The 288,358-nt window shown below is 40.4% G+C and overlaps 4 protein-coding genes and 1 long non-coding RNA gene across 18 annotated transcripts; 1 reads left to right on the forward strand and 4 right to left on the reverse strand.

The window, feature by feature from the left end:
• Positions 1-13,652: 13,652 nt before the first annotated feature.
• Positions 13,653-39,749, reverse strand: LOC125137734 (uncharacterized). 3 transcript variants are annotated; one of them, XR_007137493.1, is made up of 5 exons: positions 39,636-39,749; positions 37,453-37,588; positions 32,252-32,308; positions 16,548-16,740; positions 13,653-14,293 (listed from the first exon to the last, which is right to left on the reverse strand). It is a non-coding gene; the product is annotated as an uncharacterized LOC125137734 (long non-coding RNA). The 3 variants fall into 3 exon arrangements; XR_007137494.1 differs by lacking the exon at positions 13,653-14,293 and having other exon boundaries at positions 16,424-16,740; XR_007137495.1 differs by lacking the exons at positions 13,653-14,293; positions 16,548-16,740 and adding an exon at positions 30,497-31,646.
• Positions 39,750-39,987: 238 nt separating this feature from the next.
• Positions 39,988-75,675, forward strand: TMEM165 (transmembrane protein 165). The gene is given in 7 exon segments (XM_047798762.1): positions 39,988-40,200; positions 50,030-50,255; positions 70,466-70,528; positions 70,531-70,640; positions 71,420-71,602; positions 74,835-74,940; positions 75,514-75,675. Coding segments are annotated over 7 exon segments (978 nt in total). The 3' UTR covers positions 75,591-75,675.
• Positions 75,676-77,277: 1,602 nt separating this feature from the next.
• On the reverse strand, positions 77,278-199,152 carry CLOCK (clock circadian regulator). 10 transcript variants are annotated; one of them, XM_047798753.1, is made up of 24 exons: positions 199,013-199,152; positions 197,882-197,964; positions 144,090-144,181; positions 138,146-138,247; positions 137,512-137,601; positions 134,723-134,782; positions 130,337-130,485; positions 127,451-127,542; positions 121,249-121,338; positions 114,814-114,934; positions 110,282-110,395; positions 110,033-110,151; positions 108,050-108,132; positions 107,701-107,807; positions 105,215-105,362; positions 104,347-104,422; positions 100,095-100,236; positions 97,889-97,989; positions 97,321-97,410; positions 94,383-94,535; positions 93,340-93,546; positions 92,342-92,547; positions 87,913-88,210; positions 77,278-84,762 (listed from the first exon to the last, which is right to left on the reverse strand). In XM_047798753.1, the coding sequence occupies exons 5-24, from the start codon at positions 137,556-137,558 to the stop codon at positions 84,598-84,600; spliced, it is 2,568 nt and encodes an 855-aa protein (XP_047654709.1). In that variant the 5' UTR covers positions 137,559-137,601; positions 138,146-138,247; positions 144,090-144,181; positions 197,882-197,964; positions 199,013-199,152; the 3' UTR covers positions 77,278-84,597. The 10 variants fall into 10 exon arrangements, with proteins under 10 accessions (XP_047654709.1, XP_047654708.1, XP_047654712.1 ...); XM_047798752.1 differs by lacking the exon at positions 138,146-138,247 and adding an exon at positions 153,370-153,541; XM_047798756.1 differs by lacking the exon at positions 138,146-138,247 and having other exon boundaries at positions 92,342-92,544.
• A 7,548-nt stretch (positions 199,153-206,700) lies between these two features.
• On the reverse strand, positions 206,701-239,183 carry PDCL2 (phosducin like 2). Its single transcript, XM_047799574.1, has 6 exons — positions 239,021-239,183; positions 233,962-234,082; positions 232,716-232,806; positions 219,849-219,992; positions 210,429-210,637; positions 206,701-207,152 (listed from the first exon to the last, which is right to left on the reverse strand). Exons 1-6 carry the CDS (start codon positions 239,024-239,026, stop codon positions 206,998-207,000), a joined length of 726 nt encoding a protein of 241 aa, XP_047655530.1. The 5' UTR covers positions 239,027-239,183; the 3' UTR covers positions 206,701-206,997.
• A 2,324-nt stretch (positions 239,184-241,507) lies between these two features.
• Positions 241,508-268,346, reverse strand: NMU (neuromedin U). Of its 3 annotated transcripts, XR_007137596.1 has the most exons (11): positions 267,734-268,343; positions 260,677-260,735; positions 255,911-255,958; positions 253,017-253,076; positions 252,583-252,612; positions 252,443-252,493; positions 250,556-250,630; positions 248,235-248,288; positions 247,611-247,650; positions 243,330-243,388; positions 241,508-241,681 (listed from the first exon to the last, which is right to left on the reverse strand). XR_007137596.1 is itself a non-coding variant. In XM_047799483.1 (10 exons), exons 1-9 carry the CDS (start codon positions 267,840-267,842, stop codon positions 247,615-247,617), a joined length of 522 nt encoding a protein of 173 aa, XP_047655439.1. In that variant the 5' UTR covers positions 267,843-268,341; the 3' UTR covers positions 241,508-241,681; positions 247,611-247,614. The 3 variants fall into 3 exon arrangements, 2 of the variants coding, with proteins under 2 accessions (XP_047655439.1, XP_047655440.1); XM_047799483.1 differs by lacking the exon at positions 243,330-243,388 and having other exon boundaries at positions 267,734-268,341; XM_047799484.1 differs by lacking the exons at positions 243,330-243,388; positions 250,556-250,630 and having other exon boundaries at positions 267,734-268,346.
• Between the last annotated feature and the right edge of the window lie 20,012 nt (positions 268,347-288,358).

Raw genomic sequence — 288,358 nt, forward strand, 5'->3', positions numbered from 1 at the left:
TGGCTACAGCTCTGATTCAACCCCTAGCCTGGGAACCTCCACGTGCCGTGGGAGTGGCCCAAGAATTGGCAAAAAGACAAAAAGAAAAAAAGGTGATCTTGGCTCTGTGGACCCCTCCCATAGCTCATTATTATAAAACCTTATGTATGGTGGAGGCTGGTAAATTTGTTCATTCATTCATGCATTCATTCAGTCATTCCACAGATATTTACTGAGCAGCTCCTATGTGCTTCCTCAATGAAGAAATGAATGCATGTGGCACGGCACATGGTAGCAAGGGCTGTGGAGATACGGGAGTGTGGGCAGTGGGAGGAGGTTCTGTTTCTGGACCCTCCGTTACACTCCACTGTCTCTGTCTGCTGCTTCCACATCATGCTGACATAATTACCACATCCCTGTGTTTGTCTTGATTGCTCAAGAAGCAAGTGGCCTTTTTATTTTCAAGAGTGCTTTAACCATCTTCAGCCCTTCCTACTTCTATATAGATTTTAGAATCAGCTTCTTAAGATCTACAAAATGCTGGGGTTTGATTGGGATTTTTATTCTATAAATCAGCTTGGGGAGAATTCACTTTAACTACACTAAGTCTTACAATCTGTGAGCTTAGTAGAGCTCTCCTTTTAAATAGGTTTTCTTTAATGTCAGTGACATTTTATTTTCTTTGAAGACTTATGTACTTTTATTAGGTTTATTCCAGACATATAATAGTTTAAGTCATTGAAAATGGGATCTTTAAGACATTTATTTTCTGTTTATTGCTGGGAAATAAAAATGATCAACATTTAGAAACTGATTCTTATATCTGGCAATCTTATCAAACTATTAGTTCTAATATCTGTGGACTCTATTGGAATCTCATATTCAAAAAGTTACAGTTTGTTTCTTACTTTGCAGTCCTTAGACCTTTTATTTCTTTTTCTTATTTATTGAGCTGGCTAGGGCCTTCAGGAAAGCAGTGACTCCAAAAGTGACTGAATTTTGGTTTCATAGCTTGAAGGCAGAATCAACAGGATTTGTGGACAAATTGTATTTAGGCTGTGAGAGCAAGAAAGGAATCAAGGATTTGGGCCTGAACAATTAGAAAAATGATATTTAATGCAGGCCAAGCCAAAGGTTTGTTGATTGTACAGTGCTGGAAATTAAATGAAGAAAGACAAAAACCAACTACACTTATTGGCAGTGATCTCCCTCACAGGCTTAAGCCTGGTTTTCCACTTTTGAAATAACTCACACTCTAGTAAATGTGTGACTTATTCACACAAATGTACAGATGCTCTGAGTTGGGCCTAACTTAGGTTTCCTGTTCAGTCACTGCCCTCTACAGGGAGCTTGTGTGAGTATGAGCTGTGCACACTAATAAAAATCCAAACCAGGAGTTCCCGTCGTGACTCAGTGGTTAACAAATCCGACTAGGAACCATGGGGTTGCAGCTTCGATTCCTGGCCTTGCTCAGTGGGTTAAGGATCCGGTGTTGCCGTGAGCTGTGGTGTAGGTTGCAGATGCGGCTCAGATCCCAAGTTGCTGTGGCTCTGGCGTAGGCCAGTGGCTACAGCTCCGATTCGACCCCTAGCATGGGAACCTCCATATGCCGCAGAAGTGGCCCAAGAAATGGCAAAAAGATGAAAAATAAAAAATAAAAATCCAAACCAAGAAATATAGGTTAATTTCTCCCTCCATCCCCAATCTTTCCTGTGTCCACCACACACACACACACAGTTTTGCAATCTCTCCCCAGATCAGGAAACTACAACAGAACCTCCCACTCAGGAAACGTGGTCCTGCAAGGCCCTTCGGGTAGCTTTTCTAGAAGGTTGTCCTAGAAGGGCCAGCTACAATTCTACGGGCCTAACCTAAGAACATTGAAGAGTCACTAAAGAGGTGACCCCTGAAAGACCCTGGGTCACAGAAAGAGATCTCATTAACCCAGATGGAAGGCCAGTGTGATCATCCTGGCAAAGGACTGTTGAAACCACACTAACCTCCCATTTTAAAGGATTTTAAAAATATTAAGTTAAATTTTCATTTGTCCTAACTGAAAATCAATGTTGTCTAAAAGTGATTAAGTCAAGAAAAATAGCACTGTCATTGCATGGAGGGAAATACCAGAAGAAACGGCTCATGAAGTTAAAAACTTCACCTTTAAGGAGTGGAATTCTAGTAGTTACTGGTTTTTAAAATACAATTTTTACCACTTTCATTTCTGTACTTGCAACTGCCTTAATGACATTCCGCTCTACGTATTTATACCATACACAGTCACCTAATATTCATTTTTGTGTATGAGCTACCTTCTTTATCCATCCATACACACATTCACATGAACATAGCTGTTCAGTTGGCTTTTTTTTCACTTAACCCTTAGTTTCAGTTGCAGTGAACAGTTCACCGCGTTTCTAGTATTCAGAATTACCATGACTGCATGGTATCCAGTGTGTTGCTGTACCATAATTTAGCTAAATACCTTAAAGTGTAATATTCTGGACTGTTTTCACTTTTCCACTGAAAATAACGCTACAGTGAAAACTTGCAGGCACGTGGTCTTGTTCGTTCCACTTCTTTGACTCCGATTGCTGAATCACGTTCTGGGGTTCCATCTAGGCGGCTCACATTAGGGACAGACACTAACAAGCTAGTATCAGCGGCGGCACAGGGTCCAGAGGACCTCCGCATTACGGCTGGCCCTCCGCCCAGGGGGCGGGGCCGAGTGCGTCCCCGCCCCGCGCTGCGTCACCGACGTCCTGCCGGCGAATCGAGGCGTCTCCGCTGTGGGCCGCGCGGGCTCCAGGAGCGCGGGCGCGGGGCGCGCCGGCCGTGGCTCCCTGGGCGGCGGCCGCGCTCCCGCCCTTGAAGCCGCTGCGCGCGCTGAGGCTCACGCTGGCCGCTGCTTTCCTGACGACCCTCCTGCTGCAGCTCGTGCTGCGCGCTTTTCCAGTACCTGATCCGCTGCGGGAAAACCGGGCACGGTGGACCCCTGCCGGGCCTTGACTGTCCCCAAGGGGTCACCGCGCTCGGGCAGCCGGCAGAGGGCAGCAGATGCGGGCGTGGCTGGCGCGGACCCGGCCGCAAGCCCTGATGTTCCCCGCAGCGCTACTATCTGGCCTCCCGCGCGCTGCCGCGGCTGCCGTGTGGCCCTGGCAGCGGGATCATCCGAGGGCGCAGGAATGTGAATAGGTGGCCGCACGTAGTCGTTCTTTCGGGGAAAGTGGCGGCGCTCCTAAATTTGGGCCTGGTCACAAGTTGAAATCTTTCTCCCCAAAGGCTCCTCTTTCCCTTCTCCTGGCCTCCAGGGACTCCTCGTCTAACTCAAAGTCTCCGGAGGTCACTAGAAATGAAGCCGAGCCCGCCCTTCGCTCCTCTGTGTCACCTATTTGTAACCCTGCCCCCGCCCCCGCCGCCGCGACCCTCTCAGGCGGGACGAAGGGAGGGAAAGCTGGTCACCGCCTGTCGCCGCTGACGCTTCACCCCCACCAGGGTATGTACCCCTAGAGAAAGCTGCCCAAGTGGCACATTTTAGGCATAATTGGTCCCTAAGCAGCATTTGACTTCAATAAATTTCAAAACTAAGTTTAACGAGCTGTTACACCGTTAGGGCTTAAGCAAAATTATTTAAGAAACTGTCCAACTTGTTAGATATTTTTGTTTGTTTTTATTTTAAATTCAGAACCTAGCCAGGTCACACACTTATAGATGGTAGGCACAGATTTCTTTTCTTTTCTTTTTTTTTTTTTTTTTTTTTTTTGAGATAATGTCCCAGGTTGGCATTTAGGAAGGAATCTGCAGAAATGACAGACAGGGTTTCTGATGTATAAACACCTTGGTGCTCTGGTAGGCAGTGCCCAGATCCGCAGATAAGAAAGGGTCTAAGTACACGTGACTTCCCGCTTTGTTGGCGAAAGATTCACCAAGTGTTAACACTGCGAAGGGAACCCAGGTCATTCTGAGGAAGGGTGAAGGGAATGAGGGCTTGGGCAGAAGTAGACGATTCAAACGCAAGGATTAAACCTGTTTCTTAGAGGCTCTTTTAAGCGGAAATTTCCTGCCACTATTTTTAATCAGGTTCTGATTGTAGTAAGTACTTTTCTACTTCTTAGAGGAGGCATTCCTAGGTTATTTATTTTAATGTTAATAACTGAAGAAAAAAAGTATTTGAGTGCAAATCTAACAGTTTACTTTCTGCATTTTAAAATGGTGTTAAGGGGAGTTCCCGTCGTGGCGCAGTGGTTAACGAATCCGCCTAGGAACCATGAGGTTGCGGGTTCAATCCCTGGCCTTGCTCAGTGGGTTAATGATCCGGCGTTGCCGTGAGCTGTGGTGTAGGTTGCAGACGTGGATCGGATCCCGAGTTGCTGTGGCTCTGGCATAGGCCAGCAGCTATAACTCCGATTAGACCCCTGGCCTGGGAACCTCCATATGCCGTGGGTGCGGCCCTGTAGGAGAAAATGTCCCAATAAAATGTAGAAAGGAGAGACCCCAGCCATGATGACTAAGCAAAGTCTAGCCAGCTGCCCCAACCAGTCCTCCCCCATGCATCTGCTTCCGCATCTACTACCTTGCCTGACGTCACTCCAGTCCAACTAGCCAAGCTTGGACCCGGAAGACGTAGCCCATAAAAGCCTTGTGAAACCCTTCTTCCGGGCTCAGACTCTGGAGAGCAATCTCCTCTGAGCCCGGCGGCGTAATAAAACTGAGTTCTCCAACTCTCCGAGTGCTCGCTTGGTTTCTCGCCGGGTAAAAGAGCTGATCCACAGCAGCCGCAAAGCTGCAGGAGCTGGTACACTACAGCCACAGGGCTGTCGCCAGAGCTGATACGCTGCATACGCTGCAGCGCAGGGCTGCTGGGTATCTGCCGTAACAGCCCTAGGAAAGACAAATAAATAAATAAATAAAATAAAATGGTACTGAATGATGCTAGATTCAAGAGTATTTTCAGATATTTCTCTGGCTCCCCTACGCTCCTTGTTTCTACTCCAGTTTGTCAAGTCATTATATGAGAGCCAAGAGACAGATTTTGTACCTTCCCCTGTTCATTACTACAAGATTGGTACTCTTCGGGCCCCTTGTAATTTCTACTACATTATGAAATAATTGACACTTTTTTCCTCTTTCAGAATTCTAGAATGGATCCATGCATGGTGTTTTGTTTGGCTTTTTTTCTCAATTTAAACTAAAACTTTTTATACTAAAGAAAATATAGAAAATCCAAGCCAAAAGTGAAAGGCAAAGATGTCTATATGCTACATTTACATTTTTTTCCTTGTTCAAAATTTAGTAGTACTATTAAAAATGAGCATAAGCCTATAATTTTTATATTTAGAAATAGGCAGTTGTCAATTACATTTCTTCATCTAGAAGTTTAGGTGATTTTTTTGGGGATTTTTTTCTAAAGAGACAAGAATTAAACCTTTAGTTTGTGGAGTTTGGTTTCATTAGCCCTGTCTGGTAGGTTTCTTTTTTTTTTAATTAAGGTGATAGTTGCTTTTCTTGTTTTCTTTTTGGTTCCTAGAGTTTCGATTTCCCAGAAAATCTGAATAAATCTATAACTCCGAACATGAGTTACAATGCACTTTACTTGCATAGTGTATATATAGAGGTACTTCTGTTTCAAGTATTTCAAAATGTTACGGAAACTTTGCAGTTGAGTTGAGCTTTAGAGACAGAACCATCCAAAGTTTCCCTACTGGGGTTCTGGGGTCCTAACCAGCAGTTGGGAAACTGTGGATAGAATTCAGGGCAAATTGATTGGGAAAAAAGTACATCTTTTTTTCACTAACCTCTAGGTGAAATTCAGCATCTCCTGAATGATGAATGTGATCAACAAACCACAGAATTAGCAGTACCTGCAATTTTGTGACAAGTTTTTTCAATATCACATTAAAAATATTTTAAAAACCTCCAAGCATTATTTTCTTCTCAGTAAGAATACTGTATTGTTATTCTCAACTAGGTCTTGTCATTTAAAACATTAAGAAGCACATATATTACTATATCACAAATGTTTCTTAGTTATGTTACTTCTATTTCTATGTAGTTGTTTTCCTTTACAATCCTGAAGCATTTTCATGCCTGGCAAGGGGTTGGTAGCCTTCACATTATTGCCAAAGGAGGCCATGGGAGAAAAATATTAACAACTGCTGCTCTGGACTATAAACTTTCCATATAGTTACATTTGTCTTGTCTGTTGTCATATCTCTGACCCAATGCCTGACAGATGATAATCAGTGCTTTGAATGAATCAAAGAAAAAAAAAGATGTTTTAGGTTTAAGTGGTTTGGTGGTTAACTTGACTGATTTCTCTGAGAGTGACTTTGGATGAAATGCCTCTCTTTCATTCATTTATTTATTTAACCAGTGTTTATGGAGTGCTTCTATGTGCCAGGAGCTATTCTCTGTTCCTTGGAGCCTTTGTTTTTGTAAACAGACAGTAAATATGTAAACAAATCTTGTAGAACAAGCACAATAATTTCAAATGGTAGTAACTGCTCCAGAGGTAATCCAACCTGGTTACTTGATCATGAGCAAGACAGGGGTGGTGGTGACAGCTTTGGAAAGGTTGGTCAGGAATGGGCGGGATGGGAGATGGGTTCAATTCCAGGAGGCTGCCCTTATGAGCACAATGGAGATTAGATTTGAGTCTGAGCGTATGAGAAGCAGCTTTAGGATGGGGAGGGGGCATGGCATTACATGATGTATGTTTGAAGGGATGACTAACTGTTGCATGAACACTAGATAAGATGCTGTCAGTGGTCCAGGTAGGAGGTAGTGGTGTGTGCTAGAGTGTTGCCATAATAGCACCTGCTTGTCATAAAGGTGGTGATGACATCAAAGCCCATAGCACAGGGCCAGGCACCCAGTCAGAGCTCAGTAACCATTAGTTCCCTTCTTTAGTTAACCCCATAATTCCCGTAACTGGTCCTGGAATCAGTTCTGGCAGTCAGCACATACGTATTAAGTCAGATAACATCTCTTGACACAGAACCATCCAGTGGCTTCCAGCTCACAGGAAGAGCCCAAGGCCCTCTCCAGTCTTGTCCCCCCACCTCACTGACTGTCTTCTATAGTTTGCCCCCCATGTAGCTCCAGTCCAGTTTTCTGGGCCTCTGCTAGGTTTTCTTCTGCCTCAGGGGCTTTGCACTGCCTATTCCCTCTACCTGGAAAGCTCTTCCCCAAAATAGCCAGGTGGTTTATGCCCTCACTTCCTGTAAATCTGCTCAGGTATTATCTTCTCAGTGAGGCATGCCCTATCCACCCTGCTTAAAAGTATAATACTGCCTTCTTTTCTGACCAGCTTAAGTTTTCTCAGTAGCAGTTACCACCTACTGACATGCTATAAAATTTAGTTGTGTCTGTGACTGTGAGTCTAAGCTCCATGAAGGCAGGAATTGTTGTCTGTTGAGTTTGCTACATCCCCAGAGCCTAGAGCAGTTCCTGGCTTTTAATAATCACCAAAATGTTAAGTCAGAGGAGTGCTTGCTCAATGCCCAGCCCAGTTTTACCCTGAGGATCACTGAAGCCCTGCCCCCAACATCTTGCCTCCATTAAGCAAAGTGCCAAGGTAGGAAGGAGAGGGAGAGCATATGAGAAAAGGAAGGAATTTTTAGCTCTGCTTTTGAGGCAAGAGCCGAGCTGAGTTTTTTGTTTTAACGAGATATAATGGAGTTCCTCCTGTGGTGCAGCGGGTTAAGAATCCAACAGCAGCGGCTTGGGACTCTGTGGAGGTGACGGTTCAATCTCAGGCTGGGGGCAGTGGGTTAGAGGATCTGGTGTTGCCGTGATTGCAGGAGTCCCTGCAGTCCCTGGCCTGGGATCTTCCATTTGTCACAGGTGTGGCCATGAAAAGAGAGAGAGACCCTCGAATAAAGAGTAGAACAAGTTTCCTATCAAGGGCAATCAGACAAGCAAAGCGAGAGAAGAAAGTGCAAGATGGAGGAATAAGGGAAACAACCTGCCTGTGAATCAGTGCCCCATGGCACCAGTAGGGCCCCGCAAGGTGTGGCTGCGCAGCTTATATCAGGCACACCTGAGTGATCTGGGTGACTTAAGGTTTGGTATGAATTGGTGCACGTTTGTGGGGTCAGAAAAGCAGGTTCAGGCAAGTCTAGCTTGCACGCATAGAAGCACAGTGGTGTGATTTTAGCTTCAGAGTCACCAGGGCAGGGTCTGGAGCCAAGCACTGCCACTTACCTCATGACCTTCTGAGCTTAGTTTTCTCATCTGCCACATGAAGATAACCACATCAACTCGACAGGATTGTTGGGAAGATGAGATAATCTTAACTGGTCTTCTCACAACTAGACTACTTTTACCTAGTTACCAGAGAGGTGGGTTTTTGGGGTTTTTTTTCCACATAAAGAAAGAGTGAAATGAATGAGCAATGCTCTCTATTTTTTGATTGTAATAAAATATACATCATGATTACCACTTTAACCCTTTTTGAGTAGATACAGTTCAGTGGCTTTAAGTGTATTCACATTGCTTTGCAGCCATCAACACCATCCACATCCAGAACTTTTCCATCAACCAGGAGGAATTTTTAAAACATAAATGATTACTTCAAGCCACTCTGTTCAGATAGCTCTCCATCACATGAAAAACCCAGTGTTCTTACATGGCCTAGTCCTCTCCACACAGGTGGCCTTTATGGTTGTCCTTTCCTCTGCCTAGAAAAGTCTTTCCATAGAAATGCACAAGCGTTACTCATTCTAGCCAAGAGTCACTTCCACAAGGCCATCCCTGACCACCTACCCAGAACAGCGCCCCCCCACCACCCCGTCCCGTCACCCAGTATTGGGCTGAATGTCTAAAAGTGTATTTGCTGTCTGCTGAAAGGCACACTTCACCAGGGCAGGCACCTGGTCACAGTTCACTCCCTGCTGAGTCCCCAGCTGTAAGAACATCACCTTGCAGGTTCCAAGTGCTTGATACAGTGTTTTTTGGAATGAAGTAGGTAAAGTGGCTCAAAAGTTGCCCCTCAGAGATTCTTACAGTAAGTGAAATGTCAGAAAGAGACAAATACCACATGTTATTACTAATGTGTGGAACCTAAAATACAGCGCAAATGAAACTATCTACAGAACAGAAACAGGCTCACAGACATGGAGAACACATTTGTGGTTGCTAAGGGGGAGGGGCGGGGGGAGGGTGTGGGATGGACTGGGAGGTTGGGGTTAGTAGATGCCAACTATTCTTTTGAGAATGGACAATCAATGAGGTCTTGTGTACAGCACAGAGAATGATGTCCAGTCTCCTGGGACAGACCATGACAGACCATGACAGACCATCAACTATGCGTTAATACAAATAAAAGATGGACAGTAATACTAAAAAAACAGTTGCCCCTCAGAGGTCTCACCCCCTGCCCCCATACTCTTTCGGAGGCGCCTGCCGAGCGAGGTGCTGCTGACATTCTGCTCTGCTCTGTTGGCTCAGTTCTGGAAGTGTGTCTTAAGGAAGGCCCTGGGAGGCAACCAAAGGCCAGGGTCCTGGGGATGGAGACAAATGGATAGAACTGACACTTCTTGCATGAACTTTGGAGTAAACTAAGCTCTGTAGCCTGGAGAAGATGCTTATCAGGAGTGACAGGGTATCTCAGAGAGGGCAGATCCTGGGGTAGAACTTGTACCAGCAGTGGGGAGAATTGAGTGGGTTGCTGTGGAGTGAGCAGCCCAGATCAGTGCTTGGCAGACTGGGTTGTGGCCATGGTCTGGAGCTGTGAGTTCTGGCAAGAGTATTCTAGATGCACCAGAAGGAGTCCCTGAGTCTGCGTGTGATCCAGACCATCTCGCCACATCACAGATTCATGGGACAAGCAGGAGGGCTTAACGTAGATGTGACAAGGTCCAAGGACCTCCAGGCCCCTGCAGAGTCTGAATGATTTTGAGTTGAAAGTACAAAGAGAGAGTTCAAAAGAACCTATGTTATGCCCTTGTGTTATATTAGGTGATTTCATTGCAGCAAACCAATGTCACCTTTTGTGTTAAATGAACACTATTAATTGCTAATATCAATTCTTATTAGCTTTGTGATTTTATTTATTCATTACTGTGCTGATTGCAAAATAGGTGCTCTGCCCATCAGGAATTGGTAGCTAGTTTTATGATTTCATGTTTGTCATGTCATTATAAAAGGAATTTAGGTCAACACAATTTAGGAAAACAATGAATCAGACCTTTAAGGTTTCTTGCAGTCTTGAGAGCCTGTGATTGTGCAAATCTTGTGTAACAGTTGTATGGCTATCGTGGCAGTGTTACTCGAGATTTAGAAATCTTCCACAAGGGAGTTCCCGTCGTGGCTCAGTGGTTAACAAATCCGCCTAGGAACAATGAGGTCGAGGGTGCAATCCCTGCCCTTGCTCAGTGGGTTAAGGATCCAGCATTGCCGTGAGCTGTGGTGTAGGTCACAGACACGGCTCGGATTCTGTGTTGCTGTGGCTCTGGCGTAGGCTGGCAGCTACAGCTCTGATTAGACCCCTAGCCTGCGAACCTCCATATGCTGCGGGTATGGCCCTAGAAAAGGCAAAAAGACCAAAAAAAAAGAAGAAGAAATCTTCCACAGATCTGGCTTGTGTTTGCACAGTCTGGGCTTCCTCCACTAGACCCTGGGACCCTTTTGAGTTTGAGCTCAATCCTTGAGATAAGAAAGATAGCTAATTGTCCTTCCATCTAAGTTTAACCTCAGGAAGTTTAACCTCAGGAAGTGTCTTTTTCCTACAGGTTAATCAGTCCCATCATTTGAAAGGAAATTTTAAAAATCTAAACATCTGTAGGATTCAGGTTCTTATATTAAAAAGCAAAACTAAGACAAAAAAACAATCATTTGGAGTTCCCATCATGGCTCAGTGGTTAATGAATCCAACTAGGACCCATGAGGTTGCAGGTTCAATCCCTGGCCTTGCTCAGTGGGTTAAGGATTCGGCATTGCTGTGAGCTGTGGTGTAGGTTGCAGATGCAACTCAGATCCTGAGTCACTGTGGCTCTGGCATGGGCCAGCAGCTACAGCTCCAATTAGACCCCTAGCCTGGGAACCTCCATATGCCTCGGGAGCAGACCTAGAAAAGCAAAAAAAAAAAAAAAAAAAAAGCAAAACTATACTTGGGGAAAGGGAACAGGGAAACTAAAGACAGTCTTCCTGCATAATGGCTTCAAGTGGATCTGCTCTGGTTGTTCCTACTGGCTTTCCCTCTACAGGTGTTTTTCTTCCTTCTGCATCAGCCCAGTGCTGTGGAACGGCTTCCTGCTTTGGAGCCTTACTCAATCCCTGTTCCTGGGAGTGCCTTTTCCAAACTAGCTTCACAGTTTGCCGAGAAGTCTTAGGGCTGTGCAATTCCCAGGTATCAACTCCCTCGGCAAATTCCAGTTGTTGCATCCTGTTCCGGCCTTTCCACCCCCGGGGAACTCTTCTTGGTATTTCATAGCAGCTCCCAGGCTCCTCCTCAGGGGTCTGGGAATGGAGGGTGGAGCAGATCTCAGCCAGATGGCCAAGGGGAGGCCCAAGTCCTCACTGAAATCATGGCAGAGCCGAGAGTCACCCCCATCTCTGGCTCCTGGCAAGCACTGTGCTGTGTGCAGGACTGGCTGTCCTCCCTCTCATATTTTTAGTACTGTTGATAAATTTACACAGAAGTTTTTACACTTCAGGGGAAAGCGTTTAGGATCCCTCAGGTTTGCCTTGAAGCATTTATCTTATATATAGTTCCAACCAGAACCATGTCTCTGGACTCCAGCAATTTGACAGAAAATTACTTTTGGGTCACGGGTGAAAAATATTTCTTATGCCACATGGCTTTGATTATATAAAAAAATTCGCTGTAAACAGTTGTTGACCAGATGATTACAAGATAGGCTTTAAATTTGCTTCACTGTGCCTCATGTAAAGTGTGCAGAGAACAACTTAAAAAAGTAAGGCATTGATGGTGAAAAATCATAAAATGGACCCAATTAAATTCAGGCCTGGGGAGAGGGGAAAATTAGAGACAAACTGTCTGGGTGTGATCTCTGTGCTTGATTCCAGCAGCCAAACCGCTGGCTCCCTAGGAACAGTCTTTGCTCTATAACCAGAGGAATTTGTTGCAAAAGATGGCAGTCAGGAGGCTCCCGATGTGGCTCAGTGGTTATGAACCCGACTAGGATCCATCAGCATCTGGGTTCCCTCCCTGGCCTCACTGAGTGGGTTAAGGGTGTTGCCGTGAGCTGTGGTGTAGGTCTCGGACTTGAGTTAGATCCTGAGTTGCTTTGGCTGTGGGGTAGGCCAGCACCTGCATCTCAGATTTGACCCCTAGCCTGGCAATTTCCTTATGCTGCGGTGCGGCTGTAAAAAGACCAAAAAAAAAAAGGGCAGTCTGAGGGAAAAAAATCTCTACACATCCTACCTGGGAGGGGAGCTACCTGAGTGATCCCACTTCCTTCACCTCTTCATTTGTTTACTGTGGGCTGGCCCAGGTTCTGGTATTTGGAGGGTGGTTGGGAGGAGTTTTATTTGGTTGTTTATTTTAACCTATTCCTGAGGAGTTAGAACTAGGCTTTACTATATTTAAAACAGAAAAGCAGGCAAAGATAATCTACAGGATGGAAGTCTCCACAGGGCTCGCCCTTGGGAGGTGGGGGAAGGGACAGGGCCTGGGAGGGAACACAGGGAGGTGCTGGCTGTGCCCTGGTTCTCGATCTGAGTCCCAGGCTATACTGGTGGGATGGACTGGTTTAGTTTGTAAAAATTCACTAGGATGTATCCTCATTGTATTTTTATGATGTGTGTTTGTGATAACTTTCTTTTTTTTTTTTTTTGTCTTTTGTTGTTGTTGTTGTTGTTGCTATTTCTTGGGCCGCTCCCGCGGCATATGGAGGTTCCCAGGCTAGGGGTCAAATCGGAGCTGTAGCCACCGGCCTACACCAGAGCCACAGCAACGCGGGATCCGAGCCAAGTCTGCAACCTACACCACAGCTCACGGCAACGCCGGATCATTAACCCACTGAGCAAGGGCAGGGACCAAACCCGCAACCTCATGGTTCCTAGTCGGATTCGTTAACCACTGCGCCACGACGAGAACTCCAACTTTCTGTTTTTATTTTTATTTTTTATTTCTTTTTTGCTTTTTAGGGCCACACCCAGAGCATATGGAAGTTTCCAGGCCAAGGGTCGAATCAGAGCTGGAGCTGCCAGCCTACACCACAGCCACAGCAATGCTGGATCCTTAATCCACTGAGTGAGGCCAGGGATTGAACCTGCATCTGGTTGTATACTAGTCAGATTCCTTCCCCCTGAACCATGATGGGAACTCCCAACATGAAAAGCAGAGGATAGATCTCAAGGCTCACAGTCCTCCCAAAGTATAATTTTTTAATATGGAAAGAAATGCCTGATTTTCACTGTCTCTGTTCCCACCCCCTTTCTGTCTGTTCCCTGCCTGTCTGTCTCTTGTCCCCCACCCTCAGGCATCCCATCAGGAGGCTTGCTCAGAGGGGATCCAGGGACTCCTCCTGAGCCTTCATCTGGCTGTCAGCGCAGGGACCTGACCCCTCACAGTGATGCCACGCGGCCCGAAAGGCTTTCACAGCATGAAGTAGAGCCAGGAGACCTGCTCTCAGCTCTGCCACCTGCTCGCTGTGTGACCTTGAGGCAAGTTGCTTGACTTCCCTCGGCCCAATTCTTCACTCCCCTCAAAAAGCGGTGTTAGACTGGTATCTCAGGCAGCTTCCCTGCTCTAGTCTTGTCTAATACTCTGGAAACAGAACTCTGAATTAGTCCTGGAGGGAGAAGCTGAGCGCACTCGGTTCTGAATTGGAGGGGGTGGCCTGGTGCTGTCTACCCTCTCAGGGCCAGTGTTTCCGTGGCTGCACAGCCACAGAGACGGCTCAAGTGCTTCTATGTCCGTGCCTTTCCAGGGTGACGGTTCACGTTGTGCAGGATTGTTTTGGGCTTGTCTACCACGTCTTCATCAGCCTAACTGTGCTGAGCGAAGTGCCAATGGGCTGCTGGAACAGTGCGCGGTTGCTGGGGTTGGAGGGACGCCGGCTAAGTGCTGCACAAAGAGTTCTGGAAGTTTGAAAGTATGAGACGCGCCCAGTGCACTTGGCATTTGAGGAGCTGGGGCTCTGATTGTAGCTTTAAAAAGTCGACATGCCCAAGGGTACACATCACACAGTCACACATCACATTAACCACAGCTGCCAAAACCTGGGAGACGCAACATGAGCAGAATGCCTTCAGGAAAGAAGTATGTGCAGAGTCTTCAGGAGGCCTGTTTTAAGGGTGAAGAAATGACTGTGAGGTGTCCCTCGATGGTAGGGAGGTAGGTGGGTTCCTGTGGAGGAAAGAGTCAGATGGAAGCAGGGGACACACCCAAAGACAGGAGAGCAGGTCTGCCAGCCAGGTGGCAGGGCAGGGGCGGGGATTACTACAGCTTGAAGTCCTGGAGCTGCAGAGGAGGAAGGGGTGGCCTGAGCTCCTGGTGAGTAGTTGTGATTTGAAGAGGAGGGAGGGAGCCATTTAGTTTTGTGATTATACCCGGTCTAACAAAACTTTTCTTCAAGTGAGGGAGCCTGGGGGAGAGGACCAGTGAGCACCCAGGTAAATCAGAATTGTCTTCCCCCTCTCAGGTCTCACCAGCCAGGAAAGGCAGGCAAAATCATGACCTTTATTTATGCAGGGAAATGAAATGTGAGTTTGGGGTTGGGGGGAGGAGGATTGGATATGAAACATACACAACCTCTTTTTTATAAAAACTGTGCATGCTTATCCTAAAGAATTCAAGTTCTTTTGGAAGAGTGAAAAGAGTTTTTAGAGCTGAGGGTAACTTCTTCTGCGCCCTTGGTGTCCATCAGCCCAGACACCACAGGGCAGGTCATTCACAACTGTTTTCTCCCTGTGTCCTAGAGCTGCCCAGTCCCTCCTCTTGAAGTGAGACCAGGGGCTGGGTATTTCCCGTGTTCATCAGTGAGCTTCCTCCTCAGGTCTGGTTTTGCAGTCAGGGGCCTCAATCATCCTCTCTCTTGCTGCAGGACAATCCAAGGCGTCCCTGGCTCTAGCAAAAATTTTCGAGTACAGCTTATTGATGATCTTTCTCAATTCCGATTATTTATTGGCTACAGCCACTCAGCCACTATCTCCATCTAATTTCTCTGAACTTAAGTCAGTTTTTCCTCCCTGAGCTTTCGGCTCTGGCTTCCTTGTGCAGTCTTGTCATTGTCACGGTCTGAGCTGTCATTCCTGGAGGACCGTCCTAGGTTTTCACCCAAAGGAACTTTCCAGGACACTGAGCAGCACCTGGTCTGTCAACACAACACATCCTCCTGGAGCTCCCTCTACTGGCCGACCCGGGTTTCTGCCTCCCTCTGCAGAAGCAGTCAGGGAAAGGTGCAAAATGGCTTTTGAACACTCCTTTCTGAAGGGTTCTGAAAACTGTGCTTCACCCACCTGTCCCTCACCTGCTGTCATCGGGGATGGTCTGGGGAGGGCTGGCTCAGGGCTTCATTGAGAGAGTACACCTGGGCATCAGCCAGCTACAGGGTCTGATGGGTGACGGGCCTGGAAGTCCCATGGGTCTGAGTCTGAATTCTGGATTATTTTAGCTTCCCTGTGCCTCAGAGCCTTCACCTGGAATTAGGGACGTCCAGAGGGTTCTTGTGAAAGTGGAAAGAAAGCAGCTGTAATCTGCCTAGGTCTTCAGGTTTCCTTGTCTTCAAAGCCTAGAGGGGCCTCCCCAGTCTGGACTCTGTGATGCCCCATTACATTGTCCTGGCTTTTGTTCTTCAGAGGCCACCTCTGCCTAAATTATCTTTTGCTTATTGATTTTTTTCTCACTTGTTGCATCTCTTGCTGCGAGGATGTGAGTTCATAAGGGCTGAGATCTTCCCTGATTTATCCACACCACGTCCAGCAAGATGCTCCATAAGCAACTAATGAATAAGCAGATAATTAAATACTACACAGATTAGACCCTCAGTAAATAGAAGCCTGCCTGTCACTTCTTTTCTGTGTTATAATTCCAGCTTAACTCTTACAAATCTTTTCTCCTTCAGACATAATTTCTCTGCCTTTAGAGTAGGTGAATTGGCAGCGATGTGAACTCCCAGGCTCTTGCTTCAACATTAATCCTGCAGGAGTTCCCATCATAGCGCAGCAGAAACAAGTCTGATTAGGAACCATGAGGTTGCATGTTCGATCCCTGGCCTCGCTCAGTGGGTTAAGGATCTGGCCTTGACGTGAGCTGTAGTGTAGGTCACAGACGTGGCAGGATCTGGTGTGGCTATGGCTGTGGCGTAGGTCGGCAGCCATAGCTCTGATTCGACCCCTAGCCTGGGAACCTCCATGTGCAGTGGGTGCAGCACTAAAAAGAAAAAGAATGTTTTTCATATTCTGTTTACTTTAACTTATGAAAATAAAACTTTTCAGTTAAATGGCTAAACCTAGTAAACAAAGAGACAATGGTAGATTATTTACAAAGAGTAAGTTTTTAAAAGAAATTAACAGAGGTGGATGTTCGCATCCATTACCCTTCTCATCTGAGTCCTGCCTCCAGGTACCATTTGGAAGAGCTTGATCCTTGGTTCTCTCACCTGAATCAACTTTGTAGGGACTCCCTCTTGGCTCCAGCGCCTAAGGCTCTTGCCTGTTGCCAGTGGGCAGTTTGGTTTCTTCAGTCAAGTCCCTAACTAGCCTGAGTGCTTCCTGCTGAGCATCAGGAAGTCCTTAATTTGCTTTTCTGGTGCCAGTCCTTAGAAGACCTGCAGTCTCCCATCTTCCTGGTAGCTGGAAAAGAAGGAGGAAGATGATGCTTTGAGTGTTTCTACCCCTGGAACAAAATCTCTCTGACTAGGTTCTCTTGAATCAGAAAGGGGTACCATTTTGGTTTTTATCTTGCCATTTACATTTCTTTTCTTTTTGAGACACCACCCTTAGCCTTTACTTCCAGTGACTTTCTTCATTGGCCAGAGCCAGTCAAGTCAGCATTCAAGATTTCCCTAGCTGTGGCTCAGAGTGAGATCCTTTAGAAAGCGTTTTTCTGACAGCAGACTGCAAGAAAAAAGACCAAGCCTAGAAATAAAAATGCAAAATAGTCTCACCATATAAGAGTGCATCTCAAGAGTGAGAGACAGAGCTGACCTCTGTGTCTGAGGCACTTGAAGAAGGAGAGAGAGAAGGTTGGTGTGGAATTCTCCTCGGTACCCGGGGGCTGCCCTGGGCTGAGGAGCACACCTCCTTCCCCCACCACTCGGTGTTATCCCCTCTGGACTTGGGAAATTACATCAGGATGATTTTCTAGTCATGAGGAACAAAATAGGTAGATAATGCTGTTCTACTGACTATGTTTGTGTGATTCTCTGAGCCTCTGAAATTTTGCAGCATTGGCTAATAACTGTGTAGTCTCTGTGATGGGGCGGGACCTCTTGATGCAAGCTCAGTGGTTCCATATCCTCAGCAGATGATGCTTATCTGGTCATCTGCCCATAAATACAAGTGCCACGTCATTCTGGGGAAGCTCAGGAAAAATAAAGCAGGTGAGATGGCCCTTGGAATGGCTTCATGCAAGTCTTAGCCCTAGAAGTTAGTTATGCCTCTTCCTTTACTCTGTTCTTTCCTGCCCTAACTAGCTGATGAATCTATCAGATACTCATTTTTGGTGAGATTCTCTGGGTCTTGATCTTCCCGTCTATGAGATGAGAGCATTGTGTGGAAAAACCACTCTAGCCCTGAATTCTCTGACTGTTCCCTGCCCACCTCTGGGGCTACCTTGCATCTGTGTGTTTAACCAGGATGTGAGCAATAGTGTTACTGTTCTGAGTTAGTAACATTCCAGCCAAAGCAAAAAAAATCTTTTTAGGTAGCATGTGTTGCCTTATCACAGGTTTTTATTAGGCTTTCTGAGATATTAAAGGTGGAATAGTACTGTTCAGCATTCATCGAGTGCTTATTTTGTGCCTGCCCTGCCCTGGGTGCTTTATATGTCGCCTCACAGTACTGACTTGAGGTAGGTACACTCTTATTCTCATTTGACAGATAAGTAACCTGAGGCACAGGTTAATTAAGCAACTTACCTAAAGTTACACAGCCTATACATGATCGGCTAGGATTTGAACTTGTGAGGTCTGACTGAAGTCTGAGCTCTTAATTACTAGCTTGGAGGACTGTTGGAGAAACAGGCTTTCTTTGCGCTCTTTACAGTTGTTAGTGTCACCCAAGCGTGTGACTTTTTAACATGGAGTAGACTGACTGGGGGTGTGATGGCGTGGTGCTTTGCACAGGTCTGTGACACCCTTTTCTAAATGAGTTTTTATAAATTATTTGGGGAGTGAAATAATAAAACTTTCTTTTAGCAACTTCAACGTTCAGGGTATTTTCTTTTTCCGCTTCAGGAGTGGTCATTGACTGTATCCCTTTTGGAGACTGGTTTGAATATGTTTCCTCCCCTAACTACTTAGCAGAGCTTGTGATCTACATTTCCAGGGCTGTCAGCTTGGATTCCACAGCTTGACGTGGTGGCTTGTGGTAACATATGTGTTCTTCAACCTGGCCCTGTCTGCTTTCCTCAGTCACAAATTCTGCGGAAGCAAATTCGTCTCCTACCCAAAGCATAGGAGAGTTTTCCTGCCATTTGTGTTTTAAGAAAACCTCAGTCATGAAGAATGAAAACCAGGTGACAGGTTCAGTTCCTAAGGACCACAAAGTCCAGTGTCTTCAGAATTGCTTGAAACTCTCTGTTCCATTTCTGTACCCAAAAGTCCTCACTGAATGAGCAAAGTACTACTCCTCGAAGATGAGTCTTCAGAGAAGAAGTACTTGCAGCAGACCTGGGAGTGCTTTGCTTTCCAAGAGCTTGATAAAACCAACAAACTGCTCACAAGTTGGAGACCCCTCCAAGCTGCTCCCAAAACAAACTAACCAAGAACATACAAACAGTTTGAAACATACACAGAGCCTTTGTTTTTGCTGCAGACAAATTAACTAGACCACACAATAAGCAATAGGAGGTGCTCAGTAACTGCTTGTCACATTTCAGTCAAGGCAGAAGAGCCTTTGAAAATAACAACAATGTGTAATTTCCTACCAGTGGGATTCAGGGAAAAATGAGTTTATTGGAATTAGTTTTTTCTTTCACTTATTACCACAAAGATTTCTGTTAGCTAATTATCAATAGTCATCTCCCCCTCAAATCATAGCCTAACAGAAAGTTGGAAACCTCTTTTATTTAATACTTTCGTGACATCCCTTTCGAAGGAGTGCCTTAGAAGTGAAAGCATCTGAAAATAATATATATATATATATATATATATATATATATTCTTTTGTCTTTTTGCTATTTCTTGGGCCGCTCCCGTGGCATATGGAGGTTCCCAGGCTAGGGGTCGAATCGGAGCTGTAGCCGCTGGCCTACGCCAACGCGGGATCCGAGCCGCGTCCGCAACCTACACCACAGCTCACAGCAACGCCGGATTGTTAACCCACTAAACAAGGGCAGGGACCGAACCCGCAACCTCATGGTTCCTAGTCGGATTCGTTAACCACTGCGCACGACGGGAACTCCTATTTTTATATTTTTGCATAAAAAGCTTTCATGAATAGAACTGACCTACAATGCCTAATTTGATAGTGCTGTAGCCTTATTCATGCGTAATTATTCAAATTGGATGAATGTCTGCCTGAGTTTATTCTAATAGGATAAATACAAAGATATGTAAAGTTTACACTTAAAATAGCTTATGTTAAGGAATATGCCCATGATTAAGTCAAGTGGATATAAATGCGTGGTGTGAACATAGAAAATAATACCCGAAAAATGCTCAAGCAACACAGTAAAAAGTGCACATCCATGCAAATCAAAATACTGTGAGGTACCACCTTACAGCAGTCAGAATGGCCATCATCAAAAAGTCTACAAACAATAAGTGCTGGAGAGGGTGTGGAGAAAAAGGAACCCTATTTACACTGTTGGTGGGAATGTAGATCGGTGCAGCCACTGTAGAAAACAGTATGGAGATTCCTCAGAAAACTAAAAATAGAATTACCATTTGATCCAGCAATCCAATCCCACTCCTGGGCATCTATCCAGAGAAAACCATGACTCAAAAAGATACATGCACTCCAGTGTTCTTGCAGCACTATATACAATAGCCAAGACATGAAAAAAACCTAAATGTCCATCGACAGAGGAGTAGATAAAGAAGATATGGTACATGCACACAGTGGAATATTATTCAGCCATTAAAAGGAAAGAAATAACAGCACTTGCAGCAACATGGATGGATCTAGAAATTACCATGCTAAGTGAAGTCAGACAATGAGACACCAACATCAAATGCTATCACTTACATGTAGAATCTTAAAAAAGGACACAATAAGCTTCTTTGCAGAACAGATACTGACTCACAGACTTTGAAAAACTTGTGGTTTCCAAATGAGACAGTTTGGGGGTTGGGGGGGATGCACTGAGGGTTTGGGATGGAAATGCTATAAAATTTGGTGTGATGATCATTGTACAACTATAAATGTAATAAAATTAAGAAAATTGAAAAAAAATAAAAAATAAAGTTTACACTTAAAATAGCTTATGTTAAAGAAAATGCCCTTGAGTAAATCAAGTGTATATAAATGCATGATGTGAACATAGAAAATAATCCCACAGCCTGAGCAACACAGTAAAAACTGCACATCCACACAGCATAAGATTTACTGGCTTATTGGCTGAGGTATTAACTTTCTTCCTTTTACGCAGATGTCTCATTGTAGTCTACTGGGTACTAAAGTTTTGCAGTGAGATGTACCATACTGTGCAGGAACCTCATTATCAACCTCATTCCATGTCTGGAATTTACAGCCTAAGTCCTCCCCTCCCCCATCCCTGGAGGAGTCAACCAAAGCTATTAAATTCTTTTTAGCCTGACTTTAAATATATGTATATCACCGCATATTCTAAAGTTCTTAGAATTCTGATGTAGCATTTTCTCCTCCAACAATCAAGTACCACTTCCATCAGCTGCTCAGTCTATTCAAATAAGCAACATATTCATTTCACTTATCATTTGGATTTGCCATCCTTAGGACCAGGACTCAGGAACACAACTTTCTGCACTAGAAATGTACAGTGTATTGCATTTTCGTCTTAATTTTCACACAAATGTCATGAATAATTTTTAGTAGCATATTATTTGGGGAGAAAAATGTATTTTGTTTAGCATACAATTTTATACCAGCTTAGACTAGGAATTTGGTGGCTCTTCTGGAATTGCATTGTACTTTTCAGTAAAATGATGACTATCCCCTGCGATGGAGCCTACGAGCTGCGGGAGAGCGTTCCCAGTGCCCTCTTCCTTGCCCAAACATCACACTTCCAATGAAGACAGAAAAGAAAGCAGTGATGGGGTTCAGAACAAAGTCCCATGGTCTTTGTTGAAAGCTCAAGCTGGAGGATAATTGAGAATTGTGCTGTGCTTGCAAGATCACAATCAGCACTGCTCTTTGTGTTGGTGAAAATATTCCATGTGCCTAAAGGGAGAGCACCAGAGGGAGTTTGCAGATTCTTCACATGGATAATCCAGAAATAGCTTGGGGCGGGGATTCTTGATTTTCCTATTGGCTCAGTGGAATAGCTTTAATCTTTCCTTGTCTGTTACTATTAAATTTGGGGAAATGATCCTAAACTACCTCATAGATTAAAACTGGATTAAAACTAAACTGAAAATAGCTTTTTTTTCCGAGTTTCCAAATTGTCGCTCATCTTCTGTACTAACATCTGCTTTCAGTGAGCATGGATTATTTCGTCCACAAAACTTTGTTCTGTATTCAATGAGTGGTTATTGCTAGAATTCCTATTAAAAAAAAAAACAAACATAAAGCCCCTTTGCTGAAATTTTTATGTAATGCTTAATGGATAGTTTAAGGAGATGGAAACAGTAGCATAACTAAAGTTACCTGAAAATTCAAGGACCATTGATAAGTAATGTATCTCAAAATGAACTGATATGTTAAAGATCTTAAAATAGTAAATCAACAAGTAGAAATTCTTTACACCCATCTAGGCAACTTTTGCCCACTTGCTCACATTGTTTAGCAGAAAAAAATATTTAACTGATTTTTATCAGTATCTCATATTAGTTTAGCCTTCTAAGGTTTTTTTTGACAAATGGATAAGAAACAGTGAAGGTGGCAGGGAATCTTTAAATAATTCACATGATGCGTACTTCATCATTTTTCTCAAAAACCAATGACCTAGAAAACCACCTATCCATGTGGGGGAAAATAAAATTTAATTATTCAAGTAAAAACATTATAAAGAGCTGTTCCATGCACATAATTTTTTCCACACCCATGGCATATGGAAGTCCCTGGGCTAGGGATTGAATCTGAGCTGCAGCTGCAGCAATGCCGATCCTTAAACCCCTGCACTGGGCCAGGGGTGGAACCCATCAGCAGTTACTAAAGCCACCACAAAGACAATGCCAGATCCTTAACCACTGTGTGATGGCAGGAACCCCCTCCATGCACATAATTGAGAAACTATAAGAGCAGATCTCTTTCTTCTGAAAGACTGTGAGCACTTGAGCACTTAAGAGAACAAAGGATATCTCTGCAGAAAGGCAGATCTGCTTCCTGAGTCTAGCCCTCTCAGCCCTTGTACAGTTTTTAATCAGGGCTCCTTGACCCACATAGCATCTTTCTGTGAATTAGCAGAGTCATTACTCTAGGCTCATCTCCATGAGAGCAGTGCATGAACCTCTGTGGGCACAAAAGGTGACTGGTGATTGGACTACAGCTCTGTGAGCAGAGCTTGAGCTGGCTCTCAGCCCACTCACTGTTCAACCTGGTGTCCTTTGTGCAGTGCACAAACTGTACAACCTTCTGTAGAGGCCTGCTATCATGCTGCCTGTCTGTCTGCAGATTCTATTCATTCTTGAAACCAGACTTAATTTCATGGAATCATCTCATTGAGAAAGACTGTAAGAATAAAACTAGAAGGGAAATTAGGCACTCCATGCAAATCATCTGTGTTTTCCACACAAAAAGAGGAGTTTAGTGCTTTGCAGGTAAGGCAGATGCTGGGACGCTGAGCCCACGTAGAATACTCTGCTTCTCTGATTACCAGCTCTTGTCTTTCCAGCTCACTGTTCTAGTTCAGCAGTTCCAACAGTCTTTCTACCCCATTGGGACATTCAGTCTTTTGATATCATGACATTATTATTGTCTTCATTTCTTCTGTCTTTTCTTACCTCCTCACCCTGCTTAAATTCCAAGTCAAGCACTCTAATCATGCATTTGTATATACCCCCAACGCTCTTGCCTTCCCACATTGCTTCTTCCCGTAGATTTATCCAAGCCACACCCTGGTTAAATTCCACCCTCCCTCCTTTGTGTGTGCACCTGTGTGGCTGAACTGTGGCTGGGGAAATAGTCACAATGAACAGCCCTCTTTATTTCATGGCCGCTTACCTCAAGGGGTCCTCAATGCTGCTGTCATACTAAACATCCCTAGTCCATTCACTCTGCCATTCTGCTGACTGTCACATCTCTGTCCTCAGGAAAATAAAGCTGTTGGAAGAGAACCTCCACCGAATACCACCACTGCCTCCACCCACCTGAGCATCTGCCCGTAAACACTGTCTGCCCTCGTTACTAGTGTCAAAGGATACTTTTATAAAAAAGGGTATACAATCATGCTCATACAAATATAAAATGAACATGTGCCAAAGATGTTAGAACCAGTTCAAAGAAGAACTTCACAGAGCAGACACATGTGTGGATGATGAGGCATGTCAAAATGAATTTGCTTAATGGAGGCAAAACTAGCTTCTGTAGTGGGAGTGGGAAATGTGCCTCATTGGACAAAATTCATTTTAATATCTACAGAAAAGAATTTTTTGCATTTCTACCAGTTGTCTATGACTTACAAAGTTGTAAAATAGCTCAAAGACAAGGTGCAGATAACCTGAAGGGTGTGCTAGACAAAACACCAGTAATATCTTTTGCTCTTTTCGAAGTCATTTATATTTTTTTTCCTGAAAGTATAAACAGTCTCTCAGGATTCCTACTCAAAGCCAGGCCCTCTCCTTGAGCACTAACTAGATTCTACCCAAAGACATTGGTTAGCTGTTCTTCCTCTACTAAATCAACAACATTTTGCCCTTTCTCCATTTTCCCATCAGCAGACAAATACCTTTTTAAAACCTAACCCCATTTCCCTCACCAGATATAACCTTATTTTTATGATGCCTTTGCAACCAAACTAGAAATATTATTTTTGTCTTCTAGCTCCAGTTCTTTTTCTTTTACCACTAAACCTGCTCCCTTTCATCTGGTCCTCACAGCTCCACTGACACTGTGTTTCATGTCCCCAGGGACCATGCTCAACCCAGTGGTCACTTCTCAGAATTCTTCTGGCCATAGAGCCCTGGTTGGTAACTTCACCTTGCCACACTTCCCTGAACTGACTCCAGGACCCCACACACTCTTGGTTTTCCTCCTGTCTCCCTGGCTGCTCCTCCTTAGGTTTCCCTACTGGTCCCTTCTCTTCACCCACTCGGGAGCCCTTTCTCTATCAATAGGTGCTGATCTCACACAATCTCATGATTTTAAACACTATTTTTGTACTGACAACTTCTGAATATATATATATATATATATATATATATATATATATATATATATATATCCAGCCTAAACATCACTCCTCAACCCTAGACTCATGGCCAATTGTTTGCTGACCATCTCTATGTGGTGTAATTCATATCTCGAGTTTGACATCATTAAACGTGAATTTATGGTTTTCCTCATCCCCTACACCTGTTCCTCCTCTAGTTTCCCATTTCTTCCTCTGACTGAAAACCGTGGGGTCTTCCTTGACTCTTCTCATTCTCTAATGGCCCATCAGTGGTTCTCCATCCTGAGTTGTCCCTGTCACCATAACTATGAGCTGCCACCATTTCCTGACTAATTGACTGCAGCAGATTCCTAGTTGATCCCCAGCTTCTCTCTTATTCCCTCCAGCTGATTCTCAGCACAAGAGAATGATCTTTCAAAAACATAGATCATATCATTACTGTGTCAAAACCCTGCAACAGCTCCCAGTTTCTCTCAGACTAAGGCCAGAGTTACTCCAATCACCCACTAGCTTCCTGTATGACCTGACCTCCAGTCATCTGTCTTTCTCACCTCTTATTCTCCCTCTCATTCCCTCTTCCTACGCACTGCCCTCCTTGTTGTTCTGTGTGCATAGCAGGCATGCTCCTGTTTTAGAGCCTTTGCACTGGCTGTTCCCTCTGCATAGACTTCTCTTCCCCAGTTTGCCACACGACTAGCTCCCTCACCTCCTTCAAGTCATTGTGGTGTTTGTTGCTGTGTCATGAAGTCCTCTGAGTCTTGGCAGCAGAAAATGGCAAACATCTCTCACAGTCTCTGTGAGTCAGGATTTCAGGTACAGCTTAGCTGCATGCCTCTGCCTCAAGGGTTCACTGAAGTCAGGATGTCACTGGGGCTGAGGTCCCCTCAGTAAGCTCCCCTGGTGTTGACAGGGTTCAGTTAGGCTCGTGGGCTACGAAGTGAGGGCCGGGAGCCTCCCCTAGTTCCCTGCCACATGGGCCCCTCCATGGGGCAGCTCATAGCATGGGGTAGCTTCTGTCAGGGCAGGCAAGCTGGAAGACCTCATCTTATAAGTGATGTCACATCACTGTCTCTGAGTCTGTTTGTGAGACGGAGTCATGAGGTCCAGCTGACTCTCAAAGGATGGCAATTACACAGGCAGGATTATGAGGAAGGTGTGGACCAGTGAGGCCATCCAAGAGGCCACCTGCCACAGTCACCCTCTCAATATGGTGACCTTGTTGAACACTGCATCCTAACCCTCTCTGCACATTTTCATCTCTGCTCTCCTGAGCAATAGTAAGTCCTTACTGTTTTGAGCAAGTTTTGAGATGGTTTGTCACGTAGCAATAGCCAACTGATACACTATCTTCTAAAAAAGTCTATAATGTGCTTTTCGACTTATGCTTATGATTTTATTGTCTGCTTCCCCTCACTGGAATGTAAGACACAGGAGGGCAGGTTTTGTTGTTTTTGTTTCATTATTTGGGGCACAGGTGTATGGGCTAGCACTAGAAAACTGTCTGACACATGGTAGACACTCAGTAAATATTTATTAAATGATGCTTCTATTATCACTGTTATCTGCATAAATCACTGATTTCCTTCCTTTTCTCTGTAGGGGAATTGCAACAATATCTACCTTACAAAGCTATGAGTATAGTTCATGTTGACATGTATGAAAGCAGATATCCATTGTCATTTATACAACCAAAAAGCCAGTAACAATATAGTAAGGAGGAAATAAAATGAAATTCAGTCAAAAAAAAAAACTGCGTAGGAATCCATAAATTGCTACAATCCCACACAAAGTTTTATTAGGTTTTATAAGAGAAATATAGCACTTATGGGAGATTAGAATAAATGCATTTTTTTCTTCAAAATATCAAGATTAAAAACGTGTTTGAAGAGGACATTGCTAACTTTTCAACTTGAAGCCTGTATCTTTAATTCTTGTTTCTCCTCTAAACTTAAAAAAAAAAAAAAATCACCACTGAGATTTCTGACTTCCTGATCTCTAGCCCTATTACCTTGTGGTCTGCTAGTGAATAACCAGGATTTTTTTTTTCCCCCTAAAAACTAAGTTTATTGCTTTGGAAAATTTGAAAAATACAGTTGCTTAAAAAAAAAATTGTTCAACAAAAAGACAGATTCTGGATGATGCTATGAGGTATTTAAAGTAATCAAATTCAGGAGTTCCCGTTGTGGTGCAGTGGAAACGAATCCAACTAGGAACCGACTAGTTCATTCTGGCCTCACTCAGTGGGTTAAGTATGTGGCACTGCCATGAGCTGTGGTGTAGGTCGCAGACTTGGCTTGGATCCCACGTTGCTGTGGCTGTGGTATAGGCCAGCAGGTGTAGCTCCAACTTGACTCCTAGCCTGGGAACCTCCATATGCCATGAATGCGACCCTAAAAAGAAAAAAAAAATGTAATCAAATTCATAGAAACAGAAAGTAGCACAGTAACCACTAGGGGCTGAGAGCGAGGGAGAAATGGGAGTTGTTTAATGGGCAACAAGTTTCAGTTTTGCAAGATGAAAAGTGCTGGTGATCTTTGTACAGCAGTGGAATGTACTTAACACTACCGAACTATACACATAAAATGATTAAGATGGTAAGTTTTACCCTATGTGGTTTTTTCTTTTTTTATTGTATAGTTGATTTACAATCTGGTATTAATTTCACATGTACAGCATAGTGATTCAATTATTTTTTCTGACTACATTCCATTATAGATTATTATAAGATAGTGATTGTAACTACCTATGCAATATAGGAAATCCTTGTTGCATATCTGTTTATGTGTGGTACTTTGTATCTGTTTATCCCATGCTCCTAATTTGTACCCTGCCTTTGATAACCTTAAGTTTCCTACATCTGTGAGTCTGTGCTTTGCATATAGATTCATTTGCATTACTTTAGATTCCATGTAAAAGTGGTATCATACAGTATTTCTCTTTCTCTCTCTGACATTTCACTGAGTGTAAGATTCTCTGGGTGCGTCCATGTTGCTGCAAATGGCAATATTTCATTCTTTTTATGGCTGAGTAAAATTGTATGTATGTACCATATCTTCTTAAGCCAGTCATCTGTTGATGGACATTTAGGTTGTTTCCATGTCTGGACTATTGTGAATAGTGCTGCTATGAACATTGAGGTGTATGTATCTTTTTGAATTAGAGTTTTTGTTTTTCCTGGATATATAACAAGGAGTGGGATTGTTAGATCATATGGTAGCTCTATTTTTGATTTTTAAGGACTCTCCATACTGTTTTCCAGAGTAGCTGCACTAATTTATATTTCTATCTACAGTGTATGAGGGTTTCCTTTTCTCCACACCTTCTCCTGTATTTATTGTTTGTAGGCTTTTCAAAGATAGCCATTCTGACAGGTGTGAGGTTATACTTCCATTGTGGGTTTTGCTTTGTTTTGGGTTTTTTTGTTTGTTTTGCTTTTTAGGGCTGCACCTGTGGAATATGGAAGTTCCCAGGCTAAGGAGCAAATCAGAGCTGTAGCTGCCGGCCTACACCACAGCCATAGCAAAACAGGGTCTGAGCTGCGTCTGTGACCTACACCACAGCTCATGGCAATGCCAGATCCTAACCCACTGAGTGAGGCCAGGGATCAAATCTGCATCCTCATGGACACTATGTTGTGTTCCTAGCCCTCCGAGCCACAGAGGGAACTCCCAGCACTTGCAGGTGTATTTGTGATATATTTGTGAGGAGGGGAGCTCCACTGTCCTCCTCCTCCATCACCCTGATCCCCCTTCTCCTCCAGCTGTGATTTTTTTCCCACAAAGGTTGTACAAAGGTTTTTTTTTTGCTTTGCTTTTTAGGGCCACACCTGCAGCATATGGAGATTCCCAGGCTAGGGGTCTAATTGGAGCTACAGCTGCTGGCCTACACCACAGCCACAGCAACTCGGGATCCTTAACCCACTGAGCGAAGCCAGGGATCGAACCCACAACTTCATGGTGCCTAGTCGGATTCGTTTCTGCTGCGCCATGACGGGAACTCCATTTTTATTTTTTTTGCTTGAAGTCTTTTTTGTTTTTTTTGGTTTTTTTTTTTTGGTCTTTTTGCTATTTCTTGGGCCGCTCCCACGGCAAATGGAGATTCCCAGGCTAGGGGTCCAATCGGAGCTGTAGCCACCAGCCTACACCAGAGCCACAGCAACGCGGGATCCCAGCCGCGTCTGCGACCTACACCACAGCTCACGGCAACGCCGGAACCTTAACCCACTGAGCAAGGGCAGGGATCGAACCCGCAACCTCATGGTTCCCAGTCGGATTCGTTAACCACTGCGCCATGACGGGAACTCCTGCTTAAAGTCTTTGAGATTTAAAAAAAAAAAAAAGCCACACCACAGGAACCATGCAATCTAATTAAATAGCAGGAACTTGTTCCCCTATAGCTTTTGAAATGGTGGGAGTAGGTCATTTGCAGTACAGATGTGGCCCAGAGTAATGGAAAGGGTGGAAATTAGTTTATCAGGATTAATCAGGATGCTGTATCTCCCCCTCACCTCATTATCATGGCCACATTGTATTTCCAATTCATCTTTTTCCTTTTTCATCTAAAATTGTCCATTGGATTTCCTTCCATGATTTTACTTTTGAGATATGGAAGTAAACTTGAGATTTCAGGGTGATGGTGCAGCTGGAGATGACAGCAGTTGGTGAGAGGCAGTGAAGAAGGAATGGAGTCCCTCTCCTCATGCTCATGCTCCAGAGTCTGCATTTCTGAGAGTCAGACTTGTTAGGGATGCGTGCCTTCCATGGAAATCAAGCTCAATGCTTAGAGATGGAGGAGACATCAAAATTCCTGATTTTTCTTTTTCTTTTCTTTTTTTTTTTGTCTTTTTGCTATTTCTTGGGCCGCTCCTGCGGCATATGGAGGTTCCCAGGCTAGGGGTGGAATCAGAGCTGAAGCTGCTGGCCTACACCAGGGCCACAGCAACGCTGGATCTGAGCCGCGTCTGCAACCTACACCACAGCTAACGGCAACGCCGGATCGTTAACCCACTGAGCAAGGGCAGAGATCGAACCCGCAACCTCATGGTTCCTAGTCGGGTTCGTTAACCACTGCGCCACGACGGGAACTCTTGATTTTTCTTAATAATGTATCAACCTATTATAAATTTACCTGAATCCACTTTGAGCCTCTCGTTCATAATCTAAGTTAGCGATGATGAACTTAGAGGTTAGTGATGATAAATTTAGAGGCCACAAGATCTTGTGACCTCTAAATTATTATACACCTTTTCTCTTTTATAAACTCCCTCTTTAATTCTCCTAGAGTTTTGTTTTTCCATTCTAGAATTCCAGAATGTGTAGAACAAGTCAGAGTTTACCCTGCCCACAATCATGATTTATATGCTTTAATATTCCTCCCTTCTCAAAACAACTTTCCTGATTGTCAAGTTAACTTTTGTTGCTGTTCTTGCTCTTTTACCTAAGAAGGGCATAGGCACTTAACTCAGATGCATTTTATTTGCATTCCCTGGATTGCATTCTCTGGAATGTGTGGTAATTTAGAATCAGAAGCACCTGATAACCTGAGGGTCTGTCAGAATGATTAGGTAACATCCAAGTAGGCCATTTTTGGCATGCATACTAATAAACTGTACTTACTCATAGGATGCAGATTATCGAGATCAATGTGAATTTCAGGCTGTGGATAGACCTTAACACTGGTTGGTGGAGGTCGGCAAAGTGCCTGGTTACCTGTAAACTGAGTACTTATTGAAGCTTCCCTGCAGGATCCAGGCCTACCTTCCATTTTCACGACTCGACAAGGCGTGCTTTTAGTATCATAAAATTCAGGCTTTTATATATTAAGTGAAGCGAGAAAGCCTCCAAGGCACATACTTCTGCTACTTGATGGAACAGTAGTAGCACCATAATCACCTATTACAGGAGACAATTTTTTTTTTTTAAGGAGACAATTTTTAATAAAAAGTTGCAGGCAGAATTATAGACCTTTTGCCTCTTCCTTCAGCATTTCTCAATGCTGGTTAGATTTCTCTAGTCAGAGTCTTTCATAGTGAGGTCTAAGATAACGTTTACAAAATCACCTTTGGAAACTCTGAGTAAAGAGTTTCCAAATCTTGGATCTGGAAAAGAACTAATTCCTCTCAGGAAACAAAGGAGAAAAAAATGGAAATCAATTATGAGATTCTTGTTAAAGTCCAGGCAAAGGCAGAAAGGCTCCTGCCAAACTCAGGCAGTTTACACTCAGGACCATCTGGAGGGTGGGTGCAGGAGACACAGTGCTGGCTAATGATATTCTTCCTCCTGGATCAGACAGTCAGACCAGAGCTTTTGCACTGACTTCGATCAGTTCACTGACTTGTAGGAAAAGATCACGTGTCTAGGTCTTTACATGTTACCCCTCCAAAAACAGAATAGCAGTTTATCTCTTCAACCGAATTTGTTTACATCTGCTGTGTGCAAAGTGCAGAGGTAGGTTCTGTGGCACACATGGGCTTATATAAGACAAGATTCTTGCTTGCAAGGAGCACACATTTCAGGATATAGATGATACAGCTTTATCAAAAGCCTATTGCCTGGAGTTAGTCTCAGAGGAAATTTGTCAATGTCTTCACCACCTCATGTTCTCTTTCTTACAGTTCAAATCCTGACAGTTCATAGGTGGTAGAGCCATGTGCAGTTCTTGACCACGTGCACTGTGTAGTCACACAGGACCCTGCTGTCAGAAGGGCCCCGGGCTTGGTTTAATCTCTGCTGTTGCTGTCTTAATTATATTTTTGACCTTGTGTTGGGTAAATGAAGTCCATTTGGACAATGGAACTTGCACATGAGCAGTGGAAACACAACCAGAGCGTACACATCTTGGGTACAGAGAGCTTGGGCACCACGGGCACTCCAGCAGGTGCACCCAGGCCACAGAGCAGTGCAACCAGGGATGGTGGTGGCAACAGCAGAAGCAGAAGCAGCAGCTCTGGCAGTCCTGGCTCCTGCATGGGAAGGGCCTCTGCATGGTGCCAGTGCTGGGCTTGGTAGGCAGAGGCCAGCTTGCCAATCCCTGTCATCTGCACAGACATCAGCTCTCCAGCCTGACACTGGAACAGAAGCAGCTGGCACTCAGGCAGCAAAGTTTATCAATAAATTAGGACAAAATACATGAACATTGCAATAAACCGCATCAGGGAAGCATTAGAATTCTCAAAGGGTTTAGACTCTCTAGGGTTTGTTTGTTTGTTTGCTTTTTAGGGCCACACTCATGGCATATAGAGGTTCCCAGGCAAGGGGTCAAGAATTGGAGCTGTAGCTGCCAGCCTACACCATAGCCACAGCAACACAGGATCTGAGCTGAGCCTGCAACCTACACCACAGCTCATGGCAATGCTGGATCCTTAACCCACTGAGCGAGGCCAGGTATCACACCTGAGTCCTCATGGATACTAGTCAGACTCATTAACTGCTGAGCCATGGCGGGAACTCCCAGAATCTCTAGTTTTGAAAAGTGCTGCAACATTGTAAAGCAAATAAGCACACATGTAGAAATAAAAATTAAATGTAAAGATCACCACATTCTACAGAAAAGAACACTATAAAGATGTGGTTTATATATAGAGAGATATAGAATGGAATATTACTCAGCCATAAAAAGCATGAAATTTTGCCATTTGCAAAAACATGGGTGTCCCAACAGTATTATACTTACTGGAATAAGTCAGACTGGGAAAGAAAAGTGCTGCATGTTCTCACTTCTGTGTGGAATCTAAAAAGTAAACAAAATATAACAAAAGAGAATCAGACTCACATACAGAGAACAAGCTAGGCATTACCAGCAGGGATGGGGGTGAGGGTGGGAGGAAGGGTAGGATAGGGGTAGGGGAGGAGTAACAGGTACAAACTACTAGGTACAAAGTAAGATACAAGAATGTAATGTACAGCATTGGGAATATAGCCAATATTTTACACTAACTTTATGTAGATATCAAACCCATAAAGATATCAAATCATTATGTTTAACCCAAACTAATATACTACTGAAGTCAACTACACTTCAATTGTAAAAAATATTATTTTCCTATGAAGGTTTGAACGAACCAATAGCTTTTTTTTATAATGATTTTTATTTTTTCCATTATATCTGATTTACAGTGTTCTGTCAATTTTCTGCTGCACAGCAAGGTGACCCAGTCACACATACAAGTATACATTCTTTTTCTCACATTGTCATGCTCCATCACAAGTGAACAGACATAGACCCCATTGCTTATCCATTCCAAAGGCTATAGTTTGCATCTATTAACCCCAAATTCCCAGTCCATCCACTCCCTCCCCCTCTCACTTAGCAACCAAAAGTCTATGTCCATGATTTTCTTTTCTGTGAAAAGGGAATGAATCAATTTTTAATGAGGAAGGCAATTAAATTTTCTTCCTTACAGGTAAAGCTACAATAACAGAAAGCATAACAGGCCTTTTGAATTACACTCAGATCATGAAGTCACTTTCATTTGCTCCTACGACTTCCACAACTTTCAAGAAAGATTTCCTCAAGTCTGAAGAAACATTAAAATGCCATTATGTATTTTTTTTTTTTTTTTTACTTTTCAGGGCTACATCTGTGGCATATGGAGTTTCCCAGGCTAGGGGTCAAATTGGAACTACAGCTACCAGCCTACACCTCAGCCTCAGCAACACCAGATCTGAGCCGAGTCTTCGACCTACATCACAACTCTTGGCAATGCCTGATCCCCAACCCACTGAGCGAGGCCAGGGATCGAACCCACACCCTCATGGTTACTAGTCACATTTGTTTCTGCTTAGCCACAACAGGAACTCCCATTATGTAAATTTATATTTAAAATTAAATTCAGACTTACATAAAACTAATTCATATGAAAAATTAAATCTGTTTAGAAAAATAATGTCATAGGAATCAACCACTGTAGAAGTCCTGAAATTTATATTTCAAAATAAGTCATTAGAAATTTATCTTAGGTGTTGTCATATCCTATAAAACATTAACAGTTTCATCAGCAAAAAGATCCTTTTCAAAATGAAAATGGTCAAAATTCATTTGTGATCTTGTATTTGCCAAGAGCGACTGATGTTGCCTTCAGTCATATCAATTGAGAAATAAACTGCTTGAAATGAATTTCTTTTTTTTTTTTGCTGTTGTCTTTTTGCCATTTCTTGGGCAGCTCCCAAGGCATATGGAGGTTCCCAGGCTAGGGGTCTAATCGGAGCTGTAGCCGCCAGCCTACGCCAGAGCCACAGCAATGTGGGATCCGAGCCGCGTCTGCGACCTACACCACAGCTCACGGCAATGCCGGATCATTAACCCACTGAGCAAGGGCAGGGATTGAACTCACAACCTCATGGTTCCTAGTCGGATTCATTAACCACTGCACCACGACAGGAACTCCCTGAATTTCTTACCTGGTGAAAATGAAAATAAAATGAAAAGTATAAATCTTAATGAATTTGGAGTTCCCATTGTGGCACAGTGGAAACGAATCCGACTAGGAACCATGAAGTTGTGGGTTCGATCCCTGGCCTCACTCAGTGGGTTAAGGATCTGGCATTGCTGTGAGCTGTGGTGTAGTTTGCAGGCGCAGCTCGGATCCTGTGTTGCTGCGGCTGTGGTGTAGGCCGGCAGCTGTAGCCCCAATTAGACTGCTAGCCTGGGAACCTCCATATGCTTCGGGTATGGCCCTAAAAAGCAAAAATAAACAAATAAAAATAAATCTTAATGGATTTGCAAACAGGTGAGCCAGAAATTTTTCATAATCAATCAAGATATCATCTTAATAAACCATTGTAGAATGTCGGACCCCAAAATATTATTTTTGTGATTTTCAAGTTACTCATGTATTGCCATTACCACTATGGTATTAGCACCTTTAACTGCACTTTTTTCCCCTGCACTTGAACAGGTGTTCCACACTGTCATTTTGCACTGGGCCCAGCAAATTATGTAGCCAGCCCTGGTCAGGTAAGAGTATGCCCAGATTTTCACCATAAGCCATTATTGAAGACTGTTTGTGGCTAAGAATGCTTAATAAGCATAGAAAAGAGCAAGAAATGCAAGAAAATGTGTGCTCTTAATGTGCCCTATACAAAATCTATCAACTAGTAGGCATTGCATCTATGTTAAAAGTAACAGTGTAGTAATGTGGGTCAGAGTGCAGAATTTGGCATAAGGAAAAATCTGCATTTGATCCAAAACAGATGCCACAAAATAATAATTTGGGGCAATGCCTCCAGTGGGTTGGCACCCTCATGAAAATTAGCATTGAGTCTAACAAGGATACACGTCCATTCATGCGAGGGTCAAACTCAGGTACTTTATAAGCAGTCACCCAGTCAGCTTGTCCTGTCAGCATTCTGTGATTTTCAAGTATGGGGAATTATTTTTCAAAAAATCAGAGAAATGGCACCACAATATGGGCCCCCCTTCTATTCTTCATGTCTTTAGAACTGACCGTGGATACAAAATGACAGCAGAGATGGCTTATGTTTGAAAATGAAACATAAGGGGAAAGAACCTAAACTAAATAAAAAAAATTTTATTCCTATAAAGCTGAAAAATATCCTCATAATTGTTTTTTTATGTGATGATTATTCTATAAAATGACTTTATTGTAGGAATTAAGAAACATGAAGATGCACATCTACCCAAAACAAATTCAGTTCTATCTTGAATTTTGATGAAATTATGGATTTCTAAGTGATACAATTTGTGTATCAGTGCTCTTTTTTATTGAAGTGTAGATCATTTACAGTGTTGTGTTAGTTTCAGGAGTATAGCAAAGTGATTCAGTGATGCATATTTTTTTGAGCATATATCTGGAGAAAACCATAATTCAAAAAGATACATGCACCCTAATGTTCACTGCAGCACTATTTACTTTAGTCAAGACATGGAAGCAACTTAAATGTCCACCGATTGTGTCATAGTTTATATTCCACATATAAGTGATGATATTTGTCTTTCTCTTTCTCACTGACTTTGCTTAGTATAATAATCTCTAGGTCCATCCATGTTCTTGCAAATAGCATTATGTCACTCTTTTTTTATGCCTGAGTAATAGTCCACTGTATGTGTGTATATACGTGTATGTGTGTGTGTGTGTGTCACATCCTCTTAATCCAGTCCTCTGTCATTCCACATTTCAGTTCCATGTTTTAGCTGTTGTGAATACTGAGCTGCATGGATACATGGGGTACATGTATCTTTTTGAATTATAATTTTGTCTGGAAATATGCCCAGGAGTGGGATTGCTGGATCATATGGTAGTTATATTTTTAGTTTTTTGAGAAACCTCCATACTGTTGTCCTAAGTGGCTGCATAAATTTACATTTCCACCAACAGTGTAGGAGGGTTCCTTTTTCTTCACTGTATGTTGTCTTTGAAGAAATGTCTATTTAGGTTTTCTGCCCATTTTTCAATTGGGTTTTGTTTGTTTTTGTTATTGAGTTGTAGGAGCTGTTTGTATATTTTAGAAATTAAGCCTGGAATACGTTTTTGGAGGAAAATCAAGAGAACCATTTGACCGATGCTTTATTTTAAATGCCTGTGTAACATCTGGATGGAAACAGCAAGCATGTAGCTGGATAAATAAGAATCCAAGGAGCACGTATTTAGTATTCCTTTTCTGGTTTTCCAGCCAGACTGTGGAAACCTAGGAAGGTCCACGAATGGGCCGAAAGGGCAGTTCCCCTTTGCTCTGGACCAGCAGAGGTCCCCTGCCAGGTCCAGATGCCATCATCTAAAGGGTTTTAGCATCCCTGTGGGTGGTGGTGCACTTCACTCACATCACAAGAGTGCTTTAGAGAGTTGCAGGTCAAGCAAGTTGTAAATGGCTATGTGACATTAACTTACATTCATTTGCTAAGCACCTTCTCCGTAATTTTGTTTTGTTATTTTTATTTTTGTCTTTTGTCTTTTTGAGAGCCACACCCATGGCACATGGACGTTCCCAGGCTAGGGGTCTAATTGGAGCTATAGCCGCCAGCCTATGCCAGAGCCACAGCAACACGGGATCAGAGCCGTGTCTGTGACCTACACCACAGCTCAGGGCAACGCCGGATCCTTAACCCACTGAGCAAGGGCAGGGATCGAACACCCAACCTCATGGTTCCTAGTCAGATTCATTTCCACTGCGCAATGATGGGAACTCCGTTCTCCATAATTTTGAATGCTCTTCGGTTGAGTCTTAATGGAAAGCTTCTGGGTTTTGCTTCACTCTCTCCGTTCTCATCACTCCCTGCCCTGGCTTTTCTAACCAGCCTTGCCTCTGTGCACTGTTTCCAGTGAAAAGGTGGAAATCTACTCTTCGATGACTCTGTAGTACAAGGAGAGGTCTCGGAGAGTTCAGGGAAGAGCTCCTCTCTTCCCTACTTCTGAAACATTGAGAGAGGAAACCAAGAGTGAGACAGGCCTCCAGGAGTGATTTTCGATCTGGCCGCCAGGTAGGTGTGCAGAGCTCATACTGAATTCCTGGGCTAAGAGCAGGCCAGCCCTGGAGAGAGGGATAAATTTGTTTTTCTCTGTGGGCTGCACCTCCTAAGAGGAAAAAGGTGGCAGAACTGAGCCCAGTATGTTCAGCTACTCTGCCCAAATTGACCTTACATCATCAGAGAAGAAACGCTTAGGCTGGGAGGGAAGCCAGGAAGTTCTCCTCACAGAAACTTGCACTGGAGAAAAAACATCCTCCTCTAGTGAGAGTGGAAATGGTCACCATCAACTGACTGGTTTTGTATGTTTGGCCTTTCCCTAAGTAGGACACAGTTAAGTTCAACAAGCAGAAATCAAGTACCATTCTGCCACTTACGAACTGCAATTTGGGGAAAGTTACTTGAGCTGTCTCAAATTGCACATTTGTAAAAATGAGGATAAGAGTACTTACCTACCTTGTGGGATCATTCATGGAGCACATTCAGTGCACTGCATGGGTTGAATAAGCACTCAGTAAAGATTTGCTGCTTCCATTACCACTGTGATGATGACTGCCACTATTACCAAGTTCAGAAATCTGCTAGGTGCTGGGGATAGAAAAGATAAGAGACATAATCTTACCATCCTAAGCTCAGTAAGGAAGGAGGAATAAAAAAATCATTAAAATACAGTGTAGTAGGGTTCTTCCGAGTAGGGTGCCTACCAGTGATTAAATTTTAGTGAGACTATATCTATGCAGGCCAGGATGAAAAAAAAAAAAAATCTCGGAATTGTTGAGTCTCCAGTCCTTACTGAGGATCAAGTAAGTAGCTCTGTTTCGAAGAAAGGTATCAGAAGAGTGCTTTCAGGTTTTTGTCTTATTTTGTTTTTCCCAAAGGTGTTGGTCACCTGTGTGGAATAGAACCATGATGGCTCTAAATCAACTCTGATTTAGCACCCTTGGGCATGGAGAGAGCTGATCACTTGGGAATCTGACACCTGGAGCCTAAACTGGCAGAGGCTGAGGGCCCTTGGATCAGGGTAACACTGAATAGGCCAGAAGGGCCCACCCTGGCTGGTAGGGATACTGACACTGCACTAATTGCACTCTGCAGGTCCCCTCCTAGGGCGTGGGCGGGGGCTTGATCTCTGTTCACTTTGTATCTGTTGAGCAGCTTTGCTGCCTTGCCCCTGAGTCGCCCTCCATCACCAGGTGGCTCATAGGCATCTGGCAGTTTGCTTCATCTGCTGAGGTGACTGGGAATTCAGCCAGGAGTACTTCCTGTTACAAAGCTGTGCAGTGTTGGGGGTCCACTTCAGAAAATAAGCCAAGCACCTTCCAGGTATCAGGGACTCGTGGCCAGTTTTGCCACATTCAGTCTCTGCCTCTGCCATTAGACTGAGCCACCAGACTGCCTCTCAGCTACCCCTGAAGCTCTGCAGGTGCTGTGTGCATACAGGAGAGGGAGTTGGAGCGAGGGTAGTCCACATCTCTGGGTTCTGGTTTTTACTGGGCTCTAGTCATGACTAGTTTGTGAGGGTTCAAATGTTTACCCCTAGGGCTGAATCAGGAGGCACAATAGTTGTATGCCAAACCATAAGGTATCCTGGTTACTAAAAATAATAGAAGCATGTATATGCTACACTACAGTAGCGTAAAGCGAGGAGTGATGGATTCTGTAAGAGGAGGTGTTGGGGGAAGATTTCTGAGTAGTCAGGCCTGGACAGGTTTTGGAAATGAGAGTAGGAGTTTACAATGACAGAACGGAGGACCTTACAGACAGGAAGAACCTCATGGACAAAAGCTCTACTAAGCCATGACATAATACGGTATCTTCAGCGAATTCAAAGTAGGTTTGTTCCCTCTGCTGCAGATTGTTTTGGTGGTTCAATTCTTGCTCCAGTATTTGATAACCTTCCTTATTTCTTCACAAAGCACAGGCTAATATATGTAAATATATATATAAAGTATTTATAATAGTGCCTGGCACATGGTTTACACAATCTTAGTCAAACTTCGGATAACTAAATAGCTCGATTTATTTTTTAGGCTGTAAAAATATTCTCAACCCACCATCCTTTCCTGTTTTCTACTCCCGCCTACCTTAATCCCCATCCCTCAAAAATCCTAAACACTCAAGTTCAAAAAGCCAAAGGTCATTCTAAGATAGATGCGGCATAAAACATGTGAAACAGAAAGGTGTTGCAAGAAAATGGTAACGTTAGATCTTTTCGGTCTGGGAGTGCTTATAGGCAAACAAATGATACCTAAAACAAGGCTTAACAATTTTTGTCTGTTATTTCCTAAGTCCTATTTCAGAGGTTTGTTTTAAATACTCGCATCTAAGAACATTGTCCTCAGTAGATCGTCGGGTCGGAGGCGTTACTGAGAATCGGTAAAGAAGTGCAGAACCTGGCTAAGGTGTGGCAGTTCCCGTAGCAAGCGCCACGTAACCAGGGCGCTGGAAATAATCTGACAGCTAGGAAAGGCTCAGAGAATCGAGAGGCTGAAGTGGATATCAGAGCAGAGGAAAAGGGGGAACAAGAAGTAAAGAGCCGCGCGATTCTGGGGCTGCAGGGAGAGGGTACGCGAAAGGGTCTCGGGTGGGGTGCCAGAAGGATGCCAGGCCAGGAAGGTCACGCGGCGCCGGGTACCTCGGAAGCGCGGGGTCCAATGGGAGGAGGGCGCGAGCCGCGCCTCAACCTGCTGGAGGACGTCACGACGCCGAGGCGGACGTCCGGCCAATGAGAGGCCGTCACATGCGGGGGCGGGGCCCGGCAGAACAGGGCCGGGCCGCGCCGAGACAGTTGGCCGAGTCTTGCGGCCGGACGCCGGCCTGCCTAGAGCCTCACGCCCGCGCCAGCCGCTTCCCGCATGCTGCCGGCCCCTCCCTGAGCGGCGGCGGCGAGGCCTGAGGGACGTGCGCCGGGACTCCTCCGGGTCGAGACTTCACGGCGCCCGCTCTTCCTCTTGCAGTGCCGGTGCGCGGCCGTCTCGGCGGGCGGGATGGCGACGGTGGCCCCGGGGAGCGGCCGCTCATCCGCGCCCCGGCTGCTCCTGCTCTTGCTCCTGCTCCTTCCGCTGCCGTGGGCCCCGGCCGGCGTCCGGGCTGTTCCCGACGAGTACCTCAGCCACCGGAACAAGGAGCCTCCGGCGCCAGCTCAGCAGCTGCAGCCGCAACCCGCGGCTGCGCAGGGCCCCGAGCCGGCCCGGCCCGAGGTGAGCGGGACCCACCCCCGGGCGAGGCTGCGCCGGGTACCGGGCTTGGCGCGGGCGGAGCGCCCGCCTGGGCCCAGACTGCCGGCGGGGGAGGGGAGCCCGGCGCCCGCGCCCTGGGGGCGAGACCGCTGGGTACGCTTTTGCTGGTCCGGCCTGGCCTCGCCCGGCTCCTCCTGGGGGAGGGGAGCGGAGCGCAGAGCGGGGAGTCCTCTGTCGGCCTTTAGCTCGGGAGGGTAAGTAAGGATGCAACTGGGATGGGCCTCTTGTTGGTCAGGTGTATCCTGCAGAGCTGGAAATACTCATCCCTAACAGAAAGTTTTTAACCTAGAGCAGTGGGGAAGCTTTTCATGGTCTCTGAATACCATCGGCCATTTCATTGCTGAAACAGCTTTTCCCAAACTGTTTATTTACCAAATTCAGCTTTGCATGATTTGTAATTTTTGCCAAATGTGTGTGGATTATGAAGCGTGACTTTTCACTTTTTGAAAAACGTGCTGTGGCTTGCAGGGAGTAGCCTAAGGAATGCAGACAGTGCGGAGTGTTGCAGCGGTGTGGGATGCCAAAACTAAATTTATAAGTGTACCAGAGTCCTGCATTTTGGCCTTCATTAAATGGATATTAATTAACATTTTAATTTATGTTAGTAGAATCACCTAGTCACTTGGGTTTACAGTCTGGGCAGCGTTTGTGTATTTAGTCCCTCTGTGGGTGCGGGGCTTTCTCCTCGTTTCCAGTTTAGATTCCTGGAACCAGGCCCTGTGTAGCTGCTTCTAGCAGGGCGCTCTGCACTCCCGTTTCCACGGCGGGCTGCCTTCCGCCTGTCCCCATCCACCCAACTAATCTTCCCCAACTTGAATTCCATTTTTCGCCCCAGAGGTCTTCAGTGGGTAGCCCCGAATGTGATTTCAGTCTGGCCTCTCAGGTTTCCGAGTGATCTGGCTCCAGCTAAGCCCCCAGGCTTCTATTCCCCACTCCCTTTCTCAGCCACTTGCTGATTCAGACCTAAGACAGGCCATGTGCTCTGTTCCTGGTCTCTCCAACAAAAGGCCTCTAAGTAAAAGGGCTTTAGTGAGCTTGTTCTGGTCAGAATTTTTCCCACCTTTAAGGAACAAGTAGACATCTCTGTTCTGTGAAGTCTTTCCTAAAATTTCCTGGCTAAAAGTGATGGCTGTTTTTAAGTAGGAATTTATGCTAATTTGTTCTGTATTGCAGTAGAATTTGTTTAAGCATAAAATTATGCTTTCATGTAACTTTTTGTTATGGCTCAAGTGTTTTTTGTTTTATTTTTATTTTCTCTACTGTATTACAGTATATGGGGAGGTTTTTTTCTTTCACATGTTTTCTGAACTCTGTAATGTAAGTTTCATTTGTGTTTTTTGTCCACTTGGTGGAAGTAAAATACTGTCAGAGTTGGGTTTAATAGCCATATAAGCAAGAGTTCAGCATCACTGCTTCTCTGAAGTTTTCAACTGTTTTGCTTTGCAGCTACATGCAGCATATCTTTTAAAAGGGTAGGATATTTAAATGTATGTTTTCATACACTATGTGAGTGTGAATTTCTGAAAATGGAGAGGATAGGAAAAACTTTATTGATAAGTAATCAAATGTAAGATGTATTATAAAAACATAGTTGTGTCTTATAGGGTACTCTGAAGCAAGATTACTGAACTTCTCATGGGATTTTCTATGTTGGGTATGTTTTTTTCTCTATAATCAGCTAAAAAAAAGTTGAGGGACTTTACTCTGAACTTATAGTTAAAATTAACCCCCCGTTTACAAACCCACAAAAAGCACTGTTGCGCTTTGGTATCCTTTCATTATGCAATGTGCCTCTGTGTTGACAGACTCGCTTTTTTAGTTGGGGCTTATCAGGTAGATTGAATAGAGGTAATTTATAATTTGCTGCTCATTCTATAAAACCAAAGAAGGGCTCTGCTCTGGTTGCCTAGCAGTGTTGTAAAGCCGCAGAATCCACCAGACCAGTACAAGTTCTCCTTACTGTGTTTCTGCTTTATTGTTTCTTGGCGTTTCTTTTATATATTATCTTTTAACTAGAAGACCTTCCACACAATATTTTAAACTTTTTTCCATTTTCATAAACTCCATCCAGTCCAAACTCCCAATTTTAGCCTCTTAACAGCTAAGACTGAGGCGGTCAGATAATCATTGCCTGATTCATGATTGCTGTCAGAATGGAATGATCATGATGTTACTGCATTTATTTGTCGGTATTCTACTGTCAAAGCAATTCATTAAAAAAAAAAATCAGTGAAAATAAATGCACTTAATACATTTCAAATGCTAACATTTATAACACATTACAGAACAGTAATATTGATAAAAGCATAGCTGTTAAACATTCATTAAAATAAAAATGTATTTTAAAACTGTAATTGTTAAATATATTATTCTAATATTGATGGAACATTCATAAAAATAAAATATTATTTAAAAAACAAGCAAACCCATCCACAAATAAGATATGAAAATTTATAATATTTTGTTTCTTTAATGCAGACTTTTAAAACCAAGTTTATCCCTGGTGTCATGGTTTAAATTACACATGTATTTTTGTGCACATTTTCCAACGTCTGAAAAAGGTTTTTCTGACTTCCTACAAAAAAGTAATGGTAAGAAGACAGTCCTAAGCCAGTTCTAAGCATTTTCCTGTGATTTCTTTGTCTTTAAAGCTCAACTCTTGTCTGGGAACTTTCGTTGAGAGACTTTGTTTTTGTTTTACTTTTGCAGGGACATTGTCTTTTTCTTGGTAGCAGGCTGTAGATTTTGTTTCAAAGAAAACATCATCTTCTCTAGTTTCATCATGAGCAGGTGGAGATGCCCACGCAGGTAGCAGTTTCTGTGTGGTCAAGTCTGTGTTCATTTAAACTGTAGGACTAGAGTGGGAAATGTTTTTTCATTGTTAATTGTTATTTTCTCCCTTTTCTCGAAGATTATGAAAGAATAAAAGGACACTAAATAAGGGTCTTTTTTCACAATTTTTCAATTTGCAACTAATTTTAACTTTGAATTTTATTCAGTAAGTTTTTGTTTTTGTTTTTTAATTATAAGTTGTTGACCCTGCCCTGAAGATGTAAATAATTTGAGTTTCAGACCCAAATTAAGATACTGGAAAAGGTATTTGTACTAAGGAAAACACCTATTTCATTTCTTACTACAACTCTGTATAACTGAATGGCAGAAAGAGACTTGGTCATGTGTCTGACCCTCCTGTATTCACCTAAGCTGCTGCCTCTGCGGCACGACTCTCTCCTTTCTTCTGTAGTGGACACACCTGGGCCCCTCTCCATACCTTCCCTCAGTGTCCCTGTGCCCGTTCTCCTCTGACCCCCCACTACTTTCCTTCCTTGAGGTCTTTATTTTCTCCTTTTCTTTGGTTCCTTTCTGTCTGCTTACACAGGCTTTTCCTCTTTGGAGAGGGAAAAACAGGCCATTGGGTTAACTGTACTTGACTGCATTAGCTTCTGCTCCTTACTTTTATAAACCAAACTTCTAACTGGGGAATTAGCTGCTTTATCACTTGGCTTTGGTCTTCCATTATCTTGCATCAGGCCCTGTCTTTTCATTGAAATTCATTTTTGAAGGATACCTGTAACCTGCTTCATTGCGGAACCCAGGTGTCTTTTTCAGTACTCTTTTGACAGGATTAACTCCCCACTTTTTAGGAGTCCTACCAGTTGGTAGAACCTGAGGAAATTATTTAACCCTATTGTCTCTCAGCTTTTCCTCTTATGTTGAGATAACAGCTTTAAAGTTTTTGAGCATCAAATTAAACAATGTATAGGAAAATCTCTGGCTTTTAGTTAGTAGCTCAGTGAAATGGTGATTGCCCCTAACTTGGCCATCTGTGGTCTCCTGCCTGCATCTCTAAATACCTAAGACAGTTTTCTTTTCTCTCTTTTTTCTCCCCTTCACCTCTCTCCCTAAGTATAGATGTTGTCCAAGGCTCATTTTTTTTTTTGTCTTTTGTTGTTGTTATTGTTGTTGTTGTTGCTATTTCTTGGGCCGCTCCCGCGGCATATGGAGGTTCCCAGGCTAGGGGTTGAATCGGAGCTGTAGCCACCGGCCTACGCCAGAGCCACAGCAACGCGGGATCCGAGCCGCGTCTGCAACCTACACCACAGCTCACGGCAACGCTGGATCATTAACCCACTGAGCAAGGCCAGGGACGGAACCCGCAACCTCATGGTTCCTAGTCGGGTTCGTTAACCACTGCGCCACGACGGGAACTCCCAAGGCTCATTTTTTTAATGTGATCTCTGCCCTTTCCCATGGAAATCTGGTCTTGCAAAGCTGTAGCTGGTAGATTCTGGCTGTCGGCAACCAGATACATACCTTGAGGCTCTGGTGGCCAAAGCTCAGGTTTCTGATAACCTGTTGGAAACCTTTACCTGAAATGCTCTTTTTTTTTTTTTTTTTTGGTCTTTTCTAGGGCTGCACCTGCGGCATATGGAGGTTCCCAGGCTAGGGGTCTAATTGGAGCTGTAGCTGCCGGCCTACGCCAGAGCCACAGCAACGCCAGATCTGAGCCAAATCTTCGACCTGCACCACAGCTCACGGCAATGCTGGATCCTTAACCCACTGAGCGAGGCCAGGAATCAAACCCACAACCTCATGGTTCCTAGTCAGGTTCGTTAACCACTGCGCCACGACGGGAACTCCCTGAAACGCTTTTTATCCTCCAATTGAACATGTCTGAAACCACACCTCTTATTTTTATTTCTCTTTCCCACATGTCTTGTAGGAGTATGAATATCATCTTTGATTCTTTCCCTTGGAAAAAAATATTAATTTTTCTTTTCATCATGCATAGATTTTTTTTCTTTTCTTTTTCAACATTAGTCTTGTGCAGCTGACTTCTTAATTAATTAGTCCAGTGGCTGGTATTCTCTGTTTTCTGTCCTGATCTATTAGCCAGAGTGCCTTAATCATGTGTCTTCTACTCAAAAACTTTAAACTGCTTCTCGCTTGCCTCTCTGCTGGTCCGTAAGTATGCAGGCTTTTCAGCCTGTGTATTTCTTCTCTTCCCTTTTCTCAGAATATGCCTGGATTCTTTTAAATTGACAGTCCAGGGGAGGAGGTGAATGCTTGTACCTGATATGTTTTCTCAAGTCAGCCACTCCACAGGTGACTAGTATGAATCCTGCTGAGACTTTCCAAGAGCTTTATGAAATGAACCTCAGAACTGACTCCCCCCATTGGTCAAAGATTGCACCACGGGGGTTAACAAACACCCCATACTTCTGAGTAGTGAATAAGCTTGTGCAGAGCACATACTTTGTGTTGGACTGCCTGAAGCCAGTTATAGCCTGTAAGGAATTGGTCTTCCATATCTGGAGTAAGAGATTGGTTCAGGAGATTTTTGAAGTGGTATTCATTAGGTCTCTAAAATCATGTGCATGGTAAAAAAAAAGGAAAAAGAAAAGAAAAAAAGAAAAAATATCCAAGAGGTACAGAAGAATTATAATGACTAATGAGTGAAGACTGTCTCCTCTTGTATTCTATCTCAGGAGTCAGCAAACCACAGTTTACTGCTGACTGCCTGTTTTTGTGAAGTTACTGGAGCAGAGCCAGGCCTGTTCACTTTAAGTATTACCTATGACTGACCTAGGCTATAGCATCAGCCTTGGGTAATTACCAAAGAGACTTTATGGCCTGAGATGTTAATTATTTGGCCCTTTAAGAAAAAGTTTGCAGACCCCTGTTCTAGGCATCTTGGTTCCTTCCTTGGAAATAGCCACTGTTACTGTTTCCTGCAATCCTGGGCATTAGCAACTGTGATATACTTTATGTACTTACCTAATCCCCCTCTAGTGACTATATACGTAAGACATACTTTTTCAAATTAAAAATTCTTAGTGATTTTTTCTTATTAGTGTACAGAAAACATTCTTAACTTTCTAGCACCATAATAGTGTAACATATAGAGCTTCCGTTTATTTATAACCAGTTCCCTATCGATGGATATTTAGTTATTTTGTCTCTTTTAATTATTACAAATAATAACATTACCTTTATATGTGTTTCTGGTACAGAAAAGCTAACTCCCTGACAAACTGTTTTAGTCCTGTATCTGCCATGACTCATTGCCCACGGGACGTGTTCAGTTTGAGGCAAGTGGGACCTTTAAGAGGCTGGAGGTGTTGGGGGTAGGCCTTGCTCAAGAGGTTGGGTCTTCAGGTATCTAGATGAGTAGGAGGAGGAGGAAGAGAGGGTAGGAAGGGAAGAAGGTGTTAGTTGCCAAAACCTTGCCGTGCTCTAGAGTTGCACTGCAGTGGTTCTTCAGCGCTAGGAAAGATGTGGCACGTCCATAGTGAGATGTGTGTAAGATGTGTACAGCAAGTGGGTCCACACTGGCATTTGAAGCTTTGGTGAGAAAAACCTGAGTGTAGAGTATCTCATTAATTATTTTAAAAATACTCCTAGGTGTTCCCACACAGCTCAGCAGGTTAAGGGTCTGGCCTTGTCACTGCTGTGGCTCTGGTGTGTTGCGGGTTCGATCCCTGGCCTGGGAACTTCCACATGCCAAAGGCTCAGCCAAAAAAAGAAAACAAAATTCCTAGAGTATTATTTTGGATATATTGGGTTAAATAAAATAATATTAGAAGTATTTTGAGTTTCTGCTATGGCGCAGCAGGTTGAGGAACCTGTGTCGTTGGTGTAGCCGCTCAGGTCACTGCTGAGGCTCGGGTTGGATCCCGGGCCCACTGCAGTAAGTTAAGGGTACAGCGTTGCTGTCACTCAGATTTGATCCCTGCTCTGGGAACTTCCATATGCCTGTGGGTGCAGCAAAAAATAAAAAATAAAAAAATTATCTGTTTTTACTTTTTAATATGTGGCTACCAGAAATGTTAAAGTTGTGTTATGTGTCTTCATTATTTTCTGTCGAGACAGTGTTGCTCTGGCTTGTTCTTCACTGTGGAGTATAAGGTTCATTTTGGGAGTTGGTATGTGATTCGGTGGAAGATACTGGATAGTTACCAGAAGTAACTATTAGCATTTTATGTTCTAAGCATAAGAAGGTCATTACAGTGTCTTAAACAGTGAATGAAATAACGTGATCAGATCAGTTTTAGGAAGATTAAAGGGTCATGCTGTGGATTGCTATAACTAACTGTCACAGTGCTTACTGTGTATTAGGTATTAGGCACCAGCCTAAGCTTTACATCTAGTAATTCATTTAATCCTCACAGCAGTCCTGTAAGGCATAGTTACCCCTCATTTTGAGAGGAGGTAAACTTCCTGGCCCGATGGTAACATAGTAACCAGTGATGCCTGGGCTATGAAGAGGGCAGGCTGATTCCAGAGCTCACCTGTAGCTACTGCCTTCTGCCTGAAGGTGGGTTCGGAAAAGGAGCTGTCCTGGTGCATAAGCCTTGTTGACTGAGAACAAATGAATGAATGGTAATTGATTATTTATTTGTTAACATTTTAAGTTTTAGAAATCTTCTCTGTAATATCCTGATACTTTGGTTTTAAATTCTTACCATACCATAGTGGGTAGCTTGTTAGTATTGATTTTGGCTGTCCAGGACCAGCTCACTATATGACAAAAGCTTTAAGTTGATTTTTCTTGTGCTCTGTATATAGAAAAGTTCTAAGAATATGCAGTTTTGTTTTGCTTTTTGCTTGTAAGGCAGACTTTATTTTATCCTCATCACTAAACAGAGGAACAGAGAAGCTAAGTACTGTGGCCACAGGTTTACAGCTGGGAATTACAAAACAGCGAGAGTCTGTGGATTTGATAGCTATTGTGTTTGTTTTTTAAAATGTTTATTTTGTGATTGAGAGTGCAGCTAATTGATTGTAATGGCATGTATTTCTTCCTAAAAATTTTTCTTGGGTTTCAGGTCCCAAGTATTTTGCAGTGGAATTTCTTCATTCAGAAGGTATATCCAAGAGGAAAATGTTAGAAAGCTGAATGAAAATGCTTATTTTTTTTGATGCTTAATGCTTATGGGGTATTGGAAGAGAAATGAAGCTCATTTTTAAAGAAAGATCAGCATAGTTGTAATAAAAATGGTAAAGGAGAGGAAACTAGAATCCCTTAAAATGGTACTTATTTAATCAAGAGCTGGCTTCCAAGGCTGGGCTTTTGATTTAGCCCTAAAGTCAAATATTTTCTAAAATGTCAAATTTCCCCAATTTTTAGCTCAGAGGTCTAGGAATGCTTAAAGCTTTCAGATCTTTCCTGTGGAATTTGGGTTTCAACTCTTTATCACGTGTTAGGGAATATGACATGCACACTAAAAATTTAGGATTTTACTCATCTCTGACTGGGGGCTTTGTAAATAAAAGTACTTCTGTTTATACTATCAATTCACATCTGTTCTTGGGTTTCTTTTTTTTAATCTCTAAGTTTCTGGAAAATCATGGGCTATAAAAATTAATTAAAGATAGGCAGTTAGGGTTAGGGGAGACCTTTAGCAGTTATTTCTTTAGTTCAGGGTCTCTCACTCTGGGGACTGTTGGTATTTTGGATTTGATCATTCTTCATCAAGGGGACCCTGTCCTGTGTTTTTCGTTCTGTCCACAGCAACGTCTCTGGTCTCTACCCACTGGACCCCATTGGTTCCCCTTCAGCTGTGACAACCGGGATGTCCCTGTACTTTGCCCAGAGTCCCCTGGTTGAGGCCCTCAGCTGAGCACATTTCCTGCAGGTGGGGGTTCACTTCTTTGGATTCTGATGAGAATCTGCCGCCCTCCTGCGGTTCAGCCCCCTGGGTTGCTCGAGTTAGAAATCTCAGGAGTCAGCTAAAGCCTGCCACCTCTGTGTCCTTCTCCCTCGGGGCTCTGCAGAGTCTCCTACAGACTTTCTTGATTACTAGAATGTAGGCACCCAGTCCTTCCTGGTCCCTTAATGTGATTGTTTTAGAGCCTGAGTTGGCAACCTTTTTTCTTCTCTTTTTTGTAATGGGCCAGATAATAAATAGTTTCGCTTTGGCCACATGTTTGTAGGCTGCTGAAGGTCTCTGTTGCCTAATCTTCCTTTCCTGCTTCCCTCTCTCCTCTTTTCCCTTTTTTGGTAACCACTTAAAAATGTAAAAACCATTCTCAGCTGGACTTGAAATCACTCTCAGCAATAGCTTTGCCACCCCCTGCTTTTAGAGTCTCTCTTGTTTGGGGTGAACTTTGGAGAGTGGTGCCTTCTTAAAATGTGCCTTAGAACCAGCACAGATTTGGGTCAGAACTGGCTGGCACAGAAGATGGGCTTGTCACTCACTCTAAAGCGCTTGATGCACCTTTTTTTTTTTTTTTTTTTGAGTTTTGTCACATTTCCACTCAAAATGATCTTACCACCAGGTGGGACTCTGGCTTGTCTTTTTTATTTGACCACGTTACACCCTAGGCTATTTTAGACTTCAGTGAAGGAACATCCATGTTTCCAGCTATGTTAGACCTCATCTTAGAGCGAGCTCTTGCTCTAGCCTGTTGAGAACTTTCTGATCCTGACTTGTTCATCAAAGTGTTAATGAAATTTCTCTCAGCTTCCCGTCACTTGAGTGTTTGAGGAGCATGTCTTGGTCTTACACCCAAGTTATGAATGAGATATAGCCAAGAACTAAATCCCAACTCACAAATGTAGAAAACAAGGTGATTTTATGTGTGGATAGAGATGGTTTCTAATCTTTTTTGTTCTGTTCTATGGACTTGGATCTCCATTGTAGCAGTCAGCAGTCAGAGGTTGTGCCATTACTAATGGCTCAGTGTGATTAGACCATGATAGAAACAATCAAAATTCACATACAAAATAAAATAATTTAAAATTACTTTAAAAAAATAGCTGATATGTATATTTTTTTTATTTCAGAAAGTATTTACACCAGCTTCTCCAGTTCATACCAATAAAGAAGATCCAGCTACCCAAACTAATTTGGGATTTATCCATGCATTTGTGGCTGCCATATCAGTTATCATTGTATCTGAACTGGGCGACAAGACATTTTTTATAGCAGCCATTATGGCAATGCGCTATAACCGCTTGACGGTGCTGGCTGGTGCTATGCTTGCCTTGGGCTTAATGACGTGCTTATCAGGTGAGTGTGCGTTTCTCCTCTTAATGAGTTGATTGAATTAAAGAGAAAGTATGGTTTGTGGCCCTGCGTCACTGAATCATTCAACTAGGTATGTTGGAATTTGGTTTGTGTTCCATCAGTTAATAAACAGAAAATGTTTCCAGCAAAAACCATATTGTACTTGTAAAATTAAATTTTTAGCCATTCATAGTGAAGATACATAATCCTCATTTATTCGCTAGTTTTTTTTTCTTATCCTTGCTTTTGCTATGGACATCCTAGCCTTTTTTTTGTGTGTGCGTGAGTCCAGATAAGTTTGTTTACATTTGATACCTTAGAGATAGGACTCAAGCAACTACAGAGAATTTTGCATGTTTCCTGCTGAAGGACATTTGGTAATCAATAATGAGTCAGGTTCAGTGTATCGTGTTCTATTAAAGCTATTCTTATCCATTATACTAAAGGAATGAAATATTCTTAAATTACTAGTTTGTGTTACTATTCAAGCTGTTATTATATAGGCTTCAATTTTTCAAAGAATTAAGCCCATGAGGAAGTAATCTTGAACACTAAATAATTAAATATACTTGAGTCTGATTCAGAAGCTACCTTGAACCACTCAGTTGCATGGAAAACAGCAAGTTTTCTCCACAGCGTCAGACTTGGAGCTGATTCTGCTGTGTATCAACCTAACGATGTTACCTAGCTCTTTGAGCTTCAGTTCCCTGTCTGTAAACCAGAGCTCATATCTAGCTGCCTCATAGGGCTGTGGTTTGTATTAAAATGAGGTCTTACATTTCAAGTGCTTAGTCATTGACCCCTCTCTCTCAGCTTTAGGTTTCTCATGAGACACAGTTCTTAAAAGGACAGAACAAGTTCTATTTCTGGCTCTTAGGTGCTTATTAAAGTTTGTCTTTTTAAACATATGATAATGCATATTTTATTGACTAAAATAACTTGACTACTTTTTTCACTTTGTTGTTAGTATTATTCATATTTCTCAAAACAAACAATTCTTTCTTCCAAAGCACATTTTGATTCTAGGAAATAGGAGAAGTGGGGCAGGTTGTGAATGGCCAAGTCAGTTGTTTGGTATGAATTTGAATAATAGCAGGGAGTTTTCCAGCTTTGAGGATAACGAGAGGCTGTCCTGTCTCTGCCCATTCCCTCCCTGGAACCCACTCCATCAGCCCCCATCTCTTCTGTGCCGTTAACCCCTTCCCCAACGGTGAGCAGGGCTGTCTCTTCTGTCCTGACCCTTGGTCTGCCTCCCCTCTGGCTGCTGGTACCGGCAGCACTTCTCACCTGGACTGTTTGAAAGAATAGATTGTATTGGTCCTCAAACCTCTTCCTTGTGGATCCTTTAAAATAATTTTGAAAAACTACTCTCTCTCACTTTTCACCTTAAGTTCAAGGAGTTGCAAAGATCTAATTTTTGGTATATTGTGTAAAATTATTGTGGTTGGTTTTTTTAATGTTTGTCTTCTAAGTGTTTTAATACTTACTATAAAATAATTAAATTCATGATCACATTTGCAAACTGATTAAAAAAGAAATTCCAAAACAAATTTCGGGAGTCATGCATTTTTAACAGTCTTTCCAGATAGGTTAAACACTGCTTCATCAGTCAGCTGGTCAGATCTGTTTGCCATATTTGTTTTCCCATTAGCCTTGTCTGCACTGAACCAATTCTGCCTGGATGGTTGAGTTCAGGGCTGAGGAGTTGCAACAGTAACAGAACAGTAATTCTGCTGTTAGTGTGGGCTCCCTGCTTTCTTTCCTTTGCAGAATGTGCCCTTCGCAGTATTCTTGCTTTTTTGTTAGCATTCCAGATTCTCTCTCTCTCTTTTTTTGGGAGGGGAGTATTTTTAGGCCCAAACCCATGGCATATGGAGGTTCCCAGGCTAGGGGTCAGATCAGAGCTATAGTTGCTGGCCTACACCACAGCCACAGCCACACAGGATCCGAGCCACGTTTGCGACCTACATCACAGCTCATGGCAACGCCGGATCCTTAACCCACTGAGCGAGGCCAGGAATCGAACCCACAACCTCATGTTTCCTAGTTGGATTGTTTCCACTGTGCCACAACAGGAACTCCTTTCTTCCTTTTTTTTTTTTTTTTTTTGTCTTTTCAGATTCTTTCTCAGCTGCTAGCGTTTGGGTCCCAAGCCCTCTCCCCAAGTTCTGTTTAGAGGCTTGGACTGCTGTGGCTGGGCAGGAAAGGCAGGAACACAGATGTCTGGGGCTAGGGGCTTGCTCATTGTGCAGACAGGAGCAGGTCACAAGGCTGCCATTTGCTGAGCACCATCTGTGTGCAAGATGCATCAGGCACCTTCAGGACAAGCCCCTGTCCTGTTATAGCTAGACAGACAGACAAAACAAAGACGTACTATGCTCTTGTGGCTCACAGGCACTGGAGCTGGGATTCAAGGCAGCTGTGTCTGGCTTTGAATCCAGGGGTTCTGATGGTTTTCTTCTGGGGGGGGGGCGGTGAGGGCTGGAGGTACATAGATGGGGGCTATAGCCTCCAGTCCTTCCTTTGGGAAAAACTGACTGTCATCTGTGTGCTAAGTGTAAATTTACTGGGGAAAAGTTTAAAGCTAAGAAGGCATTGGAAGAAATTATACTTTCACTCCATTATGCCTTTCAAAGTTATTTTAAGTTCCTGGAGACTCTTTGTCTGCTATAAACTCAGGGTAGCAATAGTACAAGCTTTATAGAATTTAGGAAAGATTTTTTTTTTTTTTCTTTTCATGGCCACATCTGCAGCATATGGAGGTTCCCAGGTCAGGGGTGGACTTGGAGCTACAGCCGCCGGCCTACACCATGGCTCATGGCAATGCAGGATCCAAGCTGAATCTGTGATCTACACCACAACTCATGGCAACTCCAGATCCTTAACCCACTGAGCGAGGCCAGGGATCAAACCTGCATTCTCATGGATACTAGCTGGGCTCTTAATCTGCTGAACCACAACGGGAACTCCAGAAAGATTTTTAAATGAAGTAAAACAAGCAAATTAGGATGGGACTTCCACACCAGGTAGTTCATACAAAGGCTTCGTGTCTAGGTCAGGCTCACCTGTGCCCCGGGCACAACTGATCCATTCGTTGGGAAATTTTCACATTATTTACAGTAATGGCTAAGTAATTCAACAAATACTTGTTTAGAACTCTGTGCCTAGAAGTGTGTTGGGCCTGTGACCAGGAGTGGGAGGTGGGGTGGGCAGTGGCTGTGAGGGGGCGTCCTCCCGGCCCCTCCCCCACCCTGGAGACCTGGTGTTGAACAGCCTCCATCAGGTGTTCTTGTTTCCCACTCTTCACAATCTCTCTCTAAAATTCATCAAGAGAGGCAACTTCTCATTTTTTGTGAATTGGTTCCTTTGGAGGAAGGACCATAGAGAAAGCCAGGGTGGATTTGGATGAAGGCCTGAGAGGCGGGAGAGAGGGATGGTGGGGGAGGTGGAAGCAACTCCAAGGTCAGAGTCAATTTCCTTCCTGACCCATGCAGACTTACTACACACTTGATCATAGCCGGTCAGACTTAGTACACAGTTGATCAGAGCAAAATATATCAAATTGAAATGAACTACTTTTAACAGCTGGAAATACATCTAATAAGATGATAGAACTGTTCTTTTAAAATTACTTTATAGGTCCATGAATGATACTTATTGCTAGAATGAAGGCAGGTTTAAAATCACTTCTGATTTTTTTTTTTTAAATAGATGTAAGGGCTGAGAAATTTTATTCACATAAATTAAGTAGACAAGAAAGAATTTTGTTACAGCCACATCACTCAACTTGTTGAACTCCTGAGTTTTATGCCAAAAATCACCTGCTGGACTGTCATCAAATGATTTTTCATGGTTTACCAGCTGACAACTTAATAAGGCCTCTGTCAGTTTTGTTAAAAGCAAGAGTTAGAAACCATCAAGTATATCACAAATAGTTTTTTTCTCAATTTCACCAAACGACTATTCTTATACATGTTAGTCTTTTACTTAGAAGTTACTTGTTTAACTGGATATATTTAGAAATGGTTGAGAACAAATATTTTTAATTTCATTTTACTCTTACCAATAAAGAATTTCACTTAAAATATGGTGTCATACCACACGTTTAAAATATATTTTTCTGGAGCCTTGCAGCGTCAGATTTAGCTCATTCATCTATGGGAAATGTCTAACCACATTTCTTAGTTGTCATGGCAGTTGGTCCATAGTAACCCTTGGACATCAGGCTTATTTTCTATCAGAAAGCATTTACTGGGTTTTTGAATTTAATAAATGTGATATACGTCCCCATGACAGCCATCTGTGTAGAATTCTAATTCTAAAAAGGCTGGCTGGCCAGATTGGGCCTGGGACCCAGCTAGGCATGAGCTGCTGAGGAAATAAGCCTCCAGGATTTAGTATCTTTCTGATGCTCTCTCTCCTTGACTGGATCAAGGCCCTGCCATACTGAGATACCCTACTTCTTGTCCATGTCCGTCCTGTCCAGTGGGAGACCCAGAGCCCTGCCCCTGCTCTGTGGTCCATGACTGGGGGCTTCTGTATTTCAGGCCCCCTCTCTGGTGCTCTAGGATATCCAGCCTCCCCAACAGGGGGAGGAGCATCTTTGTAGCCTGGGCAGAGGGCAGTAGGGAAGAAGTGATGTGAGACAGGAGAAGCTGCCAGACTCTTCAATGACAAGCATGTTTTCAGGCAGATAATTTTTTTTATTGTTACTGAAATATAGTTGATTTACAATGTTATGTTTCAGATGTACAGTTTAGTGATACAGTTATAAATATATAATACACATTTTTTCTGTATTCTCTTCCATTATAGGTTATTACAAGATACTGAATATAGTTCCCTGTGCTAATACTGTAGGTCCTTGTTGGTTACCTGTTTTATATATACTGGTGTGTGTATTTTAATCCTATTATCCTAATTGATCTTGCTCCCCTTTGGTAACCAGAAGTTTCTTTCTGTGTCTGTGTCTGTTTTGTAAATCTATTTGTCCTTTTTTAAGATTCCATATAAAAGAAATATATGGTATTTATCTTTCTCTTTCTGGCTTCACTTAGTATAATTTATAGATCCATCCATGTTGCTGCAAATGGTCCATCCATTATTTCTTTTTTTCTTTTTGGTCTTTTTACTATTTCTTGGGCCGCTCCCGCAGCATATGGAGATTCCCAGGCTAGGGGTCGAATCAGAGCTGCAGCCACCAGCCTACACCAGAGCCACAGCAACACTGGATCCGAGCTGCGTCTGCAACCTACACCGCAGCTCACGGCAACACCGGATCATTAACCCACTGAGCAAAGGCAGAGACCGAACCCACAACCTCATGGTTCCTAGTCATATTCGTTAACCACTGCGCCACGATGGGAACTCCCATTATTTCTTTTTATGGCTGAGTAGTATTCCATTATATACACATACCACATCTTCTTTATCCATTCATCTGTTGATGGACACTTAGGTTGTTTCCATGTCTTTTTTTTTTTAATTAAATTTTATCAGAGCATAAATTATTTAAATGTTGTATTAGTTTCAGGTGTACAGCAACATGAATCTGTTATATGTATATCCATTCCTTTTCAGATCCTTTACCCATATAGATCACTAAAGAGTACTGAGTAGATTTTCCTGTGCTAGTCAGTAGGTCATGTTTACTCATCTATTCATCTCTAGTAGTGTGTATGTATTCCTGCAACATTTTCCCTTTGGTAACCATAGTTTGGTTTCAGAATCTTTGAGTCTGATTCTGTTTTGTTAACAAGTTTCCCTGTATCTTTTTTTTTTTTTTAATTAGATTTCACATATTAGTGATATCATATATTTATTTGTCTTTCTCTCTCTGACTTCACTCAGTATGAAAATCTCTAGGTCCATCCATGTTGCTGCAAATGGCATTATTTCATTCTTTTTTATGGCTGAGTAATATTCCATTGTATTACAAAATCTTCTTTATCCATTCTTCTGTCAATCGGACGTTTAGGTTTCTTCCATGCTTTGGCTATTGTAAATAGTGTCACCATGAATATAGGGGTGAATTTTTCTTTCTGAATTATGGTTTCCTCCAGATGTGAATGCCCAGGAGTGGGATTGCTAGATCATATGGAGTTCTGTTTTTAGTTTTTTGAGGAATCTCCATACTGTTTTCCATAAAGGTGGTAACAATTTACATTCCCACCAACAGTGTAAGAGGGTTCCCTTTTCTCCTACCCTCTCCAGCAGTTATTGTTTGTAGACTTTATGATGATGATCATCTGGCTGGTGTAAGATGGTACCTCATTGTAGTATTGATTTGCATTTCTCTAATAATTAGTGATGTTGAGCATCTTTTCGTGTGTTTTTTGGCCATTTGTGTGTCCTTGTTGGAGAAATGTCTGTTTAGGTTTTCTACCCATTTTAAAATTTTTGTTGTTTTTTGTTTTTGATATTGAGCTGCAGGAGGTATTTGTATATTTTGGAGATTAATCCCTCATTAGTCACTTCATTTGCAAGTATTTTCTCCCATTCTGTGGATTATCTTTTCTTTTTGTTTATGGTTTCCTTTGTTGTGCAAAAACTTAAGTTTAATTAGGTCCATTTGTGGGGTTTTTTGTTTTGTTTTTTATTTTTTCATTTTCATTAGGGGGTGGATCTGTTGAGGATTTTTGTGTCTATGTTCATCAGTGGTATTGGCTTCTAATTTTCCTTTTTTGTTGTATCTTTGTCTGATTTTGGTGTCAGGGTGATGGTGGCTTCATAGAATGAGTTTGGAAGTGTTACTACCTTTGCAATTTTTTGGAAGTTTCAGAAGAATGGGTGTTAACCCTTCTCTAAATGTTTGATAGAATTTACCTGTGAAGTCATCTGGACCTGGACTTTTGTTTATTGGTAGTTTTTTAAATCACAGATTCAGTTTCAGTTTTTGGTCTGTTCATATTTTCTCTTTCTTCCTGAGTCAGTCTTGGAAGGTTGTACCTTTCTAAGAATTTATCCATTTCTTCTAGATTGTCCAGTATATTGGCATATAGTGGTTTCTTATGATCCTCTGTATTTCCATGGTGTCAGTTGTAACTTCTGCTTTTTCATTTCTAGTTTTGTTGATGTGGGCCTTCTCCCCTTTTCTCTTGATGAGTCTGGATAAAGGTAAACCATTTTTTTGATCTTTTCAAAGAATCAACTTTTAGTATCGTTCATCTTTTCTCTTGTTTTTTAGTCTCTATTTCATTTATTTTTGCTCTAATCTTCAGGATTTCTTTCCTTCTATTAACTTTGGTTTTTTGCTGTTCCTCTTTAGTTGCTTTAGGTGTCAGGTTAGGTTGTTTATTTGAGATTTTTCTTGTTTCCTGAGGTAAGGTTGTATTGCTTTAAACTTTCCTTGTAGAACTGCTTTTGCTGCATCCCATAGGTTTTGGATCATAGGGTTGTTTTCATCTGTCTCTAGTTACTTTTTGATTTCGTCTTTGATTTCAGTGATCCATTGGTTGTTTAGTAGCATGTTGTTTAGCCTTCACATGTTTGTGTTTTCTACAGGTTTTTTTTTTTTCTTTGTAATTGATTTCTAGTCTCATAGCATTGTCATCAGAAAAGATGCTTGAAATAATTTCAGTTTTCTTGAATTTACTTGCTTTGTGGCCCAGCATATGATCTATTCTGAAGAATGTTCCAAGTGCACTTGAAAAGGACATGTGTTCTGCTTTCAGGTGGAATGCTGTATAAATATCAGTTAAGTCCATTTGGTCTATTGTGTCATTTAAGTCCTGTGTTTCCTCATTGATTGTCTGTCTGGATGATCTGGACATTGATGAAGTGGAGTGTCAAAGTGCCCCCTTCCCCCGTTATTGTTGTGTCACTGGCAATTTCTCTTTTTATGGCTGTTAACATTTCTTTTCTATATTCAGGTGCTCCTTTGTTGGGATATATATTTTATTTATTAACATTTGTTAAACCTGCTTCTTGGATTGATTCCTTGATTGATACGTAGTGTCCAAAAATAACAGTCTTTATTTTAAAGTCTGTTTTGTCTAGTATGCGAATTGGTACTCCAGCTTTCTTTATATTTCCATTTGCATGGAATAACTTTTTTTCATCCTTTGACTTTCAGTCTGTTTATGCCTCTAGATCTGAAGTGGGTCTCTTGTAGCCTGCATATATAAGGTCTTGTATTTGTATCCATTCAGCCCATCTGTGTCTTTTGGTTGGAGCATCTAATCCATTTACATTTAAAGTAATTATCAAAATATATGTCCTTATTGCCACTTTGTTAATTTTTTGGATTTGTTTTTACTGGGTCTTTTTTCTTCTTTTCCTCTTGTTCTTGTGATTTGATTACTTTGATGTTATGTTTGGATTCCTCTTTCTTAGTCATATGTGTATCTATTACTGATTTTTGGTTTATGGTTACCATGAGGTTTTGATAGTAGTTTACACACACATGCATGCACATACTCACACACTTACTTGCTGATCTCTTAATTTCAAGTGGATTTCAAATGTTCTGCGTTTTTACTCTCCTCATCATGATTATTGGTTTAGACATCGTGCTTATGTGTGGATGTCTTCTTGCCTTTATTGTATGTTTGCTTTTACTGGTGGGCTTTCTCATTTTGTAATTTTCTTTTCCAGTAGTGGCCTTTTCTTTTCCACCTAGAGAATTTCCTTTGGCTTTTGTTGTAAAGCTGGTTTGGTGGTGCTGAATTCTTTTAGCTATTGCTTGTCTCTAAGCTTTTGATTTCTCCATCAAATCTGAATGAGAGCCTTACTGAGTAGAGTTTTCTTGGTTGTAGGTTTTTCACTTTTAGCACTTTCAATATATTTTACTACTCCCTTCTGGCCTGCAGGGTTTCTGCTGAAAAATGAGCTGATGACCTTATGGTTCCCTTGTATGTGATGTTATTTTCCCCTTGTTGCTTTTAATATTTTCTCTGTCTTTAATTTCTGTCAATTTGATTAATATGTATCTTGGCACATTCTTCCTTGGGTGTATCCATTATGGGATGCTGTGCTTCTTGGACCTGAGTATTTCCTTTCCCATGTTAGGGAAGTTTTTGGCTATTATCTCTTCAAATATTTTCTTTTGCTCTTTCTCTCTTCTCCTTCTGGGATCCCTATAATGCAAATGGTGGTGCAGCTGATGTTTTCTCAGAGGTCTCTTAGACTATGCTTCGTTTTTCTTTTCATTCTGAGGTGATGATTACCCATTTTTCTGCCTCATTTATTTTGCTATTGATTCCTTCTAGTGTATTTTTCTTTTCAGCTGTTGTGCTCTTCAACTGCTTGGTTGTTTTTTTGTTTTTTCTAATTCTGTGCTAACAGCTTCTTGTAACCTCTTGCTTTGTGCCTCCATTCTTGACCCAAGTTCATGGGTCACCTTTACAACACTTCTTGGAACTCTTTCTTGGTTAGGTTGCCTGTCTCCACTTCACTTAGTTTTTCTTCTGAGGTTTTGTCCTGTTCCTTTGTCTGGAATATATTCCTTTGCCATCTCATTATTTTTTAATTTCTTGTTTCTATTTTTGTATACATAGTAGCTCAGTTTCTTGACCTTAGAACTGGGGATGTCTGATGTGTGTCCCTACAGGACACTCCCCACTTGTGACCCAGGGGCAGCTGGCTCCATAGTAGGTTCTGAACTTGGTTTGCCCTCTCAGTTCTTCAGCCTGCTGCATCATAGTTTCCTCCCTTCTGGTGTCTGTATCCTAGTGGGTGAGGCTGGTCTAGAGGGTTGTACGGGCTTTCTGGTGGGCAGGGCTGTGTCAAGGGGCATGTCTGCGGGTGGCTGTGGGCTCAGCCTTTTGGCAGCCTGTCTGTTGATGAGTGGGACTGTGTTCCCACCCTGTTGGTTGGTTGTTCTGAGTTATCCTGGCACTGAGGCTTACAGGTTGTTGGATGGGCCAGGTCTTGGTGCTCATGTCCCAAGCAAGATGTCACCTTTCAGATGAGTACTTACAGATATGTTCGCCACCAGCTTTTATGTCCTGTGAGTGAGCCACAGTTTCCCCCGCACCCCCTGCCCTGCCCTGCCTCTGCAGGATACCCTCACGACCAGCAGGTAGGTCTGGCCCAGGCTTCTGTGGAGTCATTACGTTTGTGCTGGGAGCTGTACGTGTGGGTCCTTGTGTGCATCCTCCAGGAGTGGAGTTTCTGTTTCCCTCATCCTGTGGAGCTCCTGCAATCAAACCCCACCTGCCATCAAAGCCGAATGCTCTCTGGGGACTTTTCCTCCCAATGCCAGACCCCTAGGCTGGGGAGCCAGACATGGGGTTCAGAATTCTACAACTCCTGCAGTATAATTATCCTCCGGTTTGTGGGTTACCAGCCCTGAGGGGGGTTGGTATGAGGTTTGATTGTATCTTGAATGCACCTCTACTGCCATTTTGTGATTTCTTTTTGTCTTTGGATGTAGAATATTTCTTTTTGGTATTGGCATTGTGCCAGTCTTTCTTATGATGGTTGTTTAGCAGTTAGTTGTGGTGTTGGTGTCTTCTGGCAGGAGATGAGCTCAGCATCTACTCCGCCATATTGTCTCCAGCCCACCAGGCAGATGAGTTCTGAAGACATGTACCTATGGAATATGAACTTGTGCAGATGGATTCTTTTACAAACTGTTCATCCCTGTCCCCCCGGGGGGTGGTGTCCATCCCAGCTTGAAATTGCACATCTGCATCTCTCCTCTGTTGCTTCAGCAGAGGACTGTGCCAGGCTGGACTTGGCCCTCACCTGCCTGGGGGCTTTCCTGGCTTCTCTGCTGTCTGACCTCAAGGAGAATGATCCCCTCCTCTTCAGAGTTTTATCCTCACTGCTGTTCCTCACTTCCTTAAGGCCCTCCTGCCATTTCACTCCTTATCCACTTGCAATCTGATTTCTCCTTCTAATACTGTTGTAAAAGCTTCAGTTAGCACCTTTCCTAACTACAGACTTCAGTTTTCATTTTGATGAGCCCTTCAGACCACATTCAAGGGCATTCTCATTTTTTTTAATACTCTTGGCTTCAGTGACACTCCCTGTTTCTAGTTACCTCTGAAAAAAAAATGTGTATTTTTTTTTTTTCGTCTTTTTAGGATTGCACCTGCTGCATATGGAAGTTCCCAGGCTAGGGGTCGAATCAGAGCTGCAGCTGCTGGCCTACACCATAGCCACAGCAAGGCAGGATCCAAGCCGCGTCCAACCTATACCACAGCTCACGGCAGTGCCAGATCCTTAACCCACTGAGCGAGGCCAGAGATCAAGGATACTAGTCGCGTTTGTTACTGCTAAGCCACCACAGGAACTCCCATACGGTAGATACTGACATTCTCCCCAGTTTTATCCATTTTTTTTGTCCCCTCACAAGAATGTTCTTATGTCAAATGTTTTCAGTTTAATTACTTATAAATCAGTGGTTTCTGGCTTGATGCAGAGCACTTGCTTAAAGAGAAATAACCTTTCATTGTTCTCAGATAAAACCTACTCAAGTGTCTGGAAGGGTTTCCCAAGCAGGAGGAAATAGAGGGCAGAAACCACGGAAGAAGAACAGGTTTGAGTGCCAGGTAGTGTTTTGCTCTATGGAGATGTCAAGGCAGAAAACGTGGGATTGTGTCAGTAAGCAGTTCTTTTAAGTTTTCTAATGATGAGAGGAAAACTAAGTTTGTGAGGTTTTAAAAGTTTTGCCTCATTTCTTTTTAAAATTTAAATACTTTATGAAAAATATTTTAAATTTACCAACTTGCAACAGTAAAACAGAACAGCAGTATACTTGTTATCTAGATTCACCTGTTGATAACATTTTACCCCATTAGCTCTAGCATTTGTGATCTATCTCTTTATCTACATCTAAATAAAATTATGTTTGTGTATGTGCACACATAATTTATATGTCTCTAGGTCTGTAACATGTACATACAAACAGTTCATATATCTACAGAGAAGTGAAGTGTATAAATACATATACTATATATCTTTATAGACATGGATAGATAGACTGATCGTCCATATTTAATTTTGTGAGTTGCCCTCATATGCTCTGTAGCAGTTTTTTCCCCTCTGTAGATGATCTAGTCTAGGTCATTAGTTCTTTTTAGTCTTTTAATCTGGACTATTTCTATAGCCTTTTCTTATTTATTTATTTATTTATTTATTTATTGTCTCTTGTCTTTTTAGGGCAGCACCCATGGCACATGGAGGTTCCCAGGCTAGGGGTCTAGTCGGAGCTACAGCTGCCAGCTTGCGCCAGAGCCACAGCAACGCCGGATCCATAACCCACTGAACAAGGCCAGGCATCGAACCTGCAATCTCACGGTTCCTAGTCAGATTTGTTTCTGCTGTATCATGACGGGAACTCCCTCGTATGTGTTTTTCTGAGATGTAGCTCATCTCCCCTTTAATGGGCTGTTGCTCATTCTGTGTTTGTGGGCCCCTCAAATAACTTGGGGTTACAGGCCCTTGGCTAGAATGCTACACAGGTGATGGATGTCCCCTGACAGGGAAGCGCATGGCGTCCATTTGTCGCTCGTGCTGATGCTGGGTTTGGTCACCTGGTCCGGCTCAGGGTTTCTCTTGTATACTCTGTTCTTCCCATACAGCTAATATGCAGTCTTCAGGGAGACGCTTCAGGACAATACAGGTTCCCCATTCCCCGTGGTTAACATCAGGTGACGACTCCTGCATGATCTAAACTTGCCCTGACACCTGCGAAAGAATGGCCCAGTTCTGGTACCTTATCCACACCTTCCAGGGAGCCCTGGCTTACCGCATCCCTCCCACCAATTTGTCTGTTTAGTAAACATACTCATGAACTGCTTTTTTTAGTAGTTTATAATTAATTACTCAACTATATTGTTCCCTAAATTGTCCCAGATTTGGTGGCTGATTTCAAGCTTTTTAAGCTGACTCTTGTGTCGTGTGACATGCTATGACTTGTTTTTGTTCTTCCTTCCTTTCTAGTATAACAAGATTGTGCAGGTTCATCTTGGACAACTTTGCCCATTTGTCTGTGGACCCTTATCGGGAAATGGTATTAGAAACCAGGATCTGGATACAAAGCTGGCTCATTATTACTGAGATGTCTTGGCTTCTTGGACTTTTCAGTAGAACTAAAGTATATATATCTGTATCATGGAGGTTCATAGATACACACATATATTAGTTCAGATACAGATGTTCATATAAACAAAGGTTTACATTTCTAAACATGATTTTTTTAAAGGCCCATCATTTTTTTATCAAAGTGTAGTTGATTTACAGTGTTAGGCAAATTTCTGCTGTATAGCAAAGTGACCCAATCATTCATATGTATATATATGTGTGTGGATGTGGGCGTGTATGTATATTCCTTATATTCTTCTCCATCATGGTCTATTCCAATGGATACAGTTCCCTGTGCTATACAGCAGAACTTCATTGCTTATCCATTCTAAATGGAATAGTTTGCATCTACGAACCCCAAACTCACAGTCCATCCCACTCCCTCCCCCTTTCCCTTGGCAACCACAAGTCTGTTCTTCCAGTCTGTGAGTTTCTTTCTTTTCTGTAGAGAGATTCATTTGTGCCATATTTTAGATTCCACATATAAGTGATATCATATGGTTTCTGTCTTTCTTCCTCTGAACTAATTCATTAGTATGAGAATCTCTAGTTCCATCCATGTTGCTGCAAATGGCATTATGTCATTCTTTTTTATGGCTGAGTAGTATTCCATTGTGTATATTTATCACATCTTCATCTGTCAGTGGATGTTTAGGTTGTTTGCATGTCTTGGCTATTGTGAATAGCACTGTGATGAACACAGGGGTGTGAGTATCTTTTTGGATGAATGTTTTGCAGTCACTCCCCTTTTTTGGCCGCTCTAGGGATCTCTATAGCCCCAAGAGCGGGGGTATCCTCCCTAACTGTTGCTAAAAGGCTCTCTCTGTAGCTGAAGGGTGAGCACTTCTGGCGGTCCCTCCCCCCACCTGGCTGCGGGCAGGAGTGCTCTCTGCAGCTGCTGAGGACCATAGTGTGTACCATTGTGCCTCCCTCGGGTCTTGGCATGGAAGGAGCACTGCTGATTCTGGCCCTTGCAGGGCCACTGGCACAGCCGTGGGGCTTGTGCTTTTTTCCAGCTGTGCAGCCCACTGCTCCTGCAGGGAATGTGGACCAGTGGCCCTTTCATGGCTCTTGGCACAGAACGGGCGCCACTAGTGTGAGCCCCCACAAGGCCACTGGGTAAAGCCACAGAGTTTGTGCTTTTGCTGGTCCTGGAGGAGACCTGCACCCGAGGCCCTCTTTGGGCTCTTTTGACGCAGAACCAGCGCTGCTAGCCCAGGAGCTGTTGGCAGGAGCCTCAGAGCTTATGCTCTTCCCCTGGGCAGTCACACCGCCTCCTTAGCACTGTTTGTAGCCCTAAGGGCGGGTCTGCTGCCTTGGCTCCCAGAGCTGAGGCACACGGGGTCCTGCAGCCTGAGACGCTTGCAGGGAACAAGGCTGTAGTGGTGGATCCTGCCCCTTCCATCCAGCACCCCCAAATGATGGCCCCTAGCTCTAAGCCTGACTAAGATGCCTCAGGTTACTGCCCTCCAGTGTGGTCCCCCTATGTTCTAGTCCCTCCAGGCTGTTCCGGTATAGCCAAGCCCAGTTGTTTCCCAGGGAGCCAGCCCTAGCTCACTCTTGATCTCTGAGGTCAGAGTTTTAGTTGACAACACCTGCTGGGATTGGCACACAGTTGCCATAGTACTGACCATTTGTCACACCGATTGTTGAGTTCTACTCTAAGACTCTGAAGTTCCTCTTCTGTCCTGGTTGGTCTCCTCACTGGTGGGGGAGCTTCCCAGGGTACGAGAGCGTTTCCTCTTTCCAGCTCCCTCCTGGGGTGCAGGGCCCCTTCTTCTTGTCTCTTCTCCTGTTTCTTTTGTCCTATACAGTTTGGTGAAGTTTTTCTTGCTCTGTCATAATCCTGACATCTTTTGTCAGTGTTCAGCAGATTTCCTGTGCAAACAGTTGCATGTGTAGATGCTTTCTCAGTGTATTTGTGGGAGTAGATGAGCCTCATGTCCTACTACTCTGCCATCTTCCTCAAGACCCCCTCTCTATGGTACTTTTAAATTCTGTTTTTTAATTTTTTTTTTTTTTTTTGCTTTTTAGGGCCACACCTGTGACATATGGAAATTCCCAGGCTAGGGGCTGAATAAGAGCTGCAGCTGCTGGCCTATGCCGCAGCCTCAGCAATGCAGGATCCAAGCCATGTCTGCAACCTACACCATAGCTCATGGCAGAACCGGCTTCTTAACCCACTGAGCGAGGCCAGGGATCAAACCTGCATCCTCATGGATAGTAGTTGGGTTTGTTATTACTGAGCCACAGTGGGAACTCCTATACTCTATTTTGATTTCCTCTGATCTTTATGATTTTCTTCCTTCTGCTGACTTTAGGTTTTGTTTGTTCTTATTTTAATTCTTTTAGATGGTAGGTTAGGTTGTTAGTGTGAGATCTTCCATCTTTTTTGAGGAAGGCCTGTGTTGCTATGAATGTCCCTGTAAGAACTGCTTTTACAGGATCCCATAGATTTTATATGGTTGTCATTTGTCCCAAGGTATTTTTTAATTTCCTTTCTAATTTCCTCATTGACCCATTGGTTTTTTAGTAGCATGTTAATTGGTCTTGTGCTAAATAGTCAGTTTTTTTCTCATTTCTTTTCCTGTGGTTGATTTCCAATTTCATGCCACTGTGGTCAGAGAAGATGCTTGAAATAATTTCTGTACTTTTAAGTTTGTTGAGGTTAGTTTTGTGTCCCAGTATTTGGTCAGTCCTAGAGAATGTTCCATGTGTACTTGAGAAGAATGTATAGTCTGTTTTTTTGGCATGTAATGTCCTGAAAATATCAATTAAGTCTAACTGTTCTATTGTGTCATTTAGGATCTCTTGCCTTACTGATTTTCTGTCTAGAGGGTCTGTCTATTGTTGTGAGTGGGGTGTTAAAGTCTCCTACTGTTTTTGTCTTCCTGTCAATTTCTCCTTTAAGTCTGTTAGTATTTGTTGTAGGTATCTGCTCCTATATTAGGGGCATATATACTGACAAGTGTAATAGTCCCTTCTTTTTTTTTTTTTTTTTGTCTTTTTGCCATTTCTTGAACTGCTCCTGTGGCATATGGAGGTTCCCGGGCTAGGGGTCGAATCAGAGCTTTAGCTGCCAGCCTACGCCAGAGCCACAGCAACGCAGGATCTGAGCCACGTCTGCGACCTACACCACAGCTCACGGCAACGCCGGAACCTTGACTCACTGAGCAAGGGCAGGGACCGAACCCGCAACCTCATGGTTCCTAGTCGGATTCGTTAACCACTGCGCCACAACGGGAACTCCAATAGCCCCTTCTTGAATGGATCTTTTTATCATTAAATAGTGTCCTTCTTTGTCTTTATGACCTTTGTTTTAACATCAGTTTTGTCTGATATGAGTATTGCAGCTCGTGCTTTGCTGTCATTTCCATTTGCATGAAATACTTTTTCCATCCCCTCACTTTCAATTTATATGTGTCCTTGCCTACAAGGTGAGTCTCTTGTAGGCAACCTATTGTAGGCTTTTTTTTTTTTTTTGTCTTTTTGCCATTTCTAGGGCCGCTCCCGTGGCATACGGAGGTTCCCAGGCTAGAGGTCTAGCCAGAGCTGCAGCCACTGGCCTACACCAGAGCCACAGCAACTGGGATCCGAGCCACGTCTGCGACCTACACCACAGCTCATGGCAAAACCAGATTCTCAACCTACTGAGCAAGGCCAGGGATTGAACCCACAACCTCATAGTTCCTAGTTGGATTGTTAACCACTGCGCCACGACGGGAACTCCCCTTTTTTTTTTTTTTTAAATCCAGCCTGCCACTCTGTCTTTTGATTGGTGCATTCAGTCCATTGACATTTAAGGTATATATTGATAAATGTGTATTTATTGCCATTTCAAACCTTGTTTTCCAGTTGACTTTGTTTCTCCTTTGTTCCTTTCTTTTTTTGGTTGGTTGATTTCTTTTTATTTTATGCTGTGTCCTCTTTAGTTTTTGTGAATGTATTGTTTGGTTTTGATTTGTGGTTACCCTGTTTTTCAAGTATGTTAACCCCTTCCTATATCTTCTTGCTTTAGAAGAAGTAAGTCATATAGGCTCAAACACATTTTTAAAAAAGAAAGTCTAAATTTTCTCACTCTCCTTCCCCACATTTTATGATTTTTAGGTCCTTTTTTTACATCTTTATGCTTATCCTTTTGCTATTCCTTGTGTGTATTATTGCTTTCACAAATAGTTTTTTTTTTCTTTCTTTTTCTTTTTGATCTGTAGACTGGTGTATTTAAGTGATTACTGTCCAATTGGATATCCTCCATACTGTATCTTTTTTTATTTCTTTACCATTTAGAGGAGACCTATTTCTTTTAGAATGGGTTTAGTATTGCTGTATTCTTTCAGTTTTTGTTTAAGAAATACTTTCTTTCTCTCGTCTATTTTATATGATAATCTTGCTGGCTAGAGTATTTTAGGCTGCAGTTTTTCTCTTTTAGATCTTTGAATGTATCTTGCCACTCTCTTCTGGCCTGTAGTGTTTCTGTAGAGAAATCAGTTGATAGCCTTATGGAGGTTCCCTTATAATTAACACTGTTATTCTCTTACTGCTTTAGATTCCTCTAACTTTTGCCATTTTTATTATAATATGTCTTGCTGTGGGCCTGTTTGGGTTCAATTTGTTTGGGGCCCTCTGTGCTTCCTGTATCTTCGTATCTGTTTCATTTAGATTTGGAAAGTTTTCAGACATAATTTCTTCAAATATGTTTTCAGTCCCCTTTTCTATCTCTTCAGTCGCATTCTTTTCTTTTCTTTGGTTTTCTGTCTCCTGTCTGGATTGGGTGATTTCCATTATTGTGTCTTCCAAGTCAGTTGTTTGTTCCTCTGCATTATTCACTCTGCTGTTCAAAGCTTTTAACTCACCATTTGTCCCTGCAAATGAATTTGCTAATTTTTCTTGGTTCCTCCTTGTAGTTTCTAGTTTCTTTTAAAAGTAATCTGCATTACTCTTGATAGCCATTCTTAATTCTTTTAGAATTTTCATTACCTTCTTTTTGAACTTGGTGTCTGTTAGACTGAGAGGTCTGTTTTCTTGTTTGCTCCTTCAGGGGAATTCTTTTAACTGGGAATGGCTCCTTTGCTTCTTCATTTTGCTTATATGTTTTTCATTCTTTGTTTTTAGGGAAAACAATTATCTACTGTTGTCTTCAGGGCTATTTATATGCAGGAGTGTCCCTGGGTAGCTTCTGAGGACCTACTGGTTTTTTTGGTGGCAGCAGGGGTGCATGAGGGCTGCTTTTGGTTTGAATGTTTGCTCTCTCTTTCCTCATCGTGCGCAGACCTTTATTCCCTTGATAGGGTGTGTGCAGGTGTACAGCCTGCATGTGCTTCCAGGGAGGTGAGGGCAATGGGGAGCACCTCCAGGTGGTGCCTGGTTTCAGGGCTCTGGGCAGTGGCAATGACCCTTAGAGATGTGGGAGCAGCACCCAGAGCCTTTTACAGCAGCAGCAGTGGGAGTGTGATAGCAATGGGTACCACTGCTTTGCAGGTCCTCTGGGGCAGCAACCCCTGAGGTGACCGGGGGTGGGGGGTGGAGGGGCATACCTACTTCAGACTGAGATGGCTGCAGTGGTTTGCCCCCGGAGCCCACACAGGAGACACTCTGCTGTCCGAGAGCCTGCACATGCCCAGAGGACATTCCTAGGGCAATCCTGCCCCTCCTCTTGCTTCTCCTGTTGGCCCAGGTCTCCTCCTGTGCTCCCCAGCCTGTGGAGCACTGCTTCCTGTCTCCACACAGCCAGCCCTAGTCCTTTCCCTGGAACCAATCTCTGGCTGAGTCCCAGGCTGTGGTGTCCAGGGCCGTGGAACCGATGGTCTGTGCAGCTTTCTGCTTTTACCTCCCCAGACTGGCTGTGGTGCTTTTCTCCAAGGGTTTGAGGTCATCCACTCGGCTCACCTTCCCACCAGTCGATGTCTCTCAGGAGGGCTGGTCCTGTCCCAATTCCTTCTTTCCCGTCTTCTTTCTCTTTTCCTTTTGTTCTACCCAGTTTTGTGGATGTTTTCTTGACCTTTTTGGAATTCTCAGGTCTTCTGCCAATGTTCAGTGGATATTCTGTGTGAATCATTTTACATGTAGATGGGTTATTTTGATGTTTTTGTGGGAGAAGCTGAGCTCCACGTCTTACTCCTCTGCCATCTTGATCCTGCTCTAAACATCACTTTTAAATCTTTTTCCGTTTGTAATATAATGAACAGGGGGTGGTTTGCCTATGCAGTCAAACATTTGATGTTCAGGCAGTTTGAGAAGGGTAATCCACTTACTATCTATATGGAAATACCCTCTGGCCCTCCTGTTGTTTTTAATTACTAACTTCATATTACCGATGTATTCACTCTTAGGATTTGGGTTCTTTACATTCACTCTTAGGATTTGGGTTCTTTATAGTATCATACCATACACATGGAATTATTAGTTTTATTCCAAAAGATAAACTTTAAGTTGTTGCAAAGAGCAACATTAGAATCATGCCACATGAGAATCTTGTCATGATTCCTCACTATAGAAGTTTGTAATTTAAAGATTTGTGATGAAGAAATATCTCATAGGACAGTGCTATAGCTTCCAGGTTATGTAAGACCATGGGGTCTGTAGAAGGCATCGAAGCTAACCTCTTAACTAAAGTACTGTGCCCTGCTCTGGCCAGAGGTGTCTGGAGAGGAGCTTGCTGTCATGAGAGGGCTATGTGGTACCCCTGCCACCTTCCCTGCACCACTGACTTCCTGATGAACTGTGTTTAGTCACTGGCTATAGACCTAAGGGCTCAATATTGATGGAGGGAAAGTAAAATTTAAGGTTTTTATGTGTTAGATTTACGTCTAATGTGAACTATTTTCCCTTTAAAATAGTGGTGAGATTCCCCATTGCGCCTTAGCAAGAAGGAGTTAAGAACCCAACTACTATCCATGAGGACGCAGGTTCGATCCCTGGCCTTGCTCAGTGGGTTAAGGATCTGGCGCCAGTTGCCATGACCTGTGGTGTAAATCACAGATGTGGCTGGGATCTGGCATTGCTGTGCTGTTGTGCAGGCCGGCAGTTGCAGCTCCCATTGGACCCCTAGGCTGGGAACTTTCATATGCCACAGGTGTGGCCCTAAAAAAAAAAAAAAGAAAGAAAAAAGAGTGGTCAATTCTGATCCCTTGGTTTGTGTGTAATCTGCTAATTAACCAGATGTACTCTTGCATTTCTGGCAGTTTTGTTTGGCTACGCCACCACAGTCATCCCCAGACTGTATACATACTATGTTTCCACGGCATTGTTGCCATTTTCGGCATCAGGATGCTTCGGGAAGGCTTAAAGATGAGTCCAGATGAAGGTCAAGAAGAACTAGAAGAAGTTCAAGCAGAGTTAAAGAAAAAAGATGAAGAAGTAAGTCAGAGCGCTGTCAAATATCTGGATCAGAAAGGCACGCAACTGTTAAGAGTAAAATGGCTGAGAGGGTTTTTGTTGCTCATCCACGTGTGGTGTGTGGGCCACACAGACGTGGCTTGTTGTGCTGTGGTGTGACACTGGCTTAGTGTGAATGTGGTTGAGAAAGGACTTAGGGATGAATACTGACAGCTATAATCGGGCTCCTTATTAGACTGATTATAAGCTCCTGAAAATGGAATCTCTGTGATTTCATGTGTTTGTTTCCACAGCATCTGTGATTAACAAATGACAGTAAATATTGTTTGATTTTGTTGGGGAGAAGTGGAAAATTTGAAAATACAGCATTTGTTGCTATGTGAGACCAGTGGTTCAAAAGAGAAGTTTGGGGGAGTTCCTTTTGTGGCTCAGTGGTAATAAACCTGACTAGGATCCATGAGGATGCAGATTCAATCCCTGGCCTCACTCAGTGGGTTAAGGATCCAGCGTTGCCATGAGCCGTGGTGTAGGTTGCAGACGCGGCTCAGATCCTGCATTGCTGTGGCTGTGGTGCAGGCTTGCAGCTGTAGCTCTGATTAGACCCCTAAACTGGGAAGCTCCATATGCCATGGGGGCAGCCCTAAAAACCAAAAAAAAAAGGTTTAGGGTCACTCACATAACTAGCTTCTCTAAGTGTATTCCCATAAAATTTAAACACTTTTTAAAGAAAGATTAAGTAATCGTGTGCTGTATCAATTGCATTCCTGGGTTTGATGTCTTTTTTTTTTTTTTTAATTTAGTTTCAACGAACCAAACTCTTAAATGGACCAGGAGATGTTGAAACGGGTACAAGCACAACAATACCTCAAAAAAAGTGGCTGCATTTTATTTCACCCATCTTTGTTCAAGCTCTTACATTAACATTCTTAGCAGAATGGGGTGACCGCTCTCAGCTAACTACAATTGTCCTGGCAGCTAGAGAGGTGAGTGGTCCTGGGAGGCGGCTGCTGCTTTCACAGGTGGGCATCACCAGAGCTGCTTTGCTCTGGAGGACACAGGCTGAGGGGTGACTCATACCCCAGACTCTGCTCTGGAGCTGACAGCCCTGCTCCTCAGAGCCTGAGCCTCTTCGGTTTCTGCCTTGGTCTGATGGCTCTTTGGATTTCTCTTCCCAGCGGTTTTGTCACAATGACAGCGTGGCAGTTGTTTAGGCTTAGTTCTCTTCTTTTTCTCAGCACCTCCCTTTGTATACTTGAGAACATATATTTGTATATTATTATTGAGGGCTAATTTGATAAATACCTAAAGCCTTAAAAGTAGGTAGCTTTGGGTTCTTCTTTTTAGTTCCTTGTGCTAAAAAAAAAAAAAAAAAAAAAAAATTGAATGATGCAAAGATTACTTATAAAATTCGTAAAGTCTTGGCCCCAGAATACCCAGGCCTAGGATGGAAAGCGAGAAGAACCCTCAGGTTGCCTCATTTGACACTTTGCCGATAAAGAACCCGAGGCCTGGAGCAATGGGGTTACTGTCAGAGGACAAGCACTAGAGCTGGAGCTTGCCTCTAGGCTTTTCTGCTGTCTCTTGTCCATTTTCTAAGAAAATGTTGAATCTTGATCTCATTTGAGGGGAATGGTAAAGTCTTAGATGAGGTGACTGTTATACTCATGCAGATGCAGCCTTGCTTAGGAGATGGTGTAGAATGGAAGGCCAGCTGCCTTTCAGCTCTTCTGGATCTTAACTAATGCTTTTTCTTTGTAAAAACATCTGCTAAATTATATTGTTTTTAATCCGATAAGGTTTTACAAGGAAGCTTGATTTGAATTTTTTAACTCCTAGGTATTTACCTACCAGAAATCAAGCAGTTCCTTAATGTAGGTTTCAGTCCAAACTATAAAACAAGAGTTGATGGAGTTCCCATCAACTGGGTGGGAACAAATGGCTGAGTGGTGAACGAATCCTATTAGGAATCTTGAGGTTGCGGGTTCGATCCCTGGCCTCGCTTGATGGGTTAAGGATCTGGCGTTGCTGTGAGCTGTGGTGTAGGTTGCAGATGTGGCTCGGCTCTGGTGTTGCTGTGGCTGCAGCTTAGGCCAGTGGCTACGGCTCTGATTAGACCCCTAGCCTGGGAACCTCCATGTGCCGCAGGAGCGGCCCTAGAAAATACAAAAAAAAAAGAGTTAAAGATGAGGGCCGAAAATAGTTGAGGCCGGGCTGTTGTGTCAGGGAAGCCTCAAAAATGCTGTTCTTGGGGGGTGGGGGGAAGAACTCAAGTTTTCATTTGATTCCCATATTCAAAAATAAATTTTATTTTAAAATGTCATTTTAATGGCTTTGCCCTATATTTTTAGATCTCTAGTCTTTATTGGCATCCAGAGAACCAGAATTGGAAGTGATCATTTTATGGTGATAGTGATTCTGCCACATGAGCTGTGATGACGGTAGAATCACTGTGCCATTTGTGACAGGGCGACTTGGGATGGGCACACGCTGACCACTCTGCTGCCACACCTGCTTCCCAGTGGCTCTGGGGGAAACAGGCTAATGGGGCAGCGCCCCCGACTGGCCAGCCCTTAGTGCTAGGAGCCCCCACAGCGCAGGGGCAGGCAGTGCAGAGGTGCCCTTGGCTGCTTTGTTCCCCTAATGCTCCTTCTTTCGTTGGTAATTTTGTACAAACCATGCAGTAGGCTAGTCCAGTCCATTTTGGTCTGATCTTTTTTGCTTCCAGTATGATTAGTGTTCCCACAGTGGTTTTCAGAGTCCTAGTGTTGAGGTGTTAATGTCTACTGCGGGAAAAAAAGTTCCAGGGTCAAAGAAATTTGGCAAACAATATATCTTGTTTTTTTTGAAGGCTACATGTTTGGAAGATTGAGTATACAAAAGAACCAAGACTCTGAGAAGTCTTGTATTAAAAGAACCACTGAATTGTATTTAATCCAATGATTTTTCAAGTATTGCTTTCAAATAGAATGAGGCAGCCACCTTCTGGGAGGTAGTTTTAGAAGTTGTAATAGACAAAATCTGGGATGCAGCGCCCATTCTCCGGGGTGTCTGCACGGTGTCACGAAAGCTGAAGACATCGTTTGTTCATTGCCACTGTCACTCATGGTGGCCCCAGGGCTCCCACTTAAATTGGTGCCCTTCTGCCAGCTTGGTGGTGTGAGCGCTTTAACGTGCTCAAGACTGTTGTTCTCATCTACAGAGGCCTACCCCCTTGCTCAGTTCTGCTTCTCCAGAGAAGCCTCTTTCTTCCTCCCTTCCCTCAGTCTGAGGGGGCTTGGCCGGGAGGGGACTTACTGCTAAGCACACGGGACTCTCGTTCTGACCTCAGCAGTGTCACGCGGATTTGGTGGTTTGCGTCCACGGCAGCCAGCGAGGCTCCCACGTGGTCCTCTCAGCGGCTAGTTGCTAGGCCACCTGCTGGTCTCCCTTGGGCTCCTCCAGCTGTTGTCCCTTTAGCGCTGCCTTCTTCCTGGTCATGGCCCCCTGCTGCCTCTGCCTTTTTAACCACATTGCTGCTTCCTTCGGAGAACTGGGGGTGGAACTCTGTCAGGCCTGATTTTTCTTTCTTGAGTATCAGCCCCTTAACCACAAAGATCGTCAGTCGTGCCTCGGCTTCTCGAGTCTCCCACGCCAGTCCAGGCCAGCCTGTCCCTTCCCAGAGCCACCACAGTGGCCTCCCCATTGGTCACTGCCTGGTCCTCTCCCCTACAGCTTACACCTTCTCTGTCACCCTCCGGCCGAACACCAGTCAGCGCCTGCAAGTCTGAGCTCCCTGCCTGGAGGGTCCTCAGGACCTGCCCCCAACCCAACCAGGTCCGCTGGCCACTCTCGAGGGCTCGTTTCTTGGCAGCTCTTGCTGTCTGCCAAACGCCTCCATGGCCTTGGGCAGGTGCTGCCTGGGGGAGGATGGGGCACAGTCACCCTGCCCCTACGGCCCCGCGGTTCCCTCCCAGGCTCACGTGCAGCCTCCCAAGAGCCCAATGGTGCCAGGAATTAAGGCCAAGTGCTGAGAGGTTGAAGGGGATTGTCTTGATTTGACTTTCTCCTGCTTTCGTCCCTGCTCCTAGGTGTGACTGGAACTTAACCCTTTAAGTAGCTAGGGCACGTTTCATAAATTACAGAGCCCTGAATTTGTCGCCAGTAGTGACCCTATTTTCTTTCTCGTAGCAGTTGCAACCCTGGCTTCAGACTAATGCCAGTTACACTTTTTTCCAGGATCCCTACGGTGTGGCCGTGGGCGGGGCAGTGGGACACTGCTTATGCACCGGACTGGCAGTGATTGGAGGAAGAATGGTAGCCCAGAAAATCTCTGTCAGAACTGGTGAGTCTTTGTCATTAATTTTAACTTTCAGAATCACTGAGGAAGAAAAAGCCTTTCTTTTGAAGCAGACTCAGTCTTTGTTAAGATAATCTCAGACATGGACTGCTTTCCAGACAGGTGGAGGTTAAGAAAATACAACATCATGTAAAGGCATTGCTAGAGCCATAGTAGCTTTTTGTCCACATGTTAATAAAGTCAGTGAAACAATCACATGGAAATATGAGAACTTTTTAGCTTTGAAAATGTCTTAAAAGAATCATCGGTGGAAACCATAGTCATTGATTCTGATGAAAATTTCCTATGTAGCCAATAGATCTTAAAGATGGAAGAACAACACTCTGCTGGTCGGAAGTTGAAAATTCTCCTTTATAGCTGGGTTTTTAATATGAGTTCTGTTGCTTCTGTTATTAAAACAGTGCTGGGGAATAAACTGATTCTTAACTGTTCAGAGTTGGGCATGCTAAGTATTTTGCTTTGGAAATGAGGCTTAAGTGTTTTTGAAGAGTAATAGGTAACATTCTGGCATAATTAATAGAGGACTTTTGCCTTAAGCTTTTTTCTGTTCTCTTACAGTGACAATCATAGGAGGCATCGTATTTTTGGCGTTTGCATTTTCTGCACTATTTATAAGTCCGGATTCTGGTTTTTAACAAGCTATTTTCCTTTGTATTTTAGTTTTAAGATAGGTAACTCGATGTACATATGTATATTATAACTAAAAGTGGTGGAAAACACTGTATTTTGTAGCATCAATTTGTGAGTTTGACCCATTTAATGAAAGTATTATGTCCCAAAGAAATAATCACTGATTTTATTTGCAACACGAATTTTTAAAAGAAACCTGTTATCTAAAGCGTGGATTTTTTTTTCTTCCTCCAGCACAATTATGTTAACATGGTCTGCATTTTTCAAGTTTTTGGTTCGGGCGAGGGGTGGGCAGTGGACAGAGCCACTGGGCATTGGGGTCTGTCTGCACTAGATTTGCTTTCAGCTGACCCATTTTTAAGGAATTTACCATTCTTCTCCTGCATCACTGAGGTGCTTTAAGCAGTTTACCTTAATTTTTCTTGGGGGGAAGAATGAATGAATTTCTCTTTTAAAGTATTTTCTGGGGTTGGTAAGCAGTGATTTAATCAGAAGTCTTTTCAGAAAGTATTACTGTTGGTAACATGTAAGACTTGTTTGCCAGGTCCAGTCTTCCTCTTTTTAATTGGGTAGGAAACCCAATATAATAACAGTCAATATTTGACCATGCAGACTTACCAAATTAAAAGAGAATACTATGAGTGTATTCATATTTTTTCTATATTGAATAGAAAAATGTAACAGATACAACAGAAATAAAAGTGATATGACTGACCCATGCTGGTTTTCCCATGTGTGTCATGTGAGTTCATAACTTTGCAATCTGTCAAAGCCATCTTAATGTTTATAGACCAGTTTCTAAAGTGGATACAAAGAACAGCAGCCTAACATTGTGTTCTAAGCACTGTCTTAACCTTCACACCATTTTGTGAAGGAGAAGGTACTAAGAGAAGTTAAAGAAAAGTAACTCACCCAGGCTTACATGGTAGAGCAGGAGGTCAAACCAGACAGGTTAGTCTCTATTAGATTAGAGACTAATCAGTGATTATGGTCAAGGCTGTCTTACTTTATTGTGGCAACTTGAGAAATCACTAGCATTTAAAAATCAGAATATTCTAACTTGAATGCTAATTATATTCCATCCAGACAGCATAACTGCCTTCTCCCAGCCTGATATGTTCTGTTGCCATAGGCAGTAACACTGCTGTCAGCTGCAGGTTTGATCCTTGGCCTTGCCCTGTGGGTTAAGGATCCCACGTTGCTGTGGCTGTGGTGTGGGCTGGCTGCTGTAGCTCTGATTCAACCCCTAGCCTGGCAACTTTATATGCAGCACTAGCAGCCCTAAAAAGACAAAAAAAAAAAAAAGTCATTTTTTAAAGAAACTTTAGGAAGTTCTCTACCATGGAAAGTATGTATTACAGGGTGAAAACAAAACATCCGTAGGAATAAAGCAGCGTTAAGTCTCCAGACTACACTGTCATTTTCTGCAGTGAAGTGCCCATAATCCTTCGAGGAATTTTACATCCTTTTTTGTCCTTGTTAGCAAGTAGCTAGTACCGCAGGTGGCCTGGTCCCAGCATTGGAGGCGCAGGGCTAAAGTTAAGGTGACAGCGCAGCTTCCCGAGGCCCCACCACCTCAGAACTGGATCCAACTCCTCAGAGAACTTGGCAGCACAGACCTTAGCTACCAGGTAAAAACTGCTGATACAATCCTACTCCACTGCTGAATAAAGGAAAGGAAATGGTCATGGGTAGTGATTTTAAAATATTTAATATTCTTCAAAATCCAAAATAATGTGGTTCTTACAAGTTATGTACCACACGAAGCAGGTGTTATTTTGAGAAACGCAGGGGATCCTGGAAAACAGCACTGAGGTATTTATTTTTAAAACTGTACAAGGAGAGACAGTCTAAATTTAGTCATTTTACATTTTACAAAAGAAACTCAAATGCTCCTGCTTGGCTCTTTTGCTGTCATTTTAGGTTCTGAAAACATTACAAGAGTCTGTGGGAAAGAGCAGTATAATAGTACATGTAGTTTAAAACTGCACATCATCACCTGGAAAAATGATGCTACAGCAAGAGCCTGAGTGGAGGCAGGCTGGTAACACGTGTACTTCTTCTCAAAGGGCAGCTGTGAGAAGCAGGTGCGCCAATTGTAACACCAAATTAAAATAGCAATATTGGTAACAAAATGATCCACATTTTATACAGTATTCCGTTTCCAAACACAGCTCATGAAAATCAGGAGAACCTAAAATAGCACCGTTGAAACCAGTCACTATCCCATCGTGCTTCTGTGCAGTTCAGGATCGGGTTGAAGATGTTACTTGGAAACTGTCAGTCTTGTTTTTGCAGATCAATTTGGATTTCAACTGAATGCTTGCTTTAGGAAAACTAGGTATTCTTACCTAGTATCAGTCAGCCACGTATATGTAGCTCCACCCTTTCTGAAGGAAGGACAGGCTCTAATTTTAACTGAGAAACCAAAACCAAGCATTAAGGACCCATCAGTGTCAAGAGGAAGCACACTAAGAACCACACAGAACACTGCAAAGAGTGGTGTCTGTTTTCACAACTACCACCTGATGTTAACAATGAAAAATTTGCAGGAATAAACTTTTTTGCCCTAACTGGTTTCAATACAGCACTGAATTTAACTCGTCTTTGGGCTTCAGTCTCTACATAATGTGCAAAAGGCTACACCAAGGGCTGTCCCCAACTTACCGCACAACAAGACACATTCAGGACAATTCTAGGATGTCGGTGACAGCTGTTCTGGCTGACATCTATGAAGGAAGAGATGTTTCCTAGCCAAAATTTATTTCTTCTTGATGATGATAGCCTAGTTACATAATACATCAATCTGAATACAGCTTTTCCTACATTTTAACTCTTTAGTACTGGCACAACCATTGCCAGCAGTGGATCTGGACCAGTACCAGCCAACTCAAAACACATCATAAAACATCTGAATGGCATTTTTAAAATGATGTCAGTTTGTTTCCTCAGAAATTTAAATGCATGATCTGAAAACATCACATCTTCAATTTAGTCCTTAGGGTGAAGAAATATTTTTTACATCATTAAATCCAACTTGGGGTTGACACACTTTAACTACCATTCTCTAAAGGATCCCAAAGCTAGTGTGTGCTCTGTACCTGGCCTGTGGGACTCAAAAGCTCTGGGCGCCCTAAGGAGTTGAATTCTATTCTAATGTAGACCAGCACAAGTGCCCTCAAATGTCTAGGTTTCAAATGGTCCAACCCTGCTTTGTTGGACCGTGTGCCATGTATGAAGGTTTGGTTTGGCTTTTGTTTTTAAAGGACCAAGCAACATGACACTATAAAGACAGGAAACTTTTTTTGCAGGCAAGTTTGCAGTGTGCGTACACCATTCCACTTGTATTTAAGGACTTCAGATGAACTTGAAATTAATACAGATATGATAGTGACGGCCATTAGAAGATGCTGATTGTTTTAATAATATGTTCCCAGATGGGTGAAACAGGGAACATTTGCCATGGCTTCTGTCATACTGGCCTCTGGCTGTGTTGGGAAAGCTACCATATAAAAATGCCCATAAAATAGAAAAGGCAGCAAGTGAAACCAGAAAAAGGCTGGAGCTAAATGAAGCAGATTTGAAAGGAGGTACCTTTACTTTCTCTGAGCTAAGTTGAGAAACACATGGGCACCTGGATTGGGCTCCACTGCTGCCCTGAACACACATGGATGGCCACGGAGAAGTGTCCCCAGCCCAGGGACATGGCCACAGAGGGGCGTCACCAGCCCAGGGACAGCCCCAGGTAAGGAGAGCCGGTCCTCTAAGGAGAAGTACAAGGCAGAACAAAACAAACCACAATTAAATACATGACACTGTGAAATAACTCTGATGAGAAAACAACACAAAGATATTTAAAAATATAAATAAATACATTTAGCCATTTTTATTCAAGAAACCCAGAGAACTGCTCTCAAAGCAATTGCTTCTTTAAAAACCACTTTCTAAATTCTCTCATAAATACTATTTTGATTGTCACTTAATGCAGCACCTCAGTGTTTGCTGGTGGTGGTGATGGAATTTTACTTAATGACGTCTCTTCATAAACTACATCCTATTTCACTAAAGAATGTTTCCTTAGGAAAGCCCAGGCAGCTTACAAAACATAGTTACTCAAAAACAGAACCTGCAAAGTATTGTTTTATTTAAGAAAAACAAGGAATGTAGTGTTAAATTATGACATGGGGAAAAAAGTATGCAAAACAGTCACATGGAAAGAAACTTAGTTTTTCATGATCCACGTTTACTTAATTTCTGTGAGCTGTTCAATACTGTTTTAAATATCCTGAATTAATAGCTATACCAACAAAATCCATCCCCAGTGTTTCCACAGGAGATGTTAAGACCAATTTTTCCTGTTTTTTTCAACCAAAGTAGTCTTTCTAAAGTCATTTTTGTGCAAAAATGTTACAAGAGCAATTCAAATGGCAACACTGAAACGACATGCCAACATTTCAGCACACATTTAAAACACCCAGAGTAATTCTTGAAGTTATTATATTCTAAAATCTTACTACCAATCACTTTAGGATAGTTGTACACATCTATTCACACTGATGCAGTTTTCCCAGACCTTTGAAAACAAACAGACTCAATGGTCTCTTTTGGTGTCTACACAATAGATAGGCAGCATAGGTTTACAATAGTGTCTGAACAGAACCAGGCATCTACAGTCTCAACTCCCTCACATTCAAGACAAAAGTCCAAGTTCATTTGGCTACCTTGCAGTCACTCCTCTAAACCTACTATGGTTCACTGGATCTAAACATTTCTCAGAAATGTCATTTAAAATTTTCATCTAAGTGATGATTTGGGGACCCTTCAGAAATGGTAATATCTAAGATAATAAGCTTTATCAAAATGAATAATTACAATAAAGTGCTTGTTACCTTTTAAAATGATGCTCTTAGACTGTGGTGTGCTGTTTGCGAAGTGTGTGCGATTCCTATAGGAAGGATCCCCGGGCATGAGAGTCGGGGCTTCTCACCTGTCTCAGGAGCAGCAGCACTGGCTGGGGGCTGGGGCTGGCCGCAGCCCCAGTGCGGAGGCTATGCTAATGCTATATGGCAAAGGGGACCTGGGTTCCAGGGCAGGAGGCGTGCGAAGGGTTCCTACTGTATTGAGTTATATACAAATATATTAAATATGCTATAAAAATAGTCAGCTCTTTTCCTTTGCTATTATTCAGAAGCTCCTTTTAGAAGAATGCTTATCCACCCCAAACAAAAGACTTGTTTCCAATCACGATAAAAATGGCAAGTGCCTTATGTGCTGTTTCCTTCCCTACGTTTAAACATTCCAGTCAGCTTATTCCTGGCTAGACTCAGCAATAGCAACATCCAGTGTTTCCACCTCTTCCAACACTGACTCCTGAGGAACTGAGAACAGGGGCACAGATATTGGAAGGGTTATGGACTTGAGTGAGTTTACACAAATATGTCAATAAACTTCTGATCACTAGAGAAATAGAGAAAAAAAAAGTAGAAATGAGCAATACTACAGCAAAATGCTATTTGTAGCCCACTTTAAAAAAGTTTACCTCAATGTAGTGGAAACATTTTAAAACATGCTGAGTAGTATCCAGTTTAAACTAATTCTCACCTGTCTGTAGGGCAGGCAAACAGCTGCCAGAAAGGCCCCTTCCGAAGGCTTCCTGAGCAAAGGTTCATCTCCTTTCACCACACAGAGACCCCTGCAGAGCTGCCCTGCCTGGGGCCTGGCTCACACAGATGGCTTTAAGGCAATTACTGAAGAACTCAAATAACATCTTGACTACCCTGCACTGAGTATCCTCTGACACACTCCTCAAAGTCACTGGCATCCTCTGACTAGTACATTCCTAAACCACGTTGAAGTGATAACGCAAAGCACAGGACTCCAGTTACCCCCTCAACTCAGGACAGAGCTGGGAGACGACTGACTGGACTGACTGACTTGTAGCCCTCATCCCCCATGTTTACTGTTCTGCAAATATTTTCACTGAAATGAAGTACTTGAGGGTCTTGGTTCTGGTCTGACAACTTCTGGCAGCAACTTCATGAAGCCTTGTAGTGCTCACTGGTAGTTGTTAAAACCCAGTGCCCACACAGTGCAAAGAAGATAACTGCAAGACAGCCAACAGCTACCGCCCAGAACAGTGATAATGTGTTTTTTGTTTGTTTGTTTGTTTTTAAGAAAAGCTGAATGTCTATGAGAATAAAGCAGAGGGAAGTAAGATTTTTAAGTAACTGAAAGGTGCTCCTATTTGGTATTTTTTCATGACTTAGATTGGGAATTTTAATGAACAACTTTGGCTACAGAAATGAATGAAATGAGACAGCAGCAGGGTCTTCATTGACACCTCCAGTCTCCACCTGTGGGGGTGTGAGGGGGAGCTCTGTAACCGGAGGGCCAGGGGAACAGGAGGAAGAAAGCCATGCGAGGAGGAGCTGAGGCAAAAAAGCAAAGCGGCTAGCTGCTCTTCAAAACGCAGCAACCAGGTCTAAGCAAGAACAAACACAAAATAACCTGTCCCGAGGAACAACAAAAATTATAAAGCAAACTCCTGTCTAATTTTCTTCCCTAGTATTGTGAGGATGACAATACTCAAAAGGTCTGGCAGAGGAGACGGTGAACCAACCGTCTAGAGGTAGGTTTACCTCGTGGCTTGGCTTATGCTTGGCGTGTGTTGACCTGAACACGGTGCTCACGGCTCCAGCTTTCTTTTTACCTACGGGACTCAGGAGACACTGGGGGATTTAACAGTTTTTTGCGTCGCTTGTGTGCTGAATCTGCATCACTGCATACCACCACTAAGCAAACGAGGCACAACCCAGAAACAAATGGAGAGGCATAGGTAAGAGGCGACTCGAAGGGGGAAAGGCTGCTGTGTGTGTCTGTGGCAGCCGTGTGTCCACGTGCGCATATGCACAAAGCATATGCTCACTTTGACTCTAGTCTTGACATTCATGAGAAAGTCAACACCCTCTTTCAATGATCACTTAGCTAGAAGAGGAGTCCTTGATATGTAATTACTGACTGGCATCTAGTGACACTCCTTTTATAGAGAGTAGGTACCAACTTTCTTTGGTCGTTTTCTTTTCAGCATTAATTTTCTAGTTTAAGTGTGGCCAGGTATGGTTTCCCACAGAAAGACAAAGTCCATCCCTTAAGGTTAATAGTAAAGCTGAGGACAGAAAAGTCTTAACAACAGACTGACACCCTCCCCACTCCGCTGTTATGCAGCAACTCCATATTAGGTTATTTTCATTGTTCAAAACCTTTTCTGCTTAACAACCTTAATTCTGTCATACATTCTCTTTTAAGGTCAGTTTTGATTTATTACGGCTTGCTTTAGTTAGCTTGCCTTTCCTCAATCATTTTTGATATTCTAATAAGATAGTTTCCCATTAATTTTTCTTTGTTCTGTAATTATAATTATTAGTACCATAAAATATATAATCTTTGTAATGTATGCAGTTCTGGTTGGAACTTACTACCTGTATAATATGATACTGCCGCCAGCTGAAATCTTAGTTCACGTTTATGAAGCATGTGAGCTAAAATATTCTAGGGTTGCTGTGAAGAGAAAGCCAATTTCTACTTCTTTTTTCTTTGTAGGATGTTAAGGTCATACTGAGCAAATAGTTACTAGTAATTTCTAAATGATTACACAGCTTTAAGAAAAATGCTGATTTAGGAAAATAATTTTGTGATCATATGAATAACTCCGAGAGTGTCATTAGGATGTCACCTTTTATTTCAAAATTCCTTGAACCTCTAAACTAAGAGGCTCAGTCTTCACAGGAACTTAATGGCACTGACATCCACATGCTATTAAAAATGTACTAAGATTTCCAAACTGCTACTGAAACCAGACAATGAGTTCAAGATGGTGAATTCTCACCTGAATCAAAATCAAGGCACTATGGGTTTTTTTTTTCCCCTCAAATAACCCTGAATCATATCTAAAAGAAGCATTAAAACTGTGAAGAATAAAAAGATTCCAACAAATCCTAAAAGTTAAAATTCCCACCAGTGAGAATGCTAAAAAGTGCCTAAAATATTTTGTGTGCAAATTTTACTCTTCTAACTGAAACATTCTTGAAATTACTTTCAGGCTTGTTGAAAACCATTTACACAACTATTTCCACTATGAACTAGATCAAAATATGTGATCAAACCTCCCAACTATCTGAAAACAGTGCAAATCCTATTTGCAAACATAATTGAAAAATAATGAAACGAGGGATATTTCTGAGTAACTTGAAGATTCTGTTTCAAATCATTTAACCTGAAAAAACATCCATCCCCAGCAGCACATCACACCTCCCTGAACAAACTGTGACGTCGCAGCCAAAGCAGGAACAGAAAGCCCTGTGCCAGGGACCCAACACGACTGTGCTGTGAACAGGAGGGGAGAGAGAGGCTCTATCAGTTTGCATGAGGCATCAGAATCTAGGGAAATGTACGCACATCTCGGAGGAGACAATCTCTGCATGCAGCATACGAAATGTTTTGCTTTCTGTCCTTTTATCCAGACATATACATACTATTGTTTTTACAGCATCTGTACACAGAGAACGTAAAGCTACACGGCTCTGAAATGAATTACGATTCCATCACGGCCTCACTGTAAGCAAAGCCCTGATGGGGCAGCGCTGCGTCCTCCCACACGTGAACACAGGCACAGAACCACCAAGTCACTGTCAGGGCCTTTCTGATTCACCGCAGGTCACGTTTCATAGCTGAGCTTCTTAACGTTTGGCAACATACTCTTCTTCCAGCAAATGATTTCTGGGTAAGTACAGCAGGGGGAGAACTGGCTGTGGCCCCCCGCCCCCATCCCCTCCCTCTGGCCGCCATCTGACACACCTGCAGCACGAGGCAGCGTCCTCCCTGCTACCAAACTCCAGGAGCTAGAACACTCAATACTGCATCTCATGAAACCGCTGGAACTTTCCATCCCATTCTCAGATCATCTGAGCAACTGCAAGGCCCTTCTGGCTGGAGGGCACAGAGGATGCGCCGACACTACTGCGGCTGAACCTTGGAAGGGTCGGTCAGAGCATCAGTCCTGTGCCGACTCAGCTGCTGCTGCTGCTGCTGGTGTGACTGAGGGAAAGGGCCCTGCTGCAGGGGAAATGCAGCAGAGAGGATCAGCTGAGCTGAGGGGCTCCCCCGGAGCAACCTGGAAGTCTGAACACACAAATGGATTAGGCATCACCATGGGACCACCAGACACACCGGCCACACTGAGAGCTACTCAAGCTACCCACTCTCCACAGGGACAAGATCTGTCCCAAAGTTTTGCTTTTTCATGTAAAAATAATGTTTTGGAAAATGCTTATGAGGCTTTCCTTTTTTTTTTTTTTTGTCTTTTGTCTTTTTAGGGCCACACTCATGACATACAGAGGTTCCCAGGCCAGGGGTCGAATCAGAGCTGCACCTGCCGGCCTATACCTCAACTACAGTTACACGGGATCTGAGCCACTTCTGCGACCTACACCACAGCTCACGGCAACTCGGGATCCTTAACCCACTGAATGAAGCCAGGGATGGAACCCACATCCTCATGGAGACTGGTCAGGTTCTTAACCCACCGAGCACAACGGGAACTCACTTTTGTTGGTGTTTTTTTTGGGTGGGGGAGAGCTCAGTCACAAAATAAGGATACTCACAGTACCTCCCACACTGGGCTTTTATAAAGATTACATATTTACATTACTATTATTTAAAAGTACCATAAAAATGAGGGCAAAACTAGAGACTTATGTCCTATATAGTGTGTGAAGTAACACAGGAAAAAACAAAACAGGGCACACAGTCTGAAGTCAGGAGCCCTGGATTTGAGTCTTGCTCTTGCTCTGGCCCTTTCTCAGCTGTGTGGCCTTTGACAAAAATCAACAATATGTGCGCCTCAGTTTCTTTTGCCTAATTTCTCTTGGAGATATAAAGAAGACAAGCCAAAAGAAAGTGGATTTTTAAAATGAAAGTCTTTCCTCACCACTGACAATCTATCTGGATGGACCTGTGATGGGGGATGTCTGCAAATGTCTATGAAGGACACTTTTGCATGTGTGCACAAGCACACACACACGCAAACAGATCTTTGAATCTTAGAGGTGATAAGCTTTGCTAAAGAGCTGAGAACTTTTCTTTTTCTCTTTGTTATTAGTAAAAGCTCTTGTAAGATAAAGAACTCAGGGTATTTATAACCTACAAAGGAGGTACGTTTTGGAACTAGGAGTTATTACATCATCAGGAAAGACAATTTGTATATTTCTCTTTCTATACGAGTGTATTTCCAAAGGGTATTGCCAATCTTATTTCTTTAGTGGTCCCGAGTCTTGGAATTTTTTTTTTAAAGTGGAAGAAAAGAGAACTTCATTCTTTTAAGGTCTCTCCCTCATTCCCTGTGTGACTCAGAACACCTAGAGGGTAAGGCAAATCCCTTCCCTTTCTAAGAGTTTGCTTCCATTTCACTGAATACATTTCCCTTAGATAATAGTGTATAACCTTTTATAAATTCTGGTCATTAATTCATTTCTAACAATAGCTAACTCAGTCATTAATGGCTGCACTATAGGCTTAAGGTCTAAGGGACTGGGCTGTATGACTCTCAGAGATATTTAAGCAACTATCCTGTTTTAGTTTTCAAAAGTCGCCAAGTTAAGAATTGTATTTGCACCAGAACACCAATGGTAATATATTAACACTGTGTTTATACAGAATATGAGGATACAGAATAATACTTGAAACTCCTACTCACACGATATCTTGCGTAACTTTAAAAATGAGGATAAAGGGATTCCCATCGTTTGTTTCGTAGTTAACGAATCCAGCTAGGAACCACGAGGTTGCCAGTTCGATCCCTGGCCTTGCTCAATGGGTTAAGGATCCGGCGTTGCCATGAGCTGTGGTGTAGGTTGCAGACGTGGCTTGGATCCCGCGTTGCTGTGGCTCTGGCGTAGGCAGGCAGCTATAGCTCTGATTCGACCCCTAGTCTGGGAACCTCCATATGCTTCGAGTACGGCCCTAGAAAAGGCAAAAAGACAAAAAAAAAAAAAGAATAAGGCCTGGAGTACCTGCAACGGTGCCAGGCTTAGCCTACACTCAAGACTGCTGCTCTCTTAGGCCGGTAGGGAAAACGCTTGGCTTCCAGATGCCAGAATCTGCACTGGGGGCCCCCAAATGAGAGCACTGAGGGCTATAAATTTATCCTGATTTCCTTGCGAGGGCCCCATTCTAGGTGACTCTGTTCAGTAGCCTTTGGATAAGGAGACTCTGTCTGATACACCCCCATGAGATCTGTGTCTGCACTCTGGTTAATCCCAGTGTCTCTCACACTCACCAAGAGGTCATAACTGACAGCCAGGTATGCTGGCTCACACCACACTCGGAGATTTACATGCATCTCTTGGCCATGGGCTATGAACTATTAGCACCTCCACATGACAGATGAGGAAACTGAATTTGAGCAGGTGAAGTGATCCATCAGGTCACACAGCTGGAGGTGCAGCAGTGACTGGATGTCATGGCAGCCTATGCCTCCACAATATTTCTCTTCTGACAGTAACTTATATCTAAAAATCATTACAAAATTGAATCCAATAAAATCACTTAAGATTACGTCTATACTATTTTTTATTTTTTATTTATTTTTTAAATTAATTTTTTTTTTTGTCTTTTTGCCATTTCTTGGGCCACTCCCGCAGCATATGGAGGCTCCCAGGCTAAGGGTCTAATCAGAGCCATAGCCGCCAGCCTACACCAGAGCCACAGCAACGTGGGATCCGAGCCGTCTGCAACCTATACCACAGCTCATGGAAATGCCAGATCCTTAACCCACTCATCAAGGCCAGGGATCGAATCTGCAACCTCATGGTTCCTAGTTGGATTCGTTAACCACTGAGCCACGAATGGGAACTCCTATACTATTTTTTTAAAAAATCCCTTTCAATACTTCTGCCCTATGGAGAGTATAGCTTTATGGGCCACTAGGGAAAGTAAGAGAAAAAAGAAAAGTGCCTTCGCTGGGATTCCAGCAACTCTAGCCCAAGCCAAGTCTGTGTAAAAGACAATGCCTCACATGGGCAGGAGGCAGCCACATGTTCCATGCAGCAGTTCAGATAACTGGGTGTCTCCGAGGCAGGGTGAAGTCTTCAAAAGACAGAATAAGAGAAGAAAAAACAGCCAACAAGCTTCCTGTCTTTGTAGAAACTGAACTTGTACAATAAGCATTTACGAATTTTTCAGATCATTTACCAAACTACCTATTCATTTAACCCCTCATTTCACTATGTGAAAGTGAACAGGTTTGGGATAGCTTCCCTCAGGAAGAATTACCTGTAAAAACTGCTGCGGTGGCTGAGGCAGCTGAGCCTGAGATGCCTGCTGAACGGAAGGCAGCGGCTGGTCCTGGGAGCTCTGCTGCTGCTGCTGCTGCTGCTGCTGCTGCTGCTGCTGCTGCTGCTGCTGCTGCTGCTGCTGCTGGACTGACAGGGCCTGTGGCTGCTGGTGTGAAGCCACAGCAGGGTAGGCAGTCACCACCGGCCCCATGAGCATGGCGCTTGGCACCATCACAGCCCCACATGCCACGGGAGCAGTGACTAATTTGGTCACAAGTTGCTGACCTTGAGAAAATCTGTTAGGAGGAGAGAGAGAAGGGCTATCAGGAGAAGAAGGTATACGTGATAAAGGTGGTAGGTTGAACACTTCAAGTTAAGACTCTTGAAAGCTATATGCTCCACTTTCAGTTCCTGTCTTTTTCTTTTTGGGCCACCGCATGGCATGTGGAGTTCCTGGGCCAGGGACCACAGCTGCAATCTACACCACACTGTGGCAATGCCCGATCCTTAACCCACTGCACTGGCCAGGATGGAACCTGCGTCCCAGCGCTAGAGACACTACTGATCCCAAGGTACCACAGCAGGAACTCCTGTTTCATGTTCCCTTTGGGACACCAGTGAAACAAAAATGCACAGAGCCAGATAAAATGATCACAAACAAAAATTCAAAATTTTTAAAAATACCCTCAGGCAAAAGAATGAAATCTGACTTTTTCACCATATATAAAAATTAAACTGGATTGAAGACCTAAACATAAATGTTAAAACTATGAAATTCTTTTTTCTTTTGGCTTTTCTAGGGCCACACCCACGGCATATGGAGGTTCCTAGGCTAGGGTCAGAATCAGAGCTGTAGCCGTCGGCCTACACCACAGCTCACGGCAACGCCACATCCTTAACCCACCGAGCGAGGCCAGGGATCAAACCTGCAACCTCATGGTTTCTAGTCGGATTCATTAACCACTAAGCCACGACGTGAACTCCAAAACTATGAAATTCTTAAAAGAAAATATAGACGGAAAGTTTCGTAACATTGGATTGGGCAATAATGGGATATGACACTAAAAGCAAGGCAACAAAGGAAAAAATAAATTGGAAAACAAAAATAAAAATTTTTGCATATCAGGAAGTTCCTTCTGTGGCACAGTGGGTTAAGAATCTGACTGCAGTGGCTCAGGTCTCTTCGGAGGTGTGGGTTTGATCCCCTGCCTGGCACAGCGGGTTAAAGGATCCAGCGCTGTCGCAGCTGTAACTGGGGTTCAGTTCCTGGCCCAGGAACTTCCATATGCTGTGGGTTTGGCCATAAAATGAAAAAAAAAATTTTATGTGTGTATCAAAGAACACTAGCAACACAGTGAAAGGGCAAGTGAGAGAGTGGGAGAAAGTATTAGCAAACCATGTATCTGACAAGGGGTTAATTACTAGAAAAGACAAAGAAACCCTACAACTCAGCAACAATCTGATTAAAAAATGGCCAAGGGTCTTGAAAAGTATTTCTTCAAAGAAGATACACAAATAGTCAATAAACACATGAAAAGATGCTCAACATCACTAATCATCAGGAAACCGCAACTCCAAACCACTATGAGATACCACTTCTCCTCCATTAGGATGGTTACTACCCAAGCCAGAGAGTAACTGTGCTGACAAGGTGTGGAGGGCTGGCATCTGATCACCGTGGATAGGAACAAAGTGGCTCACCCACCAGTACAGCGACTTCAAAAAAATTAAAAATATTAACTACCATGTGATCTAGCAATTCCATTGCTGGGTATACACTCAAAAGAATGGAAAGCAGGGGCTCAGATACTTGGACACCATGGTCACAGCAGCTACTTACAACAGCAAAAGACAGCTGAACAGATCAACAAAACTGTATCTTATAAACATAATTCAAAACCAGTTGATACTCTTTATCAGCACGTTCTATGAGTGCCCTCAGTATATAAATTCACGAAGCAGCACAGTGCTCACTGTGTTCCACTTCACCTATATTCCCTCCCCCCCTTCCCTCTTTCATATTCTTTAATAAAAAACAACAAAATAAGGATGCCTCTGAAAGGAACAATTTTATTTCTATCTGCCTTTTCTGTGAGTAAGATGACGTTTGTTTCTAAGCACTGATCACTGATGGTCAGGAAAGAGGTATGACTCCACTGCAGACTTAGCATGATGCAACTGCAATGACAAACTGTTTCCAGTACGTCACTTCATTAAACTTAGCATGGACACATACCTTACATGTTCTGAAAGACAAAATAAATCTATTTTCGAATCCATGACAAATCTTAAAAATAAAATAAAATACCATATTTTACATACTTTAGGACTAAATAAAGTCAGTCCAAAGAAACAATATTTACAAAGTGACTTAGTCACGGAAGTGCTAAACACTAATTTCTCTGTAATATTAAGAGATTAATTTTTCAATTGCCCAAATGCCCACTGGTAAACTGTGATGAGAGTGTTTTATCCGTGTCTGGCACCGAGAGACATTCTGCATCTACTCTGTACCTACGCACCCTCTACCAGCAACACCATCCTGGGCTCCTCGCCACACGCACGCAGCCAGCTGTCTAGGACCGGGCCAGGTATTTCCTTCATAAGGCTTTCCCTGACCACACTCCTCTCTTTCTCTGCTTGTCTCAACTCAGAAAACTGCTCACTTTCTCCTTCCTAAAGACCTAGTGACCATTTATCACATCAAATAATACTGATTAGTTTACTTTTCTATGTCTTTTACTAGTGTGATCTTTCTCCTGGGATAAAGCACGTGCCATACTCGTCTAAGTAGGTACTTAAATGTTTGCTGAAATGTTCCCCTGGCTCAGAAAACAGATGTCTACAAATCATTGCTAAATTATGTTCTCCAAAAGGCAGGTCAACATTCAACGTAAATGAGTGTCTCCTCAGGCTTTAAAACTCTATATTTCTATGGAACACATTCATAATACTTCCTTTCACAAGCCAGAGCTGGAAGTTAGACTTTTTAACTTGAGGGAACTGAGTTCCAAAGAGAAGCAATGAGTTGGTCCTTGCTCTTACTGCTCCTGCAATCCTGCAGCTTCTTAACTTTCTGGAAATTAATAGGACTTTAATAAAACCTATTACACAGTCTAATACAACAGTAAGCTATTACAAAAGGGGAGCCTCACTTATACTGCACTTGAATAAGTAAAAACAAAAATTATTTAAAATAGGATTTTCAGGTCTATAGAAATCCTATAGTTATTGAAAAACACCTTCCTAATATTTGAAAAAGGTATTTCTCCAAATTATCTGTTTCTAAATCAGTTATGGATGACTAAAACAAGTCCTACCTAGTGGATTTTCTACCGTTTAGTAGGCACCAGAGCTCTGAAGTCAGAAACCCAGGTCTGACTCAGATCCCCTTCTCCCCCCCCCCACACCCACCCCTGGCTGCCAACTAGCTAGAGGCCCTAGACAAAGTTATTAACAACTCACTTTTTTCTTACCCAAGAAATAAAAGACCCTGACATGTTTTTTTTTTGTTTGTTTGTTTTTTTGTCTTTTTGTCTTTTTCTAGGGCCACACCCGTGACATTTGGAGGTCCCAGGCTAGGGGTTTAATCGGAGCTGTTGCCTCTAGGCTAACCAGAGTCACAGCAATGCCAGATCTGAGCTGTGTCTGCGACCTAGGGCAACGCCAGATCCTTAACCCACTGAGCAAGGCCAGGGATCGAACCTGCACCTTCATGGTTCCTAGTAGTATTCGTTAACCGCTGAGACATGACGGGAATTCCCCTGTTTTTTAAAATAAGAATTAAACGACATAATATATTTTGAGCACTTAGTACAATACTTAAAACTCAAGGAAATGAGCTACTCTTATTCCCTAACGTGTATACTACCATACTATGGTAGTATGCACCCTAACCAATGCTACTACACAGGAAACTCATCGGCCTCTGTATTAAAACAATTAAAGTTTTATAGTGATATGGACAAAACCTGTTATAAAACTTGTACAACAGTGTCCCATAAAACTTGGATACTATAGTATTTGTTGGCAAACTTTTGGAGATGAAACAAAATTTGTTGCTACTCTTCTATTAAAAGTCCTTAAACAATGGATACATTGTGTTTTTATTTCAAATTCAAATGTGAGCAACAAATTAAAATCACATTTTTAAAAGTAAATTTATTTTATTATTATTATTATTTTTATGGCCGCACCCATAGCACATGGAAGTTCCTGGGCCAAGGACTGAATGTGAGCCACAGCTGCAGCAACACCAGATCCTTTAACCCAGTGCACTGGGCCGGGGACTGAACCCAAGCCTCTGCAGCAATCCGAGCCGCTGCAGTTAGGTTCTTACCCCAGTGAGCCACAGCGAGATCTCCATGTACTGTTTCTTCATCCATCAATGTATTTCTCTGGAATGACTAGTGCAAGGTGACACCTACCTCATCTGTCTGTCCTGAGGGAACGCAGCCAGCGCAGCACCCTGGGAACTGTTCTGTGGCATGCTAGATGGAATCTGGACCATGCTGCTGGCCGCCGGCTGAGAAATCACCATGGTGTTGTACAGTGGGGCCGTCAGAGTGCCCTGCGTCTGACTAGGGAGAGATGTCTGTTGACTGTGACCGCTCAGAACGTTTTGTTGACTCTGCTAGAGAAGAGAAGATTTTACAGATAAATTACCTGAAGAAAAGGTATTCAGGAAATAGGCTTCTACTACTCATCGTTCTAACAATAGCTGACTTGACAGAAAAAGAAATGGAAGAACACATTACTCTGGAAGAAAGCTAACCATCCAGGAATGACGTGTAGTAAAATGAGAATGAAGTGGTCTCCCACATCCTGCTGGAAAGTAAGCTACAGCTTTAGAAAAGGAGCATAATCTCAACAGGGATGAAGAAAATATATGTGAAGGCTTTCAGTCAAACGCCCAAGGTCAGAGACTGACATTAGACATTTGAAGTCTTGGGTTTACATAGATTCACGTGCCAAACGATACAGTCTCCACATGTGGTAACCTAAGTCCTGGCCAGCCTCTTGCAAGTCAAACTTGTTTTTAACACAGAGAAGTAGACTCTGTGTTCATTTTAAGCAAACTGCAAAATTTTTAAAATGTCAAAATCTTGAAAGCACTTAATATTCAACAATTCCTATTCAACAATTTCATAAGTTTTGTGCACAACTGCTGCACCCAAAGCATGTCGAAGTTCTTAGGTCAGGGATCAAACCTGACCCGAGCCACAGGAGTGACAAGGCTGAACCCTTAATCATTACGCCAACAGGGAACTCCTACACAAACTATTTTAAGGATCACCTTCAATACTGTACTTTCAAATTATGACTATTAAAGTTTTAAATATGGTATTGTTCAAAATGAAGGTTTATTTTTGTTTTAGCACACCACACGTTTCAATCCACAGCCCATGGTCCTCAGCCATGTTACCTGACTTGATGAATTCTGTACAGTCTGCTGCTGTATCACATGCTGAGCTGTGCTAATGGGTTCATTCATTCCACTTTGAATCTGGTTATTTTGAACAACTTGGCCTTGCATACTTATAGGTGTGAGCTGCTGAAGATTTGATGGATTTCCAGAAGAAAGCTGAACAGAACCAAAATTCAATCCAGGGGTTGACTGCTGTAAAAACATCTTTAAAAATAAAGAACACATTAAAATGATCTTTTTAAATTAAAAAGAATGAGAGTATTAAAAAAGGAAGCAAAACAGCTATAAATTAAGTTTAAAGAGCAAATATCAAGACAACTAAGTCATTCTGAATGAACAATGAGCAATAAGCAATTACTGAATAAAATGTGATACCTCACTTTCATTCTTCCAGTCACCCTCACACTATCATGTTTCCAAATTTCAGAAAAAGTATTGTAAATTTCAAAACCTTCACTTGTTTGACATTTTACATGTTGGAGATTATTGTATCAGAGACCCTAACTCAGAGCTACTCAAAGGTCTGCGGACAGGGGTGGGGGACTCGGCATTCATCACTAAAAAAGCATGGCATTAAACAGGAGTAGTTTTCACTTCAAGTTTCCTTTTACCAAATTCCTAGTCTCTTCAGATAAGCATAACTTTAGAGTGGCCCTGCTGCTGGACCAAAGAGACAAATTTGAATCATTCCTACTGGCATGTTATTGTAAAAAGACTGAAGACTATTTTGTAAATTCGGTAGCTACATGTACCTAAAAGTCTATGTAACATATTATTTTGCTATTACGGATTTAAACTTACTAAAAATGCAACTGAGATGACTTTAACCTGGAGAAACAAGGATGTGGATGGAGACACTCTCAGAATGAATTATCTTTCGAGACTGTAAATGCAAAATCATACTGAGTATAACCAATAAGTATTTATGGAACTAAACTGATGAAATGTATCTTTGGCACCACGTGTTTCATTAAACAAGACTATTTCCTATGAATCTAAAATGTGACAGCATGCTTTGCTTGTATTCAAATATAACTAACCTGCAGCCCTTGACCATGGACCATTTGAAGTTGTTCCTGAATTTTTCTTAATTCTTCTTGTTGCCGATGAATATTTGCCTCTATCATCCGGGTCCGTTGCTCCAACTGGTCTTTCAGATGCTGCATGGCTCCTAACTGAGCTGAGAACTGAAACTGAAGTATTGTGAATGGAAAAAGTGTAAAATCTCTGAGAAGCACTTCTTCCAGTTGTACACTGTGAAGCTAAGCAGTGTATCGTGAGATAAGAATGTTTTGCCACTTATTCATGTACTGCCTCTCAGCTCCTAAGTCACCTCTTGGCTCGGCTTTGGGACACTGGATTGGACCCTGTAAGTACAAGCAGTCCCATCAGCAGAAGATGCTGAGGGATACCGCAAATGAGGTGCTCGTCTTTCTGGTCCTGCTGCTCTCCTTCTAGCTCTTACGCCACGGGGCGCGCCCTACAGAGAATGAGCTGCGCTCCAGCCTCACTAGCATCCTAGTGGTTGGATTCTCGGCAGGTGGTCCCACTCTCCAGCCCTGGTCCATGCACCTCAGTCAGAGTGTCTATCATCCAGTGGCTCCAGCCACAGCTGCCCCAGTAGGGCCTGAGCCTCAGCCTGGCCTGGCCTGGCCTGGAGGAGCAGCAATTTAGGGGGGCTTCCCAAGCTGCTCCTCCTTGGCTGCTCTCTACACCCAGCATCCCTACGGTCTTCAAAACTCAGAATAAAAATCTGACAGATAACCAAGCATACTATTTTTATCCTTATTTTCACCTGAAACTGTTCTCAGACAAGTATGAAACCGAGGCTTTTTAAGACTAAGCAATTATAAATGAATGAATGCATCTGTGAATGAAAAGCACAGTTATTCTACTTCCAGAGTAAGAAAAGGTTTTCAATCTTACTAATTTGTTTCACCTGCAGTCTAGGTAGCTCATTTGCTACTGCTTGAAATCTAGCTACACTTGGTGACTCACCATTTCTTAAGTCTCATTCTCTCTCTCTATATATATATATACACACGTATGTGTAAGTTCATTTACTTATTTCCAGGAATATTCAGTACAGGATACAGTGTAAGAGCAGAAAGAATTTCACTTTATTAGAAATCTGTCTAAATCTTGAAATTGTCTCCTACAATGCATCCAAAAGTGACAAATGCCCCTCAAAAGCTTTTTTATTACTTATCTTCAAAAGTTTGCACTGAGAATAGTGAATATTATTTTTCATAGAATATAACTCTGGGAGTTCCCCTTGTGGCGCAGCGGAAACAAATCCGACTAGCATCCATGAGAATGCAGGTTCGATCCGTGGCCTCACTCAGTGGGTTAAGGATCTGGTGTTGCTATAGCTGTGGTGTAGGCCGGCAGCTGCAGCTCCAATTCAACCCCTGGCCTAGGAACTTCCATATGTCATGGGTGCAGCCCTAAAAAGAAAACACAAAAACAAAGAATACAACTCTGACTATGAAGTTGACAGTAATCAGATCATATGTTAGAGTATACTGGGTGTGAGAAAATATTACAAATTATATTTATGCTATACTAATACAGTTTATCCTAACTAAAGTTATTTATATCTTTAGTTAAACATTCCACTGTCACCACTTAAAGGATTTCTACTAAGTGCAAATAAGAAAATAAAAATAAACACAGAAAGCAGAATGTTAGGAAAATCATAGAGCTAAGAAGCAAAGTGCTTGGCTTTGTCATTGAAAGAAATATGAAACCTGAAACTTATTAACATTTTGACACAACAGATACTGTTTATTTCATGAATATATATGTTAAGAAATTCTTATTCAATATCTGTTTAGAAATTCTTATTCAGTATCTTGAGATTAATGAACTAGTAATACTGAAAATATATCAAATATTTACATTAAAATCTGTTACATTTCAGAATAGAAAGCATTTGAGGACTCAGCAAATAGCTGATAAAAACTACTGCAACTCCAATAACACTGTCTTCTTATAAATACCTCATACAATCATATGTTGTTAGAAGCTGAGATTATGACATTTAGGTAATTTATAACATTGTCGATATACTTGTATTAGTGTCATAATATATACTAGCTATAATTATACATGTATAATTTAAATAATCATATAAGAAAAAGGTATTTTTAGAAAAATATTTTTACCTGTTGTTAACTATCACTATTTGAAATGAAGATACTGTTAACTTTAATAAAAAAAATGCAGACAAAATTTAAGATTATTTTTAGTACAACTTATTAGTATTTTTAACATGTCTAAGGTTCTGAATGAGTGAAGAATCATAAATTAAAAGTCACAATGTTATAATCAAACATGTGGCTTCTGTAATACCTCCCCTCTGTCATGCTAGTTTTTGTATTGAGGCCTCCTGTGGGACTCAGTTCCAGCAACAATTCCTCCAGAAAGTCCTCTTTCACTTCTTTAGGCCACATGAAGTATCCATCTAACGTGCTCTTATCTCAGTCTTTTATCTTGAACTGACTGTGTAACACTGTATTCTAGTTGTCATTTTACCTCTAGATAATAAGTCTCTTAGTAGAGATAAATTTGTACCGCCAGCACCTGTGATATCTGATAATACAAGGAACTCAATAAATGTCCTGTATATGAACAAATGAAAAAGTACATGAATAAAATTACTTCTTCCAACACCCACAGGAAGAACCAAATGAACAGCTGTATTTCACCTTTAACAGCTTACCGTCTACAGTGTTTCTCAGCAGGGATTAAGCAAGACAATTCTGTGTTGTGCACAGTTGTCATGCGCCCTCAAAGACAGCATTCCTGGCCCTTGCCTACGAAAGGGCCAGTGGTACCCCAACCTCACTCAGAAACATCCCCAGGTAGTCTAAATGCCTACAGGTGAGATTTACTGCATCTGTATTTTTAAAAATCTCTAGTAGCTTAAAAACAATTTGAAATTTTAAAATACTTAACTGAAACAAACAAAAATACCTGAGAGATGCCTTGTGGAACTGATACATTTGCAGCTTGAGACATCACTGGCTGTGTTAATGATTGACCAACAGACTGGGAATTTAGGGACTAGAAGCAAAATAAAAAATGATTGGGGTGACAATCACTCCCGCACACGACCACTTGCACCAGAAGCATCACCACGGCGTCTTACAAGCGAATCCCAAGCGGCCCACGCCTTTTAGGCTGCGCACCGGCATGTGCCCTCTAAGCTGGAAAGGCCTTCTCCCCACTCATCTTTTTGTCTTCCAAGGCGTCAGCCACATTACCTTGCTGGCTGGACTTCCCTAAAGTGATTGGTATTTGAAATTAGATATAAAATAGCTCTAAATTATCAGCTTTTCATAACTGAATTAAATCTAATATTTTTACCTGAAAAATAATGAAAAGGATCAGTATGTCTGACAACTACTTCACAGAAAAAACCTTAAGTGTTATATATCAACAACTATTTCAAAATTTATAGAAAAGGGATAATTAATAAATGAATTTCTCAAGATTTGGGTGATTTTCCCCTTCAGTAAAACCTTCCGTCAGAAGAGCATACCTGACCACTAAGCGAGGGCCTCCTTGGTACCATCTTCTCATGGGCTGGCAGATGCTGCCTGGGAGGGGTGCTCGTGTCTGCTGGGATCTTTGTTGGTGTTGCTGAGGTTCATCAACAAAAACAGAATAGCATTAGTACTTTAACATATATGATCTTAAAAAAACAATCTTAAAATGCATTTCAGTGGATAAAAGTGGTTTTGAGTTTTTTTAAATTATTCGATAAAAGGAAAGTCTGACAAAAAGATTAATTTTACTCATTTTTTAAGGACAAAAACATTATCTGAAATAGGAAAACTTCCACTATAAAAATGGTTACCATGTTAGTAGATGCAAACTATTCCATTTAGAATGGATAAGCAATGAGGTTCTACTGTATAGCACAGACAACTCAATCCAGTCTCTTGGGAGAAACCACAATAAAAAATAATATAAGAAAAGGAATATATACACAAATGTCTGACCAGAGCACAATGCTGTACAACAGAAACTGGCACAACACTGTAAATCAACTATACTTTAATTCAAAATGTAAAAAAAAAGGTTACAATTCAATAGTTAAAAAAAAAAAAAACTAGTAAAAAATAGCCTAAGGACCTGAATAGATAATTTTCTAAAGCAGATATACAGATGGACAGCCAGGATATGAAATAATACTCAATATCCTAATCATCAGGGATGTGCAAATCAAAACCATGATCAGATCACCTCTACCTCTCAACATGGCTATCATCAAAAAATCAAAAGACAAGTGTTGTCAAGAGTGTGGAGAAAGTGGAGCCCTGCACACTGTTGGTAGAGATAAGAAATGGTGCAGCTGCTGTAGAAAACAACAGATCATTTCTCAAAAAAGTTAAAAATAGAACGACCTCCCAACAGAGGGAGTTGTGGCTCAGCAAGTTAAGAACCTAACGTAGCATCCGTGAGGATGTGGGTTCGATCCCCAGCCCCACTCCATGGATTAAGGATCCACTGTTGATGCAAGCTGGGCATAGGTTACAGATGCAGCTCAGATCCAGGGTTGCTGTGGCTGTGGTGTAGGCCAAGAGATGCAGCTCTGATTCAACTGCTAGCCTGAGAACTTCCATATGCTGCAGGTGAGGCTCTTAAAAAAAAAAAAAAAAATAGAACTACCATACATGATCCAGCAAACCCATATCTGAGTATTTATCCAAAGTAATTGATATCAGAATCTCAAAGAGATACCAGCACTCCAGTGTTGATGGCAGCACTATTCACAATAGCCAAGATACAGAAATGCCTGGATGTCTACCGACAGGTGAATGAACTAACCAAATGCGGTGTACACATACAATGAAGTATTGCTATTCAAACTGAAAACGGAAGGACGTTCCGCAGTCTGTGATGCGGGTGACTCTTGAGGACATTATGCTGAGCGAAATGAGCCAATGACAGCCAAGTACTGCATGACTCCATCACATGAGATTTTTCTCAAAGAGTCAAATTCACTGAATCAAAGAGCACAAAGGTGACTGCCAAGGGCCAGGGGACAGGGAAATGGGGAGTTACTAATCAGCTGGCATAATGTTTCAGAGAAGCACAATGAATAAGCTCCAGAAATCTGCAGTACACCACTGTACCTACAGTCAACAATTACACATTGTACACTTAAAAATTTAAGAGGGTAACAGATCTTATTCTAAGTGTTCTTACCACAGTAAGACAACATTTTTTTTTAAGCAGAGAAATGACTATAATAGGGAAAAATTTTTTTCCCTAAGATCTCAGAAATTCTAGCCACGGTGCTAAGTGGTTCAAACAACCCTCTTTTCCTTATTACATGTTTTAATACTCTGAGAAATAAGTGCTAAACTCTTTTTAAAAAATTAAAAAGTATACTAATTTAATGACAATTATACAAACCTTCATAAAGACAAAATACACACAAAACACTTTCAAAAAGCGAACTTAAAGAACACTTACCGGCTCTACCAATAAAAAAGGAATTACTGTAAGTTCTGCTTTCTTTTTGAAGGATAATCAAAAATAGTACCAACATTGCCAACTACCTATTTTAAAGGCTACTTTATAAACTTAATTCTTTGCTTAAAGGTAAGCAATGTGCCTCTTGTCCCCTGGGAAGGTTAACTCCTTAGGAACTGATGAAAAATGCTGATACGAGTAACACAAACAAGGGAGAAGCACTCTCTTCAGAGCACGTCTGCTTTCAGCTAGGGCACACTCACAGGCAGAGTCTGAGATGGCTGTGTGTGAGGACTTCCTCGAACTCCGTGAGGAAGCGGACGGAGTCGGGCTGCGGTCAAACCTTTCCAACGCTTCCTTGAGACTGACTGTACTTATACGATTATCAGACCCAGAATCTTGGCTCTAAGGAGACAAACAAAATAAATGTTTTCTTGTTCAGTTCAGAGATCCCTAAATCAGCAATATTGCTTGCTAATCCCTCCTCCTTAAAATCAGTTTTTACCCATAACAAGACAAGTGTACCTATATGATATTAGGTAAAGAGATGAACACTTATATTTTTATAGCCAGAAAGTTTTGGTTTCATTCTCTATGTAAAGAAACAACAGATGCAAGGGAATTAAGTTATTTAGACTTTTACTTTATACCACATGTAAAAATTAACTCAAAATGGATCAGACCTAAACATTAAGAACTAAAACTGTGGAAAGGCACCATGGAATGGGAGGAAACATTTGTAAATCGTTTATTTGATAAGGAATTAATACCCAGAATATATAAAAAGCTCCAGCTACTAAAAGCAAAAAATAAATAATCCCTCCCAACAAACAATCCAATTAAAATATATGCAAAAGTCTTGCATAGACATTTCTCCAAAGAAGATACATAAGTGGCCAGTAAATATATAAAAAAGATGCTTAATACTATTGATCATTAGAGAAATGCAAATCAAAACCAAGAAACACCATTTCACATCCATCAGTGGGCTTTTATCAAAAAAAATAGAGGAGTTCCTATCGTGGCGCAGTGGTTAACAAATCCGAGTAGGAACCATGAGGTTTTGGGTTCGATCCCTGCCCTTGCTCAGTGGGTTAAGGATCCGGGGTTGCTGTGAGCTGTGGTGTAGGTTGCAGATGTGGCTCTGATCCTGTGTTGCTGTGGCTCCAGCATAGGCCGGTGGCTACAGCTCAGATTAGACCCCCTAGCCTGGGAACTCCATATCCCATGGGAGCGGCCCCAGAAAAGGCAAAAAGACCAAAAAAAAAAAAAAAAAAGGAAAATTGGCTCATTTCACTCAGCATAACGTCCTCAAGAGTTGTCCATGTCACAGACTGCAGAACATCCTTCCCTCTTCAGTTTGAATAGCAATACTTCATTGCATGTATACGCTGCATTTGGTTAGTCCATTCAGCTGCTGGTAGACATTTACACATTTCTGTGTCTTGGCTATTGTGAATAGTGCTGCACTGAACGCTGGAGTGCTAGTATTTCCCCGAGATTCTGATTTCAATTACTTTGGATAAATACTCAGATGTGGGCTTGCTGGATGATATACAGTAGTTTTTATTTTTTTTTTATTTTTTGTCTTTTGTCTGTTGTTGTTGTTGTTGCTATTTCTTGGGCCGCTCCCGCGGCATATGGAGATTCCCAGGCTAGGGGTTGAATCGGAGCTGTAGCCACCGGCCTAGGCCAGAGTCACAGCAATGCGGGATCCGAGCCGCGTCTGCAACCTACACCACAGTTCACGGCAACGCCAGATCGTTAACCCACTGAGCAAGGGCAGGGACCGAACCCGCAACCTCATGGTTCCTAGTCGGATTCGTTAACCACTGCACCACGACGGGAACTCCTATTTTTATTTTTTAATGTTGGCAAGGATACGGAGAAATTGGAACTCCTGTGCAGTGTTGGCAAGAACATAAAATAGCACAGCTACTACTGAAAACAGTGTAACAGTTCCTCAAAAAATTAAATACGGAATTACCATATGAGTCAGCAATTCCATTTCTGGGTATATCCTTAAAAGAACTGAAAGCAGGGACTCAAATAGCTATTTGCACAGCCATATTCATAGCAGCATTGATCAGAATAGCCAAAAACAATTCAAGTATCCATCGATGTGGTATACACACAGTTGAGTATTATTCAGGCTTTACAAGGAAATCCTGACACATGCTACAATATGGACGAACCGTGAGGGTCTTTTGCCAAGTGAAATAAGCCAGTCAGACAAATACTACATGGTTCCACTTATGAGGTACCTACAGGAGTCAGAAGCATATCAGTGGCTGCCAGGGTCTGGAGAGAGGAGGGACTGGGAGGTACTAGTGAATAGGTATAGAGCTTCAGCTTGGAAAGACCAAAATTTTGATGATGGATGGTAGTTATGCTTGCACAACAGTGTGAATGTACATTTAATGCCACTGAACTGTACACTTAAAATTGGTTAAGATGGTTAATTTTATGTATATTTCACATCAGGAAAAAAAAAGTGAAAAAAAAAAACCCAACAGAATAATGATGACACTTTAGTTTATAGACGAAGTACTCTAAGCATCTTTGGAACTCAGTATTTCCCTGCTCAAAATCTCCTTTACTCCACTGACCCGTACAGACAAGTCCCCCACATCTCTCCTGGACTCTCAGCTCTCTATGGTTCCTCATCTTCGATAAACTTCTTCCTCCACTCTACCTTGTTCAATCACTGCACCTGTCATTACCAGACACTGTAGCACCTCTAAAAGCAGAAATTAAAACCCCACTTTAAACCATACTTCCCTGTCTAAGGTTTCCAGCTCACCTGCTCAGACATTCCTTTGGAAAAATTAAAGTCAACCTAAAATGCATACTCAACACTGAACAGAAACACTGTTTCTAGGAGGCTCACTCTCCTACTCTTGACAATTATTCCACACCTTTCGTGTTGCTTTTAAACTTCTTTTTCCCCCTCTTTCAACTGATAGCCTTGCTTTAAATAGATGAGAACATCTAACATCACCAAACATCCAACTGCCTACTGACACAGCAGGTATGCAAATACAGCCATCTTTTCTGTCCGCCTCATTACAGCAGAAGCGCGTTCAGAATGAGGGCCCATCAAGGCCCTCCATGTGCAGCAGTGAACTAGGAACAACTCCCTGTTCTCCTCTCTTCCAGGGTAACTGCCTAGGAGCAGACGCATGTATACACATACACACATGCACTACATATATATACCACACCTACATTCATACACACACATATAAACACATACATCCACACACCCATATACATGCATAAGTATATACACACATGCATACACACACATCCACATCCATACATATACACACATGCACATCCGCACCCACACATACATACACACACATACATATACAAACACATCCACATACATATACACATCCACACATACTGCAAACATACACACACACATATATACACATATCCACACACGCATACATATGTACACACACACACACACATACATGTACACACAAACAATGATCTCGAAGTAACGTATACCACAAGAAAAGAGGTGACATGGCAATGCCATTTCTCCTGCATACCCTCTATCTCCATCTCCAAACCAAGATCCCCAGTCTAAATGCCCATGGGGAACCCAATCCCTCCAACAACCGCTAAGTGAGCCTGGAAACACAATCTGCCTAGGGTGACCCTTGAGATGACCGAGGGCCACTGACACCCTGACTGCAGCCTTGGGGACAGACCCCAGGCTGACATCCTGACTACAGCCTCAAGACCAATTCTGAAGCAGAGGCCCAGCTAAACTGGGTCTGCATTCTTGACTCACAAAAACTGTGAAATGATGTATGTGTGTTATTTCACACCATTAAGTTCTGTTACACAGCATTAGGTAGCTAATAGACTACTTCTACCTGAAAAAAAGAAAAGAGAAACCAGAGTTCAAAATCTGACTATAACTTTCCAAGCCATGAGTTAATGCTCAGTTTTACTATTCCCTGATTTGGGGATATCACCTATCAGATAAGGATGTCTGAGAAATGACATCTGTAATTCACAGAAAAACCTGTCAGAGCCTAGCACATTCTAATAAATGTAAGTTTAAATCCGTGATCATACAAGTCTCTCATATAATTATCACTAAACAGCAGATCAAATCTTTTTTTTTTTTAAGCTGCACCCGCAGCATATGGAAGCTCTCAGGCCAGGGATTGAACCCGAGCCGCAGCTGTGGCAATGCCGGCTCTCTCAACCCACTGTGCTGGGCCGGGAGTCAAACCCGCACCTCTGTAGCCACCTGAGCCCCTGCAGTAGGATTCTCAACCAAATGCGCCATCGTGGGAACTCCCTCACATCTTTTTTAGAAGCTTTAAAATATTAATTTTAGTACAAAAATACATAGTGAAGTATAATGATAACCCTGTCACAAGTGAGGAAATGAAATATTTGCAAAATAACTTTCCTATAAATTATTGAGTCCTATCTATCACAGGGAAGAAATAAAATGATTTTAAAAAGCGGTAAGATACATACTTTGTCAGCAGCTGTCTCCGGAAGAGACTCTTCAATGCCAAGTTCTCGTCGTCTTTCAGCCCTAACTTCCGCATAACTACAAACGGAAAAAAATTTCAGTGTTTGATCATTCATTTAAAATACTGCAGAGGTGCAACCATTTAGCACTTGTTATGTGTCTTATTTGTTCATTCCTAATTCCAGACTATTTTTTATGCACCACACAAACCTAAAACATAGCTATAGTACACTATCTTAATTCAAATTCCATTTTTCTAGATACCTCAAAAATTTTACATTGCTACTGTAACTAATGTGTAACTACACAGAACGTAAAAGGAATTAAGTAAAGGAAGAGTATACTTTACCTAATCTGGTTCTCTTTTTACATGGCTGACTGTGGTACATAAAAGACAGTTACAGAGTTCCTATCGTGGCTCAGCAGAAACGAATAAGACTAGCATCCATGAGGATGCAAGTTCAACCCCTGGCCTCACTCAGTGGGTTAAGGATCAGGTGTTAGCGTAGGGTGCAGATGCGGCTCGGATCTGGCGTTGCTGTGGCTGTGGTGTAGGCTGGTGGCTACAGCTCCAATTGGACCCCTCCCTAGCCTGGGAACTTTCATATGCCAAGGGTGCAGCCTTAAAGAGACAGAAAAAAAAAAGACAGTTACAACATCTGCTCTAAATCATAAAATTTATGTCAGGAATTATTTATCTCTATATACCTGTATTCTATTTCTATATAATGCCTTTAAGTAAATCTAATAAGTTTAATATCGAAAATGGGGGGAAAATCACTTTGTACTTCATAGTAAATCAAATATAAAAATTACAAGAATCACTACTGGTGTTTCTGTAATTCAGAAATTCTATATAAGAACTATTACCTTACTACGGTGTGAGTACAAACAATAAACTCTGGCCTTGAATTCCACTGATGATAAGTGATATAATAGTGAGTCTGAAGCCAAATCCATTGTTGTCCTTTAGTCAGGAACCTATAATAACATGATTTGCCTTTCCCGTACTGCATTACTAAGAAAAAAAAAAGATATTTTTTGATTCATATTATTATATTTTTAGCCAAAAAGTATCATCCATATTTAAGTCTACATACACAAGTCTTCTTCTGGCTTTTCAATAATATATAGTATATAAATTATAAGAAAATGCTATTCTGTAGAGACAGCTTAAAGTCCCAAGCAATTATCCTATCTTCCACAGTACCCAACTTATAGCCAGTTATTGCTGATCTTAGATACTTTTCATACACGGTAACTTTCCAAATACTCAAGAACAAATGATTCATCTACTGACTTTCTCCTGCCAAGATATACAGAGAGTAACAGCAGTATGTACTCAGAACTGAGTTCTCCCCCCTGACCCAGGCACAGGCATCTCTGAGCCATTCAATTCTAAACCTTAACCCAAACCAGAACAACTTAATTATTTAAAGTAACTGAGAAGTAAAGTAATTCCCAAAACATTCTCTGTAGATTTTAAGTTCTGAAGCTTTTTAACAGATACTAAGCAAAAAAAATGGGTTTGTGGTTAAACTTGGGAAACTCTGTTAAAACAAGTCTTCTCAAAACCCTGAGTATGCTAGCGTGTGTCAAGATTCTGGAGATGGCGAGATAGGCATTGATCATGAACTCTTACTAGGCTTCCTTGACTATAAAATCCATTTTTTTACTGACCGGCATTCAGTGGAACAAACCTTAGAAAATGCTGGTCAGAATCATCACTCTCTCTCTCTCACGATTAATGACGAAATCAAGATCTACAGACTTGAAACTTTTGGTCCAAAATTACCTAGCTACTTAATAACAGCATCAGATCTTTTTAATACATCACGGAGCAATACTGCCCATATGAATTGAGGTAAAGAACGTTTCTTTTGTGAAATAATAACTTTACTCTGAAAATCTTCCATACAGTAGATACTACATAACATGCTTTATTTTCAGAGACAAAGGTTTATGAGACCAGACTAAGACATATGGGAGTTCCCCTCGTGGCTGAGTGGTAATGAACCCGACCAGCATCCATGAAGACAAAGGTTTGATCCCTGGCCTCGCTCAGTGGGTTAAGGATCCAGCATTGCCATCAGCTGTGGTGTAGGCCAGCAGCTGCAGCTCCAATTTGACCCCTAGCCTGAGAACCTCCATATGCCATGGGTGTGGCCCTAGAAAAGACAAAAAAAAAAGAGACATTATGAAAGTATCTTAAATATGTAATTAAGCTTTAGAGGACACCCAAAAGAATTTGGGGAGTAGGATCAGAGAGGCAAATAAAACCTATCATTAAAACAAACTTCTGAAATGAAGAATAAATAGCAAGTGGCAAAGGGGTTGGTCTAGATTCTTTTTTTAAGAGATAGCAACTGTTTAAGGGAGGGGAGCTTACATGTCTGAAGCAGGGTCCTGGAGCCACACCCCATCATGTGTGGAGTTCATGGCTGCAGGCTTCTCTCTAGTCTAGATTTCAAGCCCATCTCTGCCACCAGTGAGTTATGGGACTGTAAGTCAGCAAGTTAGCCTCACTGTGCCTCTGCTTACCAGCGGAGATGCTAACAGCATGTACTTTCTACAGCTGTGGTGATGAATAACAGAGCTGAGTATGTAAACTGTTTATAACAGGGCAAAACGAGATGAAAATGTTCCTACTGCTAATATAATAATGGTAGGTAACATTAATGAAGTGCTTACTGTGAGTTTTCTAAGAGATTCCTTAAATGTGTACCTACCTCCTGGGCAGACTTACACGCCTGAAAATAAAAATTTATGGAATCGTGTTCTTTTATTTATTTATTTATTTATTTATTTATTTATTTTCGTCTTTTCTAGGGCCGCACCCGCGGCATATGGAGGCTCCCAGGTTAGGGGTCTAATCAGAGCTGTAGCCACCGGCCTACGCCAGAGCCACAACAACACAGGATCCGAGCTGCGTCTGCAACCTACACCACAGCTTACAACAACGCCGGATCCTTAACCCACTGAGTGAGGCCAGGGACCGAACCCGCAGCCTCATGGTTCCTAGTCGGGTTTGTTAACCACTGCACCATGACGGGAACTCCTCGTGTTCTAATATTTTGACATACTATTGCAATTTTCAAAGGGATCTACTTCTCTTACTCTAGCTGTAGAGCTTATATACTTCAAAACAAGGTTAATTAGATGCCATATTATAAGTAGTACTTACTACTGTAGACAGAAATGTATAAAATACAAGTTTCACTCAGACTTGATGTAGGACTCCTACTGGAATGAAATAAGATTTTCCAATACATTTCTAAGACACAAAAATATTTCTATTGCCACGATAGTTAGAAATTAAAAAGTTATGGTCACCGGAAACGTTCAAATCTACTTACAGTGCTCATGACATTTTGCCAGGTTTTCTAGGTCATCCACATGATAATAATCATAGCCTGATGTTCCCAGAACTTCAAATGGCAAATACCCTATTATGGGTGGGGCCCTAAATTACATATAAAACAATCAATATTAGGACTTTTTCCATAATGAAAAATACTCAACTAGAAATCAATTTTGGGAGGAACTTTTATTTTTTTTTAGATGGATAATGAATTTTTTTTAGATGGATAATGAATCGTAATGAACTGAGCATCTTGATTAGAAAAAGTTTGTCTTTGAAATTGATAAATTTCAAGAATTATAATATGATTATTACCTTTTTATAGAATTTTAAAATGGAGTTACCTGTGATCCAGAAATAGAAACTTCCATTCTAAGCTATGTCTAGATGTAAACTCTTCATTAGGTTCTTCAACAGTGCACATTTCCTACAAATAAATAATTAAAATTTAGAAATATTTTTTCTGTGTCCTTGGCAGAGTCTTAAATATTGTTAGCTGTAAAGGTCATTATTAGCTAACTTTTCCCTAGATATTTTTTTCATGTTTTTATTTTCTAGTTCCAAGGAAGGTGGCAGCAAACAGATGCAGGTTTCTGGGGAGTACCTCTGACTCCACATTCTCTGTTCACTCACATGCCTGTAAACTCTAATTCTGAAGTTAGATCATTCTCCTGAATCAGAGTTCTCTATTTCTAACTGCCTGGATGTTTCCCCACACCGCAAACTCAGATGTGTCCAAAAACGAACGAACTACCACCTTTCTCCTCACCCCAGGTACATATCGCTCCACCATATTGCAGGCATTCCTGTGCTGTGCCCCTGAGTCTAGAAATCTGATAGTCACAACATACTCATTCTCACCTTTCACCGTCTAAATGACCACAACCAAATACTTTCAATTTCACCTTCTAAGTTTTTAAAAAAGCTATTCTATCCCTCCACGTTCAGGATCTTAGTCTAGACCCTGGACCCTTGCCATCAGCTTGGCTCACATTATCGCCAAAGTGTCTCCAAACAGGTCTCCCTGACCTTCAACTCATCTTTATTCTGGCCACCTTTACCTTACAAATACTCAAATATGATTACCTAAGTTCCCTGCTTGAAAACCTTAAGGGTTCCTCATCCCATTAGGATAAATCTATACTCTGCAGTAAGGAGAAACAAACAAGAACAAAGGAGACACACCTCACTGCTGGCCTCTGCTTACTTTTCTAATCTCATCTCCCACCGTCCCTAGCCACCTTGCACACACAGTAACCCAAGACTCTGGTCTTTCTCAGCCATGTATTCCAGCCTGCCTCAGTGTCCTTGAATGACCTTCTGTAGCACAAGGCAGTGATTAAGAGCTTGGGCTCTGAGAGAAAAAAGAACTAGAATCCATCTCAGTAGCTGTGACTTTGGGCAAGTAAGTGTACGTCCCTGAGCCTCAGTTTCCTGGTGATCACACCAGCATTTATGAGAATTGAGATAATGCATGCAAAACATACAGCATGTGGTAAGCATTCGATAAACACATTAGCCACTGCTATTATTTCCTAAGATCAAAACAAGCAGAGTAAGACTGGTTTAAGGTCTTCTAATTGCTAATTCAGGACTTTGTCCTAATTAAATGCTGTTTCCCTACATTTCAAATCTTAGCCTGGCTTATTTCCAGCCATTTTCCAGTGACTGAGGTCTTTCATTTCCCCACCTTCCTACTCATCATCTGTATCCTGGGTCCAGGATATAAAAATAAATTATTTAACTGAAATTTAAAATTGAAAAGGTATATTAAATGTAGTAAAAAGCCACTTAAGTATTTCAAAAGAAAATTTCAATACCAATCTTTAAAATTATCTGGATTTTTGGCCTTTCCCCTTTAATGTAGCTATGAACTGTACAAAAAAATGCATCTTAAAATGTTTCACAATGGAGTTGCCACTGGGTTAAGGATCCAACTACAATGACTTGGGTCACTGCAGAGGTGCAGGTTTGCTCCCTGGCCTGGCACAGTGGGTTAAAGGATCTGGCATGGCCACAGCTGTGGCTCAGGAACTTCCATGTGCTACAGGTGCAGGGAAAAAAAAAAAGTTTTCAGTAGCAGGACAATGGTGCTATACAACCATGGGTTACCTATAAAGGGTATATATTTTAAAATTACATAATTTAATCATGCCTTGATAACTCATTATTTGCTTCAAAAATATGATCACATACATACTGACTGACTCATGGCCACTACTTCGATGTTTATAGGCAGTTCCTGGATGGAAACAACAAAATTAGGCAACAGATAGTCCTCATTATATGAAATGAAACCACTTTGGGAAATAAAATTAGAAACATACCTTGATGAACTGAGGTGTAGCTAATCTGACAGTAGCTACAAAACAAACTCTATCTTCATAAGAAGGCCTGTGTGTGCGTGGTGTCATTCCTTCAAAACCATTGTGTGCTGAGGTGGATACTGGAGCAATGAAGAAATGAGTACCCTTAGTTACTCCAGTAAAATCTGATTGTTACTGATATTCCGATAACTCTAAGAGCTTAAACGAATAGAAGTGAAAATACATTGTAAGAGAACCACTTTAACTCACCACTGTTTAAAGATTTGAAATTTCCTATAAATTTCACATATTCATAAGTAGATGGTTCCTTTGGGTCTATTGTTCCTCGAAGCATATGACAACAAAATTCTAACTGATTTTTTGCTGCAATAGAAAAACATGACATATTTGTGATCACGATGAATGATCTATCACATAAAATAAGATTATAATAGTTGAAGTTTAAAATCGTTTTCTCCAACAGAGGGTCCTCAATGACATTTTATTATAGTCCACAAAGCAGAGATGATCTGCTTGATCTCATCCTGTATTCTTTTTTTTTTTTTGTCTTTTTGCTATTTCTTTGGGCCGCTCCCGTGGCATATGGAGGTTCCCAGGCTAGGGGTTGAATCAGAGCTGTAGCCACCGGCCTACGCCAGAGCCACAGCAACACGGGATCCGAGCCAAGTCTGCAACCTACACCACAGCTCACGGCAACGCCGGATCGTTAACCCACTGAGCAAGGGCAGGGACCGAACCCGCAACCTCATGGTTCCTAGTCGGATTCGTTAACCACTGCGCCACGACGGGAACTCCTCATCCTGTGTTCTTAATAAAGACAATGGATCTTCCCACATAAGCAATATTCCTCCATTTTTATCTGTCCTTTCTTCTCATCCTCCAGAAAGGCTCTGCTTCCTATTCCCAAGCTACCACTTCCACCCCTGCCCTGACCAGGGTCACACACACCACTGGTACCCGTTCCTTAAACATCCACACACATGCTTTTCTTTGGGTTTTTACTTTCTTTTTTTTTTTTTTTTGGTCTTTTTGCCTTCTCTAAGGCTGCTCCAGCAGCATATGGAGGTTCCCAGGCTAGGGATCTAATCAGAGCTGTAGCTGCCAGCCTATGCCAGAGCCACAGCAACGTGGAATCCAAGCCACGTCTGCCACCTACACCACAGCTCATGTCAACACTGGATCCTTAACCCACTGAGCAGGCCAGGGATTGAACCCGCAACCTCATGGTTCCTAGTTGGATTCATTAACTACTGAGCCACGGTGGGAACTCCTTTACTTTCTGTTTTTAAATCTGCCCAGGTCTTTTCATCACAAACATAAAAAAGGGTTTTTCATGCTATGCTTTTTAGTAACACAGACCTCCTTCCTTTTCATTATGTGCTCCAGTTTCCACATATTCATTTCTCTCAACTTCATGCACTACAGCTTTTGCCCTCACACTTCTATAAAACTGCTCTTCTAAAATTCAGCAACATTTGCATTAACTTCATTGGTCTTTCCTCATTGTTTCTACCTCTTCTTAAAACTCACATCTTTATTCCTTAGTACCAAACTTATCTTCCTACCATATTGATTATTTCTATCTCTTCTGCTAATCAGTATTCGAACTGTGGGCATTTACTAAAGTTCTTTTGATCATAATCTATAATACTTGATAAACTTACCAGAATTGATAAACTTTTTCACTTGTAAACCTCCCTCCCCAACCCTAACATTTTTATGTAAGATAAAGTCTCATATCACTATATGACTTCAGCACATTTCTACTAGATTGTCCCATCAGTAACTTAAAAACTCAAAATAGTTTGAGGTAACTTCATCCCTCTCTCTTTCTAAGCCAGCTGTCTTTTCCCTTTGTCCCATGTATGCTTATCTCCTTAGTTAGAAATCATATCAATTTGGTCTCTTCTCTATCACCAGCTCGTAAACTAAGAATCAGGATCTGCTACTTATGTCACCAGGGAAGCTCTCATGAGTCACTTTTTCCAACTGAGCGGACAGTACCACCAACTCAGTCCAGATGTGATTACTCTGCATCTCTTTGGCAACTGCAAAAATGTGTTCTCCACACTTCTACACTCTAGCCTCTCAGATTCAATCCTGCCTACTACTCCTGGGCTACTTCCATTGCTATTATTTCAACATGCAAGAACTGTCTTCCCTCGCAGCATCAAACTCATCCTCTTTGGTCATTAGCACGAATGGCTTTATCATCAAACTCAGCAGTTTCAACCTCTAACTACCTTCTTCCTAAAATCTTCCCCACTGCTGATCCTAGCTCCTTGGTCACCTGTGTCTAACACCAAGTACTACTGAATTTAAAGACTCCACACATACACGCATGCGTTCCTCTCCATCCTTACTTCCACTGCTATCTATCGGTCGGTCATTTTTCAAAATTTTTCACCGGAGAGATTTTCCTTTCAGATCTCAAAACTATCCAAATCATCCTTCACTGACTCCTCACTACAGAAAAAATAAAAACCAAACTGTTTATGATGAAATATTAGGCCCTATTCCCTTTTCTAGACACGAAGCACATCATGGGTACCACCTCACCCTATGGCCCAAATGACCTATTTATAGAATCCTGAATTTTCCAAGCAATTTCCCCTCTGTTTTAAAACACGTTTACTCCTTTGGCATGAAATATATGCTGTTCGCCTATGGAAATAGATTTTTCTGCCTATCAGTTCTTTAAGCCTTAGGTCGGCAAGTCATTTAATTGAGGCTTTTCTCTCTTTTTTTCCTTTTTTTGTCTTTTTGCTATTTCTTGGGCCACTCCCATGGCATATGGAGGTTCCCAGGCTAGGGGTCGAATCGGAGCTGTAGCCACCAGCCTACGCCAGAGGCATAGCAATGTGGGATCCGAGCTGTGTCTGCAACCTACACCACAGCTCATGGCAACGCCGGATCCTTAACCCACTGAGCAAGGGCAGGGACCGAACCCGCAATCTCAGGGTTCCTAGTCGGATTCGTTAACCACTGCGCCACGACAGGAACTCCAGGCTTTTCTCTATTGCAAAGTACTGTTACCATCCTTCCCTTGATCTTGGAAACGAAGCCCAAGGTCTGTCTTTGTGCCATGGTTCTCACTCCGTCTCTGGCCAAGGCTGCCCCTGTGAAGGTCTCTAAAGCACACTCTCTTCTGTCTACCTCTCCAATTCTTCCCTCCCTACTCTACGTATTTACCTTGACCCCTGACTTCAAATACTGTTTACAGGCATATAACTGGCCTCCGCATTGTTATACCCCACCACATCTTTCTTTTAGGTCAAAGACAGGGTAGTCTCTTGGTCATGGCCATAAGAACTGGATTTATAAACAATTATAAGCATCAAATGGATTCTGCTGGTCTCCAGTTCTTCTCCACTTCTTTTGATAGGCTATCTATCCCTATCAAAGATGACTATTCATACATTTCAGTTCCTGAACAGTTAGGGTGCTATAGAATTTATCTATCCCTATCAAAGTGACTATTCATACATCTTAGTTCCTGAATGGTTAGAGTGCTACAAAATTTGAAGATTCAAAATACAAAGAACCTTCAAAATGATTAATGTCAGTATTACCAGAAAAGTCAAAATTTTTACATCATGGAAAAAGTGGTTAAAGAAGATATCTAGTAACAATGGCTAAATGTAGTGCTATAGTAATTTCAGATTTTACACAGATTAATTTACTCAAGAAAATGAGATACTCTGGTCAATTTGTCCAATTTTTCTCAGAGTATACACTTAGTAATGTGGGGACTATTCTTGGCACTTTTATAATATGGCACATTACATATATCCAATACATTATTGTTTCATGCTAATTAATCAAGCAAATGATTTCCTTTACTAAGTTTTTTTTTTTTTGTCGTTGTTGTTGTTGTTGCTATTTCTTGGGCCGCTCCCGCGGCATATGGAGGTTCCCAGGCTAGGGGTTGAATCGGAGCTGTAGCCACCGGCCTACGCCAGAGCCACAGCAACACGGGATCCGAGCCTTGTCTGCAACCTACACCACAGCTCACGGCAACACCGGATCGTTAACCCACTGAGCAAGGGCAGGGACCGAACCCGCAACCTCATGGTTCCTAGTCGGATTTGTTAACCACTGCGCCACGACGGGAACTCCTAAGTATTTTTTTTAAATACAGAAGTTTTGTCCCACAGTTTCTGCATTCAGTTGGTGAGTGATGGTGAAAATGAGAATGCTTAATTTTTTCCTCATTAAATACCTAAGATTTTATATGAAAATTAATAAAATATATTGCCAGGAGGTCCCCTTGTGGCTCAGCAGTAACAAACACGACTGGTATCCATGAGGACACAGGTTTGATCCCTGACCTCACTCAGTGCATTAAGGATCCCGCATTGCCATGAGCTGTGGTGTAGGGTGCAAATGGGGCTCGAATCCCATGTTGCTATGGCCATGGTGTAGGCCAGCAGCCACTGCTCTGATTCGACCCCTAGCCTGGGAACCTCCATATGCCGCAATTGCAGCACTAAAAAGCAACAACAAAAAAAAGAATATATTGTTAAATTCCATTTGTATGTAAAGTACAGTTTTATGGCATATTATAACAAAAAATGAGATTTCAATGTATTCTGGAATAGAGTTCACACTTTTAATTATGGTCATAATTCCACCATATGTATATATATTTAATTTTTAATATGGTATCTGGTTGATGCTATGTGTTTGATTAAACTTATCTATGTTTGTCAAAAACTACAAAAAGAGAAGGACAATGCAACCGAATCTGTTTAACTTTTTGCTTAACAGCTACTACTTACATTTTAAATACTCAGGGGTTAAGGAGTCACTTTCCAGAAGATGGGTAGAGAGTATTTTATAAACCTCTGAATGTTCGCCCTCTGGGATAAAATTAAATACACTTTGATCCACAAGATCAGACTGAAAAAGAAGTTTTAAAAAATTAAATAATTATAGTGGTTCAAGAAACATTTATTTTAAAAGTACATAATCAGTCTTAAAACATCAGATGAGCATATGGTTAACTTTCAATCACCTGTAAAAGCTAATAAATGTCAAGTTAGGAGCACAACTCCAAAAACAAGAGCAGGTGAAGAAGGCTAGCATGGACCTCAGTACCTCTGATAATAGCGTCATCTGATCCACAACCACTAAGACCTCTGAAAGTCTGACAAATTATTGATAAAGGCGAATTTCACCAAACTTAAACATTTAAAATAGAACAGGACTATGAAAGTTGACTAGAAGAATTTGTGGCCACAGCATGTAGCCTTGGCATACAGCCCAGCCTCTGGGAGTTACGTTATGGTGAGAGCACGACAAGGAAGGACCATGGGAGCAGCCGTGGGCTACAGAAGGAGGACACCTGACTTTGGTGCCATTTCAATTGTCCAATGTGTCCTTTTTTTATTTCATCTTTTTCAGCCATCTACCCTGTAGCCTGCTGTCAAAAAGCCATGCTTTAAGCACCCTCCCCTGCAAAAGGCAAGTGGTGTGTTAAGCATTATACTCCTCACTCAAATACAGTGCTAATGAACAGCAGTGATCCGACAAACAGCAGGGTGCCCACAACGTCAGGCCTGTGGAATCAAAGGTAAGACATTGCTGTCATAAAAACCAATGACAACAAAACTTCAGCAACTGCACACTGCCTGCCAAGTCTGTTCCTCTCCACTGATTTCTCTACATTTCCAGACTCCTCTGTGGGTCCTGGGTTACTGAAGTGCCATCTCCAAGGCTGTCTCTTTCATGGGGAGAGAGCACAAAAAGTGAAAAGAAGCCCTGAAGACTGGGCTAAGGGTTCCTAACAAGTCCCGCTTTTATTTTGTTTGAATTTTAAACATTGTAAAGACTGTTAAAAACAAAATTAAAAAAACCTCAAAGGATAACACAAACACAGAAAGCCCCCAGGGATGGAGAAGGTGGGGAGGATGGCTGCACTCTCCTCAAAGCTGCACACTGATGCTTCCTTCTCCAGACCCCAAGGTCCACCTGACCCATGTTTGTAGCCTCCATCTCTCAAATTTCCTTTGCTTCAAACAAATTATCTCAACTGCATGATCCAAGTAAAAATAATAAAGTTCTTTTAGTACTTACTACTCGCATCCTTCATTTCCCATCAAAAACACTGAATCATGTTTTAATCTCTATTTAATTCTCACAGGTAAATTAAAGTGCCCATCTCTCACACCTATATCCCACCCTTCAAATCACTTTGCTTCAAGTGATTATTTGTACAGTAAATGATTTTGAATTAAGGAGGTATTTGATAAAGCCTTAAGGGGTAACCACACCAAAAATGTATCAGCATTTTAATAAAGATTTTTTGTGAATGTCTGAAAAGTCTCAAGAACAGGCAAAATGAACTAAAAATTAAGGCATGAACAAAAAAAGCTAGAAAATTGCCTTTTATTAAAATATCCAAATATAAGCATTGATATTAATATGAAAATAGTCTTGATAGAAAAGACACCTATTTGGAGAACTAAAACTCATTTTGGAGATGATTATAGTTTCCTACTATTATTTACTTTTACTGACAATTTTCTCTATTATTTCAGGAAACTATGATTTGACTATGTTACTCTTGCCTTTCTATCTCTAAATTCACAGAGAAAAGAATGTGGTCATCTGGAATACAGAGGGGCATGACCATGACCACCACGCTTCCCTGACCTCAATAATCTGCAATCTCAGAAGGAGCAGGCAACTATTCACTCTGTGTGAACCTCTCAGGTATAGCTACCACAGTTCAGACCCTCAAAAAGCTGCTTACACTTGATGCTGCCACATCATCTGCTCAGTTCCCAAGAACAAAACAGAGCTAATAAGAGGGCAGCTCTCTGGATCCTTCAGTCTCCCTCACTTGCTGTCATGAAGAAGAAATGTCAATCCAGCTGACGGTCATATGATACAAATCAATAGGCTGTTTTTTCCCCACATTAGGTCAATGGGACCATCTAGTGGAAATTACTAACTATTATTACCAGTTACCTTTTCCCTCAGGGAGAAAACTGTCAGTTAAACAAGTAACTGCTGTAAACAGCACCTGCTCAGATGGGACAGAAAGCTCCTCCAGAAACACAGCACGTCTATGCTGGCTATTTATTACACATTCCTAAACAGCTAGGGTCCTCATGGACATGCCTAAGGAACAAAAGTTCTGGCCCTAGCAAATAAGCTTTATCTGCTTATTTCAAAGATTTATCTTCTCAGTAAAAATACTTGCAGGAGTTCCCGTCGTGGCTCAGTGGTTAACAAATCCGACTAGGAACCATGAAGTTGCGGGTTCGATCCCTGGCTTTGCCTAGAGGGTTAAGGATCCGGCGTTGCTGTGGCTGTGGTGTAGGCTTGGCAGCTACAGCTCCGATTAGACCCCTAGCCTGGGAACCTCCATATGCCACGGGTGCGGCCCTAGAAAAGACAAAAACAAACAAACAAACAAACTTGCAAATAATTATATAACTATTCCAAAAAATTCTAAATCATTACTTCCACATTTATACCAAAGGTTGTACTGACTTTCTTAAAACACACTTATATTTATATTTCAAAATTATTGAGAAGAGTAGAAAAGGAAAGGCTCATCTAGAATCCTAACAGTGGCACTTTTAGTCCTGGACTCTGTTAGGCTCTAACATGGTCATTCTTCTTCCATCCTATATTACATGGTAACAAATTTAATATATTCACTTCTCAGGAACACACTTAAGTAATCTTAAATCATGAGGAAACGAAACTTAAACTGTAAAAGTTTACAAATTTTAAGTTCCCAGTAAAGAGACTCAACTTTTTGTCTTGGCACTTCCACTAAATTGCTGCATAATTAGGTCCAATTTCTCTAGGTTTTATGTGTGCTTCTGACAAACATAAAGGAGCTGGGCTAAGGATGTCTAAAATTTCTTCTGGCACTGAGGTGATATGACCCCATAATTTTATCATAGAAAGCCATATCAGGAAAAAGGTCCATAAATTTCTTTTTCTGATTATTAGGCACAAACAGGTTAAATGTACCTAAATTAATTTTATAAGTATAGCATGACAAAGTTAAGAAAAAAGTTATAGAATCAGTCTTGGAATTTTAAATTTAATTTAATTTAATTTTTATTTTTTTGTCTTTTGTCTTTTTAGGGCCACATCCACGGCATATGGAAGTTCCCAGGCTAGGGGTCAAATTGGAGCTAAAGCTGCCGGCCTACACCAGAGCCACAGCAACGCCAGATCTGAGCGGAGTCTGCGACCTACACCACAGCTCATGGCAATGCCAGATCCTTACCCTCAAGCTCATGGTTCCTAGTCGGATTAGTTTCCACTGCGCCATAGAGGGGACTCCTAAATCTAATTTTAAATTTAAGTCAGATTTAAAATTAAGTTTTAAGTCACATTAAATACTGATTAAGATGGCAAATTATAATTTAATAGAATTGAATTAAATTCTATTAAACACTAGAGCCTACATCTAGAGATCTGATGTTTCTTCTCTGCACAAGAGCCAAAATTCTATTTTAGACCAAAAAATACAAAAGGGACACCACCATTTTAAACCTTTTGTTTAGCATCTGTTACAGTTTATTAATAAGCCAAAACAGAAAATCACCTATTTTTTCCCCTATTGTGTTTGACCCTAAACAAATTTTATTTTCTCAAAACACATTGTGTTTTTGTTTTCAAGCCATCAAATGACATACAATACAGCAATGTCAGTGATGTGAAGGACAGTATCCACTGTACCTGGAGGACAGATTTTTGGGGTTTTTTTTGGGGGGGGGGTTGCATGCAGAAGTTCTAAGGCCAGGGATCAAACCTGTGCTAAAGCCATGACAATAGCAGATCCTTAACCCACTATGCCACAAGGTAACTCCTGAAGAGCAGTTTTAAAAAGCTATTTTAATGAAGGATACTATTAACTCAGTATGGAATGGAATGAAATGGGTCTGTAAGATCAGCAGCAATCTCCTCTGCCCCCAAATTCACCTGCCAGTCTATATGCTTTAGTTGACGCAAAAATTTAAAAGATCCAGAAGATGTTAAATTAACAGAGGAAACTGGGTGGGACATATAGGAACTCTTTACTATCATCCTAATTTTTCTATAAATCTAGAAATACTTCTAAAAGTTAGAAGTCTAAAAGAAAATCCAGGAGGGAATGGGAGGTAGAGAGGGTTTTCATTGAGGGAAGAATGTTAATAATCAACCTCCTGGATCTCAACTAGATCTGCTATAGACATGGTGTCTATTTCAAAATGCATGTAAACACCCCTCATGAAAGATCCAACCCCAGTGTGCCACTAGCAAGGAATTTTTAAAACAGCTACATCAAACAGTCTACTGACTTTCTTACACTCAGTAATTACCAAGCACCTCTGAGGAAGGAGCCAGAGTACTGGATACAGAGGTTAGGTCCCTGCAGTGAGGAGGCTGACACCTACTATAATTACCCATATAGACGGGAGAGGCTGAACCTACCATAATTATCTGCGCAGACAGGAGAGTACCATTCACTCTAAGTGTAATGATGGCAGTACGTATCAGCTAACACAAGAACGCGTCTAATCCTAAATGGAGCCCTGAGCAAGTAGCCAAGAGGCAGGCAAAAAGTGTGACCGCACTGCAAATTTTGCTCTGATTACAACTAAATTAAAGAGTATACAGGTTCTATAAATATATAACTGAAAGAAAAACCAATACAATTGGCTATGGTTTAAAATTAAAAGCATATAATTATACTTGAAATTATTCCATACTATTTTTTTAAATTGCAGTATATTTGTATACTTGTATATTTGAAACTAGTGTTACTAGTTTCAAGTATACAACATAATGATTCAATACTTTTAATAGATTATACTCCATTTAAAGATATTATAAAAGATAGCTATAATTCCTTCTGCTGTACAATACATTCTTGTTGCTCATTTATTTTATACAAGACTTGTACCTCTTAATCCCAACAGCCCTATCTAACGACCACCCCCCAACCCTCTCCCCAATGGTAACCACTAGTTTGTTCTCTACATTTGTGAGTCTGCTCCTGGTTTGCTACATACATTCTTTCATTTATTAGATTCTACTAGTCAATCTTATCTTAGTCTTATCTTAGTCTAATTCTATGAAGGATTTCTTTCACTAGCTTTTTACACTATATAAAAAATTTTTTTAAGAGTTGTCCAGAAAATTTAATCAGTCTGTCCTTTTTCTTTCTAACCTCACTGTTTATTCACAAACAATTTACAGACGTTGGGCTAATCAGCTTCTGTTGGAGCTTACTGATAAAGAAAGCCCCTAGAGAAGCAGTAAAGGAAAAGTCATTTTCCATGTGACCCAAAGAAATTAGCAAATTACTTACTGCCTGGCTTCCAGAAACAAAGTACCCTTTTGGCATCTGGACTTTTAAGTATAGAGACCATTCTCAAAGCACAAAGTAGCAGAGTAATCAGAGGGAGGGACATACCACTGTTCAGTATCTCTCCAAAGAGACCTTTACAGAACAGCTGACTTTGTATTGTTAACATTTTCAAGAAACAGGCATTAAAAGAGTAATGTATAAGTAACTTCAGAATATTTAAATCACAAGCCCCATCTTAGATAAGAACAGTACATATTCGATAAAAGCTTCAAATTCATAAGAACTGCCAATTGCAGCAGAAAACCTAGCACAGTATCTGGCACAGAGTAGACGTTCAATAAATACATGTTAAGTAAAACAGCAAGCACATAATTCAGATAGTCACCATTCTAATATAAATTATACATATAATTATTTTCTAATTCTCTACCTTTTTGGTCACATTAATAACAAATTGAATATGGCCATTAAAATGTTATCAACTCAAGAGCACAAAAGTTCTGTAACTACAATTTTCAGTACATTCTTTTAAGTCATTCTTTTGAGAAAATTACTCCTGAGTTCCTCTAGCTACAACAAATATCTCAGCAGAAAATTTAGTTATGCTCAAGATATTCTCAGTGATTAAGCAACATCTTTGCCATGCTGATTAAAAAGGAAATACTGAAAGCTTAGCATTAGAATAAAAGAGGGCAGGAAGAGTAGAGGTTATATAAAGTGGCTGTTGAATATTTAGTTACTCCAAATTAGTCATGACTGACCTGACATGCTAAAACAAAGACATATTTAGAGGTCTCATCCCCATTCTAACTACTGTTCAACACTCTGAGGGTTCTAGAACATTTAAGATAGGCATTAAATAAGGAGATCACACAATTTGTATACTTACTGGTAAATGTTCAAGTAATGAAGTTACACTCTCAGACACATATATTATGCTTCCATCTGTCATAATTGCTAAAAAAAAACCATCAAGAGCCTGAAATTAAACATAATGGTCAGTTAAATGAAAAGAAAAAAGCATTTCACTGGACAGAAATAAAAATCTAAGATAAACAAAGGACCTAACTGTGGAAGTTGCCAGAGCACTGTCAAAATGCTAGATTTTCCCCTTTACAATACCTTAGAATTTATCTTTGTGCATTTACAAATGCTTCAGGAAAAAAGCCATTACTGCATGGTTTGTCTCTAAAAGACAATGTTTGACCTTCATCATATGTCAGTATATAAAGATGGCCTTAATTGACAACACTAATATTGCCGAGGCACACATACTATCGATAAGTCTTTGGCACACAAAAGAACACATTATCACCTTTTATATATATTAAACATAGTGGCCGAAGCACTGGGAGATACATGGGAATAAATGAAAGGGAAATGAAGCTGAAAAAGTCGGCTAAGGTCAGATCATGAAAGGCCTACTTTGCTCAAGAGTAGTCTAGAAGCAGGCGAGATGGACTTCAAAGGAAAAGTGAATGAAGAGGAAAACCTCAGTGGCCTCCAGACCAGTCAGGAAAGGTAGTGGGAATCCAAGGGAAATGAGAGCAGTGAGAATAAAGAAAAGGCTCGGAAGCAGCAAGAGATGTGACGTTCAGGGGAGAAGTCAGCCCAGAGAGCAGAACTTATAATCACACAAGCCTGGACTTTAAACTCAGCCAAGTTTCACACTGGAGAACTCTAGGCTCCAAGGCGGCTGCTGAAGAAATGAGATTTGCAAAAGAGATGAGAATGCCGCAGACAGATCCTTGGGGGATTACCTTTTTATAGGGAGGAGGAGGAGAAGCGCCAGATAAAGTGACAAAGACAGAAGTGGATGAGAGAAAGAATGATAAAAGTGAGTGAGGAGGAGGAGGGATGGTTCAGCATAAAATGAGATCAAGTGAGACAAAGAATGAAGAAATGAGAAGTGAATTCTGGGGACTTTCAAGGGTTATTTCAGTAGGGAGGTCACACGATAATGAGTTTAGAGACAGGCAAATGCTCAGAAGGTTCTTGTAAACCACCCTCTCTTCCCTTCTCAAGCTCACGAATGGATACACTTTAAGGGAAGTCCTTTTTTGAAGTTAAATTTACTGGCAGGCTGAAGGAAAAGAGGATCCAGTGGAAAAGATGTTGAAGGCACACAGCAGAAAAGAAAGGTGGTTTGGGGGTTCCTCTCCTATCAAAATAGTTATCACACCAAATCTGAACTTCTTTAAGAATAGAGGATATGATCTCTGACAAAAACGAAATTTAACTTCAACACTGTATCTGTTAGCACTTAACAGAAGTTAAATAAAATTTTTTTATTTACAAGTGGCAAATAAAAAAATACCTGTACGTAATTGATAGATCTGGGAGCCAGAGCAAACTCCCTCTAATTCTAAGTCATTGCTGAGGTATATGTTGAGTGTTTGGAAAAAAGCACCCCTTTGTATTATGGCAGAGGTTTGGATTTCAGAAAGTACTTATTTTGCATAGATGCCTACCTTCTAGAATGGCTCAAGCAAAGCCATTTTTGGCTAATGTAAAGGGAGGGGTGAAAACCCTTTATTTATTTATTTATTTATTTTGTCTTTTTTGCCATTTATTGGGCCACTCTCTCGACATATGGAGTTCCCAGGCTAGGGGTCGAATTGGAGCTGTAGCCACCGTCCTACGCCAGAGCCAGAGCAACGCGGGATCTGAGCCGCGTCTGCAACCCACACCACAGCTCACAGCAACGCCACTGAGCAAGGCCAGGGAATCGAACCCGCAACCTCATGGTTCCTAGTCGGATTCGTTAAAACACTGTGCCACGATGAGAACTCCAAAAACCTTTTAATTTAAGCAAATTAAGGAAATTTTTATAAAACTTCTTGGTACAATAATGCCAGTATTACTGCATGTGGAAAAGGATCAAAATGATGTTAACAGCATGCTTTTCTCACATGAAGCTGGATTACGTCATCGTTGAAAGCAAGTTACTGTTCTCTATGACCATCTTTACTTGCCAGGACTTAGGACATAGCTAACTTCTGTGCAGAGGATGAACTGAAATCAGAACTCTTGTTGACTGTTCTCCAATAGGCAGAGCCTGACCCTCCATCTTTCAAAGCAGGTAAAGATTCAGCAGAGAAAAGCCTCCACCAGCCTCTCTCCAAGTCACACAAGAAAGGATCTAGGGCTCAAACTTCAAGTAGCAGAATGTAATTTCCCAAGAAAATAACAGGTGGAGACGTCAAAAATTGAAGAAAGGAGTTCCCGTTGCGGCTCAGCAGTTATGTACCTGAATAGTATCCATAAGGACGCAGGTTTGATCCCTGGCCTTGCTCAGTGGGTTAAGGATCTGGCGTTGCTATGCGCTGTGGTGTAGGTCGCAGATGCGGCTCAGGTCCCACATTATAGTGGCTGTGGTGTAGGCTGGCTGGTGCAGCTCTGATTCAACCCCTAGCCTGGGAATTCCACATGCTGTAGGTGCGGCCCTAAAAAGCAAAAATAAATAAATAAAAAATTGAAGGAGAAAGATTAGAGATGTGGAAGGAAGATCACAACCGAGGACAGCGTCTTCCCAGGCCTGACGACTATGAAGCTCCCGCTTCATGCCTCGTGATATTAGGCAAACCCTGTCTCCTACCTGCTGCCTACTTGGCCCACAGCGAACCCCCAATGTTCACGCAGCGAGTGTGTGGTCTGGGAAGGCCCCATGAAGCTCCAGGGAAGGAGAGAACCTCCTTGTGATGAGGCAGCAGGCACTGGCAGAGGGAGCAGAGAGCTGCCACAGGGACAGAACTCCTTAAGAGATTACTCTGCCCCGTGGTCTGGTCAGGCTAAACTGCTATGATAACCGTGGTCACTCACAACCACCACAACCAAGGTTAGCAAGAGACAGTCCTCAGGCCACAGAGCCAAGAGGGAGAGGGAAAGGTGGCAAGGGAAGAATGGAGAGAGACGGGCAGCACTTAAGGTAGAAGAGAATTTTAAGACCTCAGTCTCAGTTCTTCAGTTAAGACCAGAGAAGCTGCAACCTTGCCATGCCTCATTCTAAGGATGAAGCGATTGAGCTGAGTGGTCTCAGCTACTCTGCAGCAATTCTAACGTTCCCAGACCTACATCTACGTGCCTAACGGTCATCCAATCAACACGACTAGCCAACAGTAACAAGACGAAGTGAGCTGGACCCAGGTTACATACACACACGTTTACACATGTCCTTCAATCTTGGCATATTAACATTAAAATGCGTATTAGTAGTTGTAGATATCCATTAAAAATCAAAAATATGCTTGACATATAAAAATATATAAATTAGGAGTTCCCATCGTGGCGGAGTGGTTAACGAATCTAACTAGGAACCATGAGGTTGCAGGTTCGATCCCTGGCCTTGCTCAGTGGGTTAAGGATCTGGCATTGCCATGAGCTGTGGTGTAGGTCACAGATGTGGCTCGGATCCCGCGATGCTGTAGCTCTGGCGTAGGCCGGCAGCTGTAGCTCCGATTAGACTCCTAGCCTGAAAACCTCCATGTGCCAAGGGAGCAGTCCTAGAAAAGCAAACAGACAAAAAAAAAAAAAATTTTTTTAAATATATAAATTAATATTTTTCAGGGAAGTAATTTTAAAAACTGAAGATAATCACGAGACAACTAATTTACACTTCCAAAATTTTAACATGTTCATATTTTCTCCATTGTATATTATATATAATGGTATGATCTCTACACTTGATTTTTTATATTTATCAACATATGCACTACATGTGTCTTGGCAATTAATTTAAAAAGTCTGTTCACTGTAAAGAAAAATTGGAAGGCAATGCTTTCCATTTAGCTTATTTGTGATGTGATAATTTACCTTCATTAAGGTTCTTAAGTGTAGAGATTACATCTACACTTGTAATAAATATTGTATGAATTTTAAGAAATTCTTCATATTAATAAAATAGGGTAAGTAAATACTTTTAATGATTAATACAGAAGACCTTACTAAATGATTGCACTGAGAAATAATTGTAGAATAAAAAAGAGTAGTGAAATGAGTTGATTTCTTCTTTTTGTGGTAGATATTAGCTTGCATATACCCTTTCAGAATCATATTACCTATATTTCTAAAGAGATAATTTTGGACAATGTCAAACTACTTTTCAGAAGAGAAAAGAATCTAACAAAATTGGAACTATTATTGGGTTTGTAACGTAAGTGTCCACTAGTTAAAAGAGCTAACTGCTGCTTACCCATGCCCTAGCTGGCTTTCCCTGAGAAGTTCTGTCAACAGCGGTGTTCGCGGGGCCGGAGGATTAGAGGCTGGTCCACCTTCAGGGACCCCAGCTAAGCTAATTACTGTTTTATCTGGAGCAAATTCCATGATCACTTTGTTCCTCAATTTCCTCATCTGGAAGTGGAAAGGGCTACTAACAGTGCCGACTTTGTGGGATTGCTGTGAGGATTCGCTGGGGTAATGTGAAAAGTGCTTGGTTATTTTGCATATTTAAAGCACACACACAATGTATTTATACTCCAGCATATTCTCATACAGTAGAATTTCTGTTGCATATAGAAAAACTTAATCTAGCAATTAACTGTTTCATCTAAAGTATGAACAGAAAAATAACTCATTAATTTGCAAAATAATGTTGCTTTAGATTTTGGCCAATATGCAAAAACACTTGAGACACAGCTATTACATGCATACATATAAATACACATAAAAATATACATATATACCACACAGATAAATTCTTACGGTCTAAAATAAGAGACCAAAACAAACAGCATAAGAAATGTACATGATTTAACAACCTCCATATTCCATCTCAAACGCTTTCCTGAACTCCTTCCAGGTCTACTTTCTTTTTGCAGACCCATTCTTCTTACCCTTAGCTGTCACTGCCAAAGTATACCACCTTTGTTTATTATAAGTTTCATGGAAATTTGATACTGGGCTCTGTGTACTTTGTGGGCATAGATGACATCCTTATTAATCTACAAAGGAAATGATTAAAAAGTAAAATTGATAGGTATGAATGACTCAAAGTTTTTTTAGATTTTATAAGTGATTGTATGAGGTATTAAGTTTTGCAAGTCTAAGCAAGTATGACATGAACTGTTTTTTAAAATAATTTTGTCAAAGAAGAACATTTACTCATTTCCTTTTAAAAGTTTCTATTTGAACTGAGAAGAGTTGCCTTTCAACATACATGTCATTATTTTAGTAGTTTCAAAATACTTCATTTATTATCATTTATGTTGTGTTTAGGTGGATTTTTTTTGTTTTTAGGGCTGCACCTGCAGCATATGAAAGTTCCCAGGCCAGGGGATGAACTGCAGCTGCAGCTGCCAAGCTACACCATAGCCAGGGCAACACCAGATCCAAGGTGCATCTGTGACCTATGTCACAGCTTGAGGCAACACCAGATCCTTAATCCACTGAGTCAGGCCAGGGACCGAAACCGCATTCTCACAGAGACAATGTCAGGTCCTTAACCTTCTGAGCCACAATGAGAATAGAAATGTTTAGGCGGATTTTAATTTTTAAAAAAAATCCTACTGTCCAATAGAATACATTGCATGGTAGTATTTAATATGTGATGAATAATATGTATTACTTTTTTTTTAGGGCCGCACATGTGGCATATGGAAGCTCCCAGGCTAAGGGTTGAATTGAAGCTACAGCCCTGACCTACGGCGGGATCCGAGCCTCGTCTGCAACCTACACCACACCTCATGGCAAAGCCGGAATCTCAACCCACTGAGCAAGGCCAGTGACAGAACCTGCGTCCTCATGGATACTAGTCAGATTCATTTCCACTGAGCCATAATGGGAACTCCCTAATATGTATTTTCGTTTGAATGTTAGTGTAGTTCAGGTAGAGAACTTGGTAGTTACAGTTTCCTGACTTTTATTACGCCTCTCAAAAATTCAGATAATACTGAAAATTCAAAGATTCGGCATTATTTTATCACATATTATTTCCTTACAATACTTACATTAGCTAATTTAACAAAAGATAACTTATTTACACTGAATTAAGATTTTTCAAAAAGTTAATATTTTTAAAACTATACTAAAATTGGTAAACCCTCTGATTTCTTTTTTAAGGAAAATAAAACTTCAAAAATTGAATCTGGACATACCTCTAGCATTAATTGTGTAAACTCTTCATTACTAAGGAATGTAGGTTTCCAGTCCTGTCGAATTTCACTAGCATCTGACTGTGCAGTGACCTCTGTAAAGAGATTGACACGTTAGTGGGTAGGGTGGGGGCAGTACAGCAGTCCTACAAGTCGACCTCCCTACTCTAATTAAAGACAAGAATCTTAGGCAGTGATACTTATTGGTCTAGGTAGGTACCAGGAGGTCCAAGTTTTGGTATGATAAAATATCTGAGTTAACGTGGCAAGTCATCTCCTTGGATTTGAGCTCTTAAAAAACACCAGTCTCTGTAGATTTTCTCTGGGGACTTTTGACAGCCTGTGCTGCTGACAGGCCTGCCTGATGCAAAGACCCAACAAGAATCAGAATAAGCAGATCAGACCAAGTATTAGGAATATACTCTTCTTCCCCTTCTCTTTGCCACTCAAGTGGAAGTACCTGGAGCACACCTAAGGACATGAATCTGGAGGAAAAGAGCCAAGGAGATCAGTTATTGTACTTTTTAAAAAGAAGACTTTAGGCCTATTTCTAGGCAGAAGGATTCTTCCCAGTCTCAGGTGCTCTGTTCTTAACTAAGCAAGGAAATTAAGATTTTAGGCACAAATTTTGTAGTAATCATTGCAGAGTGATTCTTAGTGTTTTCTTCCCGTTTTCTTAGAAAACTGGTCAAAAATCTGCTGTAAGGCACACATTTTAACTTAACTATTATAGTTTATTTTGCAACATACTTCTAGTGGACTTAGTTACATGAAAGCTATTCATAAATGATGAATTCTAAACTATTTACGTAATAAACATTTTTCCATTTTTAAATGCAGACCTATGAAAACAACCAAGTAAAATAAAAATCTGTCATAAATTTTGCTCTACAAAATATACTCTACCTTGCAGTAAAAAAAATGGACTAAGGTGTTCTGATTTTTCTATTACCAGATATGCAAATACAGCATGTTATATTGGCACCCAAAATTTGGCATATTTCAAATGCCTGTACTAGATATGAAGAGTGAGAAGTGTAGCTGCTAATTCTGTAAAAAACAGTCATGCTTTTCAAATTCACATCAATTATGTATATTCAGAAAAAATGGCTTAAATCCATAAGCAAATCCCATCTAGTTAAACCCAGATGTATTTTTAGAGTTAAAAGAATTCCCTTTCAGTTTAAGGTAAATTTTATTCTTGTGAGTATCGTTTACCCAATTTTGAAGAAAATATCTACTTAATGCTAAAATTAGTCCTCCACTGTCAGGGAGAAATGATTATCATGCATGTCATTTCATTTCATTCAACAATCATTCACCGAGCTCTGGTAACATCTGAGGAGTAAGTGTGCTCTAAGACAGGGCACAGTGACGTCAGGGAGAATTCTATTTGTAGAGATTAAAATGTAATTGTAATGGAGGCAATAAAATGATGACAAGCAATCTTGACACATTTACAGAAGAATCAACAAAATTTGGCAACTGTGATATCGTACTAAGGAAGATGAAAAAATTCCAAAACTTTTTCAGGTTTGAGTGGGGGGGATTGAAAGGACAGTGGTATGAAAATGGAAAAAGGAAAGTTGAGAGTAAGAGGCGACAAACTGAAAATAAACTGAGTTTTAGATTTGCTGATTCTGAGGACATGTAAAAGACTCAAAGTTACCTGGAAATAACAGATTGAAATGGTTGCATCTAAAAACATAAATTTAGTAATTTAACAGAGAGCCACAGCTGAAGCTATGAAATGAGATAACCAAGGGAGGGAGCACAGAGAAATGGAGGGCTAGCACAAAAGACCTTGAGAAAGGCTGGGTTCAGAGGGCAGAAAAGGCGTAAAGAAGTTAGCTCAGCTGCGGAGGGGAGGTGAATGAAGTGCAGTGCAACTAAGGCTAACAGAAGAGAAAGCCAGCCTACTAGGATAGATGGAAAGGCCAGTGCTTCAGAGATGCAGAAGAGGATGAGGCATCAGGAAAAGCCACTGCTCTACTGGTGGCAGAGGGGGTGGGGGTCATGGCACTGCTGAAATGAACAAAAATAATTTTCAAGAGTGGTGGAAAATAAATAAACCAAGCTAGTCATGCACTACAGAGTGAGCTAGTGAGAAACAAAGGCACTAGTTACAAATTCCTCTGAGAAGTTCTGCAGTTTCATTTGCATCTGAAAGGGAAATGTTTTTCATCTATTTTCTATTAAGTACCAAGATACTTCATATTCTTTAAATTTTTCTTTTCATGACTTAGAGTGGTTTTCTTTGACTAACAGTCACTTTAAAACAGTGTTTACTTCCTAGACTTACAGTGAAGCACTCTTAAAATGACACTTAAAATGATCTAACTCTTGCTTTTCTCTCAAATATACCCCTAACTTTCCAACTCAAACTACGCTCCAGGTAAACCCAACTCTTCAGCTTCTCTGTTCTTCCACATGCTACTCCCTCCATGTGAAATGCTGTTTTTTCTTACTAAGCTAAAAGGAAAACTCAGTTGAAAAATCAACTATTTTTGAGACTTCCCTGACTCGTTCTTTCCTGCATTCTCACACAAAGTTTATAGTTTATGAGCACTACTTACATTATGATTCTCTGCATTGCAATTAGCTCTTTATGTTTTTCTCTCTTGGCTTGAGTTACTTGTGGGCCAAGACTATAAACCTGCCCCACAAGAATCTAGAATACAGTAGGCACTAAATAAATGTTTGTTGAATGAAAGAAGGAACATACCAGGAAATCTTTAAAAGGGCAATTATTTATTTTTCTTAAAAAAGGGTTAGGAAGCATCCAGCCTTAAGCATCACTGCCAAGATACTATCACATTACGTCTTAAGAGAGTGTTCTTTAAAAAAAATAAAAATAAAAAAATCTATTTTACAAAGTTAAAAATGTACCTTTATGTTTTCGTAAAAAATCAATGCTCTTCTGTAGAACAGTAGATTTGTCCATCTTTCTAGCATTACCAGGAAGCATGGATCCCAGTTCTTTAATGAGAACATTAAACTGATCTCTACGTTTCTTTTCAGATTTGTTTCTAGATACTCTGATGGAAAAAAGTTAAATAAGCAGTTTTCAAACAATCTGTTTAACTATACAGTTTACTACAATGCTCAATATGGACACAACCACTCAGCATCTACCTCTGTCAATATCAATAGTAATAAATATTAATTTCCTAGGTTATCAATGATATATAATTAATTAGAGCAGTACTTTTTCTTCTCAGTTTAATGCTAAAGAACTTTTACATATCAAGCATTTGGCATACATATTTTTATGAAAATGTCAGTAAGACAAACTACATTCAAAGCTCAGGTTTTATTTAATCTAATATTTACCTAGAATTTATATTTTCCTTATAAAGGTTTTTATGATTACTACTGAGACTCATTTTGTCATGATTGTTACTAAGATACATTTTATGAAAGGACATATAATGTATCATTACTAAAATATTTGTACAAATTTATTTATACAAATTTAAACGTATTGAATAGGAAAAAGTTACCCATCTCTTGTAAGTTTTAATTTATAAACAGAAATCTAAAAATGAAAATCTAAAAAAAAGAAAAAAAAAAGAAAATCTCCCTCCCCTCAGGCTTACCCACACATTCTTCCTCTTCATTCCTCCATCCCAGCCTCTAACACAAGCTGTAACTGCTCATTTGCTTATCTGTCTTTCCATGGACTGTGGGCTCCTTGATAACAGAGTCCCAGTGCTTTCATCTAAGCACTTAAGCATAACAACTAACAAGCAGTAAGTGCTCAAAATACATGTGCTAAGTGAATAATTCCTACTGTCCTATGAGAAGCAGTAACTAGTAGCAAATTCTTAGTTGCACTGAGACTTCCCGAGAGAAGTAAATACAATTATTTACAGAGCCATTAGTCATTCTACAATACCTTTAATTACCTGCTCTGTGAAATCAAATTTTATTTTATTTTTTATTTATTTATTTAGTCTTCTGGTTTTTTTTTTTTTTTTTTGGTCTTTTGTCTTTTTGCTATTTCTTGGACCACTCCCGCGGCATATGGAGGTTCCCAGGCTAGGGGTCGAATCGGAGCTGTAGCCACCGGCCTACGCCAGAGCCATAGTAACTCGGGATCCGAGCTGAATCTGCAACCTACACCACAGCTCACGGCAACGCCGGATCGTTAACCCACTGAGCAAGGGCAAGGACAGAACCCGCAACCTCATGGTTCCTAGTCGGATTCATTAACCACTGCGCCACGACGGCAACTCCGTCTTTCGTCTTTTTAGGACCACACCCGGGGCATATGGAGGTTCCCAGGCTAGGGGTCTTATCAGAACTGTAGCTGCTGGCCTACACCAGAGCCACAGCAACGCCAGATCCGAGCCACGTCTGTGACCTACACCACAGCTCTCGGCAACACTGGATCCTTAATCCACTGAGCGAGGCCAGGGATCGAACCCACAACCTCATGGTTCCTAGTCAGATTCGTTAACGCTGCACCACAACAGGAACTCTTGAAATCAGATTTTAGAATTCAGTTTTTGTTTTAAACAAAGTATACTACTTTCCCAAAAGGTCACAGGAGAATTATATTAATTTAATTCAATTTTTTTTCAGTAAAGAAAAAGCATTTATTCTGTATTAGTACTAGGGAAAAACACAATTGCTTAAACTTAAGAAACATAATAAAAACTAGCTGACTCCCTGAGCAAACAGAGAGTGCTTTGTTCCAGTGACAGACTGTGATAAACAAGGGCTAGGAATCCTGGGGAAAGGAGCCATTCCAAGAAATTCATCTAATTCCTATGGAAACTCCTAAGTGTGCTGCACTGAGTGGTGACGGCTGAGAGAGAAAGGGGCAGTGGCAGGCGTGAGCTGGGCAACCCAGACACAGGAAACTTGCACAAAGATGAAAGCCTGTTACAAGTGGCTCAGCATGCCCAATATGGCTTTCTGTGCCCAGCTATGCCGGCATTAGGGGTGGGTGGGTGGGTGGCAGGGAAAAGTACTGAAAAAAATCATCAAGTTTTCATGCTACACAAAAGGATTTTAGCTTAATTGCAAAAGCCATGGAAAAGCACTGAAAGGTTTTAAGCAAAGAAATGATGTGAAAAGAAGTGCCTGTTAAAAAGACTCTTCCGGCTTCAGAGTAGTGAAAGGATCAATGCTTGGTCAAACGGGCTCAGTGAACAAATACGACTGAAACTCCCTGTTACCCAAGTGGAGGCCAGCAGACCGCTGAAGAGACAAGTGCAATACTCCAGGCTATAAACCACGGCAGGGGTAGCACTGCAGAACAGGGTGGGTCTGAGGGTGAGCAGGCACGACTAGTAATTCTAGGTACATCAAATCTGGTTTGGAGTGAGGAAGCAGAAGGAAAACTGAAGACTTCCAAGTTATGGATAATGCTATTGAACATGAGATGTTGGTTTTGGTGGACAGGTGGTGTGTGGAGAATTTAGATATGGTGAAATTGCCTGTCTGACATTTAAAGGACATAAACTAGAGGAAGTTAGACCTAGTTATATTCCTCTAGAAAGAAGTAATTAGGAAATAAGCATCTGAGAACTAGAATATATGAACTATCTGAAGACATGAATGGGGGTAAAATTTAGAGTCATTATTTGCTCTTTATTTATATGCTAGGCACTACTGGAAACATTTATGAAATTTCATTTAATTTCTATGAAGAAGACTTTGTTATTAATTTTCATTTTATAGGTATGAAAACTCAGGCATAAAAGAGAACACGCCCAGGATCATACAGCTACCATGAAGCAATAATTCAAAACAGGTATTCTGACTCCAGCATAAGAAATATACAGAAATCACTTATCACTGCCATCTCAGGTTGGAAGCACTCAGCCCTAGTCCTGACCTCAAAAGTAACAGGCCCCAGAGGTCAGAATGCAACACGGTTTAATTCCAGCGCTTCTCTCTGTCCAAGGCTTCCCACAGCCATAGACAGTACTTCTATTCCCTTAACAACACTATTTAACCCTTGGAGTCTCTGCAAACAGAACCCTCTTAGCTCACCTTTTCCATCTATAAACTTGGCCTTTAAAACTGCCCGAGTCGACTCCTTAGAGCTCTGCCTCTTCATTCCAGAAAAGACTGATTACTTCCATCTCATCAGTGACTATCTCTACCTTGAAATATTTTGTAAGAACTTTCCCCCATTAGAATGAGATTAAGGGAAAAAAGTTATCCTATACATTTTTAGCTTCAAATCCGGGTCTTTTTATTTCCTTGAATAAAGCTGTAGTGCCTTCCTCAAATCTTCTCTCTAGATATATTTTAGTCATTTACTGACGTATTTAGTTTTATCTGGTTATGTGACTATTTTTATTATCCCAGTACCATATGTTTGTTAAATACAGCTATTTGGGAACTATTACTCATTACATGTTCATGTTCTGTATCTGTATATAATGCCATCCTACCCTCTCTACCCTGCTCTAAGCACCCACATGGTTTTGTGTGACTGGGACAAAAATCATCAAGTATTTACTGTTCACTCTCAGTGACTACAAACTTGGCAGCTGAAGCGATCTGAGCCTCCCTCTTGATACTAAAATTATCACTGAGGGCCCTATTTATGGTCAAACCTCCACCATCAACACCAGGGGTCTAGATCCCATCCCATGGCCTACTTAATGACACCTCCTCAACAACTCTTCCCCCTCTTTCTCCTTCGCCTCCTTCCCCTTCTGGTGGGGAATGGAGGCATGTCAAAGGACACAGATGCAAATCCTCAAAGACCTCCCAATGGCCAAGCTGGAGCAAACCAAGCAACAATAAATAACATACAGTGGCAGAGAACCTAAAGTACAAGGTAAACATACACGGGTCCGTAAAGAAATAAATAAACAGGCCAGAGACAACTCTTTTTTCTAGAGGAGAATTTCAAACATGCAGCTGTCCCTTCCCATGGGAGGTGAGACTTAATCCCCTACCTCCTCTGCAGGTAGCTACACTGCTTCCAAGGAGCAGAGCAGGTTAAGTGAAACAGTAAGGGTGAATCTAGGCAAAGCCTGCCTAGGTCAACAGAGGAAGACTAACCTTTCCAGTGACGTTGCGTAAATGCTACGTGCCGTAATATGACACAGTGAGAAGGGCACTTTTAGAGGATAATTTTATCTAATTTACAAACTACATACTGATATTCTAAGCTTTTCCAGCTGGCTAATATATCTAAGTTCTTAAGGCAGATTAACTTTTGGAAATCACTGATTTACTACTTATTTACTATTTCATTTACTTATTACTCATTTATTTATTATTTTACATCTTAAACTGAATTACCTTTTTGCTCTGTCCTTGTCATCTTCTTCCACCAATCCATCAAAAATACTACCATCATCTCTAAAAGAAAAAGGAAGTGGATAGAAGAAATAAGAGTAGATTTATTACAACAATACTACAACAACATGTAAATCAAATCAATTATATGCTGGGATTTTTGTAGAGTTAAGATTGCATAAATTCAAACTCATTAACTACTAACCTGTTTTCTACTATTCATAGACAATTAAAGTTCAGCTATGTTTTACATTTTTAAAAAATTATTACCATAAACAAGAATTTAACCAGAAGTTAAATACCATAACCCAAACTTTTAATGGCCAGTGGAAATCTATAGAAAATCAATGTATTTGCCATTATGTAAAATGATTCATTTGAAATTTGTCTGAGTGGCTAGGGAAGGCCTTGCTGAGGTGGGAGCACCTGAGCTGAGACCTAAGCGACAAGAAGGGGTTGGTTATGGGGAGACCAGGGGCAAGTGTCTTTTAACAAAGGGAATCAAGGGCACCAGGGGCAAACTCTTTTACTGAGGAGCAACGTTAAAGAGTCCCAAGTGAGTCATGAACCCACTACACACACCTTTAACCACCTCTTTCTGTGGCCTACAAAGTGCCCACCAGCCCATGTTGAGATCATCTTCAAATCTTCTACCACAGAGGCCCATGAGGAGACTTTTGGGGTTCCATGTGTACAATGCAATTTATTTTAAAACTCTGTATGTAAATTCTTACTATTGAGGAGACAGTCCATAGCTTTCATGATATTCAGAGAGATAATGAACTCAGATTAGGAACCACTGCTTTATGTCTGAGCACTTAGATGTCATATGGTCTAGAATGGGAATTGGCAATCATTCAGAAGCAAAACACCAAATGTCACATTTACTCTCTCAGGAGTAGTGAATAAACATCTTTTCTGAGGGGAAGACCACACAGCTTCCACCGACTCTATGGCAGTGGTGCAGGCAGGTCTCTGGTCAAACCCCTTGGTCCTTATGTCTCCAGCTTTGGTAGAGTATTTTTTGTTTGTTTGTTTTGTCTTTTCTAGGGCCACACCCACGGCATATGGAGGTTCCCAGGCTAGGGGTCTAATTGGAGCTGTAGCCACCGACCTTCGTCAGAGCCACAGCAACACCAGATCCGAGCCACATGTGACCTACACCACAGCTCACGGCAACGCCAGATCCTTAATCCACCGAGCAAGGCCAGGGATCGAACCGCAACCTAATAGTTCCTAGTCGGATTCGTTAACCACTGAGCCACAATAGGAACTCCTCTGGTAGAGTATTTACTTTCATTATGTACCTCACAGAAAGCTGCCCCCAAATGTCAAAAGTCACTTCGTGTACAAGTGGAGCTACAAATCCTGAATCCCTTATGAAAGAATCACTCAGTATACGGTAACAAAAGCACAGGAACCTTAGAATGGAACATATCAATAATGGTCATAACTCCAGCTTATCACTTACTATGAGACCTCAAACAAGTTATTTAACCTCTCTGACCTACAGACTCCTCATCTAGAAAATCTCATGGAATTACTGTGAAGTTAAATGAAACAAGATATAAAAAGTGTTCTGGGAGTTCCCGTCATGGCGCAGTGGTTAACGAATCCAACTAGGAACCATGAGGTTGCGGGTTCGGTCCCTGCCCTTGCTCAGTGGGTTAACGATCCGGCGTTGCCGTGAGCTGTGGTGTAGGTTGCAGACGTGGCTCGGATCCCGAGTTGCTGTGGCTCTGGCATAGGCCGGTGACTACAGCTCCGATTCAACCCCTAGCCTGGGAACCTCCATATGCCTCGGAAGCGGCCCAAGAAATAGCAACAACAACAACAACAACAAAAAGACAAAAAAAAAGTGTTCTGCACATTAGCTGTCAGAGAGTAGGCTTTTTTTTTAAAAACTTTGCTGTATTTCATCAAATTCAAGACACCAATACTTTAAGACTTATTTTATGTGCCACTAAAAAAGAAAAATGCTACCAATTAAACTATGATAAGCTGGAAGTTCCCACTGTGGCTCAACGGTACAAGCCTGACTAGTATCCATGAGAATGCGGGTTCAACCTCTGGTCTCACTCAGTTAAGGATCTGGCATTGCCACAAGCGGTGGTGTAGGTCACAGATGCGGCATGGATTCCACGTTGCTGTGGCTGTGGTATAGGCTGGCAGCTGCAGCTCTGACTCAACACCTAGCCTGGGAACCTTCACACGCTGCGGGTGCAGCCCTAAAAAGACCACACACACACACACACAAAAAAGCACTATGATAAGCTAATTGTGATGAATATCAATGTTAGACATGTTAATATGTAAAAAAATTAAGAATAAATGAATATCTTAAAATCAAAACAATAGGAGGATTATCCTTTCCCAAGAGTAAGATTTAAAAAAGGTTGTAATTTCAACTAATGAAATCCTAACTATAGTTACCTCCCATGAGTCATAAGATGCTTAAAAGGGCTGAAGTCAGAACCAACAGATAAGAAGGCAGATGATTTCAGAAGTGCCAAGGAAATATCTGCAACTGTCATGTCTTCTTTCAGAGCAGCTCTGACCAGTCACCCGAAATTACAGCCCAAGGTTCCATCCCAATACAAGCATCATGCTGCTGACCTTGGCCCTAAATGATACACCTTACTTATCATTACACGACATTTACTCAGTGCAGAAGGTAAAAGTAATGGCTTAGGCATGACCCCTTTTATCAGTTTGATATATACCACTACTCTAAAAATAAATTTTAAAATAGCTTTATATAATTCAAAATAAAAAAGTCTCTAAAAACCTACCTGTCAACAAGTGAGCTCATTTTACTGCAGCTTACGGTAAACAACATAACATACCACGTTTTCGTCTCGTGGGAGACATTTGCACTTCTCCTTGGGTGGAAAGAAAAATAAATGGTCATTAGTTTTCTCCCCTTTTTTTTTTCCTCCTGTTTTCTAGCGCAGTACCCACAGCATATGGAGGTTCCCAGGCTAGCGGTCAAATCATAGCTATAGCTGACGGCCTACACCACAGCCATAGCAACACAGGATCTGAGCCTCATCTGTGACCTACACCACAGCTCGTGGCAATGCCAGATCCTTAACCCACTGAGCAAGGCCAGGGATCAAACCTACAACCTCATGGTTCCTAGTCAGATTCCTTTCTGCTGCGCCACAATGGAAACTCCAGTTTTCTAAAAAACTCATTCCTACAAACACAGTCATCTTCAGAAACATTATGTTAATTATCACAGAGACTCAAAATGTTTGTACCAAAGGCTGGGACATCATTTTTAAGGAAATATCCTTAGTTAAGGGACATCTTAACGCTTTTATTCCTTTTTCAAAAGGACTACAAGGGAGAAAAATTTAAAAGTCACTTTTACTATTCAGTCTATATGACTATGTCACTGTAAACAGGATATAATAACCACACCTAATGGATGATAAACATCTGCTGAAAGCCTGGTCTTCTGTTACACTGTATGGCTGGCTTTGGAAACACAAGGAAGAAAGACACAGCCACTCCTGGCAAAATCTGCAATTAAACAGGGAGACTGATAACTGAGTAATTATAGTACAAGAAACATTCTGGATTAAAGTGAGTTTACCAGGCAGTCTAGATTCTTGTTACTTAAAATGTGGTTCAAGGACCACCACCACCATCTGAGAGCTTGTGAAAAATACAGAGCCCCAAGCCTAGTCCTACTGAAACACAATCTACATTTTAACAAGGTCCCCATGTGATTTGTGCGAACATTTAAATTTGAGAAATAAGAGTAAAAAACAGGAAGAGGTAATCGTTGAAAGGATTCTAAGCCACAGGAATAGCAATTGGCAAAGGCACAGATCTTTTTATGAGAGAAGAGAGCATCATAATTGAGAAACTTTCCTCTTTAGAGAAAAATAATAGGCATGTTACAAAGGGAAGTTTTAATTGTGAGAGTATGGGAGAGAACAGGAGTGGTGCGGGAAGGCAAGACAAGTAGAGAAGAGCCGTATTTTTGTTTTGTTTTTATGGCTGCACCTGGAGCAAATGGAAGTTCCCAGGCCAGGGACTGAGTCCCAGCCACAGCAATGGCAACACCAGATTCTTCAGCCACTGTGCTGGGCTGGGGATCGAATACGCACCTCTGGATCAACCCAAGCCATGGCAGTCAGATTCTTCACCTGGTGCACCAACACTGGGAACTCTGAGAAGAGCCTTATTATAGAGTTTCATACTCACACTGAAGGAATTCAAATTTACTGTTTTAAAACTTAATCATAAACCTAAAATTTGTCTCTATATATCCCATACAGTTTTGCTAATGTATAAGGCAGGTTTTATCCATACAAGATACTTCTATTTTATAGCCATGAGTTAAATATTGAATAACCACCTTAATTCTAATAAATATCCTAATAGTTTTGAGGCATAAGAAATTCTATTTTAACTATTATATTTTTATTTAAAATCTAAGAAATAGTGTAAAATAATGTGTAACTAAACCAGAGAAGATTAAAGGACCTGAGATTCCAAAACATTCGTGTGTGTGTCTTTTTGCCTTTTCTAGGGCCGCTCCCACAGCATGTGGAGGTTCCTAGGCTAGGGGTCCAATCAGAGCTGTAGCCACCGGCCTAGGCCAGAGCCACAGCAACGCAGGATCCGGGCCAATTCTGTGACCTACACCGAAGCCCACGGCAACGCCGGATCCCCACCCCACTGATAGAGGCCAGGGATGGAACCCACAACTCCATGGTCCCTAGTTGGATTTGTTTCCTCTGTGCCACAAAACAAACTCCCCGAAACATTCTTTCACTGTTTTCAAATGTACATTTGAGAGGAAAAGAGAATAACCCCGGGTATGTGATGCTGGATTGCCTATGTGGTTACAGCTGCAGAGGTGGGACTGTGAAGGGCTGAGTTCTTAAAAGATACTGCGTGAGGGACTGAGAGGTAATAATAACAAGAACCAGCTCCAAGATAAAATAGTGATTTTAAGTGTCTGGGTCAACGTTAGAGGATGGAACACAAAATTACAGAATTTTAGAGTCAGAACAGACTTTCAAGATCACCTAAGCACAGCTCTCTGGTCCAAAACACATACTTATCATCATGGTAATAACAGAGATTAGTTCCATCACTAGAACAACAACAACAACAAAAAGAACAGTGCAAAGGTAAAAGAACCAATTTGGGTGAATTAAAAAAGAACAGTCTTGGAGTTCTTGTCATGGCTCAGTGGTTAACAAATCCAACTAGGAACCATGAGGTTGCAGGTTCGTTCCCTGGCCTTGCTCAGTGGGTTAAGAATCTGGTGTTGCCGTGAGCTGTGGTATAGGTCGCAGATGCAGCTTGGATCTGGCATTGCTGTGGCTGTGGCACAGGCCAGTGGCTATAGCTCTGATTAGACCCCTAGGCTGGGAACCTCCATATGCCGTGGGTGTGGCACTAGAAAAGACAAAAATAAATTAATAATAATAATAAAAGAACAGTCTCAGTTTAAAGACCAGATCTGAGCCTTATATGGCACCAAGTACATGTCTGTTTAATTATCAGAAAGGAGAATAGGGCAAACAAGGGGGGAAAAAGAAGACCCCAAGAATAAGGGCTTATTTGATACAGGATCTAAAGGGCCATGCTTATGGCCATGCTATAGTGGGAGGGAATCCAAGATGTTTTAGAAGACAGACAGATGTTTTACTAGGGTATTTTACTATTCTTGATAACAATATTTTTCCAGACATTATTATTGTCTAGCTAACAACATAAAACTACATCTCTAATAGTCTAGACTAAGATCTTTTCTCTACTTTTCCATCCCATTGATAGACGTGCTGTATTTAAGGGAAAGATAAAAGAAGAAGCAAAGTAGGCCCAACTAACAACTCTTAAAAGAGTACTCTCTTAGAGTTCCCATCGTGGCTCAGTGGTTAATGAACCCAACTAGTAACCATGAGGTTGTGGGTTCAATCCCTGGCCTCACTCAGCAGGTTAAGGATCTGGCGTTGCTGTGAGCTGTGGTGTAGGCCGGCGGCTGTGGCTCTGATTGGACCCACAGCCTGGGAACCTCCATATGCAGCCCTAAAAAGACAAAAAAAAAAAAATAGATACCCCTCAATTAAACAGTGTCACATGAACTTTAACAACACAAGCGGTAATTTGGGGACAACCACAAGGTCTTGTGTGGGGGATGATTCCAGGACCTGGGCTTTCAGTGCAGGAAGACTAGGCAGAGTTACCCTATCATGCTGTGGATTCTTCAGATTCACTTTTCTAAGACAAGATGCCCTACTCACAGCAAGGCATTTCAAGCAGATAGCCTAATACAGATTAAATATTGTTAAAAGGCTTTTTTCTTAAATATTGATATTAATAGGCCAGCATGGTATGTAGTAATACGTCTTTGAAAGGATCAGTTACAGTCACTGGAACCCAAAGTTCACAAATTAAAGGATCAGGCTACAACTAGGCATCTATCGCTTCTTTATATAAGCGACTTGAGCTGCAAGTCATTCAGTGACACACCTCCCAGCTGGGTAGGCACTACGCCACTATTATGACAATGGAGGGCAAGGACTGCATGTGCTTTTTATGAACATCATTTTAAAGACAACTTTTAGGAGTTCCCCTCGTAGCGCAGTGGTTAACGAATCCGACTAGGAACCATCAGGTTGCGGGTTCGATCCCTGCCCTTGCTCAGCGGGTTAACGTTAACGATCCGGCATCGCCGTGAGCTGTGGTGTAGGTTGCAGACGCAGCTCGGATCCCGCGTTGCTGTGGCTCTGGTGTAGGCCGGCGGCTACAGCTCCAATTTGACCCCTAGCCTGGGAACCTCCATATGCCGCAGGAGTGGCCAAAGAAATAGCAAAAAGACAAAAAAAAAAATGTTTTAAAAAATATTAATCAAATAGGGAGGTATTAATAACTAAAACTTTATAAGCAATTTGAACTCTGCCAATTATAGAAGCAGGCATGTTTTAAGTTCAGCATGCAACATTACATACAATTAATAGGAAATCTCACTGTCCATCTTTGGAAAAGAATTCTTATAACACATTCTGCATTATAAATAAATCTAATTATAAAAAATATCTAATGACATGGTGTTACTTGTCCTCTGAGTCTCATCTGCTGGCATTACTCAAGGCTTTCCATTTCCATATCACTGATTCCTCCCTTGATAACAGGATTATTCTGATAAATGCCTTAGTATTTCACCTTAAAACGAACAAAAACTCCCTGACCCAACAACCCCCTTCAGGTACTGCCCAACTTTTTGCTCCCTTTCACAGTGAAGCCACTTGTCAGAGTCGTGTACAGTTGGTGTTTCAACATTTTTAATGCATTCCACTCTCTTATTTTAAAACTTAGTATTTATTTTCATAAAGCATGCTTGTCCAGTTTTACAAGACCTATTAAATATCAGGAGTCCTCTGAGCCTCATTTCATACTTCCAACCACTTTCATCTCTTTAACTGTTTCCTTTAGGACTTATCTCCCATTCTCTAATAACTTTTATTTTATCATCTCTTGATCCTTTCTGTTTTAGGTAGGGTGCCTACACAGTCTAAATTTAGTCAAGTTGTCCCAATGTAATTATTGAAAGTGTTGATTTTGCTCTCAAAAGGGTCATTTTTGTTAAGGCATCATTTGCCAAATTCTACTAGAAAAAAATAATTTAATTCTGACTCCCCATCCTTAGCTCATACACAAGCAGGATTGCCCAAACTCCCAATATTTTGAGTTTGGTGAGGTGGTTACTTTCAGAGTTAACATTTTTATGACTCTACAAGTGCAATTCACAGTTGAGCCATACTGTATGTTACAATTTTTTTTTCTCAATAGTTTCCCCTAGAGTTAATCATTGTTTTTGTTTTTGTTTTTGTTTTTTTGTCTTTTTTGTTGTTGTTGTTGTTGCTATTTCTTGGGCCGCTCCCAAGGCATATGGAGGTTCCCAGGCTAGGGGTTGAATCAGAGCTGTAGCCACCGGCCTACGCCAGAGCCACAGCAACACGGGATCCGAGCCGCGTCTGCAACCTACACCACAGCTCATGGCAACGCCGGATCGTTAACCCGCTGAGCAAGGGCAGGGACCGAACCCGCAACCTCATGGTTCCTAGTTGGATTCGTTAACCACTGCGCCACGACGGGAACTCCCTCATTGTTTTGTTTTATAATGTACCTAGTTTTCTATATACTTATCAATGCAGACTCGAGCTCTTCCTTGTCCAAATCTACTCTTCCTATCTTCACAGGCATTATGAAGTCTACCCAATGAATGTTCTTACAGCTCTCTCTTGGCTCTCCCATGCAGGAGGGATGACTGAGTGGTGACCAGCTGTGACCAGAGATCACTCTTCACCATCACCCTGCTGATTTCCTGGGGCTCTACTTCAGCTGCATTCCCTGTTTCTTGTATCCTATGGCTTCATTTTTTAGTTACTCCTTTATTTCTGTTGAGTACCTCCTATAATAATAACCGCCCCAGAAAGTAAACATGGCAGATAGTTTTTGAGCTACCACAAGTTTAAAACTGTCGTTAGCTGATCCTTAACAGTTTAGCTAGATTCTGAATACTGAATTGGAAATCATTTTTCCTTCCACTGTCTTTCTAAGTTTCCAGTGCGGGTTCAAGAAGCCCAAAGTCACTCTGATTTCTGATCCTTTATGTATGACCTATGATTTTTCTTATCCTGGATGTTCCCCTGCGTTCTAAAATTTAACAGTGATATGCCCTTCTGAGGACTAATTTTCCTATCTGTACTGGTAACTCTGTGGGCTCTTCCTACCTGGACACGTGTATCCTCTGATTTCTGGAGAGTTCTGCTGAATCCCCCTCTGGTCTCTCATTCTCCCTTAGCTCCTCTGTGCACCTTCTGGAAGCACCTCATTTAAACACTGGAATCCTGGACAGTTGCTCCAATTCTCTCATCTTTTCTCTCCATTTTCTCTTTGCTTTACTTCCAATATATTGGGATTATTTTTCAGCCCTTCCACTGAGTTTTCCATTTCTAATTTCATTTATTTTTTGGCCTCACGTTTCATGGATTCAGCCTCCTCGCACCTGTCAAACTATCCAATGACAGTTTTTCGTTTCTTTCCACTTTTACTTGCCTACCTGGTTTCCATTTCCTCTTAGTGTTTTCTCTTTGGCTTTGGCCTTTGCCTCTCACAAAAGAGGCTTCCTAAAATGTCAAGTGATCCTGGGCTGCAGGCTCAGATTTAAGTGTGGGATACTGTGAACTTTATTGTAGTGATAACAGGTTGGAATATTTCTTTGAGGAAACTGTTAATGTCAGTATCTTCAGATCTTTTCTCTTAGGCTGGTGTAATTCCCATTTTCCTGAGAAAATGTCATTTCAAAGTACAGTCCCAGATGCAACTCTTTCATTACCTTTTGTATTTCGGGGATCTTTTTAACTGATTCTTCAAGAAACTGTAAGTTCAGTGTATTTTTCTGTAGGGCTGACCATGAGTCTCAGAATTCTGTTTAAATAAGAAAAGTTTTATTAGATTTACTCACCTTACATAGAAATTTATCATAAAAAACGTTTTAAAATAATTTTGAAACAAGATTTGAAACGTCAAAACACATAAATGCTAAACTCTAAAAATTCTTTCTAAAAGAAAACAAACTGAAAATAAACTACAACAATCACTTTTAATTCTACTATAGAAGTTAAAAGACAAAAGTATAAAAAGTGTAACTATAAAAACACATTAATGAATACACAATATAAAAAGACATAATTTGTGACAGAAGTGCGGTGGAAGGAGGGAGGTAAGAAGCAGGTTCTTAAATATCAGCTTAAAACAGGCTATTAGAAATGCGAGACGTCTATGCAGACCCATGGTAAGCACAAAGGAAACATCTATAGAGGACACACAAAAGGAAACTAGAAAGGAATCAAACCATGGTCACACACGCACAAAAAAAGAAAAAAAAAATCACTAAAACGCAAGGAGGACAAAAGAGAAAAAAAGTGACAAAAAGCTACAAGACAGACAAAAACAATGAACAAAGTGAAAACAGTAAGTCCTTCCCTATCAGGTATTACTTTAAATGCAAATGGACAAGTTACCAACTAAAAGACAAAGTAGGTAAATGTGTAAAAAAAGCAAGATTCGACTATATGTATCTACAAAAGGCTTATTTTAGATTTAAGGACACACAGAGACTGAAGGTAAAAGACTGGAAAAAGACATTCTAAGCAAATGGCAACCAAGAGAGCAAGAGGGGCTGTACTTCTAACAGACAAACTTTAAGTCACAATATGTTACAAGAGACAGAAAGACATTATATAATAATAAAAGGGTCAAATTCATCAGGAAGATTTAACAATTACAGAGATATATGGAGCAATACCCCAACGTCAAAGCACCCAAGTATCTGCAGCAAACACTGACAGAACTGAACCAAGAAACAGCAAAACAATAAGGGCAGATCTCAATATCCCAGTGTCAATAATGGACAGAACACAGACAGAGATCAATAAGGAAAAGAAACAGCTGAACAACACAATACACCAATCGATTTAACAAAATATTCCACCCAACAGCAGCAGAATACACATTCTTCTCAAATGCACAAGGAACATTCACAAGGACAGGACAGTCACGTTCAGGTAGTAAAACAAGTCTTAACAAATTTGACAAATCAAGTGGCTTTTCTGACCATAATGGAATGAAACTAGAAATCAGTGTACAAGATAAACTGGAAAACTAACAAATATGTAGAAATTAAACAAACTGTAGAACAATCAATGGGTCAAGGAAGAAATCAAAATGGAAATTAGAAAATATCCTGAGATAAACAAAAACAACACATCAAAACATGGGATGCAGCAAAAGTATCATTAAGAGAGACTTAACAGTGGTAAATACTACATTAAAAAAGAAGAAACATCTCAAATAAAGACCGTAACTTTTTACCTCAAGGAACTAGGAAAAGTCCAAAGTTAGCAGAAGGAAGGAAACAATAAAGATTAAAGCAGAAACAAAACAGAGGTGAAAAAATAGAAAGAAATGAAACAAAGTGGGTTTTTTTAGTAAAGAACAAAAAAAAAGAATAAAGATTAAAGCAGAAAAAAAAATAGGAAGGAAGGAAACAATAAAGATTAGAAGGAAGGAAACAATAAAGATAAAGCAGAAACAAAAGAGGTGAAAAAATAGAAAGAAATGAAACAAAGTGGTTTTTTTTAGTAAAGAACAAAAAAAAGAGGAAACAAAGTGGGCTTTTTTAGTAAAGAACAAAAAAAAGAGGATCATATACCGTGACCAAGTAAGTTTCTGATACCACAGAAATACGAAGGATCATAAAAAATTATCATGAACAATTAAATACCAACAAACTGAATAATCTAAAGGAAAACAGACAAATTCCTAGAAATACAGAAACCATCAAGACTGAATCATGAAGAAACAGAGTATCTGAACATACCTGTAACTAACAGGGATACTGAATCAGTAATCAAAAACCTCTCAACAAAGAAAAGCCCAGGACCAAACATTCACTAAAGAATTCTACCAAACATTTAAAGAAGAATTAATTAGCACCAATCCTTCTCAAACTCCGCCAAAAAACTGAAGAGAAAGGAACACCTCCAAGATCATTTTATAAAGTCAATATTACCTTGTTACCGTAGCCCAACAGACTCCATAAGTAAAAACTACAGGTTACTATCCCTGATAAATACAGAAGCAAAATTCCACAACCAAATATTAACAAACCAAATCCAATAGCATGTTAAAAGGATCATATACCGTGACCAAGTGAGTTTTATCCCTGAGATAAAAGGATGGTTTGACATATAAAAACCCATTAATGTGAAAACGCCACATTGAGAACAAAGGATTAAAATCACACAATTATATTACTTCACACAGAAAAAGCATATGAAGTAATTCAATATTCTTTCATGCTAAAAACACTAAACAAGAGATAGAAATATTTCCTCAAGATAATAAAAGCCATATATGAAAATCTCCACAGCTAATATCATGCCCAACAGTAAAAAAACTGAAACCTTTTTCTCTAAGATGAGGAAAAAGGCAGGAATACCCACCTCTCCCTACTTCTAGTCAACATATAGAACTAGCTAAAACAATTATGCAAGTAAAAGGAATCCAAATTGGAACATCTAAAGTAAAATTATCTATTCATAGACGACATGGTCTTATATGTAGAAACTCCTAAAGACTCTACCAAAAAAAAAAAAAATTGTTAGAATAAACATCAAAGTAGGACACAAAATCAGCTGCAGGAGAAGTTCCATCATGACGCAGTGGTTAACGAATCTGACTAGGAACTATGAGGTTGCAGGTTCGATCCCTGGCCTTGCTCAATGGGTTAAGGATCCGGCATTGCCGTGAACTGTGGTGTAAGTCGCTGTGTCTCTGGCGAAGGCCGGGCAGCTGCAGCTCCAATTAGACTCCTAGCCTGGGAACCTCCAAATGCCGAGGAAGTGGCCTTAGAAAAGGCAAAAAGACCAAAAAAAAAAAAAAAAAAATTCAGCTGCATCATGGCTCATCGGAAACGAATCTCACTAGTAACCATGAGGATGCAGGTTCGATCCCTGGCCTCACTCAGTGGGTTAAGGATTGGTGTTGCTGTGAGCTGTGGTATAGGCCTGCAGCTACAGCTCCAATTCAACCCCTAACCTGGGAACCTCCATGTGCTGTGGGTGTGGCCCTGAAAAAACAAAACAAATAAAACAAAAACAAACTCAGCTGCATTTCTATACAGTAATAATCAGAAAAAGAAATGAAGAAAACACCCACTTAACAGCATCAAAGGAATAAAACACTTAGGGATAAGTTTATTCAAAAGACAAAATTTCTGTTGTGGAAAGAACTTCAAAAACCTGTCAATTTCAATTAACAATGTACTTTCACTGATAAGGAAAATCAGGAACTGCTGTATTCTTAGTATTTTTCACTGTAGAGGTAAGATATCACTATAACATTCTCATTTTTAACACTCTTCTAAATCATGAGCTCCTTGGCTTTACTTATTCATCTATTTCTAGGACCTGTCAGAATGCCTGACAAATACTAAAAACTCAATGAGCACTGTGAGTACATGAATCACCCAAGATCAACCCAACTTGCCACACAAAAGTTAATGCAAAACTTCACACTCAGAATTTGCTTCTGACCCACCCAATGTCCATACTCAATTTTTTAAAAACCAAGAATATGCTGTATATGTAATATGAGAGCAACAAAAGGGCTATTTTTTGATAGCACAAAAGAAAAGGAGGGAGGTATTTTTGAGCACAAAAAAGGATTTTTTTAATGGCAACAACAAAAAATATCCTTGGATACTAAAGGACAAATAAAAATAAGAGGTCTAAGTCAAAAACACCAGAGCAATGACACTTAATTCCTAAAATGTGCATGCAACAAAATTCAGAAGCCAGATCCTAGTGTCCTACTTAGTTTTAAGTACTTCGGGATAGAGATAGTCAGAATTAAAGCACCTAACAAACCCAGCATGCTGGAGAACCAGTGAGTGCAGAAGTTAAGACCTGGAGATGAGTTTACAGTCATGAACGAAAATTTCTGGATACTTTACTTACTTAGCGTAAGCCTGAGAATTGTTACCTAAGGAAGTTGTTGTGAGGACTTAAAGGACATGATATACAGGATACCAAATACAAAGTCAACACTGAAAAACCCCCCAAAATGCTTAAACATTTGCAGCATGACAAAAGGTGAATATACTTTTTACCATATAAGGGTCTCTAAAAGTTATTCAAAAAAGGTTAAAACTCAACCAAAAATAAATAAATAATGAACAAAAAGTATAACTAAATGGGCCAAAAAGAAAACAAACGGCTAATAAAGGTAAAAATTATTCCTGACTAGAAATCAAAGAAACTTAAGTAAAAACATATTACAGTTAAATGAACTTTTAAATCCTTAAAAATTTATATATTTATCATTCAGCAATATTTGCTGAATACAATACAAATGTCCAGTCCAATACTGTAGCTTTGAAAGGGTAAAGCAAACACAGCCACTGTATTTGAGGCGCTTCTGAGAAAAGGCACAAAGTGCTCTATGAATACATGAGGAGTGACACAGCAGTCAAGGAAGCCTCCTGAAGAAGTGATATGTAAGCTAAGATCTGAAGAACAAAATCAGCATTCACCAGGCAAAGAAAGAGAGAAATTTAATCTATGCCAAAAGAACAGTGTAGCAAAGGTCTGGAGACATGAAAAGGAACTGTGGTTTCAGAGGACTACAAGTGGCCTATGTATGATTAGCAGTTTAGTATTTTTAGAGCAAAAACCTGGGGATGGGGGTAACAAGTGGTGGTGAGAGGTGATAGTGATGAGGTGAGTAGATCGTGAAAAGCCATGTGAAGGCAACCCCACCCCCCACAATGAAGATATTGAAAGGTTTTGGGCAGGAAAGTGGCATTGATAGCTTTGTTCTTTTGAGCCATCAACAGTGAATGGACAGAAGGAGGCAGGACTAGAATTAGAGAGACTAGAAGTAGAGTATTGTAACAGTTCAGGCAAAATAACTCAGAGGCAGAGAGGATAGGGAGAAATATAGGACTATTAAGAGATACTGAGAAGATGAGACATAATTTGGCAACTTAGCAGAGGTTGGGGGCAGGGAGCAGTCAATAATATCCCTCAGCTTCTGGTTTAGAACCGACTGCGGGGCCGGATACGTAACACAGGAAGAATAAGCTAGGAGAAAGTGAGAAGGAATGATGTTGAAAGCAGCTAACATTTTTCAAACTATGCTAAGTGTTCGGCACTCTTCATGAAGTTTTCTCTCATTTAAGACTCAACAATCATATGAGGCAGTCTCTGTTATTATCTCCATTTTACAGGAAACTGAAACACAAAGAGAAGAGGAAAGCTGGTCAAGCTCAGCAGTAAGGCTGAGATGTGAACCTTGACTGTTTAGCTTGAATGATATTCTTAGTCACTATGGAACAGATAACTCACAAATATTTTTCAGGACAGATTCAGTTTCAGACATGTTGTGTTTAAAGTATCTGTGGGACATGCAAGAGGAAAAGCATCCAGCAGGCAACTGAAGTATGGCTTTGGCCCAACTCAGGAAAGAACTGGGAGAAGATGTCAAGTGGGAGCCATTAACATAAATACGTAAAATTAAAGATAATGATTAGATGAGCTTCTCTAGGAAAAGCATACGAAACGAGAAAAAACAAAAAAGACTCAGGCTGAAACAATGAAAAATTAATATTTTGGGAGTTCCTGTTGTGGCTCAGTGGGTTAGGAACTCAACCAGTATCCATGAGGATGCAGGTTCAATCCCTGGACTCGTTGTATGGATTAAGGATCTGGTGTGCCCGTGACCTGTGGTGTAGGTCTCACATATGGCTTGGATCCTGAGTTGCCGTGGCTGTGGTGTAGGTCAGCAGCTGTAGCTCGGATTCAACCCCTCGCTTAGGAACCTCCATATGCTGCAGTTGAGGCCCTAAAAAGCAAAAAAAAAAAAAAAAATTAGTATTTTGGAAACAGGCAGAAGAGTAGCTGGTGAAGTGGGGAAGAGGTAGAGCAAAGAATTTTTAAAAATGAGCTCTGAAAACAGACTTCCTATGTGTGATTTAGGGATCAGCCCCTTTATCAGCTGTGGGTCTGAGACTAGTCACTTCATCTCCATGAATCATTTTTTTCACTTCTAAAGTGGAGATAATAGTAATACCTACCACATTCAGTTGTTCTAAGAATGAAATATGTTACACATTTGGGACAGTATATAGTAAATAAAAAATGCTCAAAATGTTTTTGGTTTTTTTTTAGGGCCACACCCTTGACATATGGAAATTCCCAGGCTAGGGAACTTGGAGCCACAGCCACTGGCCTACACCACAGCCACTGGCCTACACCACAGCCACAACAATGCTAGATCCGAGCCACACCTGTGACCTACACCACAGCTCATGGCAACACCGGATCCTTAACTCACTGAGTGAGGCCAGGGATCAAACCTGCATCCTCATGGATGCTCGGGTTCATTTTAGCTGAGCCACGCAGGAAATCCACTCAATATGTTTTAAGTATGGTTAGTGTTAATAATAATATCAACTAGAGACAAAACAAAGTCAAGAAGGACTTGTTGTTACAGAAAAGAAAAGAGTGTTGCAAAAAGTCAACAATGTCAATACAGCAGCATGGACCAAACATGACTCTAAAGTGTCTATTACATTTAGTAACAATTTCATAACTTTGGTGATAAGAGACATGAAATGGAGACTTGAACACTAAGAGAGTAAATCAAGACTCCCTTTCTTAAAAAGAGTTTGGTGACGGAGTTCCTATTGTGGCTCAGTGGGTTAAGGACCTGACATTTTCTCTATGAGGATGCAGGTTCAATCCCTGGTCTCACTCAGTGGGTTAAGCGAGTGTTGTTGCCGCAAACTGAGACGTAAGCCGCAGATACAGCTCAGATTCGGTGTTGCCATGGCTGTGGTGTAGGCCGCAGCTGCTGCTCTAATTCAACCCCTTGCCTGGGAACCTTCATATGCTGCAGGTGCAGCCCTAAAAAGAAAAAAGAAAAAAAAAGTTTGGTGAGAAGTATCAATAACTTGAAACACTTATGTCCTTGGACCTAGTAATTTCACTTTGAAAAAAAGGAAATATTCAGAGATGTATCAAAAGTTTTATATTCATGGCACTATTATTTAAATAGTAAAGTCAGAAGATTTCAATATCCAACAGCACTAAGAGTGGCATCAAAATATATCTAACATAAATCCAAATACGCTGAAGTATCAACTGTTGTTATTCCTGAGTAATCAGCTTATGGATTCTTTCCATTTTTTCTGTTTCTTATTAGCATTTTCTAAAATTTCTCCCCACGAACATGAATTATTTTTTTAATCATAAAAACTTAACCGCTGCTATTTTACGTCTGTTTTCTTTTACTCTTTCCTTTTTTTTTTTTTTGTCTTTTTGCTATTTCTTGAGCCGCTCCCACGGCATATGGAGTTCCTTTCTTTTTTTTTGCAACACCCACAACACACAGAAGTTCCCAGGCCAGGGATGGAACCCTTACCACAGCAGTGACAATGCCAAATCCTTAACCCTCTGAGTCACTAAGGAACTCCAATGTTCATTTTTAGTTGTTCAATACTAGAACCCTGGCTACACATAAGAACATAAAATACATGTTATCCATTCCAGAGAACAAAACACAAATAACAAAGCAACATGTTACTGCTACAAAACATGAGTAACAGAATATTTTCATACTATTCATGTAATTCAAAGAAAAACTTTTAATTTTATATAATTATTAATAATTTCTAAATTATTAATTAAAATGGTTAACTAGATTAAAAAAAAATCTGGGTTTAAAAAAATGGAAACCACAATAAACCTTTGTTTGACCTAATAACCTACTGACCCAGTGACCTACTTTGGAATTTAGGTTAGTTAAATCTTCTATCACAGATATTTCTGGGACTGATGGATCTATTAACATTAAAAGTAGTGCTGAAATGTAATCCAAAGCCCAACAATCCTTAGCTATGTTTATCACCATTTATGAAAAATTCAAAATTACTTCTGCAGATTACTGTTTGTATTATAGCTAAAAGGTAATTATTTCTTTTCTTTTTTTTTTATAAATTCTTCTTTTTTTTTTTTTTTTTTGGTCTTTTTGCTATTTCTTGGGCCGCACTCGCGGCATATGGAGATTCCCAGGCTAAGGGTCCAATCGGAGCTGTAGCCACCGGCCTACACCAGAGCCACAGCAACTCGGGATCCGAGCCGCATCTGCAACCTACACCACAGCTCACGGCAACGCCGGATTGTTAACCCACTGAGCAAGGGCAGGGACCGAACCCGCAACCTCATGGTTCCTAGTTGGATTCGTTAACCACTGCGCCACGACGGGAACTCCTCTAAGAACAACTTTAATCTGTAAAGAAAGACTGAGATTTTTTTTAAATTAGTTATTTAATGTATGATTAAAGACAAAAGTTAACAGTAGTTCTCAATTTATTCAATACTGAATGGGAACATTAGCTCACCTCTATAATGGATGTAAAATATTAGCAAGATAAAAAACATTCTTGACTCTACAGCAGTTTCAAAGACCAACTAAAAAACTGACATTAACAACAAGAAACCAAACCAAAGTCTCATGAACCAGACCTTTCTGGCTCAAGGTCAACATCAAATGGTACCAAAATTCTAGCCTGTCAGATGTTTAGACGTGAGATATTTGTGAAGCTCCATTAAATCAACAACTGAAAAATTAATATAGCATACAAGACCACTGCAATTATTCAACTAATGTATTTCTCCAAATAATGCATAAGCCCTTCATGTGATGGACTGATCTGGTCCACAGAATACTGAGGGCCTTCATCTTTTCCGAGATGAGTCCGAGGCCTAAGCCTGTCCCCAACCTCAAAAGGGCCCCGCAAAAGATCTGAACGTGCGGGGAGAGCCCAAGCCAGAGTCTCAGCGTGAACTACACACTGACCCAGGTGCCATGCCCTGATCCTATGTGCCCTGCACCAGCATCCACAGGAAGAGAGGCCGGGGGCTGGCCTAAGAACGACCCCACTAAAAGCACCAAACCCGACTCCTGAAACCTATGAATACAGTATCTTACAGGGCAAAAAGGGACCATGCAAGTGCAATGAAGGTTAGGAGCAATTTACACTGGATCACCTGGGTAGTCCGATGTAATCACAGGCGTCTACAGAAGCAGAAAACCTCTCCTGGCTGTGGGCAGAGAGAGCTGTGAGCTGTCAGACGGAAGAGTCAGAAAGATGCAATGTTGCTGGTTTCGAAAGTGAAATAAGGTAGCCACACACTGTGGAGTAGAGGCAGCCTCTAGGAGCTGGAAAACACAAGGCAACATTCTCTGAAGCTGCCAAAAAGGAACGTAGCCTTAGTGACAGCTCGCTCTTAGCCCAGTGAGACGGAACTCCAGAGCTGCACGACTGTAAGATAGTAAATTTGTGCTGTTTTAAGCCATTAAGTTTATGCAAGTTTCTATGGCAGCACAAAAATTTCATATTGGACCAAAATCTATGGCTGCTCTTAAGAAATGTGCCTTTCCCCAATGCCCCCTCCCTATTTAATGTAAGGAGGAAACCATCAGAACTAAGCCCATGACACCCTACTTTCCCTTCACATGAGTCACCAGCAGAGACCAAAGGCTCTCAAGTCCCGCCCATCACCCCAACTCTAGTCCCTACATACTCTGTCTATCCCCACATTGACCCCTGCCCCTTTCTTTCTCAATTTCCTCTGGAACTCATGGTATATCATCAGCAAAACACCCTATTTCAGCAGTGTTGCTGCACTCTCTTCACCTTTCCTGTACGTGCAGACACCACTCTCCTCCAGGAGTTCTGCCCCTAGCTCCAAGCTGTTCTCCTCTTACATGATGACGCCCTGGTGTGCGGGGGACTTGCTGTCCCTCACTGTCATTTCCGCACTGTCCTCCTTTCTCCCCTCCCTACACTCTGCAACTCGTGCCTCCAGACTGTATCAATTATTGTCTATCTCCTTGTTGTGAGCATTCAGAAACCCCCCAGAATAAGCCCCCTCATTCCCTGAGGGCTGTTTCTCTCTCCAAAACCTTGTTTGTCATTGTTTCTAAATTGTGAAATCTATATGTGATCCTCCGGACATCTTGGCCAGTCAATTCTTTCTTCTCTAATGATCCTGAACTCGCCTCCCACTCATTCCCCTGGCATTACTTTAGAATTCACCATTTCTGGTAATCACATGCTCCTCCACAGTTTCAATTTCAAGCAGTTTATCCCTCTATATCTCAAAAGAGGTAGGACAGTATGTGATCTGCTTGATTCAAACCCACAAAAATAAAAACATTTTTTCTAATTGTTTTTTTTTTCCACATAACTCTAATTTATTTATGTTTGTAATTTTTTTAAAACCTATCCTCTCCTAATCTTTTTGGGGCCCTCAAAATTTCTCATCCCATAAAAGGCACAAAGGAGCAAGGTGAGTTCATCGAATGCTCAGGGGACATCAAAGACAGTGACAGCATTTGTTGGTCAGGTTGCTTATCATCCTTTATCAGAAATGCTTAATTCTTTTTCAGCTTTGTCTAAACTTTAGCCTTCCTTTTTGCCACTGATTCTTTTGTATGTTTAACATGTAGATAGATAAGCCATTCCATGAGCCATTCTTTGGCAAAAGGCAATAGCTGCATACAACTCTAATATAAAGTTAAGTTGAAAATAAAAACTTCTAATTCCAACCTACAGCATTTACTAATAGAGATGCAAATTATACAAATATTAAAGAGCAAGTGGAGCTCTGCCACATTCTAAGACCCTAACTTTCCTCTCTAGCTTTGTTCTGTCTCTCCAGCCTCATTGCACACCTACTCCCTATTCTTTGGCCACACTAAACGTGCCCCCATTCCTACCAAGGAGAAAATAAAGGTCTGCCCATCAGCCTTTCACCCACACACCTGACTTCTTAGCGTACTAAACCAGGACAGATCTTCACAGGAAATCATTCACCTTGGGATTCAATTCATGAATATGTAAAGCCATGTTAGTGAAAAACTAAACAGAGGTCCTGTGTATTGGTTTCCTATGGCTGCTTAACAAATTACCCCAAACCCTATGATCTCCCAGCTCTGTAAGTCAGAATGCAGCATAGGTCTCGCTGGGCTAAACTCCAGGTGTCAGCAGGGCTACCATCTCCTTCAGGAAACTTGATCAGAAATCCTGTTTCTCTGCCTTCACAAGCCTGAAGAGGCTCCTGCACTCCTTGACTCAGGGCTCCCCTCAGCCTCTAAGACTGGCCAGCATCAGGCCAAGCCTTTCCAGGCTACCATCTCGCCTGCTTCCTTCCCTCTTGCCTTAGAGACCCTAGTGAACAATCCAAGATAATCACCCAATTATAAGGTCGGCTGAGCAGCAACCTTCATTCTTTGCCCTTTAACCTAACAGAGTCACAGTTTCTGCAAACTTCAGACATGGACATCTCTGAAGACATCTCAGAGGACATCTCTCATGGTATGGCTTACCACATACCATGACCATAGAAATCTCTTTGGTGAAGACAAAGTATCTTTTGTGGATTAATAGTAAATACTTTAATTTACCAACAGATGAAAGATTATATCACCATGCCCATAAATTTGTTATTTCTGAACTATCTTTTCCTTTTATGTTTCTTCAAAGGAACTGAGCAATAATGTGGATAATTATTCCAGCTGCATGAATTCAACTGAAAGTCCAATTTTACTGCTATATGCAGCAGGCTTTATCTGTGTTTTTCTGAATGGTAAAAGTTTGTTTAATGTCCAAGTGAATACGAGAGCATACTTTTCTTTCTGGACATTTAATGGGCTATACCATATACAAAAATGGCATAATTTACAAGTATCAAACAGATGTTCAGCCTTTGTAGAATGTTTTATTTTCAAAAGGCAAGTATATGCAAACTTCTGTGATGGATCTCAAGAAAAAGACAGACTGAATGATATCAACCTAAAAGCAGTACAGAATTTCATTAGTGCTATAAATCTACAAAGACTTGTTGAGAAATTTAAGTAGTAGTATGAAAATAACGGGCTAGAGCCAGCTCTCTATGTCTGTGAGTCTGTTTTTATTGTGTAGATTGTACTATATTTTAGATTCCAGATATAATGATATCATATGGTATTTGTCTTTCTCTTGCTGACTTTCTTCAGTATGATAATCTCTAGGTTCATTTATGTTGCTGCAGATGGCATTATTTCATTCTTTTTGATGGCTAACATTCCATTAACATACACACACATCTTATCCATTTGTCTGTCGATGGACATTTAGGTTGTTTCCATGTCTTGGCTAATGGAAACAGTGCTGCAGTGAACACCGGGGTGTAGGTATCTTTCTGAATTAATAGTTTTGTTTGGGTAGATGCCTAGCAGTGGATTGCTGGATCATATGGTTCTTTTTTTTTTTTTTTTTTTGGTCTTTTTGCCATTTCTTGGGCTGCTCCTGCAGCCTATGGAAGTTCCCAGGCTAGGGGTTGAATCGGAGCTGTAGCCACTGGCCTACGCCAGAGCCACAGCAATGTGGGATCCGAGCCGCCTCTGCAACCTACACCATAGCTCACAGCAATGCAGCATCCTGAACCCATTGAGCAAGGGCAGGGACCAAACCCGCAACTTCATGGTTCCTAGTCGGATTCATTAACCACTGAGCCACTATGGGAACTCCCTATGGTAATTCTATTTTTAGTTTTTTTGAGGCATCTCCATACTGTTTCCCATAGTGTCTGCACCAATTTACATCCCCACCAACTGTGTTAAGAGGCTTCCCTTTTCTCCACACCCTCTCTAGCATTTCTTATTTTTAGACTTTTTAATCACGGCCATCCTGACTAGTGAGGTGGTACCTCATTGCAGTTTTAATTTGCATTTTGCTAACAGTGATGTTCAACATCTTTTCATGCACCTACTGGCCGCCTATGTCTTTTTTGGGGAAGTATTTATTTAGGTCTTCTGCCCATATTTCGATTGAGTTGTTTGTTGTCATTAAATTGTATCAGCTGTCTATACATATTTTTGGAAATTAAGCCTTTGTCAATTGCATCATTTGCAAATATTTTCCCCAAGTCTGCAGGTTGTCTTTGCATTTTGCTTATGGTTTCTTTTACTATGCAATTCTTACAAGTTTGATTAAGTCTCATTTGTTTATTTTGGCTTTTATTTCTATCACCTTGGGAGACTGACCTAAGAAAATACTAAGGAGTTTCCACTGTGGCTCAGCAGTTAAGAACCCGACAAAGTATCCATGAGGATAATGGGTTCAATCCCTAGCCTTGCTCAGTGGGTTAAGGATCTAGCATTGCTGCAAACTGTGGCAAAGGTCGCAGATATGGCTTGGATCTGGTGTTGCCACGGCTATGGCATAGGCCTGCATCTGCAGCTCCAAATGGACCCCTGTGTGGAGAAAAAGGAACCCTAGTACACTGTTGGTGGAATTGTAAATTGGTGCAACCACTGTGGAAAGCAGTATGGAGATTCCTCAGAAAACTAAATATAGAACTACCATTTGATCCAGCAATCCCACTCCTGGGCATCTATCCAAAGAAAACCATGACTCGCAAGGACACATGTACTCCCATGTTCATTGCAGCACTCTTTGCAATAGCCAAGACATGGAAACAACCTAAATGTCCATTGACAGAGAAGTAGATCAAGAAGATGTAGTACATATACACAATGGAATATTACTCAGCCACTAAAATGAACGAAATACCAGCATTTTTGGCAACATGGATGGACCTAGAAATTATCATGCTAAGTGAAGCTAGTCAGACAATGAGATACCAACATCAAATGCTTTCACTGACATGTGGAATCTGAAAAAAGGACAGACTGAACTTCTTTGCAGAACAGATGCTGACTCACAGACATTGAAAAACTTATGGTCTCCGGAGGAGACAGTTTGGGGGGTGGGGGGATGGGCTTGTGTTGTGGGATAGAAATCCTATGAAATTGGATTGTGATGATTATTATACAACTACAGATGTGATAAATTCATTGAATAAAAAACAAACAAACAAAATAAAACAAATGGACCCCTAGCCTCGGAACCTCTCTGTGATACAGGTGCGGCCTTAAAAAGAAAACAACAGGAGTCCCCATCATGGTGCAGTGGTTAACGAACCCGACTAGAAACCATGAAGTTTCAGGTTCAATTCCTGGCCTTGCTCAGTGGGTTAAGGATCCGGTGTTGCTGTGAGCCATGACGTAGGTCGCAGACACAGCTCGGATCCCGTGTTGCTGTGGCGTAGGCCAGTGGCTACAGCTCCGATTAGACCCCTAGCATGGGAACCGCCATGTGCCATGGGAAGCGGCACTAGAAAAAGGCAAAAAGACAAAAAAAAAAGAAAACAAAATGTTGGTATGATGTATGAAAGAGAATGTTCTGCCTATGTTCTCTTCTAGGAGTTTTATGGTGTCCTGTCTTACATTTAAGTGTTTAAGCCTTTGACTTTATTTCTGTGTACAGTGTGAAGATGTGTTCTAACTTCATGGATTGACATGCAGCTGTTGAACTTTTCCAACACCACTTGTTTAAGAGACTGTCTTCCTCATTGTATATTCTTGCCTCCTTTGTCGAACATTAATTGTCCATAGGCGTGTGGGTTTATTCCTGGGCTCTCTATTCTGTTCCGTATGTCTGCTCTTGGGCTGATACTGTGCTGTTTTGATTACTGTAGCTTTGTAGTATAGTCTGAAGTATGGGCGGATTATACCTCCTTTGCTCTCTTTCCTCAGGATTGCTCTGGCAATTCTGAGTCTTTTATGGTTCAGTAGAAATTTTATAATTATTTGTTGTAGTTCTGTGAAAAATGCCATGGGTAATTTGATACAGATCACATTAAGTCTGTAGATTCCTTCAGGTAGTATGGCCATTTTAACATTATTAATTCTTCCAATCCAAGAGCATGGGGTATCTTTCCATTTCTTTGAGTCATCTTTAATTTCCTTAACGTTTTGTAGTTCCCACCATATAAGTCTTTCACTTCCTTGGTGAGGTTTATTTCTAAGTATTTTATTTTTTCTTGATCCGATTTTAAAAGGGATTGTTTACATTCCTGTTCTGACACTTCATTGTTAGTGTAAAGAAATGCAATCAATTTCTGTACAGTATAATCATGTATTCTGCTACCTTGCTGAATCTGTTTACAAATACTTATAGTTTTTGTGTGGAGTCTTTAGTTATCTTTCTATTCATTTCAAAAATGTTCACCTTTGCCTTGTGGACCACGGATACAACAGTTGCTTTTAAAGTCTTGTCTTTTCTTTTTTTTTGCTTTTGGCCACACCTAAGACCTGTGAAAGTTCCCGGGTCCAGGATCAAAACAAAACCACTGGTTCCTTAACCCACTGTATCATAGAACTCCTATAACGTCTTTTTTTGATAATTCCCCCATCTAGATCATATCAGGATTGGCATCTATTTATTGTCTTTTCCCCTAAAAAAAGAGTCAGATTTTGTTTCTTTGTATGTCTAGTAATTTTGGATTATATCGTAGTCATTCTGAATATTAAGTTACGAAACTCTAGATTCTATTAACATCTTCTGGAGAATCTGACTTTTTTGCTTACGTTTTATACCACAGGTTATTTACTACCTTCTAAGGGTGGCAGTTCCACTGTCAGCTCCATTTTCAAAGTCTTCACTTTTTATGTGGGTTAATCCTCTGCAAGCATCACTCAGGGGCAAGTGTCTAGGATGTGAACGGTGGTTTGTACCATAGGTCAGTTCTTTGTCTTCACTGTGTTTCTCTGGGTCTATCCCATGACTGACCCCTCTGTGGGTGTCCTCTTTTCCCTCTGAGCCCCTGGAACAGCATGCTCCAGTTTCTAGGGGGCTTCTCCCCAGATCCTCTGCCTTACAAAAATGGTTTTCTCAGAGTTTTAAGAGCTTGTCCCACCATGGCAGAGCAACTTTAGAGGTGGAGATGGTCTAAGGGCAGGCTCAGGAGAGAAGAAGGGAAAGGGAGACTCCTTTTCCTTGCCCTCTGGCTAAAAATAGGGATTTCTCTGGGGGTTTCTGCAAAGTGCTACACCCACTCTGCAGTCCCCTAAGCTAGCCCACCATCTGATCAAAGTGCGTCTTGGGAAAGAAAAGGTATTATCCATCATTACACAGGCTAGTCATCAAGTTATAGCTTCCCTTCTTAATTCGCCTGCTATTATTAATTTTCAGTCTTTAGATAGCTGTTTTTGGTATTCTATTGAGAAATTTTAGTGCTCATCAATCAGAGAGAGGCTTACTCCATTTTGTCCTGTCCATTGTATTATATCCATTTCCCAACAGACTTTCACCTAATGGCTCTAAGCAGTCATTGGTCATTATCTAGATCCCTAATTCTATTAGAAACTGCACTTTGCTGAGTTTCTAATCTTATTCTCCCAGCCTTTCTTATTAGCTGTGATTCTTCTATAACAATAAACTGTTCCCCTTAACTGTTATCCTGAAATAAAATCGGTGCAGAAAAAGACGACAGTGGTTGATTCTTTCATTTACCAATGATTTTCAGAGTAATGAACTGGTGCCTGTGAGGGTTTTTTTTTCAATATTACTATAAACTTTTGAATTGTTATAGATTTGTGCTTCAATCTTCAATTTGTGCTTCAGTCATTATACATATTCTTTAAACTTTTTATGGAAAATTTCAAACATACACAAAAGTCAAAAAGAATAATTACTAACTCATATATCCATCACATATTTTCAACAATTATCAAATCATGGTCAATCCTGTTTCATCTAACCTTCCCCTTCCCATCCTTCTCTGTACTATTTGAAGCAAATCCCCAAACTCTATCATTTCATCTACAGATGCTCTAGTATGAATCTGTAAACTATAAGGACCTACAGTATCATTATCCTTCAAATTTTAAAAGACCTAGATATAGGAAGATAGTGTGTGGCTGAAAGTCTCAATATGGAAAGATGTTTAATTAATAGCCAAATTAATCTACAGATTCAATATTAACTCAATAATAATATGAAATAATAATATAAAACTTAATATTAAGCAAGAAATTTTCTTTTTTACTTGTCTAGGAAACTGACAAGTTGATTATAAAATTTTTACTGAAACTCATAAGAACCAAGAAGAACCATGGCAATTTTAAAGAACAAAATTTAGAAAATTTAAAGCTACAATAATTAAAAGAGTATGGCACTGGCACAGCAACAAACAGATCAATGGACTAGAACAGATTTCAAAAACAGACTCAAAGATAAAGTCACCTGGACTACAACAAATGCACTACTGTATTATAGTAAGAAAGAATAGTCTTTTCAATAAACAGTGCTAGACTAAATGGATTTCCAAGTGTAAAATAAAATGGAACCATGAATCCTACCACATACCATGCATAAATCTAAATGCAAAAGTTAAAACAATCAAGTTTATAGAAGAAAACATAGCAGGATTATCTTCTTGGCTTTGAGATAAACAAAAAAACCCTTAAAACACAAAAGCACTAACTGTAATAGTTTGATAAAACATATTTATTAAAATTAAGAAGTTACCTTAAGACATTATTAAAAAAGTGGAGGAGAGATATCAATACTTAATCCAACAAAAAACTTATGCTAGAAATAAAGAATTCCTACAAATCCATAAGACAGACAATCCAATAGAAAAATGGGCAAATGACGTGAATAGCCATTTCTCAAAGAGGATATCCAAATGATCAATAGCTACAGAATAGCACATATGTGTGCTAGACCTTTTAAGTTATTGGGGAATTATAAATTAAAACTACAAAAAAGTTCACTATATATACAGAGAAGAGTTATTAATTTGAAACACTAACCGTCCACTAACATTAAGTGAATGATTCACTAACATTAAGTTGGTGAGGAGGAAGAGCAGTAAGAACTTATGTGCACTTCTGGTGGACGTGTGACTAATTCAACCACTGTGGAAAACTAGGAGCATCTACAAAAGCTAAACAGCCAGATATTCTTACCCAGCATTCTCACTACTGGATATTTATCCAACAGAAATGCATACATATGTGCCAAAGGAGTCACACTCAAGAGTGTTCATAGAAGAGTTGCTCATAATGGTTAAAAACTGATAATAAACCAAATGCTCATCAACAGTACAACCGATAAACAAACTCTGGTATATACATATAATAGAGTATCACAAAGCAAGAAAAAGTGGTGGGTTATTGCTATAGTCAACATGAATGACTCAGAGAAACAAGAGGTTGATCAAAAAAACAAATGAGAAGTTCAACAACAGACACTCCTAAGGAATAGTGAATCAAGTCAAAGAGTGTGTGATGATTTTCAGGGGGCAGGAAGGAGGCGCCTGGATTGATGAAAATGTTCTATATCTTCATCTTGGTATTAGTTAAATGAGTGTTGACTTCATAAAGTTTCATCCAAATGACACTCAGTATTTATGTAGTGTATAATACGCATGTTTTAATTCAATATAAAAGATTTTTAAAGTTAGCAATATCAGTCCCTTGATTTTTAAAAATTTTTAACTTTTCAGTTATTTTACTTGCTAAAACAAAGTCTAGTAAAACTAGGTTTCTACATCAGTCTGCCTCTTATTTGAGTACTAAAAGTCATTATTTACTTCCTTTTTCTGGACAATTACTGAAGAACAGTCTTGGGGAAGTCTTGATCCTTTCCACATAATGAGGGCAAAAGTCTAGCCCGAAGTTAGACCTATCTCCTATTCACAAACTAGATAATTCTTAGATGAAATATTTACTGTAAGTATGACCAATTTTTCTATACTAAGTTCCAGATCACCAGTTCTCGCAGTTTGTATGTGGAAAAAAAGAGGTAAGAAAACTTGAAGCTTCTAAAGCTTAGCATCTAAGCTCAGTTTTAGTTAGAACTGAGGCATCAGCATAAGGTTGGTGTGGAATAAATTATTAAATGTAAAGTGCTTAGAATACAATGCCTATCACAAAGTAAATGCTCAAAAGTGTCTACAACTATCACATCAGTTTGAAAAACATGATAATAGATCCTTATTCTTGAACTGCCTTCAAAATACTTAAGAAAAACAGATCTACTTTTAAAAACAAAGCATAATTAGAGAGCTAAGGGAACACTTAGTAGATTTTTTAACGAAACAAGCTTAAATGAACATTAGAGAAATTTTCTTTAAACTTATAAAAAGTTTTATGTTAGAAATGTATAGACTAATAAAAAAAAAGAAATGTATAGACTAATTACATTTTCACTTAAAAAATATACTACAGGATGACAAAAAAAATCATATCCAACTTATGAAGACTTAATACACACCTAAGATTTTTTTAAGCGTCTAAATTATACTAGTAGGCATAATTTTACTTTATATATATATACACATACTTTATGCACTTTGCTACTTACCATTCCATCATTGTCTTTACATACAAATATATTTTTTGAATTATCATTATCATTATTATTTTATTTTCAGGGCCGCACCCACGACATACGTACGAATGCTCCCAGGCTAGGGGTCAAATCAGAACTGTAGCCACTGGCCTACACAGTAATGCCAGATTTGCGCTGCATCTGCGACCTACACCACAGCACACAGCAATGCCGGATCCTTAACCCACTTAGCCAGGCCAGGGATGGAACCTGCATCCTCATGCATAGTAGTCAGATTCGTTTCCACTGAGCCACAATGGGAACTCCTTCTGAATTATTTAAGCTGCATATATCATGCCTTTTACCTCAAAATACTTCAATGTGTACCTCCTAAGAAGAAAGACATTCTCTTAATTACTAACTTGAGATTTAACAATTAAAATATTTTAATGTCTATTTTGCCAATTTTTTTTAACAGAGCAAATAAAAGTCCTTTAAGGCTCCCTTCCTACTCAAGTCCAGGATCCAATTCATCAAGTCCAGGATCCAGTTCAGAGTCATGTATTATTGAGTTTACCTATTATATATGCTTAAACTCCTTTAATCTTGAACAGTTTTCCTCAGCTAAATACCTTTTAAACCACCTTATCTTTACAAGGTATTCTGTGAGATAATATTTAAAAAAAATTTTTTTTAGGCAAACTATATAGGGAAGTTTTATTTGAAAAAAAAAAAAGAGGCTTGGAGTTCCCGTTGTGGCTCAGTGGTTAACGAATCTGACTAGGAACCATGAGGTTGAGGGTTCGATCCCTGGCCTTGCTCAGTGGGCTAAGGATCCGGGGTTGCCATGAGCTGTGGTGTAGGTTGCAGATGCGGCTCAGATCCCGCGTTGCTGTGGCTCTGGCGTAGGCTGGTGGCTACAGCTGTGGCTCTGGCGTAGGCTGGTGGCTACAGCAGTGGCTCTGGCATAGGTCGGTGGCTACAGCCCCTAGCCTGAGAACCTCCATATGCCACGGAAGCAGCCCAAGAAATGGCGAAAAAAGACAAAAAAAAAAAAACTTACTAGAAGAGCTGGGAGAAGTTTCAGAAGACTTAGAGGAGAATATATAAATCTTCCTATCCAAGAATGACTTTAGTAACATACATTTTAAAGCTTTATAATGAGGAGGCCTCTAGACTTCTTTGAAGCTGATAATTCTTAGATTGGTGATTTTGAAAACTTGTCCCTTAACATATCAAAAAATTACAATATATAATCAACTTAGACAAATCTGGCCACTGATTTGATAGCTATCCGTAAGGAATGGATTCAAAGAAAATTACTATTTTCATCAAAATTCTCTTCAACAGTAAACAAAAAAACCACCCAATCCCAGTAAGCAAAGTTCTAGAGAAAGTGGAATTATCGTGATCACACACAAATACAGTAGCTACTGGAGGTGTGACAGATCTTGTTCTTTTAGTCAACAAACACTGACTATGTGCCAGAACTATGACAGCTACAGGAGGATCCAAGAGTTAAAAAATCAGACGAGGTACCTACTTAAAAATAATTTAGCAAACCTAAGACGTCCACTTTCAGACAGGAAAAGTTTTATTTTTCCCCACTTTGAAAATGAAGCAACTAGGATGCAGAGAGGTAAATGTGTCCAAAATCACAAAACAATTAAATGTTCTAGAGCAACAAAAAAGGGAGATTCTAAAGTCGGGGCCTGGCATTATTACCACTGTGGTGTGAAAGCATCAGTAGCACTTCTGCAATGCCAGGATGCAGAAGTTTTGATCCCAGCCCAGCACAGTGGCTTAAAGGACCCAGCACTGCTGCAGCTGGGATCTGGTCTTGGGCCCAGGAACTCCATGTGCCACGGGGTGGCTAAAAAAGAAAATAATAATAAAATCAAATCGTCTTTCATCGCCTTATATAGGACTGACTCTGCCTGTGTCATACCACAAACGAGCTCCTTTATATCCTCCCATGTTCCCACTGACTTTCAAAGGCCCCATGCCCAACACACCTACTAGCTTTGTTTCGAGTCAGTTACCAACTCGTTTCCAAACAATGCCTTAGTACTTTCACTGTTAAAATAACAGGTAATCTCCATATATAGAAAAAACAAACTGTACAAAAGGTACATACAATCTTTTAAGTGCTTAAGACATTACAGTAACATTAAAACCTGGTTAAAAAAAAATAAAGCTGAGTACAACACAATTTTATTTCTATATATTCCTATATACATTTATTTTAGAGGAAAAGCAGTTTATTTGCCTTATTTCTATGTTAAGATGGCAACATGGGTCAGTCTAACGAGAATACGGATTACACTTTACAGGACAGGTAAAGGTTCTCAGTCAGCCACTGAGAGTCGCTATCAGTTCTCAGCTCCTCTAATTTCTTCCCACTCATCTCCTACCTCAGCGCTCAATCTACAAATACTTCTCCAACCACGAAGAGCTGAAGTCAGCTCACTTATTCTGCAAAAGGTCACACAGTAAATATCTCTGGCTCTCTGGCCCCTAAGGTTTCTGATGCAACTACTTAACTGCCAACATAGCTTGAAAACAGCCACACACAATATGTAAAAACTAAGAGGGGCTGACCTCCAATAAAGCTTTATTCATAGACACAAAAATGCGTGTTTCATATAAATTTCTCATGTCATAAAACAGTATTTTCCTCAGGATTCTTCTCCCTAACCATTAAAAATTGTTCTTAGTTCACAAGTCATAGAAAAACAGGCAGCAGCCCAGATCTGGTGCCACGAAGACCCCTGAGCGAGAGACTCTCTTGTAAAAGCCAGAGCTGCAGTGGGCCCTTCTTTACCTCAGTCAGCTGATTCTTTTTTTTTTTTTTTGTCTTTTTGTCTTTTCTAGGGCTGCATCCACGGCATACGGAGGTTCCCAGGCCAGGGTCTAATCAGAGCTACAGCTGCCGGCCTACACCACTCCACAGCAACGCCAGATCTGAGCAGTGTCTGCAAACTACACACTGCTCATGGCAACACCGGATCCTCAACCCACTGAGCAGGGCCAGGGATTGAAGCTGCAACCTCAAGGTTCCTAGACGGATTCATTAACCAGTGAGCCACTACTGGAACTCCCTGATTCTTTATCTCTAACCCTAAAATATGACAGGAAATAATTCTTACTCTACTTTTCAGTCATTTGCACATCATCTTTATCTCAAAAAAAAACCCTTATTTGATTCTTACTTCTAGGCAGTAACGGAAAAATTTTAAGAATTGCTGAAAAGAAAATACATCTTAATATTAATTACCTTGCCAATAAATACTTTTTCATTCCTCATAGAAATAAAAATCCTAAAGATAAATAAAAGCTATCAGGAAAGGTAGCAGATCATGCCCTAAATATATTTATAACACATTATCCTACATTGTCCTTGCCAGAGACTGCAAACCTCACACTGTACCCAAAAATTATGCCAAAAAGAAAGAGAAAGAACAAAAAGAAAGAAAAGAAAAAAGAAAAAAGGAAGAAAAAGATGCCGTAATTCTGAGCTCAAAATGAAGACTAAAGTATGCAGTGAAACTCACCAAGCTATAAAAGATTCATCTAAGAGGAATGCAGAATTCTCCAAAGACATCTTACTCTGTGACAAAACCAGCTTCTAAGTTTCAGCAGCTTTACAGGAGCAGAAAAAAAAGAAAGAAATTCTGTAAAACAAGGGCAGCTGTGGAAATGTTCACCAAATTCTAAATAACGAGTCTACCATATTTTTCCCCATCCACGTTTCCAGCATTAGCTGGGGCTTTCTATGTGCCAGGTCTTGGGGTGCAGCCACGAGCAGGTCAGAGTCCCCTGACCCTCTGGGGGCTCGGGCTGCAGGGCAACTCCAAAAGGAGGCAAGGCTTTAATTAAGAATCAAGACAGTGTAAGGGCGAGCATGCCAAGATCCAAACCGGCATGGTGGGAACTGGTCAGGAAAGGCCTCCTACAAGAGAGGTATTTAGTGCAAGTATGCAATCTGACCAAAGCAGGCAGAGATGGGAGAGAAGAGGCTGCTTCACTGAAAGGAGCAGCCCGTTCAAAGGGCCAGGAGAGAACACGGCATCTGTGCGCAAGTAGAACGAGTCCAGAGCAGCTGCTCGGAGTATGAAAACGGAGGAGAAGGTCAAACTGGGAGACGAAAGCAGGAAGAGAAGCACTTAGCCTTGAGTCACACAAGGCTGGCAGCAGTGCCCTTTAACACCCACCCCACCGCCCCGCCACTGGACTACAAGACATCAACCATTTGGGAGTTCCTCCCATTCCTCTAGCCACGGGGTCCAGAGGTGAGCCCTGGGAAGGAAGCTGCACAAGTCCTGGGCACGGCGGTGCTCTCAGGGGGCTCTGCAGAGCCTGGGGAACTGCTTGGGGCCACCAGCCAGCCTCCCTAGGACTGGATGACCTGCTCTGACGACATCAGGACCCCTGCGCACAGAACAGGGAGCAGGGCATCAGTTTCAGCACCACTGTCAACGGCTGACCAAAAGCTGGTCAGCAGGGCCTCCTGAGGGCGAAGGAGGTTCATCAGAACAGCCTTGGAGTTCAAAGGCCAAGGGGCAGGAAGACACAGCATGTGTGGAAGTGAAACCTATCCGGGAGCTGCCGAGCATTTTCCTAGTGTCAAGTCCAGTCCTAAGTGCTGTGTAAGCAGAAGCTAATTCAGTCCTCACAGCATCCTGGTGAGACAGGGCTCTTATTACCCTACGTTTCCAGTATGCTTTTATGAAACACTCCAACCATAGCCATTAATTTTTGTTTGTTTGTTTTTTAGGGCCTCACCGCAGTATAAGGAAGTTCCCAGGCTAAGGGTCAATTTGGAGCTGTAGCTGCTGGCCTACACCATAGCCACAGCAATGAGGGATCTGAGCCATGTCCGAAACCTACACCTCGGCTCATGGCAACGCCAGATCCTTAATCCACTGAGCAAGATCAGCGATCAAATCCATGTCCTTATGGGTATTAGTTGGGTTTGTTCCTACTGAGCCACAATGGGAACTCCACCATTAATTTTTCTTTGTAATTAAAAATTATCAGAAATTATAACGATACTTATTGCAATATTAAAAGCATTTTAATTACCCTTCAATCATAAAAGTGGCATTTTAATGATCAATTAACCGAAACAAAAGATTGACAACATTGATTTGGTTGGCTCTTTTTTAACTAGCAGTTCTGTTAGGGAGAGCTGGAAACTGTTCCATGCTGGTTCATTCACTTACTATGACAGGTTATACATATACAATGATTAGAGGAAAAAACACCAAATTGCTGCCCTCCTGGAGTATTACTTACTAAAATACAGTTAAGATTGGTACCCTGTGGCAATTACGTTTTTGTAACCCAGTCTAAGTGTTTTGAATGAAGAATCAACAACCATATAGACGAAATCTGATGTAACAGAGGAAAATCTAAACCTGAGGGGAGTGAACTGTAAATTTAAAATATACATATGGTAAAGGAGAAGGAAGAGGAAGGATAAGAAACTGCTCCTAGAAAAGGGAACCCTTATAACATGTTGGTGGGAATGTAAACTGGAGCAGCTATTAATAGAGGTTTCCCAAAAAATAAGAACAGCACTACCATGTGATTGAGCAATTCCACTTCTGCATATTTTATCCAAAGAAAACAAAACCACTAATTTGAAAAAAAGATATATGTACCCCTATATTCACTGCAGCACTATTTACAATACCCAAGATGATGAAGCAACCTAAGTATCCATCACTATATAACTGGATTAAGATGTGGTGTGCACATGCACGTACACAAACACACACACACACACACACACACACACACAGGAATACGACTCAGCCATGAAAAAGAATAAACTCGTGCCATCTTTGACAACGTGGATGGACCTTGAGGGTATCACGCTTAGTGAAGTTGGACAGAGTTAGACTAATATCTATGAATGATTTCACTCATAGCTAAAGTGGAATCTAAAATCAAGAAAAATGAACAAAAAACTAAACAGATTCAGATGGAGAAAACAAACTGGTGGTTGCCAGACGCAGATGGATTAAACAGGGGAAGGGAGTTAAGACGAATAAAACTTCCAGCTGCAAAGTCAGTCAATAAGATGTAACAGGAATACAGTTAGTTAATACTGCAATGACTCTGTATAACGACAGAGATAACTTGGCCTCACTGTGGTGATTATTTCATAACGTATAAAAATACTGATCACTATGTTGTACACCTGAAACTGATAGAGTATGTCAAGTATAATTTTTTTTTTGTCTTTTGCCTTTTCTAGGGTCACACCCATGGCATATGGAGGTTCCCAGGCTAGGGGTCTAGTTGGAGCTGTAGCCGCCGGCCTATGCCAGAGTCACATCTGTGACCTACACCACAGCTCACAGCAACGCCGGATCCTTAACCCACTGAGCAAGGCCAGGGATTGGACCCGCAACCTCATGATTCCTAGTCGGGTTCGTTAACCACTGAGCCACAATGGGAACTCCAAGTATAACTTAATTTTTGAAAAAGGCCTGCTTCACTGAGGAACACACTCACAAAGAATGAAAAAGCGCCCAGAATACCACATGAAGGATAGGAAATATGGCCTCGGGGGAGGACCACCTCGAGGTGGTCGAGTTTCTGCCTCTCCCACACACTTCTGTTAAGAACAGTACATGATGTTAAAAAGGAGACATTCTGGCCCAGACACACTGTTAAAACTCGGGAAGTGGGAACAATAAAAGCTTCTGATTAACAAGCTCCCTCTGAGAGAGAATCCAATGAAAAGAGTGATAATAAACATTAAAAACAGCTCTAAGTTAGTTCATCCCGGTAAAAAGCTTACAGCCAGACTCCCTACATAATTTATCTAGAATGATTTCAAAGCCAAGATCTGGGAAGCATCTTGTATTAGCTCTCATCATCATCAGAGAAATGAAAGAAATCAGTACATTCTATCAATCACTTGTGTCTTGTGTCTGGGACCTGAAAACAATACATGATTTCAAGGAGCTGAAAAGGGCGCTCACTTCTGCCAAATCAGTGTCACATCATTCTTCAAATCAAAGTAACATATGCCAAAGTTAAGTTAGCGTTTCCTATTTTCTTGGTTATATATTCTTGCAGGAATATACTATAAATTCTATTAGAAATGGTATATTCCTTAACAAAATTATAAACAAGTGTTCTGTAAATCTCACACTTATTAATGACCCGACCATCTTCTCTTTTTACCATTAACTTCCACTGAAAGCAGTCTCATTCTGACACACTTAATATTCCTCCATGGATACATAAATTCCACAAAAAGAGCAGTCCCCTCTGAAGAGATGCATGTGTGTTTAGTAATGTTTAATGATAATGAATCAGTAATACATTTATGTTATACTCCTAGTCATTATAATTTTTAAAAGCTTTTTCTTTAACACAGACCATCATGGTCACAGTTAATAAACATTCTAAATTTCTATTCCTATTCCTATTTTCAATGCTCAGAAACATTTTTCAAGTACCGAAAGAAGTGCCAATCTGGAATCCTATATCTGACAAAATATCTTCAGGAAAGAGAGGGAAACTAAAACATGACAACTGAAGGAAAACTAAGAGAATGTGCCCCAAAAAAGCATAGTCTTCAAAAAAAAGGAAATGATAAAAGGAGGAATACTGGAAAATCAGGAGGGAAAAATGGAAAGAATATGGGTAAATACAACAGAACTTAACTCTTCTATATTATTTTTGATGACAAAAATTATAATACTATGTGATATGGTTCTCAAAATATGTAGAGAAAATATAAAAAGGCAATTAATTAGGGAGTTCCCATCGTGGCGCAGTGGAAACGAATCCAACTAGGAACCATAAGGCTGCAGGTTCGATCCCTGGCCGCTCTCAGTGGGTTAAGGATCCGGTGTTGCCGTGAGCTGTGAGACTCAGCTTGGATCCTGCATTGCTGTGGGCTGTGGTGTAGGCTAGTAGCTGAAGCTCTGATTCAGCTCCTAGCCTGGGAGCCTCCATATGCTGTGGGCGCAGCCCTAAAAAGCCAAAAAAAAAAAAAAAAGGCAATTATACTAGAAATGGAGGGGGTGGGTCAAGGGCATTAACTAGTAGACTGGAATAAGTTACCTGTACATGCAATAATACCTAGAACCACAAAAAAAAAAAAAAAAAAGCTTTATTCAAAGAGACGGAATCAAAATATAAATAAATCAGGACGGAATCCTAAAAAAATGCTCAGCTAACTCAAAGGCTTCTTTCTCCCTCACCTACTAATACTGAAAAAGGAGTGGAGTTAAAGCCCAAGATACCCCATCCCCAGGCAAGACAGGTACTGAACAAGTCTGAGAACACCAAAGAGTCACACATTCCAGAGGCAGAATTTTCAAAGCATTTGTAATATCAGCTTTGACATTACTCTCATAATGGTGGGAGTATAAATTGGTATCAACTTACGGAGAACACTGTATCAACATACTAACAAAAATATGAATGCTCCTACATTTTGGCCCAGCAATATAACAGGGTGTAATCTGCATTTTTTAATTGAAACAAGACAGAAAAAAAGTTAAAAGTATAAGACACCTAGTAATGGCTGGAGTATTTCCTAAAACAGTTATTTCAGGTATGTGTTTATGAGTGTGTGTGTGTGTGTGTGTGAGTGTGCGTGCGTGCACTGGATCACAACAAAAAATACATTTATTATAGCTTGGAAGCCACTATTTCACCTTGAAAAGACAGCCTGAGGCATATGGACAAGCTGATACTGTGGCGAAGGAGGGTTTAATGCCTGGATGTGAAGAAGAGAACGGGAAGGACATGTAAAGAGACAAACCAGGAGTTCCCTTCATGGCGCAGTGAAAACGAACCCAACTAGCATCCATGAGACTGCGGGTTCAATCCCTGGCCTCACTCAGTGAGTTAAGGATCCAGCGTTGCAGTGAGCTGTGGTGGAGGTCGCAATCATGGCTTAGATCTGACATTCCTGTGGCTGTGGTGCAGGTCAGCAGCTGCAGCTCCAATTCGACTCCTACTCCGGGAACTTCCATATGCCATAGGTGCACAGTGCTAAAAAGACAAAAAAAAAAAAAAGAGAGAGAGAGACAAAGCAAGCACCAGGTGGTATGCTGCCAAGCTCTGCAGAGCCGTAAGGAGCCTGGCCTGTCTGGAGTGACCCAGGAGAAGGGGAAGGGAGAGAATTCATACGACCGGAGTCAAAGGGGAGGCAGAAGCAATTCATCAAAGTCTGTCCCAGAGAATGTGAATTCCCAAAAGGCATTTATTGTTTTCCTCAACTGCGCCATTTTCTTTTTGCTTTACTTCTTTAAAGTGCATTTTAAGTCATACATGTGGCTTATGTTTGTGGTTCATGTTATATCTCTACTGGAAAATGCTGGCCCAGAGCCTGGAATGCAGCCGCTGTTCTCTCTGCACTCATCTGCTGATTTGTGCAATGTCTTCTGCTGTCATTTTTCTTCTCTTTGCCATTATGGGCAGAAATGAAACTTTCTGTTCCCAACTGTGTTCAATGAAAACTAAAAGCAACTGACAAAAATAGTGTTTTTAGGCTTCTTTTATAACTTCACTCATCAAGGGACTCCACTGGAGATCTGAGTCAATCTTCTTGACACTCTAGGCTCAGAGCTAGCAGGTAAAGAGGCTGAGTACAGGTGACCTAGGAACAAAGCTTTACCTGTCCCCTTTCTCTGTACTCTTCTCTGGCTGAGCAGCCCCAGTGTCACTCGGCCCCAAACGATACCATATTTTTTTCTAAAGAAATCTAGCAAACCACTGAGAAAAAACCAGACAGATGTTAGTGTCCATAAGGCTCAGTCAATGACAACTGGAAAGCTCCTGAGAATAGGGAGTTCCCGTCATGGTGCAGTGGAAACAAATCCAACTAGGAACCATGAGCTTGCAGGTTTAATAGCTGGCCTCGCTCAGTTGGTTGAGGATCAGGCGTTGCTGTGAGCTGTGATGTAGGTCACAGACGTGGCTCGGATCTGGCATTGCTGTGGCTGTGGTATAGGCCAGCAGCTACAGCTCCAACTAGACCCCTGGCCTGGGAACCTCCATACGATATGGGTGCAGCCCTAAAAAGACAAAAAGACAGAAAAGAAAAGAAAAGAAAAGAGAAAGCTCATGAGAATAGCAATAGAGTCCTTGCTCTTCTGCTCTAACCCTAAACTCGCCAGCAGACAAGATGCTCCATCTATGTACAAAGAATTACCAACCAGTCTCTTCAAAGAGAAATGGTCACCGGAAAAAAAAAAAAAATCCACCTATCCAACAAGGAAAAAAACCCAGCACAGCTGCCTAAAATAATCAAGATAACCCTGTAGCAATATACACGAGCCAAGAATAATAATTCTCATACAAGGAAACACCACAGCTAGAAAAAGACCAAGAAAATAAGTCGATCAACTGACTCTAAAAATATCACAGATCATTCAGGATACAGAAAAAAAGGATAAAAATAAAAGCTATCCTTAAGACATTCCTAAAGAAACTGCATTCAATAAAACAAAACCAGAATGCTTCATATTTAACAATGATACAGACTTCATTACATCAAGAACTGTTGTAAATGCTTAACAAATATAAACTCCTTTGTCCACAAAGTAATTATTCCCATTTTGTAACTGAAACTGAGCAAAGAGAGGTTATATAACTTACCCAAGGTCACAGGGTTTTCAGGTGGTGGAGCTGGGATCATAACCTACACAGACTGACAGTTAGTTTCCACTGTTTATGCTTTTAACTACAATACAATGCTGTCTCTTGAAATGAAACCCACAGAAAATAAGCAAAGCTACTGCAATATTTACAATCTGCTTACAGACATCCACAGAAGGTAAGAACATAGAGTTCAAGAAATCTGTCAGAATACAGAATAAAAAGGCAAAAAGGTGAGAAGAGATAAAAGACCTAAGTCTCAAACTGAAAGGCCAACACTCTGTTGGTGAGCATTCAAAAGTGGGAGAACATAGAAAAGCAAGAAATGTTACCCCCAAAATAATAAGAGAATATTTCCCATACCTGAAGGGAGACACACTGAAAGGGCCTACCAACTGTGAAGTTTCGACAGAATGACAAGAACTCATGCCCAGATACATAACTATAAAACTCAAGAACTACAAGGACAAAAATAAGATACTAAAGCTTCCAAAGAGAAAGGGAAAGGGTCGTTAAAGAAGTAACAAGACAGAGACTAGCATCAGACATTCTGATCTAAACTGAATAGAATAAAATCCTAAATTCTAAGGGAAATTTAAATTTCTACACTCAAACTATCAAGCAATTATGAACCAGGCAAAAGCCATGTTCAGGCATGTTAAGAATTTACATCTTAAATACCTGGTATACTAAAGTTAATTTAGAAGAGATTCTACCAAAAAGAAAGAGAATGCTATGATAGAGAAGATGTGATATCTAAGAAACAGTAAATCTAACCCAGAAATGCAGTGAAGGAATATCTTGAGATGACAGATATACAGCAGCTTCAATCCATGAAGACTAAAACAGGAAGCAGGAGAACTCTAAAAGGGTATCTCTGGGAAAACGAGGAATTCTGTCCAATGAACAGATACTGTGATTCAAGCAGGAAGCATTTTTACCAAGGAGAAAAAGGTAATTACAGACTGTGGCAGGGAAAATGAACAATATTAAACTAATCAAAATATAAAGCATACTTGTGGCATGACCGTGAAAATATTTGTAAACTGTGAGTATTGATAACCAACTTTACTGATTTTTTGAGTTTCATTATTATAAGTTTGTACCCATGAAAAACAGAATATCTCAATGATTACTACAATTTATTATATTCAGCTCTTAGAATCAACCTACTGAAAAGTTTGAATTAAATCTCATTACAGAGCAGAGGTAAATGCGATGTCATCAGCCTGGTCAAATCCTAAAGAAAAGGTAGAAACAGGAAGTAAAGGAGTAGGACAAGATAGAGAAATAGATAAAGGTCCTACTATCCTATCCTACATAGCAAGAATTTAAAATACAGTGTCTAAGGAACATTTTATTTACAGTTGCAAAGGCATTTATAAATGAACTAATTATAATAAGTTTTGGACATTGGGATGAAGAGAGGAGAGAGATTAAGCACAGCGTAAGTACAGCCAAGTCCTCATCTATTCTAAGAGAATCAAGAGAACAATTTAAAGTTAATAATCAGGGAGAGAAAAAAAAAGAAAAAAAAGCAGATCCCAACAAAGAAAAGACTCGGGGAGTTCCTAACATAGCTCAATGGGTTATGAACCCAACTAGTATTAGTGAGGATGTGGGTTCGACCCCTGGCCTCGCTTAGTGGGTTAAGGATCCAGTGCTGGCACGAGCTATGGTGTAGGTCACAGATGCGGCTCAGATCCCATGTTGCCATGGCTGTGGTGTAGGCCAGCAGCTGTAGCTCTGACTCGACCCCCTAGCCTGGGAACTTCCATATGCCCCTGGAGTGGACCAAAAAAAGAAAAAAAAAAAAATTGCTGCTAACACTACCAATGAACAATCCAAAAAGAAAATTAAGTGAACATTTAAAATAGCATCATAAAAAAAACCCCAAAATTTAGGAATAAACTTAACTGAAGAGGTAAAAACTTGTACACCGAAAACTACAAAATGTAGCTAAAAGAAAGAAAAAACTGGAAGACTTAGTATTGTTAAAATGGTCATACTATCCAAAGTGATCTATAGATTTGATGCAATCACTATTAAAAGCCCATTATAACGTTTTTTGCAGAAACAGAAAAATATTCATTACGATTCATATCAATTCATATGGAATCTCGTTTCCTAAAATAATCCCCAAATAGCCCAAAAAAACTTGAAAAAGAACAATACTTAAGAATTCACACTTACTGATTTTGTTTTATTATTATTTTTTTGCTTCTTAGGGCTGCACCCACAGCACATGGAGGTTTCCAGGCTAGGTGTCCAATCAGAGCCACAGCTGCCGGCTTAAACCACGGCCACAACCACAGCATTACAGGATCTGAGCTGCATCTGCAACCTACACCACAGCCCACGGCAAGGCCAGATCCTTAACCCACTAAGCGAGGCCAGGGATCAAATCTGCAACCTCATGCTTCCTAGTCAGATTCGCTTCTGATGCACCACAACAGGAACTCCACATTTATTGATTTTAAAACACACCACACAGCTGTAATAATCAAGACAGTGCTGTACTGGCATAAGGACAGATATACAATATGAATGGCACAGAACAGAGAGCCTAGAAACAAATTATTGCATATGTGGCCAAATAATTTTCGACAAGAGTACCAAGAGTACACAGTGGGAAAAGGATAGTCTCTTCAACAAAAGGTGCTGGAAAAACTGGATATACACATGTAAAAGATGAAGTTGGACTTTTATCTTATACTATATGCAAAAATCAGCTCAAAATGGATTACAGAGCTAAACATAACATATAAAACTATAAAACTCATAGAAAAAAACACAGAGGAAAAATTCAGGACATCATATTTGGCAATGCCTTCTTGGCTATGTATGACACCAAAAGCACAGGCAACAAAGGCAGAAATAAACGAATGGAACTACATCAAACTAAAAAGCTTCTGCACCATCGAAGGAAAAAAAATCAACAAGGTGAAAAAGCAACGAATAGAATGAAAGAAAATATTTGCAAAGTATATATCTGATAAAGGGCTGATAACCAAAATAATATAAAGAACAACACAACAACAAAATAATCCAACTAAAAAATGAGTAAAAAACACAGACAATTCTCCAAAGAAGATAATCAAATGGTCAACAGACATATTAAAAGGTGTTCAACCTCTCTAATCATAAGAGAAATGCAAGTCAAAACAACAGTGAAATACTGTCTCAAACCCATTAGGATGGACACTTAAATAACAAGGTTTAGTGAGGATATGGAGAAATTGGAACCTTGTTCACTGTTGGTGGGAATGCAAAACAGGGCAGCTATTATGGAAACAGTATGGACATTCCTCAAAACATTAAAAACAGAATTACCATATGACACAGCAATTATACTTCCAAGTATATATTTTAAAAAAACTCAAGACAGGATCTTGAAGAACTGTATGTACACTCATATTCACTGCAGCATTACTCAGAAGAGCTAAAACGAACAACCCAAATGTCCATCTACAAATGAATGGATCAAGATGATGTGGGATCTACAACTATGAAATATTTTGCAGCCTTTAAAAAGATAAGAACTCTTGTCACATGCTACAAAATGGATGAACCTCATGGACACTATGGTAAACAAAATAAGCTTAAGGACAAATACCATATGACTCTACTTACATAAGGCATCTGTTTCAAGATTACAGAAATAGAACGCAAAGAGGTGGGTTGCCAAAGGTCAGGAGGGGGATGATTAGCATTTTAATGGGTAAAGAGTCTGCAAGAGGAAAAAGTTCCAGAGGTCTGTTACACAACTTTTCATTATTGAACAAGACACTGAAAAATAATTAAGATGTAAACTTAATGTTACGTTTTTCTAACACAATTTTTTAAAAACATTTATAGGAGTTCCGACCATGGCTCAGCAGAAACGAACCTGACTAGTATCCATGAGGATGGAGATTCAATCCCTGACCTTGATCAGTGGGTTAAGTATTCAGTGTTGCCGTGACTACTGTTTCAATCTCCTAACTGTTTCAATCTCCTTATCCATTACTGATCTGTTCAAATTTTTATCTTTTCATGATTTGGTCTTGGTAGGCTGTTTCTAGGAATTTATCCATTTCTTCTAAATTAACTAATTCACTGGCATATGATTATTCATAACAGTCTCTTATTTTACTTTGTATTTCTGTTGTGTAAGCTGTAATGTCTCCTCTTTCATTTCTGACGGTCTTTTTTCCTTAGTATAGCTAAAGATTTGTTAGTGTTACCCTTTCAGAAAGAAAAAAGAAACAGCCATTAGTTTCATTTATCTTTTATATTGTTACCCTGGAATCTTTCATTTATTTCTGCTCTAGTCTTTATTTTTTTCCTTCTGCTAACTTTGGACTTAGTATGTTGGTTCTTTTTCTAGTTCCTCCAGGTGTAGTTAGGTTTACTGCGATCTTTTTTCCCCCTTAATCTAGGCCTTTATTGCTATAAAGTTCCCTCCTAAAACTACTCTTGGAGTTCCCATTGTGGCTCAGTGGAAACGAATCTGACTAGTATCCATGAGGGCATAGGTTTGATCCCTGGCCCTGCTCAGTGGGTTATGGATCTGACACTGCTGTGAGCTGTGGCATAGTCACAGACACAGCTCGGATCCCGTGATGCTTCGGCTGTGGTGTAGGCCAGCAGCTGCAGCTCCGATTCAACCCCTACCCTGCGACCTTCCATATGCTGCGGGTGATGCCCTAAAAAGACAAAAAAATAAAAATAAAAACAAAAAACTGTTACTTTAAGCAGTTTTGGTATGCTGTGCTTTGTCTGAAGCTATTTTTTTATTTTGCTCTTGATTTCTTCTTTGACTGACTGGCTGTTCAGGTATGTGTTATTTATTTTCCACAAATCTGTGAATTTCTCAGTTTTCCTCCTGTTATTGATTTCTACTTTCACAACTCTGTATGGAAAAGACACTTGGTATGATACCAGTCTTCTTAGGGGCTGCTAAAGCTTGTTTTGTGACCTAACATATGATCAGTCCTGGATAGTGTTCCATGAAGAAGAAGAAATGTGTGTTCTGCTACTGTTGGGTAGGACATCTGTGCATGTCTGTTAGTTCTATTCGGTCTGAGGTACATTTTATTTACAGTATTTCCTTCATTCTTCTAGATGAGCTATCCAAAAGCAGGGGTACCAAAGTGCTCTATTATTGTACTGCTGTCAATTTACCTTTTGTTACCTTTTTTGACTTAAAGTCTATTTTGTCGGATATAAAGTTAGCTACCCCTGCTCTCTTTGGTTTCAATTTGCATGGAATATCTTTTTCCATTGCTTCCTCTATGTACCCTTAAAGGTGAAATGAGTCTCTAATAGGCAGCATATGGCTGAGTCTTGTATTTAGTCCAATCAGCTACTCTTGAGTTTTAATGAGAAATTTAACCTACTTACATAAAAAGTAATTACCACAGGTAAAAACTTTCTAGTGCCATTTCATTAAGTGTTTTCTGCCTATTCTGTAGTCCCCTTGCTCCTTTCTTCATTTTTTGCTGTTGTTCTTAGTGAACTCATCACTTTCCACAATGGTACACTTTGATTCCCTCCTCTTTATCTTTTGTGCATTTACTGCAGGTTTTGTTTTGTGATTATCATGAGGCTCACATACAACAACTAGCAGTAAGTCTTTTTTTTTTTTTTTCTTTTTTGGCTGCCCTGCAGCATACAGAATTCCCAGGCTAGGGATTAGATCCCAGCCACAGTTATGACCTACACCACAGCTGCAGCAACCCCAGATCCTTTAACCCACTGTACTGGGACGTGGATCAAACTTGTGTCCTGGACCTGCAGAGACACTGCCAATCCCATTGTGCCACAGCAAGAACTCCAACAGTCTATTTTATAACAACTTACAAATAACATACAAAACATCTACTCTTTCACTTTGTTTTTGATGGCATAACTTACTCTTTTAATACTGTGCATCTAATAATAAATTACTGCAGCTATACTTTTAATATTTGTCCTTTAAACCTTTATACCAGAGTTGTGATTAACTTAACCACATGTTACTCTGAATACTCTCATATTATCTAGTACTCTGAATTTAATTATATACCTACCTTTACCAGCATGTTTTATGTCTCCATGTGCTCCTATGTTATAAATTAGCATCCTTTCCTTTCAACTTGAAGAACTCCTTTATCATTCTTAAAAAGCAGGTCTAGTGATGAACTCCCTCAGTTTTTCTTTGGGAAAGTACCTCTCCCTCACGCCTATAAAACAAACTGCTAGGTAAAGTATTCTTGGTTGGCAGTTTTTTTCTTTCAGCATTTTGAATATATCATCCTGGCCTGCAGAGTACCTGATGAGAATTCTGCTGACAGCTTTCCAGGGGTTCCCTTATTTTTTTTTTTCTCTTGCTGTAGAATGCTGTGTTGGATTCCTAGCCAGTTTTATTATGATGTGTCTTCAGAAAATCATTTGAAATTCTAGGGTGACCTATTAGCTTCAATCTTCATGAACTTGGTTGTCCAAATCTCTCCCCAGATGTGGAAACTTCTCAGACATTATTTCTTGAAATCAGCCTTATGCTCCTTTTTCCCTCTCTTCTCCTCTTGGACTCCAATAATGAGTAAACTGTTTCTTTTAATGTTCCATTATTTACATAGGCTTTCTTCATACTTTCTCATTCTCTTTTTCTCTGGATGATTTCAAATGACCTGTCTTCTCATTTATTCTTTCTTCTGTTTGGTCAGGTCTGCAACTGAAGACTTCTATTGAAATCTTCGGTTCAATCAATATATTCTTCAACTCCAGAATTTCTGCTTTTGGGGTGTTTTTTAATGGTTTTCATTTCTTTGTTGAACTTCTCATTTTGTTTGTGCACTGTTTTCCTAGTTTCATTTACCTATTTTTTTTTTTTAATAGTTGAGTGAAGTTCTTCAAGAGAATTATTTTGAATTCTTTGCCAGACAGTTCACAGATCTCTTTCTTTAGGGTCAATCATTGGGCCCTGAATCAGATTCTCCCTCCTGGACCCAGTCCCCAGGGTGATCCCTGATATACAAGCACCAGGCTTGCCCACCTACTGACCACACTTGGCACCACACCTGCCTGCCCCATGGCTCCAGCAGTGAACTCGCCTACGGACACCACCTGATATGTCACTTGGAAGCTCTGGATGGGCGGACTGGAAAAGGACTTTGCCTCCTGAAGCATGTTTAAAGATGAGAAGAGGTGCCCATTTCCTCAAAAATGCAAGCCACAAGGGTCACGAACGATCAGGGAAACATGGCGCCATCAAAGGTGAGCAACAACTCCAGGGACTGGGCTCAGCATCTGTCCAACTACTCTGGGCCACTTGTCCCTGACACATTCAGGCTCAAGGTTGGCCCATCTGGAGCTAGACTCCATGCATTAGTGTGTTCCAACAAACAAGAAAATATCAAGTATCTGTAGAAAAGCAAAATTTTAGATTGCATCTTGAAGTCAGTAGACAAGTCTTCAATCTCCTACACCTTCAGCAAGCATTTTGTAACTGATTTAAGTATAATCATAAAGATCTGAGTCGTTAAAATGATTTAAATGACATTTCAAGGCAGGAAAATATCCTAATATTATTCCTAATAATAATGAATGTTTAAATGTTGAAAATGGCACTCTGAGACTGAGACTTAGTTTATTAAACATAAGTTAGTAATGCCATATTCCCTAAGTCTTCCACTCACTGGGGATTTATTTTTGGTCTTCTTGATGATTTGCTGTGTAGTACTGCTCCTCTAAGATCAGTGTTTAAGTTTAACTCCTATACATTTAATTTTCTTATTTATGTATGAAGTTATCTGAATTATCAGACTACAGTATACTGATAGTTTCAGAGTATCAAGCTTTAAACTTGGTCTGGCCAGTCTACTTAGGAAAGTGAAAAACAAACATTATATACATTCAACAAATGACACTGTACACTAGTCTAACTATATGCTTTCAAGCAATATTAAATCACAAAGCAAAACTTCTTTCTCTTTTGCCCTCTTATCTATAGTTCCTCTGACACAGTGAATCTGGAAAAAGATGTAATAATATACTCTGAAAATACATTTTCAGAACAGGCTGTGAATAAATAATACAATAAATAATAAAGTGGCATGTTAAATAATAACCAATACTTAATTATATAAGTGGTAAAATAGTCATATAATTATTTGTCACATGTCCCTGTGAAAGATGGTACACTTTACTTATATTTAAAATACTCCCTAACAATTGCAAGAGATACTGACTTTGAAATATATAAGTCCTCAGGGCCTGTGAATACAGGTTTTGAATTTTATTTCCTGACTCACATGAGTGCTGTTTTGTTGTCTCAAAGATATTTATCTAGATTAAAATCTCAAAATGCTCCAAATATTTTATATGAACCTTTCATTGACTAATAAATTAAACGGTTATCAATTAAAGATAGGTAGTATATGCCCAAAGTCACACAAAGCTGCTTGCTATCCTCATTTCTAAGTGGAAGGGAAGAGTGGAAACTAGTGCCTGAAAAAAAAAAAAAAAAAAACTTCTACTACTTTCAGTATAAACTATAATCAAATCTAAAAAAAAGCTAGAATGTTTTTTCTTTATGCAAAGGAGTAAAGTTATACTTAACATTTATTAGATAAGAAGCTATTGTGCAGAGAGTTTATAGTCTGCTTTAGTTTGCTTGTATATCCTATTAGTCTCTTACGACCTGCATATTACACATGCACACGATTTTAAGAAAAACAGTAAAAACTGCAGTCCTGTTCTTTTTTTTTTGTCTTTTTGCTATTTCTTTGGGCCGCTCCCGCGGCATATGGAGGTTCCCAGGCTAGGGGTCGAATAGGAGTGGTAGCCACTGGCCTACACCAGAGCCACAGCAACGCGGGATCTGAGCCGCGTCTGCAACCTACACCACAGCTCATGGCAATGCCGGATCGTTAACCCACTGAGCAAGGGCAGGGACCAAACCAGCAACCTCATGGTTCCTAATCAGATTCGTTAACCACTGCGCCATGACGGGAACTCCTGTTTTTATTTAATTAATTTCAAATTAGGTCTTCTGACTCCTTGCTATGAAACAGAAGGATTTAGTTCACAAATACTGTCTTCAATCTGCTTTCTTCTGTCCTCAGTCCACTGGCAATCAATCCTTTTTTTTTTTTTTTTTTGGCTGTGCCAGTGGCATGCAAAAATTCCCAGGTCAGGGATCGAACTTGTCCCACAGCATCGACAACTCTGGATCCCTAACCTACACCACCAGGGATCTCCACAATCCATCATATTTAAGCACCTGAGAAGATACAATTTGTTTTATTCAGTTTTAATGAATTTAATTTGCTAGATGTGGCTAGTGGCTCTCATATTAGATGAGCAGCTCTTAATTATTCCTACCTTTAGGAATGTACAAGTTTTTTTTATGATCTGGTATTACAACCAATTTTTGTATATGTTCAATAAGTTCTTGGAAGAAAGTTGTTAGAAGAAAGGCAGAGGCTATTTTCAAGGAAGGGTTCATTTTATCCACCAAATTTTGCTTATTAATTTGGATATTTAGCCGTTCTACAGCTTTAATTTTTTGTCCATTTGATACCCCATGATCTAAGAGACCCAAGTCAAGTCTACCAGTAAAGTTTTTCTCAATAACTTTCCAGAATCATTTTTACTTTTTGAATATTAATGCTCTACTACTTTTCACATATATTTGAAATTTCTTCACTGTGAATTATAAACTTTACAATCAAAATACCCATCTTTGTGTCATTTAATTCCATCTTGCCTTTTTATTTTATAGATAGTTCTGTTATTTTAATAATTTTTTATTAAAATAATATTTTCATAATCATATCCTATGTAATGAGGTTAGTCTTCCATTTCTTCATGTCACCTATTAGTTCTCTACTATAAGTTATGCTAAGGTAAGCATTCTCATCACCAGATTTCAACCAAATACATGATCTTTTTTATTGTTTACCTTTCAGCTGTTAGATATACTTCCATTATTACATTTGCTGATTTTATTAATACTACTGACTCTTAGTTACTACGACTCCTAGGAGGCAACTGGCATACTTAGCACACTTACTCAAGCTCCCATTTTCTTTCCCTTGTTTCCATCTTAAATTCTCAGTTGTCTCCTTATTAGGGTACACAGCAGACTACAGCATGCTCAAATATCAAGTTCTCACTGAAGACCTCTCTGTGCACGCAATTCAAAACTGTAAATCCCAAAGCCCAGACTCTAACCACTGCCACCCTGATTTCTTTTCCTCCACAGTACTAATGACCACCTAATACACATTCAACTCAAGAATTTCTCATCTGGTTTCGCCCAGTGAATGGAAGTTCCCCAAGGGCAGGCCTTCTTTGCCTGCTTTGTTCACTTCTGAAACCCCAGCAACTAGAACAGCATCTGGTACGCAGTGCATGCTCACTAGGTACTTGCTGAAGGAAGAGGATAGAGGCCACTACTAGAAGTGTATTCAAAACCTATAAAAGCATCACTGAGAGAAATGAGAGGCCTAAATGAATATAAGAGTATATTATGTGTATGGATCAAAAGACCTGGTAATGTTAAAATGTCAATTCTCCTTAAAATGATCTATAGCTCCAATATGACCAATCACAATCCCAGCAGCCATTTTATACAAAATGACAAGCTGATTTTGAAATTCATATGAAACAAAAGGAAACTTAAAAATTCAGAACAATTTTGATAAAGCAGAAAACTGGAAGACTTCCGAAACCAGACTTAAAGCTACAGTAATCAAGACTTTAAGGTACTAATATAAAGACAGACGTACAGTTCATTAGATAAAATACAAAGTTCAAAAAAGGACCCACACATGTATGATTTTTTTGTCAAAAGTGACAAGGTAATTCAGTGGAGAAAGAATAATCTCTAAACAAATGGTGCTAGAACAACTGTATATACATATATGAAAAAAAAAATTTTAAGAAGCTCAACCCTTTCTTCATACCGCATATAAAAATCAACTGAAATGAATCATGAATTTAAATATAAAAGCTACAAATATAAAACTTCTATAAGAAAACATGAGAGAAAATCTTCAAAGTAGACAAACAGGAGTTCCGCCATGGCTCAGTGGTAACAAACCCAACTAGTGTCCATGAAGAGCGGGTTTGATCCCTGACCTCACAAAAGAAAATATTTGGATGAGCAATAAGCACACGTAAATAAGCTTAGTATCATCAGTCATTAAGAAAATTCAAATTAAAGCCACAATGATATAATATTACACACCCACTAGACTGGCAGAAATTCAAAACAATGACAGTACCAAGTGTTAGCAAATGAAAATCTCATTCATTGCTGAAAGAAATGTAAAGTGGTAAAACCACTTTAGAAAACAGTTCATTAGAGTCTTATAAAGTTAAAATATGAATACCATACAATCCAACAATTCCATTCCTGCATGTTTTCCCAAGTGAAGTGAAAACATATGTCTAAAAATGTTTAGCAGCTTCGTTTAGCCGAAAACCAGAAGCAATTAAAAAGTCCAACAACTAATAGTTATAAACAAATTATGCCATATTTCATACAACATAAAAGTATTCAGCAATAAAAAAGAAGCTACAGACATAGATAAAAATCAAAAGCATTATGCTAGGTGCAAACTAGACCTAGAAGACAATATACTGTAGTATCTCCCTTATACTATATTGTATAAAAGGTAAAATTCTATTAACAAAAATTAGATTGGTAGTTGCCAGGGAGAGAGAAATTTTCAGAGTGATAGGATTTTTTATATCTTTATTGTAGTAGCGGTTACAAGAATGCATATATTTATGAAAATTCAACATGCATACTTTTACATTAGTTGAATTTTAACATATATTATCCCTCAGTAAATCTAGGTTTTAAAAAGTATACTAGGTCTAAAACTAAAACCCAACTACCTAAAACCTTAAAGAAGAATAATTAATACAAAGTAGCCCAGGAAAAGTGAGTATTCTGTCAAATTTTAAAAGCCCGTACAGAGTTGTCCACATCCAGGCAGAATGCAATAGTCTGCAGCAGGCCAATATTCTTCTTGAAAACAACAGAAAAGCTAAATAAATTACAAAAGTCATATTTTTTCTTGGCCATACCCACAGTACGTGGAAGTTTCAAAGCCAGGGATCAAACCCAAGCCATAACAGTGACAATGCCAGATCCTTAACCTGCAGCACCACAAGAGAACTCCACCAATATCCTATTTCTAAAGGCAGCAGAAAGATGTCATGGTGCAAGAAGGTCTAAAACTCCAAAGAAGTGGGGAACATTTTAAAGGTGTTTGGATGACCTGCACTTATCTTTTCCCTGAGGGTATTTCCAAATTATGGGCCCATGGTGAAAGCTGAAAACTATCTGGCCTGTACAAAACATTGCTGCTATGGAACCAAAAAGCCAGGAGAGCTTTGGTGTCCACATAAGGCTAGAGTGACAAAAATGGGAAACTGCAGGGACCTCAAGTTCAAGGCTACTACCTCTCGTGGGACAATTACTTAATTTTAAAACCGTGTAAGATAGGAGGCAAAGCGAAATTTCCCACTTTTGGCATTGCTAAGAGGATAAAGACCACTAAGCTTTGAAATGAAAGTCCTAGAAAACCACACTCTTCAAATACCATAAAGAAGAATACCACTAAACTACTCAAACAGCAACCCAGCCTCCATGTAAATTAAGGTGACTGGCTCCCTATTCTATCTGCCTATAAGAAAAGATGTACACCCTCAGGCAGAACAGAGTTGGTAATGTTTGCTTCATTTTGTTTTTTTAATTCACAATATCTGGCATTCAATCAAAAATTACAAGACATAAACAAAAACAATCACCAGCTTGACCCGATTAACATTTATAGAGCACTCCACCCAACAACAAAATACACATTCTTTTAAAGTGCACATGGAGCATTTACCAAGACTGATCATATCCTAGCCCATAATACAAATCTCAATCAATTTAAAAGGCTCCAAGCCATAAAAGTATGTTCTTTCATCACAACAGAATTAACTTAAAAATAACAAATCTCTGGAAAATCCTCAAATATGTGGAAATTAAACGATATAAATAATTTACAGACCAAAGAAGACACAAAAAGTAAATTAAAAAATATTTTAAACTGAAAATATTTATATATTAAAATTTATAAGGCATATTTAGAGGAAAACTTATGTAGTACACATACAAGAAGGGGAAATGTCACAAATTAATGACACCAGCTTTTATCTTAATAAACTAGAAAAACAAACTAAACCCAAAGTAAGTTAAAGGATTAATAAAGATCAGAGCAGAAATAAGGAAATAAAAAACAGAACCAGAGGAAATCAGTTAAACCAAAAGATGATTCTTTGAGAGTCTTCATTAAGAAATCTCAAGCCAGACTAATCAGGTAAAAAGAGAAATGACACAAATTACCAATATTAGGAATGATACGAAATCTCTGCAGATTATACAGATATTACACTCAAAATATAGTCTATAGCTATTTAAAAGATAGTAAGAGAACATTTATAAAGAACTTTACTAATTCAACAACTTAGATGAAATGGACAAGTTTCTTGAAATATCCAGCAAACATGTTCAGTGACAGAACCACACAGCCACATGACCAAAAAACCAATAGAAAAAAATAATAAAAGTAGACTAGCAGATGGTGCAGATATTGAAATCAACATTTAAATAACTGTAATCAATATGTTAAAGAAAACTGGAATTTATTAAAAATCTATAAAGTAGGATCAAATGGATGTGCTAGAATTTAAAGTTACAATGTAAAATTAAGAACACAATAGACTGGGAGTTCCACCATGGGTCTAGTGATTAAGACTCAGTGCTATCACCACTGTGGTCAGGATTCATTCCCTGGTCTGGAAACTGAGATCCCACATCAAGCCACTGTATGCCATGGCAAAAAAAAAAAAAAAAAGAAAGAAAGAAAAAGGAGAAAAAGCAAATACAATAGACACAATAGATTGACCTAGAGAAAAAGATGATAGTTTTTGTATACTATAAGATGGGTATAGGAAGAGACACCCAAACTGAAGTATAGACAGAAAAAAAAAAAAAAATGTAAGAGACCTGTGAAACATAATGACAGGGTATAATAAATGTTTCAATTAGAATCCTAAAAGAAGAGAGGGGCAGAAGCAATAATTGAAGATGAAATGACAGAGAACTTTCCAAAACTAGGGCTCCACGCTGTAGATTCAAAAGCTCTATGAACGTAAGGAAAAATAAAGAATATCACACCTCACCACACCATAGTCAAACTGCTAAGAAACTAAGACAGAAGAGAAAGCCTTTGAGAAAAATAAAAGACATTATCAAGACTATAAGCTGTTACATTACTTTTAATAAGACTTTAACAGAAAGCCAGCAGACAATGAAATAGCTAGAGACAGAATTCTATATGCAGTGAAAATATTATTCAAAAAAGTTGAAATTAAGGTATTTTCAGATGAACAAAAATGGAAAAATTCACTGTCAATAGGTAGGCCAGTATTAAAACACATATTACCAAAGGAAGCTACTCAGACAGAAGGAAAATGATTTCAGACAGAAACACAGAAAGGGGAGGAAGAACCCAGGAAAAGGTAAGTACTAACAAAAACTGATTTTCCAAAACCATACTAATAATGTCTTCTGGAGTTTAAAATATGTATAAATAAAATGTAGGATGTTAATAACACAAAAAGATTATTGTAACAAGAGTTAATGTGTAAGAAACTGTCATTAATGGGGAGTGGTAAAATAATTATTTCGTATTATTTTTATCATAAGTAATTTGTATCCTTACTATTACCTATAGAATGACCACATAAGTATAAAGAAAGAATATTTAACAAATAGTAGGAAAAACAGAAAAATAATTAGATTAAAACCACACACAACAGGAGGGATAAAAAGGAATGCAAAAGAGATGACTCTAAGAGAAGTCAAAGCTGATGGTGGTTACAAACTCAACTATTATCAGCAAATATGTTAATGAACTGCATAAACACCAGTGTGGACTGCACAAATCCACCTGTATGCAGATTTTGTCCAACAGTAAATACTACAGTAATACACAATCTGGGGCTGACGAAACCTGAGGAACCTCATATACAGGATCCGTGGAACACTAACTCTAAGCTATACACAGATTTTTCACTTTTTTAACTGCGTAGAGGTCAATGCCCCTAACTGCCATGTTGCTCAGAGATCAACTGAAAACGTCAAAGTAAAAGACTAAGACTAGATGAAAATAAAGAAAATCTGAATTCACAAACAGATATCCAGAAAACATGATGAGAGGGGAAAAAAAGTAGTTGATAAAACTGCGTATAAAACTGCATATATTCCATTTGCTATAAAACTATAACATGTACACGTACATACACACACAGCCCAAATACCTTAGAAAATGCTGAAAAAATATATTATCCTTGAGATATTGGGCAATTTTTTTCATCATAAATTTCCTATGTAGTTTTTGGTACTTTAACTCTTTTCCAAGAAGCAAGACTCATTTTTATAAAAGCCACAAAACTATTTTCGAAAGAAAAAAAAAAATCAAATCACAAATTTTAATAATGATCAGCCCTAACAAAGTAAAAGACTTTAAGAAAAATATAAGAATGTTGGAGTTCCCGTCGTGGCGCAGTGGTTAACGAATCCGACTAGGAACCATGAGGTTGCGGGTTCGGTCCCTGCCCTTGCTCAGTGGATTAATGATCCGGCGTTGCTGTGAGCTGTGGTGTAGGTTGCAGACGCAGCTCGGATCCTGCGTTGCTATGGCTCTGGCGTAGGCTGGCAGCCACAGCTCTGATTAGACCCCTAGCCTGGGAACCTCCATATGCCGCAGGAGCGGCCCAAGAAATAGCAAAAAGACAAAAAAAAAAAAAAGGATGTGATCAAGTCTAAAAAGAGGCTAAGGAGTTCTCTTGTGGTGCAAGGGGTTAAGGATCCAGCAATGTCACTGCAGCAGCCTGGGTCACTGCTGTGGCGGAGATTCCAATCCCAGGCCCAGGAACTTCCACATGCCACAGGTGTGGCCTAAATAAATAAATTTAAAAAGAGAAAAGGTAAAAAGAAGTTAAACAATGTAAATTGTTTCACACAATAAACTCTACAGGTGAAACAGACACCTTTATAATTAATTACAAATACACTATTGCATTACTGTTCCTGATGGAGACAAAAATTATCAGGTAAGAATTGGAAAGAGCTTTATTCCATCAACTAATGTTTCTCTCATTTCTCTTCCTGCTTCTAATAAAATTTTGTGAGGTATCTATAGAACTATATATGTTAAAGTTATAAAATAAAATTTGAGTTACAAAGTTTTCCATTCTAATCTGTGGGTTTTTCCCTAAATAACTTCTAATATTATTTCAACTAAAATTTAAGTTTCAACATAAAAGAAAACTAGTCACCAGTCTTTCAAAACTCTACCTGGCAAAAGGATTTCAAAGAAATATGCAATGCCATGTACCTTGGCAACATTTTCTAATAACTTTTTTATTGTTCTGAGTCACATAAAAAGGTCAAGTTCTGCAAAACTCTCTATCTAAACAATTATCTTAACTGGGACTCCCCTCCAAAAAAAAGCTAAGAGCCATGTTTGATACACACTATGAAAGTAACAAAACAAAAAACATAATATAGCTAACATTTATTGAACACTTAACTATGTGGTAAATAGTCACTGTTTTAATCTTCACATTGCTTAATTCTCATATAATATTATGATCTAGTGTTGTCTTCATTTCACAGATGAGAAACTCAGGTAACATTTGTCCAGCCACCAGCAACGGGACCAGGAATATGAACGCCGAGCAGGCTAGTTATAAAGCCTACACGCTCATCACTACACGAGGCTACAATCACAAGTAATTAAGACCCTGTTAAAGAAGTCTGCTGTCTCTCTTACTAAATTTTACGCAACAAATAAGCAGCTTTATTTAGAATAAAATCAGTTATTTTAAGAATCTGGATCATGCCACTGATAAGAAATAAATGCCTATAAAAACTTCCTATTTTCATGACAAAAAAGGAAGAGTAAAAGGCAGTTGCTATCAAAATACTCACAGAAACCTAAGAAGACATGTACTTCCACAAACAGCTAACAGAAGACATTACAACTAGCACATTAAACTTTAAGATCGTATCTACTTCCTCTTGAAAATAGTTTAACAGAACAGTTTTTCTCCCCAATTAAAAGTGGAGAATATAGTTGAATATATAGATACCTAGGAGTTGAATAAAATGTCATAGCAATCCTATAAAAAGGGAATGTCAACTCTCTGAGTGAAAGTACTCTTTCCTGGTATTTCGATTTTTTTTTTTTAAGGAAGTTTTTTGAGCAATCAAACTCTGTTCCACTGTAAAAAAAAGTTATACCTTTAATTTGAATTGTGTGTGGGGACTGCCTCACAAACTTCCACCCTCCTTAGGCCTGTTCAAGAACACTGCTATCCAAATAATGTACACTCATGAAATGCAAAGTTACTTTAATTCAACTCAAAGTTAAACCTACGTTGGAAGATATACCATCATAAAAATGCTGGGTTCTTCATTATTAATTTATCATATTCTTTTGGCATGTATTTTCAACAAAATATTAAAAATGCTGGGTTCTTCATTATTAATTTATCATATTCTTTTGGCATATATTTTCAACAAAATTTGTTTAAGCTCAATATTAATACAAATTCAGTATCATTCTACTTGAATTCTAATTCTTCTCAAGACTATCCTACTGAAAATTTTTCAAGTATCAACTCTACCTGATTACTAATGCTGTCACCTTTTTTTAAATGGCCCTACCCACCACACATGGAAGTTCATGGACCAGTATTTAATCTGAGACACAGCTGCGACCTACCCCACAGCTGCAGCAACGCTGGATCCTTTAACTCACAGTCCCAGGCTGGAGAGCAAATCCATGCCTCCACAGCTACCTGAGCCACCAGTCAGATCCTTAACCCACTGTGCCACAGCAGGAACTCCTAATGCAGTCCCTTTTAAAAGTGACCATTATTTATAATTTTGAAAGTTGAAAACCTGTGTCCAACAAAAAAAGACCAGTAAATAAATTATCACAAACATAAAAGAGAATACAACATAGGTATTAAAAATGTTATAATGTTTTAGAAAACTACTGACATAAAAACATTCAAAATTCGCTGTTAAGTGAATAGAATGGTTTCAACAGCAGTAAATGCACGATGAGCCCATTCTGCAAACACCATGTCTCTAAGTTTACATATGGTCAGATGGAGGCTAAACAGGATGCAGGGGAAGATTTTCCAGGGGTCAACAATGACATCTCGTGACTGTGAAAATTCTAGCGATACCTTAAAAATTCAGTTCATACTGTATGTTTCCCAAGTTTCCGACATTAAGGATACACTATTTTTATAACTGGGGAGAAAGAGATTAAGAAATAAATGACATCAATACCATATTTTAATATAAATGATAAATTCTTAGCTAGCCACACGGTTTAACCCTAACTGGTGAGCAACCATTTGTGTTTTATTTTAAAATACAAAACCCTGGAGTTCCCGTCGTGGCGCAGTGGTTAACGAATCCGACTAGGAACCATGAGGTTGCGGGTTCGGTCCCTGCCCTTGCTCAGTGGGTTGAGGGTCCGGCGTTGCCGTGAGCTGTGGTTTAGGTTGCAGACGTGGCTCGGATCCCGCGTTGCTGTGGCTCTGGTGTAGGCCGGTGGCTACAGCTCCGATTCGACCCCTAGCCTGGGAACCTCCATATGCCGCGGGAGCAGCCCAAGAAATAGCAAAAAGACAAAAAAAAAATAAAAATAAAAAAATAAAATAAAATACAAAACCTTGAACATGAGTCAATCTGTATTTCATTGTCTGCTATTATGGGTGAGAATTAAAAAATTAAATATCTAATTAAATGTGAACTTTGAAAAATATGGAAATCTTTATTTTACTATTGGATCTTATTAATGTAAAAAATGAAAAAACACTTCTGAAAAATAAAAGGTAAATCACATTCTTAACACTACCCTATGAAAGACAAAAAATTCATTAAAAAATTTTTTGTACAAGTGATTTCTTTCTATAGACGTCCAAGACTTAAAATAGGCAGAGTTAGGGAGTAGTAACCATGAGGATGTGGGTTCGATTCCTGATTTTGCTCAGTGGGATAAGGACCTGGTGTTCCTGTGAACTATGGTGTAGGCCACAGAAGCAGCTTAGATCCTGTGTTGCTGTGGCTATAGTGTAGGCCAGCAGCTGCAGCTTCAATTCAACCCCTAGCCTGGGAACTTTCACATGCCGGAGGTGTGGCCCTAAAAAGCAAAATATTGAAAAATTTAAAAAAGCAGAATTACATCTTTGTGAAATACACACTTAAAATAAGTAATAACTCAAAATTGACACTATACATATGAAGATAAGTTTAGGTAATTTAAATTTGTATAATCAAAAACAGAGGAGTTCCCATCGTGGCACAGCAGAAACAGGTTCAACTAGGAACCATGACGTTGTGGGTTTGATCTCCGGCCTCACTCAGTGGGTTAAGGATCCGGAGTTGCTGTTAGCTGTAGCGTAGGTCGCAGACTCGGCTCGAATCTGGCGTCGCTGTGGCTGTGGTGTAGGCCAGCAGCTGTAGCTCCAATTGGATCCCTACCCTGGGAACCTCCATATGCCACAGGTGCGGCCCTAAAAAGCAGGAAAAGAAAAAAAGAGAGAGAGAGAAGAAAAACAGGAACCTCTTACCCAAATTTACACACGTTACACCTAACAGAGCTATAAAAAGGACTAACAAATGGTTGTAAAGCAACCTATAAATATAAATGCCATTATAATAATTACAGTAATTAGTAACAATTAAATTGCTGACATTTAAAAGGATTCTATAATTCATACAACTCCATCTATAATTTTCTTTTTTTTTTTTTTGTCTTTTTGCCATTTCTTTGGGCCGCTCTCACGGCATATGGAGGTTCCCAGGCTAAGGGTCGAATCGGAGCTGTAGCCACTGGCCTACGCCAGAGCCACAGCAACGTGGGATCCGAGCCGCGTCTGCAACCTACACCACAGCTCACGGCAACACCAGATCCTTAACCCACTGAGCAAGGGCAGGGACCGAACCCGCAACCTCATGGTTCCTAGTCGGATTCGTTAACCACTGCGCCACGATGGGAACTCCCATCTAGAATTTTAGACTCAGAAAAGGAGAAAACGCAATGTCCACTTGTATGATGCATATGAGAAACTATACCTCAAATTTTTTTTTACTTTATGCATCTGCAAAACAATAAAAGGTAGTTTTGCTGTAATGTGGAACTTTGATGGATTTTTCACCATGTTGTTGTTCACTTTCATAGTTTAAAATATTTATTTGGTTATAAATGTTTTGACACAGCACCACAAATAAATGTGGGAGAGGGCACATTAAATATGTGCTTTGAGGGGAAAAAAACACAATAGGAAAAAACAACTTACTTTTAATACTAACACTGCCTGACACATTAAATGATAGAAGACACTCATCTGGTACAATCAAATTTCTTATTATTTCTAAAATCCTGAAATCTAAGAGAGGCTGTATGATAATTATCAAATAAAACATCAAATGGTTCATTCCAGTGGGACAGAGTAAAAACAAAAATAAACAACTATAAATAAATGTCATAATTGACTACCATGAGGATGCAGCTCAACTCCTTACTTCTTTACCCCTTCAGAGCTGATATTTGAGCTTTCCAAGTCTGTTCTATTTTAAAAATGTTAAGATATCTACTCTCCCTCCAAATCCTACATCTACAAAAGTAAAAAGCGGAAACATTCGCACCCTTACAATCTTATGTATGTATTTATTCTAGAATCTATCATTTCCTATCTTGTGTTATAATCATTATATACATGCTCTTTTTTTTTTTTTTTTAACAGCCATACCTGCAGCATATGGAAGTTCCTAGGTGAGGTCAAATCGGAGCTGCAGCTGCCAGTCTACATCACAGCCACAGCAACCGGATTCTTAACCCACTGAGCGAAGCCAGGGATCAAAGCCACATCATTATAGATACTAGTTGGATTCTTAACCCACTGAGCCACAATGGCAACTTCCACAAATACTTTTTTTTAATTTTTTATTATAGTTGATTTACAATGTTCTGTCAATTTCTGCTGAACAACAAAGTAACTCAGTTATACATATAGATATATACATTCTTTTTCTCACATTATCCTCCATCATGTTCCATCACAAGTGACTAGATATAGTTCCCTGTGCTATACAGCAGGATCTCATCACTTATTCACTCCCAATGCAATAGTTTGCATCTACTAACCCCAGACTCCCATCTGTCCCACTCCCTCCCCTTTGGCAACCACAATGTTAGACACTAGACTTCAAATATGCTCAGGGCAGGGTCAACTGTACTGCATCTTTCTATATAGCTCACCTATTTTAGTAGTCTTGACTAATACTCAACTTTCTATCACCTAAAAGGAATTAAGTCTTGGCAATTATTTGCAGCTTGGTTAGAAAGGCAGTCTTCTCTGTGCAGGGGGCCAGGGGTGGGTGGGGTGTACATACGACTTGTCTGCTGTCATTATAGGACAAACCAGACCTGACTGCCTCTGCTCCCTCTCCCCTTCAAGGCTGCATTCCAAGTCAATGTCTCCTAGTTAAGGACAGACCTGTGTAGTTTCACTCCAGAGACCAGGACAGGCTGGTGGAACCTAAGTAGTTTTCTATTGGCCCGCACATGCAGGAGAACAAAAGCAGTTTAACCTGTGAGCTACTGACCAGGTCAAAACCCTAGAAATGTGGACCCTAAAGAGTCCTATAAAAGCCACGGACTCTAAGTCTTACAGGTAAATTCAATCCACATCAGATTAAAGCTCACAACAGTGAGAGCTCACTACAAACCATAACTGTGCCCCAAACTAACCAGCCCCTCACCAGTGAAAAGATGAGAATGTCCTAAGGCGCATACTATATGTTAAACTTTCTGACACACTCCAGGTCATTTCCCTGACCTGTGACACTAACAGAGCTCACATTGAAGGCAAACAAGCGGACAAAACAAGACAATTCAGTTCTCAAGACTGAAAATTCATGTTTGTAAATGCACAGAAAAAGAACTCGAAGGTTATACAACACTGTTAACAGCAGTCATCTCTGTAGAGATGTGAGAAGAGGTGGAAGCGTGCAAAGGCTGCTTCACGTACATATACACTGCATTGTTTTAATTTCTCATGAACACCACTCTACTTCTATAATTTGAAAAACAATAACAAAATTTTAAGTAAAATTTTGAAATGCAATTCTATTTTTTCAAAAAGACTGAATAGACCCACATGGAATTCAAATGAAAAAATATGCATAAGTTTGACTAGAGACCTCTAAGTCAAACAAAAATAATTATCCTATCGTACAAAATAAAAAGGAATACTGGAAACATAACAAAAATGCCCACAGCAACTGTCAACCACTACTCAACATTCACTACTTTCACTATATGATATTAGCATCCAAGGAGTTCTGAGTACCCTTCCCCAAATCATGTACTGTGTGGAGCAATCAATGAGCCATAAAAAAAAATTGATGTTCTACACTGACTACTAGTTTTAATTCCCCGAAAGTACCATAAAAATAAATATACATATAAATTTACATGTCACTGAGGTTCATATCTGATTGTCTTGAGAAAAGCATTTCCCAAATCTGCAAAGCAAACTACCTGGACAAACGATTCTATTACCATTTTAATGGAGTGCTCATACTCGCCAACTATTTGTCATGACAACTTTGGGGTTAAAAAAAGTAAAAGTCAAATTTTATGCAAGTATGATTCCTGGAAAAAAAAAAAAAAAGGGGGAGGCCAAACCATGCTCTGAAATCTTTATAATCCAGCCATAATGCCAAATGTAAATGTCGTCATATTTCGGCAAAGCAAAATGTGACTAAACAGCTTTAAAAATTAAATGTGACACCAGCACCTTAAAAATCGAGGCATAGACAGCCAAACTTACCCTAAGCTTTCTTTGAATTTTACAGCTCATTTTCCTTAAAAATATTAAGAGGAATCATGTTGAAAATGTCCAAAATCACCATAAATTAGGAAAGAGAAATAAGCAACAGACAAAAACACATAACAAGTTATTTTGGAAAGGACTTCTGTTTAGTTTATGAATCCATAATACAGTCCAAAAACTTTAAAAATAAGACATACACAGCGTCATTTCCCACCATCCCCTCATCAGGCTCCTTCCCCCTCTCGCCCACCATTACCAATTCTGCAGTTTCTCCCCCCCCCAGAGTCGCTTTATACTTAGAAAAGCAAACGCAAGCTTGTATTCTTATTCCTCGCCTGTCCCCTTAACACACAAAGCACCACATTATTCACACAGTCCTACATCTTTTTTTCACTTCATAACATATTTTGGAGCTCTTCCCAGGTCAGTACACAGAACCCTTCCTCATTGTTTTCTTTCATAGCTGACCATGACCAGTTGTCCCACAACTTTCCTTCTATCTTCCTTAGGCTAACCTTTAATGACGTTCTCATCAGTTTACTACTTAACACCTGAGTTAGTTTTTCCCCCTCAACAAGATTTTAAACAGAGAAACCCACTCATTATATAAATATAGCCTTTTTAGAACCTTCGTTTTTCAACCAAGTGGAGGGAAAACACTGCACAATTTTCTCCTCTCATCATTTAAAATGAAGCTACAAATTAAAATGCAAACTTTCAAGTTTGATTACCTTTTTTTGATTCGGGGGATCAGCGTAACAGCCAAATCAACAAAAGCTGTAAAAGTTTCTTTACTTCTGGTGCTTTTCTTTCGCTGTAAAAGAAAACACTGGTTTGGTTTGGTTAAAGTTAGAAGGCTGTTAAGTATTAGCGTGGCATCCTAACAGCAAGAAATCGCCACCTGATTCCACGTCTCATTTGCCAGGTCAGAGGGGAGGCTTTGCTTTGTGGACTGCTCCACCGGCGAAAACGCACTCGGGGGCTTAAGCTCCGGGCGCTCGGCGGTGGAAATGACGATCCGAGGGCCAGGGCGCCAGGACCGGCTCCGCAGGCGGAAAGGGACCGGGAAGGGCAGGCGCCATGGGGACCCGGCCTGGAACCGCGACCACCAACGGAACCAGCCCTCGGGCGGCGGCCCCGCTGACAGCACGCCGGGAGGGCGGGGGTTCCCCGAGGAGCTGGCCGTCCCCGCGCCCCATTGGGCGCCGCTCCAAACGTGCCCGGGTTGTGACAGGAATAAAGTGGGTCACAAGGCCTAGCGGGTCCCAGGCGAAAGCGCTCCCCGCACCAGGTCGCCGGCGGTCCCGGCCGCTCGACCGCTGCAATCGGCCCCAACCCAAGGGAGCGCTCTGGCCACAGGGCCCCGCCGGGCACCCCGATCCCGCCTCTGCCCCGCAGGTAACCCCGCTGTCCTCGAGGGCCCCGTGCCGCCGGGCCTCCGCCCAACTCCCGAAAACACTCACCAGAGTGAGAGGCAAAACTTGGCTCCAGCGCCCGGCCCCCCGCCGGCCGCCGCCCCCGGCCCCATACACCGCCCCCCTCCCTCTCACCCTCCCTCCCCTTCCCCGCGCCCTCACCGTGTGGCGCGCAGCGTCTCCGGTTTCCTCCCCACTCCACCCCGGGGTCCGGCGGCGGCGACTCGGAAGCGTAGGCCCGGCCGGGTCCGGGATACGCGGCGGCCCCAGCACCAGCAGCACCTGAACGGACGGCGCCCCCCACCCAGCCCGAGGCACCGCCACGGCCGCCCGCTCCTCCTCCCCCTCCCTGCCTCCCCTCCTCCACCGGCCCCGGGAGCGCATGCGCCGCCCAAGCCAGCCGCCGGCGGACGTCCAGCCAAGGCCCACCGGGTGGGCGCCACTCACCGGGAGCGCGCACGCGTCTGGGCCAGCTTTCCCTCGCGCTCGCGCCCCAGGGATTTCCTTTTCGAGGCGGGCAGTCGCAATCCGCGTCGGAGAGTGCGCTCCCTCCGGCGCATGCGTCCTCGTGACCCAGGGCTCCGCCGGCCGGCGCTGTGCGTCCGCCCCTCCCCTCGCTCTCATCTCCCCAGCGCGGCTCGGCGCGCATGCGACTTGCCCGTTAGGCAGCGCGGAGCCGCAAAGCGATCCCGGGGCCCCGGGCCACCCGCCGCAGGGCGGGAAGGAAACCCCTAGTCTCCCCGCACCCAGCTGCCCGCACGGTTCCAGGAAAGCAGGGGAGGCGGGCCTGGTCGGCGGAGGGAGCGGCCGGCCCGGGCAGCGCTAGGGAGGCGGCTTCGGCTTTCACCCTGGATGCGGGGAGAAGGAGAGGGTGGTTCCTGGCGGAGAAGTGCCGAGGAACCACCCTCTCCTTCTTCCCGCGGAGGGGTCTCTGAGAGAGAGAGAGAAAGGCGAATGGCTTTGCCAGCGCCAGGGGAAATTTTCCGGTATTGGCAGGCGCAAGAGTTTTTTCCCATCTCCAACAGCATCCCTTGCGCTTCGTTTCTTGGGTCTGGAAGAGGGAATTTGTGAGGGTGACTGAGCTCCAGACTCTTCCTTTGCGCTATCCTGGGGGTGCACTGCTTTAGTTGCTTCTCGCTGGAGGGTGGGCCTGAGGAAACTGGGCGGGAGCCCTGACTGGAGGAGGGAGGCAAAAGAAGGTACGGCTGTGCCGCTTTGGAGTTTCTTTCTTGGCCTTAAAGGCCAGGTGACAGTATAAGGGAAGGTGGGGGGTGAAGCTGTAGGATAAACCAGGACCCTAATTTGCACCGCTTGCCTTGTTAGAAAAACGTGTGAGTACTGCGCCCTTATCTTAAGATATCCTTATCCTAATATTCCTTATCTTAACCTTTGATGGTTAAGACACTTGGTCCGCACGGGAAAGCGTATTTCGGCGCTTGAAAATTATTGGAAAAGAGGTCTTTACAGCCCTGATTCCTAGTAGTTTTCACATTTTAATGTTTTTTGGATTTGAAATAGAAGTAGTCGTCCTGTTTCAAAAAATAAACACCTGTTTTGACTATTAAATCCTCCCCTCAAGGTAACATTCATATCAGTAAACTTTTCAAATTCTTGCTGTGTACTCAAGATGAAAAGAATATTACAACTGAGGAACTTATTCAGATCCCTGATCGTTTACATGAGCGTTTTTCCGACGCGAGTGGGAAATTCTAATGGAGTCATCAGTAGCAGACAGAAGTTTAGTAGACATTTTTCCCCGGTCAGCCTTCATTCCCCACTCTGATAGTTTCCTGGAGAACTATCCTTTCTTCACTCTCAGACCTTTGGCTGGGGCAGCTCCCCAGGGGAAAACATATTTGAGTTAATCCTCTGCATTAAACTGGACTTAACAAGAGGAGTGATCTCTCTTTTTCCAATGGATTTAATTCTGGAAAAATGGAGGCCTGAAGCCAACTTCCCACTCACAGAGTCTGAGAAAGAAGGCAGCATGGAAAAAAGCAGATTCAAAAATGGAGATGTGGGCTGCAGACGTGTTTTGATGCCCTGAATTTAATGTGGACTACATAACTGGAAATTTCAGTTAAATTATTCAATAAATTCATGTATTTACTGCTTAAACCAATGAGAGGTTTTCTGTCACTTGCAATCAAGAATCTTAACATAGCCAGAGCAAGAGAGGAGGCAAGTTTAACAATACTGAGGGTACAGAAGCTTGCTGAATGCTTTTCCTAGGGTGTGGATGTTTGGATTTTATGCTGGAGAAAGTGCTATGTCCTCATATTCTACATCATCTGGAACACATATTTTCAAAATACCTTTGCCCTTTTTAATGGTTCCATTGTCCTCTTAGTCACTGGGAACAAATCATATTCATCTTTGACTCCTCTCTCACTTTCTGTATTTAATCATTTACCAAGACCTGTTGATAATCCCCTGTTTTTTGCTCAGTCCTATGACACTGCTTGAACATTTCCCATGGCTGGGTTCACAACTTACCTTTTCCCCATATTCTCTCCAAGTAGAAAACTGTATCACATATTTTTAATAACATTTCCAACTACCAATTCCACCTTTCCCTAAAACAAAAATCCTGCCTCATAGTTTCATAGACCCTAAATTTGTCCCCCAGCCTAAACCCTTGCCTTAAAACACAATTTATGTAATTCTGTTTCTTCTTGCCTGCCTTACTGTTATTTAAACTGAGCATTACCAACTCCCTGATTCTCATAGTTGATGTCTTGATGGAAGTGATACAACAGAGTGGTTAAGAGTACAGAATTGGGAACTAAACTGCCAGGATTTATCCCAGTCCCACGACTTAATGTCTGTATGACCTTGCGTAAGTTATTTGTCCATTCTTCAGTTTCCTGATCCATAAAATGAAGTTAACAATCCCATCTCATAGGTTGACTGAGAGAAGATATCAATTAGATAGATAGATAGAGGTGTGTGTGTGTGTGTGTGTGTGTGTGTGTGTAATAGTACCTGGTACATAAGAAATCCCATATTAGTATTGATCATCATTAATGATGTTCCTTTTTAGGTAGTTCTTACATCTCTTGTTCAATTTCTTTCCCTAGTTCTGTTTGCCTATGCCCTTTCTTTCATAATGCTTTTCTCACCCATCCTTTCATTGACATTTCTAGTTTTACCACTATAGTTTAAGGTGAATTGGAACACAGGAAGTTTGATATGCATAATAGGGGATATACTGTTAGTTGTTTGTTTTTTAAGAATCCTTCAGAGTTTAGTCAGTTACTCATATCCTTTCTAGACCCTTTAGAGTGAAGTCAATAATATGAGGTGGTATTATAGACTTCGTAATTAAAATCTAGGCTTAAATCCTGACTAATACTAAGAGACACTGAGCAAGTTAAATAATTTCTCTGAGCATCAGGGTACTTATCTGTAAAGTGAGAAGAAAAGAATTTCAGAATGGTGGTGATCAAATGTAAATTATGAACTACCACAGAAAGGTTGGGTGATAAGGATGGTGGTTTTAAATTCTTATGGTTTGTCGTTGGAACCCTAGGAATGGCTGGAATGACTCACATGTTTGTAGCCCAGCCCACACTGTCCTCCTCTTCGAGTTCTAAGCAGTGTCCAGTTGTCTACCTGGTGTGTCGTCTTGAATAGCTCAAGTATCTTGGATACTTCCTTCAATCTGTTCTCTACGAGCAGCAAGAATATTCTTTTGAAAATATAAATGAAATCTCACGTTCCTCCTTAAAATCCTTATTGTTTCTCATTATAGCCCAATTCCTAATCATGGCTGTATACGCTGTTCATCCAGCCCTTCATACATCTTTAGTCTTATGTCCTACCATTTTCTTCCTTTCCCATAACACCTTCCACCCAGAAACTTCCCTCAGTTCCTTGATAATCTCTGTATTCTCAAGCTTTGGCACTTGCTGTGCCCTTGTCTGGACCACCCTCCTGCCTTTCCTCCTGGCTCCTCCTCAGTCTTCATGCCTCAAAGTGCTAACTACCCTATCTAAGACATCTCCCTCCTACCTCTCACCTGCCCCCCAACACACATAGTACCACAGTTGTTCTCCATTAGTGCACTATTTTTTGATATTTGTTTTCTTATTTATTAAATATCTCACCACCACCACCACCACTGTAAATTTCAGGACAAGAACCATGTTTCTGTTTTTTGGGGGTTTTTTTTTGTTTTTTTGTGTGTGTGTTTTGTCTTTTTGCCTTTTCTAAGGCCACTATAGCTCATGGCAACCCTGGATCCTTAACCCACTGAGCAAGGCCAGGGATTGAGCCCGCAACCTCATGGTTCCCAGTCGGATTTGTTAACCACTGCGCCACAACAGGAACGCCTGCTTTTTTGCTTTTTTAAGAACCATGTGTTTTGTTCACCACTGTATATGCATCATCCATTTCAATGCCTGAGTTGAATGATTGAATGAATGAATTAATGAATGAGATGAAAGATAAAACATGCGAGAAGAGTTTTAGCATAATTTTTATATTCCAAATTATGATTGTAGATGATTATAGTATTGGCAGGAGGTAAATGTAGCAATGTGTATTAAAGTATAAAGGAGAGAGAAACTGAAACAGTTAGTGAAACACTAGAACTGTGTTAGTAAAAATATTTGAGAACCCAGAAAAATATGTAACACCATAACAGACACAGCTAACACCTAAAGGAGGCTGCTGCCTGAGGTCCAAAATAGGGAACAAAGAATATAAAGTACTCATCCTCTAAGTAGCTGCCAGCATTTGGAGCCAGATATTTAATCTTTTAGCCAGGACTGAAAGCTAGGCAAAACTAGACCCAACATGATTAAAACCTCCAATCCCCCCGCCTCCAGGCCATTTCCGAAGAACACATGGGAAGAGGAAGATGAGAGAATCACTGGAGCCGTGTCTTACTAGGTTCCTGGAGAGTACTGTGGCTTTTCCTTCTCTATTCATTCCCCTCCAACACCAAGTTCAATGAACAAGGCTCCAGCAGAAACAGCTAGAAAAGATGGAGTGACTGTAGGAAGAGACTGCCCTCTCATTCCTTGCAGATGTGTTGAAATGTCCTGGATCTGCCTACATGACTAGAAGGATAGAGACTGCGAGAGAAACAGCCAGCCAGGAAGTGGGCTGAAGTAAAGCAATGTGTTCTCCTACAATTTGGCATGGCAAGGATATGTAAGTTTATTTAGGGTCCATCAATGCTGTGTGGAAAGTGCTGTCCAGATTTGAACTATATTGACACCTAAGAGGAAAAGAAATTCTAGCAGCAAGAGGCTGGGTATACTTTTGGGAGTGGGGACTGAAAGATCAAAAGGGCGGGGGGCAGGGGGAGTGCCAGACGGAGCTCCTATACAAGGAGTGTGCAGTGGAGAAGGTGCCTCTGAGTTCCCGGGAGAACACAGTGTGACCACTAAAGAGTGAACACTTTGATGCAATATGGATTGTACTTACCCAGTTAAGTAAGAGAATTGTATCCCTTTCTTCCCTAATCTCCCTCCCAGCCCCTATCACCACAGAGAATGGGCATTGAAAAGAGAGGAAAATAATTGGCTGAACACAAACTCTGTCTTCCATCTGCAGAGTTCCTGAGTCACAGGTTCAGCCAAGAACTGAGATGGGAGTTTTAACCCAGACAGACTTTTAATAACCCAAAGCACAAAGAAGAGTTAAAGAATTGGCTCGAGATGTCTTTAAGGAACTTGCTACCTAGCACTGCTTAATCACCTAAGCATCTCATTAAAACAAAAGCTCCAGTTCAGTTAGTCTGGGATGGGGCCAGCGATTCTACATTTCTAACAGGCTCCTTGGGGATGCTGCTGATGCTAGGACCACCTTTTGACAAATAAAGCGCTGTAAAGTCGGGGAGCGGGTGTTTCAATGGAGCACAGTTGGCAGCAAGGAATAGAGAAAAACATTAGGTTGGAATATATGAAATATCCATTTTTGTAGGTCAAAATGGCTGAATATTGGCAACTTGAAAAATCTTTTAAAACCATCAAATAAAAATTCATTCAGTAAAATGGAAAACACAATATTAAATATTAAATAATTTCCCCACATTCTAACAAATATGTATATGCAACCTAAATGAGAAGGTATGAATGAGGTACAGTATGGAGTGGTATGACCCATGCTTACAAGCATAAGTACTTGATGGAAGAAATCATGTGTGTGCATTATCTGAAAAGGGCTGAGCCTGGAGTCAAAACCAGCTGCCTCTAATATGCTATAATTTTAGGAATTTTACAAAGTTTTCATGAACTGCGTTTGTGTACAAAAACTACTGCCACCTGGTGGACTTGAGTTAAGAGTTAAAAAAAGAAATAATGGATATTTGTATTCAGACATCTTAAAAACTGTTAGTACTTCCTCTGTCAATTTTAACTTAAAAAAGAAAATAGGTAAATATATATTTACTAAAAGATTACACTTAGGGGAAAGTTTTGCACTGTTTCAATTGAAGGGGAAATAATATTCACATTATATGCATTAGGTGGCATTAAAGTTACATTTTAACTTTATGATAATAGAGCTTTTCCTTTAATTTCCACAACTGTTTTATCCTCAGTAGGAATTTTCCCATCCACTTGCTAGAGAATTTCAGGAGCTGGACCCGCTAGGTAATTATTTCTCTTACATGGGTGCATAAAGCTATAGTAAAGGCCATTGTATGCAGCTCCCAACTTTCCTTCCCTTCATCCAAATAGGAACATTTTCAAAAGCCTTTCTTTCCTATCTCAGAAGAAAGGGGGTCTTCCTAATTCTTTCCAAAGTTAGATCATTTGACTTTATCTGGTGAAATAAATTGTTATCTTACTCAACCTGTTTTTAACTTTCCTTCTGCTTCATCACTCTCAGCAGCCTCCATGATACCTACCCACTCCCAGGAACAGCAAAGAGCATTTTCTGACTCTGTGTTTAACTGCCTCAATTTTCACCAATTTATTTGTGTAATCTAATCATTTAAAGAGTATAGATTCTCTCACAAATATCAGTGAATATCCATAATCAGAACAATGGGTCATCAAATTGACAGAACATTGTAAATCAACAATAATACAAAAAAATTTAAAAAGAAAAATGAAGAACTTGAATTAAATGAAATAAATAATACAGCAACATAACCAAAAAAAAGAATGATGGGCCAATACCAAGTAGAAGGATAAAATCTGTTATTGAACTAATTACTGTTGTGGCCTCTGCATGCAGGTGGAAAAAGAATTTTCCAGATTTAAACCAAGGTGTAGAAAAGGCAAGTTTAATGAGTCAAGAGGCACTGTTAACACAGTGGGCCAACTTCCTGATAGTCAGGAAAAGCTGACTCTGGGCACATGGTCCTGTTTTTATAGCCCAGAGACATAGGAGTGGGAGGAGTGGTCTTGTCATACATCTGCTGACCTGCTAATTGGTTGGGGCAGGATGGGGTCTTCTGATACACCTGCTGGTTTGTTGGGGACATATGTTTCCTCTATAGGGGAGGGTAAGGAGTGGGCCACATACCTTTTCTAGTGTGAGGCAGGAAGGAGCAGGCCAAGGTGCTGTGGTGGGGAGGTCCTCAGGAACATTGTGACAATGACAGTGAGACCAGTGGGATGATAAGGGTCTGGCAATTCTTATCTCTGCCAGAGGCTTTTTGAGTTTTATTTACTTGGAGAAGGCTTGAAGTCCCGCAATTACATGCTGGATTTACCACCATTTTTTCTTAAACCAGTGTTAATTATTAAGTCAAAATAATTATTAAGCTGGTCTTCTATAGTGTCCTAAGATTACATGTTTTCTCATGATGAATTCTTCTATTATAACATAGGTAAACTCCACAACATATTTCTCCCACTTCTCATGATTTAGAAACTTACATGTCTCATAGTTCTCATGATTCTATAATCTGTTAGTGAGATTACTTACTTAATATTTTCTAGCTTAATAATAGAACTACTAAAAACTGTAATAATGGGTGAAGGTGTTTCTTATGTACTTTTCAAAATCTTTAAATTGCATTTTTCTATTGAATGGTTAATTTTTTTTAACAGGTAAGAGATTTCAGAGAAAAAGTGTATGGTCATAAATTTATGTATTTTCACTCAAAACCCCTAAGTGATAATCTTTAATATCTGTTGACATAAATGAGATGAATTTCAAGGTTCTCCTTGATTATTTTCATTCATAGGCTTCTTTGAAAGTGAGTAGGCAACATAGAGGACTTGTAACATTTTTGTTTTTGTCCAAGTAGGATCAGAAAAAGGATAAACCAGAGAAAAATATTAAAGGTTCAGTACAAATTCTGGTTTTGTTGGAGGCAGCGAATATTCTGAAATACCTGGAAGTTTTTGTAATGACATATAAGTTTTAATATAAAAGTGAAAATAAACCAATTTATAAGTTTTCTGATCTCTGACTATAGAGGCAGTGGCAAACAAAACTTTTCATATATACTTTAAAGCTATTTATTAAGCGTCATCATTATCACTGTTGAAACTGTTAGTGTCATCACAAATAGAAGTGTTTCTAACTGAAGATACCATCACATCTATAATGCCTTTTTTGGGATTTTCTTCCAAATCAGTCTGTACTGCTCCAACTTCTGCTAGCTTCCATTCAAGCTCTGCAATAAATAACCCATCATTAAATCATATAAGAATCTGGGAAAATGAAAAGAATTTCTCATCTATATGAAACACAGTTTGACTCTAATAAAGTTAATGTGGAAATGATGCTATAGATGATACAGAACTAGGTTACTATGAAAGTACAACATCAAAATACACATTGGATACAGAAAAGTTACACTTAAAGGGAGAAAATGCAGTTAAAATGTTTATTTTAAAATGACCGAAAATGGTGCTTTGAAAGTTCAAATCAAGAAGCTAGGAAAGGAACAGGAACAGTAACCCAAGGAAAGCAGAAAGAGGGAAATAATGAAGAAAAGACTTTAGCAAAACTAGAAAAACAAAGTCAGTAGAAGTGACCAACAAAAGCAAAAGCTGATTCTTTGAGGAGACTAATAGACACAGCTTGGGCAAAGCTGATCACAGGAAAAAGAGAGAAACCAAATAGTATAAAGAGTTGACATGGAACCTAACCAAGATAAAGATGTCCAAGTCACGAGACTGCTGTGCAACAGGTAGGCCAAGACATACAAACACTGTAACAAAAATGTGAATTGCAAAAACATATCCAAGAGAGAAACTGAAAAGACTTGAATTGATAACCAAAATACTCTATTCAAAAACAAACAAACAACAAGAGTTAATGAGGATATAGAGAAATTCCATCCTTTGTGCACTGTTGGAAGTGTAAGACAGGGCAGCCACTGTGGAAAACTGTGTACACTGTTTCTCAAAAAAATTCAAGTAGGATTACCATATGATCCAGCTATTCCACTTCTGAGTATATACTCAAAAAATCTGAAAATGGGACTAGAACAGATTATTCACACAGCCACCTTCTCAGCAGCATTACTCACAACAGCCACAAGGTAGAAGCAACCTTGCTGTATGCCTACAGGTTAATGGGTATATAAAATGTGCTGTAAAAACATACAATGAATGGAATTCAGCCTTGAAGCCTTAAAAAGGAAGGAAATGCTGACACATGCTATGAAGTGGATTAACCTTGAGGACATCATGCCAAATGAAATTGGCTAGTCACAAAAAGAACAAACACTGGTATGATTTATTTACATGAGGTACTGAGAGTGGTTAGATTCAGAGCTAGAAAGAATGGTTGTTGCCAGGAACTGGAGGGATCAGAGACTAGGGAGTTATTCTTTAAGGAAATAGAGCTACAGTTACACTAGATGCAAAGGGTTCCAGAGATGGGTAATGGTGATGACAGCTCAACAGTGAAAATATACTTAATGTTACTTAACCATATACTTCAAAATGATGAAATAATATTTATTTATAAATTAATTACTGGGCATATAATGTACAGGACAGTAACTATAGTTAATAATACTGTACTGTATATTTTTAAATGTTAAAATGGTAAATTTCATGATATATGTATTTTACAGCAAATAAAAACAATTTTTTCTGGCTGCACCCACAGCATATGAAAGTTCCCAGGCCAAAGATGGAAGCTATAGCACAGCAGGGACCTGAGCCACAGCAGTGATAATTCCAGATCCTTAACCCACTAGGCCACTGGGGAACTCCAAAAAAAATTAAATATAACAATTTTCAAAAGCATGGACCAGATCACTATTCATGACAGTGATTGCTCAGTGAGGCAAGGAGCAAGACAGGACTGGGAGTAGAAATAGAGGTAACCTCACCAATAGTAGTAATGTTAAGTAATAAACAAATAGCTGAAGCAAACATGAACAGATGTTCACATTTGTTACTTTTGGTGGTGATGACAGGAATGTTTGCTATACTATTGTTTGTACTCAAGTATTTTTTTAAATTAAAAGGATGGTACAAGCTGAAAAAAACAAGGTGATAAAACAAAGAGAGGACTTAGAAACTGGGAGAAGGGAAATTCTGGAACAATTAAAGTACTGGAGGTTGTGGTAAGGCCAAAAGCAGTTTTAGGATAATGAGAGAGTGAAAGAAAAGCTATTAAAAATAGCTATTCATGGAGTTCCTGTAGTGGCGCAGTGGTAACAAACCCACCAATATCCATGAGGACACAGATCCAATCCCTGGCCTCACTCAGTGGGTTAAGGATCTGGCATCGCCGTGAGCTGTGGTATAGGTCCCAGATGCGGTTCGGATCCCACATTGCTGTGGCTGTGGCAAAGGCCGACAGCTGTAGCTCCAATTCAGCCCCTACCCTGGGAAACTCCATATGAGCGGGTGCAACCCTAAAAAGGCAAAAAAAGAAGAAGAAAAAAAGCTATTCGCGATGTCTTTAATACGATGGTAATAAGGGAAAAAATATATATATTTTTTTGTTTTTTGCCTTTTCTAGGCCTGCTCCCACAGCATATGGAGGCTCCCAGGCTAGGGGTCTAATCAGAGCTGTAGCTGCCGGCTTACGCAAGAGCCACAGCAACGCAGGATCTGAGCTGTGGATCAGATCCTTAACCCATTGAGTAAGGCCAGGGATTGAACCTGCAACCCCATGGTTTCTAGTCGGATTCGTTAACCACTGAGCCATGACAGGAACTCCCGGAAAAATATTTTAATAACATAGAATTAAAGCAGTTCCAAGAAATGACTAGGTGAAAATATGGCCTTAGGCTAGATTAGGGAGTAAACATTATTAAAGGAGGTAATAATATAAAGTCCTAGTGCTGTTTACTATGGAAAAGGAAGTAGTAATAGGCATAGTCCTTGCACTTGTTAGGGAGACAAAACTCTAAGGGAACTGATTAACCAACAAAATCTGACAGTATATGGATAAGTGGAAAACAAGTTTATAGAGAACCCATTATTCAGTAGAGGAGATAAAGACAGATCATATGTTGGTCCAGAATCATGAATTGAAATAATGGAAACCTGGGAGACTTGTGAAGGAAGAGAGTCTGGAAAGAAGAATTAAGAAGGGTAGGATCCTGGGTACAGAGGAAGAGTATAAAGTTTCAAATGAGAAATGTGTCTGGGGAAGTACTTGAAGACCAGCCTGGCTGGAGCATAGAGTAGAAAGCATTGAGAAACAGAGTTGGATAGATGGGCTGAAAATTTCAAGCAGATGATTCTGAATTCTTAACCTATTTGAAACAGGGAACCATTAAGGATTTGAGGATTTAAGCAAGTGGGTGTTACAATAAGAGTATTATTGGAGGAAAATTAATCTGAAGGCATATAAGAAGAAATTAGAAACAAAGGGAAAAACCTTGTATTTCATGGAAATAAACTTTTATGATATTTGTTAATTTTTGGAAGTTTCAACTGGTTTTCTTACAAACAAATTTTAAGAATAACATTGTTACCTTCTAGCTTGAGATTTAGCCCTCCACAGTCTATAATTCCAATGAATTTGCCTTCTATCTGACCATTCTTATAAACAAAAATTGTTGGTAAACAATTGTCACGGTAGTGTTGAATACAGCTATTCACGATGGCTTTAACAAATTTAGTTTCAGGAAACTTTCTTGCTAGGAGACTAAGATGCTGGTTAACCAACAAGCACATTGGGATGCTAAAAAGAGAACGAGTACACATAACATCTTTAAAAAACAGACTACTCATCTCAGTCTAATAAAATAAGTGAAACATCTCCATGGCAAAAATGCCTTCAGATATTCTTTCAATATAAGAGTATGTTAATTTTCACCCTCTATTGTTACCTTCAGTATTGAATGAGCTATAGAGTTCTCTGATTTTTATTACAAAAACCATTACAACCTTGGAATGAGGCTTGGTACCAGAGGGATTTGCTGCCTGAGGCTAACCACCTCTGACTTGGCATCAATTTAATGGAGCCAGTTCCCAGTTTACAGGGGATGGTGGGTGGGGATGGAGGAAGAAAGAAAAAAAGAAAAGAAAAGAAAAGAAAAAAAAAACACAGGCCATGTCTAGGTAATTCTTAGCAGTTCTGAACAGAAACAAGGGGATCTTATCATCATGGGTTTATTTTCACATGAGATTATCACATTTGAAGTTCTTATTTTAAATTTCCTTAAATTCCTTGACAAATTTCATCCATCTTTTTCTTTGGCATGTCAAACCCTGTTCTCCATTATCCAGAAGTATTCATATTCATCGAAAATCTAAAATTGCTTGGAAGTATCACCCAAACCTGCAGTGCTTCCTGCTCTATAATGTAACCAACACTACACCCATTCTCCCAGAACAGCCCCACCCACAGCTTTAGCAAAATCTTTCATAGCTCATCCTCTGCTTGGTTCCACACTCCTCCCACTTCCTGTAGGGCCTTTATTTGTTATTCTGCTTTCCTCCTTTCCTGCTGTCTTAGTCCTTCTTTCTCCATGTGACATAAACATAGTCAAATTACTAATTTTTTAAAGTCCCTTCCCACTCTCCCTCCTTTTAATTACTACCCTCTCTCCTTTTGGTCACATCCCAGTTGAAAAAGATAATAAAAATCTCTCTGTCCTGTTCACGTCCTTTCTTAAAATGCTCTCCTTTTTGACTTCTGTGATAACACTTTCTGTTATCTCCTTTTTACCCCTTTGACTTCCTTGTCTGTCTCTACTCAAAATGTAGCTATTCCTTGTAATGGTGTCCGAGGCCCTCTTTTTGTGTCAGACACATTCACTAGGCAATCTTATCCATTCTGATATCAATAGCTGATGAACTTCATCTCCCTCCGCTCCCTCAACCAAAAAAAAAAGCTCTGATTTTTATCAGTATTTTCTTTAAAAAAAAATCTAAATTTGAAAGAAGTGTATCTCTCCTTTGAGAAAAGAAAGATTAGCGTGAACTCTGTTAATCAGGGAAAACTTCCTAGAACAGACGAAATTAGTAATTTTTCTTTTGTACTACATGTTTATATGTTTTCAAAACTTATGTACATATACATAGTGTTTGACTTCTTGTACTGTACCATAAAAGTATCTTATTCACCTTCATATTCTCATCTACTAAAACCTGTCCCACCCATAGCTGAAGTCAAAGTTCTCCTAACCAAGTGGCTCATGCCAGGTCATATGTCCTGCCCCAGGCAGCGGCAATCTTCCTGCACTTTGGTCTACTTTTTTTCTCTACACCTATTTGTGCCCATTGTAGTTCTTAAGAAAATAAAATGCATGCTTTGCAGAAAACTTGATAAAGGTGAACCACTAAGGAAAAAAAAGTGCTGTTTAGTTTGTTGTAGACCACACAAATATACATGATATAGGAAGAATAAAGATTTCTTCACTCAAATCACTTTGCATGTACTTTTGAGTTCTTGCTCCATTTTAAACAAACCCTGAAAGTGGAAATCAGTGGTAATGCATGAGTTCTTATCAATGTTTGGGGGAAGACTTTGTATATATATATATATATATTTTTTTTTTTTTTGGTCTTTTTGCTATTTCTTTGGGTCGCTTCCGCGGCATATGGAGGTTCCCAGGCTAGGGGTCGAATCGGAGCTGTAGCCACCAGCCTACGCCAGAGCCACAGCAACTCGGGATCCCAGCCGTGTCTGCAACCTACACCACAGCTCACGGCAACGCCGGATCATTAACCCACTGAGCAAGGGCAGGGACCGAACCTGCAACCTCATGGTTCCTAGTCGGATTCGTTAACCACTGCGCCACGACGGGAACTCCTGTATATTTTTTAATTTGGATTTTCTTTACCAGTTTCTGGCTTTAATTCTCAATATATTTTGCTAAAGTTTTTTTTGCAAATTAAAAAAAATCTCAGAAAAATGGGTATAGAAGGAACATATCTCAACATAATAAAGGTCATAGATGACAAGATCACAGCTAATGTCATACTCAAAAGTGAAAAGCTGAAAGCCTTTCCTCAAGCTGAGGAATAAGACAAGGATACCCAGTCTTGCCATTTTTATTCAGCGTAATACTGGAAGTCCTAGCCAGAGCAATTAGGCAAGAAAAAGTAAAAGACATGCAAAAAGGAAAGAAAGAAATAAAACTGTCACTAATTGCAGATGATTTGATATTACATATAGAAAACCCTAAAGACTCCATCAAAAAAACTGTTAGAACTAATAAAATAATTTGGTAAAATTACAGGATAAAAAATCAATACACAAAAATCAGTTGTGTTTTTATACACTAATAATGAACTATCAGAAAGAGAAATAAAGAAAACAATCTCATTTATAATTACATCACAAAGAATAAAATACCTGGGAATAAATTTAACCAAGGAAGTGAAAACCTATGTATTAAAAACTACAAGAGGAGTTCCCATTGTGGTGCAGTGGTTAACGAATCCGTCTTGCTCCGTGGGTTAAGGATCCGGCATTGCTGTGAGCTGTGGTGTAGGTCACAGACGTGGCTCGGATCTGGTGTTGCTGTGGCTGTGGCGTAGGCCTGCAGCTACAGCTCTGATTAGACCCCTCACCTGGGAACCTCCATATGCTGCGGGAGTGGCCCTAGAATAGGCAAAAAGACAAAAAACACAAAACAAAAAACAAAAAACTACAAGACATTGGAGTTCCGGTTGTGGTGCCACAGAAACAAATCCAACTAGGAACCACGAAGTTGCAGATTCAATCCCTGGCCTCTCTCAGTGGGTTAAGGATCTGGTGTTGCCGTGAACTGTTGTGTAGGTCACAGATGTGGCTTGGATCTGGTGTTGCTGTGGCTTTGGCGTAGGCCAGCAGCTACAGCTCTGATTAGACCCCTCGCCTGGGAACCTCCATATGCCATAGGTTACGGCCTTAAAAAGACAAAAGACAAAAAAAAACAAAAAAAACAAAAAAAACACCTAAGACATTAATGAAAGAAATTGAAGAAGAAACAAGCAAATAGAAAGATATTCTGTGCTCATGGGTTGGAAATTAATTTTGTTAAAATATCCATACTCCATACACAAAGCAATCTACTCAATAAAATCCTTACCAAGATTCTGATGGAATTTTTCATAGTAAGAGAACAAATAAACTAAAATTTGTATAGAATCACAAAAAAAATCCAAATAGCCAAAGTAGTCTCAAGAAGGAAGAACAAAGCTGGAGGTATCATGTTCCTGATTTCCAAACTGTATAACAAAGAAACAATAATTAAAACATTATGGAACTGGCACCACCAACCACACAAATTAACTTGAAATGGATGAAAGACCTGAATGCAAGCCCTAAAACAATCTACCTCCTGGGAGAAAACTCAGGCAATAAACTCCTTGACATAGGTCTTGGCAATGATTTATTTGAATCTGACACCAAAAGCAAAGGCAACAAAAGCAAAAATAAATGAGACTATATCACTAAAAAGCTCCTGCTGTGCACACGCACACACATACACAGAGCAACCTACTAAATGGGAGAATACTTGTAAATCATATGACATATAATAAGGAGCAAATATCCAAAATATATAAAGAACTTATATAACTCAATAGCAAAAAACCAATCTGATTTTTAAATGAGAAGATCTAAACAGATGTTTTTTTCCAAAGAAAACATACAAATGGCCAAGAGGCATATGAAAATATGCTCATTATCATTAATCATCAGGGAAAGGCAGATCAGAACCACAGTGAGGTATCACCTTCCAGTTCCTAGAATGGCCATATAAAAAGACAGGAAATAATGTGCTGGCAAGAATATACAGAAGAGAGAATCCCTGAGCATTGCTGGTGGGAATGCAAACTGGTACAACCACTATGGAAAATAAAATAGAGGTTCTTCAAAAAATTAAAAATAGAACTACCATATGATCCAGCAATTCTACCTCTGGTTATTTATCTGAAGAAAAAAACCCACTAACTTGAGAAGATATATGCACCCTCATATTTATGAGCATTATTTACAATATCCAAGATATGGAAAAACCTAAGTATCCATCAATGGGTGAATGGATAAAGAAATTGTGGTATTTATACAATGGAATATTATTCAGCCATTAGAAAGATTAAAAATTTGCCATTTGGGATAATACGGATGGACCTAAAGGACATTATGGTAAGTGAAATAAATCAGACAGAGAAAGGTTAATATTGTATGACCTCTCTTATATGTGTAATCTGGAAAGAAAAAAAAGAACTCATAGATACAAAAAAGCTCATAGAGAACATATTGGTGGCTGCCAGAGGTGGGGAATGGGCCGTGGGGGCATTGGGGAAAGAGGGTCCAATCAGGAGTTTCTGTTGTGGCGCAATGGAAACGAATGTGACTAGGAACCATGAGCTTGCGGGTTTGATCCCTGGCCTCGATCCGTGGGTGAAGGATCTGATGTTGCTGTGAGTTGTGGTGTAGGTTGCAGATGCAGCTCCGATCCCGCCTTGCTGTGGCTATAGTGTAGGCCGGCAGCTACAGCTCCCATTCTACCCCTAGCCTGGGAACCTCTATATGCTGCAGGTGCAGCCCTAAAAAAAGCAAAACAAAACAAAACAAAAAAAACCCCACAAAATCAGGGATCACAAAAAAATATCTTCTTTAACATAAATATTTTATTTTCATCTAACATCTAAACATACATTAATTTAGTAATCTTTAATACTGGCTCATGGACTGCTCATTGCAGTTCTCTGTAGCTTTTCTCATCTAAACTCTGCCATGATGCACTGTCTTTGGTATTTTCTTCATACACTCAAGCCATAAAACCTCCCTTCCCTCTGCAATATCTAGTAGGTAATCAAGTCATATCTCATCTCACACCCATATCCCCCTCCTCTCCTTCTCTGTTGCTTTACTCCTTTCCTGTCTTATCTGAGCAACATCAGATTGTCCCCAGTGGCCTCTGTGTTTCCAGTCTTGGTTCACTAAATTCACCCTGACCCTACTGATAAAGTTAGCTGATCGTGTAAAAAATGCCCTTCCCTCAAGCATGAGCTCCTTCAGGGGCTCCTCACCACCTGCAGGAGGAAATCTGGGCCCCTCAGGGCAGCCCTCCAGGTCCTGTGAGATCTGGCTCCCCTTCCCCCAAGCCCCAGCAAGGCTATCTGCCTGCTACCTTGTCACTCAGAGGCTTCCAAAGCAAGATGATACCTCTGTACCTTTGTTCCAGCTGTCTACTCCATCTAAATACCCAGTCAGCCTGTCTACCTCCTCCAAGTATGTAAACTTGGGGGATCTTTTCTTAATTTTTGAGGCCAGGTCCAAGAATTATTTTACAGAAAGTTCTGAACTTCCACCTTCCAAGGGTAAAACTCTTCAGCGTCTTTACTCTGCTATGCACAGAATTCAATCCTAATACCTAAAAGATTTACTATTACATTTAATTGTCTCCCTCCACTATACAAAAATTTCTTTAAGGGCAGAGACCAATGTCTTATATGTCATTGCATCTCCAGCATCTACAAAATCCTCAGAAATCATCTTAAATATAAAAGTGATAGCATACATCAATCCATGGAACAAGAAGCTACACAAAACAAATTAAATACACTATATATTACATTTATATTTCAGAATATATATATCTTTTGATAAGTATAAACTGCCACAAATCTAGATACTGCTTTATTTTAGTGGATGGCATACTGAAAGTAATATTAGAAAAACATGTACTGCCTAACTTAAATCAGTTTTCCATGCAAAGCAATGACATAAACTGACTTTTTAAGTTTCAGTTTTCCTTGAATAGGTGAAATAAATCCATAAACATCTAATTTAGAGGAATTGTATCATTACTGTCAGAAGGAGAGCTGAGTCCATGGTATGACCAACTGACGGGATGGGTGGTGTGAACTGTGGAAGGTGAGTGGGCACCGGTGAACAGCAGTGGGTGGCAGTGAACAGCATGGGATTAAGAGAGCATGGCCGGGCTGTGGTGCAGGGAGAAGGTGGTTGCCTAAAGGTGGTTTGTTCCCTGACAGTAGGTGGTAGGGAACAAACTTCATGCTGGGCTCAAGGGCCAGAATTAACCCCAGAAGAACTATCAGAAAGCAAATTAAGGGCCTAGTTATGATATCTGAGCTTCAAAATATGCAGTTGGGTATAGGAATAATGTGGAACCCCCAAATTAGAATTTGGACACAGGTGTAAGAGTGAATAAAATCAGAAACGAGGATGACTTGCTGTTGGAGCCACAAGGCTCCCTGACCAGGGGAAGGCAGATTCCCCCAGGCAGGCGAAGCAGGCTGAACCTTCGCTTGGATGAAGAGTGGGTACAGTTCTATAGACGTAATGGCAAAGAGATGCTAAAATTACAGAACTGAGGAACTTAGTTAAAAAAAACCTCTTATCCTTCTGTAAAATTTATATAAGGCAGCTAGAAACACAAATTGAACAGTTATAGTTCACTTTACAATATAAAAAAGTTATTAAAAACTAGGCTTTCCTAAATAATGTGTAATACAAATAATTGTTTTGGCATTCCCATCATGGCGCAGTGGTTAATGAATCCGACTAGGAACTATGAGGTTGAGGGTTAGATCCCTGGCCTCGCTCAGTGGGTTAAGGATCTGGCGTTGCCATGGGCTGTAGTGTGGCTTGCAGACGTGGCTTGGATCCTGCGTTGCTGTGGTTCTGGCATAGACCGGCATCTACAGCTCTGATTACACCCCTAGCCTGGGACCCTCCTTATGCCCTGGGAAGCGGCCCTAGAAAAGGAAAAAAGACAAAAAACAAACAAAAACAAATAATTGTTTTGTTTTATAAATTTGATTATAGATTAACTTTCTTTTTTTTTTGTCTTTTTGTCTCTTCAGGGACACACCCACGGCATATGGAGGTTCCCAGGCTAGGGGTCCAATTGGAGCTGTAGCTGCTGGCCTATGCCACAGCCACAGCAATGCGGGATCTGAGCCGCGTCTGCAACCTACACCACAGCTCACGGCAACATCGGATCCTTAACCCACTGAGCAAGGCCAGGGATCGAACCCGCATGCTCACGGATGCTAGTCGGGTTCATTAACCACTGGGCCATGACGGAAAGTCCAATTTTCTTAATTTTATATCAACACAATGCATTGTCTTAATGTCAAGAAAGCTAATATTTTATGTAACAGATTTCCCTCAAAAATGTTCTGAGATCATAAATCCTTAAAATATTATAAAGACAGATTCGAAGCATAACAGTTTGAAATAGCCAGAGGAGACTAAAACATATTCAACCCTTTCTATGAATTTTTGAAAATTATTTGTCAAAACTAATTATTTATCTAGAAATAACCATTAAACTAAATTTTACAGCATGGTATGGGCATTCAGAACCGACATCTATCTATTCTGCTAATCATAATGGGTCTCAGAAAAGATATTCAGTGAATTCCTTCAGTATATAACATATGTCACACACAGATACCATTATTATAAATGTCGGTGTTTCTCATACCTATTTGTGAAGAACTAAAATCAGTAGCATTTACGCATTGGTTTTACCATATAAGTGATACAGGTAAAAGGGAAAAGATTCTTCTTACAGATTCAAACTACTCAAAAAATGAATTACCAATCTTTTTAGTTACAATAAAAGTAATGTCTTCTATTATGGGGCATGGTATCCTACTAAAATCTGTGTGAGGAACTGGTGAACTGGTAAACAGCAGGGTTCTAATTTGCATAAGTTGTTCTGTTCAGAATTTCTCTGAGGATCTGAAGGGAGAAGAAACTTTTTATACAGAGAATAAAGACTTTAGGGCTACTGTCATGGCCTCTGTTCCTGTATGGGGCTGAAGCCAGGCAGAGGGCTGGGACCGGAAGCTGGAGGGGCTGTTCCATGAGACATGTGAGACTGTGGGAGCTGGCAGCTCCTTTGGCGGGGGGGTTAGGGAACGTCCACTCCCCTGGTTACTGTGACACCAGGCTGGGGGAGCGTGGGGACATGTGGGCCATACTCAGTACAAGCAGGCACTCTGAAATGGTCTGTCTTGGGGCAAGAGGGGAGGGCAAAAGAATTGCTCTATTATGAGACTCAAAAGAATTGATATGTCCAAATGCAGTGCCTGATCAAAAATATATGAATTTATGAGAGATTCTGAAGTCAGTTGGAGAAATGTGAATAAAGACTGGCTGGGTATTAGATGTTATTAAGAATTCTTATCAATTTTGTTTGCTGAAAAAATAGTATTGTGGTTCTATAAAAAAGGGTCCTTATGTCTTGAAGAAGCATTCTAAGTACTTGGGAGTAAAGCATTGTATAATTTACTTTGAAATGGTTTTACAAACACACACACACACAAACACTGATACAAACACGGCAAAATGGTCATCATTGAATCTACCTGGCCAGTATTTACGGCGCTCATTTTCTCATTCTTATTGCTTTTCTGTATGTTTGAAATTTTCTGTAAGTTTTTTTTTTTTTCTGTCTTTTTGTCTTTTTAGGGCTGCACCTGTGGCATATTGAGGTTCCCAGGCTAGGGGTCAAATCAGTGCTATAGCCACCGGCCTACACCACAGCCACAGCAACACCAGATCCAAGCCGCATCTGCGACCTACACCACAGCTCACAACGCCAGATCCTCAACCCGCTGAACAAGGCCAGGGATCGAACCCACAACCTCGTTCCTAGTCAGATTTGTTTTCGCTGCACCACAACAGGAACTCCGAAATTTTCTATACGTTTTTAAAATTAACTGCCAAAGAGTACTTATTTTTACAAGAAGTATAACAAGTTCTTTAAATCAGACATGAAAATGTATTAAAATACCTAATTTAATCTCTGAAGCCAATGACTATATATATGTTTTTCTAATTGACATACAGTTGACTTACTGTATTTCTTTTATTTGATTAGTCTTTGTTATAAGCTTTATAAAACATTAAAACCAAAAATATGTATCCAAAAACATTACTATATTAGCCTTTTGCAAAAAGCTATGATTACCTTGACCTGTACAGATGGATTATAACCCACACATCTTTTTCTGCATTTGTGACTTCATCCACATACTGAGTTCCAGAAATTTCTCTTAATTCCCCAAATTTTTGTTTTTTCTTAAGAGCTTTCCATTCCTGTAATCGCTTTTCTCTAATTAAAACAATGAAATTAAATTACAAAGAATATTATTGTATTCTTTAGTCCATTCTATGTACATTAATAATTTAGAGCAATGAATGTAATGCTAGTACATATCAAAAGGTTTAAAGAATAATAGAATACTGATTAATGGCTTGTTATCAATTGGCTTATCATGCCAATTTGCCAATTTCTCTTTTTATATGGGGATTTGCTTTATCATGGTTATTACAAAGTATAAGTTAGCTATTGATTTAAATTTATTTTTATTTAAGACTAAATCATAGCTATAGAGAGTTTAGGCTTTGAGCCAACAAATTCTCATATACAGCTTAAATACTTATGAAGGGAGAATATACATAATAATAATAATAGTAATAATAATGAGTGCTTATTATGTTGGTATGCACTATTTTAAGTGCACTAGCTAATTTAATCCTTGCAAAAACTTTATGAAGTTAGTACTATTATTATCCCAACTTACATGCTCTTAACTCTCAGGCTAAGCCGATTTTCAGTTCAAAGCCTTTGTGAATATGTGTAATTACCTGTTATAAATTTATTGTAGGTTGGGAGGTGGTAGAGAAGAGGGATTACAAGCACAGACTATAAGGTCAGGCTATACTGGGTTTAAATGCCAGCTCCCACTAACTAGTAGCATGCACTTGGGCAAGTTATTATTATTATTATTATTATTTTGCTTTTTCTTAGGGTCACTCATGTGGCACATGGAAGTTCCCAGGAGAGGGCGCAAATCAGAGCTACAGCTGCTAGCCTACACCACAGCCACAGCCACACTGGATTGGAGTCGCATCTGCGACCTACACCACAGCTCAGGGCAACAACAGATCCTTAACCCACTGAGCATGGCCAGGGATTGAGCCCACATCCTCATGGATACTAGTCGGGTTCGTTACATCTGAGCCATGATGGGAACTCCCTTGGGCAAGAGATTATTTAATCTCTTCAAGTTTCAGTTTCCTCCACATGAACAATACTAATACCTACTTGCAGGAGATTACTCAGGATTAAACATAAACACGTGACTCTTTTAAGATGGTGCCTGGCAAAACATGCGTGTTCACTAAATGTTATCTAGTTATGCATCTATAAGGAACTTTAAAGCTTTGTTTAAAAAAACTCTCTCAAAATCTTCTTACTTTTAGTTGTTGAATTCTTGAATTCCTGAATTCCAGGTGGTTTCTGATGCATCTACGAATATCTTAAAAGTTACTGAATCTAATATTACTCAGCCATAAAAAAGAACAAAATAATGCCATTTGCAGCAACATGGATGGAACTAGAGATTCTCATACGAAATGAATTAAGTCAGAAAGAGAAAAACAAATACCATATAATATCGCTCATGTGTGGAATCTAAAATATGGCACAGATGAAGTTCCTGTACGGCGCAGTGGAAAAGAATCCGCCTAGTATCTGTGAGGACGCGGGTTCAGTCCCTGGCCTCACTCAGTAGGTTAAGGATCCAACATTGCATGAGCTGTGGTGTAGGTCAAAGATACAGCTCTGATCCTGCATTGCTGTGGCTGTGGTGTAGGCCAGTGGCTGTAGCGCTGATTCGACCCCTAGCCTGGGAACTTCCATATGCCATGGGTGCAGCCCTAAAAATCTAAATAAATAAATAAATAAAATATGGCACAGATGAACCTATCTACAGAACAGAAACAGACTCACAGACAAAACCGAGTGCAAGGTATATATTTTTAATATACCTCCTCCATTATCAACTTTCCCCACCAGAGTGATGTATTTGTTATAACTGAGGAACCTACACTGATAATCAGACCATCTGAAGTCTGTGAGCTCATTCTTGGGTTTGGACAAAGGTATGATGACATACATCCATCGTTATGGCACGATACAGAATATTTTTGCTGCAATGAAAATCCTCTGTGGACTCCCTCTTCATACCCTCCCCTGCCTACCCTGGTCTTTTTACTGTCTCTGCAGTTTTGCCTTTTCATATGGTTGGGATCATACAGCATGTAGATCCTCAGACTGGCTTATTTCACTTAGTAATATGCATATAAGTTTCTCCGTGTCTTTCCATGGCTTGATAGCTCATGTATTCTTTGCACTGAATAACATTGCATTATCTGGATGTACCATAGTTTATCATTCACTTACTGGGGATATCTTGCTTGCTTCCAACTTTTGGCGGTTATGAGTGAAGCTGCTATGAACATCTGTGTGCAGGTTTTTGTGTCGATGCTTTCAGTTCCTTTGTGTAAATCTCAAGGAGCTTGAGAGTTGGATCCTGTGCTAAGAGTATGCTTAGTTTCATAAACAAAAAACCTGGCAAACTGTCTTCCAAAGTGACCGCGTCATTTTGCATTCCCTCCAGTAGTGAATGAGAGCTCCTGATAATCAAGGGCCCTCCAGCAGTTGTTATTATCAGTGTTCCAGATTTTGGTCATTATTGCTTTTTCATTTTTTATTTCATTTTTTAGGGTCACACCCACAGCATATGGAGGTTCCCAGGCTAAGGGTCAAATCAGAGCTGCAGCCGCTGGCCTACACCACAGCCACAGAAACACAGGATCCAAGCTGTGGATATGCCACAGCTCACGACCACACCTGATCCTTAACCCATTGAGTGAGGCCAGGGATCGAACCTGCATCCTCATGGATACTAGTCAGGTTTGTTACCAGTGAGCCACAGTGGGAACCTCCAGATTTTGGTCATTCTAACTGATGTGTAGTGACCTCTCACTGTTTTAATTTGTGGTTTCCTGATGACACAGATGCGGAGCATCCTTTCTTATGCTTATTTGTCATCTGTATGTCTTCTTTGGTGAGGTGTCTGTTAAGACCTTAGCCCATTTTTAAAATCATGCTGTTTCTTTTCTTGTTGAATTTTTAGAATTTTGTGTATTTCAGATAACAGTCCAGCTCAGACATGTCTTTTGCAAATATTTCTTCCCATGCTTTGCTAAGGAGATAGGTTCCTAGAGATAACAATTGTTCCAGTGGTTTCCTGACCCCAGAGTAGTCTGATGCTAGGGCAAGACTGGAACACTACTTCCAGATTCCCCAGTGTCTGGATGGCAGCAGAGAAAGCTGTTCCCGGAAGACCAGCTTTGCCATGTTCTGGGAGTCACTCCTGGTAGCACAGTCTGGAGCCTCTTCCTTCATCTTTCCACTGAGTTTGTAAAGCATTTAATTTTTCAGTTTAAGCTTTGATCAGTCCATTAATAGGATGAATGAATATAAGGTGAATGAATAAACAAATTGTATTCATGAAATGGATTACTACTCTGTAAGAAAGTAAGCAGACAACTGATACAATAACTTTGGTGAAATTAAAAATACATTATACTGAATTAAAGAAGCCAGACACAGGAGAGCATTTGATACATGATCATATACATCATTTTTAAAATGATTTTTTAATAAAAATAATTTCTAAAATTGACTCATTAAGAGAGAGAAAGCATAAATGAGAAGACAGCCTGCTTCCTAAAATTTGTGTATGGCTGATTTTTTTCTGCTTTTCAAGGCACAGATAATTCCTATATTTTTATAAGGATGGAAAAGCGTACTAATTTTCTACACATGACATTGTTATATTTATTGGTAATATAATCCAACTATCACAATCAGACAAGGCTAGTACAGGAAATAATAGACCCACAGTTCTTAAGCTGGTCGTCAAAATAATTACCTAGCATTACTGCTAAAAATTTAGATTTCTTGTGTGAATTGATTTCATGATAATATACTAAGCTAAATTCAGGTGGTGGGAAGGTCTGGACAAGCAATCTAGTTTCCTCCCACAAGGAAATTTCTAGGGGAAAAAGAGATGGAAAAGAATGTGTGTATTAAATGAGATTTAAGAGGTATTAATGGACTTTTGGGTTGTTTCCAGTTTCTGGCTATTAGGAACATTTATTTATGTCCAGGTCTTTGTAGTGACATATACTTTCAGTTCTCTCAAATATCCAGGAATGTAATTAATGGGTTAATGTTAAATGCAAATGTAACTGTAGAAGAAATTGCTAAACTATTTCCCAGGGTGATCATATGAGAGTTCCAGTTCTTTCACAATCTTTAGTTTTAAATTTTAATGTAATTCATGTACAATATGATTCAACTATTAAAGTATATAATTCAGTGATATTTAAAGTTGTCACCAAGTTGCACATCCATCACCACCCTCTACTTCCAGAATGTTTTACTGTCCCCAAAGACACCCCATATCCACCTGTAGTTAGTTGCTGCCTAGTCCCCAATCCTAGGCCCTTTCCATCTCTTAAAAATTTTCTATTCTGAACATTTCGTATAAAAGGAATTACACAAAAAGTGACTTTTGTCACTGGCTTCTTTTGATTAGCATAATATTTGCAAAGTTCAGTCCTGCCGCAGCACATGTTAGCTCATCATTCCTTTACAGGGCTAAATAATACTCCATTGGATGAATATGATACATTTGTTTATCTATACACCAGTTTCTTTGTACTCTTTGGCTGTTGTGGATGCTGCTGCTATGAACATTCATGTACATGTTCTGTGTTTTCAGTTCTCTAGGGTGTATACTTCTGGGAGTGGAATTGCTGGATCATGGTAATTCTGTGTTTATCTTCTGAGTTAATTCCAGACTGTGCACCATCTTACGTTTCTGCCAGCAATGTATACTGGTTCCAAATTTCCCACCTGCTTACCAACACTTTTATTACTTTTATGGCTTCTTTTTTTTTTTCTTGAATTTTAGCTTTCTTTTCCTTTTTTTTTTAATTTAAAAAATTTTTTTTCCACTGTACAGCATGGGGACCAAGTTACACATATATGTATACATACTTTTTCCTCCCACTGTTGTGTTGCAATGTAAGTATTTAGACATTGTTCTCAATGCTACACAGCAGGATCTCAATGTACATCCATTCCAAGAGCAATAGTTTGCATCCATTAACCCCAAGCTCCTGATCCCTCCCACTCCCTCCCTCTCCCCCTGGGCAGCCACAAGTCTATTCTCCAAATCTATGATTTTCTCTTCTGTGGAAACATTCATTTGTGTTGTATATTAGATTCCAGTTATAAGTGATATCATACGGTATTCGTCTTTCTCTTTCTGACTCATTTCACTCAGTATGAGAGTCTCTAGTTCCATCCATGTTGCTGCAAATGGCATCATGTCATTCTTTTTATGGCTGAGTAGTATTCCATTGCATATATATACCACATCTTCCTAATCCAATCATCTGTCGATGGACATTTGGGTTGTTTCCATGTCTTGGCTATTGTGAATAGAGCTGCAATGAACATTCGGGTGCATGTGTCTTTTTTAAGAAAAGTTTTGTCTGGATATATGCTCAAGAGTAGGACTGCTGGGTCATATGGTAGTTCTATGTATAGATTTCTAAGGTACCTCCATACTGTTCTCCATAGTGGCTATACCAACTTACATTCCCACCAACAGTGCAGGAGGGTACCCTTTTCTCCACACCCCCTCCAGCACTTGTTATTTGTGGACTTGTTAATGATGGCCATTCTGACTGGTGTGAGGTGGTATCTCATGGTAGTTTTGATTTGCATTTCTCTAATAATCAGCAATGTAGAGCATTTTTTCAAGTACTTGTTGGCCATCTGTACATCTTCCTTGGAGAACGGTCTGTTAGGTCTTTTGCCCATTTTTCCATTGGGTGGTTGGCTTTTTTGCTGTTGAGTTGTATAAGTTGCTTCTATATTCTAGAGATTAAGCCCTTGTCTCTTGCATCGTTTGAAACTATTTCCTCCCATTCTGTAAGTTGTCTTTTTGTTTTCTTTTTGGTTTCCTTTGCTGTGCAAAAGCTTGTCAGTTTGATTGGGTCCCATTGGTTTATTTTTGCTCTTACTTCTGTTGCCTTGGGAGAATGACCTGAGAAAATATTCATGAGGTTGATGTCAGAGAATGTTTTGCCTAGGTTCTCTTCTAGGAGTTTGATGGGGTCTTGTCTTATATTTAAGTCTCTCAGTCATTTTTTGGTCTTTTCTAGGCCACACCTGCGGCATATGGAGGTTCCCAGGCTAGGGGTCTAATTGGAGCTGTAACCACCGGCCTATGCCAGAGCCACAGCAACGTGGGATCCGAGCCACGTCTGTGACCTACACCATAGCTCATAGCACTGAGCAAGGCCAGGGATCAAACCTGCAACGTCATAGTTCCTAGTCGGATTCATTAACCACTGAGCCATGATGGGAACTCCCTTTCAGCCATTTTGAGTTTATTTTTGTGCATAGTGTGAGGGTGTGTTCTAGTTTCATTGATTTGCATGTGTCCCATTTTCCCAGCAATTCTTGCTGAATAGACTTTCTTTTTCCCATTTTATGTTCTTGCCTCCTTTGTCAAAGATTAATTGACCATAGGTGTCAGGGTTTATTTCTGGGTTCTCTATTCTGTTCCATTGGTCTGTATGTCTGTTTCGGTACCAGTACCACACTGTCTTGATGACTGTGGCTTTGTAATGTTGCCTGAAGTCTGGAAGAGTTATGCCTCCTGCTTGGTTTTTGTTTCTCAGGACTTTTCTGGCTTTTTTATTATAGCCACCTTAGTGGGAGTGAGGTGGAATTTCACTCTGGTTTTTATTTGCATTTCCCTAATGACTCATGATATTAAGCTTTTTTTTTTTTTTTTTTTTTTTTTTGCTTTTTAGGGCCGAACCCATGGCATATGGAGGTATGGAGGTTCCCAGGCTAGGGGTCCAATTGGAGCTGCCAGCCTATGCCACAGCCATAGCAACACAGGATTTGAGCCACATCTGTGACCTACACCACAGCTCATGGCAACACAGGATCCTTAACCTACTGAGAGAGGCCAGGGATCAAACCTGCAACGTTGTGGTTCCTAGTCAGATTCGTTTCCACTGCATCATGATGGGAACTCCTCCATATGAAGCATTTTTTCATGTGCTTATTTTCCATTTGTATACCTCCTTTGGGAAATGTCTGTTCAAGTCCTTTGCATATTTTTTAATTTGGTTATTTGATTTTCTGGTGTTGAATTTTGAGTTCTTTTATATATTGGTTAGTAATACCTTATCATGTATATAATTTGCAAGTATTTTCTCCCATTCTGCGGATGGTCTTTTCATTTTCTTTATAGTGTCCTTTGATGCACAAATGTTTTAAATTTCGATGAAGTTCAATTTATCTATTTTTTCCTCTTGTTACCTGTGTTGTTGGTGTCACATCCAAGAACTCACTCCCAAATCCAATGTCATAGACATTTCCCCCATGTTTTGTTTGAAGAGTTTTATAGTTTTAGTTCTTACATTTGGGTCTTTGATCAATTTTGAGTTAACCTTGGTATATGATGTGAGGTGGGAGTCCCAATTTATTCTTCTGCATGTGGATATCCAGTTTTTCTAGCACCACTGGTTGAAAAGATTGTCCTTTCCCCATGGAAAGTTTTTGTCACCCTTGTTGAAAGTCATGTTCTTACTTATGAGAGGGTTTCTTTCTGGTCTCTCTAGTCTATCCCTCTGGTCTGTATGTCTATCCTTATTCCACTACAACATTGTTTTGATCACTGTTGCTTTATAATAAGTTTGAAATCAGGAAAAATTGGTCTTACATTTTGTTCTTTCTCAAGTTGGCTTGGTTTCCAGGATCTGGATGTGTTTCTTTTTATTCATTCTGCTGATTTCTGTCTTTAATTGGAGATTAATTGGATTAATTTAAAATCCATTTGCATGTGCTTGACATTAAGCTTCTGATTACCAAGGCATCCATTTCAAAAGGCATCCATCTTGAAAACCATATTGCCAGCTGATGACACAGCTACCAGCAAAACAGCCAGATAAGGAATTAGGCTGCCTCTACCCATGCAGGCTGTTCTTTCAGAAAGCCCTGGGTAACCTACATATCTGACCACTTCAATGACCCCTGTGCCCTAATTCCAGATCCCATGCTCTAAATAAGCTAATTAAGAGTGAACCTGTGAAACCTAGATACCCCATCAAAGGACTCTAGTAAAGGCACAGACCCAGGTCCCCCAAACCCTTACTCTGAGACCTGGCTGAGTGATCCTCAGGCTTGCCATGTTTTCTTCAGGATTTATGAGGAATAAATCTTGTTCCTCAAAGTACCCTGATGGTTTCTTGTTGAAGTTCATCCTATAATCACAGGAAGAACCACAAGAACCAGAGTTCCCGTCATGGCTCAGTGGTTAACGAATCCGACTGGGAACCATGAGGTTGTGGGTTCAATCCCTGGCCTTGCTCAGTGGATTAAGGATCCGGCATTGCCGTGAGCTGTTGTGTAGGTCACAGATGTGGCTTGGATCTGGCATTGCTGTGGCTGTGGCATAGGCCAGTGGCTATAACTCCCATTAGACCCCTAGCCTGGGAACCTCCATATGCCACAGGAGTGGCCCTAAAAAGACAAAAAGACAAACAGACAAACAAAAAAACCCACAAGAACCAGTCCAGCCACAAAGATGAGTAATTCAGGCCCAGGTGAGCACCTCAGGCATTGCTAGCCAATAGCATCATTATCAACAGGCTGGGATTGACATAACAAAGTAATTACTGAAAAGGAAGAACTTCTGCCATTTATCCATTTTCTATTTTTCTATTTCTTATATGTTTTTTGTTCCTCAATTCTCACATCATTGTTTCTTTTTATATTTTTGTCCTCTGGTTGATTTTTGTGATATACCATTTTGATTTCCTTTTTCTTCCCTTTTCTGTATTCTTTTACTTTTTTCTTAGTGATTACCTTAAGGATTAAAATTACTGTCTCATAATAACCTACTGTGAATAATACCAATTTAGCTTCAATAGCACACAAACCCTCTGCTCCTAGAGATCTCCACCCCTCGCTTTTTATATTGTTATTGTTACAGACCACATTGTTACAGACTGAGTAACATTGATTTATCATTGTTTTATGAATTTGCCTTTTAAATCATATAGAAAAAAGGAGTTAATAACCAAGAGTAGAGTAATATTGGCTTTTATATTTACCTATATAGTTACTTTAACCAATGTTATTTATTCTTCATATGGTTTTGAATTATTGCCTATTGCCCTTTAATTTCAGCCTGAAGGACTCCTTTAGTTAATTTTTAGGGCAATTCTAGTAACAAACTAATATTTTTTTTCTTTTTAGGGCCACACCCACGGCATATGTAAGTTCCCAGGCTAGGTGTAGAATCAGTGCTGTGGCTGCCAGCCTACACCACAGCCATGGCAACAATGGATCCAAGTCACATCTGCAAACTACATCTCAGCTTGTGGCAATGCTGGCTCCTTAACCCACTGAGTGAGACCAGTGATTAAACTCTCAACCTCATGGTCACTAGTCGGGTTCCTAACCCACTGAGGCCAATGGGAACTCCCAACAAACTCAGATTTTATCTAGGAATGTCTTAATTTCTCCTCCATCCTTGTAGTATAGGTTTGCCAAATATGTTATTCTTGGTTGATAACTTGGTTTTTGTTTATTTGTTTTCATTTTTGGCTACCTGCAGCATATGGAGTTCCATGCCAGGGGTCATATCTGAGCTGCAGTTGTGACCCTAGCTATAGCTATAACAACTTGGATCCTTAACTCACTGTGCTGGGCCAGGGATTGAACCTGCATCCAGGGCTCTCAAGACATCACCAATCTCATTTCACCACAGCAGGAACTCCTTGGTTAATAGTCTTTTCTTTTGGCCCCCAAGATTTATGATGAGAAATTGCTGATAATCTTCTAAGGGATGTGTCTTTGTGTGAGTTTCTGAGTTTATTCTACTTGAAGTCTATTGAGCACCTTGGATTTATAGATTTATGACTTTATCAAATTTGGGAAGTTTTCAGCCATTATTTCTACAAACATTCCTTCTGCCCTTTTCTCTTTTCTTCTCCTGGGATTCCCATACTATACATGCACCTAACAGTGTACCACAAAGGCCAGTTGGGCTCCATTCACTTTTCCTCATTCTTTTTTCTTTCTGTTACTCAGACTCAATGCCTTCAATTGTTCTATCTTCAAGTTTTCTCTTTCTTCTGCTGGTTCAAATCCGCTTTTGAAACCCAGTAGTGTATGTTTCAATTCAACTATTGTACTTTTTAGTTTCAGAATACCATTTTAGTTCCTTTTCTATAATTACCATCTCATCACTGCCATTCTTATTTTGTTCATATGATGTCATCCTGTCTTCATCCATGTCTTCCTTTAGCTTTCTGAGTAACTTTGTCTTAAAATCTTTGTCTAGTAAGTCTGACACTTTGGCTTCCTCACATATATTTTGTATCGATTACTTTGTTCTTTTGAAAGGGGCATACTATACTGTTTCTTTTATTCTTTGTGATTTTTGTTGTTGCTGAAAACTGAATATTCAATTCAATTGTTAACTCTAGAAATCTGATTCTTCTTATTCCCTATTTTTGTTTTAATTGGATGTGTCTATGCCAGGAATCAGCTTGAGGTGAAAGTATATGGTCTTTTCAGCTCATTTCTGAGCCTTCGTCCTGCCCACAAATTTCTAAATTCCCCCATATATATATGGTTGTTTTTGAGCGTCAAAAAAAAAAAAAAAAAAAACCTCCCAAACCAAACAAAAGTTGTGGCTCCTTAAAATCCCCTGGAAGCCACCTGAACCAGTGAAGGTTGACACAATGGCTGCCAGTCTCTGTGCCTGTACCTCTGCATTCAGAAGCAGCAATCTGCAATCAGAACACAGAGCCTTGATATTTGAGGACAAAATCCTATTGCCTACCCTGACTCCAGCAAACTGTGCCAGAAACACGTTGCTGTTAAAACAGCTGCCTGCCATGGGGCTGACAATGAGGGATGGATAGCTGTTACTACAATGAGAACTGAAATCAACCAATACTAACTGAATTTTCCAGCCAAGCTTTATCCTGGAAGCTACAAGGGTTCAAACAGACGCCAGAGTTCCAATGCTATTACTTCAGACAGTTTCTGCCAGTGCAATTGTTACCTATGTGGAGAGATGAGTTCTTGGAGTTTCGTTTTTTGTTTTTTTTTTTTCCCCACACTCATGGTATGTGGAAGTTCCTGCATCATGGATCAAACCTGTGCCACATCAGTGACCTGAACTGCTGCAATTACAATGTTGGATCCTTAACCTGAAGTGCCATAAGGAACTCCTTCCTGGAGCTTTCTAGCATGCCATCTTTCCTGGTGTCAACTTGGATAGTTGATTTGGGAAAAATCCTTCAAATTTGGGTTTCTCTGATGTATTCTTATGATTAGATTGATGCAATGCATTATTGAGAAGGATACCACAGAGCTGATGTGTCCTCCTCAGCACATTCCATCAGGAGTGACTTGATGTCAACATGTATTACTGATGATGTTAATCTTGGTCATGTCCCCAAGATGGGATCTTCCAAAAGTTTACACTGTAAACCTATTTCCTCCTTTACAATTAGAAATTTGGGGGAGATACTTTGAGATTACACAAACATCCTGTTTCTATTTAAACTTTAACCCATTCATTTTAGAATCTATCAGCAGATCTTGCCCATGAGTGTGCAAGTGTTACTGCAGTGTTCTGATGGTGATTCTTTTATTTTCCTATTCCATTGACATGTATTAATTGGAATTTGTCAGTGAGGAAGAAGTATTACTTTCTCTGAATTTGTTCATGTATTCACTTATCTATACCACTATGGACTCAAGAATAATCATTTTATTATTTATTTTGTAATAATTAATTTTGTTGTTCAATTTGTTCCAACTCTGGCCATTGAGAGATCTTTTTAGTTTGGATCTTATGCCTTAAAAAAATTTTTTTAGCTCTTCCTTAGCTTTCTGTTATCACAAAATATCCCAGACTCATACTGTTCTTTCTCAACTCACACTGTGGAATAAAGCAGTTCTCTAAGAAACACTGGTTCCTGTGATTGGAGAATGGTATTATGAAACAAGAGCTGAGTTTTAGATGTGTTCATTGCTAACAGAGTATTGCGGCTTCTAATCCAATTCGCTGATACTTTCCATGTTAAAACAACCATGGATTCCTGTTCAGAATGTATTATTATTATTTTTTAATTGCTGGTTAATTTGCTAAGATTTGGATAAAAATTTTTGTACCTACATTCATTAGAGATTTTTTCTGTAGCATTCTGTTTTTTTAATTTCTTTGGTTTTGGTATCAGATAAGCTGGGAAATCTATACACTTGTTCTAATTTCTGAAAAATTTATGACTGGTAATTAATTATTCATTAAATGACAGAAACCCTTGACAGACATCACACTAGAAGGAAAATCATGGCCCCTTTTTATTGGCCTTCTCTTGATATTTTCCATTTTACTCATATGTAACTTGACGAAGTTCTACTGTATATCATTGAATAGTTTTTTATTTAAGCAATGGCAAAAAAGATCAGAAAAAAAAATCCATCTTATCTAAAGAGACTTTTAAAATGTTACTTTAAAATAGTTTTGGGTTTTTTTAAGGATGTACCCATAACATATGGAAATTCCTGGGCCAGGGACTGAATGTAAGCCACAGCTGTGACCTACACCACAGCTGTGACCTACACCACAGCTGTGGCATCACCGGATCCTTTAACCAACTGTGCTGGTGGGGGATCAAGCTTGAACCTCTGCAGCAACCAGAGCCATGGCAGTCAGATCCTTATTGCACTGTGCCGTGGAGGGAACTCCAGTTTTGTTCTTTTTAAAGTATAGACTATAGACAAAAATAGGGCTTTTTCTTAGTTTCATTCTTACAATAACTCATTCAAAAACTCATAAATTATCCAAATGAATCACAGTACCTATATATTTCAATAGCTCTCATATCTTCATCATCAAATTCATCTTCAACTTCCTTCAACTGTTCAAGAGTCATTTTTTCATATGGTTTAACTAACACAAAATAAATATAGACAATTGAGTTATTGCAAAGCCAATTTTACTTTATAGTCATATGTCTAGAAAAAATAATATATTAGATAAATGGAGATCAAAAATATCTTTAGGTTGCAGTTTTTCCAACATGTAAAACTATATTGTGGCTGACTGCTTCATATTTGTTTCAAGTGTTATTCACAGAACTACCAGGCTACATTTAATAGCAGATGTGAAGGAGTTCCTGTTGTGGTGCAGTAGAAACGAATCTGACTAGTTTCCATGAGGATGTGGGTTTGATTCCTGTGCTCGCTCAGTGTGTTAAGGATCCTGTGTTGCCATGAGCTGTGGTGTAAGTCGAAGATGCAGCTCTGAGCTGTGGTGTAGGTCACAAATGCAGCTCGGATCCTACGTTGCTGTGGTGTAGGCTAGCAGTTACAGCTCCAATTCGACCCCTAGCCTGGGAACCTCCATATGCAATAGGTGCAGCCCTAAAAAGCAAAATAAAATAAAATAAAATAAAATAAAATAGGAGTTCCTGTCATGGCACAGCAGAAACAAATCTGACTGGCATCCATTAGGATGCAGGTTTGATCCCTGGCTTTGCTCAGTGGGGTTAAGGATCCAGCATTCCCGGGAGCTATGGTGTAGGTGACAGATGTTGCTTGGATCCTGCATTGCTGTTGCTATGGCCTAGGCCAGCCGCTGTAGCTCCGGATTTGACCCCTAGGCTGGGAACTTCCATATGCCATGGGTGCAGCCCTAAAAAGCAAAAAAAAAAAAAAAAATTAATAAAATAAAATAAACGTAGATGTGAAAATCAATTAGGTCTCATAAATTCAGATTTCCCCAAGTCCCTGGAAATCTTGATAAATAATATATCCTATAGAATGATCAAAATAGAAGGGAATCACAAGGTAGAGAAATATAATAGAGAAAAAAAACTCACTAGGTTAGATACTAGGGCATTTCAGCTCTGATATTAACTAGCATGCAATTTTCATCACATGAATTAAGGAATTTTAGGTGTTGGCATCCTAATTTTAAAAGCATGGGTGAGATTTATACCAAATTATTTCTAATATTCTCTCTCCTTCTAAGGTTATGAAATACATGATCACTATCATAATTGTATTATTCCCTTCACCCAGCCCACCAAATGCACAACTATACCCATTGCTTCCTTCTGTAAACGTAAAACCATTTCTTCGACTTCATCTTTGGGCTCTTCTTTTGGAGGAAGAATGCCAAAATCTCTTAAAATTTCATTCCATTCTGTATCTTCATTTGGATCCTATATTAAAAAATAGAAAATCTATTAGCATGATGGTGCATTTTACTATGTATGTGTAAAAAATGATATATAGCATTTCCAACCATGTAATTATTCATGAACTCTACAGATAAACTAGATAATTAGTTTAATAGAACAAAGTGGCCAACTTTTTCCCTATTACCCAGTACTAATGCAACTACATAATTTGATAAGAGCAAAAACCCTTTACCCTCAAAGCTATACTGAGATATCCAATAAAAAAAAAAATTTTAAATACATACATCAAACATTAATGAAGAAAACTATAAATCATGGGAAATTTTCTCCGAAGACTATAATAGGCAAAACCAGTTCATGTCACCCAAAACACTGTTTTCTTTTTCTATATAGGCTCCAAGACCTCCAGGTAAACTTGCTTCTTTTCAACTATATAATTTCATGGAACTCTTACTCACAAATTCAATCTTAGAAGACGTTAGGAGTCTTTTCATTGTTTAATTTCCCTCTGACTATAATTCTTTCTTTGAAATGTAACCATGTTTTCCTTGTTACTTAGGCTTTGATGTTTTATTTGCTACTCTTCCTCAAGTTGTCTCTCATATATTAACTGTTGACTTTCTATCCCACTGTCCATTTTCTCTGAGGTTTTTGGAGAAAGGAAGAACTTAAGTATATATACCTAAACGCTAGAGCAAACAAATCATAAGACAGGAGTTCCTGTTGTGGCTCAACAGGTTGCAAACCCAACTAGTATCCATGAGGATGCAGGTTCAATCCCTGGCCTCGCTCAGGGGGTTGGGGATCCCGTGTTGCCATGAGCTGGGTAAGGTCAAAGGTGCGGCTAGGTCCCGTGTTGCTGTGGTGTAGGCCAGCAGCTGCAGCTCTGACTTGACCCATATGGAAGCCTGGGAACTTCCATATGCTGCAGGTGCAGCCCTAAAAAAGCAAAAAAAAAAAAAAAGCCTAAGACAGCCTTGAATGACTTCCACCTCAGGATATTCACATCCTGCATAATCCCCCCTCCTTAACTATGGATGGGAACCATAATGCTTCTAATCAAGAGAATATAGTTCTTACATTTATGTCTTTGATTCTTTTTCAGTAAATTTTTCTTTATAATAGGCGTTATGAGTTCAACTCCATTCTTTTTTTTTTTTTTCCTGTCGTTTTTGCCATTTCTTGGGCTGCTCCCGCGGCACATGGAGGTTCCCAGGCTAGGGGTCTAATCGGAGCTGTAGCTGCCAGCCTACGCCAGAGCACAGCAATGCAGGATCCAAGCCGAGTCTGCAACCTACACCACAGCTCACGGCAATGCCAGATCGTTAACCCACTGAGCAAGGGCAGGGATCGAACCCGCAACCCCATGGTTCCTAGTCAGATTCGTTAACCACTGCGTCACAACGGGAACTCCTCGACTCCATTCTTTTGCATGTGAATATCCAGTTATCCTAATGCCATATGTCAAAGAGACTATCCTTTCACTTGAATGGTCTTGGCACCCTTGTTGTAATCACTTGACCATAATGTGAGGGTTTCTTTGGGGGCTATTTTTTTTTAAATCATCAGTTTTGGCCGCCCCACAGCATATGGAGTTCCTTGACCAGGGATAAGATCTGAGCCACAGTCAGGTCATAAGCTGCAGCTGCAGCAACACCCGATCCTTAATCACCATGCCAGGCCGGGGATCGAACCTGCGTCTCAGCACTCCCAAGATGTCACAAATCCTGTTGCACCAGAGCAAGAACTCCTGGGCCTCTATTCTAACCCGTTGGTTGCAGGTCTGTTTATCTGTTGGTACCACATTGTTTTGATTACAGCAGTTTTGTAATACTTTCTGAAATCAGAAAGTGTGGGTCCTTCAACTTTGTTCATCTTTCTCAAGACTGTTTTGACTACTTGGTCACAAGATTTCATATGAATTTTATAATGAGCTTTTCCATTTTTACAAAAAAATGTCATCGGGATTTTGATAGGGATTACATTGAGTATGTAAATTTGTTTAGGAAGGATTGATATTTTAACACTATTAAGTCTTCCAATCCATGAACAAGGGATATTTTTCTATTTATTTATGTCTTCTTTAATTTCCTTCAGCAATGTTTTATAGTTTTCAGTGTATAGGTCTTTTGCCTCCTGGATTACACTTATTCCTAAGTATTTTATTCTTTTTGATGCAATCATACATGAAATTGCTCAAAATTATTCACTGTATTATATAGTAATGTCTTCATCAAAATTTTGTTACTTTTTTATATTTTCCTACTGCCTGAAGATGATTTCAATTTGGTCTTTTGTTTTTTAAACATAATAAGCACAACTGTTTTATAACCTGCTCCTGATCATTCCAATAACTCAAGTCTCTGCAAGTCTGTTTTTGTTGGTTCATACTCACAGTGTCCCTGTTCCCTTGTGAGTTTGGTTACTTCTGACCGTTTTCTGTTGATGTCCTTGAGACCTTACCTGCAGGAATTCTTTAAGGCTTAAGAAAAAGATGTCTTCCTCAACAGAGGATGTGTTATTTTTTTCCAGGCATTTACAAGCACTACAGTATATAACTAATTGATAACAACTTCACAGTTGGAAGTTTGCTGTATCACCCAGAAATATGTCTCAGGTTGTGAGAACTGTCTTGAGCCACAGCTTCTTGGTAATAGGTTTTACCATATCCTTCGGTTCCTCCTCACCCTGTGATTATACCCAGGACCAAAAAGCAGATTGATAAGACACCCTTGGGGTAAAAGTGACTTTACAGCTCTGGAAATGCATTCACCTGGTTTTCCACTTTCCCTTTGATTTTGGTCTCATAGTTTAATATCATGTTATCTGTGACACTTTCAAGGAGATATGTTTTACAGTCTAGCCAGCATTTTAACTTGTGTTCAGCAGGAGAGTTGGTCCAAAAATCCTAACCCATTATTTTCAGAAAACACAACAGTCACTTTTTAAAAAAACCCTCCCTGCATTTCACATCCCCTATCACTCTCTCTCTCTTCTTTCTAGTCAAGCTTTTAGTAATTGCTTATATTGTCTAATTGTCTATATATGCTATAATCACATTTACCAACCATTCACTCTTCAACCTACTCCAGAGTTGGCTTCTACCACCAATACTTCTTTCAAAACTTCTAAGTCACCTATGAGCTCCACATTATTTTCAATGGATAAATACATTTGTATTTGAGCTCGTAAGCAGAATCTGGAGAGAGCTTGTCATTATTTTCTTGTTAGAAAAACTTTCTTCACATTCATGACGTCAGGTACTTAGGGTTTTATTCATACCTCTCTCCTTAACTGATCTAGGAGTTAGCTGCAGTGGGATTTAACAGTAAATGCTCTATATTCTCATTTTCCCTTCACTTTTAGAAATTATCTATGAAACTCTAATAGAAATAGAAACCACAATCTATTTGATAAAAGTATTATGCATTTATCATACATAAATAGTTACATCTGACTCCCTCTTATTCTCCAAAGAACTCCCTCTTTTAGAACAAGTCCGTAACTACACATAAGCACCGCATAACTGGCTGTTGAATAAATCAACGAATAAATAAATGAACAAAGATGAATGTGATGTTGCCTTCACTCTCAATTACATTTCAGCCTATTTCTTGAAGAGCAGATGCAAATCAAGACAAATTTGCAATGTTTTAACATAGTGAACAAAATGTACTTGCTAGGAATCTATTATTAAGACAAAAGAAATACCCCTTAAAAATTACATGTAATTTATGTTCAAACTAGCCTAGCAAATTATACACCATACATGATTACCAAAATTAAATATGTAAAACAAGAAAAATCACAGTGGTTTTGATTTTGGGGAGCCAGTGGGAAGAAGCTGTTTCTGAAGTTAGAAAGTGAGAATTTTACTCTGATAAAAAAAGAAAAGCACAGGATTTTTTTTTGCTTTGTAGGGCCACACCCTCGGTATACAGAAGATCGCAGCCTAGGAGTTGAATCAGAGGTACAGCTGCTGGCCTACACCACAGCCACTGGGATCAGAGCCTTGTCTGCAGTCTATACCACAGCTCAAGGCAATGCCAGATCCTTGACCCACTGAGGGAGGCCAGGGATAGAACCTGCAGCCTTATGGATCCTAGTCGGGTTTGTAAACCACCGAGCTGTCAAGGGAACTCCCAAAACACAGGTTTCTGATTAATAAGGCACCTTGTAACATAGGAGCAGCTTTCTTAGGAATTAATAGAAATCTAACAGGTTTTGTGATCAAGTGAGAGAAACGCCTTGAAAGCGCCTGTTGTGGTTCAGCAGTAGTACTTTGGTTCAGAGCCCAAGTAGTATCCATGAGGATGCTGGTTCAATCCCTGGCCTTGCTCAGTGGGTTAAGGATCCTGTGTTGCCTGAGCTGTGGTGTAGGTCGCAGATATGGCTCAGATCTCCCATTGCTGTGGCTATGGTTTAGGCTGGCAGCTGCAGCTCTGACTCAACCCTTAGCCTGGGAACTTTCCTATGCTGTGGGTGTGGCCCTGAAAAGGCAGGAAGGAAGGAGGGAGAAGAAAAGGAAATAGAAAAGAAAAGAAAAACCCCAGGGACAGTTGGTCTTTCTCAAAACAAGTGCAACTATTAGGGTTTCCTCTCTGATCTTTCTTAAAATGTGGTGGGGCAGGATACTTAAAGTGGATTACACTTGGGCTAATGTTGACGGTCTATTTCTTAAGTCAGAATCAGAGCGGCAGTAAAAATTTCAGGTGAGAAATGCAACCCCAAAATTCCTCCAGCGACAAACCGAAATCTCGAGTGTTGAAAAACAGGTGTTGTCCTAGAGTTGATCTGAATTTCTCTTCAATCCTGACAGGGATGCACAAAAATTAGCTCTTATCCAAAACAAATGTGAGAACCGAACCCCTGAGGGCCACCCCCTCCACCTTGCTCAGCCTGGGGCCCAGCCGGCACCTCTTTAGGGTGCCCCAGGGTCGCTGAAGGCCGCGACCCCACCTGCATGGCGTTCCTCCTCGCCGCGCAATCGCCGCCGTTGTGCAGCCCCTGGCGGGGACTCCTGGCTCCAAGGTCCTCAGAAGCAGCAGGAAGCCCGCCGCGCCCCTGCGTCTCCCACCGCCCGCGGAGAGGAAGAGCGGAGAACAAGAGACTGGACTCCCTGCTCAGGCGTAGCTCGGTTGCCAGGCAACGCGGAGGCGTGGCCTAGGCAAGGGGCTGTGGGTACTGGAGCGCCTGGGAGGTATGTTATTTGATACACTAATTTAGTAAAATCAGAATATAATGAGACTTAGGGTCTACTGGAGGTTAGATTCCTTGCTATATTGGTCCCAGCTGGTTGCTTCCTTTTTTTCTCTTTGTATTTAACTATTTATGTTAACCATGCTAAAGGTGGGCATTGCTGGGTTTTGAACAAAGACCTGGAACAGGTCCCAAGCGGTGCCTCCCCTGCTGCTGGTACTGACACAGGTGCTTCCCATCTTCCCACCTTCCCTCCACCACCACCAAGTCAAGGCGTGCTTTCCGAGCCTCTGGTTCCCTTCAGTCCCCTGTCTTCATGACAAGGAACAAAGTCGTGGGGAGAGAACCTCTCAGTCGAGGATTTCTAAACCCGGAGCCCATAGCCTGTGTTTGGATGGATTTTAGGGGCTGCCAAGCCCCCAGCCCTCAGTGCACACATATTTTGGGTGCGATTTAAGGACCAGAGCTTTGGTCAGATTCTCAAACGGTTCCCCGCACCAGTCCTAAAAACCTCCGAAGACAGGCGCTCCCAAGGAAACCAAGACAGTTTGGTTCCTTGGTGCATAAGTTAAGGAAAGGATGTTTACTGGGAGCTGACAGGAACATGAGGAAAGCATTTGTTGTTCTTGCCAAATAAGGTTATACCCGTGGTCGCAAAGATATGAAAGGATTTGTAACCAAGAAGAAGAAGAAAAAACCTCTTTTTAGTGACACAGCTTAAACTTGGGCAACCTCCTCTGTAGGGCCCAGGTCATACAAATCCTACCCTCCTAATAGCCTTTTTGTTCTGCTGTATTTTTGTGTAAGGTATTAATGTATTAAAATATTACAAGTTTTGTAACCCTGTTTTATTTTCATCTTTTCCTCCTTCCCTTCCTCCCCCTCTTCCTTTCTCTTTCACCTCCTCCTTCTCTTCTTCTTCTTCCTTTTAATATCGTGGGGACCCCCAAATGTAGGTGACCTAAATCTCTCTAGGTTTCTGGGAGGCCGTGGGAACTGCTGCTTAAATTAGTGGTCAACTCCCTTTCTTATTTTGATCATCCCTAATCAGGCTAGTTGAATTACCATGGCTAGCACTGGCTAATGTTGCTCTAGGCATGTATGGCTTTGAAGCCCTCTGGTTCCCAAGTTAATCGTTTGGTCCCTGTTAAAGCCCACTTGTGGCCAAAGCTCTCTGTCTTGGTGCAGAAGGGCTCGTGATTCATCTGGTTGGTGGCTGAGATCAATACAGCACAGGCCAAAGAATGTGCAGTGGCCAAAGACTGGAGAAATGGGAACCAAGTCCACAGGTGAATTCCACGTGGCAAGAGGGATTTAATTTTAAAGAGTAAAGGGAGGAGGGGTGAGGCTGGTGTTGGGGAGCCCTGTGCATTAGTCCCCCAGGGAAGGAGCAGGGCTTTTTCCAGGGAGTGGGGTGCCACCCCTTTTTTATCCTTTGTTTTATCCTTTTTTGAACCTTAATATCTGGCTTTGGCTATTGGGAGGTATGTTATTTGATATACTAATTTAGTAAAATCAGAATATAATGAGACTTAGGGTCTACTGGAGGTTAGATTCCTTGCTATATTGGTCCCAGCTGGTTGCTTCCTTTTTTTCTCTTTGTATTTAACTATTTATGTTAACCATGCTAAAGGTGGGCATTGCTGGGTTTTGAACAAAGACCTGGAACAGGCAATAGTCTCTGTCTCAAATCCCCATCTCATCAAGGTCGCAGATGTGGCTCAGAGCCCGCGTTGCTGTAGCTGTGGTGTAGTCCAGCGGCTACAGCTCCGATTCGACCCCTAGCCTGGGAACCTCCATATGCTGAGGGTGTGGCCTTAAAGAGACAAAAAGACAAAAAAAAATACATACTAACATTTTGTAGGAAAAGCTGGCCTCCTGATATGTTTCTAGCAATCAAATATCTATTTTACTATATAAATCAGAACTTTATTGGATTATTGGCTGATCATGGCCACATTAGGATAGTTTTAGTTGGTATTCACATTCTAAGATTGTTAGCTATTGTGCCTTCTGGTATCTTATAAGAGCTGGTGATTTTTGTCACTGATCAAATCCAAATAGGATAAACTAAAGTAGCTAATTAAAACTCAAGTCTCTACTAAATGTGTTTAATAAAATAACAAAAGAGCACTGTATATGAGTACCATCAGTGGCTTCAGGGCCCTAAGGAACATCATTATTAACAGCTTTATTATACACTATTTCTCATTACAACACTAAGGAAAAAATATTTTAAGATGCTTTTTTAATTTTCAACAAATTAAACATTTACAATATCAATCAGCTTTTACTGAAAACGTTTACAATACAGAGATTCTCAAACTTGTAAACTTAGCAAGGACTGCTTTTAAGAAGAAAAAAAGAAGTCAGTATATTTTGTATTCCATGGCATTGCTCCTGCAAAAAATGGGTGGCGTTCTGTAAAAAAAAGAAAAACTGAATTTAGACTCAAGTATAAGTGGGTATGTGACTGTGTGTGTATATACATACATATATATATATATATATAAAGTATCTACACAAGTCTATATACACTCCCTTTGCATATAGACATTTCTATAAATATTTTGTCATGTATGATAAAATTGATACCTAAGATGTTTCTCAGCTCTTCTTCAATCTGCACATTTTAAACTATCTTTAATCTCTCTCTGATTAAACATTTATTCTGCATGCATGCCAATATTTTCCAAAGATTTACTAAAGCTCACGGATGCTAACAAGACTTATGAATTAAATGTTGCAGTTAGGTGGCCTAGCAGTTAAAGGATCTGGTGTTGTCACTGCTATAGTGCAGGTTTGATCCCGAGCCCAGAAACTTCCACATGCTGTGGATGTGCCCCCCCCGCAAAAAAAAAGAAAGAGAAAGGAAGAGTTACAGTTATTCCTTGTGTATTTGTAATAAAATCACCCTATTTTATATCTAAAATCTACAATAAAGTCATTGTAGAATTTAGTCCACATTCTAAATAAAGTCATCATAACAGAGTAAGACCTCAGATAATCAGATAAGAAAAACAAAGATGATTATTAGACTGTTTCTCTATTGAGGACTTAAAATGAAATCCTGAAAGAATTAGTACATGTAGACCCCAATCTTGGAAACAATCCAAGTAAAGTCTTTTTTCTCAATTTCAAATAAAATTTTTTACTAACCTGATCAAATCTTGGATTAAATTCCATTTCACATTTATGAGCACTCTAACACTTAGTTTGGTATTAAAATCACTGACATTTTTTTTCATTTAGTATTAAACTATTTTTTGTTCATGTTTTGTAAATACCTCTACATTAGTAATATTATAAAAGATAGTTTCTTTCCCACTAACTTTTTGTTCTTAGTTCCTTGAAACAAGAAAAAATAGGAATGTGTTTGCTCATATTCTTGTTGTGAACATACAACGCTTTATTGAAAAGAGTTAATAACAAATATAAGTTTGAAAATTCTAGTTCCTAATTATGCCCCATGAGCACATTAAATTTTTGTTCACTTCTCCAATATTTGTATCTCTTATTTCTTTGTCTTACTGAATGAGCATAAGACCCACACGAAAAAAAGTGGACAGAACATCCCTGTTTTCTTCCTGAGATTAACAGAGATGCTCCAAAGTGTTTTACTATCAAGTCTTCTGCTGACTTTGTCTGAGACCATCATGTGATGGAAATAGCAAGAAAATATTGATATCTCTCTGAATATATAACTACTGTTAATAAAGACTCATCCTGGAGTTCCCGTCATGGCTCAGTGGTTAACGAATCCAACTAGGAACCATGAGGTTGCGGGTTCTATCCTTGGCCTCTCTCAGTGGGTTAAGGATCTGGTATGGGTCACAGACACGGCTCGGATCCCATGTTGCTGTGGCTCTGGCATAGGCTGGCAGCTACAGCTCCAATTAGACCCCTAGCCTGGGAACCTCCATATGCCCCAGGTGTAGCCCTAGAAAAGACAAAAAGACAGATAAATAAAAATAAATAAATAAATAAAGACTCATCTCTTTTTGTAGGATCTTCCTTTAAAACATCAAAAAGTGACATGGAACTTTACCAAAAGCATCTAAAAGCATACCTTAGCTTCAGTGCCAGCAAATATCTCAATAAAGTAAGTCACAAAAACTTCTTGGTGTCCTGTTACACATAAAAGTTATGTTTATCCTATACAATAGTTTATTAATTGTGCAATAGCATTATGTCTAAAAAACCAATGTGAATATCTTAATTTAAATAGACTTTATTTTGGAGTTCCCATTGTGGCTCAGTGATAATGAACCTGACTAGTATCCATGAGGATGTGGGTTAGATCCCTGGCCTTGCTCAGTAGGTCAAGGATCCAGCATTGCCATGAGCTACGGTGTAGGTTGCAGACAGGGCTCAGATCTTAAATGGCTGTGGCTGTGGCGTAGGCCGGCAGCTGCACCTCCAATGGATCCCTAGCCTGGGAACTTCCATATGCCACATGTGAGGCCCTAAAAAGCAAAAACAAAACAAAACAAAAAAACAAAAAAACCCAACTTTTATTGCTAAAAATTGCTAACCGTTATCTGCGCTTTCAGCAAATTGTAATCTCTTTGCTGCTTGAGAGTCTTGCCTTGATGTGGATGCTGCTGAGGAATCAGAGTTTTAATCACTGAAGGCTGTGATGGCTGTGGCAAGTTCTTAAAAGAAGATAACAATGAAGTTAGCTGCATTGACTGACTTTTCCTTTCAGGAGCAGTTTTTCTGAGGCATTCGATGGTATTTGATGGCATTTTCCTATAGAACTTCTTTCACAATTGGCGTCAATCCTCTCAAAACCGCTGTTGCCCATCAACTAAGTTTAATATACTAAATCACCATCATTCAAAGTGTTATCATTTCAGCAATTTTCATAGCATCTTCACCAGGTATAGATTCCATTCCAAGAAACTACTTTTTTTTTTTTTTTTTTGCTCAGCCGTAAGAAGCAACTCCTCATGATTGATCCAAATTTTATAATGAGATTGCAGCAATTTGGGTCACATCTTCAGGCTTCACTTCTAATTCTAGCTCTCTTGATATTTCCACCACATGTACAGTTACTTTCTCCACTGGAGTTTTGAACCCATCAATGTCATCCATGAGGTTTGGAATCAGCTCTTTCAAGCTCCAGTACTGTTGATTTTTGACCTCTTCCCATGAATCACAAATATTCTTAATGGAATCCAGAATGATGAATCCTGTCCAGAGGTTTTTCAATTTACTTTTCCAAAGGAACCACCTATGGTAGCTATCACCTTCTTAAAATCAAAATTATTCCTGTTTCTCAAGCCATGGGATATTGTGTTAGGAGGCTTGAAAACAACCCTTCTGTGCATCTCCATCAGACCCTTGGGCACACTGTCAGTGAGCAGGAATATTTTGAAAGGAATCCTTTTTTCTGAGCAGCAAGTCTCAACACTGAACTTAAAATAGTCAGTAAACGTTGTTGCATGAGATGTGCTGCCATTCAGGCTTTGTTGTTCCATTTAAAGAGCACAGGCTCAGTAGATTCAACATAATTCTTAGGGGCCCAAGGATTTTCAGAAGGGTAAATGAGAATTGGTTTCAGACTTGAGTTACCAGCTGCCCTAGCTCCTAGCAAGACTGTCAGCCTGTCCTTTGACGTTGGGAAGCCAGGCACTGAACTCTCTCAAGCTTTCAAAGTCCCAGATGGCATCTTTTTCCAATAGAAGGTTCTTTTGCCTACTTTGAAAATTTGCTTTTGAGTGTAGTCACCTTCTAATGATCTTGGCTGGATCTTTTGGATCTTGCTGCAGCTTCTTCATCAGTACTTCCTGCTTCGACTTGAACATTTCTACTATGCAGACAGCTTCTTTCCTTGAACCTCATGAACCATCCTCTGCTAGCATCAAACTTTTCTTCTACAGCTTCCCCACCTCTCTTAACCTCCACTGAATTGAAGAGAGTTAGGACCTTGCTCTGGATTAGACTTTGGCTTAAAGGAGTGCTGAGTCTGGTGTGATCCTCTCCACAGAAACTTTCTCCATACCAGTGATAAGGCTTTTTATCATTCACATGTTCACTGGAGGCGCACTTTCAATTTCCTTCAAGACATTTTCTTTTACAGCACGACTTGGTTAACTGTTTGGTACAAGAGGCCCAGCTTTTGACCTGTCTCAGCTTTTGACATCCCTTCCTCAGAAAGCTTCTAGCTTCTGATTTAAAATGAGAGAGGACAGCTCTTCCTTCACTTGAGAATTTAGACACTACTGCAGGGTTCTTAACTGGCCTAATTTAAATACTGTGGCGTCTCAGGGAATAGGGAGGCCCGAGGAGAGGAGAAAAGGCCACGGGAATGACTGATCACTGGAGCACTCAGAACACACACAGTGTGTACCAATTAAGGTTGCTGTCTCACATGGGTGCAGATCATAGTGCCCCAAAACAATTGTAATGGTAACATAAACAATCACTGATCACACAGATCACCATATCAAATATAATGATAATGAAAATATTTCAAGAATTACCAAAATGTGACATAAGACATGAAGGGAGCAAATGCTATTGAAAAAATGGGGCCTATAGACGTGCTAGATGCAGAGTTGCCACAAACCCTCAAACTGTGAAAAATCTAATATCTATGAGGCACATCAAAGCAAACTGCAATAAAAGAGAGGTATGCCTGTATTGCATTGATTCTATATTTTCCTTCTAATGGTGAAAATACCTTAATAGACTTCCTAACGTTGAATCATCTTAGTTGCTGGAATGAACTTCACTTTGTGGGATCATATAATTCTTTCACTATATTGCTGAATACTATTTATTAGTGTTTGTTTTAAATGTTTGCATTGATATTCATAAACAGGATTGACCTACAGTTTCCTTTCTTATACTAACTTTGTAGGATTTTGGTACTGGTATTTGCTGACTTCATAAAAAACACTTTAGATTTTTCTTCCTTCTTTGAGCTGAAAAAACCCAAAACCTCTTGGCCTAGTACTTTTTGAGGGGAGAGTTTCTAGATAACACCCTCAATTTTTTCCCCATGGCTGTCAGTTTATTTAGATTTTTTTCTTTACTAGAGATTAATTTTCGTATCACCAAAACTGCTACCAAAATATATAATCCTCCATTTTATCTAGGTTTTCAAACTGACAGGTACAGAAATTTTCAAGGCACTCATATTTCTCACTTTTTCTGTATGTTTTAATTTCCCTCTTTATTTGTATTTTTGTATATTTATGGTTTTTCCCTTTTTATTGATTAGGCTAGGAAAATTAGGCTAGTTTATTTCATTCTTTGCAAAGAATCAGATTTTTGGTTTACTTACCAATTCTTCTATTTTACCATTTTATAATTAATTAATTTCACTTTTCATTTTATAATTTTCTTCCCCTACTTTCCTAAGGTTCACCTTATTGTTCTTTTTGTTATTGACTTAAATTCTTAATTCATGTTCTTGCCTGATAATGTTTAAAGCCTTGATTTTCCACTGAATATGGCTTTGTCAGAGTTTGTTATAAGTTTTAATATGCTGTGTTTTCATTATCTTCATTTTCTAGATATTGTATAATTTGGGTGTTATCTTCCTTAGTTAGAAATAGTGTGTTTTGACTTTTGCTTCTATGAGAAAAGAATTTTAACATTCTTAAGCTAAATATGTACTTAAGGGTTGAGATAAATGATATGAATGAAATATCTGCAAAAAATGTTCAGCATAGAATCTGCATTTAGAATTAAATGAAGTTAGTAGAATATACTTTCATTTCTGTGGTGTAAATTTATCATCATACATTTGTGTTTAACTTCAAAATTCATAGTCTAAGAAGATATTAAGATGAACATACTTTTTAAACATGGAGGGCCATTCAATAGCGGCTCAGTGTCTATTGTATCTCCAGTACTGAGGTGGAAATTCTGGGAGTCCCAAAGTAGAAGTCACCCTTCCATGTCTTTCCACATTTTCCTAGTTCTCTAGAAATGGTAAGTCATAGCCCTTATAAAGAATCTTTGAATACAGGTCATTTGGAAGACAGAAATGCATTCAGTCTGTGAGTTCCAGCCCGCTGTGGTGGACACTGATGACCACAATAAAGAAGATGATCCCTGACAGTTACTTGCAAAATAAATGGTGATTATTAGGTCATCTGCAAAACTGATGACCATTGTGACATAGTGTGAAGAATACTTGACATGGGCAAAGCAAATCTGGCCCTAAAATAAATAGCATTTTCCATTACATGAAGTCCTCACAGTCCCTATATTTCTATAGAATATTAATGTACACATGCGATCAAATAATAGAACATACTGAGCATTAGTTTGATTTCGGAAGATCTGAAAATGACAGAGGTTTTCAAACTGGGTTGAATTGTAAAGCACATACCATTTTAAATGTAACCTTCTGATCTTCTTCCATTGCGCGGCTAGAAAATAAGTTAGAAACAAATCAGTGTAACTAAAGGGGAAAGTTAATTTTCATAAAAAACAGCCTAATGATCTTGATGAGTCATATCATTTCTTCCTTATAGAGTCTTCCTCTTACCTTCAATTCATTTTCCAATTTGCTGTAAGAATTAGTTTCCAAAATACAAACCTTACCACATAGCTCTCCTTAGACTTTATAATAAAGTTGAAATTCCTTAGCTAAATATTTCATCAGCTAATATTTCTTTAGCTAAATATTTCACTGGAACTGAAGGAGTGATGCGTCTCTAAGACACTCATTTCCTGCACATGAAATGTTATAGAACCAAACTCTGAAACAGGTGACTGTCATTTGGGGTATTTATAAACATGAGCAGTGGATTAGAGAGATCAGCGATGCCATAAAATTAAAGCAATAAAGGGGTTACAGAAGCAAATCCCAGACTACATCACCTGATGTCAAATATCCTTAGATAAACTTTAAAACTTAATTAGAACTTATGAGTTAATGTAAATAAATCACAGTGAAAGTATTTTTAATGTTGATATTGATTGATTTTTTAAAAGAGATAGTATTGCATACCCTGAATAAAAAATATCTTCGATTTTGGCTTACAATAGGACCTTGGAATTCTTCCTGGAAGAGAAAATGAAGTCATGACAAATCAAACAACAGTAAAAATAAGTGCAAATGCTTCTTGGGAGTATAGTTATTGTCAACTATCATAATTAAATACAGAGAGAATCAAGGACTTGAATATATCATTTATATCAATAAGTAATTTTTATATTTAGATCTGAAGAGTTTCCAATGATGTTAACAGTATCATCAGAGTGTTGTATTTTAAGGTAATTTCCTGATCAGTCTAACAGATTCTATTTTCAGAAAGGTTGTCAGTTGTACATACATTTATCTATAAGTAGGCAGAGGACATTTCATAGATAATCAGCTATATTTAAAATCTCCCTTCAGGGAGTTCCCATCGTGGCTCAGAGGAAATGAATCTGAGGACACAGGTTTGATCCCTGACCTGGCTCAGTGGGTTACAGATCTGGAGTTGCAGTGAGCTGTGGTGTAGGCCAATGGCTATAGCTCCAATTTGACCCCTAGCCTGGAAACCTCCATATGCTGCAAAATACTTGTAGGAGTTATCATTTGTCCAACAAGATATTATTACCAAGTCAGAGTTTACAGCTTCATGTGACCTGGAAATACATTTCTCACTGAAGGTGGAATATTCACCAAGCTGGCCACAGTACTAAGTAGCTTCAGTTTTGAAAGTAATAACAGCAAAGTGTTGCAGTAAACTAATAATTTGTTGATGTATTTTAAGAAACCAAATCTTTAAATTGAACACAATTCATAAGTCAAGCAAACTCTAGAAAGTAAAAGTAAATTCAAAAAAGCATATATTATTTTTAGAAAGTTCAATAACAACTAATCTGATTTTTTAAATTGGAAATTCTAAAATTTTAAGGGGCTACTACAGTTCCTCTTACATTTCTCACTGTTGGCAGCAGTACTGTCTTCCTTGATGGAAGCTTGGTTTAAGAATGCAAAGAATTTAGGGAGTTCTCATTGTGGCTCAGTGGAAATGAAACAGACTAATGTCCATGAGGACACAGGTTTGATCCCTGGCCTCCCTCAGCAGATTAATGATCTGGTGTTGCCCGGAGCTGTGGTGTAGGCTGCAGATGCAGCTTCGATCTGGTGTGGCTGTGGGTGTGGTGTAGGCCTGCAGCTGTAGCTCCGATTCAACCCCTAGCCTGGGAACTTCCATATGCTGCACCTTCAGCCCTAAAAAGAAAAAATATATATATATAATTTTAAAAATAAAAGGACTGTGAAGAATTTAGGAGGAAATAATGACCATTCAAATACATTTTGAGAAATTTATTTGCCTAAACTCTGCATTTTAAAAAGTATTTTAAAAACTTTTGGTAGTAGAAGAATAAAATTAATATAGTATCTAAATGAGGAAAAAATTTAACGATTAAAATAACAGAAGTATTCAAGATTAGATTATAAAGGGAACAACATAGTGAAAAAAAAAAGTTTGCCTAGGCTGGAAGTCAAGAGACTATTGTAATCTCTAATCTCACTTACTACTGTGAAATTGAGAAACTCCTTTAACTATTCTGAGTTGTTTCCTTTCTATAAACTTATTTGTACAAATACCAATGGAGTTGTCAAAAGAATAAAATGAGATCATATAAGACTGAAAACTATAATGCATAACAACATTATCACTTAAAAATAATGCATAGAGACTTTCATCATTGAAGGAGTTAGGAGTCTTTTCAAAGGACAATGAAACCCACAATTTCTAGATTAAAAATGTGTTAACTCGGTTATATTCATCTTAAAAAGAGATACTGGATTTGGGCTATATTTTCATTAATTGTAGAAAAAACAAAATACCTACATTTAACTTCTGCTATATTTTCTTTGTGAGCCTTACTCTTAACTAATGCTTTAATACCAGGATAGAAAGCTTGTCATCCCAGCCATCTGCTTCCCTGTATAAGACGAGAAGTAAACAGTCCTTTATCTTTCCTCCTGTTTCTATCTAAAGACTGGGCACACTGCCATGACCCTTCTTAAACCAAGAATGAGTAGGTCTCCCCACTGGGAGGGTTGTGGCCCTGGGAAGGGAGTCAAATCCCACTTTCCTCAGGGCCACAGCTTGAGCTAGAAGAGGAGGGCGACACTGCTCTGGGGAGGGGACAGTTCTCTTCTTCCTGAGTGTAAAAACAGTTCTGCAAACAAATGCTCTCCTGAGGGCTACCTGGGTGTTCCATGGGCTTATTCAGAAGATCTTACAAAGCACCACCACTGGGCACTAGCAGAAAGGGCTGCCCCACACAGAGTGGCAAAGCGAGCATGCAGTTGGTATTACATACGTCCACTTTGAATCTCTTCGTTCTTCTCTCATGCAGTTGCGGAACGAGCTGCAGCAGCGGATGCAGGACAGATGACTGAGAGACACGAACACACACACAATGAGCACAGAGGCTTCTTGGCATTGGGCATAAAGATGGATTCCTATGTGGTTTTGTTTTTAACCCACTATCCTTGCTCCAGACAAAAAAGAACAAGAACTTTTGACCTAAGACAGTCCTTTGAGAGCATCTCAAAGAGCTATGGAGAAGAAGCCATGAGATGGAATAAAAGTCGGCCCTTCTATGCTGGGATCTTTCTTGGTCATTCTGTTGACAAAGGTCTTTCCTGAGGACCTGAGCTCCACCATCAGTTGCCAGCAAGAACACTTCCTGCCTGCATCTCTGACAGGCAACAAGCCATCTGTCTGCTTTCAGACCTAACTCAGGATGGTTTGGGACAGATGAAACCAACTCTGTGAGAATTAGTTTTCCGTCATGAACATGTCTATCTGGAAGATTATACTGTACACACATCTAGTAATCTCCTTTATAAAATACATATTTCATTTAAAACTAAACATGTGGAACAGGACAACAGGGGACACAAAAAAAAATGACAATGTGTCATTGATAGTGAAAAAATGTGACTAAGATACATTTTCTCAAGATGTAAAGATGCCAAAGCAGAAGAAAAGGAAAAAGCACATTTGAGACATGTGGCTGCCTGATACTGTTTCCTTTTAAAGGCATGACCTCAACTGAACCTTCTCACAAATATTGAAGTCATTCATCAAATGGATAACTTTAAGCCCCATATAATGGTTATATGTTAATCAATTCAAGTTGTATTTGGCTTAAAGCAAGTATATATATCTTTCAACTCCTAACATGTAAGAATATTCAATAGGATAAACATTTAAAACTAAGTTCATGTGTACAGTTACTTTCCCACAGGTAAACACATTTAAAATATACTACGCTCCTTATTCCATAAATTGGTAGAGAGTTACAAGCTTAGAAAGAATATTACAGTCAAGTAATTAAGCATTCTAGATTGAAACACCTAAGTAGGTTGGCTAGCAGTTTTTAAATCCATGCATATAAAAAGAAAAACTACCACTAAAACCACACAATTCATAAGTGAACTGAATTCAAGTTACTGGTATCTGGCTAATCTTAGTAAATTCTCAAATTAAATACAAGTGGATATGTCTGGTTATATTTACCTATATTTTTGACAGTCATCTTTTAAAATAATTCTTTTTTTTTTTGTCTTTTTGCTATTTCTTTGGGCCGCTCCCGCGGCATATGAAGGTTCCCAGGCTAGGGGTCTAATCGGAGCTGTAGCCACCGGCCTACGCCAGAGCCACAGCAACGCAGGATCTGAGCCGCGTCTGCGACCTACACCACAGCTCATGGCAACGCCGGATCGTTAACCCCCTGAGCAAGGGCAGGGACCGAACCCGCAACCTCATGGTTCCTAGTCGGATTCGTTAACCACTGCGCCACGACGGGAACTCCTAAAATAATTCTTAAAATGACTTTCGATAAATCTATTTTTCCCTTGTACTAATCATCATCTAAAACAATGTTTTCTCATTTGCTTTTTTTGCCTCTAAAATCTAAGTTCCATGACATTCACTGCTATATTTCTAGTACCTAGAATTGTGCTTGGCACACAGTAGCTACTCAGTAAATAACTGTGAATGAATAAACGAATGAATTTAGTGTTCTTGTAGTTATTGAGGTATAAAATAAATGTATAATAAATACTGCATTCCATTTGTCCATTCATGTATAAACTTTTAAAGAAAAAAATATGAACTTTGATGTAGCTCTATGAGATAAACAGCAAAAACTATTTTTTAAAGCTACTAGTGACTACTAATAAGTAATTCTACAACTTACCACAACATTTGAATTGCCCAACTTTCGTGTCTTTGAATAATGAAATAAGAACTGTCAAAAAAAAGTAGTGAGCTTTACTATAGGTGAATAGTGCTTTCCTTTATTATTTTTCATGTCTATATTTATGGAAATAATCTTACCCTTTTGGTGTTATCTTTTTCATCTATTTCCTGTTGAAAAGGGAGATATGTAAATATCAATATCATTCAATTATATTATACAATCATAATAAATATGTATGTTACAAATATACAGTATAAAATTTATAATTTATTATAAGATTACATAATATAATTTTAAAAACATATGACACATGTTACATATAAAAATAAGACAAATGGGTTAAACACATATGATTTTCAATTCAATGACTGCAAACTCCATGAACATGACCCTAAATTCTCAGGTGTCAGAGAAACTAAAGTATTTGTCTCATCCAAAATCAGCTTATGCTCCTCTAGCTTCTCTTGGTATGCTTCCTAAATCAGGTATGTTTTCTTCTAGGAGGAATTCCAGGGTTGCGCTGAGCAACTTTTTTTTTTTTCCTACAAATTAAATACTATTTGAACCTTACCTGGGGCTTTGCTAGAGTCCCCAGAATTGTGAGGCAAAGCTCCTCCAGTGCACTGGATGCCTGATGGGAATGAGAAGATACTCAGGTGAGGCTTCTGCTTTAACACCATTTATGCAGGAGAAATGACATAAAGTGTTAGGGTCACAAGGGTATTCCAGCGCCCCAGAATGAGTCCTTACCATGGCTGTGGACTCTTGAGGTCTCTCATGACAAAAGCTTGGATCCTAAAAATAAAACCTTCTTTCCAACCAGGAAAGAAAAAGCTGTGCATTGTGTGTATGCCTGACTAAGCTTCCACTGTGGATCCAGATATAAGATTCCCACTGTTGCTGAAATCTTATTGACTTCTGTGACTGAGAGTAATGAGGGCAGGGCCAAAAGAGGGATTATTCTTCCCAGCTTGTAGCCACATCCGAATCCACATGCCAAAGCTGTGATCCATGCTGAATATTACTCACTACTGGCCAATTTGAAAATCCTGCAATTGCTTGCAAACAATGGGGTTTGGAGGGCAAGAAGCCATGCACGGTGCACCTAATGTGAGTTCCCACCCTTCCAGGCTGCTGACTGCACACCCCAGGATCAGGTTTTTCAAAGCATCTGAGCCCAGAAGCAGGGCAGGGCTCTGTGGTTAGCAGCCAGCTGGGTGCGGTAAGGAGGAGCACAAATGGACAAGCAGGGGCGAAACCTGTTTGCACAGAATTCAGCCCAGTCGTACCCGGAACAACCGAGTACTTAATAAATACATATGGGAAAGAATAAGGAGCTGAAACAGTGTCGAGGGGGTGGGGGCTGGGCATTTGAGCTACCTGCAATTCCAAAGCAGTGCAATTCCATTGCCCCTTTCTCTCAGCTGTGTTACCTTGGGCTGGTTACCCAACCTCCCTAAACTTCAGTTTCTTTAGCTGTAAATCAGGGGATGAAAACATCGATGGAGAATTCTTGGAAGGATTACCTGCAGGCAAAACTCTTAGCATAGTGCCGCATCCAAAGCAATTAGTTCACAATAGGAACATTAAAAATGTGTGACCTGTAAAGCTTGATTTACAACTGCAGTTACTGCTAAATCAGAAGACGTGTCATAAAGGATTGGGGCCACCACTGTCCTCAGCCTTGTTGGTTATAGTTTAGGGGTACAGTTTGGGGTCATGAAGCGGCTTCTCTGAACATCCTAGCACAGCAGAGGCCTGCTCTGTTCTCCTCTATTTGTTCGCCCTCCAGGCAAATAGCTGGGATACTTATTAGTAAATAGTAAATGGCTCGACCTTCATATGTGAAGGGTTATATAGTATTTCAATAAATCATAAAACACTTTCATACACATAACTCACATTTCGTCTTGAAAACACAGCTTGACACACACAGGATGGGAACTGTTTATTCTCATGGATAAAAAAAGGTTCTGTGAGACTGTCATTGGTCCAGCATCTAACACAGCTGGGTCGTCTGACTATAGGTATGTCTGCATCGCACTGGTATTGACTGTCAAGCCTATGTCTGGGAGTTGGATGAGAGAAAAAGTAGACAGTAAACACTGATACAGCTTTTCTCACTTTTTCCTTTCAGGGTAAACAGGTCACCCCATAAAAATCTGGAAATAAATCCCTGAAACTTCCTGTTATGGTCCACCTAGAAATGCTGCAAAACACAAAACAGTCCAAAAAAAAAAAAAATCTAGTGATGTCATGTATCTCTTAATTGAAAGAAGAGTAAATTCAGATCTATGAGTATCTCCTTAGAAAATAGCTTCTAAGCTAAATATAGAAGAGGCAGCAAGGCTGAGGTCTGCCAGAAAACCTTTCCAAACAAATTGCATTTTCTTCAGTAACTGGTTACATGAGGCCATTATTCACTGAGCTACTGCTATTCTTGAAGGATTTTTCTCAGACAACATCTTTAATATTTTTATTTTTTATTTGTGGGCCTTTTAAAGAGCCTTTATTTTCTATTTGGTAAAAATGTTTTGAAGAACTACTCAGACAATCACACACATTATAAAATAATAATTAATGATTTCTAAAAAAATGGTATCAGTGTAAAAGATTTCATAGTAAATTTACCAAGCCCTCCTCTAAAGGTACATAGTTTCCACAACCAATAAAAGCTTAGTTTTATCCTGATGGTATTTATATGGGAGTTTTAAAATTCATCCTGTTAGTACTGCAGACATAAAAGTGATTCCTAATTTTTTTTTTTTTTTGTCTTTTTAGGTCTGAACCCATGGCATATGGATGATCCCAGGCTAGGGGTCCAATCAGAGCTGTAGCCTCTGGGCCTAAACCACAACCACAGCAAAGCAGGATCCAAGCCTCATCTGCGACCTACCCCATAGTTCATGGCAACACCGGATCCTTCACCCACTGAGTGAGGCCAGGGATTGAACCTGCATTCTCATGGATGCTAGTCGGGTTCATTAACTGCTAAGCCATGTCAGGAACACCCCTAATTTTTTTGTTAATGATTTTTATTTTTTCCATTAGAGTTGGTTTAGTGTTCTGTCAATCTTCTACTATATAGCAATTTGACCCAGTCACACTTATATCTACATTCTTTTTCTCACATTATCCTCCATCATGTTCTATCACCAGTGACTGGATATAGTTCCCAGTGCTATACAGAAGGATCTCATTGCTTATCCACTCCAAATGCAATAGTTTGCATCTATTAACCCCAGACCTTCTCCCTCTCCCCTTTGGCAACCATAAGTCTGTTCTCCAGGTCCATGAGTTTCTTTTCTATTGTTCCTGACTTTTAAACACAGTGCAAAAGCTGGTATGCTGATTAATATCCATCACAGGTTATACATCCATCAATGCTCCTCGAGCAATTTGAGTTATTATTCATAAATGTTATCTGTTGTGATCCTGGTCTTGCTTTACCACCTAATGCCTTACCTGGGGCTGAGAATTCATGGACAAGAAAGACGAGCAAGCATCATCTATCTGGAGAAAGCAAAAATGCCAGTTACATCTTGGAAACAGAAGAAATAGCAAAAAATGAAAAGCAGATTTTATAAAGTCAAGTTACCTCTGTAGTATTAACTGAAGATGCATGACCATTCAGGATGCTGAACTTTGGAGTCTTTTAAACTTTTTTTGAACCTTTTAAACTTCCTAAATCCTAGAACTGGAATTTCCCCAAGATTCACCCCCAGCCAAAGAGGTACACGTTCCCGTTAATAGTCAGTAGGGATCATCAGATATAAAGATGCTTCAAATATTGAAGGAAAAAACTTCTGTTATTATTCAGCCTGAGAAACAGGAATAGTGACTAAAGAATGGCCTCAAGAGTAAGAGGCATCCTGCTATCATGTGGTCCTTTACCACAGATAAATCTAATCATAGCATCTAGATTAACATGACATTAGCATACAGGCTAAATGATAAAGAATACACGATAAAACTCTTACACAACACAGGCCATCTTCTGCCTCTTTACCAAGGAGCCAGAATTAGAAAATGGTTCTTTTTTTTTTTTTTTTTTTTGTCTTTTTGCTATTTCTTGGGCCGCTCCCACAGTATATGGAGGTTCCCAGGCTAGGGGTCTAATCAGAGCTGTAGCTGCCAGCCTACACCACAGTCACAGCAACACAGGATCCGAGCCGCGTCTGCGACCTACACCACAACTCACGGCAACGCTGGATCCTTAACCCACTGAGCAAGGCCAGGGATTGAACCCGCAACCTCATGGTTCCTAGTAGGATTCATTAACCACTGAGCCATGATGGGAACTCTGAAAATGGTTCTATTTTACAATGAAGGTTCATTGAACTGCAGATAGCAACTTGCTGTTCTTGGCCTTCATCCTAGGAAGAAAACTCAGAAGACTTTGAACTGTAGTGTAAGAGATTTATACTAACCATTAAAGAAGCTGTGCTGAGGAGTTGAGCACTAAGCTGGGTGTCTGGAATTATTTATGGCATTTATTTCTTTGGTGGCCTTTTAAAATGGGACTGAAAAAGACAGTACTGATTCCTGTCTGGGGTGATTTAGGCTGAGTCCTATTAATGGCATAACACCTCAGGGGGCTTCTGCTAGTTCCAGCATTCTGTGTTGAATTGAATTGAATTTCCATTTTCACACTAAACTGAGGCAGGGATAATTACACCCTTCAGCCATAATTTCTCAAGCTCCTTATTGTTTTCAAGCTGAACAGGAACTAAAATGTATGATTCTCTACTTTGAGAATAAGAAAGGTATAGAGTATTATAGAAAATATATGTCTCCTTTTTATGTTCACAGAACTTGTCATCTTCTTGATGTATCACAAATATTGGGGAATTTGGTTTATTCTACTTGTCCTTGGGTCCAACCACCTCCTCTCTTTTCTAGGCCACACAAGCCCAGAATCACGGGTACAAATACACACACACACTCACAATTCACTCACACAAGGCACACTCACACACACACACACACACACACACACACACACACACACACTCACACACGGAAAACTTCTTAAGGACAGAACTAACATGCCCAAATAAATGTTCAATCAATATTTTTTAATTAAATTGCACTGAGCTTGCAGGAAAAATAGTGAAAAAGAAATCAATTAAGAGGGGAAAGCTAAAAAGATACGTTTTTAAGTTCTGAACGGCTACCAATGCTTAATTTACTGCCTCCAAATACGACTTAGTTTGCCTTAGCAGAGTAGGAGGAAGTGGTCTCTCCTGAAATTGTGATGTTTAGGTATCTGAAGACTTTACACACCCAAGGGGAAAGCGGTGGGTGCCCAGGCCAGGCTGCCCATCTGTGTGAGGGGCCATGTCCACGGACAGGGAGCCTGGAACCTAGCAGGTGCATCAGTATTGCTTGAGTAAAAACATCAGAATAAGAACAAACAACAATTAATCAAATTAGGAGCTGACTGCAAAGCCTTTTGGTCTTCGTCCTCCTTTCTTTGAAAGGCAAGGCAGCACTGCTTGCCTACCTTCCCTCTGGGTAAAGCATTTGTTTGTTTTACTGAGCTTATGGCCCTAATGGTTTCAAGTGCCACTAATTGCTTTTGAGAACTCTGCAGAGTCCATTGGTGAATCCATTAGAAAGTGGTTAAGTCTCCATATATACGGTTTGAAAACTCTGTTTTTCCTGTGTCTGAATAGCTCTGTAATTTTTAAAACCTCCAGCAGAAAGCTTAATTTGTAGGTTCTCAATGCTTCCTTAAATATCTTTGAGTTTTTTCCCAGCATTATCACCTAAAAGTTTTTTAAAAGATTTCCCACAGAAGTATAGAGAATTTCAAGCTAAAATAAATGTTTCTATATTCTACATTAATATCTGTCATTTAAATTATTCTTCATCTTGTTTATAGATTTCTAGTTGTATTATGATATACTAAGGCAGAGACCCTTAAAATAGACTGTGCTATTAAGGACTCTTTAGTTTTTGGCCCTTATCATTGATCTTACCTTTTCTTTTATGAATTATGTTAGAGGTGGCTTAGTTATAAAGTGTATTCTTCTCAGTTCCTAATCAGTATCATGATGGGACTCTATTCTTTTATATATATTCCTCTTCTTATGTTATCTTTCATCATGGTTTACCCCAAGAGACTGGATAGAGTTCCCTGTGCTGTGCAGTAGGACCTTATTACTTATCCATTCTAAATGGAATAGTTTGCATCTACTAACCCCAAACTATTCTTCTATATTTTATATTTCCATTTCCTATTTCATTCTCCCACAGACTTTTCTAATGTATTTGACATGTAGCCTCTGTTTGTTTATATTCTTGTCGGATCTGTACTGCTGCTTTGTGTGCATGTGCGGTATTTTCTTACTTAACACTGTACTTTGAGAGCTCTCCGTGTTTCTGGATACACCTAGTGTGTTGCTCTAATTGCCATAGGTACTCTCTGACGTATATTCGGCTCAGGTTGCCTACCTGCTCCCCAGTGATGGACAGCTGTGTTCCCTCCACTTCTCCCATAGGCTCCTTGCATCTGTCCTCAGTGTATGGTCCTGAGGGAGAACATGTTCAGGCTCTAGACCCACGAGAGGGGATGCTCGGCCATGAGGATACCTAGGTGGTTTTCCAGATGGCTCCACCAGTTGGCAGTCTCATCAGCAGTGCATGAGGGCCCAAACGCCCCACAACCTTGCTAACATTTGCCATTATATAGACTTCAGTTTGTTGCCATTGTCATGGGTAATGGGTATAAATTGACACTGTTGTCTTAATGTCATTGTTACTAATGAATTTGAGCATCTCATACATGCTTGTTGGTTTTTGGGTTTCCACTTTGTAAATTGTTCTACACTTTGCCTATTTTCCCTTTGGATTTCTGTCTTTATCTGATTGGTTAGGTAAAATTTATTAGACATTCTAGAAACTAATCCCTTATCAGTTTTAGACATTGTCAGTATCTTCTTTCAAAAGGTCTTACCATTTCAGGGGAGTCCTTTGTTTTTTGTTTGTTTTTGTTTTGTTTTTGGCCATGCCCATGGCTTGAGGAAGTTCCTGGGCCAGGAATCAAACTAGTGCCACAGTAGTAACCAGAGTCACAGCAGTGACAATGACAGATCCTTAACCTGCTGAACTACAGGGAATCCCACTGGAGTCTGGAGTCCTTTGTTGAAAGAAATCTTCACTTGGGTCTTTTTTTTTTTTTTTGACTTTTAGGGCTGTACCTGTGTCATATGGAGGTTCCCAGGCTAGGGGTTGGATCGGAGCTACAGCTGCTGGCCTACACCATAGCCACAGCAATGCAGGATTGGAGCCTTGACTGTGACCTACATCATAGCTCATCGCAATGCCAGATCCTTAACCCACTGAGCGAGGCCAGGGATCGAACCTGAATCTTCATGGATACTAGTCAAGTGTGTTACTGCTGAGCCATGATGAAAACTGCAATTAAGATTTTTTCAGGAGTTCCCGTCATGGCACAGTGGTTAACGAATCCGACTAGGAACCATGAGGTTGCGGGTTCAGCCCCTGCCCTTACTCAGTGGGTTAACGATCCGGCGTTGCCGTGAGCTGTGGTGTAGGTTGCAGACGCGGCTCGGATCCCGCGTTGCTGTGGCTCTGGCATAGGCTGGCGGCTACAGCTCCAATTAGACCCCTAGCCTGGGAACCTCCATATGCCTCGGGAGTGGCCCAAGAAATAGCAAAAAAGACAAAAAAAAAAGATTTTTTCAATCAAGCAGGTTACCGCTATTAGTAACTGGACTCAATCTGCCTGTGGACTCTAGGAGCCCAGGCAGAACAGACTTCAGAGTTGTCCACCTGAGGGAGAGGCAGCTAAGGTACCAGCTCCTCTGGGTCACCAACTGATGGCTGTTCTCAGTGGTGGGGCATTTGCCCCCAGGCCCTGTCAGAGCCCACATTTTTGTGTTCAGCTTTAAGTGTGACTCTTAGAGGGACTATATTGAAGAATCTGTTTTGAAAATCCAGTCTGAGACTCTCTTTTAAGTGGTGTATGTTAGCACATTTCTATTTACTATAATTATTCTACTATTGGGATTTATTTCTGCTATCGTTATCACTTACTGTGTTTTTTTCTTTCTTATCATCTTCCCTTCTTTCATTTAATAAAACAAATACTTCTGTTAGTAAAATCATAGTGGTCCCAAAGCTCAACTACATTGTTTCACTTTATCATGATAATTTTAAAAAAGGTAAAGTTTCCACTAATTTGTGTAAGGCTAATTCTTTACCTCATTCCATAACTGTAGCTCTTGTTCAGGCTGTAATCCTTGAGGCAATACTGGAGCACCTAAAAACAAAGTTATACTCACATGTTAATGTTATAGTATTTCTTCTGAAATTAAATGTTTATATATCATTCATTTTTCAATTACATTTTTCATTTTTCATTGTGCATCACTACCCTTCTATTTCAACTAGATATTTCAGAATTTGACTTAGTATAAGGTGACATAATTATTAAATAAACCATAATAGTATCACAGAGACATTACTCTCAAAAGGGAATTACTTATATGTCTACATAGAAACTCGTAGAATGTGCATAGCATTATTCAAAATAGCACCAAAGAGGAACCAATCCAAATGGCCACCGTCTGGTAAATAGATAAACAAAATCTGGTACATCCACACAACAGAATATTGTTGGCCATAAAGAGGAATATGCCAGGAAAGTTCTCGTGATGGCTCAGCAGTTAATGAACCCGACTAGTATCCATAAGAATGCAGGTTTGAACCCTGGCCTTGCTCAGTGGGCATTGCCATGAGCCGTGGTGTAGTTCGAAGACATACATGACTTAGATTCCATGAAGCTGTGGCTGTGATGCAGGCCAGCAACTGTAGCTCTGATTTGACCCCTAGCCTGGGAACCTCTATATGCTGGGGGGATGGCCCCAAAAAGACAAAAACAAACAAACAAAAGGAATATGCCATAAAAAGGAATGCTGATATTGCCGCACTGGCTAAATCTCAAACATATTGTGCTAAATCAAATAAGCCGGATGCAAAAAAAGGTATGAATTCATACTGTATGAATCCACTTAGCTGGAATTGGCTGGAAAGTCCAGAGAAGGCACATATATAGTGACAGAAAGAACGGTGGTGCTTGGGGGTGGGGGCAGGATGGGGACTGACTGCAATCTCACACAGAGCCCTCATGGGGGTAATGCGGACTGGACTGTGTTGCTGTGAGGGCTGCACAACGCCTCTTTTTGGGATTTTTTTGGAGATGGCTCAATACTGTATTTGTCAAGGAGAAGTAGAAACATAAAAAGGCTTGCACAGCAGTGCAAAAAAAGGGAGAAATCAATTCTACTTAATAGAATGCTTGAAGAGTCACCTATGCCACTGTGTGTGAATAATGCACGAACAGAAATTAATTCCGGACACATATTTGTTGGTGTGGATCTAGCGTTGCCCTTGCTTAACCTAAACCTTATAAAGAATTGAACTAACTGAACTAACATTGAACTAACTGAAATAACATTTCTCAAGTAAGACAGTGCCTCCAGGGTATTCCTAATATGATTCTGAACAGAATTTGGATGATGAGTATCAGATAAAATTCATTTAAATGGTATGATGTTATAGCACATTAACTATGATGAGTGAAGATCTTTTTTTCTTCTGTTTTTTTTCTTCCCAGTTTTATGAGATGCAATTGACATACAGCACTGTATAAGTTCAATGTATACAGCATAATGACTTGACTTACATATATTGTGAAATGATTATCACGATAAACGTAGTTAACACCCATTATCTCATATAGGTGCAAAACAAAACAGGAAAAAAATTTTTTTTCTTTGTGATGAGAACTCTCAGAATCTACTGTCTTTGTTTTTGTTTTAGAAGATCTTCTGTCTTAACTTTCAAATATAGCACATAGCATCGTTCACTAGTCACATCTCTAGTACTTATTTATCTTATAATTGGAAGTTTGTTCCTTTTGACCACCTTCATCCAAACTTATTTATGCCATAAATCACAGATTAATTTAAATTAAAAGACAAACAAAAAATTCCCAAAATGTACAGAGTTCCCTAGTGGTGCAGTGTTTAGGATTTGGAGCTTTGGTTGCTACAGCCTGGGTTCTGTCCCTGGTCTGGGAACTGAGAGTGCCATCAAGCATGGCAAAAAAAGTTTCCTGATAGCTACGAAACATAGTCCATAAGAGGTGATAGTAAACTTCCTTATAATGTAGAACTCCTTCAGATCAATACAAAAAAGAAAATATTAATAAGCAAATGGCTGCCCAACTCTTTAAGTCTACTTAAAAAATCACTCTTTGTATACTTAAAACAGAGACATTTTAGGGTACATAAACTATATCTCAATAAAGTTCTTTAAAAAAAGACTTAACTGGAGTTCCCGTCGTGGTGCAGTGGTTAATGAATCTGACTAGGAACCATGAGGTTGCGGATTTGGTCCCTGCCCTTGCTCAGTGGGTTAACGATCCGGCGTTGCCGTGAGCTGTGGTGTAGGTTGCAGACGTGGCTCGGATCCCGCGTTGCTGTGGCTCTGGCATAGGCCGGTGGCTACAGCTCCGATTCGACCCCTAGCCTGGGAACCTCCATATGCCGTGGGAGCGGCCCAAGAAATAGCAACAACAACAACAACAGCAACAACAACAAAAGACAAAAGACAAAAAAAAAAAAAAGACTTAACTTGAGTTCCCATCATGGCTCAGCAGTGATAAACCTAAGTAGTATCCATGAGGATGCAGGTTTGATCCCTGGCCTCAGTGGGTTAAGGATCTGGCATTGCCATGAGCTGTGGTGTAGGTCACAGGTGAGGCTCAGATCTGGCATGGCTGTGGCTGTGGTGTAGGACGGTGGCTGCATCTCCAATGAGGCCCCTAGCCTAGGAACCTCCATATGCCACAGGTGCAACCCTAAAAAGGCAAAAAAAAAAAAAAAGACTTACTTGTTAAGGACTTAATTATTATTAAAATGTGAACTAGCTCACATCCTATAAAATAATACTTTTTTCATAAGTTTAATTTTCTAATTCATGCTATGTAAATTGAAAATATTGAATGTAGTTACTGTTCATTTTTCATATGTATACATTTACTAAAATCCAGAAAACATCCCTTAGTAGAAGAGTATTAATTTGCCTAAGATTTCAAACATACTAAAATCAAATACTTTGAAAAATGGAGAAAAGGACTTTCTGAAAAGAAAGACAGCACCTAGTAAAACTGATGGAGCATTTACTTGATGCCAGGCACCAGGTTAAGCATTTAACCTCCATCCCAAGCTCTTAAGATAGCTATTCTACTTATTTCCATTTCAAGATGAGGAAACTGAAGGAAGGCAGGATTAAGTAATTTGTCTCAGGTTATTGAAATACATACCTAGCGGGAGCAGATTTCAAACCGGGTCTGGCTGACTCCAAATTCTGATGGATTTTTTTCCCAACTAACTCTACCACTTTTCAGTCAAGGCTTGTCTTGCATTCGCACGCATTTGTACTATTATTTAATCTAAGTTCTATCAAAAGGAAGAATACTTAACTATCTTTTCTGTACCCAAATCGGAAGTGATTTGCTGGCTCCCGCAGTCCCTGGCGGAGGGCTGCTGTCTGTGAACCCCTCCCACGGGCAACTGTGCACGATGGACCTACGACCTCACACATTCTCAAGAATGTATTTCTCACCAACACAAACATAGATCCCAAAGTCACTGTTGTCTGAGCTGATTCTGTTTTCAGGAAGGGAAATTTCATACAGGACACCCAACGATCTTCTAAACGAGGTTCTGATTCAGTCTGGGGGACAGGCCTGGGAGCCTGCCTTTCTAGCAAGCTGCTGCTGATCCTGACGCGACTGGTCCATGGATAATGCTGACAGGCCAGAAGAGTGAGCAGTGCAGGGCAGAAAGAAATGCAAAATGCCTAAATGCTCAATGCCTCTTATTCGACAGGACCAGGAAGCTCGAACAGATATTTCAGGTCTGGGCTTTTTAACAAGTCTGAATATCTCTAAAGGGGGATATGAATGTTCTCATGAAAAAAGCCTACAAGGCCATGGGCCGCTTCCTTACAACTTGGAGGCACTTTACTCATCTGTTGTTACTAAGAGTGAACAGCTTTGAAAAAAGGAAGGTAACACAAAGAGGATTGGAGGGAGAGAGCAGGATTTGGAAGAAGAGAACCAAAGTCAGGTGAGATACAAGGAAAAACACAAGGAACACTACGTGCTGGATTCCATCTCCACTGCCTATACTTCTAACTCCTCCGTTCATCAAACGAGTCATTGCTCATCTCTGACAGGGCATATCCCTGTTTAAAGAATACAGCTTCATGCCCTTCCTTCTCCTGCCCATTCCCTAACCTCAGGAAGAGTGGAAGCTCCCACCTCCCCACTGCTCACCAAGGCCATGGAGAGTTGGCCTCCTTGACGTCCCCAGGCTTTGCAGGGGCCACACCAGAACTGCCGTTATGCCAAACTCAGTCCCAGGCACTCATATAATCAGAAAGGGGCACTTGTGGCTCTTACACAAACATGTAAACACAGACCCAGGGCAAAAGTTAGAGAAACCAAAACTATGTCAAGTTTATAATTTATAGAAAACCATTAATATCCTATGACCAAACCCAAACATAAGCGAAAAAAATTTCCCCCTTTGTCTATTTGTTAACTAAAGTTGATATGATTTCCTCTCAAGATACTCCAGATGTGGGCAAAGAGCAGCACTAGGCTATTTTTCCAAATACTTTCAGAGACAGAGCCACTATCTTCAACGTCATAAAAACAGCAGTCAGTTTCAAGATATTTATACTTCATACTACCTGGTGAAGTGAAATCTTCAGTTTTATAGCGTACAATCTAACTAACTGATGCAAATAAAATAGCTAGGCAACTCATGTATCTCTATAAATATACAATGTGTAAGAGGAAAAAACCCAGATTCGCTTAATCTAAAGGGGTGCCAGGAGTTCCCTTGTGGTACAGGGGATTAAAGATCTGGTGTTGTCATTGCTGTGGCTGGGGCTGTTGCTGTGGCATGGGTTTGATCCCTGGCCTGGGAACTTCCACATGCCACAGGTACAACCAAAAAGCAGTGGTGCCAATTTTTTTTTTTTCCTCACTGCTAGGATTTACCGAGTGCTGCATTTGGAAGTGAGACATCACTATTGCTAACTGCATTTTAAGAACCATCCCATGAGCAGGGGCCTAGTAGGAAAAGATACTTCTTAGTCTTAGGCACTTGATCACGTATTGTCACAGGCTCCACTGGGTGCCAGTTTATTGCAGGTGTCCAAATGTGACCCTCTTTTAGGAAATTTCCTTCTTTATTTTAAGAAAGAAGAGTAAACTGTTTCCAGCTACTGAATCTGTGCCTGGCTCCTTATCTTCTCCTTGCTATTGTGCGATCTGCTCACTCATTTTTGCCAAGGAGGTGGCACTTACATTTCCTTTCCTCTGGCTTTGTGGCAGCTGCTTTGTTGTTTTCCGTACATGCACTTATCCCTTGCATAATGATTAATCTTGGTGATTATCCCTCAGTTTGGCTTCAGCATGTCATGCTTCCCCTCCAGTGCTATCCGTGGGGGCTCAGGACGAGGGCAGGTCACCAGGACAGGTGACTAGGGATGATGAAGATGAAGGCTGATAACTAGGGAAAATTCATCCCCTTCTCGCCCCCTCACATATTTAGAGTGATAACATTAATGCTTTAGTAGCAAGAGCAGGTCTGAAAGGGAAAGAAGACACAAAAGGGTAGTCTAGGGGGGTCTCTGTAGGAAAAGTGGTATCTCATCTCTTTACCTGAGAAATATTGAGGGTATTTATGAGAGGTTGGTCAATCAGTAGATAAGGTCTTTTGGCAATAAAACCCAAGACTTGTCTTTAAAAAAAAAAAATTCAGCTGCTACTTTCTATAGTTTCTACGCAATCACCAGAACTCTGAAAATGCCCCTGCCGCCCCAAAAAAGAAGTTATTGCCCAATGGTGCAAAAATCACTGCAAGCATATAGTACATAATATACATGGAAAATACATTTGCTTTACAGAGGGAAAAATTAAACTATGGTTATCTGCTTCCTTAATAAGGTAGATGAAGATTACCATCCTAATTTCACCAATAAAAGTTTAAAAATAGAAAAAGATGAACATGACTTTGCAGTAGCCCTGTGGTATCACTGCTGAATAGATGATGGAAAAGGTTTAGTGCTCCTAGCTTCTGACTGCTTAGAATTCATAGCCAATTACCTTGCTTTTCAGGCAGAGGTGTCCCCACCTCCCCACATCTCCAGTGCCTCAAGGAAAGGGGGAAAACAATGAGATGACAACAACAAAAATACACACACGCCCCTGCCTCTGACTGAGGGCTAGACTGCAGGCTAAGGAACATCCCTGCAGTTAGTTTCTAGTCTCTAACATTCTCTAACAGTCGGCCCTCCTTTATCTTATTGACAGGGGAGCAGAGGGAACTGAAGAGAACCTGTTGCAAAGCTGGAAAATTCCTGATCCTAGCAGGGCAGTGGCTAGTGCTGGAGGGGCCCTGGCTCAGAGACGCAAGATGAAGGCTGGTCCCCTGAAAAGGTACTCTTAAGGGAACAGGGAGTGACCGCTCCATTGGAGCTTCTGGCATCTGCCCTCCCTGTCTCCCAAGCCTCAGACACCCCTTCCCAACATTGCGTTTGCTTTGCCCGCCTGTTTTCTCTAAGTCAAGCTCAGGAAGTCCCCATTAGCTACTGGCACCTGCCTTCACTGGCTCTGGCAGTAGCACTAACTGAAAGCCTGGCTGACACACTTGCCTCTTGAGCTCTGCATCATGAGAAAGTCTCTTCTCTTGTCCTGGTGCCTCAAAATTAATGAGGCACAGAGTCCACTCCTTCCCCTCAGACGCATCTGGAATGGGGCCTGGTTAGGGCTCAGGATATCTGAACAGAACAGCTCACTCACCAAGGAAGCTGAGCACTTTCCTCAGTAGGCAAGGTACCAAACCCACCAGTCTTGCCATCAAAGGATGTTCACTTTAATGTTCACTATTCTAACTCCCGTTACCCAGAGGCCACGGGGGGCTGGACATCCCAAGTCCGAGGGGGACCTACACGCTTCCGCCAAACCAGTCGGGCCACTGGCACCTGCGCCGCTGGCTGCCCCAGGGCCTGAGGACTTGCACCTGCGTTCAGAGCGAGAGCCTGGGGAGGCCCGCGGCACGAGGGGTGGCGAATCCCAGAGACCAGAGAAGAGGCGAGAAAGGGAGGGAAGGGAGCGCGGCGATCGCAGCAGGGGGAAGCGGCGCGGTTGCCCCGGGGGGCGCTGGGTCGACTCACCTCGGCCAGGCTCTGTGCAACAGGAGAGCAGGAGCAGCAGCAGGAGCGGGGGCGCCGCGGTCACCTGTGCGGGGGACTGCCCGAGGCGGCGGTTCGCGACTCCCTGCATCTCGGCGCCTGAGGGCGGCTGGGGGCCCGGGACCCTGCGCTCCAGGCGATGCTCTCGCCGCGTGTCTGCGTCCTCGGCCTGCTGTTCGCCCGGCTCCGCCGCCAGACTGGCGACTCCGCGCGCTGCCAACTTTTAAATCTCGAGGACACGTGGGCTGAGGCGGCGAGGTCCTCGCGCGTCACCTCGCTGCCCTCGGCCTCCCACGCGTCATTCCCAGCCCGCTGCGGGCTCCAGCCCCATCCAGCGGCCGGATCCGCGCCCCCCGCACAGGTTTCTGACTCAGGGTACCGCGCACTTTCACCTTCCCGCCTAGGGGCTCTGGAACAAAGGAGAACGGAACATCTATTCCCTTCTCCGGAGGGAGGGAGGGAGGGAGGGGAAGCTGGAGGGGATGACAAGCCAGGAGGCCGCGCAGGCTGGGATCCCGGGTTTTAAACTTGGTGGTAGCGATGCTCTGCTCGGACGCCCCTGCTTCACCCGCCCGGAGCTCCAGGAGCCAAGCGCCTTTCCTGTTTCCTCTTCCTCCCCAGCTCCGGGCTCAGCGCCAGAGAATATCAGAGCGGTGCTGGTTCTGTGTTGTTGTTATTGTGCCCCCAACTCCTGCAAGGTCTAAGACCCTTTAGAGAAAGCAGTTGTTTGTTAAAGTCAAGATGAAAAAGCTGCCCTGCCGGGACTTGACCACACACATTTCTAACAATTGGGGGAGGTCTCTGGTCCCGCGGAATTCCAAGACTAAGGTAATTCCTTTTTCTATGCACTTCCCTTGCTGTTTCTCTCTGGCTGTTGTATTCTGATTTCCAGAGGGACCTGACTTTCGCTATCCCTCCCCAAATTCTCCTTCCAAAGTGGAAACATCCAGGGAACAGTCTCTTCCAGGTCCCTGGCTGAAATGGGTCTAATTTCCTTCTCCAAAAAGACATAAGAGGGATCTTGTTGACTCCCTTTTAGAAGGAGCGCTGAGGAAAGGGTGGGAAGAAAGGACATTAACATTTCTTAAGGGACATTCTCATATCAGGCACTTCCCATGCTACTTCCTTTACTATTCATGGCATTTCTGGGATCTAAAATTATCTTGACTCTCATTTTATGATGCTTAGAGATACTCAAACAACCTGCCCAAGGGTATCAGCATGTGGGGAGCTGCTGGCCATTCTATTCTGGGAGATGCTTCTCCTCTAAGTCAGGGATTTTACTGTATCAGACCTGCGCTCTGTGATCCACCACAGGCAAGGCGTGTCCTTAAGGATGCAGCATTTAGCCATCTTCCTACAGGAAATTACAATTGATAAAGGACCCCAAACCCATACTCAAGGAGCTGCACTATAAAGGTCCATTGGGATAGTGTCAGAAACAGAGAGAGGCAAGAAAATAATCCTCACAGATAAAGTGAAACAAACAAACAAACAAACAAAACCCCGATGGCTACCACTTTAAAGTTGTTCATATCCAGGAAGTATGTGAGAAAGGCCAGGTTAGAGAGTCTGGTCCAGGTTCAGTGATGGATGAGAAGAAATTTGGGTCAAGATTACTTTTGCTTTGATTATTTTCAAAATAGTAAGGAAAAAAAAAAGCCATGCAAACGATGTCGGTGGAATGGGGAGGGGGGCTCTGGCCTCGCAGGGCCCTCCTTGTGTCTCTGCCCCCTGTGCACTGAGAGGTCAGGGCCAGTGCTTTTTCTACCCACCCTCAGGTCAGGAGGAGAAATGACTCCTGTATTAAGAGGTTTTTCCTGCATGAATCAGGCTGCTCTGGATGGTCTAGTACATGGCCTTTGGTGCACATATGCAAGAGTTTTCTGAGTTATACACCTAGGAGTAGACTTAATGGGTCACAAGGGATAATCTAGTGAAACTTGACATTGTTTCCTATGTGTTGTCCACGCCACCACCAGCAGTGACACCATTCTGATGGGGGTGGAATCTCATTGTGGATTTACTTTGCAATTCCCATTATTAATGACATCATGTGTCTTTTCACAAATCTGTTGGCCATTATTGTTTTCTCTTTAGAGAAAAGTTCATTTATCTCTTTTGCCCATTCTTCCCTTTTGGGTTATCAGTTTTTTCCTTACCCACGTGATAGAAATGCTTTATGCACCTGGAGCGTTTGTGGGCTAAATGTGTGGCAACAATTTTCTCCCTATTTATGGCTTTTCCTTCACTCAGTCTATATGAGTTGTTATTTTTGAAAAAAAATGCTTAAGAAAAGACTTGCAAATGAATGGTCATGCTATTATGTGCCTTGGATGATAAGAGAAGATGGATGGAAGAATGAGACAAAATAGACACTTTACTTACATAGGAGGTGAGGTTGGGGAATTCTACGAATGACTAAATGGAAGGAAAGACTGATTTCAAAAGTTCTCTTTTGTGCAAATATTCCAAAGAAGCTAGATCCCAGGTCTCTGCAGTGGAAGCTTAACAGTTTGGTTAGAAACAGTCCAATCTGTGTTTAGAAATTCACGTTCATTTAAATGGAGCTTATACTTCTGTAGCACACCAGCAGGTGTGGTGCAGCATCTACAGCACACCACTTACCCTCTTCAAGATGAAAATTTTGGAGTTCCCGTCGTGGTGCAACAGAAATGAATCCAACTAGGAACCGTGAGGTTGTGGGTTCAATCCCTGGCCTTGCTCAGTGGGTTAAAGATCCGGCATTGCTGTGGCTGTGGTATAGGCCGGCAGCTACAGCTCTGATTTGACCCCTAGCCTGGGAACCTCCATATGCTGCAGGTGTGGCCCTAAAAACAAAGAAAGAAAAAAAAGACTAAAACGTTGATTCTTGGTATCATGCTGGTTCCTCTCACCTGCTTATCTCTTGAAAATTGGCAACAGGACTTTGCTTTCTGTTTATAACCTATAAGAATGAAGGCTCAACTAGGTCATGGACTAGATTTGTGAGACCTGCTAGCCTGTGACGGGATGCCCAGCAAAGTCATCATGGGGAACTTTAGGAAGGGGGGAAGGGTGGAATGTCAGCAGAATGAGAGTCAGCAGGAGATGGAAAAGCAGTCCGGTAGCAGTTGGCAATAGCAAAGTCTGGTAATAGGTAGACACCAAGCTTTTAGGGACAAGATGTGGAAGATTTAGTCATTCCAGGCAGGACAACCATGCATTCCTTCAAATGTTGATTGGTCACCTTCTAGGTTCCACTCTAAAAGCTTGGAATACAGGGAGTTCCCGTCGTGGCGCAGTGGTTAACGAATCCGACTAGGAACCATGAGGTTGCGAGTTCGGTCCCTGTCCTTGCTCAGTGGGTTAACGATCCGGCGTTGCCGTGAGTTGTGGTGTAGGTTGCAGACACGGCTCGGATCCCGCGTTGCTGTGGCTGTGGTGTAGGCCGGTGGCTACAGCTCCGATTCGACCCCTAGCCTGGCAACCTCCATATGCCGCAGGAGCGGCCCAAAGAAATGACAAAAAAAAAAAAAAAAAGAAAAAAGAAAAGCTTGGAATACAGCAGGGACCAAGTCAGTTGACAGATTTTCAAGGGGAGGCAGATAATAAGCACATGTAAAAAAAAAAAAACACAACAACAACAAATGAACAATTTCAGAGAGTAGGAAATGCTACAGAGAAATTAGAACAGGGTAATGAAACAACAGAAGGCGACTGGGGTTGGAGGAAAGACACCTGACTCAGGATTGTCTCGGGTTGTCTTTCTGAGGGGATGATACAAGAGGTCTGCAAGGTGAGAAGAAGCCAGTCCCAGCAAGATCTGTGAAAAAAAGAGCCCCAGATAAAGGGACCATCACTTGCAAAGGCCCTGAGGCAGAAAGTGAAAGAAACACCAAGCCTGAAGAGTTCTAGTAGCAGAAGGAAGCCAGGGTAACTGGCCCAGACTTGGTACAGCTTGAATAAGTGAGTGTGGGGACCTGAGGCTGGGAAATAGGCAGGAAGGGAACCCATCACTGAAAGACCATGGGAAGGAATTCAAATTCTTCTCTAAGTAAAATGGGAAATGCTTGGAGGATTTTACATAGAGGAGTGAGATGATTCAATTTACACTTGAAAAACATGACCGTGACTTCAGTGGAGAGTAGGCAGCAGCAGCTGAAGCGGGAGAACACTGCGATGTCTGCACTAGAGCCAAAGACTGATGCTGCAACTCAGAGGAACATCAGCAACATTCTGCTAAGTGAAAGGAGTCAGACACCAAAGGCTTCACATGGTATGATTCAATTCATGCTTAACACCCAGAAGAGGCAACTCCTCACAGGCAGAAAACAGTAGCTTCTAGAGGCTTGGGAGAGAGAAGAGTGACTGCTAATAAAGATAGAGTTTCCTTTTAAAGTAGTGAAAATGTTCTGGAATTAGTGGTGATATGAAAGAAAAATCATTGAATTGAGGGTGAGCTTTATGGTGCATTATTCACTCAATTTTTAAAAAAGAAAGAATTCCAGGCTAGATAACAATGATGATGACCTATTGCAGAGGATGGTGGCAGTCCCTGCGATCTAGTGCAAGAAAAATTTGTCTATTTTTGGTATGAAATATCCAAATTTTGCTAATTCCTGGATGTTCTTGGGAACTGAAATCCTCCCTTCGCACTTTGTGAAGGCATTCACCTAGGACGTGTCTGTATCAACCGCCACACTATTGCTACTAACTGTAATATTTTCAGGGCAGAAAATACTTCATAAAACCCAGCTGGAGAATGTTGGGCTTTACAGTCACTTTGATATAACTGTAAACTATGAATAGCATCATTATATAAAAATGGCTAGTGGACTATTTGTGAAATAATAATGACCTGTTCTAAATGTTTTATAGGACACTCATTCATTCATTCAGCAAGTATTTATTAAGCCAGTGTCACCTATAAGATTTATAGACTAACAAAATAGTAAAAGTCCTGTGTCTTTTTTTTACCTTTTCTGAGACTACCGGCACCCTGTCATGCATCTCCCAAGTTTCTGTTATGTACTGCCTATGTTCATGCAGGCTAATTCATTTTGAAATGCCACCCTAATTTAAAATTTGAAATTTAGAGAAAAGCTTTGCTGAAGGGTATCTAATCCTGAAGAGTAAAGATTTTGCTGAGATTATGGAAGTTAAAAGCAAGTTTAAAGACTTGAGACTCCAAAAGCTCAATTTAGCCCATGGTCTCTACAGAATTCAGGGTAGAAGCCAGCTGTGGAGCTACAGAGGTCAGGCTCAAGGAGAGATGGTCACTTGTAGCAATTACAAGAAAATGATCAAATGAGTGGGGGTCTATTTGCTTCTGAAGATTGGTGTCTATTATTTAGTGACAAGGTTATGTTTCAGCTCTTTCCACAATCACCTTTGGCATTTGGTTGAATTCCCAGCTTATAACTAAGTTTGCCTTCTCTTTGAATACTAATATGTCATACATTTTATAGTAATTCCAGTAATCCTAATTATTCCTTTTCACAGCTGTGTCTTCAAACTAGGTATATACCAACCTCTCTGCTTTGAGGAAAACCTCTGGACTTTTTTGTTTGTTTGTTCTTCACAATTCTGTCTTTTTAAGATTTTTATTTTTTTCCATTATAGTTGATTTAACAGTGTTCTGTCAATTTCTACTGTACAGCATAGGACCCAGTATATATATATATATATATATATATATATATATATATATATATATACATATTCTTTTTCTCACATTATCCTCCATCATGTTCCACCACCAGTGACTGGATATAGTTCCCAGTGCTATACAGCAGGATCCATTGCTTATCTACTTCAAATGCAATGGTTTGCATCTAATTCCCGGTCCATCCCACTCCTTATCCCCCTCCCCCTTGGCAACCACAAGTCTATTCTCCAAGTCCTTGAGTTTCTTTTCTGTGGAAAGGTTCATTTGTGCCATATACTAGATTCCAGATATACTTGATATCATATGTCATTTGTCTTTCTCTTTGGACCCAGAAAGACTTTTGGATGAACTACACTGTACTGAGAAATCAACACCAGAGAAACACTCTTCTAAAAGACAACAAAAGAATAATGAATAAAGACATGGAGGACCACAGACAAAATGCATCTACATTTCTTCAGACTTTCTATTGGAGGATAACTAACTTTGCCTTGATAATGACATAGCAGCTCACAAGATTTAAGAAATAAAACATCCTTTACAGGAGAGGAAAGCTTTTATTTTCTCTAATTACTTGATTAAGTTTATTTTAAACAGTTTACAGGAATAATGAGCACCGTTATTAAAAGTGCTTCCTCTTGAGGTTGTTTTCAGGTTCATCACATAGTGACAGTGATGTGGAGTAATAATGAATAAAAGATTTGTATGTCCAAGAGACATTCTTACTAATATTTTTGCAAAAGGAGCTAGCTTTCATCTCTTCAATCTTTTGTGCAGGAGGAAGTGGGTGGAGGTGCTGTCGGCGAATTCTCTGCGGACAGGCCAGGGAGCAGCCCAGATTTATCTCAGAGAGCCTTTAGAGATAAATTCCTTTCGAGAAAAGTAATAAAAGAATTTTTTAAAAAGCAAAAAGTCAATAACTTTCTGCAGTTACATCGATGCCCGCAAGGCTAGATTTTCACATGATAGATGATCAGAGGATAAAGCCGTTAGAGAAAAGCAACACCATTACTGCTAATTTGAAACATGATGCTAAAAAAAAAAAAAAAAAAAAATTCCAATTCATTGAATGCAGAATCTTTGTTCCTTAAATTGCAATTAAAAAAATTTTTTTTGTCTTTTTAGGGATGCACCCGCAGCACATGGAGGTTCCCAGGCTAGGGGTCTAAATGGAGCTGTTGCTGCCGGCCACAGCTACAGCCACAGCCACAGCCACCACCACACCAGATCTGAACCACGTCTGCAACCTACACCACAGCTCACAGCAATGCCAGATCCTCAACCCACTGAGCAAGGCCAGGGATCGAACCCAAAACCTCATGGTTTCCTAGTCGTATTTGTTTCCACTGTGCCACGATGGGAACTCTGCAATTAAAATATTAATATGTGGTAATGAAAAATGTATTAGATATTCTTGACATGCTTATTGAATCACATTGTGACAAAGCTGGAAGCAAAAAAGATACTTTTAGACATATGAAGTTTGATTTTAAAATTTTTTTATTTTTATTTTTTGCCTTTTTATGGCCGCATCTGTAGCATATGGAAGTTTCCAGGCTAGGGGTTGAATCGGAGCAGCAGTCGCTGGCCTACACCACAGCCACAGCAACACCAGATCCAAGCTGTGTCTGTTACCTACACCACAGCTCATGGCAACACCAGATCCTTAACCCACTGAGTAAGGCCAGGGATCAAAGCTGTGTCCTCATGGATACTAGTCAGATTCATTTCCACTGAGCCACAATGGGAACTCCTAGCATATGAAATTTTTATAAAAACGGAATCTCAAATTAAATGACTTCTATAAAAATACAAGGATGAAATAAAATTTATTATTTATGCACAAGTTGTACAGTCATTTAAAAAAATTACTTCATGGGTTTTTCAATATATTTAAAATTGAATCAAAAGAGTTCCCATTATGGCTCAGCAGAAGCAAATCTGACTGGTATCCATGAGGACCCGGGTTTGATCTCTGGCCTCGCTCAGTGGGTTAAGGATCTGGTGTTGCTGTGAGCTGTGGTGTAGGTTGCAGATGCGCCTGGCTTGAATCCCGTGCTGCTCTGGCTCTGGTGTAGGCCAGTAGCTACAGCTCCAATTCGACGGCTAGCCTGGGAACCTCCATGGGTGCGGCCCTAAAAAAAGACACACACACAAAAAGAGTCAAAACATTGTATTTTTTTTTGTCTTTTGTTGTTGTTATTGTTGTTGTTGTTGCTATTTCTTGGGCCACCCCCGCGGCATATGGAGGTTCCCAGGCTAGGGGTTGAATCGGAGCTGTAGCCACCGGCCTACGCCAGAGCCACAGCAACGCGGGATCCGAGCCACGTCTGCAACCTACACCACAGCTCATGGCAACGCCGGATCATTAACCCACTGAGCAAGGGCAGGGACCGAACCCGCAACCTCATGGTTCCTAGTCGGATTCGTTAACCACTGTGCCACGACGGGAACTCCAAAACATTGTATTTTTAAAAGACATTTGATATTTATGAAAAATACATAATTTCTTTACATAGGTGGGTTATAATTTTTTTGCCAAAGGTAATTGAAAGAAAAGAAAAAAAATTGGTATTATTCAATATTTTTTAAAATGCTAAAATAAAATAATCAAAAGAGCCCTGGAATGAGTTTCTGAATATAAAAGTAAGTGATGTTTCAGTTAGTATTGTAAAAGGAGTAATCACTACTCATTTTATCTCTAGCATCTCAAATCTTTTTTAGCTCTGATTTTTTAACTGGATCACACGGATATGAAGTAGTCAAAGTTCTATATCTATCTATGCCATGTTGCTCTAAATTAAATACTAGATGATATTATTTTGAGAAATTTAAGACATTTTTGAGAAGAATAAAATTAGTCAGTATTGAGTAGTTCATCTGTGAAGGAATAAATCCCTTTTTCTCTTTGTTCACCTGTGAAGGAATCAAATCCCTTTTTCTCAAATATTAATCACAAGTTATTTTTCTATGTTTTCACCCCTTAGTACAGACATAAGCTACTTTCCATCTTTCGTTTCAACCCTAAGTTAGGAGTTTTCAGACAGTTTAAAAGGAAAATGTAGAAGTAGACAAGATAAGGTATTTACTTCTTAAAGAACACTAGAAAATAAAATTAGGCAATCATTGCTTAACTCGTTATGTTCCCAGGCTGATCTGCCCCTGATAGTTTCATCATGACATCATATGTTTCATGGCTCAACTACCAGCACTTGATTGTGGCCATTGTAGTTGATCAGTCTATAACTAAGTTGAGCTGCTTTTTCTCATCCTTCTGTCCTTTTGGATTTTTATTTTTCTTTCCAAAGGGGATGAGGTGAGGGGGAGGGATGGACTGGGGATTGGGGATTGGCCCGTGCACACTGAGGTATATGGAACGATTGGCCAACGGGGACCTGCAGTACAGCACAGGGAACTCTGTCCGGTGTTCTGTGATCATCCAGGTGGGGAAAGACTCTAAGGAGAGTGGATGTGTGTATACGCAGAACTGATCATTGTGTTGTCCAGCGGAAATATTACAACACTGTAAATCAACTATATTTCAATCAATCTTAATAAAATGAAAAAAATATACATGCCCCAAAATATCAAAGAATTGCCTTCAACTCCTTTCCTATCCCACCACTTCATGCTGCAGCGTGTAACAGAGACTTTAAGAGCAGTGAGTTAATTCCATATTGGGCAAAGCATCCAAGGCAAGCATGTTACCCTGTTATGACATATACATTTCTTCCCTGATCACTTGACAGTAAAAGCACCTCCTCCTAAGCACTTCCGGGCTCCTTCACAGCTTTTTCCCAGTGGCACTTACTACCACTTGACTTATCATACTAGATATCTCTATCTATACAGGTGTTAGCTTTTTACTTGTATCCCCTCACTGGAATGAGAACTCCAACTCAGGTTTTTAACCCTGTTATCTTTAAAAAAAAAAAACAAAACACTTATTTTATATGCACTCTCATATTCTATGACAAGTTCTTGGTGTTAAGAGTACTTGGCATGCAGTAGGCATATATATATATACATACACACACACACATTCACACACACACACACACATATATATATATATACAAGGAAAATAAGTAACTGATTTACAAAACTTTTATTTATAATAGCATACAACTCTAGCATATCATCACTATATAAGTGATGATACATCCTATAATTATATCAGAACTATGAAGCGATCTTTCACTAAATATTGCTTAGAATCTTCCTGAGGTTTTTTTTTTTTTTTTTTTTTTTCCCTTTTTACGGCCACACCTGCAGCATATGGAAGGTCTGGGCTAGGAGCTCCATCTGTGACCTGCGCCACAGCCACAGCAATGCTGGATCCAAGATGCAACTGTGACCTAGGCTGCAGCTTGCAGCAATGCCAGATCCTTAACCCATTGAATGAGGCCAGGGATTGAACCCGCATCCTCGTGGATACTAGTGGACACTGGTCAGGTCCTTAACCCACTGAGCCACAATGGAAACTCCAGGATCCTCCTAAGTCCTATTTTCTATTCTGTTCTAGTCAGTCTGGGAGACTTGAGAACCAGGAATTTATAAAGAGAAGAGTCACTAAACATATGGTAGAAAATAAAAATAAATATAGAAACGTTGTTAGAAAGGGGAATTATGCAACCAGGAGAGCAAAGGTTCTTGGAGGCAGGATGACCTCATGACTGAGAACTTGGGCAGTGGAAGTGGGACTGGACTGTCTGCCTCTGAGGGATACAGCACCACATACTAGCTGGAAGATTAGGGATAATCATCTACCTTTAAAGACCCAGTTTTTAGCATTTATAAAAAGAGTGTCTGATTGTTTTTGCCTGCATAACCTCCCTTCCTTTGGAAAACCACTCTTTCTTTGTCAGAACCTCACCTGATTCAAGGATTGATCCCTGAATTTTCCTTGAGCTATGACAAAGCCTTTCTCCGAGTCCGACATCTCAGGACCACGTGGGCTAGCACGTGGTCTCAGAATGACGCCAAGTAGCCATGAGAAGTGGAGAGATGGAGGAGAGAGACATGGAAATTGTCACGCATGCTGCATTTGGTCACGCCTGAAGCCAGGTCCATTCTTTGGTGTTCAGAGTTAAGTAAATCAAAAATTCCGGAGTTCCTATCGTGGCGCAGTGGTTAACGAATCCGACTAGGAACCATGAGGTTGCGGGTTCGGTCCCTGCCCTTGCTCAGTGGGTTAACAATCCGGCATTGCCGTGAGCTGTGGTGTAGGTCGCAGATGCAGCTCGGATCCCGCGTTACTGTGGGTCTGGCGTAGGCTGGCAGCTACAGCTCCGATTGGACCCCTAGCCTGGGAACCTCCATATGCCGGGGGAGCAGCCCAAGAAATGGCAAAAAGACCAAAAAAAAAAAAATTCCCATTTTCCTTCAAGTTGGGTTTCTGAAATTTGCAACAGTGATAGGCACAAAGTGCGTGCTCAGTAAGTTTTACTATGTTGGTGATGATTAACAAATGGACGAGGAAGAGAAATTAACTAGAAAAGAGGGTTCTGAAACCTTCTAAAGTTTTACTCCATTTTTGTGTACTTCACAATGAGGACTGGCACTGCCTGGAGAAGGAGGAATGGACACATGAAAGAGGAGAATTCACTTCTTCAGTGAAACTTTCAATATCTAGACCCAGTAGTGTTTCAGGAAGGCAGAAGGAGGAAACGGGACCAATTACTACCGTGGGCTTCACTGTCCAGGCTTTCCACCAAGCATGCAGCTCAAGCTCTCATAAACTTTTAAAACTTCTTATTTGAAATAATTATAGATTCACAAGAAGTTACCGAACAACTCACACAAAAGTCCTATGTGTCCTTTACTTAGTTTCTCCCAAAGGTAATATCTTGCATAACTATAGAATAATATCAAAATCAGGAAAGTGACATAGGCACAATCCAGAGAGCTTATTCAGATTTCATCAGTTTTACATGAATGTGTGTGTGTGTGTGTGTGTGTGTGTGTGTGTGTGGTTCTATGTAATTTTATTAAATGCACAGACTCTTATAACCACCACAGTGAAGACATGGAGCAATTTCATCACCATGAAGCTCCCTTGTACTATCCTTTAAGAGGGTCCTATCTTCCTCATTCCCAACCCCAGCAGCCATCTGTTTTTCCTATTGTTTTTTTTTTTAATTTTAAGAATATTATATAAAAATATTAAAGAATACTATATAAATGTGGAATCATATAATAGGTTACCTTAGGAGAATTACTTTTTTTACTCAGCATAATTCCCTTGAGATCAGTTCAAATTGTATACATATCAATCGATTGTTCCTCTTTATTATGTTACATTTAACCATTCACCTACAGAAGGGTATCCAGTTTTCAGCTACTAGGAATAAAGTTGCTACAAATATTTGTGAACCGTCTTTGTGTTGACACAAGTTCTCCCTTCTCTGGGCTAAATGCCCTAGAGAGCAATTGCTGGGTTATATGGTAAGTGCTTCTTTAATTTTATGAGATTGACGAACTGTTTTCTAGAGTGTCGGTATCATATTACTGTCCCTTCAGCAAAGAGTGATCCAGGTTTTCTGTACACTTTCCAGCATTTGATATTATCACTTTTTTACCTTAGCCATTCTGATGCGTGTATATGATATCTTGTTGTGGGTTTAATTTGTATTTCTCTAATAGATATTCATGTTATGCATCTTTTCATTTGCTTATTTGCCATCTGTTTGTTCTCTTCAATAAAATGTGTTAATGTTTTGTGCCCATTTCCTAATTAGATTGAAATGTTTTGTTTTTTGTTGTTGTTGTTTTGCTTTTTAGGGCCGAACTCACGGCATTTGGAAGATCAGACTAGGGGTCGAATCAGAGCTACAGCTGCTGGCCTACACCACAGCCACAGCAACAGGGGAGCCAACCCATGTCTGTGACTTACACCACAGCTTACGGCAACGCTGGATCCTTAACCTGCTGAGCAGGGCCAGGGATTGAACCCACAACCTCCTGGTTCCTAGTCGGATTCGTTTATGCTGCACCATGATGGGAAATCCTAGGTTGAGTTTTGAGAGCTCTTTATGTACTCTTGATACAAGCCCTTGTGTTGAATATGCAATTCACAAATATTCTTTCTTCCAGCTTGTAGCTTGGCTTTTCATCCTCCTCATAAAGAGCAAAATTTTTAATTTTTTTGGAAATCGACAATATTTTATTTTATTTTATTTTATTTTTAGGACTGCTCCTGTGGCATATGGAAGTCCCTGGGCTAGGGGTCAAACTGGAGCTTCAGCTGCCGGCCTACACCACAGCCACAACAACTCAAGATCCAAATCGTGTCTGTGACCTACAGCACAGCTCATGGTAACACCAGGTCCTTAACCCACTGAGCAAGGCCAGAGATTCAACCTGCATCCTCATGGATACTAGTCAGGTTCTTAACCCACTGAGCCACAGTGGGAACTCCCTAGAATATTTCAATTTTTATTAAAAATTTGTATTGAGGTATAGTTAATGTATAACTACGTAAGTTTCTGGTGTACAACATAGTGATACCCAATTTTTAAAGATCATATTTCATTTGTAGCTATTATACAATGTTGGCTACATTCTCTGGTTGTACAGTACATCCTGTAGCTTATTTTACATATCACGGTTTGGATTCTTAGTCCCCGACCCCGTCTTGTCTCTCCCCTTCTCTCTCCCCACTGGTAACCACCAGTTTGTCCTTTGTATCTGTGAGTCTGTCTTTTTTGTTATATTCACTAATTTGTTTTAGTTTTTAGATTCCACAAGTGATACCATACACTGCAAAATTTTTAATTTTGATGAGATCCAACTTATCAAAAAAATTTTTTAATGAATCATACTTTTGGTGTCAAGTCTGAAAGTGTCTCATCTAGGTCTAGATTCTGAAGATTTTCTCATGTTTTTCCTAAAAGTTTTATATTTTATATTTAATTAAGTCTGTGATTATTTTTAAGTTAATTTTTACATAAAGTATAAAGTGTCTTTGATTTTTCTTTTTCTTTCTTTCTCTCTCTCTTCTTTTTTTTATTTTATTTTTTTATTTTTGGCCTATGGATGTCCAATTGCTCCAGCACATTTTTGAAAAAGGCTCTTATAAACTTTTAAGAACATTAAGTTGCCTTTGATTGTATTTTCATCATTTTGGTATCATTTTCAAAGCTGTTCAGAAAATGGGATAACCACTTTTTATTCAAAAGTCACTTTAGGATAATCTCATTTGCTTTGATTTGATTTTGCTGTATCTGCAGCCTCTGAAAGTCATGTTTGCTGACAGATCAATTGCATCTCATTACATCTCAGGGAAGTGAACATCAGCCCCCCTAAAAAAAACAGAAATGCTGTGACCTTTTCCAGACCAGAGGAAAATGCTGCTTGTAAAAATAATATCCAGGCCCCAAGGTTCCCATCATTTAACATAGTTTCTTCTTCCTCAACAAAACCTGGCATTTATGTTTACGTGGGAGTTAATGAGACAGCAAGAAAAATCAACACCTCAAGCATTACATGGAAGTGTTTTCCAAAAGCCTCTGTAAGGAGTAAGTCAGTCTACAACAAGGGCAGATCAAAACCCCCGCTGGACATGACTTCATTTTCAAGAAAATATACTCCGTTTAGACCTTGAAAATGTCAAAGGAAAGAACTGTTAACTCTTTTGTCAACTGGAAAACAATACTGGAAAATGAGTATGGGTTTGTGGATGGAAGGAAAAACACAGTATCTTTTCCTCTGCATCCAACACAAAGACCTAACAATTCTCAGGAAAATCTGAACAGGTGTGTGAAGACTAGAGAAAGAAATCAGTCCATGAGGAGATGGGAATGCCAGCTGCTGTGCACACGTGTATTCCCTTTACCTCTAACTGTGGCTTACAGTGGAACACGGTAGAACAGTATCAGCCAGCAGGCTTGGGCTTCAAGATTCAATATGGTCGACTTACTAAGATTTATAGCTGCAAATTTGACCGTTTCCTCAGCAATATATGCCTGTAGAATAATGAGAATAATAATAAAGAAGAAGAATAGCACTTTATATATAAAGTATACAGTATTTCACTAAGAGGCATTTGCAAAAAAAAAAAAAAAAAGATAAAAAGATTTTAAAAATCTGGGAGTTCCCATCGTGGCTCAGCAGTTAGCAAACCCAACTTGCATCCATGAGGACATGGGTTTGATTCCTACCCACTCAGTGAGTTGGGGATCTGGCATTGCTGTGAGCTACGGTATAGGCTGGCAGCTACAGCTCCAATTGGACCCCTAGCCTGGGAACCTCCATATGCCACGGGTTCAGCCCTAAAAAGACAAAAAGACCAAAAAAAAAAAAAAAAAAAGGAAATCTGCTGGCCTACAATACAGCCATAGTAACCAGATCCTTAACCCATTGACTGTGGTCAGGGATAGACCCATGTCCCTCATGGATACTAGCTGGGTTTGTTTCTGCTGAGCCAGAATGGGAACTCCCGTGGTGGTTTTTATTTTCTCTCATTTTCACAGGTTTTATAACATGGCCAAATTATCTTTTAAATTAGAAATACATTTTCATATTCGACAGATCATCAAGGTATACACTGAACAATTTGCATTTTATTATATGTAAATTATTTCTCAAAAAAGTACTAAAAAAGGGAGTGAAGGAAATGCATGTGCAAAACATACATTACCTATACATCAATTTTGTTATTTTTCTTAAGAAAAAAAAAAACATTTGAGAGACATACCAATTCAGGGCAACGTATGGAATTTATTTAGATACTAATCCAAACAAATCAATTACATAAAAGTAAACAATTAGGGGATTCAGAACTGCATATTTTATAGTATTAAGGGAACTATTGTTCTGGTTTTAATGAATGTATGATTTGCCCAGAATAAAATGAACAGATCTTAGGTTTTCATCATGACCAGTTTTTTTTTTTCTTCTTTTTAGGGCTGCATCTGCGGCATATGGAAGTTCCGAGGCTAGGGGTCCAATCCAAGATGAGGCTGCCAGACTACAGAAATACTGTTATTATTTGTTAGAAGTTATTTTTTACATTTATGAGTGATGTCAAAGCTGCCAAACATTAGCAGTCTCATTTATAATGATGGCCATTTTTCAAAACAACAGTAAGGACACCCCAAAAAGGTCACCATCTAGATCCCATCACACAAAAATAACTGATCACTCTTATGTCAAAGGACAGCTCAGAGAAAACAGCTCATTCTAAACATCATATTTAAGACTTACTAACATTCTTTTGGGACAGAGCAAAGAAGGCTCTTGTTGTGTGTCAGCAGCTCTGACAGCCGGAATTTCATTTCTAAGCACACACAGTACTCATAAAACTTATATAGATATCAACTGGATAATACCTCCTTTCTTCTCCAAGATTTGATTGATGAGTTCGTTCTTTGACTTTCCTCTCTGTAAGAATATGATTTCACGAGAGTCCTTTTAATTCCCTAAGATAGAACTGAAGGGTTACTTTCTTGTGTCACTAATCTTAAAATTCATTTGACTTGCTTTTGAATCTTACCCACCAAAAAAGGACACACTCCAGGCATCCTGAATTATGTAACTACCCTGTTCCACTCTAGATTCATGAAACTCAGCAGGATTGTAAGTGATCATGGTAAATGGAACTGGCCCACGACAGCCCTACATCATGTATCGCCCCAAGCGAAGGATTATTAAACATCACAAAAGCACCTGTCATAGTGTTTATCATAACATTATATTGCAGTAAAAATAATGGCAGTGAAATGTCTATTTCCAGATGCCTTTTTTTGGTATAAGAATACAAGTAACAGAAAAAGTAAAAATTTTAAGTTTATACAAGTTTGTTTTATGAACAAACTTTCTGCAGATTTAAGTATTTAAAGTTCCCTTGCTTTGGCAGCCATTATCTGAAATATATTTGCCATTTTCCCCTCAATCTCTTAGAGAAATTTCAGTTCAAATTATTTAACATGAGTTATTCGACATAAATGACTACTGTTTTCAACATTTTTACGCAGATTTTTTTCAAGTAGAGATCTTCAAAAAGCATTTTCTTTCATGATCTAAAAAGTCAAAGCTAAGCCTCATATTTTATTTTCATATTTGGATGTTTCTTGTGGCAAGATTTAGCTGCATACAAAGACCAACATGTGCCTCTGCAGAAGTGATAAAGAGACATTGCATTTGAGGTGGCAAAACAAACCAACAAAAGTCAGTTTTATTCTAACTGCTTTTTTTTTTTTTGTCTTTTGTCTTTTTTGTTGTTGTTGCTATTTCTTGGGCCGCTCCCGCGGCATATGGAGGTTCCCAGGCTAGGGGTTGAATCAGAGCTGTAGCCACCAGCCTACGCCAGAGCCACAGCAACGTGGGATCCAAGCCGCGTCTGCAACCTGCTAACGGCAACGCCGGATCGTTAACCCACTGAGCAAGGGCAGGGACCGAACCCGCAACCTCATGGTTCCCAGTCGGATTCGTTAACCACTGCGCCACGACGGGAACTCCTCCAACTGCTTTTTGAATAATCATTTCTTATGAGCTCAACAGTAACAAAAATGATAACAATGATGCAGCAAAAATTAAGTTCTATGAGCTCTACCATCCAGACCATCCCACCACTTGCGAACAGCCACAGCTTAGCTAGTGGATAAGCACTGAGTTCAGCAACAATAAACTACATCTCTTGAGGAGATTTTTATTATCTAGAGATACTCACAAGTTTGTAGTTTCGTAAGCTCTCAAGATACAGCCTAGCAGGTCAAGGGTCCACAGAATTAAAATACATACTTTATAGATGAGAAAAAGTCAGGGACGGTAAGTGCTTTTTCTCAGGTCTGATTCTTCCCCGGATGTGCCTGCCAGGAAAGCTTATTTCCTTCCTCTGTGACTGGGGCTTTGTAAGCACTGACACCGAACAAACATTCTGGGCACAGGTGATAATTGTCCCTTTAAATCCAAGTTTGAGCTATATAATGAAAATAATAACACAGTTCACAAACCCATAACTGCATTTTTTAAGTCACAGAAGCCCAAACTTTCAGACATGATCTGAATTAATTTGGTGGCAAAAGTTGGCCTGAAATATAAAAACTTCTCAGAGCCCTTATTTATACTAGGTACTTGAATATTCAACATTTTGCTGCATTGGTATTTATTGTTCATTACTGGATTGTCCCCAGACCAAATGGGAGTTGTTTTATAATATGTGGGAAATGTATGGCATTATTTTTCAAAAACCAAAGAATTTTGAATTCGGACACACATCTAGCTCCAAGGGATTTAGACCAGGAATTACAGGCCTGAAAACCAACCACAGCAACAGTAGCAACCAGGATAGTAAAAGTTCTATAGTTTTATCTCATCGCTGTTTTTTATAAAATAATTTCATATATATTTTTATTGCATTTGTCATCATAAGGTGAACATTTCCTAACTTCTTTGAATAGGTTTGTCCTTTGTCCTTTTTAGAGGGAAGAAAAAAACATGACGAAATTCCTGACTTCTGAACCCTCTTGGTCAAATGTAGATGTGACATCAAACTGATTTTTAACTTCCAAAAATGGAAATTAGTTCAAATTGGAAATAGAGGGATGGTATTAAATTTTTATTTACTTGTCTTAATATAATTTGACTACTGTAATAAGTTAAGGGCCTTAGCGATTAGTGTGGTGAAATAGGATTTCAGCAGATAGTAAGAAAATGTCAGGCTAGAATTCTCATATAAGCATAAAAAATGTTTTTGTCTCATAAATATGGATGATGAGTTGTACATATTTAATCAAGATATTTCTTTACTCTCTAGAAATTTTAAATTTAAATCAAGTTTCAAATATGAGCTGTTTTCTGGATCAGTAGCTTTCAATCTTCTTTTTGTGCCTCACAGCACATGGGGATACAGCATAGTCCCTTTAGTTAACAGCAAGTCATGAAATAAATTCTTATTTACACAACCAGAAACCACTCCCATGCCTGGAGTCCAATAGAACCATACAGTGTATCAGTTTGGGTATTAATAAACCTCTAACAATTTTGATATTTCCTTTTAATGTCCTAGATGTTTACTTCTCATAGCTTGTAGTTTTTTGGCCGAGGTTCAGGCCTAGGGTGAAGGGGGTCTAGCATGAATGAAGGAGGCAGAAAATAAATACCAACTATAGCCTTGAGACCATTTGCAAGAGCCGGGCTGTAGCTTGTGCCATTAACTGCCCTGACTTAAGTCTTCTGCAGAGATCATGGCCAGTCACCATCGTGAGGGCTCCAGCTTGGATTTAACATGGGGCCGGGTCTGAAGCCTATATAATGCTCTTATCAGTCAGGATATTCTGAGGGCTTGCAGGTTATCTCCTGTAAGTGGAGTTAAAATTATAGACACATGTATTGGTCTTATTTTCCTAACTAAGCATGAGGTCCTCAAAGAAGGAGATCACATTTTATACAGTTTTATCCCAAGTGAATACATATTTGGCTGACCCTTTGCCATAGTCAGAGCAAATCAGCTTTCCAAAATTCCTGAGCCTAGTTTTCTCCCCAGAGCACGTTTCAGTATTACATTTGAAAAGGACACTGGAACTGCTCTATAGATGGTTAGACACCCATGTTGATGGCATGCAGCTATTCTTCACCTCCATGAAAGGCTCAAGGATCCCCACTCCTCTTGACCCTCTACTCTAAATCTGGATCAGCATCAAGGGCAGGGTTTTCTTTATCAGATCACAGTACCCAGAAGGAATTTCACTGTTAATACCAAGGGGTGAAAAGTCCAAGCTTTCCCAGAATCATCTTTTTTTTTTTTTTAAATTGAAGTATAGTTAATTTATAATGTGTTAGTTTCTGGTATACAGCAAAGTGATACTTTGTTTTTCATATTTTTCCGTTACAGTTTATTACAGGATTTACTGAATACAGTTCCCTGTGCCATACAGTGGGACCTTGTTTATCCACTTTACATATCAATTATCTCTTCCTGATTCTTCCATTTTGGGTCTCTTCCATAACCCCAAACCAATTAAATCAGGATATTTGGAGTTGGTGACTAGTACCCCAGGTGGTATAATACGGAGCTAGGGCTGGGGACCGGCTGGTTAAAGGGCTCAGGCAGACAGGTGCAGAAGAAATCTTTTGACCTTGTTACAGCTAAGGCCTCACTAAAAACATAGTCTATGGATCTGAAGCTTTGACTCCATGTGGGAGCTTCTTAGAAATGCAGACTATCAGGCCCTCCACAGCTAGATTAACTCAGAATAGGTGATTTATTTGTATATTAAAATTTCAGAAGCAGTGACCTGGGCATCAGGAATCTTCCTAGTACCTTAAGGCCCAGCTTGGAATTAGAGGCCAGATCTCTAGCTGATCATTTTTCCTTGGCCTGGCACATTCTTCCTGGAGATGGTGGGTAAAGGATGGAATCAGGTTCCTACTGTGTCCATCTCGGTCTATAATTTTAACTCCACTTACAGGTATTTGCAGGAGGTAAAGAGAGGAACGGGGAGATGCCAGAACTATTCCATCAATGGTATCAGTTTACGTGATGAGATGTATACACAGTGGGTCCCTGCTGTACTCAAGGGGCTTATTTACAAAGTAAAGATAATAAGGTTTCAGGGAATTGGCTAAAAAGCTTCTATGATTTTTAATCAGTGGAATTTATGGAAAGAGAAGTCAGTAATTAATACTCCATGGTCATAACACTTGGGTACTAAGCTACTAAATGGCAGTTCTAGGCCAGGCCTAGACCTACCTAAACAGAGTTTCAGACAAATCCATCTACCCCAGATTCTCTGAGCTGACCAGCCTTGTCTCTAGACAGTTCTTCCAGCAGAAGACTTAGAGGAAGACTTGAGATTTTAAGATAATGGCTCACAAGACTCAGACTTTGATAATGAGGAATGAAACATTTGGGGGGTGATTATTACATGTTAAGCTTTGTTCAAAGAGCCTTAAAAATATTAATTCATTTAATCCTCACCAGTACTACTCAAAGTACTATTATTATTCTTTTTATA

This window comes from Phacochoerus africanus, chromosome 10 (assembly GCF_016906955.1).
Source record: "Phacochoerus africanus isolate WHEZ1 chromosome 10, ROS_Pafr_v1, whole genome shotgun sequence".
NCBI lineage: Eukaryota > Metazoa > Chordata > Mammalia > Artiodactyla > Suidae > Phacochoerus > Phacochoerus africanus.

Bases quoted from the DNA above. Each gene is read 5' to 3' on its own strand.
- CLOCK (XM_047798750.1), bottom strand. From the start codon at position 137,558: ATGTTGTTTACCGTAAGCTGCAGTAAAATGAGCTCACTTGTTGACAG. The intron at 127,543-130,336 runs GTACATTTTTAA...ATCTCTTTACAG, and splicing joins TTTTTTACGAAAACATAAAG to AGGTCACTGCACAGTCAGAT. The intron at 110,152-110,281 runs GTGAGTTAAAGT...TCATTGCTCCAG, and splicing joins TTTCAAATCTTTAAACAGTG to TATCCACCTCAGCACACAAT.
- PDCL2 (XM_047799574.1), bottom strand. The intron at 210,638-219,848 runs GTAATCATAGCT...TTCTCTTTTTAG, and splicing joins ATCCATCTGTACAGGTCAAG to CATCCCAATGTGCTTGTTGG. The intron at 207,153-210,428 runs GTAACAATGTTA...TATTTATTGCAG, and splicing joins GCTAAATCTCAAGCTAGAAG to AGCTTGAATGGAAGCTAGCA.
- NMU (XM_047799483.1), bottom strand. From the start codon at position 267,842: ATGCAGGGAGTCGCGAACCGCCGCCTCGGGCAGTCCCCCGCACAGGTG. The intron at 252,494-252,582 runs GTAAGATTATTT...TTTTTTTGACAG, and splicing joins AAAAAGATAACACCAAAAGG to TTCTTATTTCATTATTCAAA. The intron at 248,289-250,555 runs GTATGTAATACC...TTTCTCTTCCAG, and splicing joins CGAAGAGATTCAAAGTGGAC to GAAGAATTCCAAGGTCCTAT.